The 288,358-nt window shown below is 42.0% G+C and overlaps 8 protein-coding genes and 2 long non-coding RNA genes across 27 annotated transcripts; 3 read left to right on the forward strand and 7 right to left on the reverse strand.

Moving 5' to 3' along the window:
• Positions 1-1,919: 1,919 nt before the first annotated feature.
• SEC31A (SEC31 homolog A, COPII coat complex component) lies at positions 1,920-71,509 on the reverse strand. 10 transcript variants are annotated; one of them, XM_084627383.1, is made up of 29 exons: positions 71,359-71,509; positions 64,690-64,769; positions 64,037-64,160; positions 60,342-60,540; positions 58,930-59,025; positions 56,662-56,802; positions 54,328-54,470; positions 53,158-53,257; positions 50,709-50,870; positions 50,376-50,528; positions 47,975-48,202; positions 47,226-47,300; positions 43,130-43,180; positions 40,641-40,718; positions 39,297-39,363; positions 38,038-38,216; positions 34,633-34,759; positions 31,604-31,749; positions 29,150-29,323; positions 28,086-28,259; positions 24,457-24,549; positions 23,623-23,755; positions 21,794-22,132; positions 17,124-17,162; positions 15,173-15,228; positions 12,179-12,451; positions 10,407-10,526; positions 3,644-3,715; positions 1,920-2,532 (listed from the first exon to the last, which is right to left on the reverse strand). In XM_084627383.1, exons 2-29 carry the CDS (start codon positions 64,766-64,768, stop codon positions 2,353-2,355), a joined length of 3,801 nt encoding a protein of 1,266 aa, XP_084483509.1. In that variant the 5' UTR covers position 64,769; positions 71,359-71,509; the 3' UTR covers positions 1,920-2,352. The 10 variants fall into 10 exon arrangements, with proteins under 10 accessions (XP_084483509.1, XP_084483511.1, XP_084483507.1 ...); XM_084627385.1 differs by having other exon boundaries at positions 21,839-22,132; positions 64,690-64,772; positions 71,359-71,507; XM_084627381.1 differs by having other exon boundaries at positions 64,690-64,772; positions 71,359-71,507.
• Positions 71,510-72,374: 865 nt separating this feature from the next.
• Positions 72,375-76,176, reverse strand: LOC311519218. Its single transcript, XR_014711229.1, has 4 exons — positions 75,667-76,176; positions 74,402-74,473; positions 73,321-73,387; positions 72,375-72,667 (listed from the first exon to the last, which is right to left on the reverse strand). It is a non-coding gene; the product is annotated as an uncharacterized lncRNA (long non-coding RNA).
• Positions 76,177-76,310: 134 nt separating this feature from the next.
• Positions 76,311-97,028, forward strand: THAP9 (THAP domain containing 9). 3 transcript variants are annotated; one of them, XM_084625496.1, is made up of 6 exons: positions 76,311-76,721; positions 79,539-79,734; positions 83,242-83,548; positions 84,619-84,769; positions 86,186-86,301; positions 93,590-97,028. In XM_084625496.1, exons 1-6 carry the CDS (start codon positions 76,642-76,644, stop codon positions 93,646-93,648), a joined length of 909 nt encoding a protein of 302 aa, XP_084481622.1. In that variant the 5' UTR covers positions 76,311-76,641; the 3' UTR covers positions 93,649-97,028. The 3 variants fall into 3 exon arrangements, with proteins under 3 accessions (XP_084481622.1, XP_084481620.1, XP_084481621.1); XM_084625494.1 differs by lacking the exon at positions 93,590-97,028 and having other exon boundaries at positions 86,186-89,732; XM_084625495.1 differs by lacking the exons at positions 76,311-76,721; positions 93,590-97,028 and adding an exon at positions 77,763-77,876 and having other exon boundaries at positions 86,186-89,732.
• Positions 97,029-158,351, reverse strand: LIN54 (lin-54 DREAM MuvB core complex component). 4 transcript variants are annotated; one of them, XM_084625498.1, is made up of 14 exons: positions 158,171-158,351; positions 128,211-128,941; positions 120,417-120,537; positions 115,735-115,880; positions 115,455-115,610; positions 107,113-107,329; positions 105,370-105,443; positions 105,001-105,198; positions 103,479-103,570; positions 102,034-102,105; positions 99,631-99,733; positions 99,208-99,345; positions 98,811-99,013; positions 97,029-97,546 (listed from the first exon to the last, which is right to left on the reverse strand). In XM_084625498.1, the coding sequence occupies exons 2-14, from the start codon at positions 128,898-128,900 to the stop codon at positions 97,345-97,347; spliced, it is 2,412 nt and encodes an 803-aa protein (XP_084481624.1). In that variant the 5' UTR covers positions 128,901-128,941; positions 158,171-158,351; the 3' UTR covers positions 97,029-97,344. The 4 variants fall into 4 exon arrangements, with proteins under 4 accessions (XP_084481624.1, XP_084481626.1, XP_084481623.1 ...); XM_084625500.1 differs by lacking the exon at positions 158,171-158,351 and adding an exon at positions 153,639-153,948 and having other exon boundaries at positions 103,479-103,564; XM_084625497.1 differs by lacking the exon at positions 158,171-158,351 and adding an exon at positions 153,639-153,947.
• A 2,584-nt stretch (positions 158,352-160,935) lies between these two features.
• Positions 160,936-172,543, forward strand: COPS4 (COP9 signalosome subunit 4). The gene is made up of 10 exons (XM_084625331.1): positions 160,936-161,092; positions 162,812-162,891; positions 164,480-164,631; positions 165,951-166,054; positions 166,484-166,637; positions 168,328-168,478; positions 169,205-169,375; positions 170,829-170,944; positions 171,419-171,503; positions 172,039-172,543. Exons 1-10 carry the CDS (start codon positions 161,019-161,021, stop codon positions 172,170-172,172), a joined length of 1,221 nt encoding a protein of 406 aa, XP_084481457.1. The 5' UTR covers positions 160,936-161,018; the 3' UTR covers positions 172,173-172,543.
• Positions 172,544-172,933: 390 nt separating this feature from the next.
• On the reverse strand, positions 172,934-191,402 carry PLAC8 (placenta associated 8). Its single transcript, XM_084625335.1, has 7 exons — positions 190,603-191,402; positions 187,353-187,605; positions 185,333-185,537; positions 177,909-178,053; positions 176,512-176,636; positions 174,197-174,305; positions 172,934-173,090 (listed from the first exon to the last, which is right to left on the reverse strand). The coding sequence occupies exons 4-6, from the start codon at positions 178,015-178,017 to the stop codon at positions 174,201-174,203; spliced, it is 339 nt and encodes a 112-aa protein (XP_084481461.1). The 5' UTR covers positions 178,018-178,053; positions 185,333-185,537; positions 187,353-187,605; positions 190,603-191,402; the 3' UTR covers positions 172,934-173,090; positions 174,197-174,200.
• LOC311519112 lies at positions 182,238-205,553 on the forward strand. Its single transcript, XR_014711204.1, has 3 exons — positions 182,238-182,371; positions 204,868-205,107; positions 205,338-205,553. It is a non-coding gene; the product is annotated as an uncharacterized lncRNA (long non-coding RNA).
• On the reverse strand, positions 200,120-213,271 carry LOC311519110 (placenta-specific gene 8 protein-like). 3 transcript variants are annotated; one of them, XM_084625333.1, is made up of 6 exons: positions 212,865-213,271; positions 209,716-209,790; positions 206,580-206,724; positions 205,640-205,764; positions 203,346-203,454; positions 200,120-200,754 (listed from the first exon to the last, which is right to left on the reverse strand). In XM_084625333.1, the coding sequence occupies exons 3-5, from the start codon at positions 206,686-206,688 to the stop codon at positions 203,350-203,352; spliced, it is 339 nt and encodes a 112-aa protein (XP_084481459.1). In that variant the 5' UTR covers positions 206,689-206,724; positions 209,716-209,790; positions 212,865-213,271; the 3' UTR covers positions 200,120-200,754; positions 203,346-203,349. The 3 variants fall into 3 exon arrangements, with proteins under 3 accessions (XP_084481459.1, XP_084481458.1, XP_084481460.1); XM_084625332.1 differs by lacking the exon at positions 212,865-213,271 and having other exon boundaries at positions 209,716-209,934; XM_084625334.1 differs by lacking the exons at positions 209,716-209,790; positions 212,865-213,271 and having other exon boundaries at positions 206,580-208,181.
• A 14,044-nt stretch (positions 213,272-227,315) lies between these two features.
• Positions 227,316-251,812, reverse strand: COQ2 (coenzyme Q2, polyprenyltransferase). 2 transcript variants are annotated; one of them, XM_084627186.1, is made up of 7 exons: positions 251,516-251,812; positions 248,240-248,406; positions 245,779-245,900; positions 244,437-244,522; positions 241,992-242,125; positions 241,285-241,473; positions 227,316-227,455 (listed from the first exon to the last, which is right to left on the reverse strand). In XM_084627186.1, the coding sequence occupies exons 1-7, from the start codon at positions 251,778-251,780 to the stop codon at positions 227,441-227,443; spliced, it is 978 nt and encodes a 325-aa protein (XP_084483312.1). In that variant the 5' UTR covers positions 251,781-251,812; the 3' UTR covers positions 227,316-227,440. The 2 variants fall into 2 exon arrangements, with proteins under 2 accessions (XP_084483312.1, XP_084483311.1); XM_084627185.1 differs by lacking the exon at positions 227,316-227,455 and adding an exon at positions 238,425-238,951 and having other exon boundaries at positions 251,516-251,811.
• Positions 251,813-263,865: 12,053 nt separating this feature from the next.
• On the reverse strand, positions 263,866-287,255 carry HPSE (heparanase). The gene is made up of 12 exons (XM_084626354.1): positions 287,066-287,255; positions 283,800-283,945; positions 281,634-281,759; positions 280,816-280,989; positions 278,456-278,627; positions 277,363-277,410; positions 273,970-274,063; positions 273,198-273,304; positions 271,648-271,762; positions 268,186-268,304; positions 267,041-267,187; positions 263,866-266,117 (listed from the first exon to the last, which is right to left on the reverse strand). The coding sequence occupies exons 1-12, from the start codon at positions 287,236-287,238 to the stop codon at positions 265,958-265,960; spliced, it is 1,581 nt and encodes a 526-aa protein (XP_084482480.1). The 5' UTR covers positions 287,239-287,255; the 3' UTR covers positions 263,866-265,957.
• Between the last annotated feature and the right edge of the window lie 1,103 nt (positions 287,256-288,358).

Consider the following 288,358-nt stretch of genomic DNA (forward strand, 5'->3'; position numbering starts at 1 on the left):
GGTAAAACACGGTAAACCTATGACAAGGATTTACAAGCAAGAAAGGTTTTTTGCTGAAGTATCCGTTATTTCTATAGTACTGTCAATAGACTCCACCTTACCTCCCGTCTGTTGCAAGGTGGTACTAGAAAATTCTATTAAAACTGCACATGCCAGTGAACTTTTCCCTCCCTATATATATGTAGATTTTGCACTGGCTAGAGAACGCTCTCTTTTCCAGGACAGGCTCCTCTTCTTACAGGACACATCCAGCTATCATAGGACAAGACTCCTCGTGCCAAAGTTTAAACGTTTTATTATTTTTCCCCACAACCTCTGGGATTTATTCTGATCTGACCACGCTGATGTAAATCAGAAGTAACTCCAGTGATATAAATGGGGTTCCAGTGAAATCTGGTTTCAGTGAGAAACAGGCAGCGCTTCATTGGCTTCCTTACACGAAAATGACCCTTTGCGTTTATAAACACCAGAGAGCGGTTTACTTGCTGGACATTCTTTGAAGATGGAAGCAGAAGGTGACTGATGAACTATCACCATGTTGTTTCCCAAACTGTTCTCATTGATAAAGTAGCAGATTTTTCCCATTAAATACATTTCTGTTCTATTTTTAGAAAGCTTGGGTCTCCAGCTTGGAGGACTGCTTAAGTAGAGGCAGGCTACTGACAAAGCCAGAATAGCCGTGCTGGTGATATGGTGACAGGCTAGCCGTGTAGTTTCACAATACCCACAACCGCAACTACAGCCTATGAAACAGAGCCTGTAACATGGGCTAGCCAGACTGGATCTGTGAGACTGTTCCCCACAAGAGGAAATGCCACATGATGCTGAACTGGGACACATCTAATCAGTCCATTTTCAGAGCTGATGGGAAATACTTACTCGACCATATGGTCCAAGAATCCATGGGTGGATGACTGACCAGCTTATTTTTCTCCCGGAGACAAGAAAAAGGATTCCTGAGCCTCATCACTCGGTTCTGGCAGTGCTGCCATATTTCATCTGTCTGCCACTATTCAGCCAATACAATAGCCCACTACAGAAGAATAGGAGGAGGATTATGTAGGTGCCTAATTATGGATTTAGGAACCTCACTTTTGTTGTCTATATTTAAAAGTCTCAGCATCTGATGGAGTGAAACAGTTCTCTACTGCAGCTCCTCAAGAGCAGTTTTGATAGCTTCTATGGGTCTACAGTCTCACAAACACAGGCTGTTGCGGGCATTACCTTTTAATGAGAGAGTCCAGTAATGATGGAATTGTCCTTACCACACTTATTTGCAACTCATGACACGTTTTTCAAATTTTAAAAACTCAAGTACCATTTTAAACAAAGCCAAAAATGGCATCAGTAAAGAACAAACACGCAAGAAACTTACCTGACTTGGTATGGGGCCAGTGGCATGGCAGCGGTCATGTCACAGCATAGTGCACGTCAGAGCACTGCAGACGTGAAAATGGCCACCTATAACTTCTAACATCAGGGGAATGCAAGAAAAGGTTTGCCTTTGTTTATGTGCTGAATGCCCACCTCTCTCTATTAGTTGCCTTAGCAACTTGTAATGATTTCAGATCTTTCAATGCTCTGCTAAGCCCTTCCTTGACATGTGAACACCCTGATGTAAACTTGGAATAGAATTGTCTTAATCCCTCTGTACCAGGACTTCCATAATGCACTCAACACTGAGAAAACATGTCTACGCCTCCCCAAAGTGATGGATAGCTCTCCCCCTGGCTCCAGGTTCAAATCTCAAAGCTTCATGTCATACAGACATGTTTTAATAAATTAACCTTTATTGAAAAGATCACATCAACCTTTATTTTTCTTATTTGCCCCAGTGCAAAATTAAGCTATTTAACATCGAATTGGAATAAACTGAATTGAAGGTAGCTTTAAAAAATGAATGACAAAATACACTTAAAAAGAGGATCAGACACTTTAATCTGGCGGATATGGAGGAATGGCAGGGGAGGTGGAAAGAATGTGTTATAAGGTCTGTCTGATACACAACCTACCAACAGCTTTTACCACACATTTCTGGATTAAAAACCACTGTTTAGTAGTACAACATGCACTTAAAATTGACACTACGAGGTGTAATCCATTAAATATACTGTCTGTAGACAGGAATCATTAGGGATGATAAAAGATTAAAATAAAAAAGCACCCGGGCTCAAATGCCATTCTAAAATGACGCAGATCTGCAGGGATAGTGTCGTGCCATTGATCAGAGATCTACTGCAACATGCTATAAGGTCTGGTATTTGGTCCCCTTCTTGCACATGTTTTGCAGAAATGTACTTCTTTGAAAAAGTGACATCACAAGCTCTGCATAGGCGAGGGAGGGGGGTAACGTCAGACCCCCAGCTTATTGGCTTGGGTGAGGACGACTTTCAGTACTGGCATGAAGGCAGATGTCTCGCTGAAGTTGCTGGTGCTGACTATGTGGGTGTGGATGTTCAGTCCCTCTGTGTAGTTACGCGTTTCGATGCTCTTCGCAATGCTGTGCAAGCCGTTGATGATTGCTGGGGAGAGCTGAAATGAAGCCGAGGACACAGAAGGAAGTTCAGCAGAAGGAAAAACATCCAGTACGCCAAAGTCAGAAGACTGAATAGCCAAGGTCAAGCATCAAACCACAGTGCTGCTGTGGAACCTGGGTCATCCCTTGGAAAAGGTGCGGCAAAGAACTAAAGCATTTTGGACCTAAAATAAAGCCTAATGAACTCAATGGCCGTCTTCTCATTGACCTCAGCTGACTTTGGTCAAGCCCTTTTACACCAGTGTTTGCTTTTCAGAGTGGAAGAATATTAACTGAATCATCAAAATACCAGAATAAGAAAAAATGCCTACAGAGCTCTTCTGGAATGGGGCAGAGGCTCAAGGCAAACTTGTATTCTGGGACATACAGCCAATTCCACAGATGGCTTTACACCACTATTACACCAGCATCTCCCTGAGTTCAGAGCACCTGTGTTAGTGATGACTACGAACAAGACACATTAATGGCTTTATTGTTATTTATTTACGTACATTAAGGTTTGTCTCCTCTTCTGGAAGCATCCCACGAGCAAGTGTCAACAACAAAAAGATTTATCACGAAAGAAAGAGGGTCTTATGGTTATGCCACTGGGGCTAGTGCTCAGCAGAACTGAGTTCGGTAGTTGGCCAATCCACAAAACTTCCTGTGTGACCTTGGACCACTCACTCAGTCTCCATGTGCCTTAGCTCCCCATCTGTAGACTGGGATGATACTTCCTCTGTCTGATTTATCTATGTAGACGGTAAGCTCTTTGGACCAGGGACTCCTACTATTGTGTGCTTTTAGCACAGTGGGACCCTGATCTCAGTCAGGGCCTCGAGGCACTACCATAATACAAATGCCATATAACTCCACCACATGCATGAAAAGTCTGCACACACTCACAGTGCCAATCATTCTAGGTAATGATTAATATGTGATAATTAAACCTATATCAATGCCATCTTTTCAAGAAAGTCTTAGAAATGCCTACAGCATAAGAACAACCTCTGCATTAGTATTCTACTGAAACGCTGTGCATCTAACCAATGATATAATATATATGAATGCAACATCATATGGAAAAAATATTCAAAGACAAAGTAATAAAAGAACAAAACTACTTACTGTCTGTTCCCTAAGTTTGTCATACAGAAATTCCAGGCGTTTGTTGGCATCATCTAACTTCCTCTTGGTTTGCTGAAGGGGAAAAAAAAGGAAGTGGAGCAGTACTAAGAACACAGTTCTGATTTTATAGTGAGAATATAATTTAGTCACCAGGGGAACTGTATAGCGAATGAACAGCAGCAACTAAGATTCCCTGATTAGCATTGTTTTCAGTAAGACTTTAAGCTTAGAATAAGGAAAAGTTATTTACTTGTTCCCATAATATAAGAACTAGGGGTCACCAAATGAAATTAATGGGCAGCAGGTTTAAAACAAATAAAAGGACGTTCTTCTTCACTCAGCGCACAGTCAACCTGTGGAACTCCTTGCCTGAGGAGGTTGTGAAGGTTAGGACTATAACAGGGTTTAAAAGAGAACTGGATAAATTCATGGAGGTTAAGTCTATTAATGGCTATTAGCCAGGATGGGTAAGAAATGGTGTCCCTAGCCTCTGTTTATCAGAGGGTGGAGATGGATGGCAGGAGAGAGATCCCTTGATCATTACCTGTTAGGTTCACTCCCTCTGGGGCACCTGGCATTGGCCACTGTCGGTAGACAGGATACTGGGCTGGATGGCCCTTTGGTCTGACCCAGTATGGCCATTCTTATGTTCTGTTCTTAAGCTGTTTGCTCAGTACCTTTTGCCATTGATTGAACTACGAAAGACGAAGACTAGGTGATAGTAGAAAGTAGCCAATCCCCACACCTAAGTTTCTGCCTACCTACTGTACTGCAGTAATACAGCACATGTGTAGTTTGTGAAACATCCTCAATGTTTTGGGATTTTAAAAAGTGACATACAAATATATAGTATAAATTTTCTTTTGCAGCTAACTGGGAAAACATGATTTCTGTTAAGTAAAAATAACGCTAAGATCAAAATATCCAGCCCAAGGAATAATTTTGTCCTGAGAGTTCAAGGACTGACAGTAATAAAAGACAAAAAACAAGAAATGAAATTCACTCATTTAAAACTTATTCTGACTGTATTTTAATGGCAAGGCTATTAAGAGTAAAAATAGGAACATGTGTAAACAAATTCTTACTGCAAGCAGGAAAAAACAAACAAACCCCAAGCTACAAAACATCTTTTGTGCCCATTGAGAGTTCTAATTTTGCAAAGACAGAAATTTATGGGTGCAGTGTGATCTTTTCTGCCACAAAAATGATGACATTTTTCTTAGAATAGCAAGTTTTCACCTAAGATAGATTCACGATTCCTGCCCAGGGTGTGGGGTGGAATTTCACTATGTTCCACCAAAAGTGGCACATTCATTAGTGAGATGGTGAATTTTCATCCCACATCATGTTTGTGAACAGCTGTGAATATGAAGTTTTGCACATGACTAATCAAAGTAAAAACTGAGAGCCCTCCAGCTGTAAACAGCACAGCACACACGCCGCTGCTAGTGAAACATGAATGAGGAGAGGCCAGAAGCATTGGAGACACCCAAGTTTGGTGAAGATCTTGGGATTCCTTCTTCCAGTGCAGTCTCAGGACCTTCTAGAATCAATAACTTCATTTACCAGAGAGCATTTCACTGAGTTATTGTATTCAGTAAAGCACTAACAGAGAGAGAATTAAAAGTTATATGGCTGTATTTCAGTAGAGATTTGAAGTGTGATGGATGGTTCAGATAAAGCAAGGTTATTTCAGATGGCAAAAGCTTCAAGGAGAATGTCATTACACAAGCACATTCTAGAGCTAGCGTGGCATAACCCTGCGTGGTATCCAGGGATTTAAAGACAAAAATGATTTCCCAAAATGACATGACAGGGTGAGAAAAGAGCCTCTTAGCGTGACCTCCCACATATAAGATTTTGTACCATTTGCCTCAAATCACTTGACAGCCTGGGTACTATCCTCTTTTTACAGATGGAGGAATTGACGCATAGAAGGATTAAGTGATGAGAATAACACCTGTGTTCAGCAAATGGCACAAAGTCACAACACAAGTCGGCAGCAGAGCTGCAAATAGTTCTACTGACTCCCAGTTCCCTGTTTTAACCACTAGACAACACTGTCTTTCATACCAAGTCCTGTATTTGTACATAGCCTGGTAGAGACTGCCCATGTGCTGATGATATCTATTCCTCAAATATACGGAAGGACTCATGACAGCTTTTCCAGCTACTGTGTCCAGGGAATGTTTGCTCTGCCCAAGAAAATCTGAGAGATTTTTAAAGAATTAAACAAACGACTGGGCTGATGCCCCAGAAAAAGTGACCTTTTCATATGCAGAAAACAAGAAAAAGTGAAGTGGTGTCAGAACGTGAACTGAATTTTCTTCAGGCCATTCTTACGTTTGCTGCCCAGAACGGAGAAAGTAGAATTATGGGAGCAAAAGGCCAGACTTCTTTATTGTATTTGACTTTTGCTCCCATCCCGCTGTAGAGAAAAGCATTGGGCAATCAACTGCTACTGAATAGTCACAAGTAGTATTCTGAAAACTATCAAAAGGAAAATGAAGGGACTCTTTCCCACCTCCCATGAAGACAACCTGTACAGATCTACCAGGAAATGGTTGGGATGAGAAACAAGAGGAGGAGGAAACAGACTATGATACAAGTTGGTATCAAACCAAAACTACATCTCCAGTTTAAATTTTAGATAGCGGTTCAGTAAATATGACACAAAGCCAATTTGTGAACAGTCCACTGAATGCTTACTACAAAGCCATTATTGTATTCCAGCACCAACATGTCAGTTTATATTAATAATGGAAACCTGTGTCTCTGTCACTGGTTAAACATATTCAGCATACAGGAGGCCAATAGCCACTCAATCTTCCTTTCATAACCTACTTACTGTTGGCACAAGCTGAGGAGTAAATATGATTCTTTACAGCTGCAGTGTTATTGACTCAACGCAAATCTCTCTCTTGGAGTCTCACCACTATTTCCATTGCTTACTTAGAAATGTTTGTTTTCTTTGGAATTGGAGTGACAACTCAGGAAATGCACTGAAGCTGTTAAAAAGATCATGGACTGGCACTTGCAGTAAATAAGCCAGGCACAGCTGTTGTACTTTACCGTAATAAACCACAGTAAAATGTTTCTGCAAAAGTAGTAGGGCTCTAGTCTAGTCTCTGTACGTTGCCACTAGAGGGCAGCATGATTAAACACTTGAGCAGATCTGAAATTCCATCCTTTAGAGCAGGGGTTCTCCAACTATTTTTGCTGGGCCTCCCTTTGAAAGTATTTCAGGCTGTGATGACCCCCGCTTCCTCCCCCATACCAAGCCATGCCACCCTTACTTTGGCGCAGCGCTGCCTTCAGAGCTGGGCGCCCAGTCAGCAGCCACCGCTGTCCAACCGCCCAGCTCTGACAGTAGTGCAGAAGTAAAGGTGGCAATATATCGACCCCCCCCTACAATAGGCTTACAACCCCCTTTTGAATCAGGACTCCCAGTTTGAGAAACATTGCTTTAGACCGCAGTGGTCACATGGTATGGGAGGACATTGGCACAACCATCTATTACTACAGAGACAAGAGACACTGAATAAACCCAATGACTAAAAACTAAACAATACTTTTCCCCCTCTCCCCTTCTTCTGAAGCCTGTTTGTTATCATGACACACACGTCACCTTGTGACACAGAGGCCCATTGATGCCAATAAGTAAAGGGTTCTCTGAGCTGGGTCAGGAACTCCTAACAGGCCTGACAAACTCACTACACCTAACACATTGCTGCTGTATAGAATACCATGTGAGATCTTAAATGAAAGCCAGGATGATGCTGGCCAAGAATACCATTGTGAAGTGTGTGTACTCATTATATTTAAGAAGTTATGTCAATATGCTGAAAATATGTCCTTACAAGTTTGTGTCCAGATGTTAGTCCCCAGCAAAGGTGAAAAACTGGTTTAGCCAGACAAGGGATGTGTATTTGCATGACTGCTTAGGTTCATATATAGATTAAGCATGGTAAGCCAAACACAATGGGAGCTACACTTGGATTTCAAGTCAACGTATGGATGTGAAATAAACAGACCTGCGGGAAGACACCTTGGAGCCAGCTCCCCAAGAAGGAAATCTCAGGGGTCTCCCCATCTTTGGGGACAAAATAATGAGTTTTGGGAAATATACGGAAAAAACTAAAAGACTTTCTGTCATCTATTGACTGAGGAAACTGCTTAAAGGGCAGGAGGTATTCATGAAAACCAGTATCTGAGCTATGACTAAAACAGCTCTGTTAAAGACTGAATCCTTAGGAGAGAACAGATTCTTTCAAATAGGAAAAGGTGACCATCCATAAGTATAGACCTGGGATTGCATTTTATGTTTTCTTTTATTTGAAATCTATTCTTCTTCTTATCCTTGCTCGCTAGGTCTTAAAATCTTAACCTTCATTTAGAGGTCATAGAATCATAGAATATCAGGGTTGGAAGGAACCTCAGGAGGTCATCTAGTCCAATCCCCTGCTCAAAAGCAGGACCCATCCCCAATTAAATCATCCCAGCCAGGGCTTTGTCAAGCCTGACCTTAAAAACTTCTAAGGAAGGAGATTCCACCACCTCCCTAGGCAACGCATTCCAGTGTTTCACCACCCTCCTAGTGAAAAAGTTTTTCCTAATATCCAACCTAAACCTCCCCCACTGCAACTTGAGACCATTACTCTTTGTCCTGTCCTCTTCCACCACAGAGAATAGTCTAGAACCATCCTCTCTGGAACCACCTCGCAGGTAGTTGAAAGCAGCTATCAAATCCCCCCTCATTCTTCTCTTCTGCAGACTAAACAATCCCAGTTCCCTCAGCCTCTCTCATAAGTCATGTGTTCCAGACCCTTAATCATTTTTGTTGCCCTTCGCTGGACTCTTTCCAATTTATCCACATCCTTCTTGTGGTGTGGGGCCCAAAACTGGACACAGTACTCCAGATGAGGCCTCACCAATGTCGAATAGAGGGGGACGATCACGTCCCTCGATCTGCTCGCTATGCCCCTACTTATACATCCCAAAATGCCATTGGCCTTCTTGGCAACAAGGGCACACTGCTGACTCATATCCAGCTTCTCGTCCACTGTCACCCCTAGGTCCTTTTCCGCAGAACTGCTGCCTAGCCATTCGGTCCCTAGTCTGTAGCTGTGCATTGGGTTCTTCCGTCCTAAGTGCAGGACCCTGCACTTATCCTTATTGAACCTCATCAGATTTCTTTTGGCCCAATCCTCCAATTTGTCTAGGTCCCTCTGTATCCTATCCCTGCCCTCCAGCGTATCTACCACTCCTCCCAGTTTAGTATCATCCGCAAATTTGCTGAGAGTGCAATCCACACCATCCTCCAGATCATTTATGAAGATATTGAACAAAACCGGCCCCAGGACCGACCCCTGGAGCACTCCACTTGACACCGGCTGCCAACTAGACATGGAGCCATTGATCACTACCCATTGAGCCCGACAATCTAGCCAACTTTCTACCCACCTTATAGTGCATTCATCCAGCCCGTACTTCTTTAACTTGCTGACAAGAATACTGTGGGGACAGTGTCAGGTTCGTATTTGTTTTCTCTATAAAGAGATTGCCGTGCTGCGTTGTTATAAAGGATCTGATCCTGAGTTGTTCTAGTCCAGCTGTGCGTACTCTGTGCCTTCAGGGACAGCTTAGCTTGTAATTCCCGTGCGGGCCCAGTGACAAGGGCTAGATATTACGGAGGGGGATGCTGTTAGATGGGGCTCAGGGTGTGATTGTGACTAGCCCGCATAGAGGGGGTGGGGTTGTGGACACCTGGAAGTCAGTGCTTGTCTGGGGCCACAGGCTGTTGGTTTCAGGGAGCTGATCTACAGCAGGCATCAGGCAAAGCTGCTTCATGCTATGGGCAGGTGGTGATGAGGCACCTCACACCCTGAATACCCCTGGGGAGCGTCATACACTTATCAAAAATGGAGGCTTAATATGATCCTTCTGCCCGTCTCTCAGCTCGGATGCACAATAGCCTCAGCGAATACCCACCTCGGCATATGAGGTTTCTTGCTCCAGTTAGAGGAATGGGCTAAACAGACAATGACATGCCAAATCAGATTAGCGTAGCTCCTACCTTAAGGGGGCGGGTTTAGTATGAAGAGAGGCAGAGGAATCCTTTTCTCCTAAACAGAAATAGAGCGAGGATCCCATTGCTCTCCACCCCCCAACCCAGACCAGAGCTCCAGTTCTTCCAGCCAGAAGGGAGCCCAACGATGCCACTAATACCATGAAAGGAATTTGCCCTTGTGGACAGAAGGAATTCCTTCCTGCCTTTCTCCCAGAAGCAGTGCTCTATCTAGGCCTACTTATCCAGTGACAAGGTGACCCAGACCTGGAGCCATGTTTCCCGTGTGGTGGGGCAGATCGTTAGCACTAGGTCACAGAGCTAGTAAAGATTTGAGGTGGAATCCTGCTCCTGCTGAGGTCAATGGGAGTTTTGCCATTAACATCAACGCGGCCAGGATTTCATCACCCTTGATTCTTTGTTTCCCATTTGAAATGCCTGTGGTGCTTTGCTGTGCTGCTGCTGAGCGGCTGCCACGTTCCGTCCCCAGCGTGGCTGCCTCTCCATGGTGCACGTGGGTCTCTGTCTACAGTCTGTGTCTGCTTTATGTCTGTAAAGTGCCGAGGGATCCCTTGGGCCAGAAAGAGTTAAAACGAATGAGAGACTTATCACTGGTTAATGCAGCCACCACGGTGTACATCGAATTAAAATTATAGAGTGCTGCTCCACTAATGGATCACCAATGCAAAGACCTACTGGATCTGTGGCAGACGACAGGCATCTCTGGATCAGAGCTTCAAATGTGGTCTTCAGAATAAGGTGCTCATCAGGAATAGGCTTCTTTGTAATCTTCTCCGCTGGCAATGACTGCACATGCTAAAGAAGAGAAGATGGGGTGTTAAAGTCACTTTGGAAACTCCTCGGGAATTGTAGGTACTCTATCATTGTTTCTTAAACTCATCACAAGTTACTAACAATCTGAGCACGCTCACTCGCTCCTCCCTTCCATGCCTGCGGAGCTGAGATCACTGAAGAGGCAACATTAGCAGTGTCTCAGTTGGGGAGTGCATCTGATATCTCTTCTTCAGCAGCAGCTGTGAAAAGCAGGGTAGTCGCAGGGAGAAGCGACTCGATTAGCCTGACTGCCTGGCTCAGGGTAGTAGCAAGTGCAAAGCAGCAGCAACTAGGTGTTTATGGTTATAAAGTGACAACCTTGAATGAAGATGGCGGATACAAACCCCATGATGCTCTTTCAGCTGTGTAAGATCCTGCTACTCATAGTGAGATGAACACCTCCTGGCATTAGTCTTGTTCCGGTTTGGGGAAAGGGGACAAATGCTCTGAGGTTGGAGTTGGTCAATATAAACAAAGGATGGGTGGGAGAAGGACACAGGACGTGCCTGTAATAACTGATTTATAATTTATGTCCAACTGGTTGCTACTGCATTGTTTGTCATGATTACCAGGGGTTAATTCCAGCAGGAGTTCCTGGCATCTCTGCAGGAAAGGGGATGATGGCTTCAGGTTGCCCCATTCACAGATACCAAATGAGACAGGCATCGCTACCTATGACCAGGTTGAGATCAACCGTCAGGAGGGGACCCAGTATGGGAGGTACTAATCTGTAAGCCAATGAAGAGGTCGTCAGGCAGGAAGCTGGAAACAAAGAACCTTCGGACTGACAAACAGAGATTCTAAAGCACGGGGAGGAAGACACAGGGATCATGGGAAGCAAAGTGAACCCCAGCCCCCAGAAGTGGGGGTGCCTGGGAGAATCTAGGTCAGACAGATATGCCTGTAGATTTGTTGTGTTAACCCTCCCGTTCCCTTGTTATGCTTGGCCGTACTATTAAAGTTACACAATACTTTGGTTTGTCAAAGCTGTACTGGGTCTCTATATTCACACTGGTCACAGCTGTGAAAGAAAGGCTGCTAGCAGCCAAATTTAGTCAGGCCTGCTCAGCCATCACGGTTGGTGCACAGGAGGCCGCAGCCCACCCTCTTGTCTGAGAGTGGGAGAATCATGAGATTCCACCCTGGAGACCTAAAGCCTTGAAGCCTAAAGTCTGAAGGGGTTGCATTCAGAGAGACCACTGAAGGGGCAGAGGTGCAGATAGCCTTGAACCGTGAGACGGTTTAGTCGATTTTGCCTTCTCTCTCAGCCTCTCTCTGGATTTGTCTACATGAGAAAGATGTACTGGTTCAACTTAAATTGGCTTTTATACCCATTTAAACCGTGCAAACCCCCATGTGCACATTCTTACTTCAGCTTAAGAGGGGCTTATTTCAGTTTAACAGAAACCAATTCCCAATCGACTTATGCTAAACCAAAACAAGAGTGTACACACAGCCTTTTGAATCAGTTTAGTTAAACCGGTGCAACTTTCTTGTGTCGTTGAAGCCTAAGATGAACAGAGAAAGTTCTCATTCTGTGTCTGTTCCGTGCCTATCACAATGAGTCCCCAATCCTGGATGGGGGGGTTAAGCACTACCGGAATACAAAACAACATCAACTTAATTGCCATTACCTGTATGGCGTTGCCAATTGGAGCTCCTGGTGCCCCCTCTGTACTAGTTTTTGAGACAGCCGGAGGCACGACTGCCTGCCCCAGAGGCTGCTGAATAGGCTGGAACGGGTTTTGTAAAATGGGCTGCCCTGATGGAAGATGCGAGGGCTGAAACGCAGCCTGGGCTGCTGGTGGCAGTGAAGCGGGCGGCTGCTGCATCTGGGATTGTGGATCCAGCAGAGGGTTCATTATTGGGGATGTGATGGGAACAGGAGGCATGAAGTGATCAGGTGTCTAAAGAAAATCAAACAAGAAGTTTACCATGCCTTCTCTGCTCATTATTTCCACAAAAAGGGCTGTATTGTACTAACCCTGTCTTTCAAACATGATGTACCTGTAATACAGAAATGTAGGAAACAATCCCTTTCTCCCATCTCCTTATACATTCTGACTTATGACATAAATTGACATAAGTTGTACAAGTGACAGATAACAAGTACATAAAAGGTTTCAGAGTAACAGCCGTGTTAGTCTGTATTCGCAAAAAGAAAAGGAGTACTTGTGGCACCTTAGAGACTAACCAATTTATTTGAGCATAAGCTTTCATGAGCTACAGCTCACTTCATTGGATGCATACTGTGGAAAGTGTAGAAAATCTACTACACTAGATCTTCTACACTTTCCACAGTATGCATCCGATGAGGTGAGCTGTAGTTCACGAAAGCTTATGCTCAAATAAATTGGTTAGTCTCTAAGGTGCCACAAGTACTCCTTTTCTTTTTGCAAGTACATAAAAGGTCTCTGTTCTAAAAATCTTACAATCTAAAACCCCAATCCAGCGAACACTTACACACATGCTTAACTTCAAGCCAAAGGGCTCGTCACCAACTGGAAAAGCATGTGATTAAGTGCGTACAGGATTGGGATCTACAGGCAGTAGTGGGTACCACATAGTAGAAGACACTCTAGAACTCACAGAGTGGCATACAGTCATTACAACGTGGCGTTTTACTTTCAAGAAAACGAAAGTGTAAGTGAGAATGAATCTCAGTTAATAGCAGAAAATTAACTCCCAAATATCCAGATTATTTAATGATAGCATTACTCAGATGGGAAATAGTCTATGAATACTTCATTTCTTATTGCTTTTTAATCTGTGTTTATATTTTAAGATCTTATTTGCAAGAACAGTTTTTTATTCTCATCTGTAAAGCGCCTACCCCACAGCTGGCACTATCCAAACAATACATCTTTCAAATGAGAGTCAAGCCTCTGGTAAACAGATTGCTATTAAGCCCAATTATTAATGCAGTTCAGAACTAGTGCCTAAATGTTTGTATGTACATACGCACAAAAGGCCACAAACGTGAGAGAGAGAGTTTGGGAGAGGAAAGAACAGATGACTAAATGGGATGCTGGCTTCTGTTACAACTACAATAACGTGAAAAACAAACCACAGTTAGACTTTCCACACTTTTTAAGGGTATTAAAGGAAACAACAAGAAAGTCCAAGATGCTAAGTGTAGTTCTGGTTTAATGAAACTGTAATTATGGCTGGTTGCTTGTCATGGCAAAAGACATGTTTTGGTCACAGCAAAAAAAAGCAAAAGTCACAGTTTTAGCTATAAAAAAGAAAATCATGGCCCTCACTGTTTTAATTAATAAATATTAAGTCATTAGTCATGGGAAATTATAAAAAAGGCTTGTTTGGGGGGAAAATGCAAAATATCCTTTATTTTATGATAAAAATTGTTTTAAAACCATTTAACAATATTTAAGTAATAGTTTAAAAACCATTAAGGAACGCATACTCTATTATACTGAAAATACACAGGAAATAAATCAGTGCGTAAATATTCATAATGGAAGCTTGGCTGGTACCAATTCAGGCAGGGTGACAAAGATCATGACTTTTTATTGAAATAACTCCCAAATCCTAAAGATCAGGTTGTGTAACAGAAGCCAGGGTTATGACCAAAACATTCCACAACAACAAATCCAATTAAAAAGACAGCATTTTCTAACCAATTTTTTTATTAATTTATCATCAGGGCGTTATCCAGACTGGTATGCTTCCTCCTCCTCTTTGAGAGTATTAACCCGCTCTAAAAGGTACCCCAGACTGACAGCTTTGGACACCAAAGCCCTGACTTTGTCATGTACAGGAACAGTGCAAGCTTCCTCAACTCCATCCTGCCAATGATGTTTGGTAATCCTGACCTGCACAGACAAACTCCAGGGGTTACTAGTTACTGTAGTTTTGTCTCCATGTACATTCACAACCTTATTCTGTGTGCTCAGACTGCCATGAAGAACTGGACAGATCACCACTATCTGATTTCATGTGGGCCACTACGACAGAATTTTGATCACTGCAAAATGTTCCACAATGAACCCAGAGGCTAGAATTAAAAGGCTCATTCTACCCTAATAAAAGTGTCCTGAGCTCCTCACTCCTGCCGTCTATGCTGGTCATGCTGCATTTTCCCACCCAGACTCTTTGATAAAGGTGAAGTTTTATATCATGGTCTCTCATCGTGACACTTGTCATACCATTAGTAAATACCAGGGGCCAGATCCTCAACTTGTGGACATTGTTGTAGCTAAAGAGAAGGTCAATGGAGCTATGACAACATACGCCAGCTCAGAGTCTGGCCCTAGGGAAAACATTCACAATTCACCTGCTTTTCTGCAAATAACAATGGTCCGTAGTACTTTTGTCCCAAACTGTGACCACCGATTATTAACAACAATTTTCCCAAGAACTCAGCCTCCTTTGGATGCATATTTCAGGGTGTTTACGAATGTATTTCAGGAGATAATATATGCTGAAAATTTACATGTCTTCCTTCCCTTTAAACACAACTTTTATTCACAATGCTATTAAATTGCTGTTTGATGATAACACTTCATTTTTTTCTTCTTCCAGCAATGGTTTTCATAACATTTAGTTAAGATACTGCTTTTTAAAATGCATCGTATGCAGTTTAGTGGGATACCAATCTCATACAATACCTTCTTCTTTGTAATTCTGTTCAAAGCAGGAGGATCATTCCAACCATTTTGAGGTCCTATAACAAAAAAAGGCAACATTAATCATTTGTTAGAATCCTAGAAGTTGGGGAATAGACCTATTTGCCACACTACACCTCCAAATTACTGCTCTAGCAACATCCAAAACTCTTAAGCAAGGCTGGCTCTGTGCCATAGTTGTAAAACTGGTGGTTATGTGACCTGATAACCAAAGTCTTGGTTCTCAGATCTGCTACTGCACCACTAATATTCATGATGGTAGAATAACACATCCCTTGTGCTAAGCAGCAAGCCCTGCAGTTCTTTACACTGAAAGCCCGTTCGCTGTATCTGCCTGAGAGAGGTTACTTTCTTTACAGCTAAGTTAGAATTTGACCTAGTCATCTTGAGCTTCCCCTCCTGTATATAATATAAATCACCTGAATGCATTAAATTAAATTCCTCGTAGACAACATAAAAAGCAAACTACCAACCATCCCAAGAGAGCAACATTGCACTGCCAAACCTTCTGAATTTTGGCAATGTTGCAGGCAGAAACACAGTTAGGACCACACAGCCAAAGTATGTTAACATAGTCTCTCAGTTATCTATGAAGGTTTCACTATATCTGTTTGTAACAAAACAAATTAGACCATTTGCCGGGCAATTCTGTTTGCACAACTATGTTAACATTATGATAAAAGTTAATCAACAGTGGGCACCTCAGAGCAGTTTGGAAAAAAGCAGTTCATGGGCACTGAATTCTGCTTAAGACATTTTCTGAGAGTTGCTCCTCTGCTTTTTTGTGACGCATGTTTACACAGCAACAAGATGTGTTCTCCAACAAGAACAGAAGGAAAACAGAGAGGATACTCCAAGTGAGAATAAACATCAGTAGGACTCTTAAAATCCTAGGTCACATTCACCCGTGCGTGCGCTCAGTCTAGAGATACAAGGCAGTCATAAACCAGGTTTACCCAGCCAGTTAAATAACATTTGTGGTCGTGTTGGGTCACAAAAGCAGAGTAAAGCTGCCTGAGCAGACTGGTGATTCTGGCCCCTTGCATTCAGGCCAATGTCGTAATAACGAGGAAAGAGAAATACAGAATATAGGTTATCTGAGCAGAACTGTTTCTAATAATTTTTTCAGTGGTTTTCATGACAAATCAGCTCATTAAAAGAAAGCGTTTTCTGTGTACTTGCAAAATTTGCAGTACAAAGCTTAGATTAGTGAATTAAAAATTGTTCCAGTATTTCATTATGCACATTTAATAGGGGCCACTGTATTAAAACTCAACATTAATGCTGCTTAAACTGGGGTAATGAGGATTTATTGTTCAAAGCCACAAAAAGCCAAAAGAAAAAAATTCAATGGACTTTTTCACCACAGTGTTTTTGTCTTCGTAAACTATGAATTCATGTTCACACAGTGGACTGTGTTACTTCAGTACAGACTTAGCTGGACTCTAAATTTAACAAGCACTTGAGAGTTTTGTTAAACAAGTTCCATACCCAGCATGCCTGTAATACCTTAAAGGGGCCTATTAAACAATTACTTAAAAACCTTCTTGTTAACCAAAACTCAGTCATATCCCCTGACCAACGAGAACATCAGGTATCATGTCCCCTAGCTAGCTGGCACATCAGTTTTCGTAAGATTTCAGATATGGAGAGCCTGGCTTTTGTAGCACAGACTATGACATCAATTTGTTTTAGCATTACTAATACTGGTAATAATTTTATAGAATTCAGTTAAAATGCATCAACTCATTTCTGTGGTTAAAAATTCCAGTTCTGGTATTATTTATGTTCATTAGGATATTATAAAATTTGATTCAATTAAAATTGTATTGACAAAGAGCGTTGAATTTAGTGTACTATGAGGGTCACATGCATTCCATTAATTTCATATGGTGGCTTAATTGATTTCCATGTTATACTGTAGCTAGTTCACCTTGCAGGGTAGAGGTCTGGTCTTGAGAAGACTGATTTTCTGTAGATAAAATGCAAAAATAACTAAGGCGTTTAAAAAAAGTAAACATACCCTAACCTGTAATTATTTTTCTCATTAGCTATTTCATTTCAGTAAGTGTGCAAAACTTGAATTTTCATCACCTGACAAAAATATCTAATAGAATTAAATAGCCAGTTTAATGACAACATTAATTAGTGCTATATGCTGCCCCATCAACCCTGCAGAATGACTTTCCTCTGCCCTCCCAAAACATGAGTCTGACTCCTTTCCCATTTAGGATGTCATCATTTCAAGTGGCTCCTAATAACTGTTGCAGAATCCTGACTTACTTTTGTTATCAGGCCAACTGAACCAAGAGACTACTCATCAGAGACAAAATTCCCTCATCACAATGGCTTCCACTCAGGAAAGCATTTAAGTATCTGCTCAAAGGGCTAGACTTCAGTAGGACTTCAGCACATGCTTAAGTGCTTTCCTGAATCAAGACCTGTATGATTATTTTGTATTTATACTGCGTGTCAATATCACATTTGTTATGATAGGAGCGTCCCACAGAAATATAAAGCAAGTTCCCTGCCCTAACTGAGCTGACAATCCAAATAACATGACACAGCAAGATATTTTACATCACCTACAAGGAAAAAGGGGAGCACTAGACAGCTATTCTACAGTATATTTAAGATTTGTTAGGCACCATCTGTCATTAACCCTGGTTTTTAGAGATTTATAATCCTTGCACAAACGTCTCACTGGACTGAGACGTGCAGTATCATAACCCCAAAAAAGAAGGAATACTGTGCAACACTAAAAATCACTTCATGCTTAAGATGGATGCCACAGATAGGTTTCTTAAACATCTGCTGTTGTGAAAGTCCAGATGGTTTAAAATGACATTTGAAAGCACTTACTTTCTAATATGATCTTATTGATATTGCTTAGCCTACCAATTTTTACTTTTTCCGTAAAAAAACTAATGGAAAAAACTGCGCGTGGAGTTCTAGCTTTTCTACCTGCATCTTCAAATGTCGCTGGCTTACTGCATATATCCTTTAATCTTAACGCATGAGATTTTTATTTTTATTTATTTATTTTGAATGAATAAAGTTTAAAAAGAAAAACAACCCACATCAAAATGATATTAAGATCCTGGATTACAACATATGAAAGCACAGAAATTCAAAGTCAAGGATCAAACCTCCATTACTAGGCATAACCATCCTGTTTGCTTAAATTAATACACTTTGGTAGACACTAAACATCATGGATTGAATAGAGACACTGGATTTATGGTTTATTACAACAATCTATACTCCACTAACAACCCCCCACCCAGCTGCTCCCTGCCCCCACTTCCTTTCCTCCCTATGACTGGAAGGGTGTTAACGGGCCACTTCACCTTGAATGGTCCCTTGAAATGTACATTAACTACTTATGCTAAACAATCTGTTCCACCTTGTATTTCGCTGTGACTCCGATAAAGGGCAGGTCTACATACATACAACATGCTGCATCGGCGCAGCTGCGCTGCTAAAGTAAAGATGCTCCTACGCCAACTGCAGAGCTTTTCAACGCAGCACTATACACGGGGGGCGGGGCAGATGAGGTCGGTATCACTACGTCGCTTAGGGTTGTGGATATTTCAGATGCCTAAGCGACGTACTGATATAGGTCTGTAGTGCAGACTTGAAGAAGAGCTCTATGTAAACTTGTCTCTCTCACCAACAGAATTTGGCCTCATAAAAGATATTACCCCATCCACCTCGTCTCTCTGTTTGCACCTAGACATTTGGAGGTATAGCTATGACCTTCACGTTGGCTTTATGTTTTCATGTACTTAATATAATGGTGACATACTGAGAGGCCTTTTTCACTATGCCGTGCAGCTTCTGTGAATAGTGTTGGTGGCTAAGGCACGGTAAGTACAGTCTATTTATCAAGACTACTCTGAGGGGATGGAGTTTGAACAGACTATAGATTGTACTTTCAGCATTAAAAGAGCTTTAAAAAGCAAGTTTTCCCTCTCTGGTTGGTACAGTTTTCTGAGAGAAATGATCTAACAACCTGAGCAGAACAGTCTGTTGAAGGTTCCCTGAAACATCTTTTTTACAAAGTTCCCTCAATTGCAGCAATATGGTTCCCACTCAGCAGCCCATCCCTGTGCAATAGAGCAATTCAGCACTTAAGACGCAATGGGACTAAGCACGTGACTAAAGTTAAGAATGTGCTCAAATGCTCTGGTGAATAGGGATGGACTTAAACACACACTTAAAGGCTTTGGGGCACTGGGGCCTCAGTGCTGAAATCTGCTAATAATCAATTAAAAGAATTTTCAACACCCAAGTTTAAAAGTTTTAAACTTTACACCAGATCTCCCCCCTTACTAGCTACTGGGACAAATTCAGCCGATATTGCTAATGTTGACAGAACTTGATAAAAACAAGTATAGATAACCTTTGAGCAAAAAGTGGAAACTGAAAGTGACCCATTTTACAGTGCTTGTTATTAAGGCTGGAAGCTTCTACAGTGCATAAGTGAGAGCTGTACCCTACTTTGAAAGAGCCATATGGACTATATTGCTTAAACTTTTAACACAAGAAACTTAACAGGTGACAGATCTCTCAACTGCATTCTAGTGACCCATATATAATAGTAAAATGGATTAGAGAGAAAACTGTTAAAGCGGTTTCCTGCTACTTGCATTTTTTGGAAGGTACAGGAGCAGTGCTGTCTGCATTACAGTGTGCTGCTTTGCTTCTGCAAGGCTAGGAAACTTGGAAGCAACTCCCGCTCCACCCGGTACACTAATACCTCCTCCTTGTGGTGTACACCATCCTCACACAAAGATGGGGAAGGGTATCCAACTGCCTCATCAAGAAAAGGAAAGGAGAAGGTATTCTGTCCGTTTGTAGAACATATGGGATATTAACAGTCTCAACAGGATGCACCCTTTGGGAAGACACATCCCTACAATGTTAAACAATGCTGCCCAGGCTGACAGGCCCCCAAAACTGACTCCACTCTTCCCTGGACAGAGTGGACATTTTTCTCCTAACGTGTGTGCGTTAATGTAATACTCGTGAAAGGACCTGGAGCCACAGCCCGGGAGACAGCAGTCCTGTTTATCCAGAGAACAGGCACAGTCAGGGTAGGGGCAGAACCAGCTTCAGATAAATGCAAGTAACACCCATGTGCCCCGAGCCACCCTTTCGAGCTCCTCCTGGTCAAGGGTGCCTCATTCCTGACCCAGCTTGACTGCTCAGAGGACAGATCAGCTTCCACATCCATTCAAACCATAACATCTCTGATGAGATGGACAATAATGTGGCCAATTAGTACCAAGTGGATCTGAGCTTTTTGTGTTGGGGACACTTGTCCATTGGAATGGACCAAGACCAAATACACTTCACATCGATCAACAAACAGCGTCAGCCTTTCAGTTGCTACCAACTTGGGTTGGATTCCAGCAGGCAACCTAGAGGCTCTATAGCGCATTAACAATGCTCTGAGCAAACCATTTCCCCACCTGAAAAGACATTTAAAAGAAAGTCCAATGGTTTGGTCTCAGAGCCCATTAACAGGACACTGTCCCTTTAAACAACAGACTCCTTGCCCAAACACAGCCCTGTTTTCCATCTGCTGCATTACTCCCTTATCCCCTTTGCGTTAACAGGGTAGAGCTAAAACAATGTTTAAATCAGAATTCCTCACACTCATGTATACATCAGGACCAGAAATGCTGTTTAAAAGTTATCTGAGGAACAAGTGACATTAATAAAGAGATAGGTCGAGCATCATGCAGGTCACTAAAGCAGCTCAAACTGTAAACAACAGTAAAGGATGCTTGAGTCCCTCTGTTTCTCACCACGCTGGCAGACTCTGTTATCATGCACACTCAAACATGCTCTTGAGTTCTAGCAACAGACACATGCTATTTTTGTTTGTTTGTTTATCTTATAGAAAAAACATGCCATTGAAGTGTTTCTAAATAATTTGTGGTTCTCTTTCAGGGCATTCATAAGCACAGTAATCCCATCACAGCTGATGATTAGGAAAACAGAGCTAATGACTGCATCTCCGTGAGGCTATTCAGTAGAAAGGGCTTCCTATATTAAATCTGATCCAACACTGGGCTTGACCTTCCTTTCATTTATAGATGTGTGTGACTTGGGGATGAAACTACTGAGAAGTTATGCTAGCAAAAATGGTGCGAGTAAGAAGAAAACCAAGCTCACTGCATCCATGATATTTGCTCATTTTTAGGTACTGGTTCACCAACCACGTAGCAATTTTGGCTCTGTCCACACGATAGTTAAAATTGTGCCAGCATCAATTGCATAGGAATACTGTTCTAGCATGGCTCCTCTGACTAGGGCAGACAGAGATTCTTTTTCTGTAGCACAGTGTGACTCTCAGAAGATCTCTGCACACATTGATCAGGGAATCAGAGCTATTATGCTAGCACCGTTTCAGCTGTAGTGGACAAGGCCTTACAGCTGTACTATGCACAGAAAGGATAATGCCATTTTTAGAAACACTGTGCATTAACCCTAAAATGCAGCCAAATTTTATATTATTAATAATTCACCAGAACACACAAACTACAACAACAAAACCTCACATAAGCAAAATAACTCCTTTCAAGCGCAGACCTGTTCTTTGGGATGCAGGAAGCTCATTGGTTGCAGGCAGAGTACCTGTTGGTCCAGTAGACAGTGCATAAGCCACAGAAGTTGCTGGAGCTCCTGGTCTGCCATGCTGGAAGGATGCACCAGAAGGAGGAGTGGGGAAAGAAGAGCCAGGATTCAAGCTTGCTGGAGAGGGTTGAGGTTGTCCTGGGTATAACTGAGAGGGCACGGAATGGGGAGAAGCAGGAGGCATATAGGGAGGGTTAGCGTAGGAGGTTGAAGCAGGAGGAGCAATAGGTTGTTGAGGCTGATAGAATGCTGGTCCCCCCGTTCCAAAAGAATACTGCTGTGTTGGCTGATAAGCTACATAGGGGGAGAAAAGGGAGAGGTTTTGTTAGTAACATTATTAGAATAGGAGAAAGCTACTATCCTCTCCAGTTTTTATGCCCCATTCCCTCTTCCTAGCTACCAAGGATCACAACTTTTCTCCTGATTTCAGTTGAGCAGAACACTTACATTTTAGACTAATTTGATGGCTTAATAAATATAAAAACGCCCCGTCACGTAGGACACCTAACTTGAATAGCAAGCTCAGGCCTCAGATGTTGTGGGCCTTTCTCCAAAAGCCAGCTACAGGGGAGAGTCTTGCTGCTGGTAGGTAATAAGCTAGTATCCTGTTCGTGCAGGTTAAAGGTGCCGGCTTGTCCCTCTCTGTAGTGGAGGGTCAAATTTCACATCAGCTTCCCTTAGTGGCAATGCTCACCTCCTCCCTTCCCAACCCACTTGAAACGGCTTCCTGGCTAGCCAGTTCCCACTCCCACAATGTGGTGCTTGGACTCAGAGGGCCATGTCACCTCATCCTGTTGCTGGAGCCTGGGAGGCAATGGGAATTATGTCCTTTTTCACAAAGACCTTGATTATCAGCAGCTCTCTGCTTCTCTCCCAAAACTCATAAGTGTCAGGCCATTACACAACCCATACACTCAAAATTAACAGGTGACGAAAATTAACAGGTGGTAGAAAGACTGGTGGCTACTTCTGTGGGAGCCTTCTAGATTCGGAAAGTTAGGAGCAACCCACACGATACCCGTCAGGCAGGAAAGTAGGGTCCCCACTTGACAGACAGGGAAACCCATACAGAGGAGATAAATGACATGTTCGCAGTCACAGTTAGTAGCAGAACCAAGGCCAGGACTCAGGTCTCCTCACTGCAAGGCCCGATCTCATCACTAGATGACACAACTCAAACACTGTGCCTGGTTTAATCTTGGTGTTTGTCAATTCTCCTCTGCTGCCATAAGATCCTTTCTCCATATTCTCTCTCACTCCCCGCCTTGTTACTCTTCCACATCCCGTGTTTCTTTTGTTATTGTTTGTTTTAAACAGGCTACTGCAGTTTTCCCTTCCTCATTTATCTTCCATCTTTGTCCTTATCTATGGTCTCTTCCCTGTCCCCTTTTTCTCTCTCTCTCTCACTTCGAGCCAACTCTGCAATAACTGAATTAGGTTAAGTTCCTTCTCAACAAGCAGGCATGCTGCTTGAGAAATACCTGGCTCTGGAGTACTCGTAGGGATCTTTGGCCCTCTGAGCTTTTAGGAAGGGCCAGTCTAGGCCTCAAACTAAGATTTGTTGGTAACCACCTGCTTAACTATAATTTAGCTGTTCAATAGGCAGTGCCACATCATCACTGACAAAATACCCCTCGGTATGGCGAGTGACCAGGAATAAGTAGCAGGAGCTTTCCATGGACTGTTCTCTCACCCAAAGAGTGGGACTGGTTTCCCCATTGCTCTGAACCTCCTGAACAAACTCACTCATGCGAATGTTGTGTAAATAAGTCATTGCTACTTACTCTGTGGGTACGTCTGTCGTGCCCCCGCCTGCGAATACACGTTGTAGCCGGGAGAAGCAGCCTGATGTGGCAACACATTTGGATGAGCAGCCCCTGGTGGCATAATAAAACCTGGGGGTGGAGGATTGTCTCCCTGGGACACAAGAATGCATTAAAGAGAAAGGAGATTAGATTTAATCAGTGCTGCTAACAGGTTGCCAGAGGAGGAGTTGAATGGGATTTCACAATTTCATATTTAAAGGCCTCAAATTGACATCAACAGAAAATAGCCATCACCACTGGCATAACTGTGCTGATCATTCCACCACCTCCATGAGCCAGGCTTCTTGAACAATATAAAGGTGAACCACAACCAAAGTGATGCACTATCCTTTAAACAGGAAATGAAGAAGCAGACATCCTTAGAACTCAAACCCTTCGATTTGATGATGTGTAGCAAGTCACAAAAATCTGACATCTTGATATTTCAACCAAGACACTTTTTAAAGGTTAAACCTGTTATTTCCAACATTAGGGGGAAAAGAGAGAGGAGAGAGAGAGAGACTGACTATTCTTGCAACACTTGCATGATTCCACTGCCAAAAGGAAGCTGTGAAAGTTCTCACTTGAACACAATTTTTTATTAAACACCAGCTAATGCTTTTTCAAGGCTAGCCGTCTGGGTAATATCTGGAAACGTAACAAGAGCTGCATGGAAACAAAAAGTCAGATTGACCTCAGCACCTGTTGCTGTCTCCCAAATGCACCGGAATGCATTAAGCACACAAACTGTATTCGGGGGTATTTATTTAAAGGGAGCACGATCCGCTCAAAGAGGAATAATGAATGTTATACCTGTGTGTCAGAGGGAGAGGCTGCAGAAGGATGGCTGGGAAGGGCAGTAGGAGTTTTGTTACTCCAGGTAGTGACAGTAGGGGCAATTCTAACCTGAATTGAACAAAGAAATACCAATCACGGAAAATAAAATGAAAAAAATAAATAAATAAAAACACCCTAACGGGTATCACATTACCAGATGCAATGCAGCTTATAGGAACTCTGTGAACACACAAAATCAGGCATCCCAGTAGTTCAAAGCAGCCATGAAATCAAGGTAATAAAATAAAAATAAAGACACAGCCTAAATCATTGCACATTCAAAAGCAAACAGAGAAGACAAGAGGTGAAGAGTTTTGGTATCTAAAGGGAACCACAGCAGGAAAATGGAGCACAGAGAAGGTTCTAGCAGTTAGAAAGCAGACTGGTGTTTGAACAGCATTATACATGCCCCTAAAGCAGGTCTGTCAGAGTGTCATAATTACAAAGCCTCCTTTTGTCACACTTTCGTAACTGCTGCAAAAATCCACCCCATGCTGAGGGCTCACACCAAGCAGCGCTTAAACAATAGCCTGTAAATTACAAGGCTTCAATTAAATGGAGGTTGACTGCCTTCATGTAAGTGGGGTTTCTTTAATTTGGGTTCACAAGATCCTCTGAGGTGTCTTGTTAAAAAAACAAAATTTGAAATCCGGCTGTCGCACATGCACAATAAGCTTCTTCCCCAGTGTTAGTCTCTTCCCACAACTGGGTCCTCAGAGCTCCCATGGGACACCAGATATCTCCTATGCCCATGTTTTCCATACTTTCCCAAGCCCTTAGCCTGACATTGTAATCACTGTCTTCCTGACCAAGGGTGAATGAGCGGGACTCAGTTGGCTCATCTATACCACATCTTTAACTGGCGAGAGAGGGTGCTGTTGAGCAATGGGAAATACTGCCGTACACTGAATTCACAGTGCCTGCGTTGCATGTCAGAGGAAGGAGACGGGAGGGGAGCCTTAAATCTAGGGCTTTGCATAGTTAGAGTAAAAGCAACAACATGAAGTTACCACCTGGCTCAGGAATGACTTTAATACACCTATTTCTAATAACAGCAGTGGTTTGTTTAGTCTGGAGAAGAGAAGACTGAGAGGGGACAGTTTTCAAGTACATAATACGTTGTTACAAGGAGGAGGGAGAAAAATTGTTCTTCTTAACCTCTGAGGAGAGGACAAGAAACAATGGGCTTAAATTGCAGCAAGGACAGTTTAGGTTGGACATTAGGAAAAACTTCCTAACTGTCAGAGTGGTTAAGCACTGGAATAAATTGCCTGGGGAGGTTGTGGAATCTCCAACATTGGGGATTTTAAGAGCAGGTTGGATAAACACCTGTCAGGGATGGTCTAGATAATACTTAGTCCTGCCTTGAATGCAGGGGACTGGACTAGATGACCTCTCGAGGTCCCTTCCAGTTCTATGATTCTATGTATTTTTTTATATCATGAGCCATTACAACAACAAATATGAACATTTTAATAACTTCCTAAATATGAATGTGCATGATCTGATCAATAACCAGTTTGCAATTTTAAAAAGTTAATTAGATGCTTTTTGCCTACTGAAAAAAAGAGTATTACAATGCAACACAGACGGAGGCCCATAATTAAGCACATGCTTAAAGTTAATCACATGCTTAAGTGTTGGCCTGAATAGGAATGATGGACTTACACGTGTGTTCAAGCGCTCTCCCAAGTTGGAGCCAATGGCAATGAAACTAAAAGTGAAGGCTCAAATATTACATTTTACTTTGCTCTGTCCAATCTACACAATGTTGCATGTCCATCTGTAATACCCCGTTAATATCAAATCCCTGCAGTACCTAAATGCGGAATTGTGTTTTTAACACAAGGAAGCAAGTCAAAAATTTCTTTGCACAGTTCACTTGGAATGTACTTGTTGGTTTGTGTTTAAACCAACAACAAGTGTTGTTGTTGTTTTTTAGTAACAGTTCTCCCATCCCCTTCCTAGCATTTAACACTCTAATGGGTAGAAAACGTGAAACTTCAGTTTGAAGCATTACCAAGACCATCTCATATCTAGGAAAGCTAACATTTTCCATAACAGAATATGAAGGTTATTGCAACTACAATTCATTGGTTACAGGAAGGAAGGTAAGAGAGACACAGAAAGGAAAAGCTGGCTTAATTATTTTTAATAATGTATCTGAAAACAGATCAAGCACAGTGATGTTTGCATCAATCTAATGAAGTCTTTTGACCACTCTGAAAGTTACCTTTTGTAATTTCTACATCCAGGAAATCACCTGGGGTTAAGTCTGCAGTAAAGGCATTCAAAGCCACTGATATACAAAGGAAGACAACAATGCCAAACATCCCTGACCCTTCAGCCTTTCCTCTTCCTTCTGCCCTCAAAAAAAGCAAATAATTTCATTTCCCTGATGCGATGCGATGCAGCATAAACCCCTCCACAGCCAGAATCCAAAAAAGCTGGAAAGATGCAACTACTTGATTTACTTGACGCATCAGATGCCTCAAGGCCGGGAAGTGCGAGCATTTAAGTAAATCCACATCTTCAGGGCCCAGGGTGTGACGGGAAACCAAAAGTGCAGACCTAGTTTCCCGTTTCCATTTTCCTCATTTAAAAACAGTTCCCATAACACTAATACACACTTCCCGTTCTCAAGGAATTGGCTGAAAGCAGCTGGTGGCACAAAAGCCAGCCAATCAATAATGGCTTGCTAAGGGATTGGCGATTACACTTTAACTAGGAGAACAGCTGAGATGGCGTGTCTCACACCAACCCATGGCAGTAATGGCAAACCTGTTTCCCCCCCTTCTGCCATGTAGTATGATTTGGTACAGCCTTGAGTCCAATCTAGCTCAAAGGTCCCCACCTCCTTTATATCTCATTTGCCTTCCCACCCAACAACTTCCTCCTCTACCCCAGACTCACTCACTCATTCTTTCAGCACACCTCACGCTTTGGTTTTCCAGGCCTCCCTCACAGCACCTCATCCCTGCCCAGGGTGCGGATGCTCTCCTTACACAGCTCCTACTCCACCTGCCTGTTCCCCACACCACGGGGAAGAGATTTTAACCATGAGGCTTTACTGGCCACCCAATCCTCTGGCACAGTCTTCTGTAATGTCCGTCATTTGACTCACAGCATGGGCCAGCAGAATCGGCATCACCTGCCGTGAGTTTGCTATTGCAGCTGTACAGCAATTTCTCTGGCCGATTACAGAGCAACGGGCTGCAGAGTGAAAAGCCAGCCTGTCCTTTGCTGAAGAGATGGTAACTGCATGACAGGACTGCATCCCAAAGGCTGCATGTAGCAGGGGAAAACAAAAATAAAAATATCCCCGAAGATGTAGTGATTTGCACTGAAATACATTTTAAATTAAGGAAAAAAGTATCTCCAAACCTAAGCTGCTTGATCAGATATTTGAGAGGTGTGTCCAAAAGCAGAGTAAAGGAGGCATCTACGTAGATGGCAAGAAAGCACAAAGGAACTGCTGTCCAAAGGGCTTTTAGGCACATCACACACGCTTCGGATTCATTGAAGGAAACAAAGTGCACAAGCCATCATCTTCAAACCCCACGCAGTGGGAGCACTGCTTAGCTTGACTGCTGTAAGTCACTTACCTGCTGATAATACTGCTGGGCTGGGCCTTGGGGCATCTGCATTTGTCCAGCCACAGGTCCAGCTCTTCCCTTGGGCATGGGTTCTCTCTCATACGGGGACTTTGGTGCCTCCTGTCCCACTGGAAGTTCTCCCTGGGCTCTGCAAAGTCTGTCCCGCAACAGCACAATCTTTGGCTACAAATAGTAAACCAAAGCAAACACGTAATTACACCAAGTGGAATCTCTGGCATCAAATCAACAGATGGATGGCCACTTACTGATCAGTTAAACTTCAAACGACTGTTCGAAAGAGGATGGGATATTCCACTGAACAGTGGTCTGGTTGGCTGAAGCAAATCTGTTAGTCAGCCAAAAAACAGGCATTCCAGCTGGATCCGGTGCAGGTGACTCTACTGGAAGTGTGGATTGAATCCCAAGTTTGGTACTCTCATTCCCAGGCCGGCAATGGTGGGAATGCCACAGAAATGTGGAGAGAGGGGAAAAGTGGGGCATGAGGGGTGACTGCAGCTACAACCACTGGTGACTGGCTCTGGAGGGCTCTTCTCTAATCCTCACTGGCCAGGAGAATGGCACGCCATGAGCCAAAAAGGGAGAAGAATGAAATGCAATTCTCACAGCTCAGAGAAATAAAAAGAACTTCAATACGTATACAAGAATTAACTGATAGTCCAGTAGCCACCCTGGAAAACCTGTGGAATTCACATTAAGTGGTCATCAGGAGAGGAATTAAACCATTCATTGTTAGAGAGCAAGCATTGTCACTTGGGGTCCACAAAGCAAAGTCTTGGCTTCACCTTGATTTATTTTCCAAAACACCCTGCAACTTTTGAGGCACCAGGACACGATTATACTGAGACCATGTTCCATTCCAGTGACTTTTCCCACCTACGCACAATAATAATCCCTGTCAATGCAGTTCTAAGCGGGAAGAAGAACTCCAAACCACATTGGAACATGACTTCAAGTGACAGTTTTGTACACGATGAGTGCCACGCATATTAATTAATTATCAATTAAAGCTTGTTCATCTAGAAGGGAGCAGAAAGAAAGTGAAGGCCACTTACCTGGTTGGTGTCTGCAGGAAGGAAAGCCAATGCAGTAGCAATGCTGCCCTGGGCAGCCAACAGATTGGCATACTGACTCATCTTCTCAGCCAGAAGAGCCCCGACAGCATCGGCATCCATAGATCGTGTAAACTGCACAGCCTTACGCAGGATTACTACTTTCTCAATGAGGTCCTGGAGGATTATGACAGAGGGAAAAACAACAAGTTCACAGGATCAAGTGAGAGAAAATGGCCACTAACTACAGCATGTCAGTAATAGACTCGAGATCAACCTGGCATACTACACAGGTCTCATTACATTATTTTAAGCAGAGTGAAAATAAAGATTTTCCCAAGGATTATTAGCTCGTGTTCTGTGTAACATTCAGAGCAAGATAATAGAACAGTAATCAGTGACCATCAATTTCAGTGTATTTTAAAATGTACTGACATTAAATAAACCAGCAGTAATCTGGTTACTCCATAAAGAAAAGCTTTTAAAAATTCTTATTTTATGAGATCTAAGGTACCTGTAGATTATCAGCAGCCATTTTTTCATTTTCATTAGTCAACAAAAAATGTTATTTACTGCCGTTACAAACATTTCCTAAAAACATAAAGTAGAGATGGGAAAGACCTGTTAGGTCCTCTAATCCATCTTCTCGCAAATGCAGGATTGTTCCCTAATGTACCATTAATAGTGTTTTGGCAACTCTAGTTTTAATCATCTTAAGCAAAGAGTATTCCACCACTCCCTCTGGGAGACTATTCCACAGTCTCATCGTTCTTACTGACAAGAAACTGTTCTTGATATTCATCATAAATTTTCCATTTCTTGATTCCGTTCCATGACTCCTAGTTAAACCCATGTACCATTCAAAATCATTCTCCTCATCGCTTGCACCACCCTTTAACAACTGTGCCTCTGTATACGCAGCCCAAAACTGCATTGGTCCTTTTTTTCAAAAATGTTAACTACCAAACAGCACTGCAAACTCCATGTTCAATGAAACGTCTATCAACCCTTGCTCTCTGTCTGAAACCTATTCCCCAGTTTCCTCCTTTCCATTGAACAGCTGTGCTTTGGATTATTTTTCCCCCAGATGTACTCATTAGTATTTTTTTTCCCAGTTGCATCCTACCTAGGGTGACCAGATGTCCTGATTTTATAGGGACAGTCCCGATATGCAGGGCTTTGTCTTATATAGGTGCCTATTGCACCGTTTCCCCCCCCCCCCCGGGGGTCCCATTCCAATTTTTCATACTTACTATCTGATCACCCTAATCTCACCGTGTTATTTTCTGTTCACATTTCTTATCTTTCTCTTATTCCTCCATCCTCACTCGTATTTGCAATAGCTCCCAGTTTAGTATAATTTGTTAATTTCATTCATGTGCAGTTTACTCCCTCTTCTAGACCATAAATGAAGATACAGAATTTAAAAAATCCAGACCCACACATGAATCGCAACAGTACACCACTAGTATTGTGTGTTTATTAGACTGTTCTCTAGTTCACTCTTGTTTTTTTCCAAGTAAGTGAATATCTTAATCAATCAGCAAGCTTTTTTCCACCTAGGATTAAAATAATAGTTTCTGGGATTTCCAGCTCTCCTATACCACAGTTCGCTGAGATCTAATATTAGCTCATTTGTGTTTTTTATAGTCTGAGCTGGTGAAGCAAAACAATCAAAATGCAAATTCAAATCTAAGATATTTTTGTAAAAAGGAAATCTTGTTCAGAAGACTTAGAAGTAATTCTAGTTATCTGAAATTTAACTACAAATGCATGATAACATAAAATACAGTTCTAAAATATTTCTGTTTTCTTCAGCCTACTGCAAATATTGACCTATGGCACTGTGTGGCAGTATTACTTCTAAAATTGAAGTCCAAAGCAATTTCATAGGATGGCATCATAAAAAGAAAAAGAAAATATGCAAGAATTCCCTTATAGCAGGGAAATAGATATTGACTTTGCCTTAAAAGGCGCACAACACATATATGTAAGTCCAGAAAATAAATATATCCATGTGCACCTTCAAAAACACCTGTGACTAACTATTCTGGATTTTACTTTTAGGTACTTAGTCCCCAAAGTTTCTAAACCACCTATTCCAAAAGCAAATTTCAAAAGAAATCAAGGTCTCTAATGAACTTAAATGATCTATCAACCCTTGCAAAGAAAGTATATATATTCAGAAATGCAACAGCCTTATTTTTACAAGCTGAGATAAACATTGAACATGTTTTGCAATATAGTGTCAGCACAGGCCATTTATAACTAATCGTATTTTACTCATTAAAATAACACACCACTTTCATGCTGAAGGATATGCAAGTATCAGAGAGTCTGTCAAAATCCTGTATAAAAATAAACTTATTTAAAAGCCAAACCCACATACTTACCAAAAGTACCACACCAAATTATTACAGCATGTCACTCAACACCTTTTTTCACAAAGACACTAACCTGAAGGGACAAGGGGCTGTTTCCATCCTGAGCTTTAGTCCAACACGCAACTAATTTCTCTACATTCCCAGCACAAATATAACACAGACAAGCCTGTGTCTGCAGGAGGTTGTCCCCTTCGTTTTCAAGTCTATTGCCCAACAGATCTAAGAATTACAAATAAAAAGCATTTGAGTCATCTCATAAAATACTTGATAGTTAAAACAAAGTACCACTCAGGATGCTTGGACTAGCTCTGGGTAAGACAATGAAAATTGTTGTGATACTCAAATATATGCCAAAACTCTAAATCTAGCAAAACGTAGAAGAGAAACATTAAAATTGTCATTGTTTTGTGCATATGCACTCGGTCATTTAGGGTGCTCTTGAAAATGTTACCCATCTTGCACAGAGGGAAGGCAGGCATTGTGACACATTCCTGATGCTGCTTGCCCAATGTGGCTCAGTGTTGACCTGAAAAGTGTTAGGAACCCAAAGTGTGGGAACCCTCTTCCCTGACACTCATGCTGAAAACAGACTAATTATGCAACATGTTCATGTGTCCAAAGGGGACAAATGAGGGGGGCTAGTCTGAGCTTGTCTTTCATTTTGGTGTTTTATTTGCACGTGCCTGGCAATCTGATTTGCTAGAACAATATATTTTGGCTTGCATCAATGGCAGTATCCATCACGTGAGTAATGCTAACAAAGTTTAGAACATAAGGCTGGTGTAACCATGGCTAGCCATTGGTTTATTATGCTAATAAGGTGAGGTGAGACAGTGTGGTGTGCAGGAGCGAACACATGGTGTGGGTGGCTGAATTTCCTCCACGTTCATCCCGGATTTCCTACTGACTTGCTGTGTGGCCTTTGTTGAGTCTCAAGGACCTGTTTCTTCATCCACTGACTTCAACAGAAGCAAGAGCAGGCCTTTAACTCCTCTCTGCCTCAGTGTGGGCATCTGTGGAAAGGAGACAGCACTTCCCTCCTCCTACTGCGGTGGGAGAATTAATTTTTACAAGGTGCTTTAACAACTTAAAGTGCTAACATGGTTGTACACAAGAACAGCTACACTCAGTCAGACCAATGGTCCATCAAGCCAGTATCCTGTCTTCCGACACTGGCCAATGCTACATGTTTCAAAGGGAATGAACAGAATGGGGCAATTATCAAGTGATCAATCTTGTCATCCAGGCCCAGCATCTGGCAGTCAGAGGTTTAGGGACACCCAGAGCATGGGGTTGCATCCTTGACCATCTTGGCTAATAGCCATTGATGGACCTATACTCCAGGAACTTATCTAATGCTTTTTTGAATCCTGTTATAGTTTTGGCCTTCACAACATCCCCTGGCACCGAGTTCCACAGGCTGACTGTGTGTTGTGTGAAGGTGTACTTCCTTTTGTGTGTTTTAAACCTGCTGCCTATTAATTTCATTGGATGACCCCGGCTCTTCTGTTATGTGAAGGGGTAAATAACACTTCCATTATCCCCTTTCGTCATCTCTTTTCCAAGATGAACAGTCCCAGATTTTTTAATCTCTCCTCATATGGAAGCTGTTCCATACCCCTAATCATATTTGTTGCCCTTCCCTGTATTTTTTTCCAATGCTAATGTATCTTTTCTGAGATGGGGCAACCTGAACTGCACACAGTATTCAAGATGTGGGGGCATTCCATGGATTTATATAGAGGCGATATAATATTTTCTGTCTTATTATGTAACCCTTTCCTAATGGTTCCTTACATTGTTAGATTTTTTTGACTGCTGCTGCACATTGAGCAGATATTTTCAGAGAACCGTTTTCATGACGACTCCAAGAACACTTTCTTGAGTAGTAACAGCTAATACAGACCTTAACATTCTGTATGTACAGTTGGGATTACATTTTCCAAAGTGCATTACTTTGCATTTATCAACATTGAAATTCATCTGCCATTTTGCTGCCCAGTCACTCAGTTCTGAGATCCCTTTGTAATTCTTCACAGGCAGCTTTGGACTTAACTATCTTGAGTAATGTTGTATCATCTGCAAACTTTGCCACCTCAGTGTTTATCCCTTTTTCCAGATCATTTATGAATATGTTGAACTGCACTGGTACAGATCCTTGGGGGACCCTTTTATTTACCTGTCCATTGTGAAAACTGACCATTTATTCCTACCCTTTGTTTCCTCTTTTAACCAGTTACTAATCCATAAGAGGACCTTTCCGCTTGTCCCATGACTGCTTACTATGCTTAAGAGCCTTTGGTGAGGGACCCTGTCAAAGACTTTCTGAAAGCCCAACTACACAATGTACACTGGATCACCCTTGTCCACATGTTTGTGGATGCCCTCAAAGAATTCTAATAGATGTGCAAAGCATGATTTCCCTTTACAAAAGCCATGTTGCCTCTTCCCTAACATATCCCGTTAATCTATCTGTCTGACAATTCTGCCTCATCTAGTCATGTTTTTGAAACATTTTAATTGGCATCCCGTAAGCAAAGAATATTATATACTGTTTTCTTAGCAGACACAGCTCTCATATTAATGGCCAGCACTGCTGGCTTATAGTAAAAGATAACAGTGGTTGTGCTTTGCTTTGGCCATGAAGAGGCATACCTGTTCTTTCCTTGTAGAAACACCTTTGAATTGTACAATGATTTAGGAATGGATCACCTTTAGGGGTTATGTTTCTTTTATTCCAAAAAATTAAAACAATGAATTTACTGCCTTATGAAAAAAAAGAGTTGGACTGGCATCCCTGGAGACTGAAGAGCCGTCTGCTCACAGAACAGATGCAACAGGGGGAGCTGCATGTTGGACCAGGAACAGGGACAGATTTGGTTGGGTGGGAGATGAAAGATAATCAAATGCTGATTTCAAGTTGATTGTATTCCTTTAAAATTCCAGTGAGTTCCCATAATCCAAAATAAAGGAATTATCCAATAAAGGAACTAATCATGACTAAATTAATTCATATGAAGGAAAATAACTTTGGAGTATTTAAAAGCATAGTTTCACTTAAGTTGAGTAAAATAAATTACATCCATTCTTAAATTTTCTTACCACAGAGAGCTGCAAATTCATCTGGCCTAGCATAAGTCAACACAGCAGCCAGCGCCTCTCTCCAGTTTTGCAAATCACATGACTGAACTATCTCCTTCCAGTTCTTTGTCACAACGGCAGTGATGAGCTGGAAGGAAAGAGAAGGACCAAATGACGTCTTTGTAGAATTCCCATTCCTGACCCCATATCATTTACATCTATGCTGTGTGCCCAACCCCAGCGTATCTGGGACAGATATGTCACCATGACTCTACTCATCTGAAAGATTATGTGAATTCACATTTAGATGGGATCCAGTGAAACTTAGAAACCAGGGCAAAGGCAACACAGCACAGCAAGTATCCTTTTTATAAAATTCACACCACATGATGTGCTGATCAGGGTGCAGATGTCCCAGGGGGAAAAAGAGGGTCTGAACCACAAAGAATAAACAATGGAATCAATCCGATGAAGTGAGCTGTAGCTCACGAAAGCTCATGCTCAAATAAATTGGTTAGTCTCTAAGGTGCCACAAGTACTCCTTTTCTTTTTGCGAATACAGACTAACACGGCTGTTACTCTGAAACCTGTCATACTATAAACATGTATTGAATAAGGTATTTTCTGAAATTTGGTGACACAGTGGTGATTAGCGTTATTGAGTGAGGTATGAATGGGTAGCGTGTAAAGTGTTACATATGTGTGCTGGAAATATGTTCCTAAAATGTGTTCAGACTAAGCAATCTGAGTAGAGCAGATGAACAGGTCTGTCCTACACCCAGAAATGTGGATTCACCAGCCTGCCAGGGTCAAGCAAAGTACAACAGAAGGTACATTTGTATCTAAGGGAAATAAAGTGACCAAACTAATTAAAAAAGCAAATTGACCAGAGGGTGAAAGAAAGGGCTTGGTGTCTGCAGCCTGAAGAACAAACAGCAGGGGAGAGGAACTTCCTATGCACTTACTTTTCAAAGAATACATTTCTGGGGGTTATTGTCTATAACAAGAAAGGGAGAGAACCCCGAAGGGGCCCATCACTGAGAGGACAAAGGTACAGCATGCTTTGAGCCTGTAAAAGTTGGATTCCCTAGCCTGAAAGGCTAGGAATGCTAGTAATTTGATGTACATACAAAGAACTTACGCAAAGAAAGATTAAGTTTTAGTCACTTTTATTTTATAGCAGGTTTTCTTTTGTTTTATTTGTAACCATACCTGTCTCCTTCTCTTGCTTAGTATCACTTCAATTTCTATTCTTTGTTCATAAACTTATTCTTGTTTTATTACAAAACCATCTCAGTGCTGTTGTATGGAAGTGTGAGTCTTAGCTAACCTAACATGCTGGTGTATGTATGGTCTCTCTGGAGGCAGGGAACTTAATTTCTGTGAGTGTCCAGTGAGAGGGACTGGCCTGTGCAGGGAGACATCTCTGGGGAACTTGAGAGCTGGGGTTCACTGATTGTCACCTATAAGGCAAGGTTTAGGCTGGTGGAGTCCTGAAGCGTTTGCTGGCAAGGCAAACAGGCTGGTGTGTCACGGAGCTGACACATAGCTTATCAGCAGCAATGCTCTCACTCTTACTAAGGCAGAGTGGGAACATGGTGGCTCACAGCTCTGGGTGTCCTGAGCACGATGTCACACGGGTACAGTAATCAGCAAATCAGGGACCCTGCAGAAGCTTTTAAAAATTATTTTACAGTACAAGGTTATCTTTGTTTGGTTAAGAATTTAGTTATAAAACTTCTGCACAACACAGGGCAAAGTGAGGGGCGTCACTGATTTTGTTCCTAAACTGCATGCCGACCAAACCTTTTAATTCCATTTTATTAAACTCTACACCCCTGGCAGCCTACTTCACTGCAGTTAAAAAAGAATGCCCTACGCAGAGGCAACCCAGACTTGCATCAACAATACTCTGTCCACTAACTAAACAACCCTGCCCTTTGTCCTGTGAGCCAACCTGCCAGGATCTTGATAGTATTCAGTTTTCCCTTCCCTGCCTCCGCTCTGCCCTCCAGTTACTCATCCACTTTAGACAGAATACTGATTTACTCCACAGCTGTGTTGATATTTAGTGAACAAAGGCCTTGTAAGTAACACAGTCAGGCATCAAACAAACAGTTTGCATGACTTTAGAAGAAAAACAAAGGCAAGTAACTAATAAAAATAAAATTTGTGCAATGACAAATGTATCACTCATTTGCTAACACAACACATAGGTAAGGGATTGGTGTTCCACAGAACTGCCTCTCTCCAAAGGATGGATTGCCAAAAGAAGTATTTGAAATACCTGTACTTCTGTTCTTTAAGCCTACTAAAAATATCTAGAAAAGGTCTCAGAGAGGTGGACAGATTTTCCCTCTTCACTCTTGCCCCAGACAAAAGAAATTAGAACTGCCCTTGCCCCAATCATATCATAGGGAATGGTCAGTAAAGACTCGCTTAGAGACCATGTGTTAGTGCTGATCATGCTTTGCAGCCTTAAGCCCTGAGCCAGAAAAATACTTGAGCAATCTGCTCAACTTTAAGCACAGGAGCAGTCCCATTTGAAGCCACTGTTCCCCGTTAAGCATGTGATTAAGTGCTTTGCTAATTCAGGACCTTAGCATGGGGATAAAAACCTGCTATTTTCAATGTTGCCTCCTCCTACTGCACCGTTAAATGCCGTTCCATGACAAAGGAACAGTGAGAAGCAAAAGCTGAAATACGCGGTCAGTTTCAAAACGCCAACTTTGGTAACAGAATGTCTTGATGGCTGCTCCTCTTGCATGCACCTTCTGCTGACGCTCTGACGTAAGAGACTGGCAGGGGGCAAAGAACTGAAGGAGCATTGCCAACAAGGCAGAAGCTGAAAAGCAGATATAACCAGATGTCCATATCACACTGTCTCATAGATGTCGTGTGATTAGATTAGTCCTGCTATTCTTAGATAACCTTTGTACACAATAGAGCAAAACATCAGCAAAAATGTCTCCTCCAACTGACTGGACAGAAAGTAACATAATAAGTGCTGCAGCTGGAGTAAGTACAGTACTTGCTAAAGATACCAGATAAGACACTGCACATACACTAAACACTGAGTTTTTAGATACTAGATATTTATCCTTGCTCATCAGCGAGGATGCTTTTTACTCAATGTGATCAACAAATGTTAGAAGGATGGGGAGAGAGAGTAGAAATAAGAGTAAAAGCTGCTCTTCATCCCAGCTGATAAGCCTGTTCTCTGCTTAACAATATACAAAACAGAAAAACACCCTTTCACTCACAGATCCAATGAATGAATTTACCCTACCTTCAATTCTCCTAGAAACAAATGTACAAAGATAGCAAGGAAAGTCGTATGTCACCAGAACATAAACAGTTTCAGGAGTCTGCTGAAAGCCTATACACACAAATTTTGTTTTAGTTTTCAGTTGAAAAGCTACATACCCTGGTAATTTTGCTCTGCATCTTAACAAAGTACTTTTTCTGCGTCCTCAACAGCAGCTCTTGTCCACCTGCTATGGCCAATATGATGGCATCAGCCATGCGATTATCATGTAAGCAGAGATCAACCGCACTTTCAAAGTTACCAGTCAGCAAAGCCTGGGTAATCAAACCATCAACATCTGCAACAGGAAGAATAATTTAGTTTTGAAACAATTTTACTGCTTCAAAATAAAATAGGCATTAAACATACAGTTATATAGGTGAGTCAAGTAGCAGTTTCTCTCACTCCATGATGCTGGGCTGTTTTCTTCTTAAAGACCTTGATTCAGGAAAAAAATTAAGCACATATTTAAGTTCATTGCTATTCAAAACAACACTTTCGTATGTGCTTAAGTGCTGCCCTCAATAGGATGGATTTCCTGAATCAAGGCCAAAGAGCCTGTAGCATTATCACCTTGTACTATGATCCCAAGAAATCTCAAATCCACTTCGTCAGGCCAAACAAGAACTTGGATAAGAGATCTCCAAGAATTACGTACTTTAGTGTCATAGGAAGTACTGCTGGTATTTCACTAGGCAGCGCTCTTTCTTCTGAGTCAGTACTGAAACTATGACCCAATGTATTTTGTCGGGGATGAACATAAGAATGGCCATACTGGGTCAGACCAAAGGTCCATCCAGCCCAGTATCCTGTCTGCTGACAGTGGCCAATGCCAGGTGCCCCAGAGGGATGCTTGAAGTGTTATCTTGTGGATGAGATATACAAGGAAGGCCTTGAACTTCGGTGGTCGCTAAAGATCCCCAGGGAATGTTGGTAAGAATGAAGTGTTAACACCCATGTCCCGACCAAATCTGAACTCTGGTAACAATAGGCTGTCTACTAAACCCTTCCTCTAGTTTCGGTGTCAACTGGTACAGGATCCTTCCTAACAGTCTGTCCTAAACTGTTGTGTAGAGTTGCTATATGCAGTTAAAAAGGTGTCAAACTACCCAGAGATGGATGCATTGTAGTGATGGGGAAAGCAATCCCTGTGTAATTCCTTACTTTTCCTAACACAGGTGTTGTAGTACTTTGAGACTGTTGGGTGAAAGCTAATATAGAAGTGAAAATAATTGAAATGCGAGTAAATAACAGACTCTCTGACATTCCCTAGGCAGAAGGCTCCATATAAAGAGAATTTAGGTAATACTACAGTTGTGATAGCTCAATAAGTAAAAATATTTGCAAGTACCATGAAATCAATATAAACAGGTTTTACCTCCACTGACAGAGATGTTAAACGTTTCTTTTCCAGGTGTCAGATCTTCAGACTCCTCTTTTGTTCTCTATTAGAGAGGAAAAGTGCAGTTTTTCAGCCTATGCAAAGATATGGCTAAATAAATCCATGTTTGAAGACATACACCTTATATTGGAGGGCATGGTATGCTTTCTTACTGCCATTCCCCAAGAGGCTACTAACTTAGAATTAAAGAGCATTGTTATGCTCTGTGTTTCTACACAATGCCATTAACTTCTCCTGGCACCTGCACAAAGCAAATCTCTGGGCACTGCGGAAAAGTCCTGAGTGTACCTAGTGATCTACCTAGCAATGTAAATGCACAAACACCACTGCTGACAGATCACTGGTGAGCATTATTAAAACTAGATGCAATTAGGGGAAAAACACTTCAAAAACGTCAGGGTTCACCTCACTGGGAAGAGGCTCATTTAAGTACATTGGCAAGTATTTAGACATTGCGAGCAATTACAAGCCTTGGGATTTCCATGCATGAATGCACAGAATAATAATAATAAAAAAAACCTCCAGAAACTTTCGGTAATCAATCCTCACAGTCCCACTGTGAGGACTGCAGATGATAACATCCTCATTTTACAGAGAGGGAAACCAAAAAGTTACGTCACCTGCTCAAGGTGTCAGGGTGAGTCAATGTCCAAGCATCTAATTGCTCCAGCATGATGCATCAGGTTGGTATGTACTGCTTTTTAAATAAGCAAATATTTTTTCCCCACAAAAAGGTTGCTCTGTATGTTAATGCTATCTAGCTAACATTTAACTTTACTGCACAGAGATCTGGTGCGTGATCCTGCAAAGTCCTGGGCACCCTGGCTCAATCCTGCAAAGCATTTAACACATACTTGCTCTGGGCATTGAAATGAGACCACTCACACGCTGAAAATTAAGCACATGCTTAAAAATGCTATACTGGATAAGGGCCAGAGCATTCAGCAGCCTCTACAACAGAACCCTTTATGATCTTTCACTTAAAAAAAACCCCTCAAGTATCTCAAATCCAATGTGAAAATCTATGCACGACGTGTTAATTTTTTAATTTAAAATAAAATTCATATAGAAATGTGTACTACCCAGTGTGAGTCTCCTTCGAACATGAGTTCTCAACCTTTTCATTGTGTGGACCAAACCTGAGCAGAGAAACTGTTGAATGACTACCTCCCATCTCATTTGCCATTGTGCAAATATGCACAGGTACAATACACACACAAAGAGAACATTAGAAAGACGCACCAGAAAGGAAATGAGCTGTTAAGGCAGTGGGTAAGTGTGTGATAACCTAACATAGTTAATACAGAAGCCAACGCTTACCTTTCCCAAGAACGGCTCTTCAGTAGCGTGGCTATCTTCTTCATCACTTTGTACTGATTGGTCAGATTCTTTAAGAGCCTTTTGCAGAGAATGGAAGATGACATTTGGAAAAAGTTAGCAGGACGGGGAGGGGGTGAGAGAGAGAGAGAGAGAGAGACACTCAGCTGTGAAGAACACAGATTAAAAGGAACACGAGCCCAACAATATACAAAGCGAGTCTGCCAAGAGCAGAACTCCTTTTGCAGAAATGTAAATGTCTTCACTTCCTTGGTTTTTCCCACTAACTAGAGCCACACTTAGGCCACATCCACACTACAACAGCACAGCTACAGCGCTGCAGATTCGCCATGGTAGCTGCTGTAGGGTAGATGCTTCCTACGCCGACAGAAGGGTTTTTTCCACTGATGCAGACAATCCGCCTCTCTGAGAGATGGTAGCTATGCTGATGGAAGAATTCCTTCATTTACAGTGGGGGTTAGGTCGACCTAACTACTTTGCACAGGGCACAGAGTTCTTCATAGCCCTGAGCAATGCAGCTAGGTCAATATAATTTGTAGGTGTAGACCAGGCCACAGGTTTCAAATTAGCCATCTGAACACATGTAGCCACTTTTTTTTAATTTGACACTAATTGACGGTAGCCAAAAGAGCACGTGCACTATGATGAAACGAAGAGCATTTGTAACAGACTCTGACAAAGGAGAGAGTGTGAGGGAGAGAATGTAGGGCGAGGGTATATTTCACTATCACTTTAGACCATTAAAAAGAAAAAGAATATGCATATTCAATGCAAGCCATTCTTACAAGAAAGCTGTGGGAATCTCAGATTCAGTCCCACATGCTGAAAATTAAACCATTAGGCCAAATCCTTCTCTGTAATGCAGACAGGTATGCTAGGGGAGAAGTACGGCAAGGCGCTGCAGGGGAAGCCCTAATCAGCTCCTGCCACCCCAGCCCCAGTCAGGGGGAGTGGGTTGGGGCTGGGCCACTACTTAGGACTGTCCTGGAAGCTGGCCACACCTGCCAGCCTCATTAACAGGGGCTAAAAGCTTGAGAGGAAGTGAGTTCGGGGGGACGGTGGTGGAGACCAGGAGGGGAGAGTATGCACAGAAGGAGCCAGGAGCCTGTTGGGACTGAGGCCTGTGCTAAGCCAAACCTGTAAATGCTCTGTAAATAATTGGAGCTGGTTGGTGGGGACCGGACACAGGAATAAAGAGCACAGGTGTTGCACCAGCTTGAAGTGGTCCTGACTCATTGGGGAGAGGGGCCAGGAGGCTGACCCCAGCAGGGCATGGTGAGCACCATGTTACAAGAAGGGCCTAGCTTCCAGACCGACTGGTGCACCATATTCACTCTGGGAAGAGTAGGCAGCCCCCTCAATCCGTATCCAGCAATGTACAGCACACACTAGCCAGGGCCACAAACTGCTCCTCTTGACAGGAGCAAAGCATGCTGCCTGGCAGTGTATTCTCTACCTTCTCCCACCCCTACAATCCTGGACCTGGACAGCCCCTAGATTATTGTTGTGGTGAGAGCTCCCTTCCCCAGCTTCCTCATTCCATATGATAAGGGCAGGATTCTCCCTACTGTCTGTCTCCAGAGTGATGAGCACTTAAATGTCACAGATTATATTTCTCCCTGGAACTACCATTAGTGTGAATTACTACTTTAATTAGATTTAACCAGAGGTCACAGCACTTTGTTTTAGCAATTGTTTAAGGGAAGGTAGAAATTGCAATATAAGTAGTGATTGCCTACAAAAACATGACTTGCTGAGAATGTGGGGCTGCAGAGAGAAAGAGAGAAGAGGAGCTGTTTATTTCTGGGCTAGCTAAGAAGGTTATTTACTCTGTGCTTTCCAAGCCATTGTGGTTCTTCTAAGACCAGAGGAGGGAGAGGACATCACAGAAGTCCTTTACTCTCCCCCCACCCCAAATATTGAAAAAGATTTCTTTTTAAATCCATTTTTTATTTTAAAATGATAAAAAACCAGGGTGGCTCTTCCCCCAACACGTTGCATTTCTTTTTGTTAATGATCCAGAGGCTGCAGAGATTGCCTGACAACAGGAAGGATATGGCACCTTTCTACACCCATAGACAACATAAACATTGTAATGGACACTACAAAAGGATTAAAAAAGCAACCAATATGGAGGAACAAAGAAACCCTACAAGACAAGTGTCAAGATTAATTTCTCTCCCTGTATACAGAGATCCTAAAACAAACACACCATTAACTGCTAACTGGGTGATGAGAAATAAACTAACTAATGATATTCACACAATTCTAGAGCCAGAGATTTCAGGGATTTTTTTTCATATGAACTTTCGTATTTTATGTGGAAATTGTAAATTTGCAACATTCTCATAATCTGAGTCATTCATATGTTCTGGTACAACTACTGAGTTAAAAGAGAAATTATTCTTACCTGGCACATTTTTGTTATATTAATATGGCAAAAAAGATTTTTGTTGTTTTTGTTTGCTTACCTCCTCTAGTTTGCCATCTACAAGACTCTCTTTATTCAGAGCTGAAGTAATCTACAAAATAAATAAGATTTATTAGAGAAGTGGTTTTCTCTCTTACTTTAGGGTATGTAGCAAATGTTAACATCTCGCAGGTCACCATAAGTTGGAGATGAAGAGAAGGCCCTGATTGCATGAGAGTTGAAACCATGCTAGAATGTTGCCCTGATCATTGTGAAGAGGAATTTACTTTGAGACCCATGCTAACCAAACCGTGATGGAATTGACCACTTCTAAAGGTTAAAATCTTCTTGGAAGGGCAGAGACTGGAAGGGTTAAAATCTTCTTGGAAGGGCAGAGACTGCGTCTTCCGTTGTGTTGCACAATAGGGCCCCAGTCCTGATTGGGGCTTCTGAGTTCTAGTGTAGTAATAAAATAATAATGTTATAACACAGCTCTCAGAGGGAAAAATATCCCTGTCTATAGTGATTAGAGAAACTGGGTTTTGTTAGGATTGTTTCAACCACAGCAGGACAATGTGTCAGGGTAGGATTTTCAAACAGGCGGAAGAGTTCAGACACCTACCTCTCATTGACTTTCAATGTGAAGTGGGTGTCTAACTCCTTTAGGTCCCTTTGAAAATCCCAACCTAATGTATACATAAAGAGTTAAAATACAGACTGGAAAAGCAGTCTAGCAGCTGGACAGGATGACTTTTCTAATACCACTAATCTCATCTGATTACTTCTAGTTCTACAGGTTGAATAGTATCCCTAAAGGCTGTTCTAGTCTGGAAATTTAGCTTAATGCACAGGGTTTTTTCTAGACTCTCATTTTTATTTACTTTACTGTAAATACAGCAATGAAAAGTGATATTCCAGAAGTTCCCTTGTGTTGGCCAGAGTGCCAGACCAAAAAATAATAAAATAAATCCGCATGCTACTAGAAGCTTATTTTGGCAAACTGACACCAATTGCTCTTTTTATATTAGGGATAAGGTAAGGAACCTAAAAATGTTAAAGAATAAATTGAGATTCACTGTTTTTTGTTGTCAAGATGTCATTAACTCTAAAATTAGTCAGTCATTCTGTATTTTTTCAACTCAATAGATAACACGGATTCAGTTTAAAGTGCAATTCTTTGCTGAAAACTAGCTATTTTTCAGACATACTTAAGTTTGGAGGTGCTACAAATTACAAAAATGAGTAAAGTGTTTGAACCAATTTAGTCAAAATTAAAGGAAAACAAACTAGAGATTTCCTAATAGATGCAACACTGTTCTACTGAAAAAGGTGAAAAACACAGCACTGCAAGATAAAGTAGATGGCTTGAAAAGTAAGCTCAGAAAAGTTCGACCAGAACACCCGGTCAAAAAGGGATCCTGGTGGCTCCGGTCAGGACAGCTGCCCAGGCCGTTGACTGTCCAGTTGGTGGTGCCGGGGCTGGCAGGCTCCCTGCTAGCCTCTGCGCTTCGTGGTTTCCGGGAAAGAGCTGGCATGTCCCCCTTCCGGCTCCTACACGCAGGTGCAGCCAGGGGGCTCCACATGCTAACCTTGCACTCCAACCCCGTGCCCCAGCCCAGAACCTCCTCCCGCACCATGAACCCCTCATTTCTGGCCCCACCCCAGAACCTGCACCCCCCAGCCCAGAGCCCGTACCTCCTCTCACACCCCAACCTCCTGCCTCTGCCTGGAGCTCCCTCCTATACTCCGAATCCCTCGGCTCCACCCCTCAGCCAGGAGCCCGCTCCTGCACCACAAACCCCTCATCACTGGCCCCACCCCAGAGCTCGCACCCCCAGCCAGAGCCCTCACCCCCTCCCACACCCCAGCCCCCTGAGCCAGCCTGGTGAAAATGAGCGACTGAGGGAGGGTGGGGAGAGCAAGCAACAGAGGGAGGGGAGGATGGAGTGAGCAGGGCCTCGGAGAAGGGGCTGGGCAAGTGTGTTCAGTTTTGTGCAAGCAGAAAGTTGGCAGCCCTAACGTCAGATTTCAAGGATTCATGTAAGCAGAGACACAGAAAATACTATGAAGATGCAGAGCATTGACACAGAAAACTCATTTTCTATTTCAAAGCACATCAATTCACCTAAAAGATCAATCAAGTCCCATACCACCACACTTACATACACCACTAAATTCCTTACCATTAACACTTATAGACATTTTTGAACTGTCACCTAATCAAAGTACAGGTCTGAGGGTCTGAAGTGCCTTGCTGTCTTCTTGATAACAGGCACCAGACACCAATTTTAAACACAAGAATGAAAAACTGTGGGTCTGTAGACTTACCCCTGTATCCTATTTAGGCGACGGTTGTTTCTGGAGACCAGATTTAACTCTGTCACTCCAAGATAAGGATGTTTTTCTTGGTTAGAAAGAGGTGAACTGTACCCAAACAGTGCAAATTGCTAGTTCAAGAGGTGGAGAAAACATCTATCTTTCTGAATGTAAATGGCTTTGATTGATGGCGGGGGGGTTATTTTTTTGGTGGGGGAGGGGAGGAAGGGGGGTTTCTGTTTCCTAAAAATTATTACCACCCAGATCCAAAAAAAGGATTAATCTTCGTATTTTATGTTAATCTAACACTGAAAAGAGGGTTCAGTTTTTTTAACTATGTACTATACATGTGTAATTGCATTGAATTGCATCTCCACATACATGAGTAATTCCTATTAACAGGGAAAAAATGATGTTCGGATTTTCAAAGCAGTCTAGAGGATAAGACACACATTTATTAAACTGAATAGATGTATCTAAATCCTGCCAACCGCTTTTAAATATTTAACCTGAGTGTCTACAACAAGAGGAGAATCTATACCTTAAAAAATATTGCTACTGCCCTAGAAAGCTCCAGACAGAACTGTCTCCATGGTCTCGTCAGGTGTTTTGTATCTAGACAAAAATTTCACAGATGCTGTGGTTTTTCTGGACCTTCTTGAACAATGAGCACACTGCTGGTGCTTAAATAATAAGTCTTCAAGTTAGCGGTATTTAAATAACCTGAGGGTACTGTTCATAGCAGTGGTCACCAACCGATCGATCGATCGCAAGCTCCGGTGGTGCAGTGTGGTTGCCGCTAAGGCAGGCTCCCCGCCGACTCTGGCCCCACCCTGCTCCCGGAAGTGGCCAGCGCAGCCCTGGAGAGGTGGGACAGGTGTCTCTCTCTGCGCACTGCTCCTGCCTGCAAACACCACTCCTGCAGCTGCCATTGGCCAGGAGTGCTGCGGGGGCAGAGCTTGCAGAGAGGGGCAGTGTGCAGAGCCACGTGCCCCCTCCACAGGGACCGCAGGGGCGTGTAGGCCCCTTCCGAGAGCACTGTGGGGCCAGGGTAGGCAGGGAGCCTGCCTTAGCCTCACTGCACCAGTTGCTGACTGGGAGCCACCAGAGGTAAGTGCTGCCCAGCAGGAGGCCACACCCAGCCCCCTCTTGGAGCCAGCGCCCCATACCCCCTCCTGCACCCCAAACCCCTGCCCCACCCCTGACCTCCTTCCCAGAGCCAGCACCCTATACCTCCTCCTGCACCCAAACTCCCTCCTAGAGCTTGCATCCCCACCCCCTCCTGCATCCCAACCCCCTGCCCCAGGCTCAGCCCAGAGCCCCCTCCCACACTGCGAACCCCTCGGCCCCAGCCCAAAGCCTGCACCCCCTCCCGAACCCTAACCCCCTACCCCAGCCTGGTGAAAGTGCATGAGGGTGGGGGAGAGTGAGGGACGGGGGGGGGAGGGGGGATGGAGTGAGTGGGGCAGGGCCACGGGGAAGAGGCGGTTAGGTCCTGGATTGCCCTTAGATTCAAAAAGTGATCTTGGGCATAAAAAGGTTGGAGACCACTAGTTTATAGGATAGTAATTGAATTACAGTAGTTAACATAGGATAATAACTGCATCCTGGGATAATACAACTTTAACTGAGTTATCAGGAAGCATCCTCAAGATACTACTACTCAGAAAAATGTTCTGTCCTCTCACATGCTCTGTTTTGTTACTGCCATTCCAACTCTCCATCTATATGCCAAATAATATAAGCTCCTCAAACTTCTGATCCTGTCTCTAATATTTTATATTTCCATATATTCCTCAGTATAAATACTTAATAAATACACAACTTTCAAACAGATTTACCTTTTGCCCTAGGTCTTCCTTCCTGTACCCCAAAAGTTCAAGGTATTTGCCACGAGAATCTTCTTCAAAATTCACCTTAAAAAAAACCCAACAACTCACAGTCAAAAGAAGCATGTTTTGAATCCTAATTTCATTTTCCCCGTTGTAATTTCAACTGACATGCGTAATCATTTATTGGGAATCAATGATTAAGCAAAATGTGTTAAAAAGGGAGAACTTAATTGTGGACTCCGAGGACCTGGGCCTCTGAGTATAGCTATGCCTAGTAACTGGACCTCTTGAATTTCCATTTAGTTCTTATTCTGAAAATACAAAATGTCATAACTAATAACAGAAAGCCTATTATATTTTACCTTACCAAATACTAAAACTGAAATCTCTCATTACCTGGGCTAGTATAAAGACCTACCAACACTAGGCCAAATGGCCAAATGGTGTCAAACCTTCCCCAGAATCTGTAGCTCTTTTGCTTCTGCTAGAACAGCTTTAAGAGCAGATACTAAAGCACACCTATTTCAAAGATTCCTTGGCCTGCCATCAGTAATCTCTTTTGACCACGTACATGGATTATTTGATACCATTTTCAGAATCTAATCTCATTCTACTGTACAAACTAGAAATTGCCTCATTATCTTTACACAGTGTCTTCTGTTGAAAATGTTTTACTATGCACTGAGAACCACTTTCAGTATTGGTTTTTAGAGGCTAGGGAATCCTTTAATAATTCAGAAACATCTGAAAAACATTACCTTTAAGAAAGACCACACATTTTTCTCAAAATCAGTCTGGGCAGCTTCTATTTTTTTCTGACAGTAGTTGAAGAAGCCTTCGGACTGCACAGCTTCTTGCAGCTGATCCGAACGTTTCAGAAACTCTTTCTCGGTGACAACTTGACTCACATACACGTGGTGCTGCTGCTGCTCAGCTCCTTGTTGATGAGACTTTATATTCTCAAATGTAACTAGCTTCCCTCCAAACTGTAATTTAATAAATAATGTACCAAATATTACATATATAATGTATTTATACAATGCACACACATTTATACACACACACACACTTTATATATTACTTACACACACATTTTCTCTCTTGATTCATTCTAATGCCCCAATCCTGCAAACACTTACACATGTGAGTAGTCCCACTGAACGCACTGAGACTACACACAAGAGTAAAGTTACTCATTTGCATAAACGTTTGTAGGATCACAGCCTCAGACTGAAAGCTCCCAGGAACACGGACAGTGTATTTGTACATCTCGCACAATGGGGCTCTAATCCTGATTGGGGCTTCTGGTGCTGCTACAACAGGGCTGGACAAACTTTTGGCCCAAGAGCCACATCTGGGTATGGAAATTGTATGGCGGGCCATGAATGCTCACAGAATTGGAGACTCAGGTAAGGGAGGGCGGGGAAGGGCTCCAGCTGGGAGTGTGGGCTCTGGGGTGGGGCTGGGAATGAGGGGTTCAGGGTGCAGAGGGTGCTCTGGGCTGGGACTGAGGGCAGGAGGGGGATCAGGGCTGGGGCATGGGAGAAGGGCAGGGGTGCAGGCTCCGTGTGGCGCTTACCTCAAGCGGCTCCCAGAAGCAGTGGCATGTCCCCCCATCCAGCTCCTACACGGAGGCACGGCCAGGCAGCTCTGCGTGCTGCCCTGTCCACAGGTGCTGCCCCTGCAGCTCCCACTGGCCGCAGTTCCTGGCCAATGGGAGCTGCGGGGGCGGCGCGCGGAGCCCCCTGGCTGCCCCTACGCATAGGAGCCAGAGGAGGGACATGCCGCTGCTTCCAGGAGCCACGCGGAGCGGGGCAAGCCCTGTACCCTGCTCCCCGGTGGGAGCTCGAGGGCCGGATTAAAATGTCTGGAGGGCCAGATGTGACCCACCGGGCCGCAGTTTGCCCACCCCACTCCTTTGCTACAATATAATTGTTAAATAATTAAATTATGCATACACATATGGCATGGTAAGTGCTACCTGAAAATATGCCTAAAAATGTGCAACTCTACCTTAGACAGCACACAACTGGCAGATTAGAGCGACAGAAATAAAAGTGGCCAAGAAAAAAACAAGATTTGGATAATAGGAAAAGAAGAAAAAAAGAAGTTAACCAATTTGGCTCTAAATGAAGCCAGTATAATATAAAACAAAAAACCCACACAAATCCAAATTTCTCAGTTAGCTAATAGAGAACTAGGATGAGATCATGGGAATCAACATCCCAAAGTACAGTTAGAAGTATATATGAATTGTTTCCAAAACAACATGAATTATACCCTACTGGAGATGTCACTTTAACCTATGAATCAGATAACACTATGCTGAGACTAGATCAGTATTTTGGCACAGATATCTATTCTGAGTCAGGGTTCACTGAGAGAACAAAAACCTGGCATATTCTAGTTCTCAGTTTAAAACCCTGTAACTTAGAAGTAAGTGAACAATGTACTTATAGAACAGATGGCTCTGCTCTCAAAGTACAGTGGAACCTTGCTAAATCTCACTTGGTTAACCTGTGACTTCAATAATCCTTAAAAAAAAAGAAAAAGTCAATAAACTTGGCATTCTCACCCTGCTTCTCAGCAAAGACTTAACAGCAGAGAGGTCTCATACACTTCAAAGGTGTTACTAAACATAGAGTGTATTTACTATGAAGGTTTCAGAGTAACAGCCGTGTTACACTTCATGGTAAAAAGAAAAGGAGTACTTGTGGCACCTTAGAGACTAACCAATTTATTTGAGCATAAGCTTTCGTGAGCTACAGCATATGCATCCGATGAAGTGAGCTGTAGCTCACGAAAGCTTATGCTCAAATAAATTGGTTAGTCTCTAAGGTGCCACAAGTACTCCTTTTCTTTTTACCATGAAGTGTAGTTCATAATTGAAAACTAAAGTAGACATAGCAAACTATATTAACAAAGTGTATGATGATGCAGCACCTATAAAAATTATTCTGGAACGTATTTATTCGCTTGGCTACCAACTGCAAAACGCAGTACCCCACAGTGGACCTTCCAGTGATTATTGCAAATGAGTGAAGCTCTGTTGTAATGCAATATGGAACCCCTTCTACACTTCTTGCAGAGAATATATCAGAAACGTTATCGCAAAGTCAATTTTGCCACTCAGTAGCCTACAAAGGGCCTCTCACTTACTGAAAACGATGCACCCACAGGCCGTCGGACCCATTTGGGTGGCTTCTTTAATGGTAGAACAGTGCTCTGAGGAGTCGTCTGCTGTGGAAGCTGCAACGGAGGAAGGGGCTGTCCCGTGCCAAATGGATCAAGATTCCCAAAGGAGGATGAGAGCTTTAAAGAGAAAGAAACTGATTGCACATTTCCTGCAGTGTTCAATGTAAGATACATATTTGTACATGATAATTATTCAACAGTCTAGCGTACTACTTCGACTGTCAATGCTTCCGCCATTTTCAAATTTTGTCACATGGAACTAAGTATTTTCCTCTCTAACTTCACATTTTTCAATACCTTGTCTACCTGTTTCTGCCTCAAACCATCTGTGCTCCCTCCCATGATGGAGTAAATGCTGATCCGTCCATCAAAAGAAGCAGCTGAAAGGAGAGCAGGGTTTCTGGGACACCACTGAACGTCAAAGCACCACTGGGTATTTGTGGGAAGCTCATACAACACCTGTGCCAAAAGAGAGTTTGATGAAACAGTATTAACATAACAAACGACACTATAGACGCTAATGTGTCACTAAAGATCCTGTGTCCATACGATGGGCAACTACACTCTGAAACAGGATTATGGTGTCCTGCTTTAAAATCATCTCCATGGGACGAGAGCAAGGAGGGAGTAAAAACTGTGGCTAAAGGCTTTCAAGAGAAAAATGATGGTTTTGTGGTTAAGATGCTGGAATGCAACTCCGGAGATCTGGCTTCTGTGCCCACCTCTGCCACAGACATCCTGTGCAACCCTGGGCTAGTCACTTAGGGTACATTTTTCAGAAAACCCTAAGGGATTTAGGAGCCTAAATCCCATTGGAAATTATGCTAAGTTTCTCAGCTGAGAACCCTTGGCTTCCCACTTTGATTCAACAGAACCATGGTCTGCTGCCCATCAGGGCACAGCAGAAGGCTGGTTGCTTTGGCATGAGGGCATGATTGGAAGAATGAGGTATAGCTGAACCTTCAGAGAAGCCTGTTTACTTATGCTGACTTTCACCATTGTTTTGTGCAGTTTTGGGTCTTTTTGCATTATGGCAACATCCATAGGAAGGTGTTAGGGCACATTTCAAACAGCTAAAGAAAATATATTCATATTTTAAAACTATGTTTCCATGACTCAATGAGTTTCTCTTGTGTCATATAGCAACTATGGGAGCCCTCTGGCGGGCAAAAACCTACCTCTTTACTTCCCATAGATTTTAATCAAAGATTCAAGTCTACTGAATAAAGAATCCCCACCCTTTTAAAAAGTTGTTCAGTTAAAAACCTGGAAGGAATGTAATTATTAAAGCTTCTATTAATTTTCCATCAGTACAATCAGACATTAATTCTTACCACTTCTACAGCAAATACAAAATAGTGTCTGGCTGAAAATGCCTTGTAGCTTAAAAAAAAAAGTGGGGGGAGGGGAGACATATAAATTCCCATCCAACAAAGCAGTGAAACATACTTAACTTCAGTGGGACTACGCACCTGCTTAACTTTAAGCATGTGACTAAGTGCTTTGCCAAATCAGAGCCATAAAGATGTAGGAACAAAAACATCTGTATTAGAGTAGGGTACTGCCATTTAAACGGTAGAGTAAGAAATGACACAATCAATTCTAATTTGATTTCTCCCCCAAATCAGAGTTCTCATGTGTAACTCTGAAGGGATGAAATCAAGTCAAAAACCCATAGCCAGGAAGCCTCAACACCTTCAAAAACGCCTTCCTTAGAGTAGGGGCAAAGAAAGCAGGACCTCTCAAATACCCTACTCTGTGGGGGCCAAAGGAGGTAGTGAGCAGGTGTGTGGTCTACAAAGGCTTTCACATGTGCAAGGGAAAGGGTTCAGGGTTCCCACATGCAGGGGTGAAAGTAGGCCGGTACAGCGTACCAGTAAGAAGTGGCTGCCTTACCGGCTCGTACACAGCTGACGTTAAAGTGCTGCCACGGCAGTGCTTTAACGTCGCTGCCCCTTTTGCGCCCCCCCAGGGCCGCTGATGGGGTGGGGGAGGACAACTGCCCCGGAGCCCAGCGATTTAAAAGGGGCCAGGGCTCCTGGCCACCGCCGCCGCTACCGCAGCAGCGCCCAGAGCCCTGGGCCCTTTAAATTGCTGCCACAGCCCAGTGCAGCATTGGCTGACGCCCAGCCCCGCCCCTTCCACCCAAGACTGGCCCCCTTACCGGTAAGTATTTTATCTCACTTCCACCCCTGCCCATATGTATCACCGGACTCCAGATTTTTGACTCATGATTTCTTTGGGTTGCAAAGAACAGCAGGTGTGTCAAAAAACACACCTCAAGGAAACCATGGACAAAAAACCAAGAGCCCATAGACAGGTACACTTCACAAAGCTACTTTTAGCAGAGGCAGATGAAATGAATAAAACTGAACTGACAGTGTCCCTTCAGTGAACCCTAAGAGTGAGCAGGTGACAAGTCTTGTCCTGTCCTGGTTTATAATATATATGACTGACAGTAGCAGCTAACACTCGCAGGTTTTAAAGAGGTCACCTTTGTATAAGACTGACCCAATTTTTCTCAGTTGGGTTGCGTGTACAAAATGTTTGGGATCAGAGAACATAGTTTTGGTATGAAGGGGAAAATTGTAAAACAAATATTAACGACTCTTAAAAGAATATTTTGCTCACATCACTGTGTCATCTATGTACAAAGTTGGTATGTTCTCCACAACTCTCCACAACAAATGTAATGCAAAGAATCTTTCTCTGTTTATGACCTTTAAAAATGGGTTGCATACAATACCTCCCCTGTATTAGGGTTAGAGCAGAGAATCTTAGCATCCTTTCCACAGCTGAGTAACAGCTCAGGATCTGCCATACTCCAAGCAATGGTCAAAATACCCCTGTGTGAAAAGCCACAGTAAGAAAATATTAATATAAATGCATGATGATTAACGAGGCACCTTCATTAGCACGCATCTAGATTACCTGGCCACTTCATCATTAAATGCCAAGTCCCTCGCTACCCCCATTATGCTGAGAGAATAGAGAAGGTGCTGCCAACATTTGTTTTATTGAAATAGATTTTTTCCACTTTCTGCACAAGGAGTCATGACAGTGTAGCCACAGACTTAGGGCACAATCCAGCAAAGTACCTGAAAGCCAAATACTATATCAATTGATAAAAAACATGGATATCAAAAGGTAGATTGGGGAATAAAATATCGCACTAATACCTGACTCGGAAAATTGCAGGATAAGAACTGTGAATAATACTTGTGGCAATCTTCTTTTTATTACTAAAGGGTTAACATTAGCAGAGTCAACATCGGCATTTTCAGGGAGTGCTTGCAACACAGTGTTTTGCTGCCCTCCATCCTCAGATGCAGTAAACTCCTGTCCACCATTTTCACACCACTGTACACCAGGTCAGCCAAAAGGTTTTAGGGGAGAGTTAGTGAAAGGATTCACTAGAATACACCCCAAATTTACGCAACTCGTTTTGGATTAGAAAGCATGTATTAGTGTTTGTATGGGTGGGGGATCTTTAGATTCCCCAACCCCTCCGGCAGAAGTAGAGCCCAGCTGCTTCTTCCTTTGCACCCTTGCAATTGGTTTAGATATGTTTAAGTTTTTGAGACTTTCTTCTCAAAGGAAACAGCTAGAAACATACTGTACTTTACAAAAAAAAAATTAAAGCTAGAAACCTTCTTCACAGTTCTAGCTCCTTAAAACCAGTGTGGCCAACTGGCACAGGTTTGCTGAGCACAAAGGCTAGCCGTATCACTAAAAGTCTAGATTAAGCATTACAGTAGCTGCTAAAGCACCTGCCTTGGAGCTTAAAATTGAGATGGCATTTATACCAACTGATAGAGGGTAAAAATACAGTAATGTGTACAAACCAAGATTAGAATGAGGAAATGGCTAAACAATAAAGAAAAGTCAAGATTTACAGACGAGCCGCCATAAATACCTTGTATGGTTTTCCAAAACACGAAGAGGAGAAGAAGCAAATCTAAGATCCCACATCTGAATTACAGGCAACCTGTCATCTTCTGAAGCCAGGACCATCTGTGTAGCCACATCAGGGTGCCATGCCAAGTCTGAGCAGTGCATCTGATAGATAAAGTAGTGTTAGACCACAAGATAATTAAGCAGAGCTATAAAAAAAAGGAACCCTCCAAAACAGAAGCACGGAGAATGCTGGCTTGAGTGTGGCCCTGTTTATTCCCATTTCGTGACTGTATTCTTCCGTAACTAGACCAGTGGCTCTCAACCTTTCCAGACAACTGTTCCCCTTTCAGGAATCTGATTTGTCTTGCGTACCCCAAGCTTCACCTCACTTAAAAACTACTTGCTTACAAAATCAGACACAAAAATACAAAAGTATCACAGTGCACTATTACTGAAAAATTGCTGACGTTCTCATTTTACCATATAACTATAAAATAAATCAATTGAAATATAAATATTGTACTTATATGTCAGTGTATCGTATATAGAGCAGTATAAACAAGTCATTGTCTATACGAAATTTTTGTTTGTACTGACTTCATTAGAGGTTTTTATGTAGACTGTTGTAAAACTAGGCAAATATCTAGACGAGTTGATGTACCCCTTAGAAGACGTCTGCGTACCCTCACGGGCACACATACTCCTGGTTAGGAATCACTGAACTAGACTATAGGCCAGGTTACACCATGATTAGATCCAAATTCTCTCCTCTATTTCAAAGCAAAGAACTGACAAATGGAATAAGCTCCCAGTCCAGCTCCCAAAACATTGATTTAATAACATCTGGAATGCTACTTGAATTTAGTGTTTCAAAGGCTATATCAAAAGGACACTCATGTGGTTTATGTCCAAAACATGTGTTTTAATACAACAAATACAGAAAAACCTTTACATAAATATTTTAATGAAATTTAGAATATATAGATTTTAATTAAAACCACTTGTTAGCATGCAACTAGTCCCTTGCAAACACTACAGCATTGTGCTGGAACTCAAAGGTGAAACAAGCTATGCTGAGAAACTGGCAAAATGCAGATTGTGAAAAGTAAATCAGATTAAGACTGGAAGTCTAAGTTATTATTAGTAACTCAAATAAGCAAGAACTTGTTTGTTAGGTATATTTTTAAACTGTTAGTTCCTCTTAGAGGTTTTAGACGCTTTAAATCATTTATCAATATAAATATTTGCAATCATTGATTAATAATTTCCTTTAATAAACTTGTTCATAAATGTAAGATGCCTAACTATAAACATGAATCTTTAACCAGATACCGCAACTGTGAACCGTATGACCGAAGAAGAGCCCTGTGGAGCTAGAAAGCTTGTCTCTCTCGCCAACAGGAATTGGTCCAATAGAAGATATTACCTCATCCCTCACCCCCTTGTTTTTCTTGTATCCTAGAACAAACATGGCGACAACCATGCTGCAAACAACCAGGGGGTGGTCAGCCTTATGTGGAATATTCACTTGTGCTACTGAGACACAGCCCGTGCACCAGGGTGAGCCCTGGAAGGAATTCTGCTTCAGGGAGCTCTCCATGGGACAAAGAGGATGTTCCCATTTCTACATCCCCAATATCATGCGCCTTCCACAGCAAGGCAGCCTGCTCTTCTGTCCAGTGCACTGGGGATGTTGGTCATTGCCCCTGACACCTCTGGAGTGTCTTGCCAGGGAGCAGTCCGAGCACCTGTGCCTGGCTGCTGTACAGAAGAGTAAGGGAGCTGGAGTTCTTTGCACCCTCCATCTGAGCTGTAAGGCACAAGGTCAACCTCCAGGAGTAGCTTCACTGTGGAAGTAAAACTATTTAAACCTACTGGTAAATGCATCAGCTGCTTTATTCCCTCTCAGACACACACTGTTCCAGATGACAGGACTTCAGCCTATTTTAATAAAATCTTCCCACTGCAGCCATGAATGGGTCAATACTGAATTTATCAGCATCGTGTGCATCACTTACCCAGTGTGACTTCTCACTGCTGAGTAATACATAATGTCCCCTTCTCTTGCCTGAACCCTAAACTTCCTACCAAAATCCTTCCCTGCCAATATTAATTGAATCATTTGCAAAAATTAATTATTTAAAGTAATAATCCACCTTTGGCATATAATTATAGCCCTTTAAAAAATTAACAGATTCTACAGCAGGTAGTATAAAATGGGGACATGTTCCTGTGTCACTTAAGAGTCTAATGAGAATCTGTGCAGTCACTTGTCTTACTATGGTAAAAATACGTCTAATAGTTAATCATGATTATTAATACAGGCTCTTGATAGTTTAACATAATAAATTACCCGGTTGCTGTGGTCGCTGACTTTGATGATAGGTTCATTCTTCCTCAGATCCCACACGGTAGCACGACCACTAGGACTGGCAGATGCCAAGATGTGCTGGACTTGCCTGTTCCATGCAATGCAGCTGATGTCTTCTGGAGGCTATTGAAAACAAAACACGTCCCAACATTATCTTTTTTTCCAACAGAGAACTCAATTTTTTTTTTATTAGATAAGTTGGCTAAAACTACGAGTTTTCAAAGCTAATCCTCATAGCCCATGTGTTTGTTTTACCTTCCTGAATAAATAAAATTGACACGAGGAAATTTTATAACCCATGCATTTAAATATACAGTAGCTTTGTCTATGGGCTGGCTATCTGCACCCCTCCTTCCTTTCTGCCTGTGATAAATTTGATGCATTAGCCAGCTATGGAGGAAGACAGAGCAAGTTTGTTGTCTCCAAGAGCTTAATAGTGACCCGTAAAAAAGTATTTAAAAATTGGACTCGTGCCCTTGATTGGTCTTTTGTGACGTACAGAAAAATGAAAGGTGGAGTTTTTTGTTTTTGTTTGGAGTGTTAATTCTTTTCTGCTTATTTTTTTTAACTTTATTAGGATTGTTAAGTCTGGTCTTCCCTGATTATGTTAGAAGATTTCTTGGGTGTCTCAGAGCATGTGCATTACAAGCTCTCACACCTTACTTCAAAGGGCACGGATCTTTAACATGTCTCCAAAATGTTCATTAGTCATTGGACTAATTTGATAACAAAAAACAAGCTAAAACCAGGGTGTTTTAAAACAGCCTGACCACAGATTGCTACTCAACTTTCATTCTCTCAATAACTATTATGTAATAAATTCACTAGTTCTCCAGTCACCATAAAGTCTTTCGTGGTAAATAAAACCTGCTTTTCTACTAACAACTATGTAAACTCACATAGAGAAAAATAAACCTTAAAATACACAATACCACAAGCACCTTTCAGGCCTTCTTTACACAACACAGAGAAGGGGAAAAAAGGACAGAAGACTAACATTTTCTTCTTTTCTCTAGGTCTTCTTTAAACAAAACACATGCTAAATAGCGGTGCTTAGATATTAAGATGATACATTCCATATGAATATCTACAACTGTCACACCTATCGCCTAATAAACTACCACCTATTAATAGCCAGGTTTAAGACCTTATTTTTTAATCTGCATCTTTCACAGCAGCATAAAGATCCTTCAGACTTAAACACACAAAAGAACATGCCAAAGTAGACTACAAAAAACAGCCTCCATGGAGCTGTGAAGGATGTTTAAAGCACGCTGAAAAAACTAGAGAGACTTGGCTTTCTAACACCCATTGGTGAACTGAAATGCAACTCCGTCCATGAAAGTTAGGGACAGGTCAAAAATGACCCATCAGATTTAACTTGCTGCAAAATCTTACCTCATGAAAAGATGAGTCATTACTGGCTAATTCCACAGCTAACTCAAACTTTCATGCCTTTTCTTGTTAAAACTGCCTCTAATGTCAACCCTTGAGAGGTCTCTGCAACTATTATGGTAGAAAATCTCACTTAGGAACCAAACAAAATACAGTACAAGGAATGCACAACAATAGGATTTTGCTCACTCAGACCTGAAAGCGTGACAACTGATAAGTTGTTCTGCTGACACAAGAGTTAAGTGTTGTAACCTCACTGGCAGGTTTGGGTGTGCAAAAGAATTCAGAACTGGACACAAACTGCATGTAAGCACTACAGTCACAATTAACATCATTATAAATGGAGTCATTGTTGGTTACTTGGAACGCAATTTAAGTCTCCAGTAAATTCAGAGTCAATTTTCACAAAACTGGTGTTCATTACAACCTGCCTGTAGTGCTTCATAAAGATTGAAGCCATTAATGAATCATATTCAAAACAAAGCAAAGAAATCTCCACTTTTAGCCTTAACAGTCAATAAATTTACAATCAGAAAAACAAACATCCAATGGGGGTTATTTTATTGTTCAGGAGCAAAATATATACAATATACGTAATATAATAACATACTTGTACGATTCTTATCCCCAATAGAAATCTACATAATTAGTTTAAGGAATGTATCTCACAGTAGCAGATGTTTATCCAGGGCTTAACTACATTCAAGGTAATATTTGTAATATATAAATTAAGTTTTTGAAAACAGAGATTGGTGCTTAGAACTGCTTCAATACTATATGAGATTTCAAATAAATTAAATAATCTGCATATTTTTCAGCATTCTTCAAATCAGTTGACAAACATAACTCCAGTACCTGGGTCTTAGCTCCTGGTGTCATTGGTGTGGCAAAGTTGTTCAAGTCCCAGATATAGATTTCAGACTCATTAGCACCTGATGCTACAAGGTTTGTCTGTAATAGAAAGATGCCAATGGACATTGAGAGTATTTCTGGCATCAGCCTTCACCTTCCCAAATGCTGTGGGCCCAATCTATGGAGCTGTGCCAACTGACATTAGCTCAGAATGTAGCCCTTGTCACAACAAGAGCACTTTAGAGAAGGTACATGAATCCTTAAGATTTCTAATACTATTTATTAGCCAAGACTCCCTATACTCTGCAGCAAGCTGGACCTAAATTCCCAGGGCAGTGTTCTTGGTTTCTGCAGTACTCTTACGCAGAAAATGGACTCACAAAGAATGGGGTTGCACAAAATGACTCCATTGTACTAATGCCCCAAACCTGTAAACAATTAAGCTTGTGCTTAATTCTATTTGTGTTACTAATCCCACTGACTTCAATGGGATCCCAAATGTGAGTAAAGATAAATGCATGAGTAAGCATTCACAGGATCAAGGCCTATAAGAACATTTCCTAGATTAAAAGAAGCATTTGAAACAGTTTTACAGGTGGAAGAGGAATGCCAAGATAATAACAATGGGATCTGAGGAGAATGAACTTGAGGGAAAATAACTATTATATCAATGCATTTTGCTCATACCCTAATGCTGGTTGCAAAACAGGTTCCAACTTCATAATAAACAAGAACAGAAACAATGCAATTTAAACACAGTTCACTGAACTAATTACTGCCTTAGTAAAAACATGTGCCAAAAGAAAAAATGCTACTTAGTAAATCGAAACAAACTGAATTCTCACAGAACAGTCATGGATGAGAAAAGATGCTGTATCTTGAGAGATAAATCCTTATTAGTAATGGAATTAAATTAGCTCTGTGATTAAGTCTTTATTACTTTTAAGAATTGTGTCAAGCCAATGAGTTTCAGGCCCCAACATTTTATCTTTATTTTGCAACAACATACAAAAATGGAAGGGTTACAAAACCTAAAAACTAATATTTAGTAGTTGTTTTTTAAATTTCAGTGAAAACAGTTTTGGGGAGGAATTTCAAAACATCTGTCTGCAACCATGAAAACCCTGAGTAATGCATGAGAACTGAAAAGTGAAACTGACTAGAAAGAAAATGAAAAAATTGTATTTCAATGTCTAAACAGAAAAATACACAAAGTAAATAGCCTAAATGGTGAAAAACAAATCAGATTTTTAAGATTATTTCCAGTCAAATCATGATTAGTATCAAAGATTGTTTTCTTTTTTAAATATGCAAAAATATCTATACAACTTTCCCGCAAAAATCACAAGAGAAGAGCATTTCCTATAGTATTTTACTAATCCATGACAGTGTATATTGAACAAAAAAAATCTAACCTGGAAAATATTAACGTCCAAAGCTCTTACTGGCCCAGTGTGCTTGTCTTTCTGTGCAATTGTAACTTCACTCTCTCCAGCAATAATTTTAGATGGATCATACAGAATAATATTTCCATTTTCACCACCTGCAATTAGAACTCCAGAAAGACTGCCATCTGAAGCCATTTTATGAGGTCCCCATATCAATTTATGGTACCTATAAGATAAAAAATAAAGAATTTAAGAAGATCCACTGCCGTATCATTATAAGTGCCAGAACATGATCATGTTTTCCCTGATAAAAAACACAAACATTTTATGGGAGGAAGTGCAGGCTGGTCGTAAGATCAAAGGCATGATGAGACTGAGAACTGCTAGCTTCTATTCCTAGCTCTTCCATTCTGCCAAAAATGGGACAGTGGACAGGTCACAACCTATATATGCCTCAGTTCAAGGCTCTAAAGTCAGAATACTTACTTACCTCACAGGGTTTTTTGAGATGATGTTTGCAAAGGACTGTGAGATGATCCCTGATTGAGAATTATAAGCATAGCCAACTACAAGCAATCACATAAATCTCTGATATTGATGAACAGCTGCTTATGCAAGAGGCAAACAGAGAGTGAATGAGAACGGTCTCCTTGACATAAGCCCTATTCCTCAACTGCACTCTTGCAATTAAAATTATTTTTGTACTTCATGCTTATCAAGTGGCAACACTTTTACACAAACAAGAAAGCGTGTTGCCTGGAGTGTAGAATGTTTTATTTAATGTTAAATGAGAGCTTAGAGTATATTTTTAGACTTGAAATATACCCAAGCTAGTACACTGAATCCGTAAGTATCCAGATTTCTTTTTTTTAAACGAAGTTGTTTTATAATAAAACAATATTCCTGTATGTTCAGCCATGCAAAGAGTACATTTCTTCCACATAACCACACACACCCTCTTGTGGCATTGCTCTTACAAAGTGGCCTTAATGCATTTGGAAAGCAAACTAATAAGTTTCTACAAAAAAAAAACAACCCCCAAGAGATAGGGCTTTTTTTTAAAATTACATCAGCACTAACAATGCCACCATTACTCAGTATTATATGCTGAATGCTCCAAGGAGCAAGAAGAGTATATGCAGCACAACTTACTTAAATTTTATCTCTCTAACCTGGTGTTGAGCAGTTCCCAGTTATTATTTATATTAGGATAGCAGCCCAGGTCCCTAATCAGATTCAGGGCCCCATCTTGTTAGATACTGTACAAGGAAGACATAGTTCCTGTTCTGTACAGATTGCAATTTAATCAATTTATAATTTCTAAAAGTTCAGGCAGTTGTGTTTGGTGTAAATCTTTGGAAGACAGTTTTAGACCTGTACATCATTATTTAAAAATGGACTGTGGAGAATGAAATGGAATTAACTTCCATCTACATAATAAGGTGGTGTAAAACATGATCATCATCCCTCAATGGATTTAGATTTTTATATATCTCAGTGTATCCGAGCTACAATACACTATATTTCTGTCATACATATCTTTGATAAAAATACACTAATGCTGACACTACAGCTTATAATTGATGAACAGTTAACAATCTGTAAGTGTTGCACACACATCCACTGAGAGTACTATGGGTCAATGGACGGACTAATGTTTGTGCTGACATTGTATCTGGTATGAAAGATTAATGGATCTAATCCAGGTCAATGGAAAGTTTTCAGATCCGTCTCTACCTCTAAGAAGAGCACCTCTCACTTTTATTGACATTGTTATGGCCAATTTACAATGAACAGAAGGCACTACAATGCTACTGCAAGTGTCACTAAGATGTCAATAGGATGGCTTTTGGGATTTTTAATACTAATTATATAAGTTATAGCTAAACATACAGCATGAAGTTAGAAGTAATATGGGTCTAAATGAAGCAAAACAATCAGGAACGTTTCTTCCCAATAGCCAGGCGTAAATACTGAACTACATACAGAATGCAAAAATAAAACACACAGGTACATCAAATGAGTCCCCCGCAATACCTAAACACAATAGGATGACACAACATGTGGAAGCTGTAACTGCCCTTTCCTATTTTTAAGAGCACACTTAACACTTTCCCTCTGCTCTCTGGAAATTCCTCAGGGCTCTGACTGTTATCTTCCTTTACAACAAAACAAATCATGTCAAACCAAACTAATATCCTTCTTTGACAAGGTAACAAGCCTTGAGGATTGGGGGAAGAAGTAGATGTGATATAGCTCAACTTTAGTGAAGCTTTTGATACTGTCTCACATGACCTCATAAACAAACTAGAAAATACAGCCTAGATGAACCTGCTATAAAGTGGGTGTGCAACTGGCTGGAAAACGGTACTCAGAGAGTAGTTATCAGTGGTTCACAATCAAGCCGGAAGAGTATATTGCATGGGGCCCTGCAAGGATGAGTCCCGGGTGTAGTCCTATTTAATATCTTTATAAATGATTTAGATAATGGCATACAGAGTACACTAAAGATCACGCAAATCTTGGATTGGACTATTTAGTCACAAGAGACGTTGCAAACCATCTACATCATAGGCTGCAATTCACACTGTCTCTCGCAGACGAAAGGATGCCAACAAAAGAGAGCACACTTATAAATTTTGTGGATGATACAAAGCTAGGAGGGGTTGCAAGCACTCTAGAGGACAGGATTAGAATTCACAATGATCTTGACAAACCGGAAAAATGGTCTGAATTACACAGGATGAAATTCAATAAGGACAAATGCAAAGTATTACACGTAGGAAGGAATGATCAACTGCACAAATGAAAAATGGGCAATGACTGCCTAGGAAGGAGAACTGCAGAAAAGGATTGCGGGTTACAATCTAAGCATGAGTCAACAATGTAATACTGTTGCAAAAGAAGTAATCATCCTTCTAGGATGTATTAGCAGGAATACTATAAGCAAGACATGAGAAGTAATTCTTCCACTCTACTCAGAACTGATAAGGCCTCAACAGGAGTACTATGTCCAGTTCTGGGTGCCACGCTTTGGGAAACGTGAACAAATTGGAGACAGTCCAGAGAAGATCAACAAAAAAAGGTCTAGAAAACATGACCTATGGAGGAAAGATGGAAAAAAACTGGGTTTCTTGAGTCTGAAGAAGAGAAAGCTGAGGGGAGACTTGATAACAATCTTCAAATATGTAAAAAGTTGTTATGAAGAGGAGGGTGATAAATTGTTCTCCTTAACCATTGAGGACAGGAAAAGAAGTAATGGACTAAAATTGCAGCAAGGAAGATTTAAGGTAGACATTAGAAAATAAACTTTCTAACTATAAGGGTAGTTAAGCACCAGAACAAATTACTGGAAGAGACTGTGGGGTTTTTAAGAACAGGTTAGACAAACACCTGTCAGGGATGGTCTAGATAATACCATGAGTACAGGAGACTGGACTAGATGACCTATCAAGTTCCTTTCCAGTCCCACATTTCTATGATTCTGTCACCCAGCGGATACAAGCCGAAGATGTCTGTGACAGAACAGGAACTGAAACCAGGTCTCCAGTGTCCAAGTCTACAACTTTAACCACAAGCCCATCCTTCTTACCTTTCCTAATAACACTGACACAGAGCTAAAGCTTCATACACTGTCCTTTCAGCCCATATCATGGACTGAAGTTGCCACCAAAAATGCATTTTTATAAAGCAGACCATAAATTTGGAACCCCAATTCATACCTGTGCGAGGAGGAGAAAGTTGCACAGGATTTCATATCCAACGAAGGATCAGACAAGTCCAGTTCAAATATTTCCAGAGAAGCATTGGTACTGAAAGTTGCATCCAACTGTTGAGCCGATGTACCTACACAGAAACACACTATGGTATCAGAATGACATAACACAAAGTATGGAATTTCAAATTATGAAAGCATCAAATCATACAAAGGAAATAAAATCTTCAGTGTTTCAGAGGTACACTGAACACTCCCCTGCTGCTGTGTGAAAATCCCACACAAACAACAGAGGAAACTCAGAAAGGCAATAGTTTTGGCAGCCAAAACTACTGAGAAACTGTAAGCCATTGGTAAAGACTGGGTCATGTAATCCTATGATTTAGGAGAGAGAAGCCTTGAAATTAAGTTACCACTGCTGCCGTACATTTATGGCAAACATGCACGTTTACAAGGTATGGGGTTCTGATTTCTAGGGAAAGATACTCCAGAGGTTGAAAAATGATTTCAAGTGGGCACTGCACTGCATTCTCAATTACTATTTCAGCCTTCAGGACATTAATTTTCTATTATAAAGTACAAGTACAGTGAGTATATTATAATCTACGCCATATGCATACAAAGCCCTATGGGTAGGGACCATACTCTTCAACAAGTTACCTGTAGCCAGGTAAATGGGATGTTGTTGGGCAGGACTCCATGCCTGCATAGCAGTATGATCAATCTCCTTTAACTTCATCCTGCTAAAAGAAGATAACTTTTGTAATACAGAAAATCTGGAGGAAATGGCACCAGTACAACAGAACGGAAATGGGCTGTACATGGAACTGTGGGTATGATGTGGCGTTTGTAGGGAACAGGGAAATGGTGAAATATTATTGAAGTTTACAGGAAATTAATACTTGCTAAATATGTTGAATGCATCTCAATAAACCTGGGAAACATAGCAACTGCTGTGAGATTCTGTTCTTAGACCAAATGCCTTTGCTAATAAGAGTTTACATGATATACCTGGATATCTTGCAGCAGCGATTACATTTAAATTAAAATACGGTCCATGTTTCTAAATGCCCAAACTGACATTCATAAACGGTCATCAGAGCTGAAACTCCTGAAATTTACCACAAAGTCACTACTGAAAACCACCACACTGGTTTCTAAAATCATGTCAAATAATTTCCTAATCCAGTTCCTTAGTGATATTTTAGGGACATAGTTAACTTGCATTCTAGCAACCTCAAGAAATTAACATAGTTTCAGGTGCAATACCTGTCCTTGAAGTGTTACTTCTAGCAATAGTAAGTACAAAAAAATTTAAAAGTATCCCTTTAGGTATGTTCCTCTTCCCATGCAGGCTGAGGAAGCATGTATATATAAAAAGATAAGTAATGCGAAATACTCATTTCAGACATCAACAGTTTTTCAGTCACTATCTTCTACCCTATCACCCATGAAAAGGTTATATGGTCCTCATAATAATGACATTCTGAAGTGCCAAGAATTTTCTCATAATTGTGGCTTCCAGTTAACGGTTGGAAAGGAAGTGAAAGTTTAAGTGAAAGCCTGAAATGCTCAACAACTTTGAGTCACACTGTCCTCACAAGTGGATTTATGTAGCTTTTGTGCATGAACAAAAAGTTGTGTGAAGAAGTGCAAAGGTTAATTATTATTATTAGCATGTGATGCAAGATAATTCAGAAAAAAAAAAGCAACTGATAAACTGGTCTTCCAGCTAAAGGTCTGCCGAAAAACACTCAATTTTTTCATCAAATGCCTCCTAAACAGAGCCCAGCACATAGTAATCTAAAAGACTTTGCAACACACAGACATTTTAAACAAAATATAATAATTCAGGCTTGCAAAAATGTACTTACTCAAGGCAGGGACGGCATGGTAATTACCAGAGCTGGTTGTTACCAAGTAAAATCATGTTTTTTACAAACCCAGGTAAAACTAGTTAGTCCCAGTTTAAGGCATTTTCTATTTAAAAAATTGTTTCATTCATCCACATCGCACTGTACTAGCTTAAGTTACATATTCAAACTGTGGTTACATAAGGCAGTAGCTACACAGATTAATTTAGGATTGTACAAATAAAAAGTAAAACTGCATTGGGGTGTAATAATAATAATATAGTCCTCATGATGCTGAACATGGGAATGTCTATATATTTGGGTTTGTATTTTCTCAAGTAAGTTTTATATGTCATATTTCAATATTATATAAACAAAACTCAAAACCATTTGATTATATAAAAACAACAATAATGCACAGTTGCATTAAGCAATCAGAAGCTTGAAGAGTTGCAGACTACCAGTTGTGCTATTACTACAATAGCTAAAACAACGACCTTAATCCATTTGGCCGACAACATTCTGTAGCAGAAGACCAACTTTGATGTAGTGGATAGACTGCGCCTATTCCTCAGTTTTGAATGGATGTAACCAAAGTTTGAAAAGATTTGTCTTATGCTTGCTGAAGTTGCTGGACACTGAAGCAATTCTTTTCCCCACTTTCCTGGTTTAAACCATATTTAGCAGCACTCCCTCCTAAACTAGTTTTTCCTGGAAAACTGCCAACCCTGACCAAAGGTGTATAAAGTATAACTTTTTGCGATAGCTGGACTGGTGAGTTTTACAAGGTTGCAATGGTAATTTGAAAATTACTTCCAACAGAAAAAAAAGAGTTTGTTCAACCGTTGTAAAATGCTTATAATAATTAATCTAATGTTACACTGACCCAAAAATATATTTTAAAATTGCAGGGCAAATTAACATTAAGGCACAACATATCTTGTCCTCTGATTTTTATTTAACGAGGAACATTTTCTTAAAGAAAGGAGTAGTGGGAACACACACAATGTAAATGTCTTTATCAGCCACACTTACTCTGTGATAATGGGAAGGTTTCAATTAATTCTTTCCTGTACTTGATTTCAATCCTGACACTACAGAATTTCATTCTGACAACACATACCTAGATAATTATACTATGAACAGGGACCATCAAATTTATGGTCCATTTCAGTCAACTTCACAGTCATAGGATTTTAAAAATCGCAAATTTCATGTTTTCAGCTATTTAAACCTGAAATTTCACTGTGTTGTAATTGTAGGGGTCCTGACCCAAAAAGGAGTTGTGTGGGGATTGCAAGGTTATTGTAGCGGGGGTTACGATACTGCTTCCCTTACTTCTGCGCTGCTGGCTGGTGGCGATTGCGCTGCCTTCAAACCTGGGCAGCTGGAGAGTGGCAGCTGCTGTCTGAGAGCCCAGCTCTGAAGGCAGAGCCACTGCCAGCAGCAGCAAGGATAGCATGGTGTGGTATTGCCACCCTTACTTCTGCACTGCTGCTGCTGACAGGGTGCTGACTTCAGAGCTGGGTGCCCGGCCAACAGCCACCCCTCTCCAGCCACCCAGCTCTGAAGGCAGCACAGAAGCAAGGGTGACAATACTGCAACCCCTCCTAAAATAACCTTGTGACCCCTCTGCAGCTCCCTTTTGGGTCAGGACCCCCAATGTGAGAAGGGCTGGTCTCGCCCCATGTAATCTGTATAGTATATGGTAAATGCACACAAAAGACCAGGTTTCATGGTCCGTGATGCATTTTTCATGGCCGTGAATTTGGTAGAGCCCTAAGTATGAACCCTTCATCTTACATCAAACATGCACATCATAATCAATATCAGGAGTTCTCAGACTGTTGATATAGAAAGGTCTTTTCAACAGAGCTCTTGATAATTTAACAAGCAACACAGTTTTTCTCACTCATCTGAATTTGGTATCCTTTAGGGAAATATTTAACAAAGTTAGTTTGTAGCTGACCTCAAAAATAATTTTAAAAATTAGATCTCTTTATATAACTGGATTTAAAACCATTCTAGTAGGGCACCTTATGCTGAAAGTACCATGTGTATCCTCGTTCTATTTTTAAAACTAAAAAGTAGTCTCAAAGAGTTTACAGGTCATGCCACGTGAATCTGGAGTTAGCCGTGTGCTTGAGAACCTCGAGAACTGACCTTGTACAGTCATCCTGAACACAAGGAATACCCGTGCCAAAAATGTTTTTCCCAAACTTGAATGAGGTTTAGATGGGAGTCTGGCTCTGAGCCAAGCAGGCGTGTGCTCCACTGGGCTGAAGAAGTCTGTTGTGTGGAAAGATCCTGACTGGACTTCAAACACTTAAGTAAAAAAGGACAAGACTGCACAATCTCTTGCTGAAACTGCTCAAGGAAAAGGTGATTACTGGGTGTCCACATCAAGTGTGCAGACACCTATGATGCACCTGGGGAATCATAGAGATGCATATTACTGTGTCCAGTTCAGTTTTAGATAAGGATCCTCTTGCATTTGTTCATAACAAGGCTTGCTTTTCCAGAGTTTTTTTGGGATATTAAAAGTGATTTCCTTCTATGATTGGTGTACACACAAATCCTACTCTCGTTTTCACATAGCCTATACTTTTACTGTTAAAAAAAGCAATACATGCAGGGTACTTGGCTGCCCACTCTCTGCCAGGACCAACTGGGACCCCTCCCTCATAGGAGAGATCGCTGCCAGGTGGACACTGAGTGACGTATTTAATGACATTCATGAACCAAACACCCTTTTAAAAGAGAACATAACAAAAGAGGGCTCCCCTCCTCTTTATAACATAACAGTAAATTTCATCAATTCTTTAGTACCACAAGATTGGTTGGATGTCAGTCTAAGGCAGAGGTTCTCAAACTGTGGTCCATGGACCACCAGTGGTCCACGGGCTCCATTCAGGTGGTCCGTGGATAGTTCCCTCTAAGGTGCACGCCTGGGCGGCCGCACACAAGAGAATGAAGGGCCACTCATGTAATGAAGGGCCACCCACCCATGCAGGCGTGGCTCCACTTATTTGGTGGCTGGACGCTGGAGAAGATGCACATGTAAGGTGAGGAGGTGGCCTTGGGGGAAATAAGGGGTTGGTGGGAGGGGGCAATGGGATGAGAAGAGGGGGGTGGGGTGAATTTGAGATGTGCAGGGCTGCAGCGGCCAGAGAAAGAGGTGACTTTCCCCAGCTCCAGGGCTGCGGCTGCCGGGGAGAGATGGCCCTCCTTCGCAGTCCCAGGTCAGGGGCTGCTGCAGCAGGGGAGAGAGGGCACATCCGTAGCACTAGAAAGGTAAAACTACTGATATTAAAATATGAGTTGCGTGCTTTTATTTGTAGAACAAAAAAAATGTTAATTATTATTAAAGTTTTTTTATAAAGCACTTTTATCCAAGGGGCTTTACAATAGTTAGCTAATGGTACAAACAACATTTGGAAAGATCATTAAGTGGTCCACCGAGACTCTCAGCATTTTTCCAGTGGTCTGTGAAAAAAAAAGTTTGAGAACCACTGGTCTAAAGAATACATCTGTTTGACAGTATCTGTTTTACACCATAGTAATGACATAGGTTCACTTTGAGTCACAAGGGTATTGGCAAAGGAAAATTTGTATATTGAAAGTCTTGCTGTTGCCATGTTGGCACTACAGCCCCATCTATACTGTCTAGGAAAAACACATTATCACACTTTTCTAGTGAACTACTCATAAATATAGTTCATTAGAGAAGTTCTAGCATGTGGCCTGATATCCTGAGTGATTCAGCACCTTTCAGGTTCATGATTTTTCCAGATATTTTCTTATACTTTTTACTTATAGCAGGGTAATGTCAGTATATTACAGTACAGAAAGGCTATAAAAGATGCATATATTTTACAAATAAAAATAAAAGCTATTATCTCACTAACAATACTAAATTCACTGACTAAAAGAGTGGAGAAACATATTTTCTTAATGCACATTTATAATTACAAGTATTTTTACAGTAACCATTAAGAACATCTGGGAGCTGCAAATCAAAGAGTCAGGATTGTATTTGGGCTAGTCACTGAAAATATTCCCAAAACTATTTTCCCATTCAGATAAGTTTTGCTACAAAACAGCTGTATGTCCCTGTAATTGTGGTAGGGTCATATTTACATACCTACTAGCTTGGATAATACAAGCAAGATTAAAATCTCAAAATGGTTATTAATATGTGATCCTCAGAGCAATTGTGCAATCTTTCTTCTTTGTCTTTCTAGAATCCCTTTTCCTTAACAGCTTTAAGGCTCCATCTACACTATGGTTTCCCTTGCGGTTGGATAATGTGTTTACAGATGGCTTATACAGAAGGTTTTTGCAAACATAATTGCAAGAGGTGTAGATGGAGCATAACATTTTTTTTAAATTAAGGTTAGGTTATAAACCCTAGAAGTACCAAATCCATATTACGAGTGTCTTGGAATAAATTCTGAGACAGAGATTAGCAAAATATATTAAAGAACCTCAGAGGCTACTATGACTAAGGTATGTCTAGTTTCAGAGTAACAGCCGTGTTAGTCTGTATTCGCAAAAAGAAAAGGAGGACTTGTGGCACCTTAGAGACTAACCAATTTATTTGAGCATAAGCTTTCGTAAGCTACAGCTCACTTCATCGGATGCATACTGTGGAAAGTGTAGAAGGTCTTTTATACACACAAAGCATGAAAAAATACCTCCCCCCACCCCACTCTCCTGCTGGTAATAGCTTATCTAAAGTGATCACTCTCCTTACAATGTGTATGATAATTAAGTTGGGGGTGAGGAAACCTGGATTTGTGCTGGAAATGGCCCAACTTGATTATCATACACATTTTATGGGGGAGGTATTTTTTTCATGCTTTGTGTATAAAAGACCTTCTATACTTTCCACAGTATGCATCCGATGAAGTGAGCTGTAGCTCACGAAAGCTTGTGCTCAAATAAATTGATTAGTCTCTAAGGTGCCACAAACTATGTCTAGTCACTCTTCCAACACCACTGGAGTCCACAGGACTCCCCCACTGCTCCGGGGTAGAGAGGCTGGGGGGAGAGTTTGCCACTTGTCAGCTGACAGCAAGGCAGCTTTCTGCAGTGCTTAATTTGCAACGGAAGAGGAGCCAGGGCACGAGCAATTTTTCTACTTTAATAGCTGACAAGGCAAGCCCAGCAGTGCCGGAGCTATTAAGTGCCAAGCCCAGGGGTGCCGGGGCTGAGCCCTGGCACAAATTAAGCACTGGCTTTTAGGGACTGGCCCAGTAGCAGAGAAAACGCCCGATCCCAGTCCCAGAGCAACACAACTCGAAGCAAGGGCCGGGCCCCACCAGCGAGCTGCAAGCCCCGGAGGAGCGAAGCTGCCCTGCCCAGCCCAGCGCCCGAGGAGCTGGGGGGCCCTTGGACCCCGGGCCCCAGCCGGCAACCCTGCGGCCCCAGAGCGGGGCGACCCGGCAGCGCCCGGCGGCCCGCTCCCCCTCACCTGGCGGGGCCGGGCTCTCTGCTGCGCCCCACGGCCGCTGCGGCCTCCCGCTGCCGCGCCTCAGCCGCCTGCCCCCGGCCGCAGGCTCCTCCGCGTTCCGCTTCAACGTGGCAGCCGGAGCGCCGCCCTCGTCAGCCCGGCTTCCGGCACCGAGACCCCGCCCGGCCGGCCGGCGCCTTCCGGGCCGCGCAGCTCCACGCCGGAGCCGGGAGAGGGGCCCAGTGCGTGTCCGTAGGGGCGGCACCGGGCCGCTGCAGTTAGTTCTACAAGGCCGGCCACGGCAGCCCGGCTCGTTTCAATAGAGCGGTAACGTGAGAGCCGCTGGATGGCTGCCCGCCCCCCCCAGTACAGGGTTGCGTATCAGCATTGCCCTGACCAAGAGGTGCTGCCACAGCCCCTGGCGTGAACTGGTTTCCGTCATATACAAGGAATACGGTTTGGTTCAATGGCTCTCGGGCCCCCCCCCCCCCAGTACAGATTGTTCTAGGCCCCCAGTCTCTGAGAGGCTTTGTCCCTTCTCCTTCCCTTGGTAAGAGCCCCAAAACCTTACACAAGGTAAGGCTCCACCGTACTGGCCACTTACAAGTCTGCAGCCTCACTTTTGTTTCTGATCTATGACCAGATTCCACCGCCAAAATGTTCTGCTACTCAGTACAAGACGCTAGCATTGAAGGCAAAAGGTAAGTTACAGGCAACTGGCCCCCTTCACTGCAGTTTGCCTCCCCAAAGCAGGGTGGCCCAGGGGCCAGACAAGCCCCAGCAAGGGCAAGGCATTTTGATCACCTTTACTGGGGTGAATGACTGGGCTTTGCCATTTTCATGGCAAGGTCACATTTCTTTCTCCATGTTGAGTACTGTATGTGACCACTACTAGTATAATTCCCCAGGTGAAAACAGGGATGATTTCCTAACTAACAGCAGTGTTATAAGGCTTACAGCTCATTCATGTTTGAGGCACTTATTCTACAGCAGTGAGTACCAGAGAATTGATAGAAATAAAGCCAAGACACCACATATTTAAACCAAGGGCAGCATATCATGTTTATTATCAATACAAATGAAGAGGATTTTTATAACAGCCTCCAAAAGCAACCTCCCAAGATTCACAGGTTGTAGTTGAAACAAATGCTTTGAGACCGATTTCTTGCCTTCACCACTACTTTTTCCACTATAAAAAGCATTACATCAGCAACTAAATTACTTTAACCCCCTCAATGAAAAAGAGGAAGCAAATTGAACAATTTTCAAGCATCTTCGTTAAAGATGAAAGAAGAAATTCAGATGGAACATAGGAACTCTTCACAATTACCTGAAAAGTAAAAAAGCGTATTAGATCTTTGACAATATAGATACATGCCTAATTTAGTGCAGATTAACATCTACTTCTCAACATTCTTAGAAGTCCTTCGCTCAGTAAGCCCACAACTTCAGTAAATGTTCCTAAATTCCCCAAACCTGAAGAACAGCTCTGTGTAAGCTTGTCTCTTTCCCCAACAGTAATTGGTTGAATAAAAATTACCTCACCCATCTTGTCTACCAAGCTCAGTAACAGTTCAGTAAAGCCCACCATCTATTACAACCACAATTAGGATGTCCTCCCAGTAGCGTTTAAACAATTTTTTGTATTTCTAGAAACAGACTCATGCAATTTATACAGGTTTATTTTAGAGAGCATGCTCATTACTGCCTGGTTCAGTTTATTTTAAAATTATCCCCTTGTCATCTCCAAGACCTGAAGTCTGAATATACAAAATAAACACTTAACAAACATGATGGGTCTAACAAAAATAAAAAATTCAGAATAAAAAATTCAGAATCAGAAACAAGGTCAGATCCAAATTAGTTGCACTGAGGTACTGTAGTACACGCTAATATGCTGCAATACTGAGATACTTACAATACCAGGCATAAACTGAATCAGCAGACAAAGAAATTAACAAAAAAGTGTTAATGCTTACTCACATGTCAACAAGTGCAGTCAGAACAGTCTTAGTTCACCTTTCACAAGTCAAGAGTAATAATTTAATGGCTGGGGAGGGAAAGGACAAGTTCTTTTGTTATATATGCAAACCAAATGAATTCCAGAAGTGTATTATGTTTTTTCTTAAATCTGCAAACTGAACTGACTCTCAATGGTTTTAAATCTAGTTTTGAATTTTTTACCCTGTGTCCTCATCCAGTCAAACACTAATCACAGTGAGTCATGATGTGAACAGCAGTGAAAAGTTTTAATCATTGGACACTAGGCAAAACAAATTAACACAATAAATTAAAAATAACTAACCATGTTCATCTTGCAAATCTTTAAGCCTAGCTTACTATACATGATTTGCCATTTCCCAATCAAGGTCTAAAGTTGATAAAAAAATATACTTTTTTAAAGAAAAAACCAAGCTCATTATTCTCTAACCACATTTAAAATTTGGGAGGCTCTCTAAATCTATTATTTGGAGGCTTTTATTTCAATAGTTTTAAAACATTACATTTTCACCTTTTATTCTCTTTTTTTGCCCCCCAACAGAACATGCTGAACCATGAACTAACTAACTTTATCTGCTCAGGACAGGAAACGGGCCAGCAGTGGACATAGGCCAAGGAGGAAGATACTTTTGGGGTAGGGCACAAGGGATTCTACCACTGCAACTACTGTTATGGCACAAAAGGAATCAAAAGATCAAAGGCCCTTTTTTCTTTGATGTTTGGTACTTGATCTATATTTAAGTTATTTTGGCAGTTGTGTCAGTCAGGGTGTGAGAAAAACCAAAACCACATCAGAGAAGAGGACTACCTACACCTAAAAATCAGTAAGTTACAGCTTCTTGCAATTCACTGCTAAGTTGCCAAACCTTCTCTTCTACAAGCAGTTTAGACTTTTATGGGAAGTGATGCCCATTCCTCAAGGATGTAGGTAAAATAAAATATTTAGTTCTCATTTTTAAATATTCATTCTTAAATTATTGTTGGATTCACCAATAGTCCTTCAAATTGGAAGTTTAATTACGGAATTCAGCTATAGTTCAAAATCACTTAATGAAACCCTCACCTGAACAATAGCTAAGTAATATGAACTTCCAGATTCCAAGCATGCCTGGCAGATCTTGTCAGTAGAACAATCCTTAAAGGAATAAGAACATACATTTAAACAGTGATTTTTCTTCCCAAAATTACAGCAGTGCAAAAAGTATCAAACATTAGCAGCAACAGTTATTTGCATTAGTAATATTTATTGGCTTTACACAGCCTTCCACTTAAATTATGTCAGCACATTATGTCTGTTTTTAAACCACATATCCTCATCCAAACAGATACTAATCACAGCACATCATGATGTGAACAGCAATGAAAAGGTTTTCATCATTGGACATGTGTCAAGTAAATATTAAGTGAAAAGTAGCTCTTAGCCACTCCTTGAACCAACACTTCACTTGGCTCTAAAAAGTAGTAGATGGCTGTCACGCGACAAAGGTTTCACTATCTGATAACTAGTTGATGGCGTAGGTCCATTTTCTAATGGGCAGGTTATATACATTAAAAACCAGCACAATAAAACATTGGGTATTCTTCTAGTGTCAAGTGTGGGCAACAGGTTAATGCTCAGAGCAACTCAGTTACACTTGCACCCAGAAAGGTTCCTCCAGTCAAGGCTAAGGCATGCCAATGGTGGAGTGAATCTTGCACCACTATTGTCTGCAAGGTATCTGTTCTGTGGAACTTCAAGTTGGATTAGTTCATTCACAGTTCAGTATTGAGAGCCATCAATATGGCAAGTTCTTGCTGATCTTCCATCTCTCTCCTCCTTTCATCCCCTCATACTACAGGTAGATCAATCAACGGCTACTTTAGCTTTAGAATAGGTGTCAAGGTTCCCTATTTATCACTAGAGAGTGTCTTAAATTCCCAAAAGTTTTACATTTTTATACCAGAGCATGTCAGTAATTCTGAACATGCCCTCACACCAACATTAATCCTTACGTGAGATCTGTAAAACAGCAGTGCTCACTAGCCCAACTGGCTAGTAGAGCTACAGTGAACGTATCTGGTACAGCACAGGAGAAGTTAGACATCCATGGATTTGTTCCCGTAAAGCCCTTAAGGGTTAGTCTAATTTTGGCTGGTGCACTAATCGAGATACGTAGGGCCTCTTCCCCATAAAGTAGGCAACCTAAGAGCCTCATGCTGAAGTGCTCAGAGGCTGCCGTGCAAGGCTTGAGAGGGAAGGCGTGTCTGCAGACACAACGTGAGCCACCAGGCTCTCTGCCGAACCCAGACAAGTCAAGGCACAAGGACTAACCACGACTCAGAACTTACCCCGGGCCTGGGGGACGCTCCATGCGTGGGGATGGGGGGGGAGGGGCGTGTCTCGGCTCAGCGCTCGCAAGCCCCGGCTGTTCCCTGCTGCTAAGGCCCCGGCTACACAGCACGCGAACCCAGACTCAGGTTCGAGCCGCAGGCCCCTTCCGTCCACACAGGAATGAGCCTGGCCGGGCCCGGCTCGCGAAGCCCGCCGGGGGGGGGCTGGTGTTTGCCCCCCACACGCCGGCCCCCGCTCCGAGGCGCAGCCGCCGGAGGGAAGCGGCACATTTCCAACAGCTCGGCCCCCCCGCTCAGGCAGAGCCCGGCCCCGCCTCGGCCCCAGGCGGCGGGCGCAGAGACGCCACGTGGCGCCCCGCCTGCCTCAGGGCCGCCCCGCCTGGGGCCCACGGTGCTGGCTGGGGCCTGGTCAGCGTCCCCGCGGGCGGCTCCTTCCCCATCGGGAAGCCTGGTCCCCTGCTCCCGGCCAGCGCCACACGCCCCACGGCAGCTAAAGACGGAAAGGAACGAGCGTGGGCCCAGCAACCCGGATACAGCCGCCCCCAGACAGAGAGCGCCGCTCCCATTGGCTCCAAGTACGCTGGGTTTGATTGGCTGCCTCCTCCTGTGCCCTTTCTGATTGGTTCAACTCTCCTTCCTCTTCCTTCCCGAGTTCCGGCTTCCGCTTTGCCATGCGGGGCGGTGTCGCAGCGAGTCCTCGGCGCCGAGGAGGTGTGGTCACAGGAACGTGGGGAGGACAGCGACCAATGAAAGGCTCTCTTCCGCAGCTCCGGGGCTAGCGAACGAAAAAAAAAGAGCGAGAACCAATCGGAAAGGGCAGAGGAGAGGCGCTCACCAATCTGAAGGCGCGTTCCATCAACGCTGGCCGGGACGGGAGCGTGGGGGCTCCTGACTTGGCTGCGCGCGACAGCGGGACGTGGCCGAGGGCGCGCGACAGGGGGGGGCGGCCGGGTGCCGTGCGGCGCGCGGACCATGACCCGCAGCTGCTCCGCTCTGGGCTGCACCACGCGGGACACCGGGCTGAGCCGGAAGCGGGGCATCTCCTTCCACCAGTGAGTGGGGCGGGGGCCCCCTCAGCCGCGATGGGTAGCGCTGAGAGGGGACACCGAGGGGCTCCCCTCAGCCCCGCGCGGACGAGTCAGACCGCCACGCGTGGGCCTCACCAGGGCCGTTCCCGCGCGGTCAGACTCACGAGCCACCTCCGCCCTCACCCAAATCAATGAGTAGCTTAAACATCGAGAGACGGGGGAGGGGCGCCTTCCTCCGCCTTAGGTGGATACCTGGAAGGTATTTTTATAATGGAAAAAGGCGAGATTTTTCTCCTCATCCCTAGACTCCAGGAGCTGGGGCTTGAAAACACCAACCACGACTAGCGTTGGCGGGAGGCGACCTGCCCGCGGGCAATATTTTGAGAACCATGGAGGTGGGAGGGAAGGCTAGAGCCTTAGGATGTGGTCTGAGCCCTGCTGGCATAGAGTGGGGGGATGTGGCCGCTCACCCACACCTGAGTTTTAAAGAGTTAAACAGCCTTGGGATCTACACCTTCCCCACAGAAATCCCTGTAAATCATTGTGACCTCACAGTCGCCTTTCCCTATGTTTTTCTCTCCCCTGCCCCAAAGTGAAAGATTTCCCCCCCCCCTGCAATATCACAGCAAATAACAATAAGCATAAATGCTGAAATTGACTCTTAGAGCTGCCAAAAGAATTATAAAACATTCTTGTCTCTTTGGTATATTAAAAAGAAAAATTGTATCCGCTCAATCAGTGGTTGAAAAACAGGGTGATGGTGAAAAACAGGATATATGTTCATAAACATTTTGCCCTGTTTTTCAAATTTTGCCATTTTAACCATTTCAGCAAGCTCTACTGACATTCGGTGTTGGAAGAGACAAAAACATTATTCTTTCTTTTATCGTAATCTTAGAGGGTACATGTATCTATAGAAGATCAAGTATTTTCAGACAGATTTTGTTTTTTAAAATTGTGAGTTGCCTTTTCAATTTTAAACTGAGATTTTATAATTTAACCCAGACTGTTGAGTAATGTTTCAGGCCCCCACAGCCGTCTCTAAAACCTCAGAACTTTCAACTACAGTTACCCACGGACACAGGATTTACCTCTGAAAATTATTATGCTGAAGAGAATTAAAGGGAAATAGAGAGTCCTGGCAGGACCTGATCCTGAAAATATTGTAGCTTTGCTCAAGTGAGTAGTCCCATTTCAGTGGGACTATCATACTTAAACTTACACATGCTTAAGCATTTGCAGAATTGGAGCCATAGGTCCTGAACTACTGATCCCCACAATTATCTGCCCTTACTTAAAATGAGGGCAGGATAAATCCATTATTCTTCTGAGTTTAAATAAAATTGAAATTAATTTTTATTTCAGATGTTGTGGGTGGGAGACAGGAGAGCACATGGGTCTGCTGAGAAAAAGATCTCAGGCTTTTCACTTCTCCATCATAGGCCAGTATGATTTTGAGGCCTTGATCTCACACGTTAACGTTGCATTATTGTTTTCCTTATCTCGGATGCAAAAAAATTAAAGTCCCAGTTTACTAACTGTTTAGTGTCACTTACTAATCATGGGTAACAGTATACATTCACCCAGATTCTTCCCCACTTACTTGCACTGAGTTGTATCTTATTCTATGAATAAATTGACCCTTACTTACATACACGTGTATGTCCATTCTGCTCCTTTAATTCCCATTGACTGCTGTATTGCAGGATCAAACCCTGTTAGTGTGCACTAACTTTCAAAATTCAGCTTTTATGATTTATCTCCATGGGAAAAAGCACTGTTGTATTACCCCAGAACAAAGTTTTCCCAAATTTCAAACCCTCATTAACTTCAGTGAGTAAGGACTCAGAGATTTTTTTTTTTTTACATTCCCAATTGTATTTGCAAATGGTCATAGCTTTGTGAGCTTAAAAATAAAGTAATTCACCTGTAATTTGAGTTCTCTGTGGATATTGACTATGTCGATTCACATTCCAAAAATAAGGAATGTAATATTTTTCAAATCTAGCAATCGTACTTAATTCAGGACTCTTTCCATGCTTTATCCCTAACCCTGCAATTAGACGTGTGCAGGTGGACCATTCCCAAGTCTGCTTGCACCTGGCTGTAGGGAGTCCTAAATCTGAACTTTCAAAATTCAGCTTTTATGATTTATCTCCATGGGAAAAAGCACTGTTGTATTACCCCAGAACAAAGTTTTCCCAAATTTCATCCTCTTGTTTTCCTCCATCCTTCCACCCCCACCCCCCCCAAAAATTGCATTTAGGCAGTACCAAGTATATGGTCATTTCAGCCCCAATGCTGAATTTTTCAGAAAGTGAAAGTGTGTAGGTGAAAAATAGCATCTTTTATAACTGCTATATTTTGAAAAGGGTAGCATGTATGTTTGAAAGAGACCCAGTCAAAACAGAAAGAGGTCAAGGTGGATAGACCAGAGAAGGGAAGATGTCTTGCAGGCCTCCTCCATGTATGGATCTCCATTTGAAGCCCTAATATTTCAGGGTAGATTAACAGTGCATTTGCAGAGTACATGCTGGGGCATCCCACAGAGTGAGATTCAGCAATTAAGCAATCCTAACTGCACAGGATTAGGTGCCTGATCTCAGAAGTGTTCTGAAGTGCTCCTTAATCAATTTAACTAGGGAATTTGTAACTGTAAAATTGTAACTTTTCAAAACGAAAGTCTTTGAATATTAAGGACACTTTTTCTGCTTTTTTACACCCTTTGTAAGTTTGGAATAGTACCATTGCCTTCAATGGAATTACTCAAGATTTACAGCAGTTTAACTGAGTAGAATTTCACTTTGACTGTATTATGAGAGAGCTCTGCTCACATTTCAGGTTTCCTATTGATGACATACAGCGTACGAAATGGATCCATGCTGTTAATCGAGCAGACCCCAAAAGCAAAAAGGTTTGGATTCCAGGACCTGGTGCCATTTTGTGTTCCAGACATTTTGCAGAAGTGGACTTTGAATCATATGGCATGAGAAGAAAACTAAGGAAAGGAGCTGTACCTTCTGTTTTTCTATACAAGGTAGTTAAAAAGAACTTTAAATGCAATTACCATTTTTAATAGATTGGAAACACATTAGAAACCTTAAAGACAAATTCTAAAATTATTTGAAAAATAGAGGTTGCAACTTATGTTGTAAGGCTACAGCAACACAAGTTGAAACGTCTTAGTTTATTTTATGCTGTGTCACAAATACACTGAAAGGGGGATGGGGGAAGGAAAACTTTCTTTATAGAAGCCATTTTGAATAATTTTAAATACATTGCTGGCATTAGTCCTCTTTCAGTTTAAACTTGAATAACCCTCATCCTGCTAACAGCTCTTTTGAAACTACTGTTGCTTAGAAAGAACCTTGTCTTTTTCCGGTAAACTACCTAAATTTAAGACAATTTTATTCTGATCTATCAAATCTAGGTAACTTGATTCCTGCCATGCCCATGAAAAGTACAGTAAAAAATACAACCCTCTTGTTACTGTATATGTATATTTTTTCTCATTTATATTTAAATATTTATTCTGGTAGGCTTTCATGCCTATTGGGGTGGTCATTGTTTGAAGGATGAGGCTATAACCATGCTCAGGGGAAGGGTGATCTTTTGGCTAAAGCACAGATACTCATGAATGAAATTTCACAACGCCCCTGTATTGGAAAGCGCTTTGAAATCCCCAGATTGAAGGCATATTATATATATATGCAAAGTGTGGTATAACAGTCTAATATCTATTTAATCGATTGTGGTAATAATATCTCTCTGCACTTAACTTGAAGCCTTTTATAACAAGCATTTCTGATCATTAATGATAGGCAGAATCTGACAGTTGAAATTTTGAATTGCATTGCACCATACCTGTTTCCTTTTCCATCACACCAGCAGTCTCTATATTTTATAGGCTTGTTACACCTTTGTTTTTCCTACATTGCAGCTATCTTCCCAAATTTTAGATCACGTCCTCTATTTTCTGAATTCTTCCCTGGTATGACTCGTGTATCTCTGCCAATTTTATTTATCCCTTTCAGAATTTGAAAAGCCTCTCTTTTATAGTATTAACAAAACTGGCTCTCTTATTCTTTCCTTGTAATTTAGTTCAATGTTTTTCAGACAAACTGAGTCCCAACTCACCAGTGGGTCAGGGGAAGTTTCTAGATGGGTTGCAGGTCCCTAGGCAAACATACACTTCTTCCAGGGTGGAGCAGAAGGAAGGCCATGAGGGAAAGGGATTTGGAGAGCAAACCTGCCCTGCACTCACCCCACATCAGCAGCTCCTGTCCTGCAAGGCTGGTCCCAGATCCCTGTTCTGGGCATTGCAACCTGGCACATGCGGTCACAGTGCAACTTATGTTTGGTCTGGGCGCTCCTCCATCATAAGGGAGGGGTGGCTGGGCCAAATTTGAATGAGTAGCATTGTGGCCTGGCACATGGGATCGCAACACTGGGTCAAACCTGTGTAGCATTGTGATCCCATGTACCACGTTGCAATGCCTGGACTGGGGAGTCGGGTTGTCATAAATATAAAGGGAAGGGTAAACACCTTTAAAATCCCTCCTGGCCAGAGGAAAAACCCTCTCACCTGTAAAGGGTTAAGAAGCTAGGATAACCTTGCTGGCACCTGACCAAAATGACCAATGAGGAGACAAGATACTTTCAAAGCTGGAGGGGGGGAGAAACAAAGGTTCTCTCTCTCTCTGTGATGCTTTGCCGGGAACAGAAAAGGAATGGAGTCTTAGAACTTAGTAAGTAATCTAGTTAGATATGCGTTAGATTCTGTTTTGTTTAAATGGCTGATAAAATAAGCTGTGCTGAATGGAATGTATATTCCTGTTTTTGTGCCTTTTTGTAACTTCAGGTTTTGCCTAGACAGATTCTCTATGTTTTCTGATAGTGATTGTCAGCCTACAGAAAAATCCTTAAAAAAAAAAAACTTAACACCTTTGTCTCCAGGCAAATAGACAGAAAACCCCTCTAGTTGCTCTTAAAAAAAAAAAAAAACACTTCTTCAGGTCTGTGAAGACTTGTGAATTTCCCTGCAGGAGGTTATCTACCCTGCCTTTAGGTAGAGAAAACTCCAGCTCACAAAAGACAATTCCCTTTTGCCTCTGCTCTGGCCCCCAAGCAGAGACAAAAAAACCCTCTAACTCCTTTCAGCTGAAAACCTGCTTTCCAGCAGCCCAACGGGGAAAAAAAATTTCCTTTTTAAAATCTGTGCTTCTTGTTCAAAAAAATCTCAAATTGATCTCAAAATGATTTCAAGTTAATCCCACGGCTCCCACCATGTCAAAGTTCCTTCCCCACTCTGAACTCTAGGGTACAGATGTTGGGACCTGCATGAAAACCCCCTAAGCTTATTTTTACCAGCTTAGGTTAAAACTTCCCCAAGGTACTAACAATTTTCCATTTTTTCCTTGGACTTTATTGCTGCCACCACCAAGCGTCTAACAAATATATAACAGGGAAAGATCCCGCTTGGAAACGTCTTTCCCCCCAAAATCCTCCTGAAACCCTACACCCCCTTTCCTGGGGAAGGCTTGATAAAAATCCTCACCAATTTGCACTGGTGAACACAGACCCAACCCTTGGATCTTAAGAACAAGGAAAAAGCAATCAGGTTCTCAAAAGAAGAATTTTAATTGAAGAAAAAGTAAAAGAATCACCTCTGTAAAATCAGGATGGTACATACTTTACAGGGTAATCAGATTCAAAACATAGAGAATCCGTCTAGGCAAAAACTTAAGTTACAAAAAGGCACAAAAACAGGAATATACATTCCATTCAGCACAGCTTATTTTATCAACCATTTAAAGAAACCAGAATCTAACGCATATCTAGCTAGATTACTTACTAAATTCTAAGACTCCATTCCTTTTCTGTTCCCAGCAAAAGCATCACAGAGAGAGAGAGAACCTTTGTGTCTCTCCCCCTCCAGCTTTGAAAGTATCTTGTCTCCTCATTGGTCATTTTGGTCAGGTGCCAGTGAGGTTATCCTAGCTTCTTAACCCTTTACAGGTGAGAGGGTTTTTCCTCTGGCCAGGAGGGATTTTAAAGGTGTTTACCCTTCCCTTTATATTTAGGACATGGGTACAGTACAGGGCCTGCCACGACAGCGTAAATGTGGGGCAGGCTCGCTCTCTAACCACCACCCCTGCGCCCTGAGGCCTCCCCTTTGTATCCAGACAGGATCAGGGTTGAGGTTCAAGGTGGAGGGTGTATGTATCCAACGATGGGTCACAGGTGGTTCCCTTAGTAAGAGTCTGGGAACCACTGATTTGATTGTTGAGATCTGATGGCATCTTTTTTGTCCTGTGTAGTTTCTTGAGACAATAATATCTTTATGCCAGAAAAACTTGTGTGGTACCCAGCATTCAATTATGAGGGGTGAAAGTCCAAAAAAGACCTTACTTAGAAATATCAACACTTCCTATTTTTCAGTTAATACAACCAAGAATCTGGCTTGCATTGTTTCACTATAGCTGTGCACTTAGTTCTAGAATTTTCCCCCATAATAAGCCCCATATTCTTTTCTGTATTGTAGGATCCTCTGAGTACATATCTTAGAAATAGAAGATCCCAGAAAGCATTAAAGCAGCCACTCTCACGTAATTCTTCTGATGAGGAGGTCATTACTGCGGATCACAACTATAGCTTAAAGAATCCTGCAACAGCTGCTGAGCAACAGACAGAAATGAAAGAAATAGTACAGTTGCCTAAAAAGAAACTTGTTGCAGCACGAAGGGGTCTCTCTTACCGAGAACGAAATGTCTTTAGCGTAATCAATGAGCTTGTAAAGAAGAAGCTGCTCTCTGAAGAAGCTATGAGCCTGCTGCAGGCCCAGTTTTCAGGTATTAAGAGCCTTGGTTAGACAGTAAACTCTTCAGTGCAGAAACTGTACATTTGTTTTTCCAGTGCCTACTGCACTGGGGCCTGGATTTCAGTTGGGGCCTCTAGGCACTAATGTAATATAAAAATAAGAACCACAACCAAAGGCTTTTTCGTGAAGATACTGTATCTCAAATCAGTTACTAAAAGTTACACAATATGGGCCTGTCCTCCAAGGTATTTAAGTCCCTCAACTTGTACTGAGATGAAGATGAGTTGAGGGGTGGCCACCCCTCGTATCTGGGCCCTAGAACAGTGTGTGTGATGTGAGATACTAGGCTTTATTGAATAAACATTCAGCTTAAAGAGATTCAAGCTTGAATCTAAATTCTGTTTAAGTAAGGGAACCTTATATTCCTCTCTCACTTAGAAAGTGTTTAGAAAATTGGCTCTGTTCATTTTGATAATATGGGAGAAAAATCATTTAAATTGCTTTAATCCTAACTGAGTCATGAATAGTAATACCTAGCACTTATATAGCACTTTTCATCTGTAGATCTCAAAGCAACTTTTCCCAGCTAATTCAGGAACAGCACTGACCCTCTCTGGAGCCACATTTTATCCTTCTCCATTAGAAGGATGTTGGCTGCGATGTGGGTCCTGAAAGGCAGTGAAGTGTTAAGGTATGAGGAAAATGGGGATATCTGGGTTGTTGTTAATGTTAAATATTAAGTGCCATCCCTGTCTAGAAGGCAAACAAGTCGGGATAAGACAGAATCCACTGCAACACCCAGAGGAAGAGGCTAGCATAAGTGAGAGAGTTCTGGCAGGGGCATGGAGGATTTCATTCTCTTTCTGTAGGGGAGGGAACTCAGCAATCAGGTCTGAATTTTGTTTTACTGCAACAAGAATACTTGAGAGATGGCACTTGGGCATTAGGCTTGTGCCTTGTCAAACACAACATTCTTTTTTTTTTTTTTTTTTTTTTTGCTGTGTATCTCGTGCCCTGCCATGTAGAGGTACTTTTCATCTGAATTAAATGATCAAGCTGTTCACGCTTCTTACCAAAGCTGATCTATATTTTTAAAAACAGATTTGCAGTGGGAACCATACAGCTGGAGACAGCTGACTGAGTACTCCACAGAAATGAGGCAGTTTGCCTGTACTCTCCACCTCTATAGTAGTAAAGGCTATGATTATGTAAGAAAGAATTGCCCCCTGCCTCATCCTTCCAGCCTGACAAAGTGAGTATTTATTCTCGTTATCTCAAGTTATATTTCCAGGTTGTCCTATAATAAGTAAGAGATGGAGTGTTCAGAGTAGAGATTTCATAAAAAACAATTCAACATGACACCTATGCTATTGTCTTACATTTTTATTATTTATAACAAAGAAGCTAAACAGAATAGGCTGCAATTGTTACAGGAATATTAACTCATGTCAGAGAATGTTGGTGGGGTGGGGTGGGGTGGCGGGGCGGGGTGAGGCTGTGCAAAACAGTTGCACCATCATAAAGTAACACATCCAAAGATTAAATTTACAGTAGCAGAGGTAGTCACTTGGAAGAATGCAGCGTGCTTCTGACTGACCAGTGGGGAAAGACAGACATCAAGTGCTTGACTTTGATATCTGTATTCATTTCGGCCTATAATAAAAAGGAGGAACAAATACTAAAATGCAATGACTACTTTCATTACTATTATTTACATAGTACCATGGGTATACATGGTACTTTGCAAACACAAAGCATGACCGTGTCTCTGACATGAGGAGTTTACAGTCTAAGATCCATTGACTTCAGTGAGAGGATGACTGGGCCCAATACTAGATAGAGAAACTATAAAGATCAGTCCTGGGAGAGGGAGCAGACTGCACTAGAAGAGATCAGTGCCCACATTTAGAGTGCTGTGTGCAGCACTGATCACGCAGAAGATATTGAAGAGTTAGATGGGGTTCAGAGAAGGGAGATGAGAATGATTACTGGCATGGGAAAAAACAACCAACTACTTTCCTGTAAGGAGAAATTGAAAAAGTTGGGATTGTTCTCCTTAGAAGGGAGAATAATAAGAGGGGACATGCTTAAAAGCATATAAAATTATAAATGTTATAGAGGAAGTAGATTAGATGTGTCATGCAACACAAAAGCAAGGGGACACACAGTACAAATTCAAAACTTATAGAAGGAAATACATATTGTGTACAAATAGATTGTAGAACTCTTTGAGAATTTAGTAAGATTCAAAGAGCTATTGACAGGTCTGATTCAGTATAGCAATTCCTATGTTATGACGGAAGGCCAAGCAAATGTACTAAGTGTGAAGGGGAAATAAGGCAGGAGCTGTTCCAAGCATACAGGACAGCATGAAAAAACATATATATATGAAAGTAATTAGAGGCAATAGAGGAGACATTGGAGAGAATGCCAGAGCATCAGGCAAATGGAGGAGAGGATGAAAGTTGAACTGTAGGAAAGTACTGGTATGTTTCAGGTTGCAAAGTGTGTCATCCAGGTAAGCCTTATTACTTTATAAATGGATGCTATGTATATTAATTTGCATTAAAAATCTGTCAGCACTTTACTAAGTCCTAAAGTCTGTTAATAGTTTCTTTTTTCCCCCTTAGATTATAGCTCCTAATTATTTCTATCTTCTGTCTTCCAGTTGGTTGTCTAATGATGAAGGTAGTCCAGGCTTCAGCAACAGGATTTTCTTTCACCTTCAGCAGAGAGTAGAGCAAGGAGAACAGGCATACCAGTACTGCTCACTGATGATCGAAGGTATGGCTCTCAAGAAACAGCTGGAGTGGGACCCTGTGACTCGACGTCTGATTGGGTTTGTAGACGTAGGTGCAGGAGCACTTGATGCTGATGAAGCGCCACTGGCCTCAGAAGCTGTAGTCCTAATGGCAGTAGGTGTTCTTGGTCACTGGAGAGCTCCCTTGGGTTATTTCTTTGTAAATGGAACCACTGGCCATTTACTAGCTCAGCTGCTTTATCAGACCATCAGCAAGCTGACCAGCATAGGTGTCAGAGTTCTCTCTGTGACGTCTGCAGCCACTGCTCACGGTGTTGAGCTGGCAAAGGCATTGGGCATACGTATTGATGCCAACAACATGCAGTGCACTTTTCAGCATCCTCACAGTGCCACTCATCAGATCACATACTTCTTTGATGCTTGCCATATGCTCCAGTTAATAAGAAACGTGTTTCAGTGCTTTCATAGGATACAGTTCATTAATGAAACAGCACATTGGCAACACATAGTGGACCTAGTGACTCTGCAGGAGAAGGAATTACTGTATATTAGTGACCGATTGTCAGGAAGACCCAGAAATAGTGAAAGCTGTCACTTGAGGGTGAACTACGTAGCACAGCTGTTCAGTGAGAGTGTCACTGGCACGCTGGAATGTCTCCAGTTGTTGGGCCTGCCTTCTTTTCAGAACTGCAGTGGGACCATCAAATTTGTGCGCTTGATGAGCTATCTGTTTGACATTTTTCATGGAAGAAGCTGTTATGGAACGGGATTAAAAGGGCCTTTGTCCTCTGAAAATTATGTCAAGATACATCGCCTCTTAACTGAGGCTAAAAGTGTCTTTGTTGCGTTAACTGACACTTCGGGGAGACACTTTCTGAAAGGTAAACATAAATTAGGATTTCTAGGGTTTTTGCTTAATGCCGAGAGCTTAAAATGGCTTTACACAAACTATGTCTTTCCAAAGAGCATGCCCTTCCGCTACCTCCTGACTTACACATTCAGCCTAGATCATCTGGAATTATTTCTCAGCACCCTCAGACAAGCATGTGCTAGTTGCGATAACCCTACCTGCATGATGTTCCAGACTGCTTATTCTAAACTCCTGACCAAGTATAATTTGGCACCAGGATTACATCAGAATCTTCTTTTAGGTGACATGAACACCTTAGATGTATCTATTGTTCGTAGGACAGATTTGGCCCTTGATACCATTCATTCTCAGTACGATCGGGGTTGTGGGGCAATTCCATCAATGGACTACATTTACTATACTGGCCATATTTCATTTAACTGTACACTGAGTGATGCATTGACAGATCTGTCACTATATGCAGAAAGCATCACCTATACAGCTGGCTGTGTTGCTGAGAAGTTAGCAGCTGCCATAAGATGTGAAGCCTGTGTCACTTCTCTCTTTGCGTCAGATGAAAAAATCCTAAAATGTGGTTCACTGTTGTGCATTAAAAAGATTGGGAGCTGGAGTTTGCCATCAGAGAGCGTGCGTCAGATTGTGAGCATTTCTGAGCAACTCCTAAAAACGCATGCAAGAGTGAAAGACTATAACCTAAGCCTCAAGCAACAGGATATGTATTTAGAACAGAAAATTTTATATGAGTTATCTGAACGGAGTCACCTTTTCTCGGAGTTAAACAATCACCTATTTGAAGGGGAGTTGTGTGTCACCAATCACTACACAATATTGTTAAGGAACATAGTGCAATGTTACTTAAATGTCAGAGCTGACCATGCAAAAGAATGGGGTTTGGAATACTGTTCTGGAAGGCATGGATCGAAGAAGTTGACTAGGAAACATCCATTTTCATTATCATTAAAGACTTATAAATCTATCCAAATCTTTCCTGTGCCATAATTTCTTACTAATTTGTTAAATGATCTCCCCTTGAGTAATGTTTAGATAAGGTCTGATCTATGCAACACAAGTGTCGGAGAACAGGGATGGTGTATTTCAGTTGATCTCTTGGCAATACTGCGTCCAGCGGTGGCTAATAAAGGGGAGTCCTAGGAGGATTAACTGTACTAGGTTCTAGTCGTGCCTGGGGTTAGAAGTGGAAAATGAGTTTGATCTCATCCTAAATTCTCATTTATGCAGATTGCACGACCACAACCTATTTTAGAACAACAATGTCTATGAAAGGACTAGATTACGGAAGCTACTGGAAATCCACATTGAGGTTCATTGGCAGTTATGTGGGGAAGCTTGCTGAATACCTACCTATGCTATGCCTGGCTCTGGGTAGGGCTGTTAGCCCCTGACTATGATGAATACAAAGTTTCCTCATACATGTTTAGAAAAGGGGCTGGGGAGAAAGAACTGATGGAGTACTATAGCAGCAGATAACTCCATAGAGCTGTAGAAAAAAAATTAAGCAGCAAAACAGCTTACACAAAGCTATTAAAAAAAAAAAGATTTGTACTAGAAACAACATGTTTTACTTGTACTTACTGATTATGTAATCACTCTGCCTTTCACCCTTTAATTCCACTGGCAGCTTATTAGAAAAATAAAGGATTCCAAACTGCTTCCTTTAAGTGCTTAAATCTGAACACGAATTAGGATAACATGAAGTGATGAAAGGACCTTGATTTTGGCTACCCCAATGGGAAAAAAGTCAGTCAGGTAAGAAATAAAACTGATGGAATAGGGTCAGGTGCAGGGGATCTGTCATAGAATGGAATAGATAGAAAAAACAAGACTTGTCATGCATTTCTCTATGCAGGATTCTACAAAATACTATATACAGGGTGGGCCAGATAATCCTTGAAAATATTTAGGAAGTAATTTAATATCTGCAGATATGCTTGCCAGTGTAGGAGGTATCCTGCCTTGGGGAGCTTGCAATCTAAAGACAGAATAACTCAGGACCCAGTAGGAGACTTAGTGCAAAGTGTTGGCGAGAAACTTTTGGTTTGCTTGTTTCCTCCTCTTAATAAAATGTGGGGAAGACGGTCAAAAATGTGTATTTAACTGACAAAGATTAGTGTTTGCAGAGCTCATCAGAGAAGTGAAGGCCCGACCTATTGTTGTTGACCATGCAGAAGGGAGGGAGAAAGAAATGAAAGTGGGTGGAAGACTAGTATTGGTGGGTTAAGAGAGTGAGGAAGGGCAAAATGAGATCCAGGCTCATAAAGGCCTCAAGGGCAACGAAGAGATTAACATTTGATTAGGTGGGTAAGGTGGAAAAGTCCATTTGAAAGAAGCTATACATAGCAGCCCTGGGACTTGGGGGGAAACCGAAGACTCAAGATTTGACATAACTGCAGTGTGTCATGTAATAGCCTCCTGCTGCGAATCAGACGTATGTTCTTCAGGTTGTGTGTATATTATATTAATATTGTTAACAAATACACAAAATAATAAAAGTGCAGGTTACTGTTTCTCTTTTCTTAACTTTGTTATTAATTCCTCTTTCCAGTAGCTTTCTCTATCTAGCTATTTGACTCCCTCCATTCTGTACTGTTTTGTACTAAACAACAGTTTAAAATTCATCTGCTTATTTCCATCTACTGGGTTCTCATTTCTTCAGTATAATTTTGTTTTTTCCCTTTAAGGTTACAATTCCCCACAAAGAGGAAATTAAGTAATTTGCATTTTAATGGGCCCAATCCTGTGAGATACAGGATACTTTGTAGTCCAGTTGACTTCAGTAGTTTAGGGTGCTCAAGACTTTCCAGGAACAACCCCCACTTAATAGCATTGTAGGCTTGTGGTCCTAATCACTAGCTGGGGACAAATAGTCATGCCAAGCTTAGTTCCTGTCCCTTTCTGCAGGGCTCGTTTATTTCTTTGTGAAAATAATAAACAAGGTGTAAAAGTAACACAAACACCCATTTGGGGAAGGGTAGTTACTGAGCAGGCCCTTCCCCCCATTTGGGGGGTGGGGGTGGTGAATCCACAAGGCCTGCCTACAGCTTCCTGCTCTAGGTATAAGAGTGTGTGCTCCCTAATTTCCCCCACCCTTCCATGGAGCTGAGTCCTCCTTTCTGTTGTTCAGATGAGAACATGGGCCATTCATGAAGTACTGCTCAGCTCCATCAGCTGATTCCCACCACCTGCCTGATGGGCTTCTCTCTGGAGCAGGCAGCTTTGCTTGAGTCATTAAAGAGGTCATCTTCTGTCCTCATTTTAATGAGGATTCCTCCCTGTCACATACCATGTCCTGTACCAACCTGTGGTTGTGGACAACCCAAGACAACAGCTGAAGCCTGAATTACTGCTGTAACAGATGGTGCTGTATTTGTAGCTAGTGATGTTGTTGCTATGGTAAGATCTGCTGCAGCTGCTGTTGCTCTCCCATCCACTTCATGAGAGTTTCAAGATCATGCTTCTCTCTGAGCAATGGCAAGCTATGCCTGCATTGTTCACTACATATAGGCTGGTGGTCCTGATCATCAGCTGAGGACAAATGGCCACACCCAGCTTTCCTCAGGGCTGTGCTTATTCTTCTTACAAAAAAAGAAAGAAAAATGTGCAAAAGTAACACAGACAACCATCTGGTGAAGGGTTCAGACTGGGGGCCTCTGGTAGCTACCAAACAGGCCCTGCCTACAGTCAGCTGCTCTGATTACAGAAGAATGGGGAAACCGAAGGAAGAGAGTGCCCTTTCTCAGGGAGCTGGGCCCCGCCTTTATATTGCTCAGCTGACAGCATGGGTCAATTGAGGTACTGTTCAGCTGCAGCCACTGATTCCCAACACCTGCCTGCTGGGCTTCTCTCTGGAGTAGGATCAGCTGCTCCTTGTCCCTGCCTACTCCAGCCACTAACAGGGCAGATGGCCCTGTTATGAGCATCATGAGAGAAAACAATGGAATTCCTGTTGACTAGATGATGGAAACAGAAAACTCGAGAACTTCATATGTTCACTAAGAAATGGGTAAGGCCTTCAAACATCATGGTGATGGGTGGTGTATGAACAGAAAGATTTCAGCTGAGGACCTCAAAATGCTTTACAAACTTTAATTATCCCTCCCAATAGCTTTGTGAAGTGAGGAAGACACCGTGATTATTTCACTCACCTCTGACATGAAAAGCTAGGGATGAACATAACTATTTAGCAGCACGTGGTAATGTGACTTACACAATAAATTAGGGCTGGAGGTGAAGAATTCACTTCCCCTTTTAGTACTCATGAGTACCCAAACAATCCCAAAAAGTGTTGGAGAAGTCTAGATATGTAAAATACACTTACCCCAGCTAGGAGTTAGTCAGACACCAGTAAAGTGTCTCCTCTGTCTTGCCTAAAGATTCCCCTAGGTGTCTTTAATGATTGCGAGCAGGTATGACCTCCATTTTACACATCATCCAAAATAGAGCATGGCCACTCACACAGTCGCCTTAAACTGTCCTGGGGCACTGATTTCAAGACCGAGTCTAAGAAAGAGAAACATCTACTGAATCACCAGTGTAGATTCCTGTTATAACTAAGTGTTTTTCGGAGGTTTACCCAGACAAACCAATGTAGTTTGTGAGATATGACAGGGTGACACTACAAGGCAGTGTGATTGTGCAGGCCAATTATTAAGTAAGGCCTGAATTAAAGTTTTGTTTTCCAGAACTCTAAAGGAAGGTGTCCAGAGTTATGTAGCTGTGACTTTACGCATGTTATTGAAAACAATAAGTTGACCTTGAGGTATAGCAATACGTTTTCCAATTCAGTTTCTCCTTGCTTTATTTTAGCTGATTGTACGTTTCCTAATTCTAATGTCTTTTTTTGAGATAGAGTGACCAGAATTGCACAGTGTTCAAGGTGTGGGCATACCATGGATTTATATAGTGGCATTATATTTTCTGTCCTATTATTTATTCCTTTCCTAATGGTTCTGATATTTTACAGAAGGGCAACAAAAGTGATTAGGGGTATGGAACAGCTTCCACATGAGGAAAGATAAAAAAGACTGGGGCTTGTCAGCTTGGAAGAAGAGATGACTGAAGAGGGATATGATAGAAGTCTATACAATTATGAATGTTGTGAAGAACATGAATTAGGAAGTGTTATTTACCCCTTTTACATAATACATGAACCAGGGGATAACTAATTAAATGAATAGGCAGCAGGTTTACGAAAAACCAAAAGGAAGTACTTCTTCACACAACGCACAGTCAATCTGAACCTCATTGCCAGAGGAGGTTCAAAGGCTAAAAGCATAACTGGATCCAAAGAAGAATTGGGTAAGTTCATGGAGGTTAGGTCTCTCATAAATATAAAGGGAAGGCTAACCACCTATAAATCCCTCCTGGCCAGAGGAAAAACCCTTTCACCTGTAAAGGGTTAAGAAGCTAAGATAACCTCGCTGGCACCTGACCAAAATGACCAATGAGGAGACAAGATACTTTCAAAGCTGGGGGTGGGGGGGAAGAAACAAAGGGTTTTCTCTCTCTGTCTGTCGCCTTTGCTGGGACCAGAGCAGGAATGCAGGTCAGAACTCCTGTAAAGGATTAATAAGCAATCTAGTTAGATATGCGTTAGATTCTGTTTTGTATAAATGGCTGATAAAATAAGTTGTGCTGAATGGAATGTATATTCCTGTTTTTGTGTCTTTTTGTAACTTCATGTTTTGCTAGAGGGATTCTCTATGTTTTGAATCTGATTACCCTGTAAGGTATCTCCCATCCTGATTTTACAGAGGTGATTCTTTTACTTCAATTAAAATTCTTCTTTTAAGAACCTGACTGCTTTTTCCTTTTTCTTAAGATCCAAGGGTTGGGTCTGTGTTCACTTATACAAATTGGTGAGGATTTTTATCAAGCCTTCCCCAGGAAAGGGGGTGTAGGGCTTGGGGGGAAAGATGTTTCCAAGTGGGCTCTTTCCTGGTTATATTTTGTTAGACGCTTGGTGGTGGCAGCAATAAAGTCCAGGGACAAAAGGTAAAATAGTTAGTACCTTGGGGAAGTTTTAACCTAAGCTGGTAAAAATAAGCTTAGGGGGTTTTTCATGCAGGTCCCCACATCTGTAGCCTAGAGTTCAGAGTGGGGAAGAAACCTTGACAAGGTCCATCAATGGCTATTAGCCAAGATGATCAGGGATGAAACCCCATGCTCTGGGTGCCCCTAAACCTCTGACTGCTAGGCACTAGGACTGGAAGACAGGTTGTGGAGCACTCTATAAATTGCCCTGTTCTGTTCATTCCCTTTGAAACATCTGGCATTGACCACTGTCAGAAGACAGGATACTGAGCTAGAGGGACCATGGCCATTCTTGTGTTCTTACCAAGTGTTATGTATGAGTGGCAGAGCTGTAGCCTAAAAATCATTGTGTATAAAACAGTTTTATAATGTACATTCTTCTACCTTAGAACAAAGAAATATCCTGTGCAGTTTAACAGCTAAGTTGAGGACAGTCTCCCTTGGATGACCTGAACAGTGCTATGGAAACTTACAAATATTTACACTGCTGAGGATACACAACTTTTCGAGACAGTCAGTGAATTTTCTTGCCTTTCCAAGACTCAGTACTAGATGGCAGTGCTGATGCACTTAAAATGCTGCAGGTCCCTTGAAGTACACCAGATGATGCTCCAAAAGGCCCTTTTAGCTTCCTTTGCTGGAAGGGCAAGTGGTTCTGTTGCTGCTTCTGCTGAGTGGCATAGACAGAGCACCATTGTGTTGAACTGCTTGTTAAACTCTGGTGGTCATATGGCCCTATTAAATGATCCATGCAACAGGACACAGTCTCCTCACAACTATCGCATCAGACTAATTTATCCAGCAATACAGTTCACAAAGGAGCCCATTTATTCTACAGTCGTTTTTACAAAGTGAAGAACACCACTCATTGGCTCTGATTTCACGCCAAGAGGCAGAGTGGTTGCCTGGACTTTCCTGACTCCTCATTCAGTTACTTTGTTGTAGTGAAGCTGCCCTTGCATATGGTGCTTTATATAAAACAGTAATGCCCTGTTTAACTGCAGTTTAGTCACTTATTTTGCAAAGCAGGACGATGGTGTGTAACATGTTAACATTAATCTGTTTGCCAAAGCACCTTACTACATTCAGGAGCACAAAGAATCATTCAGCCCATTTTCTAAGGCAGGGTGCAAGTCTGCTAAACAGTGATTATTCCTATGCATGACAAGGACATGGTTAGTCTTTTGTTGCAAATTTTTGCCCTTCTAATGAAGTGTTTGAGTGAGTATTTAATATCTAGAGCTCTCTTTATTAAGCAGTGGCAGAACAGAGCAGTGGGATCCTGACGGGGCATGACAGTCCATTCATATGGATCTGTTTGTTGGATCAAGTACTATGTTTGTTCACTCTCCACAGGGATAGAACCTGGATTTGCTCATGCAGGAGAGTTAACTAAAAACAAAAATAACACTTTGGGCCCAATTACGTGGTAGTGCATGTATCTATTTTGGCCCCATTTCAGAGTACTTAAGCACATACTTAAGTCCATCCTTACTCAGAAAAGCATACAAGCACATACATGCTTTGAGAATGTGCTCTAGTCCTATTGAAGTCAATGGGATTTAATCCCATGCTTAATGACAAGGAAGTGCTTTGCTGATTTGGGGCCTTAGTGAATGCAACTTTAGTGACAACCTGGCCCCTAATTAATAAATCAGGTACTTTAATAAAACAGTTAATGTTCTTGCCAGCTCTAAAGGAACAGAGTGCAAAAATTATGTTTACAGAATAGTATAAATGTTTATTTTTCTTTGTGATTTAGCCGACTTTTTACAGAATAGAAAAGTGTATTTTTTGAATTGGTCTAGTAAATATAAATTTAATCTTTCTACTTTCAGGTGTAAACAGAACTAGAAAATGAACCTTTGTCCCCACCCCAGATCTGTTTAAAATAACTGGATGAACTTGACTGTAAATCTTGTTCAGCAGTTCGTTGCAAATGGCTAAGGAAGTACAAAAATGATGTAGTACATACTAAGCGGGGGTGTTTGGAAACAAGCTCAATGTTTCAGAAAGCTTGTTCAAAACAAGTAGAACTGAGAGTATTTGATTGCACCTTCAAAATCTTTACAAGCAATGCCATCATACATAATCTACAAGTGTAATCCAAAATTTCACAAACATTTTCTCCACATTGTATATAAATACACATCACAAAAGGTGCAATTTGGAATAGGACATCGAATATATACAAAATTAACATGGATTTAGTTCTAGACAAAAGAAGGTGTATTGCAATCTGTTTGAAAAATAACTTGATTAGATATTACTTTATCCACTTACACTAATTTACATTTATACAAATCTTACTGGACATACTATATTGAGTTACTAAAAGTAAGATGAATGGCTGAACTATCTACATTTAAAGTTATCGCACTGACATTTTAGAAATCCAGATCCTAATTATTAAAAAAAAAAAAAAACTTTTTAATGAATAGTAGATTCCCTTTTCGCAGGTGTGTGTATGTGTATTTGCTACATATACACGAATATTGTTAAAGAATATATACACACAGTTCCACATGGAGAGAATGTAAAATCCCTTTTGGAAAATAAAAGTATCGATCTTGTTCTGATAATTACAGAGAGAATTAAGATACCTAACTAAATAAATACCTGTGAATTTAAACATGGTTATTTCCTTTCATTAAATTTAGAGCTACTTAACCAGGTTTAACAGTTTATAAACGTGCTACACTACCAAAAATGTGATTTGGGACTGTTCGTAGTAAATACTAGAAAAAGTTCCCATCCTTAAGTGTCTTCTATGCACAACTGTATTTGACCTGATTTGATTCTTTCCCTGTTCCCCACACACAAAAAGGTCAGATGCATCTATTTTTGATGGTGACCTTGAGTCCATACCAGTGTAATTGCATGTCGTGGCTCAAACTGCAATCCTAAATAACACTATTAAAAAAATAAGCCAAATGAGTCTCCAGGATTAGAGAAGGGATATCAAAAAGGTCCACAGCTGTACGCAGAGTCTGATCTTTACACATGTTCTCTGATTAACTTGGATGCAGCTAATTTGAAATCCATCCCACATGAAAACTGTGCTAACAGGAAAACACAAGGGCTGGTTCCCTCACACCCAGTAATCTCAGTTTGTGTGTAAATGTACATAACAAATATCTCATTTTCTGCCAGTTTAAGGGCTCTATCCTATGAGGTGCTAAGGACTGCAAACCCTCTCTGGCTTCAATGAGAAGCTCGGATGCTCAGGACCTTGCAGGATTGAGCCCTAGATGCACAACAGCATCTCGCTGCTTGATGTTTATCTAATGATAAAAGTTGGATGGACAACTTGCTTTTACAGCATTGCTTTTAATTCTTTCTGAATGTATAGCCCATCGTCTGTCCTTCAACTTCCATTTTAGATTATTCAGCAAGCCAGTAATGAAATCTGTCATCATTTAAAAAAAAATTTAAATACTTTCCATTTTAAAAGTTGTGCCCTGAGGCCCAGATTCATCAAGCTTTTTAAGAACATACACAATGCTAACCATGTAAGCTGTCCAAAAAACTCAGCTGCCCACGTTTAACATTTGTGTTTAAGGACCTTGCTGAATTGGGTCTTTAACACTGATCCATTGCCTTCCAGGGTTGTAGAGTGATGTTCTAATTTGGTAGGTTGTCAGTATTGTGAAGATGCTCATTTCTATATATTTCCTTTCAGAATTAATTCCTCCACAGATGTACTGTTTTCTTGGGCTACTACCAAAAAAATTTTCTGCCAGTGTCTGATTCTTCCATATGAACAAAGTGATTCAACTCTATACATTGTAAATAATATATATTATAATAATAATTTATAAAGGCTCTCTGGACAATTTTCTTAGAGAAAGGGGGAAGGAAGAAAACATCTAACTCTTACCAAACCCAAGAAAGTTAAAAGCTGTACAACAGGAAGAAAAATTCACCTTTAGGCATCGTCATAAGTAGAAGAGAATTTAGCTAAAATTTAAAAGAATCTACTCCTAATTATAAAAGATTTTCTTGTTTCAACATTATGCAAGTCAATTTAAAACAAGCACCAAATTAACAATAAAATAGTATTAAATCCTCTGCTGTGAACCAAAGTGTCCCTGTGCCTTAAGTTTCATGTTCAGTCCAATTTACCACGGCTCCTATGCAAGAGTCAGCAGTTCATGGCACAGGGGTCACTTTTGGACTTTCCTGCCGAGTTAATGACTCTCATCAAACAACGTCCAAATTCCTCCAGGATCATGCGCTCCGCCGCTGCTTTTGACTTGCCCATCTTTTCAGCTTGCTCGGCCTGCACAAGCAGGCACTCACAGGTCGCGTCAGCCACCTCCTTGGTTACAAAGGTAAATGGCAATCTGAAATGGAAATAAAAACCTTAACTGTTGTCATCAGTAAGCTACACCACATGCACGATCTACAAAACTCTCTCTGAAGCACTGAAAAGTCAGAAGCTGAAGGAAGCCCTCTAGACAGTCCCTATAGCAATACCTATATATACTTGGACATGTTGTCAAACAAGGAAAATGTTGCTTACCTCTCCATTTTCCCTGTACTATGGTCCATGAATCCAATTATTTAACTTTAGGATTATGCCCTTTCAAACAGAGATAGAGCGCATTCAAAGTTTTAAATCAGGCTGATGTGACCAGAATGAATCTGCTCCACAGTTTCTGGGGTACATCTGAGGTTGCCCCAACCTGAAAATACTGAACAAGCCCTACAGCTAAGCAGGAAGATCACTCCTCAGAGGCAACGCTGACAGTTTTGTTGCTGCTTCCATCTCTGTACATTTTGAGACAGACTGCAGAATGCCATGAAGACCGATAGAGAACGCATAATTTTCCATATAATTTTTAGCTCTAGGAAAACTGCAAATTTACGGATTTAACATTAGGATTTTACCTGTATTGATGCTAAAAACTGAATTAAGAGAATGTTAAAGTTACATGGTTAGAGACACAGAAGTGTGGCAAATTCAAGTTTACACATGTAAATTTAACTCTGTCTCCTTCTCTGTACACATTTTGGTGCGGGTTTTTCATTACTGTTTCTCAAATGCTACAATGTAACACAAATCAGTTTTTCTGTACCACAGATACACGTATATATAGTCTCTTGTAATTGTTTTTTTAAATTTTATTTTACTTGCACTCATTTCAATGTCATAATGATCCAGTGTATCTTGACTGACAAACTTGTTATATAAATTCTCTTCTCTGTAAGGGACGTATTTTAATAGTTTAGGCAGCAGCCATGTACTATACATCTTTTCAGCCAACAGCACTTAGATGCATTCGGGGATGAGACAATTAACTATGAAATTAGCTCAACTGCAAATTTAGACGTCTTAAATATTCCAGAAAGGTTTCACTATTATTGAAGACAGAGAGTAATATGCATTTGTACAGCACCTCGCTCAAAAGAGCCCCAAGTATGATTGAAGGCTCTGAGGGCTATGGTAATACAAATATTAAATAACATTAGCCAACAAAACCTAAAGAATGAATACAAATGTCAAAGACTGAAGTAATCTTAGCTTGCGAAAATCCACCCTAGTAGAGTAGCAAGATATAAACCAGTGTTAAAGCCAAGTCAAGAAAATGGAATGTGTTCACTTACTTCCCCCCTCCACTAGTCAGTGCTGGGGTTGGCCTAGTTAACAGGTCTGAGATTTGGGAGGATAACTTTGTCTTAGCAGCTGTCTGTTGCTGGACTCTTACTTCTGCTGCATCTGCTAAGTGCATCAGAGTCTTTCGTTCTGGGCTTTCTTCAAAGTTTTTACAGCCAACACATTTACATATTGAGGAACACATGATTTTTGCCTAAAAAGAACAAAAGAAAGCATGATTGGCCTAAAATATTATTTTATTCTCCATTGCTGGCTCATACACTTAGTATGCACTGGAGAAATTACAAATAGTTAAAAGTTTTCATTACAGACAGTGCAATGGGCAAGAGTGACATTTAGAAAGGAGAAAAGCCGATGTATTTCTTCAAGGCAAGAAACCCATCTTACCTCATAGCATTCACAATAGTTTTTGAGACAGCCTGATCGTTTGCAGTTGCAGCCTTTGCTGTGCCGCCGGTCTGATTCCCCTTCCTTTCCTTTCCCTATTTTGGGCTTGAAGGCTTCAGGGTTTCTATCAAGGCAGGCCTATCAATGCAGATCCAAAAGGTGTGTCACAGTTCATGGAGGGAGCAAGATCTAGAGCACCAGTGCAGTAAGGACAAACCCAAGACTGTGCTGGAGTAAGTAAGTCACATTCTCCTCCCAACCCAACAGGAAAAGGCGGCCTACTTTCATCCCAGCTATAGAGATGTAAAACAAGAAGCAAACTGTCCAGTTTCAATAGCAGCCTTGCGTACATTGAAATAGATAGAAAAGCATGTCACAATGTGTTTTGCAAACCTTAAAGGAGAGAAACAAAAAACCCCTTACCTTTATTGCTTTTTGCCTATCATTTTCATGGTCCAGGTTGTTATAGCAATTGGTACAGTTGCAGTTATTGCAGAATTCACCATTTGCAAAACAATCACAATACCTGAAATAGGAGATGCAGAAGGGATTTACAAACATGGTATGCAGGCATCACACTAGCTGTGGTAGTAGCCACAGTAAACATTTCTATTACAGTAACTCCTAAAAGCCCCAGTTGGGATTGGGACCCCATTGGGCCAAGTACTGTATAGACATGAATGAGACCATTTCTGGCCCGGAGGACATACAGCATCAGACCCCAAACTAAGGTAAGTGATGGGGGTATAATCTACAAGTAACATGGCCAAGGATCAGCACTGCTTTGGTAGTGGCAAGTTTTGTTGTTTTTGCTGGTTAATTTTTTTATTGGGGTAGGGTGAGAAATGGCAGGAATGGAGGCTGGAGTAAGAGTCAGGGAGTAGGAAAAGGAAGGAAGGGGGCAGTCACAGCTCATCAGCTGACTCGTCATGAGCAATAGGCAGGGTATTGCAGGCTTTGCAGCAGAGGTGAGTCTAAATAGATTTGAAGGAATATGGCTGTATGGATTATATCAGGGATTTTTCCTACGCATTGGGGTGGGAGGAAGAAATCACAAAGGTGCTTAAGGGAGGAGCTGATTGGATAGCTGTGTATCTTAGGTACTTCTGTGACCTCCGTTACTGTAGTGTCTCAGTATCTCACAAACTTTACAGCATCCCTGTGAGGTAGGGAAGTGCTATATTCCCCCCATCTTTAAAATGGGGATCTGACGCCCAGAGAGAGTAAGGGTCAGCTTATTCACTGATAAATAAATTGAAACCTATGGGAATTAGGTGCCTAACCTGCCTCACAGGTGTACTGCTAGGACTACTCATGTGCAAATGGGAAAGTTTCCCTGGTGCAAATGGCAGCTTGGCCAGCTTACATTAGCGGATGACACCACACTGCACTGTCTGGGCACGGATGGCTGCACCTTGAGCAAATCATGCGGTGGACTAGGCCTGAGTTAATTTCTGTATAGTGTTATATAAATGCAAAGTATAGCAGCATCTTTTCTCCCCTTTAGATTTCACAGAACATTTTGGAATCAGAAAGCTGATATCCAGGAGGAAACCTCATGTCTAGCACACATTTGGCTCTCTATAAATAACAATCATGCAGGCTGTGAGATATCTGAAGGAAAACTAAACATACATGATTAGTTCTGTTCTAGTGTGATGAAAAATTTCTAAGCTCAGAAGTATGTTCACGCCCACATTATGAACATGACATGCATTATATTAAAAATAACCTAAAATTGGCAGGTGCCAGACAGATTTCCTAATTTGGACTCAGATGGCTGTTATATCCGCTTCTCTAACAGTAGCACAATCACTCTGAATGCCCTCTTCGTCATCCAAGGATTAGGGAGCCGCAAAGTAATTTCAGTACCTCAACTTGATGTTGTACTATGTGGGAAAGTGTGGCATCATCCCAACTGAACGTTAACACATAATTACACCAGATACTGATGCAGGCATTGGAATGGAATGGCAGGAGATGCGACACTAGATGAGGAGGGCTCTGAGTTACCACAGTGAATTCTTTCCCAGGTGTCTAGCTGGTGGGCCTTGCCCACATGCTCAGGGTCTAACTGATTACCATATTTGGGGTCATAAAGGAATTTGGCAGAGGCCCTGGGGGTTTTCACCTTTCTTTGCAGAATGGGGCATGGGTCACTTGGGGGTTTAAACTAGTGTAAATGGTGAATTCTCTGCCACTTGAAGTCTTTGAACTAGGGTTTGAGGACTTCAGTAAATCAGCCAGAGGTTAGGAGTCCATTACAGGAGTGGGTAGGTGAGGTTCTGTGGCCCGCAATATACAGGAGCTCAGACTAGATGATCACAATGGTCCCTTCTGAGACATCACACAGAATGTAAGGAGCCTCAAAGTTTCCATTGGTAAGTTTCTTTTTTCACTAAATGACATTTTAAGGCTTTGTCTACCAGACTATTGTACTTAGTCTCCCACGGATGCAACTCCAGTGGTGGTAGCAACAGTGGAAGCCTTCATGCAGACAGGGTTCAGGTGACCACTGGTACCTCTGTCATCCAGTTGAAATGCCAATGGGCAATCTACCCCAGCATTCCCATAATACTATCACCAGTGAAACCACAAGATTCAGAAACTTAGAAAATTGCTAGGATAGACAGCCTAAAGTTTGTCTCATTAAGTATCATATGCACTTATGGCAGGATGATTTGTGAATGAATTGAGAGCCTTACATTGGAATCCTTTTTATATACAGAACTCACACTTTAGAGTTACTTTAATATTTCTATTTAATTTTGGCAATATACTAAAATATTTGTTAAAGAGAAAATACTTAAAACCAAATACACTTACAATTTCAAACACAGCGATTTTGTACAATTGCATGGCTTCCTGGGGCGGTTTGCAGGTTCGGATGGCATAATTCTGAAAAAGAACCATTTTATTATTGGCTTCTCTCTTTTTTTAAGTTCAGAATGTTGATCCACTGAAATCCCATAAGCCAAACTAGACGTTTCTCCTACAATGTGAGCTTTAAAATATCTATGTCACTGATTACAAAATACAATTAGTAGGTAAAAAATCAAGGAAGAGGTAGGCGATCTGCATGCTATGCTTAAAGAAGAGAAAGAAAGGAGACAAGCTAGGAGGGGACCACATGAGAAGAAAGTGCAACTGAGCGTGCTGCAGCCATTACCCTGAATGAAGACCACTCTCCATGAGGATTGTATCTACACTCGGAGCAGGGTTTTGTGACGCTGTTGTGAATCTAACCAAATCCAGTACCATAGAGGAGAAATAAATTCAGACTATGTCTCTCCCTTCATCCGAGTTATGTGTGAATTAAAAATGATAATGAAATGACAAAGTGACTGTCCTAGGAAAGCAGACAGAGACCTGAGCAAAGGGCAAACAGCGTATGAACCCTGACATTTAGTTTAACATAAAGAGTATTCTGTGTCAGAGATCAGCCTTAACAACCACTGAAAGCTAGGATTTTTCAGTGATCATATCTGGCCAGCTATATTCTGGCCATATGTGGTGACCTTCTGATCCTGACATACCCTCAGAAGCTGAAGACAAAGCCATTTATTGGAGGGGGAGGTGTCAGGCAGGGGTTCAGGATTAGCTCAGACAACATTTGTTTGTTTGTTTTTGTATTTTTTAAATCACAGCAAACCCTTTTAATCGTAAGACTTCCAGAAAAAGGCAGGCTCAGCAGAACAGGGTAGAATTTCTAAGCCGGCGTGGGAGGAGGGGGAGGCATATCAATTTGAAGTTTCCACTTGCAATGTGTTACCTTGGAACTAAGCCAAGATTTAAAAAAAAAAAAAAAAAGCCTGAAGTTAGATTCCCAAATTCATATTCAGGCATCTGCATAAATGGCTGGGTTTTCACAAGTGCTCAGCCCTCAGCTGCTCCAATCAACTTCCAGGGAAAGTCCATGACCAGGGCTCCTATGTGCTACTGCAATACATATAATAAATAACCATGGGCCAGCTCTCTGTTCAAACTCCTACTATGGTATTTGGAAAAAAAAAAAACCCAAGATTTGACTTTGACCAAGTTTAGTGATGGTAAAAGGTGCTGGATTGACAGCCAGAGAAAAAACAGATGTTCTTTATTTAGCCACAGAACAAGAATAGCACAGACAGCAGCCTTCCCACCCCACCCCACCTTGCTAATTTTTCCTAAAAAACTCTTCAAACAAGGATAGTCTGTCCCAATTAAATACATCACCTACCATATTTTGGGAAGATGTTGTGGCAAGCTTTTAAAACTATTTTCAAAATACTCACCCATTGAATGGTAGCCTTGCTTGGGTCTGGATATTAGATGTCCCAGTAAAACCAGTGTTGCTTGCTATAGATACGTATGATGACTGCTGTAGCTAACAAAACACAAAGTATAAATGTATAAAATTGTAGAAGCTACAGAACATACAATGGGCTTTGAAGTACACAGTTTTTAGTAAGCATTTCTGAAACTGCTACATGCGTCATGTACTCTCCTAATCCATGTTTATGAATGGTTTCAAAGTTTCACAAACTCACAAGACCTAAGCAGTTTAAGGGGTACTCTGTATTCAGCAGAAATGTCCTGGTCTGTTTTACATTATGTTTTTGTCCATTTTATCTGCAAACCTTTGGATTGCATTATTTTTAAGCTACTAACGTTATGTAATAACTTTCAGGCAGATGGATGCTAAAATGCTTTACCAATAGCTTGTATATCAGCTATCTATCTACAGGAATGCCTGCGCCCACCAGGTGAAAGCTTGGAGTTACAAATGGTTCTCACCCCTTTAATCAGATCTCTTTTCTTTCTTTACAGAGTGGACCTTGGTGCCTGATCACTGCACCTGTGCTACAAGGGATGAATCAGAGCAGTCACACAAGTCACTGAAGCGACCTGAAAGGTCATAATCCATTCAGAATCAACTTGAATAAAGATAAGAAACCACGGCTGATTTGCACTCCCTTTGACTGTGGTACTGTTAAGCATTTACCGGCATACTTTCTTGTTTCATGCCACGATGAGTTTGGTGCAAGAAATATGAGTAGCAAGACCTAGGCACCCAGGACCTTCTCCTAAGAAGCACACACTACAGGAGCATTCCTCACACATCACAATCCCCTGCAGGTGGCTCGTCTTTGTATTTTTTTTTTTACTCATTGCTTTCTCAGGGTACATTTATTTTTTCTGCACTGGGCCAGATTTTCAAGAGAGCTCAGCCTCTAACCGCTCCATTTTAGGCATCTAGACGAAGTGGCCACATTTTTCCAAGTGCTCGGCAGCCAACAGTTCCCCTTCTGAGAACAATATGAGCTATTTGGATGCTGAGCACTTCTGAAAATCTGGCCACTTCATTCAGATGCCAGAAAATAGGAGGAGCTCTTTTAAAAATCTGGCCCCAAATGTGAGTGCTGGACACTTCAGAAAATCTGGCCTATTGTCTTTCTTCCATTGCTTCTTTGTACCAACAATAAATATCTTGTACCGTCATTTCCCTCCTGCCATTCATGTAATACTGTGTTGTACCAGATCTTTTTTACCTACATAAAGCAGGCCACTCCAGGAAGAACTGTACAACAAGGTCTCTACCAATTATACACAGCATGCCAACAAAAATCCCTGTACATCTTAAAATCATGGATTTAATTCCCGTTCTTTTTCATTCTGATTCTTGACTATGTTTTGGCAACAGACAAGCCGAAGCCCTACACTGAAGGAAGGGATCAAGAACATTAACACCAATGCAGGATGCCTTCTACAATTACTTCTGTAATTTCATCACTTTGCCCCGTGCAAACACCGTACCTGAGTGACGTATTGAGCTGGAAGAACTGCATAGCCTACGTTTCCTGTGCCGGGGGCTGGTGCCAGCACTGTGCCCGGCGGGAGGCTAGTGAGGTTGGGCTGTATCTGTGGCAGTGGAGTAGCTGGCATAATAAGTCTCTGTTGTGGCTGACTAGTAGTAACTAGCTGTGAAGTTGGGTTGATTGGTTTGGGCACCACCTGGAAAGAGAAGAAATCTTTATGACATTGTCAACATACCTTTCTTTCAGAGTAGCAGAACAATCCGTGCAGAACAATTTAAATCGTAATATTTTACCTCCAGAGTCAGAATTTTGACATCTGTTTGCCAGCTGAAATGAGACTACAATATGGATTCTGTGTTGAACTCACCTGTTTGACAGTCTGAGCTGGGACTATTGGGACAGACATCCGCACTGGAGTTGCATTCACCACCACTGGCTTAGCTGGTTAAAAGAAACAATATCACATGTCACACTATATGTACATATTTATAAAGAGTCTCTAGAATTTAATCCTGAAGCAATTTATCACTTCCACATACATAGAATAAACACTTATTTTTGTGTGTAAGATGGTGGGGTTTATTGCCTTTTTTAAATGTATTTTGGTTATGCTTGTGACATTTTATTTGGGTTCCATCCTGTTTATTTTAGTTTTATTTACTGTTCTATGTGTTTTTACATTTTAACTTGTGCACTGAGAGTGGACTTAATTTATAAAGTGATTATTTTATTACAATTTTTTCCAGAAGCTCTTTGAAAATAGAGCTAAACCTGTTATTTGCAGGAAACATAGTACTGCAAGCAATTGCCAGCTGATTCTCTAGATCTCTCTCATTTAGGCCCCAGTCAAGTACTGACACACATGAGAAGCACCGATGAATGATGGTTACTCAAGCGCATAAAGAGAAATGTGTGTTTGGCAGGATCAGGTCCTGGGAGAATACTGGTAGGTCAAAAAAACCTAAGCTTTTTTTAAAACCAGTGTTATTGTAAGGAACAAGGGAATTTTAAAACTGGTTTAACTCTTCACTATTTATGCTGGTTGTCCAAGTGGAAAGAAAGAAATGCAAAAACTAACTGAAAACAGACTAGTCAGTTTCACTCTAATCTATTTCACTTTCAATTTACCATAGTATTAGCACTAGGCTGCAATGTCTGCACTAAAACATTACAGGATTTTATTTTCTATTGGAATTTATACAATACATAGGAACAGTCCCATGGGACCAATTCAAAATAAACGTCTGGCAACTGTTCAAAACAACTGTCTTAAAGTTTGGTCAAAGTTTGTTTTCAACAAAACCTAAATTTAGGGTCAAATTGGATCTTACATTTTCCCCTTAAACAAGACTCTCTAGGCAGCCTTTTCTCCCCTAATTTTGCTCACCAACTCATTTCCCTGGCCCCTTCAATTTATGCCAACACAATGTATTTACTAAATATTCAGTACTTCCACCTAGCAAACTGCACACATTTAAGATCAACAGTTCTTATCAGTCTGTGTGCAGAGCTCCTCTTGGCATTAGTGGCAGTGGTTTGTAAATATGCGCAGGGGAAAACAGGCATGAAATCTTCTGTTTGCTACTGTCCATTCCATCACCACCATCAGAAAATGCATGGTAAAAACAAGGGGTACTTTGCAGCTCTAATCACTGTCTATCAAAGGATCTCAACAGGCCGGGCAAACATTAATTAATCCTCACAACATCCCAGTGTGGCATGTATGGTACTGCCCAGATTTCACATTTGGGCATACTGAGGCAGGGACAGGGTATCAGACTTGCAACAATCCCCCAACAAGCAGATGAGTGGCTGACATTCTTCCCTGGGAACAACAGCATATCAGGCACCCCAGGAGCCAGTCTCTAGGGAATGAGGAATTCAACATCAGAGCACTTCCAAATGCATCCTGGAGTTGGTAATGGGATACAGAGCCTTTCAAAGCCAGGTGCCTGGTACAAAACTAGCGCGTCTGGCCAGGGCCACAGATTTATATCATTTGACAGTTATTTACCCTTTGTGTGTGTGTGTGTGGGGGGGGGTTATATTTGTTAGTGCTTAATAAACTAAATTAGACAAATAAAATAGGGTATGAATTGACACCACTGACCTTGCTGAAGAGGCTGTGTGTTGGTACTAGGATTCTGACTGGCTGACTGGGTTGAACTGTTGGCTGTTGTGGCCGTAACAAGTCTGACATAATGGAATTTGCTTCCAGGTACCTGAATCTGCTGAACATTGGGGGCCGTTGCCAAGGGAATTATGGTCTTAAATTGAGATGTACTCACTCCTCCCACAGTGAAGGTCTGTACTGCTGACTTCACAGCCTGTTAAACAACACAGGCAGCACAAAGTTACTTGACAGTGGTACAGAGGTGTCACCATTTCTATCCCTATATTTGCTCGTGAACAATTCATTAACCTGCCCAGTAGCTCTGTGAAGCATGTCACTATTATCAACTAAAACCTGAGGCACAGCAAGGTTAAGTCCCCAGGCCACAGAGGGAGCCGGTAGCAGGGCCAAGGGAGCTCGGTCCCATTCTCAAGCCATTATACCAGACTCCCAAATAACCAGAATCATTTATATAAGCAAAACCAACTGTCCCTCAATCAAGAGCCAATGTCAAATAAACAAAGACTCTACAGCAGACAGTTTGAGAAAGAGCTTTCCCCAAATTACTGTGAATAAAAACAAAATCAATTTTATGATTTTTCAGTCCGTGTGGAAGTGGATGTCCCACACTCGCACTGTCACTCCACCACTCAGCTCTGCATATGTAGAGCATCCCCTTCCACAGCTCAGTACAGGAAGCCTACATGTCACCCTGCAGCCTCCAAATGGAAATGGAACTGAGGCTGTGAACCTTGAGGCTTTGAAGCAGTGGGCAATTGTGTGTGGGCTGGCTAAGGACAAAAAGGAAGTAACGGGAAGTACTGAGAACATGGTAAACAAGTTTAAATCCATGAAATCACTAGCAGAAGCCAGAGCAAAAAACATTTTAAAAAGGGGAGAGGAAGCAGGAAAGGAATTTGGTAGGCAGCATGCACGTGAAATTGCAGTCAAGGACAGCAGTACATTTAGAACATGTGAGACTTCATTATTTCAGGCTTTTCCCAATCTACACACTGAGTAGAGAGCATGTGTTTATTTTAAATATACATATTTGCTGCTCACCTGACTTCCTCAATCACTGCTTATAACTTTTCCATCCTCCCTATCTCTCAAACTCCAAACCTTGACTCCCTTATTTTCTTCCTCTCCTCGCATCCAGGCTCTTACAAAACTTGTTCCTTCTTCCTCCATAATATTTCTAAAATCTGCTCTTTTCTCTTCAGTCCCACGGCCAAAATTTTGATTCATGCCATGAAACTGTCTTGTCTAGATGGGCTATTTCCATTTCTTTTCCAGCCTTGCTGCCTACTCCCTCCTCATCTTCCAACTTTCAGCAGCTACAGTTCTGAGCAGAAGCGAAGTCCAGATCTACTTATATTTCACTGAAAGCATAAACCCACTCGATACATTTTATAAGAAAGTTGTTTCTTGGGGTATTTTTAAAATCTTTTTGTGCTGTAACCTTAATTATCAAGAGCAATGCAGAGTAAACATCATCTGTAATCATAGCTATAGCTAAGGTGTTGTTTCCATAGACAGACCAATGTGGGCAGAGAATTTCCTCTCTTCCTTTCAGAGAGGACCAGTGTCAGAGAACGACTTTGCTACTATATGAAATGTAATGTGTGTTCTTTAAAGGACATGATCCAAATCTCATGGAAGACAGTGGAAACCTTTCATTGTTTCCATGAACTTTGGATCAGACCCTGAATGTTATAACATTCAGGTGACTTAATTATGGTGCATTGATTGCTTGTATCCAAGCAATAACCAACAGTTCATTAAACAAAGGTTTAAAAAGGGAGCAGGATTTGATCTGAGAATGAGATCTAGGGTGTATTTAAGCCCTTAAACAACAATTCAGATTATCAAATATACACATAATGGAGTGAGAAAACAGTCAAGACCAGGCTGAGTCACTGGTATTGTACAGTTTCTCAGGGAGCCCAGAACTATGGGTGACCTTGTTACCCTTCTGCCTTAGCAAAAGAGACTTGTTGGAACTAAACAAACAGACAGGGAGATAGACTAACACGGCTACCACTCTGAAACCTATCAGCAAAAACAACGAGGGGTCCTTGTGGCACCTTAGAGACTAACAAATGTATTTGGGCATAAGCTTCTGTGGGCTAGAACCCACGACCAAACAAACAAACAATCTCCTCCAAAGCGCTGCCAACTTTTACTATGACTATGATCGATCTATCAGGGATCAATTTATCACGTCTTGTCTAGACACGATAAATCGATCCCCAAATCGACACCTGTACTCCACCTCGGCAGAAGGAGTAAATGGAGTCAACAGGGGAGTCGCCACGGTCGACTCACCGCCGTGAAGACGGCCAGGTAAGTGGAACTAAGATACTTCGACTAAGTTGCGTATCTTAGTTCGAACCCACCCACCCACCCCCAGTGTAGCACAGGCCTAAGTCTAGCTGGTGACACTTTATGCACCCTAGTCCCCAAACCTCCTGAAAGAGCATTTCTCTGCAATATCCAGCCCGTCACTGGATGCTCACAGAAATTACCAAGTAGCTCACCGGAGAATTCACGCTTTAGTATTACAACACTGAGAAGAACTTACAAGTAAAACCAAGAATAAAGTTTATTGACAAAGAACAGAGAATTAAGTGATATTAAGCAAAGCTAATAGAAACAGATGTGGTTACAAATAAAACAAAAAATATAACACGCTTCTACAAGAAGAGAACTTAACTTTAGTAAGTTAATCTTACCGAAAACAGTCTCTCACCTAAAACTTTTTCTGGAGTGCTTGCTAGTATTCAGTTATACCAGGAGCCAGATTTTCAAGAGTCACCTACACCCTACAAGAGGTTTCCTCAGAATAAGGATAAACATAATGTCTTTTGCCACTCTTCTTACAAGCCAGTTCACCTTTGAAATGTATCCTTTGAAGCATAACTCCTGACAAAGTCTCTCTCCCACACTGTTTGTTCTTTGGGGTGTAGATGTCAAGCTGTCTATGTTGATCTTCAGTTAATTTGCTTTTCCTATTGCCTCAGTATGCAAATATAATCCCCACTGTCTTTGGCTAAACCTGCTTAATTTACATCAGAGACAGGGGGAGATAAATATCTTCCCCTCCTGGCTGGAAGAAAACCCGTTTTTTTCTTTGGTTACAGACTTAACTTAAAGCATAATATCAGGAAATATCCATAATTTCTCCTATAGTGTTAATACATACATTTCACTTCTAATACATTGGTCATGAATATCATTGTTTTCATATGATACCTTACATAACATTCTTTATAGATAAATGCCATGACAGTAAATGCTTTAGGTGCACTGTGTTTTCAGGTCTGATAGGAGTTGCTGTTACATGACAATGAACCCTTTGCCAATTGACGGTAAGAGCCCCTCACTGTCTCAAGTGTATTCCGCACATAAGCTTACATATAAGGTGGAAAGCTCGTCTCCCTCACTAACAGAAGCTGGTCCAATAAAAGATATTATGTGATCCACCTTGAATCTTTTATATCCTGGGACCCACACAGCTACAACAACACTGCATGCAGCATGTTTCTGGACCGTTACAAGACACCTTGGAAAGGGATGATAGGTAGATGGCTGAATAAAGTGTGATTTCACGTCATGTTAATTGCAACAAAATTAACAGACTATAAACAAATAAAATTAACAAACCTATTACTGTTGTGAAAGGAATCTGAGTAAGGATGAGAGACTTGCCATGCTTATACCTGTTTCCATCACCTCACACTGACTCAGACATTCCAAGCTTCAAAGTGACACACAGACAGAGCAACAATCATGGAATTTTATTGTACGGATACCTCATTCACAGGAAGTCATTAGAGTTCAACTGTCACTCCAAAATAACATTCAATGTAGTTAATGATATGATCTTTAATAAAGTCAAGCCATTTTGTTTCCATAAGCACACAACTGCAGAAGATCCATACTCTGAGGTCAGGCAATTAGAACATATGGCCATACACTAGTCCTTTCTAATAAGCAGCCCATAAATTTTGCTAGGCTGAAATACAGTGAGGGATTGCTCATGTGGGATGATCCTAAGCAGACAATTTTCTGCAAGTCAGCAACCAAGTTTACCGCTAAATGAATAACGTAACTGAGCAGAGGTGGAAGTCATCAGGTTCAGCATATATTGCCGTTTCGTATTTTAGCAACACAGACTTATTGGCAAATTTAAATACCAACAAGAAAAGGCTATTTTCAGAGTAAAGAGAAGCAAAAATGAAGACTCAGTTCTTACATACAAGGAGACCCCTTTGGAAATCTAACTGTGCTGCTTCGCTTAATGTGAAACCCATTTATTTTGCTTTAGAGCTAAACAAAAATGTTCCATTACGTGCCTAGAAGTCACATTTTTACATTGCACAGATGCATGGCTATTTTCAGAAGGGGCTGGTTTTCCTGCAATAAGAAGGTTTTTTCCGGCGATAAAAGACTAAGTTAATATTTTGACTCCTGATGAGACCCAAAGGAAGTTCCTTTCCTAGAAAGAGCCAGCATAACATCCAATATACCTAATATCACACTTCATAAGTTTTGCTGGGAATTGTGACCCACCAGACAATGCCAGAACATGCACCCTGTGGCAAAACCACAACAATCCCTCCAACATAAAAAAGCCCACGCCTACACTATACAATCAACATATAGTGTGAAACAAAGTCTTTGGAGGACAATCTATAAACGGATGTCTGAGTCTGACACAAAAACCACAGTCCTTCCTGAAGAGAATATAGAAAAAGCACCAACGAGTCCTTGAAGAGAAAGATTTGAGCCCTTAGCTCATGCTTCAGTAACAGCTTTATTAGGCATGGTATTTGGAAGAAGCATGTAACCATAGCTATTTGTGAATATTTTGGTTCATCTTGGGCAAAGCAATCATTGCCACACTAGGTTTTCCTCTGATGAACTGTGCTATTGGAATATATAGCCACTAGGCTGCGCTGAAGAGGCTGTCTTTCTTAACCTGTTTGCAGTGTTGTTGTGGCCGTGTTGGTCCCAGAAAATTAGAGAGACTAGATGGGTGAGGGAATATCTTTTACTGGACCAATTTCTGTTGACGAGAGAGACAAGCTTTCAAGCTACACAGAGTTCTTATTGGAAAAGGTACTCAGTGTGTCACAACTAAATACAAGGTGGAACAGTTTGTTTAGCATAAGTAATTAACAGGGGAGCATGGATCAGCATTCATGTTGTGCTCCAAGTCAGTACCTGGTCTGGGTCTGGGCAGCTAATGATCCAACCAGCAGACCAAATTCGGTGATGAATCCTGGTCATGTGCCAGAGGAGGCACATTGCACATACTCTAAGAAGAAGTAGTTAACATATTTTAAGGGAGCATTCAAAGTGAAGTGGCCAGTTAACACCTCTGCAGTCATAGGATGGAAAAGCAGGGGTCAGTGGCTTACAGATTTACAATGATTTGTAACCCCCTAAACCACCTTTTTTGTCCTATGACTGCAGAGATGTTTATGGGCCACTTCACCTTGAATGACCTCTTAGAATGTAAAAAGAAAAGGAGTACTTGTGGCACCTTATAGACTAACCAATTTATTTGAGCATGAGCTTTCGTGAGCTACAGCTCATTTCATCCTGATGAATGTGATGAAGTGAGCTGTAGCTCACGAAAGCTCATGCTCAAATAAATTGGTTAGTCTCTAAGGTGCCACAAGTACTCCTTTTCTTTTTGCGAATACAGACTAACACGGCTGTTACTCTGAAACCTCTTAGAATGTGTTAATGACTTAAACAATTTGTTTCATCTTGTATTTAGCTGTGACAGTCTAAGTACCTTGCCCAGACCTGAAGAAGAGTTTGTGTAGCTTAAAAGCTTGTCTCTCTCACCAACAGAACCTGGTCCAATAAAAGACATTCTCACCCACCTTGTCTTTCTTAACCTGGTCAGACACACTGGCCACTCTTGGTAGTGAGATAACCTTGAGAGAGAACTGGTTCACCAAAAGAAACAATTTTTTTTAAGCTGAGCTAGAATGTTTATTGGGGTTGTGTTGTCCCATCTTCCTGTTTATCTTCAGCACTGCATGGTGCTTCGTACTATAAGGATAATTATGGAGTGTCTGAGATGAAATTTAAAAGGGAAAAAATGAAAGGAAAAGGAAAACCACCTAACAGAGGTGTTAGTGATGTCTTGTTATACCACACTGCAAGCCAACAGCCAGCTCTAAAGATAGACAATTGAGCCACCCAGTGTTCGTTCCAGACGTCCAAAAGTATAAAGTCTCTATTATGCATCAGCAAAAACGACGAGGAATCCTTGTGGCACCTTAGAGACGAATACATTTATTTGGGCATAAGCTTTTGTGGCCTAAAACCCACTTCTTCATTTGCTGATACAGACTAACATGGCTACCACTCGGAAACCTATTATGCATCAGAAGCTTGTATTATCTCTAGCTTTTGGAGCAATCAGACAAAGAGATGCTGTTTGGAAATCCCTTATTACCATATATAGTACAACAGACTATCATCTGGCAAACGTATAGCAGTTTGGGGAGATACTCGATTCTTTTCTACAGCATACTCTGCAAGCACAAACTGTGGACAGCTTTCTCCATTTTCAGCTCTGATTCCTTTTGTGAGTGAAATATTTGTTCATCCTAAAAAGGGCATGGGACTGGATGCTGGATGAAGCAAAAAAGATTAAGAGTTTGATTTCACTAGATGTTAGATTCCAGTTCTGGTTTTAAATCAGCTTTTGCACTAGTTTCATGAGTGCCTTTGAGATCAAGGCTCCATGTCCATTGTTCCCAAGTACTCGAGGATTACAATATGTGTGGAACATAATATGCCAAAACGAGAGACCTGCTGTATTTTGACCAAGTGTTCTCAGTGAAAACAGAGTAGCAGCCTTAACTCTTTCCTTACTTGTGTGTGTTTGTCCCTTATTACTTACACAAATTGATCAAGATATTCTGCTGCTAAAATTCAATTTACTCAACCACAATCCAGGCTTCTTTCCAGTCCTTAATAAAATAAGATGCAAACCAGATAATAACATCTGCCTAATAAAGCTCAAGTAGCACAAAGATGAGAGTAACAAATATCTACAGAGATAAATAAGTGAGTTTTGGCAGAAGTGCTGTGTACTGAAGCTATAGGCTCCTGCAATACACAGCCTAAAACTTGGTATGAGTTTTAATCCTCACTATAGGCCCAATTCTGCAGGCTCTTTGGGCGCAGAACTCCCATTGATTTCTACAGGAGTTCATGTGTGAAGCAGCTGTACAATCAGGACTTGTAGTGGGGCAACTTGATAGTGTGTTAATACCAAGTAAAATAAAAGAAAAATTAAACAGAGAAGATATGCAATAGGCACTGAATCAGTTTGCAAAGTTATGAGGGAAAACCTCATCCAAGGATCCCCAAAAGGATCAAACGGGCTCACTCTGCATCTTCTTCAGCTGATTTTCAGCTGATTTTGAACACATTACTCCTTTTCCACTCACAACAAAATGTGGAAGAAGTGTCGGGTTTTCAAAAACAGCCTTTGCTAACACATTGTATTCAACAGCCTGAAAATCCTGAGTTCACTGTCACTGGTTTGGCCTGGTCCAAGACTTCTGTACTTGTGGAAGACACCACAGTTTGAAAGAAGAAACAATTCTGTATAAAGAAATGGAACAGCCTTACAGATTGGGGCTTGATTTGTGGAAAGCAGAGTGCCCACCATCTCCCAGGAGGTTTGGAAAACCTCTGAGATTCAAGCCCTACATTCTGAACTCTTCCTTAAACCCAAGCATCTAGTGAAGGTGCCACATAAGTGCCTCCAAACGGAAAATGATTTGCAGCACCTCCTAGTAACTGCCGTTCTTACTTTTATTTAGCCATATTTCAGTTTCTATCATTCTGATGAGACAAAATAATGCCACATTTGTGCAGTTCTAAGAGGCAGGAAAATAGCCTAAAGCAAATGTAATGCAGTCAAACCAAAAAGAGACAGAGGCTTTCTACAGCTAATCAGTAAAACAAGTTTAACGTCCTATTTACATATTTATAGATTTAGCTTCTGTTCTTCTCCTATTTAAAAAGCAGCTGATGGACCATTCAATTCCCCAGCTTTGATAAGTCACTGTCTAACTGCCTGGCTTCCCTCTGCATGCTTAGTGATCTCAGATTTAATAGCATTCATTTTGGCTCTTGGGTAGTAAGACTGCTCGCTCCACAGGTGATGCTTCTGGTGTCTGGCAGTCCCCATAAACAAGAACACCCTGTGACAGCTGAGTGCTCTCAGACAGAGAGTGGAAATTGCAGCTGACTCATGGAAGATAAAACTGTACAGTACAAGGAAAGCCAATATATACCTGAGCAGTCGTATGGTTGACTATGGCCTTGCCAGGGGAAGAGGGTGCTGACTGCTGCACTGTGAGGATCTGCTGTCCTAAAGCTACATTCAGAGGAACACCCACCGTCTTCTGAGGGGAGTTCGGAGGCTGCGAGGCCACCGACACCACTGTCAACTGCCGAGCAAAATGAAGAAGCTGATTAAATTCATTCTGCAGTAAACAATTGCACACTACCAGAGCTTCTTCAGTGCACTGCATACATACACAACACACTTACGCAAAAGGCAAGGTGTTTTACCTTATTAGGGGACTTCAGCGGGGAGATAGCTATTTTATTAGGTGTCTGTTGCGTTGTAGAACTTAAAGAAGGCCCAATAACTCCACTCTCAGAGATGGTTATGGTCTTCGGTGGTGTTCCCGGAGTAGTCTGTGAAAGAACCCTACCTGTAAACAAGAGACACAAGGTCACCCTAATTACTTGCATGTTTGTTTGTGACAGCCTCACAAGCAAAAGGTTTCTTTCCATATCATGGATGCTAGCAGAATGCTAATGCACCTTGACACCACCTCAAAGGGAAAGTTACCTTGATATCATTGGAGCGACACTATATTATTTAGACCATGTTTAACAGGGAGTGACACCAATATTATTTAGATTATGTTTAATGGGCAAGGAAATAGTCAGAGGACAACCACCTTAAAAGCAAGCACATTGCTTTTGGGAGTTTTCCAAATAAACCTCATGTCTAAATATACCTTGAAAAGTTAAATTTACATTGACATCTTTAATATGTTTCACTGATGATTCCTTACTCCCAGAGCTGAGTTTTAGCTCAATCTTCTCTGCACTACTCTGACATCATGGTGCCCTACACAAAAAGCTAGTTCTGGCAAGAGACTTACTATCACCCTGCCCCAGCCTTCTTGATAAATGCCTGCTGCGCAAACACCCAGAGACTTTCCCATTTTTCAGGAAGACCAGCATACTCAGAAGATGCTTCTGCGTATTCAGTACAACCCACTGAAAGATTAAAAAGCCAATCAACAAAAATGAGCTATTTTAGGACGGTGAGGGGAGGTTTTGTTAGTTTATCTGTAGACATTAGTTGTAAGTTTGTTCCTTCAGGATTTGTTTCTTGTATTTTATGTATCACTGAGCAATGTAAATGTGCTATCCCCAGATCAAAGTGCAACCTGAATAAACATCTGCTCCTAGATGACAGGCAATGGTAACAAGCTTAAACAAGTGGCACCAAAATCTCATTGCTATTTCTATTAGAAAACATGGAGGGTCATAAACCCTTTCACATAGAGCTTGATGCTGGCAAGTGCACTGCTGATTTAGCCCCGCTGCCCTACCAACAGGACACAAAGGATGCAACAGAGCAGAAGTGGTGGAAAGCAGGAGGTGACGCTCATATGGGACTGACTTTATATTGGTAAGAAATATTTCGTAAAATAGGGACACAAGTATCCAACCTCATTGTTAATTCTAGTGGGATTTTTTTCATTTGCATTCACTTTAGGAGGGATATAATTAAGGAGTTTAGGTCCCAAAACTGGCAGTCTGCATGAGGTCATAATCCATTTTTCTTAGATTGCTTTTAGAAAAAAAGAAAATCCAAAGTTAATAGGCCTGTTTTGACAGCTCCACAGAAAAAGTATGAGCTCCTCTGCAGGCTCTACAGCAGGACTGTGATCAAGGTCTCCCAAAGGGAGGCACCAGACTAGCTCAGGGGGTGCATAAGAACTGTGGGAGGGTGGGAAAAAAAACGCACCACTCTAGATCTACACACACCTCTGTGCTTGTGATAGCTGGCTCCTTAAAAGCCTTCTCACCCTGCTCCTGCAGCAGCCCCTGGGAACAGGTCATGTGTAAGAGGAGCAGCTCACGAGCCCAACCTTCTCTTCTCCTAGCAGGCAGCCCAGGCTGACACAGCGACCACTGGGGGCCCACACTGAGTAGCTTAGGGCTACTGTGGCCCAATCTCACTTCCAATGAAGTCAATGGAAACACACCCATTAATTTCAATAGGAGTTAGATCCAGCCCGGGGGCAGTGGTGGGAAATTGGTGGGAAAAAACTGAAATAAAACAAAATAAATAAAATGGAAATAAAAAGGCGAAACGGTGGCAATTGGAGTCAGAATGCAGAGCAAGAAACGATGACACTGGGAAAATTGGTGGGACACCAGTCCACCAGCCTATTGCAAATGGATGCTCCAACGGGAATGGGAACTACTGAGATCAACTGCTCCCCTGTGCTCACATCTTCCATGTACAATAGCATCAAATATTTAAAAAGCCAAGTTACTTTCCCCTGCATTTTTGGTCAAGATGAAAGTATTTGCTCTACAGGCAAGGGACAAAGACAAGAGAAAGAATTAAACAGTAAGATGACAGACACGTCAACAGAGTTCCACAACCCCCTTGAAACAACATTATCCTAGTGAAAAATCCCCTCCCCCAGGAGGATATACACAAGACTAAAAAATTATATAAGTTTAGTAAAAATGTACAATAAAAAAATACAACTTCATTGTTACTAATAGCCCTTAAAGAAACATGATGTTCTTACAAACATGATATAAAAACCTCACCTTCAATACTTGTCAATGTTTCCAGTTTGTTTTTCTGAAGACAGCCGCTTTCCCCTTCTCTGTCTATCCCCTGAGCACCACTCTTGTTTTTCCTTCCTTCCTTCCTAATTGGAAGGCTCACTGTTTACATTTACTTAAAACTTTAGGAAGCTAAAAGCTAGAAGTTGTAAGATCCTCCCAGTCAGCTTAAAAAATATCAGCAAGCACACGTGCCACACCCTCTCTGTGAGTGAAGGCCAAAGACTCTCTCAGCTGGCAAAGCTTGGTGAACACATCTTTAAAAACACTTTTCCCCTTTTCAGAGCAGGAGTTCCACCTATCAGTGATGCTTTTCTTGCATGGACTGGGAGAAAGAAGTCCTGATTCTAGCACATTGGTTTAAAAGAAAAATGAAGTTGAAATACAAATCTTTTCAAAAAAACTAAATTAATTGTCAATTTTGTGTTTCTGTTCCAATACTGCAGTGGAAACAGACTTAGCAGAAATTATAAAATGGCATGTTCTTACATGTAAATTTCTTGCTATGGTCCTGGTCTTAGCTAATTTCCACTCTTTCATATATTATTAGTGAAAATTTAATATGGTTTTGTGCAAGGCTTTTTTTTGGGGGGGGGGTGTTAAGTTGTATAAATACAATTAATAAACTTCCCAACTAGAAGTTTAAGACCAAATTTTCAGAGAGTGGCGAAAGGAAAGCAGAAGCTACTTTCTTTCAGAAAAACATGGAAACCGGGAAAAGACAGAAATACTACTTAAACTGAAAATCAGGTGCAGCAGTAAGGAACAGAAAGCAAAGCCAGATAAGAAAAGGGTTGTAATTCATATCACATGCAGCTTATATGGATAAAAAGTTAAAAGGAACCTTGCAGAGATAGTTGTGTCTTTTCATGGGCCACTCAAGGCCTCAATCCTGCAAAGATTTATGTATAAAGTTCAGTATGTCATCAGACTTCACAGGACTGGGGCCTACGTGGCTCTCTCAGAAGTTGAAGAACCACCTATTTCCAAGCTCTACAGACTCCTTATCTTTCATATTTGTTTTAAGAGATAATTTACAGCATCTCCTAGATCTTATTTTTATATTTATGTTGGCAATACTCAACACTGAATGTATACATTGTCTCAGTGGTTCTCAAGCTTTTTTCATTTGCAGGACCCTAGAAGATTTCAAATGGCTTTGCGGACCCCTTTGGAAATCTACTGTCTGTATTATATATAGCTGAATTCTGTTCAGTCAGTTTTCAGACTAAGTCTTTCACGGACCCCTTAGATGTGGTCTGCAGACCACAGGCTGAGAACCACTGGTCTAGAAGAGCTGAAAGTACAAAATGGAGAGGGCAAAACCAAGCTGATTATTTCCTAAAGTAGAAAATCATTTCTCGTTATGTTTGTTTATATTTATAGACATTTCTATGAAAGTAAGCACCTATACATGGACACACCATGCAATTTCATTAAAGGGGCACTGTAAGCTTTAAAAAGTCACATTTCTGTCTGAAAATATTGTCTGCAACAAGTAATATTTACAATTACAATAAATGGAAAAGATTAGAGGAAAAAATAATTTACTTTCTTTTTTCAGTTCATTCACTTTACACATTTGCTAGCACTTTCTGCATACTGAATCTGTCAGTCCATTCTGTCTGTGAGGACTTTTTCCACAGAGCATCAGGGAAAAGAAAAGCATCTTAAGAAAAAACAGAAGGTGAACTTATACAAACATAAAAACTGGCAGGGGTACTCCAGGACAGGTGCAAAGACTTTAAGCTATTTTTTAAACTCTAAGACTTCAAGTTGATTGTGTCCCTGCAACTGCTACACAGCATAGGATTTAAAAATAAGGAAGTGTGACCCAACATACCTGCTGATGAACTACATCAGTATACATTTATTGACCTAATTCATTCCCACTGTCTCAGAGACCTCATTCCAGGCTTTAGCCAAAAAAGCCAATGTTATTAATAAGATGCAATTTCCTTCTTACACACGATTGTGTGTTTAACATAATTTCAAAATACTTAGAGTCTTGGATAGCTTTTTTTGAATTGCATAAAAATAAATACTGTATTATCGATATCTGATCTGTTTAGTTTTTATTAGCAATTTTAAAGCTTATTAGCATGCAGATACTTTCACAGCTAGCAATCTGAATGACTGAGGTCTGATATAAAAAACAAAAACATGCAGTTGTGGTATACCATCTTAAGCAGCTACATATTAGCTATAAGTTCTTTTAAACTTGTAAATTCTGAAATTCGATGCACTTCACGTAGCATCAAAAGCTACAGTAAATGAACAGCACGATTTGTATTCAGTATTGCCATTTCATTCCACAGCCCTTGAAAAACAGTACAGCAAAACAAGTCATAAAGAAGTACAACCTGCAATGACTGGCGACACTTGAGTTGTCTGTCCTGTAACCGCTTTGCTATTAATTGGTTTTGCAAAGATCAGCTTGGTGATTACTGGACCAGAAGTTGGTGTTCGGGTCTTCTTAGCAATCTGAAAGAGGGACATAGAGAGAGAGAGAAAAGAATTTTAAAATAACCTCATACTGTTGGGATTTGAAATACAATTTTGCAAGGTTCCTAATAAAGGGGAGGGGACAACACTTATATAGTTGAGCAGAAGTGATTCATCCATAATATTCTGCTGTTGTTTCCCTCCCATTCCAACCCCAATTTTTCCCTAGGGAGAGAATTAGGTTGTCATTGGTGCCATTTGGTCAGCCAGAGAAGTAAACAAAGGTGCAGCATAGCAAAACTATTTCTTTTCCAGATAGAGTAAATCTCTTCCAAAATATGTCTGGTCATAAAAGACCCTCGGGCAGAAGTCCTAAAATTGTTTCCACGCTCACCCAGAGTTTTATTTAAGAAGTTGAAGCATATTTGCGGATACAGAAGTGAGATTTTTAAAAAGTTATAACATTTCAAACAAGGTATTTATTCCTAGTCTGAGTCACTGAAGGAAACTGTGTTTTGGAAGTGTTGGTCCATGTATCCCAACCTGGCAGCACACTTCTACGGCACAGCTGGTGATAGAGAAACCATGTTCAGCATCTGTTGTAAGAAAATGCTATCAATCCCTGGGAACTCTTGACACTTACTTTTAAATAGCTGCAAATTTCTGGACACAGAAACAAAGGGTACTTTTTTCCTGCAGCGAACCTTCCATACCTGTGAAGACTGATTCAAGTCTTCGAAAATATGGCTTGATAAGAGACAGGTAATTTTAGTTGGTTGAGGGAGCTCAGGTCCAACCTAAGATTTATAAACAAGCCTTTCATCTCCCCATCCAATTTATGGAAATCAAAACCTGACCTCCTCAATAGAGCACTAGGTTGTGTTAGTGATCAAATCTGATACCGGTATCCAGCGGGCAAAGAGTTGTGGGTTACTGATTTAGAATTAAGGTATCTTTTTCCAGTAACTAGGATATATTTTAATTTGTTGGCCACAAAAGCTCCCTGCAGCTGTCTGTTACCAGTCAGCAGGTATAAATTGAGGCCCACGGCCTCAGTATGCTAGATATGGAAGTAGGGATGGCTCTACCTTTAGCTTCTGGGCATTGTGTGGGGGCAAGGGTCAGAAGGGCCTATACTCTAAATGAATAGAAGGGGAATTGTGGGGGGGATATGAGGACCCTTTGGAGGAAGAATGGGCTGGTTGCTGGTCCCCAAATACCAACAGGCAGATTGGGTGATAGTGGGAGAGCAGACCACATCTCTGTCCAGTTGTCCCTTAAGTTACAAGGTCATGGTCTAGTTCCTCCTTAGCCTCCCGCCACCGCCCCCCTCCTCCATTTCTGCCAGTGGGATAAAAGAAGCCTACAATCTCACCTTGGGATGAGAAAACATACAAACAGGATGTTCAAAGCCCCTTGGATCTTTCAGCCCACCCCCAAATAGTCATGCAGTGGAAAGAGGCAATGAAGCTGGAGTGTGTCAGTGGTGAAACACCTTGCGGTAAGAATGCCATTTCCATCTTTAAGAATATCCCCTCCTAATTATGTGTTTTTGGAAGTGAGCCAACTTGACTGGAGAAAAATTTTGGCTCACCTACTGTGGCACTCTGACCAAAAGTCAGCCCTGACAATGACCAGTGTGGTAGATTAGAAGTTTATTTTTCCCACTCAGCACCACCAGATTTACACCAGTGTAATTCCAATGACTTGAACAGAGTTGTCACGCCATAAAACTGACAGCAGAGTAGAGAATCAGGCCCTAAACTTGGGATCAAAACCATAATTACATTTCACTCTAGAGTAACCTATGGAGAATAGAATCTGTGAACAATGCAAGAATTTGGATTTGTAACTTATGATTTTATATAGCCACAGTAAAGAGGCTGTTCAGAGGAAGTTATTGCCAAGTGGGCTAGTTTCTGTGATCTCCTATAGAAAACCCTAGTTATATTAATCACTGACTAAAAGCATTCATGATGTTTTGTTTTTAAGAAATGCTGCAGTTTTAAAATTGATCTGCCATCAGCACACCATCAGCTCAGAGACCTTCAAACAAGAACTGGCAGTTGGGTCATTTCAGATCACAGCAGTGTACTCTGTGATACGAGTTATACAGCCAGCACCACTGGAGGAGTCAGGGCTCACATCTAGTGATGGCTGTGGGAGGCATTAGGCCTGTAACTGCCTGGAGGATCATCCTAGCACGTTGGCTGCCGTCCTTTTCAAGGCATTAAGTGTTACCATCTTAACAATGAAACCTCCCTAGTAAAACAAACCATGCCTCTGTCCTCCCTCAGCTGTACTCAGCCAACAGCAGCAAACATAAGATGGATTTAAAATCAGACACAGCTAGAAAACAGATCTAATTTAACAGAAACCATGCACTCCTCTGCACTGCAGTGCAAATTATTCCAGAGAGAAAAGCTCTACCTTATACAGTCTGTGAATCAAGTCCAGCTGTGGCCTGGAGATTTATTCTCCTCATATACTGTACATACTACTCTATGCCTCGGCACTGATTTTCTCTTCAGTTTCAGAAAGTACAGAACCAAAAGATCAAAATATCTTTTAAAAATGTGGAAAGAAAATATAATAGAGTATGCGTCTAAAGCCTTAAAATGGGGCAAAATTTACTATTAGCCCAAATGAAAGTTTGTTAGAACATAAGGAGACAGAAATTAGAAAACAGAAGTTTGAGAGAAAAAAATATTATTCGTACATTATATTTAATTGTTTGGAAAGAGCAGATCTCATCTACATTGCTCATACATTGCAGCGTATAATTGTGTAGCATGTAGGTTTAATGAAAGTTAAGAGTTAGCTCTAATAATAGATACTACCATGATGGGCAGATGTTTAAAATCCGAAAACACATTTATTTTAAAGAGATATTTTTCAGTAAAATTGCTTGAACAATTTAAAAAAGTCTCATAAATGCACACACACCTGTGACGACAAATATCCATCTACTAATAACCCCCTGAAATTGTCTCTGCCCTGTCAGAAATCAGTCTCACCTGCTGTGGACTATTACTGTAATTCAGTCACTGTTACTCTCTGAAGCGACAAGTGATGTCAAAAAGCCAAGCTAGTTCAGCATACAATCCACATCTGGCAGGAACACCTTTGTTTGAGATGACATTTGTTATTACTAATGAATAGCGATTAACCTTGTTTTAAAGCCCTGCCATATATCAGGCTGCTGCTCACGTGAAATATTTTAGGAACACTCAAACTAGAGTTTTGGTGGTTGTTGTTTTTTGCGAAGTAGGAGGTTACAAGCCTGGGTGATGAGGAGATCAGGTCAGGAGATCAGGAGAGGGGGGAACAGGAGGGGATAACTGCTGCAGAAACAGATTGCAACTAATTCTATTTACTTGTGTCTAACAAGAATGTCAATTTTACTCAGCAGCTGCCCAGAGCTCCCAGGTTCTGCAGCTCTAGAGCAGCCCTGCCATGCGGACTTCCCCAGACCAGGAATGAAAGAGCTTCCAGACTCCTGGGACAGTGGGCATCCCAAATACCCAGCTGGCCCAGCAGTCTGGAAGTCCTGGGGTCCCCAGTCCGGGGCAGCCGCGTGGGGGGCTGCCCTGGAGCTGCAGATCCTGGAACTCGGGAGCCCATCCCAGAGCTTCCATACTCCCTGAGGCGGAGCTGGGAATTGAACCCTGGTCAGAGCTGAGGCTTCCAGGGCCTCCAGCTCCACAGCAGGCAGGGAACCAGGCAGGTTTCTGACAGAACCCTGCCTCTGATTCATCTAAGGTTAATCAAACCCAACTTGCTTTCGCAAGAAATTTCAAGTTTGATGAACTAGTATTTTCCGGTGAAGTTTCTGACCAGCCCTACTAGTTTCTTTGAATTGGAGTGTGAAGAATCTTCCCCGCAAGCAGCTCTCCCCGAAGGAAATGTAATGTGGCAATTTCACAAGAGAAATGCACACAGCCCTCCGCTCCTGAGAGAATACAAACAGGCTGCTTTGCAAGTGTCTTTATTTATAGTAAGGGTAAAATTCTGCCCTGGGATGTGCACTCACAGCTCAGTGGGAACAGCATGCATGTATCTAAAGGCAGATTTTGCCCTTATCTGTTAGATTAGAATATGCTTATACAAGAATATGCTCGATGATTCTGACCTATACGTGCAAATACAACTAACCTATACACAGTATTCTCTCAGATCAAATCTGGAGGCGTCAGAGAGCAAAGGTGAAGAGAGGTACCACAGCCATTTTTCAGGAAAGATGATTGAGCTTGAAGAAACAGGTTCAGGGAGCAGGGTTTGGAACAGGGACGGGGAGGAGAGAATGGTGGTTTTTAATTTGAAGAGCAGATACCCTTGAGGTGGCTTAAAAGATTTGCTTTGCCAAAATAGCCCTGGCACAGGAGCCTGAAATTTCTATTGCAATCTATTGGCTCTACCAGTTATCACAGCAAGACAAATTCATTTAGGCTAACTTAGCAATTGGAGTGGAGATCGGTCTGGGCATAAGATTAGAAAGAGGCATAAGTAAGGCCAGATCTGCACTCAAAACTTTTGCTAGTATAGTAATGGGGGCTGGGGTGTGATTTTTTTATTATATTTTTATGCTGGCAAAAGCCCTGGTATAGATGCATTTATCAAAAGAGTCCTTTTGCTCGTACAGTTTATTTCAGCTAGAGAACTGGTATAAGTTAGATCATCAAAAGCTCTCTTTTGCCAGTGTAAGTTGCTTCTACACTAGGAAGATTTGCTGGTATAGCTATACCAGCAAACCTTTCCTCACATAGTCAAGGCCCAAGTTTATAAGGCATTTTACTCTCAGTAGTATTGCAGATTCAATATAGCACTAAGAGAGGGACCTGGATTCTATAGAATGTTTTATTAAATTCCAATTAGTTTTGCCTTTTCCAAAGTAATGGGATTGTACCAGTTACTTAAGGTCCAAACTGGAAGACAATGGGGCTGTACTGGTGTAACTGAAGGTCTAACACAGGGGTGGGCAAACTTTTTGGCCCAAGGGCCACATCGGGGTGCAAAACTGGAGGGCCGGGTAGGGAAGGCTGTACCTCCCCAAACAGCCTGGCCCCTGCCCCCTATCCGCTCCCTTCCACTTCCCGCCCCTGACTCCCCCCCACCGCCCTCTATCTACACCCCTGCCCCCTGACAGGCCCCCCAGGACCCCACCCCCTATCTAACCCCCCCCTGCTCCCTGTCCCCAGATTGCCCCTACTCCCCCATCCACATCCCCTCCCCCTGACAGGCCCCCCGGGACTTCCACACCCTATCCAACCCCCCATGTTCCCCATCCCCTGACCCCCCCCCAGAACTCTGCCCTACCCTGCTTCCTGTCCCCCGACTGCCCCCCGGAACTCCCTGCCCCTTATCCAACCCCCCCCACTCCCCACCCCCTTGCCATGCTGCTCAGAGCAGCAGGAGCTCGCAGCCCCACCGCCCGGACGGAGCCAGCTGCCTGTGCGGCTGTGTGGCTGCGGGGAACGGGGGACAGCAGGGGAGGGTCTGGGGGCTAGCCTCCCTGGCTGGGAGCTGAAGGGCCAGGCAGGACGGTCCCGTAGGCTGGATGTGGCCCGCGGAACGTAGTTTGCCCACCTCTGGTCTAACATGACCTGCAAAACTTTTAATACTGATGATGATGTATGCTAAGAACACAGTTAGATTCTCAGATCCTAGGCTAATTTTAATCAATTCACTTTTCAGAGTCAAACAGCATTTTAAATAAATAAATAAGATAAATTATGAGCTCTTCACAAAGCCTTCCATTGGAGGATCTCAAATGGTTTTACAAATCAATTAATTAAGCCTCACAAAATCCTTGAGGTAGGGGAGTAGCATCACCATTTAACACATGGGGGAACTGAGAAGTTAATCAGAGCCAGAAAGAGAACCTGGATCTCCTGACTCCCTCTGTCACCATTAATCTCCTAGATCAGGATTATCAAACTTTGTAAGTGTGGACAAGATCTTAATAGTGAGATTATCTTTCCCTCACAGAACACCTTCCCTCACATTCATGATCTTGTGGATCATGGATTTCTCTCCCATTTGCAATGACATAACATCCCTGTGATACCTACAGGAATTTCTTACAAGGAAAAAGCAGTATTAGGGAAGTGGTTTGTTGTCTTTGTTGCAATAAGTGCTTTGTTGTTTTTAAAACAGTTAGTCACACTGCTGACTCTTGGTCTGCATTTTTTTCTCCCCAATCCCATCCATTCCCCTCCTCTATATCCCTTGCTTTCCTGTGCTTCCTTGTTTGCCACCTGGTCTTCTTCTCCTCCAGAATGCTTCCCCTATCACTGGTTCGCCTTTGACACTACTACATAAACTTCTCTGAAGAACCAGCTGAAAAAAGACCCAGCATCACATGATCAGCCCTTTTCATTGAGAAACTGACACAGTAGACCACTTTACCCACACTAAGCAATAATCTACCCTTATGGATCTCTTACATATTAAACATGCCTGCAGATGGCATAGCTTTACGGGTGTGTGTGTTTTTTTAATCAAAAACATTAATTGTAGCTTTTGAAAAGCCAAATGCAAACAGTTTCATCTGTTTTATAAAAGAAACCAAAGGGGAAGAGCAAGTTTGTTTTGTAGAGCAGTGATTCTTAAAGCCTTGCAATCAGACATAAATCAATTAATCAGGAAAATCTTCAGGATTCCTTAAGGCAAGAAAATAGCGGAGGACAATCGGAAAGAATCACAGCCTTTCATGTCACAGATGCCACGGGCAAGAGGAAAATCATAAATGCTACAACCTGAGAGTGCAACGTAACTTATGCATTTTTTCCTTTAGCTTTTTTTTAAACTGCCAGCATCAGCCCTACAACTCAAGCCAAATGGCAGGAATTGATCCATTTTTAAATGTTCCTGTGCCGAGTCAGGAGTCACAGCCTCTTTTAAAGATATTCTGCCAACCTTAACATTAACAATGGAAGTAAAAAAGAAATCAGTAGGGAACAGTCAAACATTAAAAATCAACATTAGTCAGGAATTTGATCTTCAGCTTTGATGTGGCTACAAGCACTGAGCAATATGAGAAAAGACTGCACTGGAAAATAACACCGAGATTGTATGGTGCTTTAAAATACATAGTCTCAAATGTTCTGCATGCTATAGTTTGGGTTTGCTTCCTGTGAAATATCCATTTGGGAGTTTAGCACTCTATTTTGTTTGCTTATGGCTCCATCATTTCACAAGCACAGCAAGTATTCTGGTTTTTATATAGACTGTTAGTTTTATTCTCCCATCCCCAGCTAACGTTTGTGGGAAGATCTTTTTTCCAGATTCAGCCTGGGTGTGCTTTAGAAATTTAAACAGCAATCAGGAAGAAAGAAAAGAAATAAACTTAATATCCATGCAGAGTTCACTCTTCCTAAAGGTATATGGGATTAACTGAATCACACTCAGTGAAGAATTCTCTCCACTGCAATAAATTCTGATGGCACAGACACATACTCTGCGATAAACCTTAATCTCCCAAAAGGTAGTTGGATGTAAAGAATGTATAATTTAAATACATTCAGCTATGACTGGATACACTAGAAGAAATATTCTATATATACTCACAGTGAATTCTGAGGGTTGCATGTGCACACACATGCAAACACATTTCTATCAACAAAAACGAACCTTCCATATGGGAACAGTTTTCGTTTTAAAACAAAAAAGGTTTATTTTTAAAAAAGTTTCATTAATACAACCCCTTTTACCTGTACTGTTTTTAACTGCTGGGTCTGTAATACAGAAGACTGGGCTGCAGTATTGATCAGCTGACTTCCTGGCGTCAAAGAGGAGACTCCAACGACAGGCTTCATCTCTGGCCTCCCTCCAATAGTAACTACTTTGATCTGCTGGGCTGGTACCTTGGAGTCTCCTGCCTGAGCCTGAATTGTGGCCTTCTGAGTCTGGGGTAGCTGGTTGTGGGGTAGCGCTAAGACAATTGGCTGGCCAGACTTTCCCAAAGTTGTCACAATTAGCTTTTGCCCTTCTTGTTTAATAGTTTGATTGCCAAGTTTAAGATCAGTGGCCTTGTTCAGAATAATCTGATTGGCTGAGATCGTGACAGGAGTCTGAGCACCAAGTTTATGGAGGCCACTTTGCAAGGTAGGTTTTACTGTTGCATTAGTGTCAGTTTTTGTAATTGTGGTATTCACTGTAACTTGACTTGAGTGATTGCTGGGCACGGTAGCTGGTTCTGTGGTGGCTGTGGTTGTAGTTGCAGAGTCACTGGCTGAGCTTATGTTCACTATTTCTTCCAGTTCTGTTTCCATAGGAATAGCCTCTCCCATAGGCGATGCCACAATAACAGCCTCAATGCTATCATCTTCCATCAGAGTTATGCCAGTGTCCATTATCTCCTCAGGGAGTAAGCTGTTCACCTCTGGTGACACCACCTCCATTGCAGATGTTCCGGCAGTAAGGCAACGACCCGGCACTGCAACTATATTAAAAAAAAAAAGTAATAAAAGGTCAATTAGTAGGTCATAAATTATTAATCTCCATGACAACATACATTTCTGCAAAGCTTCAGGAATAGTATTACCATAGAGGAAAACATAAGTGCACAAATACTGGAGGTGGAGGAATTTTAGTGGAACTATATTTTCTTGTGAAATTTATCCTTGATTCTTTAATACATTTACTTGAATTTCCTTTTAATCCTAATTTAGATCAGACCTCCTCCAGCAGCATTGCAATACACCCACATCTCCTTGGGCCAGAGAAAGCCAGGGATTAAAATGTAAGAGTTCATGAATGGTTTTAGTGGTCACACATGCCAACATTCATTACCAAGCTGTCATTCCATGGAGTTGTTTGAAGTGGTGAATGTGCTAATAATTAGTTCACTTGTTTACGAGTATTAATTTCAGTGATCTCAGCAACAGCACATGGGAAAGCAGAGCTATTTTAGTGACAAACTTAGTTACCTATTGAACTTGATCACCAACCCATTTGAGAACCAAGCCAATAGTGCTGCTTTTCAAAGCCATGGATGATTTCATGCTTCGGTTGTCCCACGGGGTGGGGGTGGGAGGGAAAGCACAGCTCACTTGTTCTATACTTATTAGAAAAGAAAGAGCCTCAAATTGTGACTGTAATATAAAACATCCAGTGAATAAATGAACTAATCTGCAGGACACAGCAGGGTGGGCTGAATTGATTAGAAAGAAAAGCTAGCTTAAAAACAGAATTAGCAGTGGGTTCTATACATGGGAATCTCAACTTGAAAAACCTTGAAGAAGGGAAAATGAAAATGGCTGAATCTCCTGTAAATATGATACGGAAGCATGAATATTGGACTTCCCATTAAAAAGGTAACATTTTATCAGTCAACAATGATCAGCATTTTAAAATACTTCCTTCACCATTTGCCTCCTTCCATTAGCTTATTTCTTTCACCTTGTAGTGGGTGGGCACACTATGTACCCTCTTATCATTTACAACATTCACCCTGAACCTCAGGGTGTAGCAACCGTAACACCTTGCCCTCGCAAACCTGCGTTTGCACGTTGCAGAGCAAAGTTCAGTGGTGCCGTTTTTACAGCACAGCCATTCATAATTAATGGATTACTGCTGTGGATAGTTTAAAATGCATGGATTAAATGCTGAGGTTGCATTTATTGATAACAATGCCATTGTGTGTCTGAATTTGCACCATTTATGATCAACAACCACACTGACCATAGAATAGCTGTAGAGTATTCACCCAGGAAGTACAGAAGATAGGGAAAAACTGCAGTATGTTATATAATTGATATGCTGACAGGCTGATGATGAAAGCAATTACTGTAACAGGGTCAGAGGTTCCCACTAGTTTCCGTTTATTTTTGTTCATTAGAATATTGTAAGAAAACTATACAAGAAAAAGATGATTAACAAAACATTTTTATGGTGCAGTTCAGAACTTACATGTCATTAACAAAGAGTTTTGCACCAAATACACTTGAAGAATTGAGAATCTTGGGGCAGGTTTACACTACAGATTTACAGTGACTCAGCTGCACAGGTGCAGCTGCGCTGCTGTAGCGCTTCTGGTGAAGACACTCTAAACCGACAGGAGAGAGCTCTCCTGTCAGCTTAATAATTCCACCTCCGTGAGAGGTGGTAGCTATGATGGTGGGAGAAGCTCTCCCGCCGACATAGCACTGTATACACCGGCGCCTAGGTCTGTATAATTACGTCATTCAGGGGTGTGAATAATCCACACCCCTGAGCGATGTAGTTATATCGCAGTAATTTTGTAGTGTAGACCAGAGTTTGGTATTAATTACTTGAGCCAAGTTTTTTTTCTATAATAAATATGATGGGAAATTTGGGATATTTTCATCACAATACTTAGCATTAGAAATTTATTCACAAGGCACAATGGTCACAAGAGAACGTCACTCATTTTGGGGATTATGTTGAAAGATTGATATATACATTTATGTAGCTACTTTTAGGTTTATAAAAACTAGCTGCATGTCTGAAATTAACCAACTGCCTTTGGATTGATGTGAGGAAAATTATTTACTGGTGAAAATTGCATTAATAAATTAGTTTGAAATTACTTTGGCAAAGTCAAAGGAAATGGGGAAGGATCATAGATGTAATTAACTTTGGTATTTTAAAAATTTTGATTTTTTTTTTCGTTTAACTTGTGCAATTTGTTAGAAATTCATCATATATAGAGTAGTGAATGAGGATCAGGATTTAAATTTACTGAGAGGTTTTTATAGCCACATGTAAATACAAGAAGCCAGGCCATCTCCTTGTTTTTTGCATATAAGCAAGGCTCACGGCATTTATCCTTTTTCTCCTATTCCCCTCTCTCTCTTTCTCTTAAAGAGTCATTGCAGCCAAACATGGCAAGTTTGGGTACCTCCAAATATGGAAGTATATTTTATTGTATTAGGGTAGCACCTAGGGGCCCTAGTCCTGGACCAGGCCCCCATTGTGCTGGCGCTGTGGCTATAAAAACCTCTCAGTAAATTTAAATCCTGATCCTCATTCACTACTCTATATATGATGAATTTCTAACAAACTGATATAGCATTACTATAATTTGGTATATACTAACATTTTCACTGGTAAAAATGCAAACCAATAAAGGTAGACAGGATTCTTTTGATGAAAATTACAGGATCAACAGAATAAGCTAATTTCCTCTGTAGCACAAGTTAAATGAAAAAAAAAAATCAAAATTTTTAAAATACCAAAGTTAATTACATCTATGATCCTTCCCCATTTCCTTTGGCTTTGCCAAAGTAATTTCGAACTAATTTATTAATGCAATTTTCACAAGTAAATAATTTTCCTCACATCAATCCAAAGGCAGTTGGTTAATTTCAGACGTGCAGCTCGTTTTTATAAACCTAAAAGTAGCTACATAAATGTATATATCAATCTTTCAACATAATCCCCAAAATGAGTGACATTCTCTTGTGACCAGCAGAGCCATTGCCTTGTGCCAAATAAAATGTAACAGCTTTGCCAGATACAACAGCTGGTAGACCCTTAATGCTGAAAAAAAACAAACCCCTACTTCAACGCAGTGTGCAAATCCTACAGAAGCACTATTTAGAACGGTCTGGGCTGAGGGAATAATGTCAGCATATTGAGCAAAGTACCAAGAAACCCTTACAGAAGTAAGGGTTTCAGAATCCAAGCCCAAAACCAAGAAAATCTCAGCAAGACCTTTCCCTAACTAGGATATAACACTACCACAACCCCTCAAGAGTAAAAAACAAACCCAGGTGCATTGGGGCCACATCTGCTACTCATGTTCAGAGCAATACGATTCTAGGTTTTACACTAGCCATAAGCAGTGGGACAATACAATACAAGGTTAATTAGAAAAATAATCTTCTTGCAGGATGAGAAGAAAAGGTCATTAAAATCTTTCAGCTCCCAAGAGACAGAAATAGAAAATGAACTGCTCAGAAGTTCTACAACAACTCAAACATGCAGAGATCTCTGTATGTTGTTTGTGCCCTGTAAATCCAAGTCTTCCATAGCTCAATGAAGTTAATGGGAGACTTTCTGTTAACTTCAGTGGATTTAAGATGGTCTCTATTAAATTGGAAAGGAGGAGGACTATCCATGATTTCCTTCTTAGCATTTTGTTTTTTGGATTGATAGTGGACAACCTCATAGATATTGTTGTTCCCTGAAAGCCATTAAATAGCCTTTAAATAAGTCTCTGGAAAATATGTGTGTCCACTATCAGTGAAAGAAATAGAGCAGTATGGAGAACTCCCCTTACAGAGAGATAATGGAAGCATGTCATCCTTTTTTGTAAATGAAAAAACAGAAGAAAAATTAAAAATACTAAAATTTCAGCAGTCTGAAAAGCCCTACCAATTATAGGCTGTGGTCCGGTTTGGGGGTTGTTTGATTTTTTTATTTTTGTAAAATTGTGCGCAATCATTTAGAGCAAACAAAAAAAGTATGTAGAACTGTAATATGGTTAGAAGCATAAAACATGTTTCTTGGTAAATAATTAACTGAGATAACAAAACTGCAGTTAATGAATTTCTGAGAACTGAAGAGAGGCTGTAGCTCCAAAATCAGTGTTGGTGAGGTAAGACGGGAGGGAGAGGGTGAGAGGAAAAAAAAAGGCTCCTCCATGAGTTATGGTCTGCAGGACTCTTTTTTTAAGCTACTAATTTGGGCAGTGTGTGGTACTTAAATATTGAACCGATTGTTGCTGAATAAAATCTTCTGCGGAAGCATAGACAGAGCGCTATGGAAGATTATCTTCTTTACCAAAATAGTAAACCCATACACAAATGTAAAAATAATAAGATCCATGCAGGAAACAATAATAGCATTTACAAACTTATGTCCTGCTTTTGTTTTGAACAATATGCCAACAAAAGACATCAAACAAACAAACAAACAAAAAAAAACCACACAAAACAAAAACGGGATTTTTTGGAGTACAATTCAAATTCTAGTCAACAGCCATCAAGGTTATAGTGGTACATCTAGAAAGCGTACGAAAGAGAAAGCAGCCTAAATTCCTAACTTGGACCTGCAAAGGAAAAAGAAGTGGAATATAATTTTTTGTTTCCTTGTTATGTATAACAGAGGTCCTAATGGAAATGATTTTCATGTGTTTAAGATTTTTTATATTAGAAATTCAGGTCTTGTATACCCAGGAAGAGTTAATAGGTGAATTGAAAACTACTAAAGTTATGACATTAGAGATACCAAGGACGTAGACTGTTTAAAACTCGATTTCTCTTAACAACTTTCTAACAAGCGATAGAAAGAAAAATCTCTCTTTGTTAAGGATACAACATATTAATCCCTTCAATTAAGGGCTGCGGAAGCTCTGACTCCACTTGAGTCAATCAAGGAATGTGTCATCAAAAACAGAGAAGACAATTTACTTGGCATTCCTGATATTTTTAAGGAAAACAAGGAGAATATACAGCAAGGTAAGGTAAGAACAAGCCTTGTTTTCAAGACAAAAAAAAAAAAAAGATGAATAAGGATGTTCAGACTCTTCTTTTACAAACCACAAAGGAACAAGTAAAAACACAAATCCTTTTTCCCCTTCACAGGGGAAAAGAAGAGGGGATTAAGGGACAATAGACCAGTGGAATTAATTGTAACAAACAAATTAAAAACAGACCTGCAAGGCAGCTGGATTTTATGACCGATTCTGTTGAACGTATAATGCAAGAACAGAAAGGAACCCATTCAGATGTCACACTTTACCAAAGTTATTAAGATGGTATCACTGCTACAAGAGCCAAGTATCAAAGTTTTAGATTCTAAAATAATAATTAGGATTACAGTAAACTTCACTAAGAAAAAATTTCTCAACACAAACTATATAAAAATTGCATTTATACAAAGTACTGGGAAGCACCAATAAATGAACCCAAGATACTATACTATTACACAGTTCCTGCACTGACTTAAGGATCAAAAATTCCACCTCCATTTTTTTTTTATAATTCTTGAAACTATATCAACAGTAAACAATTAGGCCCAAGACAAAAGCAATAGTCAAACTAAAGCAGCGTCTGGCCAATGACTACACAGTTGAAACTACAGCCTACTGTTTCCTCGAGGCATAGCTTGAAACCAGAGATTTTGAATATTACAATAAGCTGCATTCAAACTGAAAAATACTTCCCCAAAATCTACTCATCAGTAGCAAGTGCGAACCATCGCCTGGCAAGTATGGCTAAGGCATCAATTTCTCCCTTAATGTAAAGTTTAATTTAAAAAATGAAGTTTTTAGCCCTTCCAAGCCAGCTCCAGGGCATCTATTGCAGCTTTGTGCTTTGCAAGGCAGTAACTGAGTGAGATTAAGAAGAACTGGGAAGATTAAGAATCAGCTGCTGTGACTGAGAACCTATGGGGCAGCAGTGACAACACCGTCAAGAATGATACCAATTCCTTAGTGTTGCTACTGCTGACTGGGAAAGCTCTGAGCGACGAATCCCTCCAACTCTACCCCCGTAGCACCACAAAGGCGGCTCTGTGGAAGCACTGGCCCCCTCTAAGCACAGGGGGTACTGGAGACATAGCCCTACCCTTTAGAGTAGTTATTGGGAGGGGGAAAGGGAGTTTCTTCTCCCTTCCTGTATCTAGAATGGGTGGAGCTACCTGCTAGTCAGAAACTAAAGACAGTGGACCGGAGAAGGAGTCGGAGACAAGACCCTTGTAGAAATCTGACTACCCTCTCCCCCTGCAGCAGTTGGGAGTGGCAAAAAAGGCCAAGCACTTTGTCAGGATTCAGCCAATCGATGTTTTGTAAACTGTTCATGTCCTGCTCATGACATACAACATTACAATAAGGGGACACAGCACATCTAGAACCTTGATAAAATAAAAAAAGATCAACAGGAGTGACACAAGCATGAATTCTCATCAGCCTTCCTTCCATAGTATATATCTGATTAAAGTAGGTCTATATGGAATATTCCATAGCTGATGTACCGTTCATCAAGTTCTAGATGTGCTGTGTCCCCTTCCTGTCACATTCTAAAACAGACACAAGCTGTTCCTGCTTTGTTCTTTTCTTTCCACTCAACTCTTCACTTTTGGGAAAGGACAGCAATAATACATTGTACAACTGTCAGCAGTCCTATGAAATGCCCAACACTTCCAGGCTACTGAACAGGTTTCTACAAAGCAGCACTCTAAAATGCATGGTTATTTAAAAGATTATAAAACATAGATTACAGGGTTAGACACTGTAACCCACATAAAAGAAAAATCTCATAATTCCTCAAGTGTGACCTCAAATAGTAAAGAACATTTGGAGGGGGCGTAACCTATGCATGGCATGGATGCAAAATATAAAGATGTATTAAATAACATTTCAAAAGAAAAACTTTGAGTTATGGGGATCTAGAGAACTAAGTTGACTCATTAGATCACCTGACCTTTTCAACAGAAAACAAAGCCCCACGGTTGTTACCTAATTCTTCTGTACTGAATGTGCATAATGAGGAGAGATGTGATTGATACATGACATAACAGCTGTGATTCTTCAAAAAAGGAGAGTACTTGGGGCACCTTATGGACTAACAAATTTATTTGAGCATAAGCTTTCGTGAGCTACAGCTCACTTCGAAGGTGCCACAAGTACTCCTTTTCTTTTTGCGGATACAGACTAACACGGCTGCTACTCTGAAACCTGTGATTCTTCTGCATTTCAAGTCATAGCTACATTTCATCATCCTGACTCTCAAGAGTGCATATATATTTTTGTTGCAGCACCCGCCAAACTTCTCAGAGCTGACTAAATTGTTATTTATGCCTACTTTCAGCAGGAGTGCATCTGGCTCTGCTAAAAGACAGACACGGAATGAGAGAATCAATGGGAAACTCCCCTTGCTGAGTACCAGTGACTGCCCTTTAATAATACTTAACACTAAGGCTGTGTCTACACAACAGACTTTACAGCAGCACAGCTGTACTGCTTCAGCTGCGCTGCTGTCAGGTCTCCCATATAGCTGCACTAAGCTGGCGGGAGAGAGCACTCGTACCGGCATAATTAAACCACCCCCAACAAGCAGCAGTAGCTATGTCTCCTGCCTACATAACACTGTCCAAACCAGCACTTCTGTCGGTGAAACTTGTGTCAGTCAGGAGTGTGGTTTTTTCACACTCCTGACCGACAAAAGTTTTACCAACAAAAGTGCTAGTTTAGACATAGCCATAGTTGGGGCTAAGATTTTGTCACGGATATTTTTAGTAAAAGTCACAGACAGGTCATGGGCAATAAAGAAAAATTCACGGAAGCCCGTGACTTATTCGTGACTATTACTAAAAATATGCATGATAAAGTGGGGAGCTGCAGGCTCCCCACACCACCTGGGGGGGGTTGGCTCAGAGCTCCAGGGCAACCCCCCTGCTCGTGGTAGTTCAGAGCTCCAGGGCACCCCGGCCACCGGCTCAGAGCTCCTGGGCACCCCTGGATACCTGGGGTGTACCTGGGTACCAGGTACGGGTGGCGGGGAACCCTACAGCTCCCAGGCACTGGAGGCTCAAGTCACAGAGGTCGTGACCTTAGTGACAAAATCATAGCCCTAGCCATATAATTACTGTTTGAAGATAGGTTTCAGAGTAGCAGCTGTGTTAGTCTGTATCCGAAAAAAGAAAAGGAGTACTCGTGGCACCTTAGAGACTAACCAATTTATCTGAGCATAAGCTTTCGTGAGCTACAGCTCACTTCATCAGATGCATGCAGTGAAAAATACAGTAGGGTGATTTTATATACACAGAGAACATAAAACAATGGGTGTTACCATACACACTGTAAAGAGAGTGATCATGTAAGGTGTGCTATTACCAGCAGGAGAGAAAAAAATCACTTTTGTAGTGATAATTATGGTGGTCCATTTCCAGCAGTTGACAAGAACGTGTGAGGAACAGTGTGTGTGGGGGGGGTGAATAGTTTTACTTTGTGTAATGAATATAGCTTTACAGATATAAAGTGCTGTTTACCAAGCTGGTTAATCAACATTTCATAGATCTGAAGAAGAAAAATGCCGCTCACATACATGGCTTTTGGCTGATGAATGGCATGTCCTGATTAGGAAGGCAGCAACAAGTTGTCAGTGGGCAACTTGACAAATAAGGTAACGCTGGGGTTACCAAGAAAACAGATTTCAGAGTAACAGCCGTGTTAGTCTGTATTCGCAAAAAGAAAAGGAGTACTTGTGGCACCTTAGAGACTAACCAATTTATTAGAGCATAAGCTTTCGTGAGTTACAGCTCACTTCATCAGATGCATATCGTGGAAACTGCAGCAGACTTTATATATACAGAGAGAATATGAACCAATACCTCCTCCCACCCCACTGTCCTGCTGGTAATAGCTTATCTAAAGTGATCATCAGGTGGGCCATTTCCAGCACAAATCCAGGTTTTCTCACCCTCCACCCCCCCCCCCCCAAATTCACTCTCCTGCTGGTGATAGCCCATCCAAAGTGACAACTCTTTACACAATGTGCATGACAATCAAGTTGGGCTATTTCCTGCACAAATCCAGGTTTTCTCACATCCCCCCCACCCCCATACACACACAAACTCACTCTCCTGCTGGTAATAGCTCATCCAAACTGACTCTTCAAGTTTAAATCCAAGTTAAACCAGAACATCGGGGTCGGGGAGGGGGGGGTAGGAAAAAACAAGAGGAAACAGGCTACCCTGCATAATGACTCAGCCACTCCAAGTCTCTATTTAAGCCTAAATTAATAGTATCCAATTTGCAAATGAATTCCAATTCAGCAGTTTCTCGCTGGAATCTGGATTTGAAGTTTTTTTGTTTTAAGATAGCGACCTTCATGTCTGTGATTGCGTGACCAGAGAGATTGAAGTGTTCTCCGACTGGTTTATGAATGTTATAATTCTTGACATCTGATTTATGTCCATTTATTCTTTTACGTAGAGACTGTCCAGTTTGACCAATGTACATGGCAGAGGGGCATTGCTGGCACATGATGGCATATATCACATTGGTGGATGTGCAGGTGAACGAGCCTCTGATAGTGTGGCTGATGTTGTTAGGCCCTGTGATGGTGTCCCCTGAATAGATATGTGGGCACAATCGGCAACGGGCTTTGTTGCAAGGATAAGTTCCTGGGTTAGTGGTTCTGTTGTGTGGTATGTGGTTGTTGGTGAGTATTTGCTTCAGGTTGCGGGGCTGTCTGTGGGCAAGGACTGGCCTGTCTCCCAAGATTTGTGAGAAAGAAAACAGAGTTACAAATTAGCTTAAATACCCATGTTTCTTTTGTTCTCTCCCTCCCCCTTTTAATTAAAAGAAACGGTTTTAGGCTGCACGATTAAGTTAACATGTAAACCTTATAAACATTTGCCATTTATTACACAAATATTAAATATTACATTCTTCAGAAAGGAATTGGATGCATGCACCATTCACTCCAATAGAATATTTTAAGAATAGTTAGAAGGCTGGATTTTAAATTGGAAACCATATTCTAATTTCACAACAGGCTCTTGTGTAAAAGTCAAAGACTAACAGCTTTTCCTTTACCCCTCTTTTGGTTACATGACAGCTTTTGTCAATTTAATGCCATGCAGTTTCACAGAAACTGAAAAGAAGAACCAGAGATGATGGGCAATATGAATAAACACATGTTGAAAATGTCCATATAGTCAGCCTTATGCTTCTCTACACTCAAATCATCCAATCAAATACCCATTGGACTTCAAAAAAGGACTCTCACCTTAAATTTGACCCAACATTCACCTTTTTTTAAATTGTGAGAACCAACAGAAATTGTTCCACAACTAAAATAACTGTGAAAACAGCTTTTAAATACACAAACATTCCCCTGCAGTGTTTGATACCCAAACATTACATCACTAAAAACCTGAAAGTAAGAACATATAATTGTGAATCCATCTTCATTGATTTTCATTATCCAAAATGAGATAACCATAAAAAGTAAATGTAGAACATAACTGGGGTAAAGTAGATTTAAAATTATTTCATCTTTAATTACCTCAAGGGTAACCAAGGCAAAGAAGTGTATTTGTAATATGATGCTTAAGTTTACAGTGTCCCTTTAGTGCCAAGCCATGGAAGATTTCAGAATGGAGGACAATATCACATTAAAACACACACAGTTTGGAACAAGAAATACTTAAACTGTCATTCTGGGCCTGATACAGAGTGGCAGGGAGCACACACAATTCACACTGATTTTAGATGGGAGTTGCTAGACTCAGCACCTCTCAAGATCAGGCCCTCTGCCAGTAATTTCAGCAGGAGTGCATCTAAGCATTATTGTTACTGTACAAAGGTCCATTGCAATAAACAGAATACTTACGCTACAAATTTTACTGGGACTTTATATAGCATGTTGTGTAATAATTACATCGTATGTTACTGGTGTATCTTAAGAGCACTGCTCCATAAGCAGTTAAACGACATTTTATACTTTACTTTGTAAAGTCTCACTGCAGGGAACAGAATACTTACAACACAGATTTCAATGGGGCACTGCGTTGCCAAAAACAGATAATATTGTATGGAAAAGTACCTCCTAGTAAGAAGATAATTTCCGATGTATCTTATGCAACATATTATTATTCCTTCATTAGCTGAATCCTGCTCTTAAAACCGGAGGAAACGAAACAAAAATAATGGCAACACATTTACATTTGGGGGAGGAAATCTCCAAAAGGCATAAATGGCAATTACATACCGTAAAGGCTGTCACTTGAATTTAACTAATTTATTATATCTAGGAAACTCAGGGTCCTATCCTACTATTCCCAGATCCTCAACAGAGCTCAGGACAAACAGAAGAATCTCAGTACAACACAGGTGAGATGAAGATAAAAAACTTAGTAATTGCAGTAATTTGCAAATAAAAAGGCTCTTTTAGCTGAGGATTGCAAAGTGCTCTACCAAATATGACAACATCCACAGGAGTAATGTAAATATTATACCCATTTTACAGATGGATTAAACTGACGCACGAAAAAGCTAGATAAGATGCCTACAATCATATTGCGAATCATGTGCAAAGCCAGAAGGCCTGACTCCCAAGCCCCTTCTCTAGTCACTAGGAAGAGTTGTCTCCCCTTTATCGTTCATGATGAAATAAAAACAAACTAATATGACCCACAAAGACATTAAACAGTTGGTGCCTAAATAACCTGATGACAGGAATATTACAAATACCTAAAGGATTATATTTAAGTTCCCTAACTGGTACTTGACAAGAGCAGCAGAATCCTCCTTTAACAACCATAGGAGTATTTTTAATACACAGTACAAGGTGCCCCAAAAATTCAGTGCACTAAATAACAGCAGGTATAGGTTTAAAAACAAAATACAAGTAAGATGCCTGCCCATCTCCACATTATGTATGAAATTCATATCAGATCACATGTGAAGGCAAACAGATTATAAGAAAATAAGCGACTAATTACACTTCATTAGCAACTCACTGGCCTCATTGATTTAGATAATGTAATTTTTAAATTAACTTGATTTTAATTAGGAGTCTTCTGATCTTTTATTTTTGTCTGTAACATGTATGCATGTAAACACACACACACGCACTTCAAGCACAACAGTATTCCAAATCTAAGAATTTTATTTCTGGGATTTTTGAATAGTGTGGAGGTCAAATTTAAGCATTTATTTAAAAAAAGTCAAGGAGCCTTCATATGTCAGAAATGGAACACCAAATATTAATTTTTTAAAAAGAATTCTCTAAGGTCAATCATACATCAGTTATCTTTCTATCATTAGCAACAAACTGCTAAGCATTTTGAAAATTCGCTTTTATCACTAAAAGAGGTGCTACTTCCATAAAGAGACAGATAATGATTGCTGGATTCATAACTACTTATTGCACTGCACATCGCTCTTCTTGTTATTATGCAACTGCAAGTAGTAACACTGAAAATATGTAAAATAAGGTAAGATAACACAGGTGAGATGAAGAAAAGAACTTAATAATTGCAGCTATGTCTTGCCTTTATAATATTGTAAGACAAATGTATTAGAAGGCTCACAAGAAATTTTAATTGCTTTATTTCTTCTGGTGAAATATTTACAGCTTATGATTTTCAGCATCAGGCAAACAGCAGATATAATTTCTTAATTCCAGGAAATTTGAACCTGACTTTCAATTTCATAAGGTCCACTCCTCCTCCTTCTCCCTAGTCCTCTTGTGAAATGGACCAATACAGAAATAAAGGGACCTAAAGCTCAGGGCTACAACGTTTTGAAGCTGCTGTAAAAATGACTTTTGTTTCCTTTTCTTTTTGGGAAACAAAAAACGAATGCAACATTTTCTAATGGTTAGACCAGGGAGCTGGGAATCAGGAGACTTGAGCTTTGTTTCCACCCAGGACTGATTCACTGTGTAACCTTGGACAAGTCACTTAGAAGGACATTGTGGGGTCCAATTTACCCTCAAATACAGGTTTTATAAAGGTGAAGACCAACATCAAATTTTTATTCCGATGGAATTGTTTAAACAAAATACCCTTTGCAGAGCTTGTAACCCAATCCTTTGCTCTTGAATTAAAACCTAAAAGTGATGCTGACTGGAAACAAGACCAATACTGGTATTGGAGACCTGTTTATTTCCAGTGACCATACTCAGAACCAAATTATCTACGCTGTTAGATTTTTTTTTAAATTCTCACTTCATTCTGTAAGAAGTTGTATGTCCATACTTGATACTGTCCCTTTAGATCGGTCTGTGATTCAGTTTCCTTATCTAAGATACTAGGGAAAAGTGAGCCACCTATGCAAAATGCTTTGAGATTCTCAGGACGCTGCCCTTTGCTTTTTCATCTCATTTCCATAAATTAATTTTCTAGATTTATGAGATCTGTATAGGCATTACCACAATCCAACACTTCACATGCCCAGCAGCACATTAGTAGAGTGGATGATGGCTTCTGACATGCCATTTAATACCTATTAATGTTTTACTTGTGGATTTAAAGATAGCCTGAATTTGCAGAACAATTGCATAACCAAAAATAAAGAATTATAGTTTTGATGGACACTGATCACAGAAACTTTCTTATGGATGGACAAAGTTGTCTCTGATTGTTTTTAAATGTTATGTTTGGACCAGAACACGTGGACAGATAAGCTTGCCTTGGTGGACGGTTTGCTTGTAACTGTGTTGAATGGGACAAATAAATATTGGGTTTAGTACATCTTATTGTTGATTGGTTGTTGTGTGTGTGTGATAGCTTATTGACAGAACTCCTTGGTTTTAATGTCAATTATTACTAGCCCAAACTTGAGCAACTGTGACTGTTACACACCATAGCATTTTTGTCTCAGAATAAATTTTGGATGACAATGCAGGACAAAGTTGTCCGTGTGGAATACAATAGAGAGAATTAAAACCTGCCACTCACTCTGCTCAGAGATGAAACTCTGATTATAACTGCTGTCTTTTCTAGCAGGTGGAATAAAGAGCACGCTTCCAAAGGCTCAAATGGTGAGTCCACCAAACATGTCAGCACAGGGTTAAGATCTCTGACTAGAGGGGAACTGTTCACTACACCTTTCAGGAATGTTTTGATAGTGAGAGGGCTGAATGCAGAAGAACTGTCCACTGGCAGATGATACGCTGAGATGGCAGGCACCTACCTTTATAGAAGACAAGGACAGGCTGAGAGATTTTAGGTAGAATAGGTAGCCCAAAACAGTTTACATACACACAGAATGTGGAAATGGATTATCTACTATCCCAAGTAAAAACATTTCCACTAAATACTCCCCTTGCACAGAGCATGTGATGACAGAATTATTCCATGTCTTGTTATGTAAGCTGTGGCACAGTGCAATTCCAAACAGAAATGCAAGACAAGACTGAGTTCTTGAGACAGCAGGGCCACCGATTGTCTGGCCCACGCTGGAAGAAACTCTCTGCGCCATGGTCTAGTCTGGTTTATTTATTTATTTATTTTTAAATTGCAAACAGAACCAAATAAAGCACTGATTTTCTCAGTTGAACAGAAATGCATTTGTGATCCAAGTTTGTCCTCACGTGTTCTGGAACAGAACTGATGACAATTAAAATTGCTGTCTGCCATGAAGAGGTCTAGGAAAGGACAGCTCCACTACCTGAACAGCAGCTCCCCCGCTGTTTCAAGTTCTACTCAGATCATGCAGGACTTAAGCCACTTGCTAACCCCAATAGTTTCAACAGGGGAAGGCTCACTTCTCAGAGTGGAAATTCTTACTGCTGATGAGGCCTTAGGCGCTACAGACAGGGCCCTCAATCTGTTTGACACCAATTTTTTCAGCGGGGGTCATCCCTGTCTTTGAAGGCAAAGCCAGCCCTGCTTTGTTCCTTCACAAGGGAAGCCAAGAGTTCCTTCCTTATTTGTGATCTATGCCCTCCTTCATCAGACATCCTGGTGAGGAAGGCATAGACCACGGGTCGGCAAACTTTCAGAAGTGGTGTGCCGAGTCTTCATTTATTCACTCTAATTTAAGGTTTCATGTGCCAGTAATACATTTTAATGTTTTTAGAAGGTCTCTTTCTATAAGTCTATAATATATAACTAAATTATTGTTGTACGTAAAGTAAATAAAGCTTTTAAAATGTTTAAGAAGCTTCATTTAAAATTAAATTAAAATGCAGAGCTCCCCGGACCGGTGGCCAGGACCCGGGCAGTGTGAGTGCCACTGAAAATCAGCTCGCGTGCTGCCTTTGGCACGCATGCCATAGGATGGCTACCCCTGGCATAGACCCTCTGTTGCCTATTGGTGGCAGGTGGCCAAGTGTAAAGGCACCACACAACAAAGGTGGAGGGGGGCAGGAGCACACTGCTTAAATCCATGCTTCTTATCCATTCTTCTTCAATCTTTGGAGGTCCGATCACCCATGACCAAAAAGGATGAAGGAACTTTGTCCAGACTAAGCCTAACTGCAATGGCACAAACTACCTAACGGTTTCTTACTACCTATGATACAATTTGAAAGGTGTAGTTCTTTGCCAAAAGTCCCCTAAAATAGCTACAGGCACATAACTACCTGAAGAGAGCTAGGAAATGAGGTGGCTGGGGCCACACTGCACTTTTATAACCCCTGCATTGAACATTCAATGCAGCTGTCCCAATAGGCACTGCTTTCCAGAAAGTTTCCAAAGCTCAGCAATACAACCTTCAAGAGGGAATACGCAGAAGTATTACGCTCAAATAAATCTGTTTGTCTCTAAGGTGCCACAAGTACTCCTTTTCTTTTTGCAGATACAGACTAACACGGCTGCTACTCTGAAACCTGTTCCTTAAAGCAGTAGTCCTTTTAATGAATATTCTGTGTGTTGTATTGACACAAACCATTTTTCAGTAAAAATCTAGTAAATCAAAAGATGAACTTGTAACCTAGTCCTGGCCAATAGAAATAAGTGAAAAATGTAATGCCACAAAAAGTCTGCAGATTTTTTATATGTATTATTCTCATTGTTACACTTTCAGAGAAATAGATTAAAAGAAAAACATGACAGTAAAAAAAAAGTGATCATGTGAAACAAATGAGAAAGGATAATTTTATTTCCACAAACCACCAACCAAATAAAAATATGAGACACTTTGTTACAAGTAGAAAAATGTTTGTATTGCCCTAGAGCAGGGGGTCTCAACCTTTTCTTTCTAAGGCCCCACCCAACAGGCTATAAAAATTCTATGGCCCACCTGTGCTACAACTGTTTTTCTCCATATGAAAGCTAGGGCCAGCATTAGGGGGTAGCAAGCAGGGCAACTGCCCAGGACCCCATGCCACAAGGGACCCAGTGAAGCTAAGTTGCTCAGGCTTCGGCTTCAGCTTCGGCCCCAGGTGGCAGGGTTGGAGGCGGCGGGGCTTCAGCTTTCTGCCCTGGACCCCAGTGAGTCTATTGCTGGCCCTGCTTGGCAGACCCCCTGAAACCCCCAGAACCCCTGGCTGAGAACTGCTGTCCTAGAGGACTTTGTTCTTCACTGTGACATGAGAGAAATCATTAAGATCTATCAAATACCAAAGCCAAAGCAGGCTATTTCAGGACAAAAAAAATCCCTGCCCCCTATCCTATCCAGTTGCAATACATAGTGAGCAAGGCACCAGTTTTTTTCCTTTAATTATTCCCAAGAACTACTAAACAGAAACTAAACAGATATTTTGCCAAAAGACACCCTTGCATTCACAGACATATGTTAAACAAATGTGACCAGACAAGAATCAGAAAATTCAAAGTTATGGTTCTCTCAAGGCAACTACAACTCATCTCCCTCACTCTTATCTATTATTCTGTACTTCTCTATGTTATTAAATGTATGCCTTTATGTGTAACAGAACTCATATTCAAGTAAGGTACTGCATCTGTACAAGATGGGCAAGGTATACAACAGTGGGAGTCATGACAATTTCATTAGTTTTGTGCATTTAAATTATCAACTATAAAATGTCATCAATATAGGATGTATTAGGCAATATAGGTCTCATATACTTAATTTCTAAAGATGAGAAAACTAGTAAGTCATGTCAGCATTAGTTAGGTTCATTACAGGGGGGTCAGGTGGTTCTCTTCTTCAAAAGCATGGCTTGAAAAATCAGTTTGCCCTCATACCAGTAGGAATCTTTCCCTAATCAGCTATTTCTGCAGAATTAAAGATTTCATTTAAAAAAAAATTAGAGAGACACCAACTTAAAATCTTATATCTGAAAATATTTTTATCTACTACTGTTACAAGTAACGCCTCTAATTACTGTAAGTGAAAGATTACATAAAAAATTTTTTTTCAACTTGCTTACCTTGTGCATTTGACCACTTTGGCATGCTTTGTGTGTGATCAGTTTCACTACCTCCCTTGTATAATCAGTTACCCTCTTTGTGCGAGTCTTTCACACAAATGGGAAAGAAAATGTTTTATAGTTAAATCGGATATTAAAACCATGAAGACTGGCAGTAAGAATTTAGGGAGTAGGTACGATACTGAAAGTACTATAAACTCTTTTTAAAAACTGACTAGATGTCAAGCAGACCGTGATTGGGTGAATCTCTATCACCTGCTAGAGGAGGAGGAGGAGGAGGAGGTGACTGTGGTGGGTGAACCCAATTAGCAACAGGATCCATACCTATTGGGTGAATGCTTTATTGCCTCCTGGCCAAAACTAGATCTGAGCTGTTAGTCAGCTGGACCTTATAAGCAGACTTTGGGAATGATTGCAGAAAAGGCAGTACACTCTTCCAGGAAAGAACCCATTCGACCAAAATAGTTTCCTGGGGTGTGAACCCTAAGGCAAGGCCTAGAAAGAGCATAAGAGAGGCCTATGGAAAGCTGCTGGAGTTCCCAGAAAGAGGAGGCAGTAGGGGAAACCCTGCTAAACAAGAAACAACTGAGGAGGCACTCTGCATGAATGGGTTAGGCACCTGTAGGAGGGAAGCCCAAGGCAGGGCCAGTAAGAGTACTTCAGTGGAGTCTGAGTGGGTGGATGACTCACTAGTTTAGAGGTTTATTTGGATTTTCAGTAGACTTTTTTTGGTCATCCCAGAAGAGATTTAGAACTTTTATGTGACTTGCCCAGAAGGCCAAGCCACAGAAGACCTTGGGAGTCAAGGATGTGCAAAGACACATGGCCTGCAGAGAGTGTTGGAGAAAAAGCTATGGTAACAACACCCTGACTCAAGGGGGTGCATATGTGGTGAGTATGCCATATAACACAGATGTATCCCTTTACGTTACTAGCAACGCTGGTCTTAAAACTACATTACCTTTGCATTAGAAAGTTAACCTGTATTTGGGTCAGGAAGGACTTTACCCCTGGGGTTAGACTGTCAGAGATCCTGTGGATTTTTTGCCTTACTCTGCAGCCTGGGGTATAGGTCACTTGCAGGTTTAAACTAGTGCAAATGGTGGAGTCTGTAACTTTAAGTCTCTTTAAACCATGATTTGAGGACTTCAATAACTCAGCCAGAGGTCAGGAATCTATTACATAGTGGGTGGGTGAGGCTCTGTGGCCTGCAATGGACAGGTCAGATTAGATCAGCAGTTCTCAAATTGTGGGTCACAACCCCATTTTAATGGGATTGTCAGGGCTGGCTAAGACTTGCTGGGGCTCAGGGCCAAAGCCCAAGGGATTGAGCCCAGGCCGTTGGGGCTCAGGCCCTCTGGCTGGGGCGGAAGTCCTTAGGCTTCAGCTTTGACCACTTTCCCCACGACGAGCAGTGGCGCTCAGGCTTTACGTTCCCCACCCTGGGCGGTAGGACTGGGGTAGGCTCAGGCTTCGGTCTCCCCCTTCTGGGGTCAATAGTAATTTTTGCTGTCAGAAGGGGGATGTGGTGCAATCAAGTTTGAGGCCCCTTGGACTAGATCATGATGGTCCCTTCTGACCTTAAAGGGTATGAGTCTATGCAGACAGACTTAATCTGTTGCTGTTGATAGCTTTAATAAGCAGCACTGTTGGATTAACAAGATTCTAGTCATTTTCACTGCTGCTATTCAGAATGCTATGCACAGCAGTGCAAACAAGAATCACATCAGTTTTACACTGCTGATTTGGAAAACTATGAACAGAGGCAGATAAGTTAGTCACAAGAGAGGACAACCCAAAAAACTGTTAATGGAGATCATTTTTTCTCACTTCCCTCAGGAGCTTTTGAGCAGAGGAAAGCAGCAATAAGATGTTCCTCTATGTAGGTACTCATATGGTGCCCAGCCCTGTAGAATCTGAGCTCTTCAAATATCAAACGTATCCTCCCTCAGAAGTAGGAGAGTAATATCCCATTTATTGCAGAAGAGGGAGTAGACACACATGACTAAGTGACTAGCCTGGGTTCACACATCATATCTAAAGGCAGAGCAAAAAATTGAACATTTTCCTCCTGAGTCCCTTAGCCATAAGCTCATCTTTCCAGCTAGAGGGAAGGAGGAGTATCATAAGTCATCAACCATTCAGTAGTTGAAACAGAAGATGGAGCATCTAATCAGGATCTAGGCCCATTTCCATGGAAGAATTCCCAGGACCTTCTATTCCCAGCTTTATCTATCCCTGGCTATCAAGAGGAGGTGAAATATTAAAGCTCTGCTGTGAAGCATCAAGTGTTGACGCTATTAGTAGTTTGATCTGATATGACAAACATGTTCCATGCACTAATAGGGTATTTAAGTATCTAACATCTGCCAAACAAAACAACTTAAGAGTACTGGAGTATTTGATTCTTGCATTCTAACAATCTATGTGCTCACACAACCTTAATAAGCAATGTATAAATACCCAGAAAAATTGTTCGTACGTACAAAGAGTATTTGTGAATGTGCTAGTATATTAAATTTAGCAGAAAAAAGGACTCAGTAGGTCAGTGCCCTGTGTACATTACCTATAAGCATCACAAAGGCCATCAGACTCATAGGGCACCTCTTCGTCTGGTTATTAATCTAGACAAAACTAAGTGCAGGGCCATTACCATAGGCCAGCTCTAATACCATCTTAAATCCAGGAGAGGGAAAGTCTCTAACATGAAGAGTTAGGCCATGTACTTATGTTGCTTGTGGAGGGTGTGGGGGGAACCACCCCTCTGAGCGATTGTCAGGGTTCCTTCCCCACTCTGAACTCTAGGGTACAGATGTGGGGACCTGCATGAAAGACCCCCAAGCTTATTCTTACCAGCTTAGGTTAAAACTTTCCCAAGGTACAAACTTTGCCTTGGCCTTGAACCCTATGCTACCACCACCAGGCGTTTTAAACAAAACAGGGAAAGAGACCACTTGGAGACGTCTTTCCCCAAAATATCCCCTTTCCTGGGGAAGGCTTGATGATAATCCTCACCAATTTGTACAGGTAAACACGGACCCAAACCCTTTGATTTTTCATTGTTCTTAAGATCCATCAGGTTATTAAAAGAAGAATTTTAATTAAAGAAAAGGTAAAAGAATCACCTCTGTAAAATCAGGATGGTAAATACTTTACAGGGTATTCCGATTCAAAATACGGAGGATGCCCCTCTGGGCAAAACCTTAAAGTTACAGAAAACAGGAATAAATCTCCCTCTTAATACAGGGAAAATTCACATAAAACAAAAGATAAACTAATCCGCCTTGCCTGGCTTACCTATACTGGTTGCAATATTGGAGACTTGGATTAGGGTGGGTTGGAGAAGATGGATTTCTGTCTGGCCTCTCTCAGTCCCAAGAGAGAACAAACACGTAACCAAAGAGCACAAAGGCCTTTCCCCCTCCAAGATTTGAAAGTATCTTGTTCCCTTATTGGTCCTTTGGGTCAGGTGCCAGCCAGGTTAGCTGAGCTTCTTAACCCTTTACAGGTAACAGGATGTTGCCTCTGGCCAGGAGGGATTTTACAGCACTGTATACAGAAAGGTGGTTACCCTTCCCTTTATATTTATGACAGCAATGTAAATTTCGCTGGCAAAGTGGTAGTGTGCACACTGCTATGTTGGCAGGAGAGCTTCTGCCATGTGTGGAGGTGGTTTTATTATGTCAACGGGAGAACTCTTTCCTGTTGGCATAGAGGGGCTACACGAGCGACCTTACAGCAGTATAGCTGTGCCGCTGTTAGCTTGCTAGTGTAGATGTGGCTTTGAAGTGATAAGGGAAGAAGCACCAAACCTCTAGCAGCTTTTCTCCTCCTCCTCTTGTGGCATTCCACTAATCTTTCATGTTTTACATTCTCTGTATGAAGCAATAGTTTCTGAAACCTAAAGTTCAGAATACCTACAGTACAATCAGTTTCAACTCCTTCAAAGAGTTAATAAGGACAAACCCTTCTAAATAATACTATGTTGTTGCACCATGAGTGGGGAGGAGGGATGATACTTAAGTTTGAAGAAGGCTCAGAATTCAAAACAAGTCTAATGGGTCCCTTTTAACCAGTTGACCCTGCATTTCAGTGTACTGCATTCCAGATACACCTACGCGTCTGCAGATCTATCTAGAGTTCCATCTTTCAGTGGGTTTAAAAAAAACATGGTATATCCATGTACTGAGTGTGTCATGAGATTTTAGAATAAAGTACTTAACATTTCTAAACCAATGTCTTCAAACATGAGAGCAAACAGTTCTTTCATCCTCCCACTGGGTAGCCTTGCAAAATATGAGGGAAACTGCAGCACAGGCAAGATTCATACAAATAATAGACAATGCCCATTCTGTCACAACATGTTCCTCCCAAGGTCTGTGAGAGTGAGGGGCTGTTCTTCAGGATAGGTTGTAGATGCTTGATGATGTGCTGAAGAGGTTTTAGTTGGGGGCTGTAGGTGACTGCTAGTGGCATTCTGTTACTTTCTTTGTTGGGCCTGTCCTGTAGAAGGTGACTTCTGGGTACCCTTCTGGCTCTGTTAATCTGTTTCTTCACCACCCAAATGCGCAAAAAAAAAAAAAAAAAAAGCCTTTGAACCCAGGAAGGAGCACTTGGGAATTCCTTTCTGTGAGGTACCCTCAAGCCCTTTCACCCCCCTCTTGGGAAGAGCTGAGAAAGAAAGAGCTGAGAAAGAAAACAAGAAAATTAGCTCTGGCCACCAGCTAATTAATCCTAACTGCATATAAAATGAGTCTAAGTGAGCTGTAGCTCATGAAAGCTTATGCTCAAATAAACTTGTTAGTCTCTAAGGTGCCACAAATACTCCTTTTCTTTTTGCGAATACAGACTAACACGGTTGCTACTCTGAAACCTGTAAATTAACTGTTGCCACTCAAGAAAGAGATCTTGGAGTCACTGTGGATAGTTCTCTGAAAACATCCACTTAATGTGCAGCGACAGTCAAAAAAGCGAACTGAATGTTAGGAACCATTAGGAAAGGAATAAACAGAAAATATAACGCCACTATATAAATCTATGGTACGTACACACCTTGAATACTGTGCACAGTTCTGGTCGCCCCATCTCAAAAAAGGTATTAGAACTGGAAAAAGTACAGAGAAGGGCAACAAAAATGCTTAGGGGTATGGAACAGCTTCCATACAAGGAGAGATTAAAAAGATAGGGACTGTTTTGACTAAGGGGAGGATGTGGTAGAGGTCTATAAAATCATGAATAGTGTGGAGAAAGTGAATAGGGAAGTGTTATTTACCCCTTCACATAACGTAACGAGGGGTCGTCCAATAAAATTAATAAGCAGCAGGTTTGAAACAAACCGAAGGAAGTACTTCACACAATGCACGGTCAACCCATGGAACTCCTTGCTGGGGATGTTGTGAAGGCCAAAAGTATAAGTAGGCTCAAAAAAGAATGAGATAAGATCATGGAGAGTAGGTCCATCACTGGCTATTAGCCAAGCTAGTCAGAGACTCAACTAAACTTCTGGCCACCAGAATCTGGAACTGGATGACAGGGGATGGATCACAAGGGAGGAGGGATAGCTCAGGGGTTTGAGCATTGGCCTGCTAAACCCAGGGTTGTGAGTTCAATCCTTGAGGGGGGCATTTAGGGATCTGGGGCAAAAATTGTGGATTGGTCCTGCTTTGAGCAGGGGGTTGGACTAGATGATCTTCTGAGGTCGCTTCCAATCCTGATATTCTATGTTAAAGGCCCTTGGCCTCACTGAGAACAAAGTTCACAACAAGTACAGTAGAACCTCAGTTCTGAACTGACTGGTCAACCACACACCTCATTTGGAACTGGAAGTATGCAATCAGGCAGCAAGGACAAAAAGAAAGAGCTACTGTACAGTACTGTTAAATGTAAACTACTAAAATAAAAGGAAAGTTTTTTAAAAAATTGACAAAGTAAGGAAACTTCTCTGGTGGTTGTTTCATTTAAATTAAGATGGTTAAAACCAGCAATTTTCTTCAGCTTAGTAAAGTTTCAAAGCTGTATTAAATCAATGTTCAGTTGTAAACTTTTGAAAGAACAACCCTAGTATTTTGTTCGGAGTTGCGAACATTTCAGAGCAACAAACAACCTTCGTTCCTGAGCCCAAGGTTCTACTGTATGAGATTTTTAAAAAATAGGATGAATTCTATTTAAATAATGCACAAAATTAAGCCCAAATTTTTTTCAGAAAGTTATAGAAACAGGTAATAAAAGAGGTCTAAGGGCCTGGCTGAACTATCAAATATACTCTGTGTACTCTTATAACAAAACTCCAAACATTTTATACTACCCAGGTAGGACTGTACTCTGGGGCGTGCCCCTCATAAATTCTGAGCAATGGGAATCCTGTTCAGTACCTCTCAGGATCTCTGCTAGAGCTTGGAAGGGTGGCTCTAACCCAGCTAGGTACCACCTACAGAAGCAAAACCAAACAATGCTACAACATGACTCCTAACTCTAAATATGGCAAAGTGAACAGATCTTGAACAAAAATGCCATATGCTATCTGTATGCAGTGGGGTAGCTGTACTGGTCCTATGATATTAGAGACAAAAAATATTATCTCACCCACCGTGTCTGTGAGTGTCTCTCTTTGCTATCTCTACAATATGGATGATATATTTTGATGTTGACTAGGAATTTCTGTTGAACCTCAGCATAAACCTGTGGTGACTAAACACCAGATTATAACCCTGACAGTTACTTTGTATCATTAACCTCATTCACAACTTTAATAGATGTTATTCTTTCAGAACAGTGGTGTATCAACAAAACCACTTGTTTTTTTAAAAAACAAACAGTGAGAAATACTGATACAAACAGTATGGTGCCATAATACTATCTCACTGGCCTTTTACACCTGGTAAAGGGGATGCACATTGTGCGCAGGTGCTTGACTAGGGCTTTAAAGATCAACTGCACTATATAAATAGTATTTGATGATCACAGCAATCCCAGGAGCAGCCAGACTTTATAAAAGGATTTTAGTCTCTATCGCAGTCCACCCAGGATGAATATCAGTGACACCCCCTTCAGAGAAAGCAATTGCTTATTATTTTTAAAGCCCTAATATCCCCACAAGTACTTTAATATACACCCCCCATCCTTTATTTTTATATATATATAAATAAATAAATAAAGCTGGCACAATGAGTCATATTTCTTTCTCCCTGCACGAGGCACCCTGTTGTCTCAAGGCAGGTTGTAGGGGATGACACACCGAGTCATTTGTTGGAACCCCCTTAGATACCACTGCACAGGTCAAGCAGAAGCTCAGTCCTTGGGAGGTGGGTTAGGCCTGAGCAGCAGCTCCCAGTTCTCTCCCCCCTGCACCGCCCGAGCAGGAGTCCCTGCTCTCATTACCTTTCCGGCCAGGCCAGCCCCGTCCCCAGGGCACAAGCCCCAGCCGCTGCGGGGCGGAGCGGGGGGTGTCTCACCGCTCAGGCGAAGCGGCGGCAGGAAGCCAAGCTCCGGCTGGGCAGGGAGGGGCTCGGCGGCTGGTCCCGGAGCACGAGGGGCCGGGGGCGGCCGGCCGGCCGGCCTCTGGCAGCGGCAGGCGGAGGAGGGGGGGAAGCCGCTGGGGCTGTTTTGCTGCCGAGGCTGGTATGTCAGGGGCCGGGATTGGATTTCGAAAGATCCGCCATTTTCACCTCGTCATCACCATCGCATCCCAGCTCGGCACCAAGCGCGGCCCCCGCCCCCGGGCCCGGCCCGGCCCGGCCCGCCCCCCCCCCGGGGAGCCCCGCCCCCCGCCGTTATGCCCCGCGCCGGGCCGGGGAGCGCGGAGGGTCCCGGCAGCAGGGGCCAGGACAGGGCGGGGGCGGGGGCAGCGCTCCTCCCACCCCATCCCCCTAGCCCCCCACCAGCCCTCCGCCCAGGGAGAAAGGGGCGGAGAGTTGCTCGTGAGTGACAGACACCAAATGGGGGAAGGGGAAGAGGTAGGAGTTTTAGAAATACAAGTTATTACCGGGATGCGACGCCTGTAACTAGCACAAGGGCAAGAACACAAGCCGCTGTACGGGCTGACCGTGAGACAGCTGCATGCCTTGCTGCGTGAGTTCCTGAACAACACGCCTCACCCTGAATCTCTCCTAGCACCTGTGAATCAGAGAACCAACCTGGCGGCACCTTGGCCAACACGCATAGCTCATGACAAAAATAAAAAGATGGCAGAAAAATAGCAGAGCTCAGGCAAAGATTTTGACACTTAGGGAAAGGGGAAATATTTTACTGCAGGTTACATTTGTTGGAGTTGTTTTCATTTTGAAAACTTCACAGCTGATTAAATTAAGATCCCTCCCCAAAAGTTAAAATTCTAGATGATTGTATGGAAGTACAAAGTAACAGAAAGTGACCCATTCTGACAGTAGACTACTGTACCATGGTATCCAACTATCTGTTTTGTTTTTTCCATTCAACACTTCTAAAACATCAGGGCCATTTTATAAAATGTATCAGGAAATATCAGTCTTGTGAAAAAACATGCCTACAAAATATTATTTTAATAGGCTTATGTTTTTAGTTAGAGCACAACAAGAAGTATGAATAAAAAAAATAAATTACTCTCAGGCCAAGAATTCTAGGACTGCCCCATTTCAGACAAGAAGTGACCAACATACAAGATCCTTCAAAGTCATAGAGTTTAAGCCCAGAGGGAACCATCAGATCACCTATTCTGACCTCCAATATATCATAGGCTGCCCACACACTAAACCGAACAACCCAAATTAGACTAAAATATTACAGCGTACAAGAAACTAAGGGTTGGTCTGCAGTACAGTTAGGTCAACATAAGGCAGTTTACATCAACCTAACTTTGTAAGTGTCTACACTAGAACGTTGCTACTGCAAATGTATGTCACCCATTACACCGAACTATTAACTTCACCTCCATGAGCAGCGTAGAGCTTAGATCAATGCAGTTAGGGCAACACGATGTCTGCACAGACATTACATTACTGACATTGCCTGTTGGCTCTCCACCTGGGTGGGGGCTCTAGGCCACAAAGTTATCATCAAGGATCTACAACCTATCCTGAAGGACAACCCATCACTCTCACAGATCTTGGGAGACAGGCCAGTCCTTGCTTACAGACAGCCCCCCATCCTGAAACAAATACTCACCACCAACCACACAACAGAACCACTAACCCAGGAACCTGTTCTTGCAACAAAGCCCATTGCCAACTGTGTCCACAGATCTATTCAGGGAACACCATCATCAGGCCTAATCACATCAGCCACACTACCAGAGGCTCGTTCACCTGCACATCTACCACTGTGATACATGCCATCATGTGCCAGCAATGCCCCTCTGCCATGTACATTGGTCAAACTGGACAGTCTCTACGTAAAAGAATAAATGGACACAAAAAAACTTCAAAAACAGACTCCAACGAGAGACTGCTGAATTTGGAATTAATTTGCAAACTGGATACAATTAACTTAGGCTTGAATAGAGAGTAGGAGTGGATGGGTCATTACACAAAGTAAAACTATTTCCCCATGTTTATTTCCCCCAGCCCACCCCCCACTGTTCCTCAGATGTTCTTGTCAACGGCTGGAAATGGCCCACCTTGATTATCACTACAAAAGGTCCCGTCCCCCCCCACCCCACCCCCTGCTCTCCTGCTGGTAATAGCTCATCTTAAGTGGTAACACCCATTGTTTCATGTTCTCTCTATATATAAATCTCCCCCCTGTATTTTCCACTGAATGCATCCAATGATGTGCACTGTAGCTCACGAAAGCTTATGCTCAAATAAATTTGTTTGTCTCTAAGGTGCCACAAGTACTCCTTTTCTTTTTGCAAATACAGACTAACACGGCTGCTACTCTGAAACCTAAAGTTATCAGTGGAAGCCTCCTGGTGAGGATGCACACCACTGACAGAGGGGGCATATAATGGACATGAACCATCACAGTAATTACTGCGATTGCTGTATTTTGACCTAACTTAGGTTGACTTTTTTTTGTAGTGTAGACAAGTCCTACACGTATGTAACACAGGCACAGGATAAGAGGGACTGAGGTGCACCAATGCTCAAGGCACCTACAATAGCAGGGAACTGATTAAGTGAGATATACCCAGATAATTTGGATCAAGTGACCTGTACCCATACTGCAGCAGAAGGTGAAAAACCTGCAAGGTCACTGGCAATCTGACTTGGGAAAATTCCTTCCCAACCCAACATATGGTAGACATGGAACATGAGAAGTGACACAAGTACTGTTGCATCTGATTCCAACTGGTTTATATTTTCTTCTTTTTGAGAAGTGGGGAGGAATGTGCCAGCAGCTGTAAAACTGGCACAGAACTCCTAGACAAAGTTACAACTCAAAGGAAAACTAAACAGCCAAATTATCAATGCCTCAGAAATTAAGGCAAATATAATGGTACTATGGAGCAGAATACTCAACCCCAAGGCAGGAATGCTCAGCAATACTTAGAAGCTATTCCCCCCCACCCCCGCAAAGGGTCCCCAAACCATGCAAAAGTGAGGCTACAAAGGTGAAGGAATATTATCAGGGCTTCAACACTGAGTGAGCAGAGAACCTCCTCTCCTCTTTGAATAGGAGGGTGTTGTCAGGTACACCAGTTTCAGGCAAGTCACTGCATTTACCTATTTAATTTCCAGTTATAAATTTGACCTAATTTCAGCCATTATCTAAAAAATGTCTATAGATTCATCTTCCCATAGTGTTGCCATTGTTTTTACTATTCTCAAATTAGAAAAACACTACCATAATAAAGAAGGAGCTGACAATTTGAGATGTGGCATACCATTTTGCACTTCAGAGATGCATATCTAAAATGAACTTTTGCAATGATTCATTATTTATTTCTACTCTACACTGCCCCATGTATAAACTTCCTTATTTATACATTGTGGTATGCAGGGGAAGTGAAAATCCCATGTACATTAATGGATTTGATTTTTTTTTTTTTTTTAAGGAGAGATTGATGTAATAAAGCCCCAAACTGTTAGTCCTGTTTTTCTCTCCTTTTGATCTTTGCTCAAAAAAACCCCATCTCACAGTAAATCTCAGTTCTTTTGAACTCTTAAATTCCTTAAAATTGTCTATGGTTAACAGAGCGACATAAAGAAAGCTACTAGTTATTCTACAAGTTACTATAAAATGCCAACATATTTGTCATAACAATTAAACAGTCACACATATCAAATGATTTTATTTTTCACTTTCAGCACCTGCGGTGTCTCTGGAAACTGTTTATTTACAGTAACAAACGGACAAGGAGTAACTAAACCCACACCACGGCACATGCCCCAGTCAGTGGTCACCGTGGCGGGCGCCAACCCGCTGCCGGGGCACAGCTCCGGCCCAGCAGCCTCCCCTGCCAGCGCAGGGGTCAGAGGCCGGCAGCCTCTCCGGGTCGTTGCGCCCCGATCCCAGCACGGAGGCCGCCCATCGAGCCCCCTGCTGCCCACGCAGGGCCGGGGGAAGAGCTGGGGGGGTGGGACGCCCCAGCCCCTGCCCGCCGGAGGTGCCGGGCCCGACGCGCTGAGTGCGCAGGCCGGCCAGGAGAGGCAACGCGGGGCTGCGCCGCGGCGCTGGCCGGGCCTGTGCCGCCCGCCCGGTGTGGCGGGCCGCTGACAGGGGGCGGCCCGCACAGCGCTGCCGTCCGGGGAGAGGCGCCCAGGCGGCGACAGCGGGGAGCGCCCAGCGGCGCGGCGGGGAGCGCCCCCCGCCCCGGCCTGTCCCTGTTGCCAAGGCGCGGGCGAGCCCCCCGCCCGGCGCCCCGCGGGGTGGGTGGCCTGGGCGGCGCTACGGAGGGCGACACGCTGGGCTCCCCCTGGCACCCCCTCCCCCTCCGGCTGGTGCGCCCTCCCTTCCTCCCCACCCCGCAGGGGCCCCCCCGCGCTCACACTCACCGGGCTCGCGCTCCCCCCTCCCCCGGGCTCGCGCCGCGGCTGCTCCCTCCTCCTCCCCCCCTGGGCTCGCGCTCCGCTCTCAGCAGCGGCAGCACCAGGGACAGGTTCCGTGTTTGTTCAAAATCACGCGCCCATCGCCATTCCACCGCCACATCCCATAATAATGCGCAGCGACACCCTGGCAACCGACTTCGCGTCACCAAGCAAGCGCGCGAGCGCAACTCCTCCTCCTCCTCCTCCCCTCCCCCTTGTATGCCCGGCGCTTCCTTCCTGCCTGCCGCGGCGCAAGGCGCTTCCGGATGCGTGACCGCATCGCGTCGGCTCGTGACCCCATCACGTGCCGCTGCACCCCAAGGCCGGGCGAGCGACCGCGCTGCGTGGGAGGGGAAGCCGGGGGCAGGCCAGGGCCGGGCTGGGAGACTTAGGGCGGAGTTTGGCTGCCAGGTGTGCATGGCGCCGCTACGTGTGCACTGGGTTGCTACCCGCGGGGAGAGCCCTGGCAGTGGCGGTGCCTTGTAGTGCCTTCACGCCGGTCACCTCCGCTCCTAGCACGCTCTGCTGTACTGCTGCCGTCGCTGATGCCACAGCTCGGCAGAGGAACTGTTTAAGTCAAAACATGGTTTAAAAAAAAGATGGTAGTTCCGCAGCCTGGTTCTGCATCTATAAAATGGGGTAACAGCCTTGTAAGCACTGGGTGAGCCTCTTTCGAGGAAGGGTGTTATGCAAGTGCGAGGTACTATGCCGTTTTTTCATGGGCCTCCACGCTCTTGCAAAGGAAATGTACTTATTTTGTTCAGCTTCTGTATCATAGGTACGCTCCACTTATTTGTAGGGTATGGGCAAACAAGGGAATTTCCCTCTCCACTCTAAACATTCAATAACTTATAAGGCAGTGAATGCATTTTTCTCACCTCCTCTGTCGTTTGCATTGTGATTTGCTAAATATGCTACAGCACAATTTACCTTGCTTCACAGCTTTGAGACTAATGGCTTTCCACCTCCACACCCTAGAAATTTCCACAGTAAAGCACAAGAGTGAGAAAATTGGAGTTAATTCAGAAGACTTGAACCAGGAGCAATACTTTCTCTTGCCCATTTGATCTGCATTTAACTGACAAAAGAGACCATGAAAACCATATATACATACACACAAAGGGGAAAATGTGAAATGGCTGCTGTAGAGCATTCTTCACTGTACATCATACAAAATAAACATTAAAGTTTACGGGGGAAAGTATGATATTTTAGAAATAGCATATGACCATGTCATTAATTATTGTAGTGGAGAGAGTGAAATGGTTAAGGTTGCTTGTGCAACTTTGACATTTCCTAAGTTTTAAGTGTGTAACTGTACAAATTTAAAATGTAGTGAAATCCTAGCTGAAATGATATAACCTAACTGATATATTGTTTTTGTCTCCATTAAAACATTTCTCTGCAGTGTTTGTCACCCAAGTGTTAGTGAATGAGTAAAAAAATAAACTTCTCAGTCTATTTTCTTGATCCCAGCTGAAGCCCAATCCTGAAAACAACTGCCTGTGGGCAGCCCTTGGCCTACGTGTTGTCACCCATTTAAATCAATGGAGCACCCAGCACTCTACTTCTATTAAAATAAATGGAGAGGTGGGGGCTCAGCTCTTCTGACGTTGGACCTCAATTACACATTGGTAAAATAGGGAAAGTATGATTATTAGTCTCCTTTTCCATCTATCATAAACTCTATACAAAAAAAATTAGAAAAGGAAAATAAATACTGCAATGTCTGAAATCTTCTGATAATAACATCTGTATGATAGACATGCTTAGACTAGCATGAAACAGAGCTGACCAGCAAAACAGTTTGGAAGGAAACAGAGTTATAACATCAAGGAGTCCAGTGGCACCTTAAAGACTAACAGATTTATTTGGAAAAAGAAAAGGAGTACTTGTGGCACCTTAGAGACTAACCAATTTATTTGAGCATGAGCTTTCGTGAGCTACAGCTCACTTCATCGGATGCATACCGTGGAAACTGCAGCAGACTTTATATACACACAGAGAATATGAAACAATACCTCCTCCCACCCCACTGTCCTGCTGGTAATAGCTTATCTAAAGTGATCATCAAGTTGGGCCATTTCCAGCACAAATCCAGGTTTTCTCACCCTCACACTTTTTTCGTGTTTTTTTACCCACAAAAGTTTATGCCCAAATAAATCTGTTAGTCTTTAAGGTGCCACCAGACTCCTTGCTGTTTGTGTGGATACAGACTAACACGGTTACCCCGATACTTGAGAGCTATAACATGTTCCACTAATCAGGCCCTGGCCCTGAGTCCTTCCTTTACTGACAGAGCGACACCATGGGAAGGAGACAACTCACCCCTTCCCCCCTCTGGTCCATATGAGTGCATTAGACAGGAGACCCTGCTTTTCCAGGCCCAGCAGCTGAACCAGGGCGTGCAACTCTTGGACTGACCCCCTCCTGCCAAGTGGGGTGGGGCCGGGAGGAAGAAATAGCTCAGAGCCAGTAGTCCTGGACCCGGAGAGGGAGAAGGGGGCTGAGGGTCCCCTCCCAAGTAGAGGCTCTGCTGCCTCCTCTCGCGTAGTCCCCCGCCCCGGGTCAGTGTGAGAACCCACTCCAGCCTCCTCGGCAGGCCGCGCGCTTGGCATCGCGCGTCCCGGAGAGGCTGCACCTGGCTGGCAGCAGGCGGCGCTCTGCAGAGGGGAAGAGGGTCATGTGACCCTTCTCGCAGGGACAGGGGCCACTCTAGCCGTCGCTCCTCTATGATACAAAGGGACGAGGCGGGTTCCCTCTCGTCGGTAGCTGGAGGACCGCGTCCCCTCCTTGTCTGTCGGTGCGGGGGAAGATGGCGGCCGCGGTGAGGCAGGAGCTGGCCCAGCTAATGAATTCCAGCGGCTCCCACAAGGACCTGGCGGGGAAGTGAGTGACGGCCGAGCGGCCCGGGGCTGCGGCCAAATCGCCGAGGGGCGGCGGGAGGGAAGAGGGGCTGGGGCTGAGCGGGGCAGGAGAGGGAGTGGGGTTGTGGGGAGAGGGGCAGGAGGAGAGGGGATCGGGAGAGGGACTGTGGGGAGGGGACATCGGGACTGGGGCGGGCGGCTGTGGGGAGAGGGGATCAGGGGGGCTGTAGGGAGAGGGGATCAGGGGGGCTGTGGGGAGAGGGGATCGGGAGAGGGGAGGAGCGAGAGAGGATGGAGAGGGGATCGGGGGGGCTGTAGGGAGAGGGGATCGGGGGAGAGGGGATGGGGGGGCTGTGGGGAGAGGGGCTGGGGAGAGGGACGGAGCGAGAGGGGATCAGGAGAGGGGCACGGAGTAGAGGAGGCTGCACTGACATCTGAGGTGGGAGGGGAAGGAGGTATAACAGGTGCTTAAGGACAAGGAAGAGTGTATTGCTTCCCCCTTTAGCGGGGATCCCTGTACCTTACAGACTGGAGAAGCCCCTGATCTACCTTGTGCATTTTTGGCCACACTTTGTGCACAGTCAGTTTCACCCCTGCTTAGTCAGTCACTTTCCATGTTGTTCAGCTGGGTCTAAAGTTACAGTAACGTGAATATTAAACGACGATAATCTGTAAGGAGGATTAAGGGGCAGGTAAGAACCTGGAAATACTTTTATCTCCCTTTGTAAAATGGACAAAAAAAAGTGCTGCCAAGACTTCCTGGGTCAGTGCAGACAAGATCTCAGCTCTGTGTTAAAGATCTTTTAAATGTTAGAGCTTTGGGCTCATTCAAATTTCAAGCACTGTATGTGAGACTGGTTTGGTGTTTCAGGCAACTAAATTCCTGATCTGTCATTGATTCTTGAATTTGACTTGGAAAACACTTGATTTGACTGTGCAGAAACTTTATTTAGTAAAAATATGTGATTTTAAACTACTGCTACGTGAGTGATAGTGCAAAGTGAAAACTGATAGTGAGACTAGACAAAAATATTCTAGTGCTAAATATTCTAGTACAGCTTATTTTTTGGTTGCTGACATGTCAAATCATTAACCCATAAGTTTAAATCAATCTCTCTCATAATTTAGTTCCCACAATATCTGTTCTTCCCAACTGTATCTAAACTGTATGGGTTTGTGTTGATTTACATTGTCAAATTAGCTAATTTCAGGAAACTGTTTAAAAAAAAAGTTTTCTGATAGTCCTAGACTTTAAATTCAAAAGGAACAATATGATCATCTAGTCTGACCTGAATAACATAGGCCATCGAATTTCACTACGTAATTCCTGTGTGACGCTCATAGCTTTCTGTTGAACTAGACCATATTTATCAAAAAGGCATCCAATCTTGATTTAAGAATTTCCTTATGACAATACTAAGGCAATAGGCCTGTTTATCAGATTTAAGGAGAGGTGCTCTAACCTGTACACAACTAAATATATTATAGTATGTAAATATAAATCTTGGAGGATTTAGCCTGGGGTTTTCAAAAGAACCAGGCGCTGAACTCCCACTAAATTTCACTGGGTTTTGGGCACCTATCCTTTAGGCTCTCTTGAAAACCCCAGCCTAAAGAAATATAGCAACTTTAATAGAGAGTATAAAAAACAATCTAAACTGCAAAGTAAGGACCAAAATAGACTGAACAAATGAAAGGATATTAATTGTGGTGATCTTTGTGGTTTTAAATCTATGGACAGATATCGTCAGATACTGGAAAAAGCAATTCAGCTGTCAGGGGTGGAACAACTAGAAGCCTTGAAAGCTTTTGTAGAAGCAAGTAAGTAGGTGTGGAATAGTACTTGTTTTGTTTATGCATTGTTGACTGAAGACCTGTTGGATTACACATTCAGATAAATATAATTTAGGCTATGTGAATGTTTGATGCTCTGTGCATATTCAGTCTTGCATCCGAGTCTGCTTGGAGCACCAATCAATACATTAAAACATTATTAGAAAACAGACTTTAAAATGATTGATTGTAACCTTGTTTTGTAAACTAGATTTCTCCCCCGCCCCCTAGCAAACCTGTCAGTGGTACAGCTCTTGAATACACTCATGGACACTACATAAAAACCTAAAATAGCCGATCTTTGCTGAGGACTAAAGTGATGATTAGTTCCCCCCCAAAAAAATTAAGCTTTTGAGTTAATGTAAAAAGTATCAAAAAAAAAATGCTCAAGACCTTTATTTTGTCATATTTGGATATCTTAGAACTGTCAAATAATTTTACTAAAATTTCCCCTTATCAATTGTCCAGACTGAGAACAGGCATGATAAAATTTAGCGTGCAGTCTTAATTTGTCCAAGATGTTATAAACTAAGGCTACGTTTTAGTCACAGGTATTTTTAGTAAAAGTCACAGACAGGACATGGGCAGTAAACAAAAATTCACGGCCTGAGACCTGTCTGTGACTTTTACTAAAAATACCTGTGACTAAAACTTGGCGGGGGGGATGTCTGGGGGCCCCGCAGGTGCTGGGGGGGGGGGAGCGCAGGAGGCGGCATGCAGCCCAGGACTCCCACTGTTGCTGGGGGGCTGGGGGGGGCATGTTGGCAGGGCCAGTAGGCTCCCTACCTGGCTCCGCACCTCCCCGCCCCCCAGCAGCAGCAGCGTTTTGGGTGTGGGAGGGGGTTGGGGCACGGGACAGGGTGAGGTGGGCGGTGCTTACCTGGGGGGCTCCCCAGAAGTGGCGACATCCCCCCTCGCTCAGCTGCTGGGTGGAGGCGGACCTGTGAAGCCAGCGCTCTGGGCGGAGGCAGCGCACAGAGCTGCCTGGCCATGCCTCCACCTAGGAGCTGAGCGAGGGGGATGTCATCACTTCCGGGGAGCCCCCCCAAGGTAAGCGCTGCCCAGAGCCCACCTCACCCCATCTGGTGCCCCAACCCCCTGCCCCCTCCCACACCCAAACTGCTGTTTGGGGAGGCGGTGGCCCAAGCCTGCCCCAGCAGCGGCCGGTGGGACTGGCACAGAGGCTACCTGAACTGCCCCTGAGCCAGGCACACCAGCCACTACATAAGTCATGGAGGTCACAGAATCCATGACCAACTCGCAGCCTTAGTTATAACGTACACACCTGAAAATAGCAGTTTAGAATGAAAGTTCTTTCTAAACCATAGGAAGACATCATATGTTACTTAGCCTTTATCATACCTGAGAACTGTTCTGAGCTATGCAGCAAACAGTGTAGGTTTCTTAGAGAGTAGAATCTAGTTTTCTTAAAATTAAGATTGTTGTTAATGACTTAAAAACCAGGAATAATCAAAATTAGCATTAAAGCTGCTGATTAACTATGGACTGGTGATATCGAAAGCATTGACCTATATTCCTTCTCTTATTTCCTCCTCCTCTTGTGTCTTTGAACTAGTGGTAAATGAGAACGTCAGTCTAGTGATCTCACGTCAATTGCTGACAGATTTCTGTACGCATCTCCCAAATCTTCCCGATAGCACGGCCAAAGAAATCTATCACTTTACCTTGGAAAAGATACAGCCTAGAGTCATTTCATTTGAAGAACAGGTAAGAGAGAATTGAGTGGGTGAGATTCTGTGTCCTGCAATATGTGGGAGGTCAGATTAAATTATTATAATGATCCCTTCTGGTCTTAAAGTCAATAAGATTAATGACGATCATATTTATCTTAAAAAGCTCAAAACAGAGTTTTGAATCCTAAATATTATATTTTCATGTTTTTCAGTAAAAAATGGACACTCATACTCATGATCCAATTTTACATTCTTGTGTACCCAAAACTCCTGTTGAATTCGATGAAGATTTTGGGTGTGCAAAGAATTCCATGTTTGTCCCTTAATCAGGATGTTAAGTAGTTCCTGCACTACTAAAAATGGCTTCCCAGAGCAAGACAATAATCTGGCTATTGGAGAAACCACTGAGATGCAACTTGGAAATCATTGTGCTGCATTTTAGAACAGTAACACAGTGGGCAGGGTATGCGAGGGAAGAGAATTTTTTTTTTAAGTTTGTTTTATTAAAAAATGTTCTCTAAATAAGTTAAGAACTCAAAATTTGTTTATTGGGGAAAATGTTTCCTTGAAATACCAGCTCATCAGGCAGCTAAAGAGTTTAGTTCAATATGTGTTGTCAAGCCTGCTCATTTCTTTCTTTCTAGATACCCTGCAGTATTAGCTGGTAGTATTTGTGTATGGGGAAAAGAAGTTTTTATTTAAATATTATAAAATCTAATATTTGAATTGGAAAACCAGACAATCACTTGCTTTGCTTTACATTTCCATCTGTTTCCATTTTATTATTTTAATCAGCTTTCATCTCAATGCTTATCAAAACAAGCTTACCCATGTTACAATGGTTGTACATGGATTAAGCCTATCACACCAAGCAAATGGATCAATTAATTGTCACAATTCCTCTGTGAGGCCTTGATCCCACATTGTAAATCTCAAGATTGGGAATGAAGTTATACGAGTGCATTCCTACCTCATGGGGGTGATGTGAAGGTTCATTTTTTAGGCCCAGACCTTCAGAAATGGCTAGTAATTTTGGGCGCCTCAATTTTGGAGGGAGTAACTTAGCACCTGTAAAAGGGTATGATTATTCAGAGGGTGGATTCTTAGCCCTTTCCAAAAATCAGTCCCTTTTCAGTGCCTCAATTTGGGAATGCCAAAATTGAAGCACTCAAAACCATTAGTCATTTTTTAAAACTTTGGTCTATGTTTGATAAAGATTTTTAGGTGGAAGGAGTATGCTGTATCATGTGTCCGGTAGCTGGAAAAATACTGTTGATAAATGAGAAGAAGCAGATGGTATGATTGCTAATGGAATATGGATCAGTTTTATAATATGCTTTTGTTTTTTTCCAGGTTGCTTCTATAAGGCAGCATCTTGCATCAATTTATGAGAAAGAAGAAGACTGGAGAAATGCAGCACAAGTGTTGGTGGGGATTCCCTTGGAAACAGGACAAAAGTAAACACTGTGGTTAGACACAATTTTGTCCTGCTGAGTATCCTTCTGTGTTTTTTTTAAATGCTTCCCTAGAGTAAAGTGTGTCTGGTTTTTCTCCGCTTATTTCCCTGAATCTTCAATAGTGTGGCATGGTGACAATTGTGTAGGTAAATTCAGAATCATCTCCACAGTATCAAAATACTGCTTGGCTCTCAAAGCGCTGACATATATGGAATACCTAGTCATTAGCATCCTTCAAGCAAATGTGATTAATAAAGCTTCACTTCAAAAAACACACTACCCCTTTTCCCTGTTCATCGCTTTCCGCCTCCATGTACACATAAGGAGTTGCTATAGACTTTGCCCAGATTAATGTCCTCTTGTGATTGCAAGGTTGAAATGCTCACACAACTGGATTTTTACATTATATATGTTTCTGCTCCTTCACAGACAATACAATGTGGATTATAAATTGGAGACTTACCTGAAAATTGCCAGACTGTACCTGGAAGATGATGACCCAGTTCAGGCGGAGGCTTATATTAACCGAGCTTCGCTGCTTCAGAATGAATCAACCAATGAACAGCTACAGATCCATTATAAGGTGGTATAACTTATTTTAGTTTTTCCTTCTAAGAGGGAAAGAATACCACATTGAATTATAGTAGGGTTTTTTGTGGTGTGTGGGTTTTTTTGTTTTTTTTTTTGTTTTTTTGTAGCTTTACATAAGCCTTTGATAAATAGATTTAGGATAGATTGATAAAAAGATTTTTCAAAATGGACTTGTCTCATTGAAAGTCAATGGGAGCCTAAGCTCCTACATGTCTAAGTCACTTTAGATTTCTAGGTTACATAAGCAGTTTTGGAAATGTTATCCCTAGCTTACATCTGAAGAATCAAGATAACAGAAAGGACGAAGAATAACTCGCTTGAATAAGCATCAAGAAAAAATAAATTCACCATAATCACTGACACCAAACAACAAGGAATAAAATGAATTATTTTAAAAAAATCATATACTCCTAGAGCAATTTGTCCTCTAGCAAATGTTAGTCTCCTAAATATTACTCCACTGTGGGGTAAAAGCATTGGGGTCAGACTGACCGTATCAAATAGGTGCAGAAAAGCATAGAGTTCTAGAGCATTAAACAACCGGAGCATTACAAGTACAATTTTTTTTAATATGCTAGGCTTGAACTACACAGTCAGCTATGAAATTACAGAGTGAGTATAAGCATGATAAGAGAAATTGGAGGAGAGGGAAGACTGAAAAGCAAAGAAATGCTAAACTCTGAAGAAGAGACACCAAGGAAAAATTAGTTTCTGTACAGCTCTTTAAATTATATAGTGCATCCTGTAAGTGCAAAGTGTACAAAGGGAGACTTGGGTTATGAAACACTTGTACTACATTTTATGTACTACTGTTTTATATTCCTCTTCATTCTTAATAGCTGGGCACTAGCACAATGCTGCGATGTTTGAGATCCAAACACTGAAGGGAAATGTTTCTCTCTTTGGAAACTGATCCCAGCCCACAAAGAAGCTTTATATAAAAATATTTAATAGGTTTTGCAAAACCTATTGCTTGAGTTTATTCTGTCTGACAGTTTAAATTAATGAACTGACAGTATTCACATATTAGCTGCTGGTACTCTTTTGGATGAAATATAAAACCAGGGTCCTGACCACTTGTGACGCATTAAAGGTACATGATACTTAACAGAGTTAGTGTTGTTACTCTGATGTCCTGGACAAATTACAAGCTGGATAATTACTTGGATCTGTCTAAATCTCTGCTGCATCTTTTATTGGATATATATTAATCTTCACTTCCTGTCTGTACTGTTGTGTGATATTGCATTGCCCTGTAACAATTGAAATTTTGTTTTAGAATTAGCTGCACCTCTACTGTGAGGCAGGTATTAGTATATATAATTCTATATTTGTTTAAATTGGTAAAGCACTGTGGAATCCTATGATATGAACATTTATGTAAATAATTATGCTCAGTAATAACTCATGAATTTCACATTCAGATTAAGATTCTGCAGTTTCTGTAGAAATCTCACAACAGTCTTTGGAGGACGGATTGCCAGAATATCAAGTCTCTAACTGCAGACTTTATTTAAGCTCTTGCAGAACTTTCCCGAGATGATGGTGTTTTTCTCAGCAGGCTTAAGTGATGCTTATGGAGCCATGCTCTCACTTTGTAATACAGCGGCTAATGTGTATCTCCACTGTACAGTCACTTTCCTATTTAGCTTTTTTCTTACTGAAACATATTCTCTCTTTAGGTGTGCTACGCTCGTGTTCTTGATTACAGAAGGAAGTTCATTGAAGCTGCCCAAAGGTACAATGAGCTCTCTTACAAGAGCATAGTCCATGAAAGTGAGAGACTAGAGGCATTGAAGCATGCTTTGCATTGTACTATCCTAGCATCAGCAGGTAAAATGAATGTCACAGATTTCTGTGTATTTCTGGCCTTTTATATTCCATATAAAAAAAGGATTGTTAATCTTTAGTTGATCTCAGCATAACCTTTTGTATAGCTCTCATCATTCTAAGATGTACTAGCGAGGAATCTAGAAGTATGAAAACAGGTAAGAAGTTGAGGGTTTGATAGCAGGCCAATAACTACGAGTTTTGAGTATTTTTCTCTCTGCGTGCCTAAGTTACAATAATCTTACTTGGATGCACAAAAGAACGAGTAAGTGGGAAAAGCTTAGGCTGTTTTTAAAAAAAACACTTTGGAAAAGGTTGCAGTAGGTATTATTATCTAAGGAAATTTTTTCAGTCACTGATCATAAAGTATACCTGGAGACAAACTAAGGGGGAAATGCAGGAAGGATTTTTCAGAAATGAGCCAATGGTTCCTTTTTCTAAGGCCTTTATTTAAAGTAGGCATGTATTCTCCATGAGCAGACCTACCCATCCTTTAATTGCAATGAAATACTAGATGTCTAGACACCATGAGGATGGGCACAGTAGAGGCCTTGACAGTTTTCTATTATAGGTATTTTCTATATGATACACTCCTACCCTTGGAAATGGTATAGGAGTGAACATGACAGCTTCAAAGCATTGTTCTCTCATGAGCACTGTTTTAGTAAAGTGATATTTACAGAATTTATTAAGGAGGTCATTTTGTGGGATTCTTGTTATTTCTCCTAGGACAGCAGCGCTCTCGCATGTTAGCCACTCTTTTCAAGGATGAAAGGTGTCAGCAGCTTGCAGCCTACGGGATCTTGGAGAAAATGTATCTAGACAGGATTATCCGAGGGAATCAGCTGCAAGAGTTTGCTGCCATGCTCATGCCACATCAGAAGGCAACGACAGCTGATGGTACAGACTTCTTTAAAGCACAGTAATACTTATCCAGTATAGATTTGCCTAGTATATGCATAGAAATGTGTATATACTCCAAGTGGCTGCCTTTAGAACTCTACCCTCCTTAATGTATTTTAGTGCTCAGTCTTAGATTCAATTTCTATCTCTGTTTTAACCGGTTGATCTCTTAAAAGAGCTTTCTAGAATCCAGCTTCTCCATCCATCATTAGATTATACACCTCAGTAAATTTCTATTTTAATCTTTTTTCTAAAGAATATAAAACTCATTTTTCTAATCTTGCTTCATTTTCTGAGACCTTCTCCTCTCAGCTTTTCCAGTTCTTCAGTATATTTGTAAAATGATGCCCATCATTTTTTTACAGTATGATCTATTTTCTACAGACTTATACAAATCTCTTGTTTTGTGAGTTTGATAGGTCTCAGTGTTTGTTTTCCTAGCTGCTGCCAGATAACATGGATCTAAAAACTAAAAATCATCAGCCACTTACCTCCCAAACCGTTCTCTGATCAGTGCTGTGCAGCTTTTGGTAACACAGTTCAGGCTAGAATTTACTAAATGATGTTACATAAACTAAATGACATCAGTGGAGCCTTAAATTCAAATTAGTGTGTTCTCTAGATTAGAGTGGTTAAGTGCAAAGTCCATGAAGAGTATGAAACACTTCATGTGCCAGGCAGGCCTTACCTTTATGGACACCTCTTGCTCTACAGCAAGAAAGAAATACTTTGAAAAAAATCAAACTGAAAAAAAGTTAGAAAACGTTTCTCGTACCAGAGAAGCTGCATGCATCTTTTGAACCCAAAACTCCTTTTTGGCTACATTCTATGCTTATGCTGCCTGGTCCAAAACTGAAAAACATCCTGTTAATTAATATGTCCGTTTAACTGTTGCAGTGTCTCTCCCTCTCTGGATCATAGCTAATTCTGTCACCTATTTGTATTGTGGTAGAGTAAGATCAGGTGCTAGGTACTGCACAAACACGAAGAGGCAGTCCCTACCCTAAAGAGTTAAAATGTGGAGACAAAAGGCAGAAGAAAGGAGAGCAGCAGTATCCCCGTTTCTCAGATGGGGAGAACTGAGGCACAGATTAACTCATTTTTAAGGTCATACATGAAACCTGTATCAGAGTCAGAAAATGAACACAGAGCTCCAGAGTCCTAGTCCAATACCTTAACCACAATTTTACCTCCACTTGAATGTCCTAGAACTGAGCAAGAGAGACTAAAGCCATTCTTCTAAGTTGCTTTCTTTGAACAGATATGTAAACTGTTAGGGTCTTACTGCTCATTTACTTTTGTATGGAGTAATAGTGCTGTAAGGAAGCCAGATATGTTTCAATGCTCTGTACATACAAATTTTTACCAAAGTATTTTTCTTACTCACAGTGCAAGAAAAAGTCCCTTGAAAATTCTTAACAATGATGTGTCATTTTATTCCGTCTCTAAGGGTCCAGTATCTTAGACAGAGCTGTTATTGAACACAACTTATTATCTGCAAGCAAACTGTACAACAATATTACCTTTGAAGAACTTGGAGCACTATTAGAGATCCCTGCAGCCAAGGTATCTTCTTTGTTTCCTGTGTGATAATTTTTGAATACTAGAAATGAATTCCATTGGCAAAGTGATATTAACAAGTACTTTTGGTTATAACTTTAAGAAGTTCAGCTTTTCAAGTTTCAGTGCTTAAGTACTCTGCACTGCCTCTAGTCTTTCAATCACAGGGCCAACATGTTCAGAATGCAAAACATTTTACCCATTTTGAGGAATGGGGAGAGAGGGAGAGTACTTAATTTCGCTCAGCAGCAACAAGAAGTGGATTAAGCAGTAGCATTGATTGGTGCTAAAGGGAGTCCACCAGTTCTCTTTGGGCCAGAGGTTGGGCGGCAATAATGCATAGTCTTAAACAATAAAGTAGAGGGGGATGATGTGTAAAGGTCAGGCATTATTTTGCAGCTTCATAAATATGTTGGAAACAAAATGAATATCATTCTCAGATATCTCTCTCTCTCTCTCTCTCTAATTCCTATTTTGCAGGCAGAAAAGATAGCTTCTCAGATGATAACTGAGGGTCGCATGAATGGATTTATCGATCAGATTGATGGAATAGTTCATTTTGAAAGTAAGGGTTTCCTTCTTTTTCATGGTGCAATTCAAAATACATTGGTTGAGCTGTTCTCTACAACATGAGGAAGTTATATTTTTTTAAATGAGGATCTACTACAAGCAAGTGTGCTCGGACTTGCTATTGCCAGCAGATGGCAGTGTCTGTATTGTAGGTAGCAGTTCAGCTATGTCTGCTTCTTACTTACAAAGTCATATTTTACTCTTTTTTTCTAATATTTAAGAGAATGTGTGATTGACTCTAAATTTTGCAGTCTGATATAGCTTTTGTATAGTCTTGTAAATACATGGGAGTAGGAAATTCTCCACTTTTACTTTGTGGTGCAATACCTAATTATGTAATGTACAACCCCCAATCATTTAATCTTTTAAATTTAGAAATAACTATACTGTAGACGTGGTAAATAGACGACAATACTTTTTTTGTCACATCATTAAGTGAAATAACAATAAAAATGCTTTTAGTCAAAGTACAGCAGAATTGCAAAGAATCAGTCTGTTTTTGCAAATTATTATTTTATTTTATTTTTTAGCGCGTGAAGCTCTGCCAACATGGGACAAACAGATTCAGTCACTATGTTTCCAAGTTAACAACCTTCTGGAGAAGATTAGTCAGACAGTACCGGAATGGACAGCACAAGCAATGGAAGCTCAGATGGCTCAGTAAACCTACACTTAGTCTTTTGACTATAATTAATCTCCTTCTGTGCTGTACAGATGAAATCTACTAGGACTATGAAATGACCACCTGAAAATTGTAGTAGTATACAGTCTTATATAAAACTCCTGACATTTTGTCAGAATATGCAACATGGTATCACTGCATGAGAAATATGCTTTGCTGTTTTGAAAGTTGTGGTTTAAAAGTACAGAACGAAGTAAAATCTTAAGATAGATTTGTACTGCACATACTGTTTACTAAATTGTGGACTCATCACTTTCCATTGCTGGTTGTGAAAATGTAAGTGCCATGTTCCTGTGAGTTATGGTTATTCCAATAAAGGGAGGAATGAGCCCATTAGATTCCATTAGAACCCATTAGCCTATCCTATGATGCCTGTGTTTTAACAATCACTTGTATTTCACTCACTAGCAGTTTGAGTATGAAAATGCAACATCATTGTAACCTTCCAAGTTTCCTGTATTGGATTTGCAATTTAGATATCTACTACATCCAGGAAAAGAAACGCCCTTCTCTTACAATTCAGAGAGCAGGAAAATAAGTTAACAATCAGAGTTTATTTTCTCTTATGTTCTGGCAGGATGGAAGCAGAACCAGTGAAATGATCATACCATGGACAAACTAGCATGAGCTAGTTATTGGGAACAGGAGAATCCTCTTTCCAAGACAGCTTAGTACATACAATAAAACTTAACTTTCGCAACTGCTTCTCCACACACATGCACAATAAGAGAGACAAAGACAAATTTGAGGTTGTTACTTTACTTTATTTCAGATAAGTAGTGCTTTCCAACAATCAAATTAAAATGCATACAGCACTTTCTTGAACAGTAAGTACAGCAGGAAATGAGAAGACTTGCTTATGGAAATTATAGGACTCACAACCAATGAATACAGGAACATCTAAAATAGGGGAGAAAAGAGTTACATTCATGGCTGAGATTAATAATACCATTAGTTTTGTTAATACACTGCCTTGAAATTTACTTACGCAATATAAGACTCATTATTGCTTATATATAGTGCATAGCTGTGTATTTTAATGAATCTGTCTCAAATCAAGGAACATGGAGTGGTATGAGGACAGGATTTGACTCTGAGTATTAATGGAAAAAAGATTTAGGTCAGCACTGGGTGCTTTTGAAAATGCCACCCAGGAACTATACTTTCTCCATAATCGACACTATTTAGCTTTGTGCAAACACAAGAATCGCAATCATGTAAAGTTCTGCTACATGGTAATATCCCACAAAGATACATCAAAAGCCTAATCCTGAACAAGTCAGTAAAGTCCTAGCAAACAAATCCCTTTTACAGCTGTGAGACTACACAGTGAAGATGAAGGAATGGCTATTCACCCCCACCTATTGCAATGCAAGGGCACTGCTAAAGCAGGTCTAGCTGCCTAATTCTTGGAAGGGAAACTAGCTTCCTGCCACAGTCCACTCAACGGTTGAGCCATGTTGGTCCCCTGTAGCACACACCCACCTCTTCTGATTTGTGTTTGACATATTCTGTTTGTTTTGCATTCCTGTGTGGAATTCCACTACAGAATTGCAAGTGCCACCTAGTGTTGAATGCCTGCCACCTGTGGTGTACTAACAAGGCTCTACCCCAGTAATAGATGGTTCTTGCTGCCTGCGGTCTTGCATTCCCAGCCAGGCACTTTGCCCATTGTAAATGATTATACATTTCCTTTTAAATTGGCTTGGTAACTCTCACTCCACTTCTTACTGTGGCTCCTCTTAATACAGAGTCAAGTAAAAGGCTTATATGCTGCTTAGATAAAGCCATATTATAGATGGCTAGCTGGGGCCCAAGAAGACTTCATTTAGATACAGAAAGGGCGGGTTGAGCAGGACTCCGCTCTATATTGGATAGAAATCTGTTCACTGATTGCATATCATTTTGGTTCTACACTAACTTTTCCGTCACCACTACCATTTGTCCTAGAACTAATTGAAACATTGCATCAGAGAAGCCTCTTGATTTATCAAACACTTACAAACCTTACTAGAATATCCCTATTTCCTTCCTTCTGTTAATATCTCTCTTTATTTGACAAAGAGCACACACAGGACACCACAGGATAGTGCAGAAATCAGAGCAGATGGATCCCTGTTGAAACAGAAAAAATATTAAAGACTGTAACTTTAAGAAGTACATCTAACTTTTTGTTGACTTACACACATTGGACTTAAAGTCAGACTAGCATATGGGCTTTCTGTGCTGCCTTTGAGTGGGATGACAGGGCCATTATGGGGAAAATACATTTTAAACATCCTTTCCTTTTCTTGTTACTAAAGTACTATTTGGCCTAAATTCATAGAAACTAAAAGATACCAAACCCTACTTGGTTATCCATAGCCCTGCTTTTTACTGCAGCGAGCAAAAAAAAGAAAAATGTTCCCAGTTGCCTTCTGTAGGAGGCAGAGAGACTGGGTGCTGGTAGCAGGTTACCTCTTAAAAGGGCTGTTTTAGGCACCAAAGAAGTTAATTAGGAAGCAGAGTTATCTAATGGGTGGGGTTTACCCAATAACAACCAGGCTTTAGCAGATGGAAACCAGACTGAGATTAGACTGGAAGCTCCGCTAGATCAAGTCAGCCCACCTCCCTACCTGTGCAGGATTGTTCCTTATAGAGTAACCTCTGGGATTCTGGCCAGTTTCCATTTTTAAATGTTTCCAGTAGTGGGATTTTTCAACCGGTAAACTGGGAGTCTGGTGTCCAGTTGATTTGCATTTAGGGCTGGGATGTATTGTCTGATATTCAGCCAAACTCTTCCTTAACTTCATCCTTTTGCTAGTCCTCGCGCCACTCCTTAACACACTGCTATATTCCTTTCAGATCTTTGCAGTTTTAGTCCCCACTATTATTAACTGTCAAAAACTATACATATTTAGCTCTGAATTTTCCTTAACGGTCAATGCCTCCATGCTCCAAATTTCCTTCCAATTCCTTCCAAATTTCCTTCCTACCTGCATCCTGCATTGAAGATCCAGCAGGGAAAAATATGTTCTAGATAGAGAAACTTTTGCCTTCCTGCTCTGACATAGCTCCAAATTTTTAAAAGATCTTAGCTCCTATATTTAGGCTCCAAAGTGAAGCGGCCAGATTTTGAAGATACTGTTGAGCCCTTTAGAAAATCTGGACAATTCATTTAAGCGCCTAAATAGAAGCTGAGGTTTGTTTGTTTTTTTAATTAGCTTATAATATTTCTTCATAGCTCTCCTAAACCTCCTTGGCTTTGTGTTATTACTGCTCTATTGAATGTGTAATCATACGTGTAATTTCGTGACCAGTATCACCCTGAAGCATTTCAGTGACATGCCTTTCCATGTCTTTCCACCCACAGAACATGTACACGTTTGCAATTTTTTCCCCCCTGGGGACATTAGGCTGAATCTCGTTTTATAATTTCATGGCTATAGTTCTAACCTTCCTCAGTCCCTTCATATTATTCCTCTCTTGTGTTCGTAACACATCCCAATTCAGTGTGATCTATTCATTTAATTTTCATATGTTATCTAATCTTGTTTTTTCATTTCTTAGGCTTTTCTGTTATTTGTGCTTTGGCACAGAAGGAGTTAACTCCAGAAACTACAATATTGTAGCTTGAAAAAACACATACACAACCGCCTTGTTGATTGAACCACACATTTAGAATTCTGTCTACATTCTGCAACACCTTTTCAGCTCATCAGGAGAACCCTTGGTGAAGAGATTCATGCTGAAGGAGTAAGAGCCAAGATTTAGATCAGTAGTTTGGTCTAAATGGCGGTTGATTATCAGGTTAGTATTATGTACAATGTCTGCATTAGAAATTATCCAATATACATTTAATTTAGATGGATATTTAAATGTAACCAATGCCTCATCAGAGGGGGTTCTCTATCTCAGGTGCGTAGCAAATCTCTGCTTTAAAGGGGCATCAATTAATAACGGATAATTGCACTTCTACTTTTCATGAAATTATCTCAAAGTGCTTTACAACAGTACCAAAGGAATGATCTATTTTACAGATGGGGAGAACAAAGGAAGAAGAGCTAAGGGACTTGTGCAAGGTTACACAGTGAGTCGGTGGCAGTTGCAAGTAGAACCGAAGTCTTCAAATGACCAATCCTCCGCTAATTTCTAGACCACAGTGCCCTCAAATCATAAGGGAAGACTCCTAGCAGCCGTGTTCAGATGGGGAGGAATCACACTGGGTGGAAGCTGGCTAATGAAAATGTAGCCAACTGATCTGCTTAGATCAATGACATGTTGCTTTAAGGGCTGTTCTTTGAGCATGAGCAAAACAAAATATTATTAAATAGTAACTAACAGGGATTCCGTATCTTGTCCGGTAGAGAGTCCTCATGGCAACGCTTCCGCCACAACAGCAGCATTCATTCATGTCACTTGCTACTTGACATCCAAGACAATAGAAGCAGAATGCTCCACATAGGCCTGGATAAAGACAAACAAATGAGGCTCACTCAATGTTCTCCCCTTCATTCATGCAGACAGTTAACTTTCACCACCACTTTTAGGAGAGATGTAGAAATGGCTACAAAATCGGAAGGAGAAAGTTAGGGATGTGCCAATGGGCCAGAGCTAGTGCGAAGGAGGCCAAGATCTTTGAAAGACTTTTGAAGGAATAGTGATGTCATATGAATGGCAGCTTGCCCCCCATAATGACTTAAGGCCATTTCTTCACTGCCAAAAATAGTGTGTGTTTACAGTGGGATAACACACATGTTTCAGCTGTCTCAGTGGAGGCGAGGCATTATAGTTTTTACCATGGTGTTACTAAGCGAGGTGATCCGCAGGTGCGGGAGATAGGGTCGCACTTGCATAGCTACATTGCTAAAAGCTATATGAGCACTTTGCCTCCGCTGGGATTTCACAGCAAGATAGCTAACCCATGTCAGTTATCCGGCTGTAAACACACTCCTTTTTTGGTCTGTGACCACGTATTAGTGCAGATGCTTACGAGTTCACTGACCAGTACATGAACTTGGCAAAGTTGTTGCTAGTGCACTAGGCGCTAGATATTTACATAAATATATTCCAGCTACTACAGATACATCCCAATCGAGTACGAGATAACGAATAGGGATGTTTTGCCCAAGATATCAGGAACGAGGGGAAGTAACCAACAGAGGTCATGAAACACGTAGGCTGGAATGTAAGTTGTTTATCCCAGTTGTTTGTCCCAGTCTATAAATGGCAGGGGACGGCAGAAATTCCCACTGCTGACTGAGCTGCTCCTTGCCACGGGGCACTTGTGTTAATGTATCTGTAGCTGCTATGGGATGCTAGTATTGTGACCAGACGGCAATAAACCTGGCCGAGTGCCTTTGTCCCCAAACCAAGCCCGTGGTCTTTCTTTTTGAGTAACATCGTGGCCTGCTGAATTAGCAGGCTGCACTGCGAGTATGGCTCTCCCAGGACAGAAGCACTGAGCAACCTTACCCAGGCACTGACATTCCAGCCTTCTACACTTAGCAACACCTTGCTTTGTGTGTGAGTGGGTGATGTAGCCACCTAGTCACTGGCTCTCAGAGTGGATATGGGAAATCCAACTACAAGCCACTCCTATAAATAAATATAAAACAGACAAATTGGATTCTCCCAATTTAAAGTCAAACCCACTAAAAGACTGGAGATATAATATTAAGCCAAACATCAAGACACCTCAAACCCAAACAAAAATACAATATTTGACTATCCACTTACAGACTCCACAGTCACTGCAGCAATCCATCAACCCGGTCTGCCAGACATTACTTTGTGCAGTAGCCACAGAAAATTGGGGCTGTACAAAGATGACAGGTTGAGAATTCATTTTTAGTTTCACAAGATGAGTTCAGAAGTTTAATTTCTGAAAGGAAAACAATAAAAGGAACGGTTTGAAATAGTCTGTTAGGGACTAGCTGTGTCACAAATAGGGTGTCTAATGTCATTGTGGTGATGTAATTAGAGGAATGTTACCCACATCTCTTTGTGAAATGGCATGTTTCTCACTTCATTGGAAGCAATGCTATCCACTGGATAACTGGCCAAATTGTTGTCGACAGAGATAGACCACGAATTAATTTGGCCCAGTTTCTTCTGTCCAGATTATGACTAGGTGTACATTTTCATCCAAAAAGCCCATCTCTCCCTAACATCACATTGGGGCATAGTTCATTCCTGATTCAAAGGAAAGGGTGCCACTAACTAATGGCCAACGTATCTTCCAGCAACACCTAACGGTTCCCTGGTCATCACCCATGTGAGTCCTGGCCTACTCTGGTCATCCGTTCCGTGTGATCCGAGACCATCACAACACAAATACTATGGAGGTTATTGCAGAAATGGAACTCTCGCTCTTCCTGCTGTTCGCAAAGAGGCAGATTAGCTCCAAGAACCAGGATTTTCCTGCTGCAGCCAACAAAATTCTGAGATGTCATTTACTCAGGCAAACTTCTTTTGAGTTCAGTGGTGGTCTGACTAAAATCAGGAATTACTCTGGCACCAACAAACAGCTTTCAGACATTTTGAAACAACAGTGTACATTAGTACATATTGAAAATATAGCTGTCAAAGGCACCCATCAACTTAAAAAAAAATCACTGAAGTCTGAAAATGTTTCAGCTACTATTGTTATATGTAACATCTAAGATGATTATCAGTGAAAGATTAAAGAAAACATTTTTCTGATTTCTCAATTTGTTTACTTTGTACATCTAACTGCAGCCAGTTTTACTGTTTCCCCTGTACAGTCACTCACTCACTTTCCCTTGTTATTTTCTGAATTTTTCACTCCGCAACAGGGGAGAGAAGCACATAAGAATGGACATATGGGGTCAGACCAAAGGTCTGTCTAGCCCAGTATTCTGTCCTCCAACAGTGGCCAATGCCAGGCGCCCCAGAAGGAATGAACAGAACAGGTAATCATCACGTGGTCCTTCTCCTGTTGCCCATTCCCAGCTTCTGGCAAACAGAGGCTAGGGACACCATTCCTGCCAATCCTGGCTAATAGCCATGAATTTATCTAGTTCTTTTTTTTAACTCTGTTAGTCTTGGCCTTCACAACATCCTCTGGCAAAGAATTCTACAGGTTGACTGTGCGTTGCGGTGAAGAAATGCTTCCTTTTGTTTGTTTTAAACCTGCTGCCTATTAATTTCATTTGGTGACCCCCAAGTTCTTGTGCTATGAGAAGGCGTAAGTAACACTTCCTTATTTACTTTCTCCACACCAGTCATGATTTTATAGACCTCCATCATATCCCCCCTTAGTCATCTCTTTTCCAAGCTGAAAAGTCCCAGTCTTATTAATCTCTCTTCATATGGAAGCTATTCCATACCCCTAATCATTTTTGTTGCCCTTTTCTGAACCTGTTCCAATTCCAATATATCTTTTTTGAGACAGGGTGATCACATCTGCTCACAGAATTCCAGTGTAGATGTACCCTGAGGATCCTGGTACTGATGTGATACAAATATATTAAATAACAACAGGATTGGGATGAAGGTACATTTATATTATTCTGTTTTCATTTTTTCCTTGTTCCACATGTGGCAGCACTCTTAGTTCTCCAAAGACAGGACTTTGCCCTTACTTGCACAACTGTAATTTGCTTGGCAACACCCCTTGCCCCTTGGTAACATGATTCCTGGTGTTTGAACCTACATCAGCATCTGGTGTCCTACGCACTAGGTGAAATTTCCTTCAGTAAAGGGCTATCTTATTTCCGTAATGTTTAATTAGAGAAGTATCTTAATTATACCACAATAAAAGATGTGATATGAGAACAGGGCGATAAATTGTGTTCAAGATCCATTTTCGGTAAGCAGCAGATATATGACTGTGAAACCCTCATTTAGCCAATCATCTTTTTATATGTTGTATGATTCACAGGTATTGGGGACATTGAAATGTCAACAGAAACTCATTACTGATTGCCTCACTAATCTGCAAGTGCTAACAGTTAAAAGCAAGCCTGTGTGTTTCTTGTTTCTAAAATAAATAGTTATCAAGCTGTAAAAATAAAACCTCACTTTCTTCCTGATAATTGAACAATAGGTCTTTGAAGAACAAAAGGCCTCCAGTCTGACTATGATTTTAATAACATTGCTTCCTTCTTGCAGATCAGAAACATGACAGACCACTTCCAGTGAAAACACTGTGGGCAAAATTCTGACCTATTGTTCACATATTAACTGGTGTTAACGTGACTGCATGGGTAGAAAATAATAAAAGTATCAAACACACACCATAAACATAAAATCAGGCCTTCATTATGCTGACTCTTACAAGATGCATATACTGCCCCATATACAGTTTCCATGTCACTTAAGCTACAGGTCCATTCACATGCCTTCTCCTCTCTTCACTAAGAGGTATTGCAAAGTTGGCACTCTGCCATTACTCGTACTTTACACATCTCGGTGACCGAACAAGATTGCGGGTGAAGAGATCATTGCATCTTTCAAGAGGGCAGAAAATAGGTGAAGGAGGATAGAGCATGCTGAAAACAGCAAGCGACATATGGCTTCTCTTAAAACATGGATAATAATATCAAAGCACATAGGATAGAAAGAACCTTGAATCTTTCTGAAAAATGTTTCACAACCCCAATACCATTAGTAAGATGTATTTTGTCTCCACTGGTCATTTTGAAATATAGGTAGTCAAATTTAAACTGTAGCAAAGTTCATTTTTCCGTAAAATCAGCCTCCAACTGTCTGAGAAATATCGACTTTGATGCATTCATACAGTCTGAACGGTGGCAGGCAAAAAAACAAACAAAAATTACTTTCTGCTACCCACCCTGGGTGCATAATTTTGCCAAATACCTGTTATTAGGATTTACAGCATATTTCATTTTGCCTTAATTGGTTTGTTGAGCAGAAAACAAAACATTCTCATTTTTTACTAACTTCCCTTCCCAGAAATAGCCATCTAAGTAGCTGATAGCTCTTGAAAGTTTTAATATACTGAGCTTTGCCAAACTCAAAGAAATATGCACATACCAGTTGCAGAGCAGTCTTGAAGAGAGAAAGCGTTCCCTTTTCCTGGTTGAACTTCAGCCAAGTCACTTGTATATATTCCATGCGCTACACAAATTGGCAATCTAAACTGATCATGCGGCTTTCCAAGACTGCCGTCATTGGTTACTTGTAATCAAGCAATTTGAGTACAGGATATCTTTTACCATATTTTTAAAGAACTGTCAGCTGTTTTTCCATCATAAAATGATGTACATCAAATACGAAATAAATCTGTTATGCAACACCAAGGATGAAATTTTAATCTTAAAAAATTAAAAGGCATAGTTGAAGTGGAAGAGGGGCCGATGTAAGAGGAAATTTGTTGAAAATGGGGGAGGTCTGTGGCTCAGGAGTACTTTAGGTATACGGGTGGTGGGCCACTGTTTTCCGCAGTTTGTCAGGTCTGTCATCTATTGCCTTGTATTATTGACCACCGTAAAGTATCTATGGTTACAGCGTGTGTAAAAGTGTTATACAAGGAGAGGAAAATTAATTCTTCAGGGCCCCATCCATGTGATGGTAAAAGAAACAAACAAACAAACAATGTGGTTGTTGCTTTGCAGGTACCGCTACAGAACATCACCAAGTATGTAATCCTCCTAATGCTTCTGTTAATGTTAGTTACTTACTCTTTCTGAGGCCCTCCTGAAAAATTATTAGAAAGTTAGGCAAACCAATGGGGGGAAATAATGCTTCATAAAACTGTGGAGGGTTTGTTTGACAAACTCTCGGCCATGCGAAAGCATGAGAGCTCACAAAGAATGGACACAAAGCTGTTTCACTAAAATTAAGATTTATCAGTTGTCAAAGTTTTCACTAAAATTCAGGCCAGCTCTCTTATTTCTATGCCCTTTTTTTTCACGTTAAACGTTGAAAAGTTTATGACAGTTTATTTTTTAAAACCTTGTTTGATGTTGTCATAAATATAAAGGGAAGGGTAAATCCCTTTGAAATCCCTCCTGGCCAGGGGAAAGCTCCTCTCACCTGTAAAGGGTTAAGAAGCTAAAGGTAACCTCGCTGACACCTGACCAAAATGACCAATGAGGAGATAAGATACTTTCAAAAGCTGGGAGGAGGGAGAGAAACAAAGGGTCTGTGTGGCTGTCTATATGCTGTGGTTTTTCTGCCGGGGATAGACCAGGAATGGAGTCTTAGAACTTTTAGTAAGTAATCTAGCTAGGTATGTGTTAGATTATGATTTCTTTAAATGGCTGAGAAAAGAATTGTGCTGATTAGAATAACTATTTCTGTCTGTGTATCTTTTTTGTAACTTAAGGTTTTGCCTAGAGGGGTTCTCTATGTTTTGAATCTAATTACCCTGTAAGATATCTACCATCCTGATTTTACAGGGGGGATTTCTTTATTTCTATTTACTTCTATTTTTATTAAAAGTCTTCTTGTAAGAAAACTGAATGCTTTTTCATTGTTCTCAGATCCAAGGGTTTGGGTCTGTGGTCACCTATGCAAATTGGTGAGGCTTTTTATCCAACATTTCCCAGGAAAGGGGGGGTGCAAGTGTTGGGAGGATTGTTCATTGTTCTTAAGATCCAAGGGTCTGGGTCTGTAGTCACCTAGGCAAATTGGTGAGGCTTTTTACCAAACCTTGTCCAGGAAGTGGGGTGCAAGGTTTTGGGAAGTATTCTGGGGGGAAAGACGCGTCCAAACAGCTCTTCCCCAGTAACCAGTATTAGTTTGGTGGTGGTAGCGGCCAATCCAAGGACGACGGGTGGAATATTTTGTACCTTGGGGAAGTTTTGACCTAAGCTGGTAAAGATAAGCTTAGGAGGTTTTTCATGCAGGTCCCCACATCTGTACCTTAGAGTTCAGAGTGGGGGAGGAACCTTGACAGATGTCCTTTCTTATGTCACTGGATCTTTGATTAAAAGCGGTCTGTTCATCAGTAGGATGTGGAGAAGATGGCAGTTTTAGAAAAACAACTCAGGAAAAGAGGGGAGGGGTATATGGAGTGGATGTAAGAGTTCATCCCTCTTCAGATAACAGTGCTGGGCCCAACAGCTTCGCTCTCTACATGAAGCTACAAAGCTATGGCTTCTCTGTTAAATTTTTTTTTTTTTTGTAAAATGTCTCTGTAAATGAGGGGTTTTATATTGCACTCTCGTATCTGAAACTTTCTTTAAAATCTTCAGATGATGAGCCTACTACACAGTTTTGGCCTATCTTTGTAAATTGCATTTAGAGAAGTTTTTCTTGATTCGTGTTTTTTGCATGCTGGGCGATTTATTTAGACAAAGCTCTAAAAATACGCTAACCTTTTTTCTTTTCTTTTTTTTTTTAAAGTTGGGATAACAATAGCTCTTTGAAACATTGTCCAGCAATTTTTATTCAGAAGACCTCTTTGGTTAAGACAATATTAAAAAATTTTTGGGGGTGGGGGGGTGTTAGATGTTACAGTTTTAAAGGCACTATACACTGTAAAGTTTTATATAAACTGCAGAAAAATTAATTCTCTGGGACCTCTTCAATTGGATGATAAATAAAATGGAAAAAATAATTATTTTGCAGACCACTCTATAAACTATTGCTACAAATGTAAGGATGTTGATGCATTTTGATTCTCACATGACATTTTTAGCCATTGAAAAAAATGTCTGGGCTTGCAGTTTTGGACTGGAGTAGCTATACAATGCTGACATTGGCTTGCACCTTACCATTCTTGTAGGTTTCGTGTTTAATTACTGCTGTTCTTTTAGGGGCCAACTTATGCCTTAGGTTACTACGAAACAACAGTTGTTGCTTTTGACGTACTTCTCTAAAATACCACTGAGCATATAAAGAGAAGCATTTTTGTTCTATTACAAGGTTTTTCATCTTAGTCAGAAATGACCCATCTCACCATTTGGCTCTGGTACGTATGCTAAATCCTCCTGATGCCTTTGTAGGTGTTACTTACTTATAATTTCTGACACCTCACCCCTCTGAGAAACTGAGTAGACAGTTGGAAAAACAAAGGGGCATCAGAGGAATATGTTGCCTCAGGTTTGGGAGAGTTGTCTGTTTACCCATGCTAAACAGACAACTACCAAAGATTCCTCTCAAATCCAGACCAAATCTCTAATCTGCATTGTCTTGTTTTTTCATGTTTCAGAGTAGCAGCTGTGTTAATCTGTATTCGCAAAAATGAATCCGATGAAGTGAGCTGTAGCTCACGAAAGCTTATGCTCAAATAAATTGGTTCGTCTCTAAGGTGCCACAAGTACTCCTTTTCTTTTTGTTTTTTCATGTTTCCTTTAAAAGTTACTCTGGGTTACTCTGTGTGGATTTGTGTGTGTAAATGTGTTGGATTATTTTTAATTTCTTTTTTCTATTCATTCAATGGGCAAAAAATAGTTGTTAATGCAAAATATTTACCACTAAAGCACATTAGATATATTGAGTCTTAAGAACATTTTTTTTGTATCTACTGCCTCCCAAATACTAAAAATACAGGTTCCCTTACTACTTCATTGCTGTTTTAATTTTATTTGTTAAAGCCAAGTTTAATCATTTTAATAAATTACATTCCATCTATACCTTAAATGCTGAAACCTTACAGTTTTACTTGAACAAAAAGGACATTGTTTGTTGAAACAGATGTAAAATGTTAAAGATTCTTTTATATAGAATGTTTTAAACTAGGCTTGCATTTTGTCTCCTGCTTGTGTGTATTATCCATTACCCCATTAGATTTCCTTTAGGTTAGGCTGTGTGTGCACGCATTTGTGTTTTACATAATTTAATACTGAAAAACAGATATGAATGTGTTTGTGTGGGTGATTTATCTACAAAATAATATAAAACTAGTCTGAATGTATGTTCTGGATGGTTTGTCTTTTAAACAGTATACAATTTGGTTTGAATGTATGCTTAATTGTTCTGGGAAGGAGGAGAAGGAAGGGGATGGATACATATGTACGTAATATGTAATACGTGTGTGACTGTGTGTGTATATGAGAGAGCTCTTGCAAGTCTTGCATGCACAGCCTTGCTATGTGTCCTTTAGAACAGAATTAATACCTTTTTCTGTATTTTATACAAATTATTTATCTGTGTTACCTAGTGTCATAACTGACATAGCTACCCTGAAGAGTTCAGGAAACAAACCAACAAAAACAACAGTTACTTACCTCTCCAGTAACTGCTGTTCTTCAGGATGTATTGTGGACACATATATTCCACTGCAGGTGTCTATGCGCCCAGTGCACTTGAGTAGGAGAATTTTGACAGGGCGGGGCATGCACCTGCCATGTCTTTGTCCTTGTAGCTGAGGGCATAAAGGGCAGGGCTGCTCCGACTCCCTCTCATTTCCTTTGCACCAGGAAGATGACGACACTTCCAAAGTAGAGAAGAAAGCGAGGTCATAGGAATGTTTATGTACACAACATCTCAAAATACAACAATTACTGTAAAGGCAATTAACCATTTTTTCTCCTACTAGTGATTGTGCAAATATACATTTTACTGTAGGCGGCTCACTAGTGGATTTCTTGCAGGAAGTGGGAACAGGGAATGAAGTACAGACTTGCTGAAGTCCACATTGGCTGGTTGTAGTGGTCCCTCACTCTCGAGTAGGGAGGGAAGCCACTCTGCCTCACTACTGGCAGACTGCAAATAACAGTCTTTTAGGGGAGAGCTCCAGCCCCCTGGATGGGGTGAAGCATGACAGTCTTTAGACCACAGCCACCAGGCTGGGGCAGACAGTAATTAACAGCCTATAACTAGCAGTCTATCAGGGAGCTCTGTCCCTCTGGGCAGGGCAGAGCCACAAACAGTCTTTAGCCAACAGCCACCTGGCTGGGGCAGACAGCTACAAACAGTCTGTAGATGGGCTCTGGCTCCCTCTGGATGAGGCAGAGGCACAAACAGTTAGGGCTCTTGCAGGGGTGAGCACCGAAGCAGTCTAGGGGCTCAGGCAGGGAGTAAGCACCAATACAGATTTCCTGGCCTATGGTGGGGAGGTTGCTACCCCAGGGGTGAGATGGCAGGGGATAGGGGGATGCAGGCCCGCCTGACTCCACCATGTCCCAGCCAAGGCCCTAACAGTGGCAAAGTGATCTGTCACTGGGTCAGCAGGGAATCCATCTGCAACATGCTGACTCACACTCTGGTAGCAGAACCTAGGGTTACCATATTTGAACATTCAAAAAAGAGGACACTCCACCGGGGTGGGGGGGGGATTTGCTCGTGCCCCCTGGCCCTGACCCCGCCCGAACTCCATCCCTTCCCCGCCCCCATTCCAACCCCTTCCCCAAATCCCCACCCCGGCCCCGCCTCCTCCCCTGAGCGCGCCGCATTCCCCCTCCTTCCCCCCCTTAGGGAAAGAAGAGGTTAAAAATATTTAGACAAGTTAGATGTACTCAAATGGGCAGGGCCTGATGAAAGTCATCCTAGGGTACTTAAAGAACTAGCTGAAGCAATCTCAGAAGTGCTACCAATCATCCTTGAGAACTCATGGAGGATGGGTGAGGTCCCAGAGGACTGAAGAAGGGAGACTACGTATCTATCTTCAAAAAGGGGAACAAAGAAGAGCTGGGGAATTATAGACCAGTCAGTCTAACTTTGATACCTGGAAAGATACTGAACTAATTATTAAACAATCACTTTGTAAGCACCCAGAGGATAACAGGGTTATAAGGACTAGCCAGCACAGGTTTGTCAAGAACAAATCATGCCAGACCAACCTAATTTCCTTCTTTGACTGTGTTTCTGGCCTAGTGGATGGGGGGAGCTATAGATGGGATATATCTTGATTTTAGCTAAGCTTTTGACACAGCTCCACATAATATTCCCACAAGCAAATGAGGAAAAAGCAGTCTAGATGAAATTACTATAAGGTGGGTGCACAACTGGGTGAAAGACTACACTCAAAGTTATCAATGGTTCGCTGTGAGACTTGAAGAGCATATCTAGTAGGGCAGTGGCGCGAAGCCTTTCCAGACTACTGTACCCCTTTTAGGAGTCTGATTTGTCTTGTGTAGCCCCAAGTTTCACCTTACTTAAAAAACTACTTGCTTACAAAATCAGACATAAAAATACAGAAGAGTCACAACACACTATTACTGAAAAATTGGGTACGTTCTCATTTTTACCATATAATCATATAATAAAATAAATCAATTGGAATATAAATATAAATATTATACTTACATTTCAGTGTATAGTATATAGAGCAGTATAAACAAGTCACTGTCTGATGACTCGTACTTTTTTTGTAGCCTGTTGTAAAACTAGGTAAATATCTGGATGTGTTGATGTATCTCCTGGAAGACCTCTACTTACCCCTGGGGGCATGCATACTCCTGGCTGAGAGCCACTGTAGTAGGGTCCTGGGTCCAGTACTATTCAATGATCAAGACAATGGAATGGAGCACACATTTATAAATTTGCAGATGGCACCAAGCTGGGAGGAGAGGATTATAATTGAAAATGACTGTGACAAACTGGAGAATTGGTCTGAAATCAACAAGATGAAATTTCATAAAGATAAGTGCAAAGTACTTCACTTAGGAAGGAAAAAACAAATGCACAACTACAAAATGGAGAATAACTGGCCAGGTGGTAGTACTGCTGAAAACGATCTAGGGGTCTGTGGCGGGATGGTCACCCCATCATGCCTCAGAGGGCTTGAAACAGCCCTAAGAGAGGGCTATAGCCAGAGGAAAGCTAGGCTGATTGGGGGAAGTAGCCACTGGTGGGGCCATGCCCCAGTCAGGCCACAGCTGGCCCTTTTAGAGGGCTGTTAGCCAGGAGCTGAGACAGACACTCTCTCTAGCTACCTGGAGAGAGGAGAACCTGGCTGCCTGGGAAGCTGAGGAGGGTACCTAGGGCAGAGCAGTGCTGGGGAAGGGCAGAGGGAGCTGGGGAGCTCCAGCCTAGCAGAGCCCCAGGCTGCAGGCCAAGGTAAAGGCCCCGAAAGGGTACTAAGACTGCAGAGGAGCAGCCCAGACCTAGACAGAGGCAGCTGGTCTGACCCCGCCCTTGCCAGTGATGACTGGTACAGACTGCAGTCTGCCCCAGGGAGCGGGGGCTAGATGATGACTGACAGTAGCCACTGAGGCAAGGGAGGTGTTGCCGGCACCCAGGGCCGAGAGGCTAAACAATAGCTGGAGTTGGTTCGCTACCTGGTGTGCTACACCCAATAATCACAACGGGGTGGAGAAGCAGAAAAGTTTATTTGCAGCTGCAAAAAGGTACAGGGAGAATAAAATCTCAAATCCTGCACACAGAGCAGGAAGTTACACAGGCTTTTATACATCCTTTTCCCAGCATACTTATCCAATAGCAAGCTGCCCTAAGTATCCATATAGCCAGCCAATCCAGTTCCAAGCTAGTTCCCTTGTTCTCTGTATCATTTCTTAAACCATACATAAAGCTGCTTTATTCATCATTGTTCTTCCATATCTGCCCTGTTTGGCCTTGCTTAGTTTCAGGCAGCCTGACTCTGCAGCATATTGTTGCAGATCCTCAGCATAACTGCTGCGAGTGCCTCCAGGCGGGGGGCCAAGGACACTTGGGCCTAGTACGCAGAGCTGCTGCGAGTGCCTCCAGGCGGGAGCGGGGGCCAAGGACACTTGGGCCTAGTGCGAGGGGGCTTCATCGACGCTCGTGGTCTTCCATCCCCTCGAGTTACCTAGTGGCCATGCCCCAGTGTCCCTAACAGAGGGATAGGGGGTTGGGGGTTCCCCGGGGAGGGGAGACCCTGATTCGGGGTTACAGGTAGAACCCTGATCTAGAATGGCACCGGGGTCCAGGAGGGACACGGGGGGCCAGTGGCAGGTGAGACACCTGCCTGAAGAGGGCGCTCCAGACTGGAAAGAGCTAATTCCCTGGATGACCGACAGGAGGCGCCACACCGGTGAGTCGTTGCCCTGTCACAGGGTCATAGTGGATCACAAATAAAATACTGTATTTGCGAGAGCTTCAAAATGAACCCAGGTCAAAGGTCCATTCCTGCCTATGACTTCTAGATTATGTGGCTTCATGAATGTACGTGAGCCCACATGGCTGCCTTTATCTCAGGTGCTTGCAGGTCTGGTTCCACTCTGTAACATCCAAGCAGGCACTCTCTGGACATGCTGATTTGTGAACCTCAGTGAGTGCTTTCTTCCCTGGATTGGTGGGTGGACCCAGACAATGTCTGTGCCTGAGTTCTCTTCTGCAATCCAGAATCAACAACAATGACTCTTATCACAGATGCCACCACCATGAGTGCTCTTTGAAGACCGAAATACTGAACTTCATATTTCAGAAATGGGGTACACCTATCATACATCTTTTTGGTCGAAGGGTCTTCTCTACACCTTTACTCCAATTCTCTTGATCCCAAGGTTGATCAGAAAGCTAAAACAGGACCAGGCAACATTAATACTGATAGTCTCAGCTTGGCCAAGATTCTGTTGGTATACAGATCTCCAAGACCTCTTGATACAACCTCCAATAACCAGGCCATTGATCAAGGGATTATTGTCCCAGAATCAGGGACACATTCTACATCCCAATCTGTAGAATCTTCATAGAATTATTGACATATAGGGCTGGAAGGGACCTCAAGAAGCCATCAAGTCCAGCTTTCTACACTGAGGCAGGACAAAGTAGACATAGACAATCCCTGAGAGGTTTTTGTCCAACCTGTTCTTAAAAACCTCCAGTGATGAGGATTCCACAGCCTCCTTTGGAAGCCTGTTCCAGAGCTTCAGTACCTTTATAGTTGGAAAGTTTTTCCTAATATCTTACCTAAATCTTCCTTGCTGAATATTAAACCCATTATTTGTTGTCCTACCTTCAGTGGACATAGTGAACAACTGATTACAGCCCTCTTTATAACTGCTCTTAACATATGTGAAGATTGTCCCCCCTCAGTCTTCTTTTCTCAAGATAAAACATGCCGATTTTTTTAACTTTCTGCAGCCTTGCGTGTAGTTATGGGTCACTTTAACTAATTACCCACCTCAAGGCGAGGATCTTCATGACAGTAACTCCTCACTTAAAGTCGTCCCAACTAACGTTGTTTTGTTGTTATGTTGCTGATCAATTAGGGAACATGCTTGTTTAAAGTTGTGCAATGCTCCCTTATAACACTGTTTGGCAGCTGCCTGCTTTGTCCACTCCTTGCCGGAAGAGCAGCCCATTGCAGCTAGCTGGTGGGGGCTTGGAACCTGGAACCAGGGTGGACCAACAGCCCCCCATCAGCTCCCCTCTCCCCTAAATTCCCTGTGCAGCAGCTGCCCAGCAGGCTATCAACTGCCAGTTCTGCTGTCCCTCCCCCCACTGCTATGTGCTGTCCCTCCTACCCTCGGCCTTGGAGCTGTTCCCGGGAGCCTCCTGCTTGCTGTGTGTGGGGGAGAGTGGGGCTAATGTCAGGGTGTCCCCCTCCCCCCTGATCCTGCACCCCACTTACCCCATCTCCATGGTGCGGGGGACACACGACAGGGCTCAGGACGGAGGGAGCTTCCTGGCAGCAGCAGCAGCTGCTGTCTCAACTTGCTGATCTACTTAAAAAGGCAAATTACTTAGAGTGGAGCCAGTGTACTTAAAGGGGCAATGCACATCTCTCTCTCTCTCACCCAGTGTGTGTCTCTGTTTCTGTCTGCCATGCTGTCTCCCCTCCCTCCATTTGTGCTGCCTTGTGGAGTGTGAGGCTACATTAACAATAATGTGTTAACCCTTGAGGGCTCAGCCGAGTGCTAGTTCATCATGCTTCCGTCGATGTGCACGGGCTGAAATTGTGGAAAAGCAGCATCACTTGCCCCATAACCTCAGCCACGCTGAACACCAGGCCATCCACAGCCTCAGAAACAACTCTGACACCATAATCAAAAAGGCTGACAAAGGGGGTGCAGTCATCATCCTGAATAAGTTGGAATATGAACAAGAGGCTGCTAGGCAGCTCTCTAACTTCACATTCTACAAGCCATTACCCTCTGATCCCACTGAAGGTTACCAACAGAAACTACACCATCTGTTCAAGAAACTCCCTGAAAAAGCACAGGAACAGATCTGTGCAGACACATGCCTAGAACCCTCACCAGGGGTATTCTATCAGCTACCCAAGATCCATAAACCTGGAAATCCTGGACGCCCCATCATCTCAGGCATTGGCACCCTGACAGCAGGATTGTCTGGCTATGTAGACTCCCTCTTCAGGCCCGACACTCCCAGCAATCCCAGCTATCTTCGAAACACCACTGACTTCCTGAGGAAACTACAATCCATTGGTGATCTTCCAGAAAATACCCTCCTGGCCACTATGGACGTAGAAGCCCTCTACACCAACATTCCACACAAAGATGGACTACAAGCCATCAGGAACAGTATTCCCGATACTGTCACAGTAAACCTGGTGGCTGAACTTTGTGACTTTGTCCTCACCCATAACTATTTCACATTCGGGGGCAATGTATACCTTCAAGTCAGCGGCACTTCTATGGGTACCCACATGGTCCCACAGTATGCCAACATTTTTATGGCTGACTTAGAACAACGCTTCCTTAGCTCTCGTCTCCTAACGCCCCAACTCTACTTGCGCTACATTGGTGACATCTTCATCATCTGGAAAAGAAGCCCTTGAGGAATTCCACCATGATTTCAACAATTTCCATCCCACCATCAACCTCAGCCTAGACCAATCCACACAAGCGGTCTATTTCCTGGATACTACTGTGCCTGGAAACCTACCGACTGCTATACTTACCTACATGCCTCCAGAAAGAAAAGGAGTACTTGTGGCACCTTAGAGACTAACAAACTTACCTACATGCCTCCAGCTTCCATCCAGGACACACCACAAGATCAATTGTCTACAGCCAAGCTCTAAGATACAACTGCATTTGCTCCAATCCCTCAGACAGAGACAAACACCTACAAGATCTTTGTTAAGCATTCTTAAAACTACAATACCCACCTGCGGAAGTGAAAGAACAGATTGACAGAGCCAGAAGAGTACCCAGAAGCCACCTACTACAGGACAGGCCCAACAAAGAAAATAACAGAACGCCACTAGCTGTCACCTTCAGCCCCCAACTAAAACCTCTCCAGCTCATCATCAAAGATTTACAACCTATCCTGAAAAATGATCCCTCACTCTCACAGATCTTGGGAGACAGGCCAGTCCTCGCTTACAGACAGCCCCCCAACCTGAAGCGAATACTCACCAGCAACCACACAACAAAAACACTAACCCAGGAACCTATCCTTGTAACAAAGCCCAATGCCAACTCTGTCCACATATTTATTCAAGTGACACCATCATAGGACCTAATCACAGCCACACCATCAGGGGCTCATTCACCTGCACATCTACCAATGTGATATATGCCATCATGTGCCAGCAATGCTCCTCTGCCATGTACATTGGCCAAACCGGACAGTCTCTACGCAAAAGAATAAATGGACACAAATCTGACATCAAGAATCATAACATTCAAAAACCGGTAGGAGAACACTTCAACCTCTCTGGCCACTCAGTAAAAGATTTAAGGTGGCAATTTTGCAAAAGAAAAGCTTCAAAAACAGACTCCAAGGAGAAACTGCTGAGCTTGAATTAATATGCAATCTAGATACCATTAACTTGGGTTTGAATAGAGACTCTGAGTGGCTGGGTCATTACACATATTGAATCTATTTCCTTAAGTTAAGTATCCTCACACTTTCTTGTCAACTGTCTAAATGGGCCATCTTGATTATCACTACCAAAGTTTTTTTTCTCCTGATGATAATAGCTTATCTTAACTAATTAGCCTCTCACAGTTAGTATGGTAACTTCCAACTTATCTGTGTGTGTGTGTGTGTAATATATATATATATATACACACATACACATCTCTTACTATATGTTCCATTCTATGCATCCGATGAAGTGGGCTGGAGCCCACGAAAGCTTACGCTCTAATAAATTTGTTAGTCTCTAAGGTGCCACAAGTACTCCTGTTCATTTAGCAGTACGGCATTCCCTGGGAAATATCCTACCCTCTTCCACCCTCTGACTTCACCACCTCAACCAAGCTTCACAATCATCATAGCTATGTACTGTATTAAATTGTTTGTTTAAAACTTATACTGTGTGTATATACACCTCTACCCCGATATAATGCGGTCTGATATAACGTGAATTCAGATATAATGTGGTAAAGCAGAGCTCCGGGGAGCGGGGCTGCTTTACCTCGTATATCCGAATTCGTGTTACCGCAAGTGGTTCCTCTGCGCCCGCCCTTACATGCTGAGCCCCCCCCCCCCAACGTGGTCCTTGGGAGCCAAAAAATCTTACCTTCGTATAGGTGAGACCACGTTATATCGGGGTCGGGAGAGGAACAACTTCCCACCCCAGCTCACCTCTGCTCTGCCTCCACCTCCTCCCCTAAACGCGCCACCGCCGCTCCGCTTCCCCCACTCCCCTCCCTCCCTTCCTTCCAGGCTTCCTGCGCCAAATAGCTGATTGACGCGGCAAGCCTGGAAGGGCGTGGGGGGGAGAAGCGGAGCGGCAGCAGCGCACTCAGGGGAGGAGGTGGAGGCAGAGCAGAGGTGAGCTGGGGTGGGAAGTTGTTCCTCTCCCAACCCTGATATAATGTGGTCTCATCTATAAGAAGGTAAGATTTTTTGGCTCCCAAGGACCACGTTATATCAGGGTGGGGGGGGGTGTACACACACACACACACACACACACACACACAGGGTGTGTATGTATATATATAATATAGTCTTGTCTGGTGAAAAAAATTTCCCTAGAACCTAATCCCCCCATTTACATTAATTCTGATGCGGAAATTGGATTCGCTTAAAGTCACATTTTTCAGGAACATAACTGCAACGTTAAGAGAGGAGTTACTGTATTGGCAATGGCCAGAAACCTGTCCTGAGATCAGTAAGCAGTCACTGTGGCAGCACTGAGGACTGCTCCCATCAAGCTGATCTTTTGAACTGGACTAAAGTAGACTTTTCTGCATATATTCTGAGTACCAGATGAATGAACAGTGACTGGATTCGAAGAATGCTGTGCTTTACTTACTCCTTTGACTGGCCTCGGACCACCCAGTCATCCAGACAAGGAAAGACCTGGATACCCTAATAGTGGAGAAGGGAAGCTACCACTACATACGTTTGGTAAAAACTCTCTGTGCCAGTGAAGTGCCAAAGAGGAGTACCCTGCATTGGTAGTGAGAGTCTGACCATTAATTTCAGATACTTCCTGTGGCCACATGGAAATCAACATCCTGTGAATCAAGGGCAGAGAACCAGTCTCCGAAGTCCAGGGAGAGCATAACGGAATAAAGTGAAAGCATCCTGAACTTTAGCTTCCTGGTTAATTTCGTTAGCTTTCTCAAGTCCTGCATGGGTGTTAGCCAACCCTCTTCCCCTCTTGTGAAAGAAGGTAGAATTAGCAGGAATAAATTCTTTTGCCTTCATATTGTGGAGATACTTTCTCTATGGCTCCCAAATTCCTGAGGCTGCACAATTTTCCAAGAAAGGCTCCAGAGGCGATCCTGGCAATTACAAGGTGGTAAGCCTAACTTCCATAGCAGGCAAATTGGTTGAAACTATAGCAAAGAATAGAATTAGACACATAGATGAACACAATATATTGGGGAAGAGTCAACAGGACTTTTCTAAAGGGAACTCACCAATATATTAGAATTCTTTGGGGGGGGGGTCAATGAACATGCGGACAAGAGTGATCCAGTGGATATAGTGTACTTGGACTTTCAGAAAGCCTTTGGCAAGGTCCCTCACCAAAGGCTATTAAGCAAAGTAAGCAGTCATGGGATAAGAGGGAAGGTCCTCTTATAGACAGAAAACAAAGGGTAGGAATAAATTATCAGTTTTTGCAATGGGGAGAGGTAAATAGCAGGGGCCCCCACAGATCTGTACTGCAATCAGTGCTATTCAACATATTCATAAAGGATCTGGGAAAGGGGGTAAACAGTGAGGTGGCAGAGTCTGTAGACGATACAAAATTACTCAAGATAACTAAGTCCAAAGCAGACCGCAAAGAGTTACAAAGGGATCTCACAAAACTGGGTGACTGGGCAACAAAATGGCAGATGAAATTCAAATTGTTGATAAATGCAAAGTAATGCACATTGGAAAATGTCATTCCAATCACACATGCAAAAAGATGTTGTCTAAATTAGCTATTACCATTCAAGAAAGATCTTGGAGTCATCGTGGATAGTTCTCTCTCTCTGCTCAATGTGCAGTGGCAGTCAAAAAAGTCAACAGAATGTTAGGAACCATTTGGTAAGGGATAGATAATAAGACAGAAAATATCATAATGCCACTTATATATTTACAGTACACCCACACCTGGAATACGGGTGCAGTTCAGATCACTCCATCTCAGAAAAGATATATTACATATATATAAAATATACATACACATAATATATAAAAAGCTATATTAGCTATATCTGATCTATTGCATACAGATTTTTACAAATCTCTTGTTTTATGATCTTGCTAGATCTCAGTCTTTATTTTCCTAGCTGCTGCTACATAACATGGATCTGAAAACATCAGCTTCCTATCTCCCAAATCCATTCTCTGATCAGTGCAGTGCAGCTTTTGGTCACATACAGTTAAGGCTAGAATTTATAAAATGAACTTCTGTAAACTAACTGATAAGAGTAGAGCCTTTAAGTCAAATGTGTGTAGTCTTGAGATTAGCTTGCTTATGTTCAGAATCCATGAAGAATATGAAAGGTTTCGGATACCAGGCATGCCTTATCTTTATGGACATTCCTGCCATACAGTAAGAAAGAAATGCATTAAAAAAAAGATCAAAAAGAAAAAAAGTTAGAAAATGTTCCTCTTACCAAATAAACTGTATCCATCTTTTGAAGCCCAATGACCTACTTGGTACAATCTATGCTGTCTGGTCCAAAACTGACAAAAATAAAAATAAAAAGCTTGTTAATTAGTATGTGCTTTTAACTGTTGCAGCCTTTCTCCCTCTCTGGCTAATAGCTATCACCTATTTGTATTACAGTAGTGCTCAGAGACTCTAAGGTCAGAGCTCCATGTGCTAGGCACTGCATGTACAAACATAGTAAGAAGCAGTCCCTACCCTGAAGGGCTAAAAAATAATGAGACAAAAGGCAGGAGAGTAGCAGTATCCCCATTTCTCAGATGGCGAGAACTAAGGCACAGATTAACTCTCTTTTCTAAGGTCATACATGAAACCTGTAGCAGAGTCAGAAAATGAACTCCGATCTAGTACAGTACCTTAACCACAAGACCATCTCTGCTTGGATGTCTTAGAAGGGAATTGGAGAGACTGAAGACTTTCTTCTAGGTTGTCTACTTTGAAGAGTTATCTACATTGAGTCAGTTTCTTAGTGCTAGTTCTCTTCTATAAGGACTAATAGTGCTGTAAGGAAACCAGATATGGTTAACTGTGCTGCACATATACAATTTTAACAAAGTATTTTTCTTACTCACTGTGCAAGCAAAAGTCTATTGAAAACTCTTAACTATGAAGTGTCATTTTATTCCATCTCTATCTTGATACTCCAGTATCTTGGCCAGAGCTGTTATTAACCACAACTTGCTATCTGCAAGCAAACTATACAACAATATTACCTTTGAAGAGTTTGGAGCACTATTAGAGAGAGATCCCTGCAGCCATTATTTGTTTCCTGTGGGATAATTTTTGAATGGGAAAAACACATTCCATTGGCAAACAGTGATATTAACAAATATTTTTGACTATAACTTGAAGCAGTTCAGCTCTTCATGTTTCAGTGCTTGAGCAAGAGTGATACAGGGTATTTAATTGGCACTGTTGGACAATTATTTAATACATTAGAACCTCAGAGTTACGAACACCTTAGACATGGAAGTTGTTTGTAACGCTGAAATGTTTGTAATGCTGAGCAAAACATTATGGTTGGTCTTTCAAATGTTTACAAATGAACTTTGACTTAATACAGCTTTGAAACTTTACTATGCAGAAGAAAAATATTGCTTTCCCTTTATTTTTTTAGTAGTTTACTTTTAACACAGTCCTGTACTGTATTTGCTTTTTAATCTTGCTGCTGCCTGATTGTGTACTTCCAGTTCCCAATGAGATGTGTGGTTGACTGGTCAGTTCAGAACTCTGGTGTTCGTAACTCACTCCGAGGTTCTATTACATCAGTTGTTTCATACTATAGCACAGTTTTCAAAGACTAGAGGTTCCTGTTCAAGGTTCTGTACTGCAAGTAAGGTGTCTGTAGGAGACTGAAAGACTATCACGAGGTCAACATGTTCAGAAGGCAAAACATTGAGCCCATTTTGAGGGGTGGGGAGGGAGGAAGAGCACTTATCTTCGCTCAGCAGCAACAAGAAGAAGTGGATTACGCAGTAGCATCAACTGATGCCAAAGGGAGTCCATCTGGGTATCTTTGACCGAGAGCTTTGGTGGCAGTGATGCAGATTCTTAAACAGTAAATTGGGGGGGAGGTGTGTAAGGGTTGGGGATACTTTAACAGCTTCATAAATATATTGAAAACAAAATGACTATAATTTCTCAGATCTGTCTCTTTAATTCCTGATTTGCAGACAGACCACATAGCTTCTCAGATAATAAATGAGGGTCACATGAATGGATTTATCGATCCAATTGATGGAACGGTGCATTTAGAAAATAAGGTTGTCCCTCATTTTTTCATAGTGCAATTCAAAATTAATTGGTTGAGCTGTTCTCTACAGCATAATCAAATTATATTTTAAAATGAGGATCTACTACTGGGGAGCGTTAAGGAACCAGCAGGCTCGGTGACCTTAAAGCAACTCTTAAGGACATATCAACAGGATACCGAAATGGCAAATAGGGCCATTCCTAGGGTTGCCAGGTGACCGTTTTTTGTTAGAAGTCCAGTCGTCAGCCCAGCAGGGACCCAGAGTGAAGGCAGGCTCCCTGCCTGCCCTAGCTCTGTGTGGCTCCTGGAAGTGGCTGCCAGGTCCTTGTGAGACTCCACACACTGCCCCGTCCCAGTACCAGCTCTGCAGCTCCCATTGTCCAGGAACGAAGACCAATGGGAGCTGTGGGGGGTGGAGCCATCCATTCACCTAGGGGCTGCAGAGACCTGGTGGCTGCTTCCTGGGAGCCACGATAAAGCGCCATTGGGACCCCACAGCCCGAAACTCCTCCTGCACCCCAAACCCCCGCCCCAGCCTGTAGCCCCTCCCAAACCCAAATTCCTTCCTGGAGCCTGCACCCCCCCAACACCTCAACCCCCTGTCCTGAGCCCCCTCCTTCACCCGAAACCCCTCATCCCAGCCCCATCCCAGAGCCAACACCCCCAGCCAGAGCCCACACCCCCTCCTGCACTCCAAACTCTGCCCCAGCCAAATGAAAATGAGTGATGGAGGGGGAAGGGGTGGGGCCTTGAGACATGGGCGGGGCAGGGATGTTTGGTTTTGTGCCATTAGAAAGTTGGCAACCCTACCCATTCCTTGTAGATAGTTATCGAAGCCATGTTAAGTAGACTTGAATCTTTAACATGTTTGCCTGTATTGTTTGAGAATTAAGAATAAATGTTAAGTGAATTTGTCTGTGTTTACACATATCTTGTTAGAAGTTTAACAGTGTGATCTAATTAACCTGTAGATACTAAAATTCTGTTCCTGTCTCATAACACTTCATTACTGTAGTCTACTGAGATGGGGCTTGTGGTATAATAATATTATTGTCCTCATTTCTCTTTGAAACTTGTAATGCCACATAGTGAACTACCCGTGCACTATTTTAGTAATTTGAATGGTTATTGTTTAATGTATTGTTTGAGAAAGGACCCATTGAATGGAGATCAAATGGTCAGCTTGCTTTCATCAAAGCTCACGTGGTGGAATTACCTGTCACCACCTCACCTGCTTCAACTTTAAAGGAAGCTTTGGTCCTGATCCTTTTCATCTCAGATCTGCTTAAACTTTGATAGGGAAAGTCTAAAGCCACAAGACTGAGGTCTCCAGATTTACTCTGGATTTACCCTGGAATTCTCATGGAAGAATGTGAACAAACTCTGCACCTGGACTATCTATAGGACTGTAACCTTTTAAATTGATTCCAGAAAGAAGGATTATACACACATTTGTATGTATATTGAGCTTTTAACTCTTTTTTTCTTAATAGATCTTAGATTTAATTAATAAGGAGTGGCTGTAAGCGTGTATTTTGGTGAGCTCTGAAATATTCATTGATCTGATGGGCAATGGGTCTGGTCCTTTGGGATTGGTAAAACTATAAGTATGGTGAATACGGTTTTCAATAACCCCTCACTGGATTGCCTAAACGGGACTGTATTTGTCTTCTGGTTAACCAGTGTGGTATTAGAGGAGTTGTTTTGTTATTGGCTTGGGGAATCTAATTATAGAATAAATCGCCAATCTTGGGGATTGTCTGTCCCAGTTCTTGCAGTCTGCCCTGCGCTGGCATTCTCAGCGTGGCCCACTGGGACACCAGTCACAACTACATAAACCAAATAATGATTTGATTAATCAGTCACTTGTCAGAATGCTCGGCATGGTATCACTGCTTTGCTGTTTTGAAAGTTGTGGTTTAAAAGTACAGGAAGAAGTAAAACCTGCTAACAAGATAGATTTTTGCAGCACATCCTGTTTACTAAACTGCTTTGTGGACTTGTCACTTTCCACTGGTTGTTGTGAAAATGTTCCATGTTCCTACGAGTTGTAATTATTCCAATAAAAAAAAAAAGAATGAGCCAATTAGATTCAATCCTATGATGCCTTTGTTTAAGCGATCACTTGTAGTACTTCACTTGCTAGCAGTTTGAGTTTCAGTGTATGTAAACTGCAGTATAATTCTAATCTTCCAAGTTTCCTGCATTGGATTTACAGTTTAGACATCTACTACATCCTGGAAGAAAAACACCATTGTCTGAAGATTCAAGGAACAGAAAAATAAGTTAATGATTGGCATTTATTCTGTCTTGTGTTCTCATAGGATGGCAGCAGAAATAGCGATGAGAGAATACAATAGGCCTAGAGCATACGAGCATTAGCACGGTATTAAGAACAGGAGAATACTCTTTTCAAGTTTCAGAGTAGCAGCCGTGTTAGTCTGTATTCGCAAAAAGAAAAGGAGTACTTGTGGCACCTTAGAGACTAACCAATCTATTTGAGCGTAAGCTTTCGTGAGCTACAGCTCACTTCATCGGATGCATAAAAGTGGAAAATGCAGTGAGGATGTTTTTATACACACAGACCATGAAAAAATGGGTGTTTATCACTTCAAAAGGTTTTCTCCCCCCACCCCACTCTTCTGCTGGTAATAGCTTATCTAAAGTGATCAACCTCCTTACAATGTGTATGATAATCAAGGCAAGACAGCTTAGTACATACAGTAATACTTGAGAACCAGTAGTGAAAGTTAACACACATACATGCAAAGACAAAATTGAGGATGTTTCTTTCCTTTGACTTTTTTCACTAAGTTGTGCTTTGCAACAATCAAATTAAAATGCATACAGCACTTTCTTGAACTGTAAGTACAGCAGCCGGTGGAAAGACTCTTGTATATGGAGGCTGTACGACACACAATCAAGAAGTACAGGAACACCTGAAATAGCGGAGAGAAGAGTTTCACTCAAAGCTGAGATTAATAATACCATTGGTTTTGTTAACACACTCTCCTGAAATTTAATTAAGTCTTATGCTGCTTGATTGCTTATCATTGCTTGTAGTGCAGACCTGTGTATTTTAATGAATCTGCCTCAAATGAAGGAGGCTGGAGAGTTATGAGGACAGGATTTGGCTCTGAGTATTAATGGAAAAAAGAATAAATCAAACAGAAGAACTAAGCCTTTTCCTTTTGTTTTCCACTGTCTCTCTGAAATTCAGACTTCCTTCATGTGTTTTCTTTTTCCAGTAAAAGGTGAACAAGTATTTGCCTACAGTTTAAAAGCTCCCAGCATTGGCTTAATTCCTTTCACTGAAGTCAAGGGGAATTTTTCCCCCGACACTAATGAGAGACGATTTAGCTCAGCACTAGATGCTTTTGAAAATGCCACCCAGGAACTACACTTTCTCCATAGTCGACACGATTTAGCTTTGTGCAAACACAAGAATCACAATCATGTAAAGTTCTGCTACATGGTAATATCCCACAAAGATACACCAAAAGCCTAATCCTGAACAAGTCAGTAAAGTCCTAGCAAACAAATCCCTTTTACAGGTGTGAGACTACACAGAGGAGACGACGGAATGGCTATTCACCCCACCTATTGCAATGCAACTGCAAGGGCACTGCTAAAGCAGGTCTAGCTATCTAATTCTTGGAAGGGAGACTAGGGGATGTGGCAGTTGCTTTCCTATGCAGCTCACTCAACAGTAGAGCCATGTGGGTTCCCTGCAGCAAACACCCACTGGCCCCATTCCTGTTTGCATTTGACATGCTCTGTTCCTTTTGCCAGAGCCAACCTTATGGGTGGGTGATGTGGGTGACTGCCCAGAACGCCATGGTCGGGGGGTGGTGTGGTCAAGAGGCAAGTAGCGGGGCAGGCCTGGGGCGAGAGACCGTGGAAGGGAGCTTGGGGCAATGGGGCATTTGCGCTTCAGCATCCCGCAATTGCGGGGGTGGGGAGGGGAGCAGCTTATTGAGCACATGCCAAACATTCCGTCTTCCTGGATGCACTCTGTTCCGGAGGCCATGCTGATGGACAATCTCATTGTCCAATCAGTGCTCATCCCCACCCTAAAGTGGTAAAATGTGCACTTCTAGTGGCTGATCCAGGGGTGAAGGGGAGGGAGGAGGTAGCAGGGGCCAGGAGAGATGGGGGTATGGTGGGGGGTCCAGAAGTGACGCGGGGGTGGGGAGCCCGGGGAGCAGAGGAGATGGGTGTGGCACCCGGGAAGGCAGTGGGGGCTAGTGGCACCATAATACAAGTTTGCCCAGGATGCCATTTCCCCTGAGGCCAGCCCTGCCCTTCACATTTCTGTCCCACTGCAGAATTGCAAGTGCCACCGAATGTGGAATGCCCACCTGCTACCTGTGGTTTACCAACAGGGCTCTCCCCGACTAACAGATGGTCTTTGCTGCTTTCTGGCCTTGCATTCCCTGTCAGGCACTTTGCCCATACTCGTGATGATACTTTTCCTTTTAAATTGGCTTGTGTCACTCAGGTAACTCTCACTCGTTATTACTAGAGCCCTATCAAATTCACTGCCATGAAAAACACGTCATGGACCGTGAAATCTGGTCTTTTGTGTGCTTTTACCCAATACTAGACCTATTGCACTGGGAGGCCAGCATTTCTCAAATGGGCGGTCCTGACCAAAAAGGGAATTTCGGGGGTGTTCACAAGGTTATTTTGGGGGGGAGGGGGGTGGTCATGGTATTGCCACCCTTACTTCTGCACTGCCTTCAGAGCTGGACAGCCAGAGAGTGGCAGCTATTGGCCATGCGCCCAGCTCTGAAGGCAATGCCCTGCCAGCAGCAATGCAAAAGTAAGGGTGGCCATACCATACCAGGCCTCCCTTACTTCTGTGCTGCTGCCTTCAGAGCTGGGCGGCCGGAGAGTGGCGGCTGCTCACTGAGGGCCCAGTTCTGCAGGAAGCAGCACAGAAGTAAGGGTGGCAATACCATACCATGCCACCCTCACTGCTGCGCGGCTGCTTCCGAGCTAGGCTCCCCGCCGGCAGCCACCACTCTCCATTTGCCCAGGTTTGAAGACAGCACCACCACCAGCACAGAAGCAAGGGAAGGAGTACCACAAACTCCCTACAATAACCTTGGGACCGCTTCTTTGGGTCAGGACAACACAGTGATATTTCAGATTTAAATAGCTGAAATCATAAAATTTTATGATTTTTAAAATCTTATGCCCATGAAATTGTCCAAAATGGACCATGAATTTGGTAGAGCCCTACTTACTGCTGTGGTTCTCTAACACAGAGTCAAGTAAAAGGCTTATCTGCTGCTTCCCTAAATGAATATTATAGATGGCCAACTTGGGGGCCCAAGATAGCTTCAGTTAGTAACATAAAGGGTGGGTAAAGCAGGATCTCCCTTCTATATTAGATACAAATCTGTTCATTGATTGCATTTTCCATCACCTCTACCATTTGTCCTAGAACTAATTGAAACATCACATCAGAGAAGCCTCTTGATTTATCAAACACTTACAAATATGTATTAAATAAGTGACAAACCTTATTAGAATAGCCTTAATTTTTCCCTTTTGTTAATATCTCTCTTTATTTGACAAACAGAACACACAGGGCACCACAGGATAGTGCAGAAATCAGAGCAGATGGATCCCTGTTTAAAAAGAAAATATATTAAAGTCTGTCAACTTAAGATGTACATCTAACTTTTCATTGACTTTATCATATTGAATGGATTTAAACTCAGACTAGAATATAGGCTTTCAGTGCTGCCTTTGACTGGGATGACAGGGCCATTATGGGGAAAGGGGGATGGGGAGATACATTTTAGTTAAACTTCTTTTATCAAAGGATTTTTATCCCAGATTCATAGAAATTAAAAGATATCAAACCCTATTTGTTTATCTAGTCCATAGCCCTGCTTTTTACCCCAGTAAGCCCCTCCCTTTCCACACACACACCCCCAACAAAAAAGTATGTCCAATTACTTGCTGTAGGAGGCAGAGAGGCAGATTACCTCCTAAGACACCAAAGACTTTATTTACAAATTAGGAAGCAGAGTTATCTAATGGGTGGTGTTTACCCAATAACAACCATGCTTTAGCAGATGGAAACCAGACTGAGACTAGAGATTGGAAGCTCTGCTAGATCAAGTCCACTTACCTGTGCAGGATTGTTCCTTATAGAGTAACCTCTGGGGTTCTGTCCGGTTTCCATTTTAAATGTTTCCAGTGGTGGAATTTTTCAACGGGTAAACAGTTTTTTGCATTTAGGGTTAGGATGTATTTTCTGATATTCAGCCAAACTATTCCTTTTCTTAACTTCATCCTTTTGCTAGTCCTCACACCACTCCTTAACACACTGCTCTATACCTTTCAGGTCTTTGCAGTTATAGCCCCCACTGACTGTCAAAAACTGTACATATTTAGCTCTGAATTTTCCTTAACGGTCAATGCCTCCATGCTCCAAATTAGTTTCACTGCTCTTCTCTAATTTCCTTCCAATTCACCTGCATCCTTCAGGTATTGAAGATCTAGCAAGGAAAAAAATATGTTCTAGATAGAGAAACTATTGCCTTCCTGCTCTGACATAGCTCCAAATTTTTAAAAGATCTTAGCTCCGAAGTGAAGTGACCAGGTTTTGAAGCTACTGTTGAGCCCTTTGGAAAATCATTAGGTGCCTAAATAGAAGCTGAGGTTTGGTTTGTTTGTTTTTAATTAGCCTATAACATTTCTGTAGAGATCCCCCAAACCTCCTTGGCTTTGTGTTATTATTGCTCTATTGAATGTGTAATCATACGTGTAATTTCGTGACCAGTATCACCCTGAAGCATTTCAGTGACATGCCTTTCCATGTCTTTCCACCCACAGAACATGTACACGTTTGCAGTTTTTTTTCCCCTAGGGACATTAGGCTGAATCTCATTTTATAATTTCATGGCCATAGTTCTAACCTTCCTCAGTCCCTTCATATTATTCCTCTCTTGTGTTCGTAACACATCCCAATTCAGTGTGATCTATTCATTTAATTTTCATATGTTATCTAATCTTGTTTTTTCATTTCTTAGGCTTTTCTGTTATTTGTGCTTTGGCACAGAAGGAGTTAACTCCAGAAACTACAATATTGTAGCTTGAAAAAACACATACACAACCGCCTTGTTGATTGAACCACACATTTAGAATTCTGTCTACATTCTGCAACACCTTTTCAGCTCATCAGGAGAACCCTTGGCGAAGAGATTCATGCTGAGGGAGTAAGAGCCAAGATTTAGATCAGTAGTTTGGTCTAAATGGCGGTTGATTATCAGGTTAGTATTATGTACAATGTCTGCATTAGAAATTATCCAATATACATTTAATTTAGATGGATATTTAAATGTAACCAATGCCTCATCAGAGGGGGTTCTCTATCTCAGGTGCGTAGCAAATCTCTGCTTTAAAGGGGCATCAATTAATAACGGATAATTGCACTTCTACTTTTCATGAAATTATCTCAAAGTGCTTTACAACAGTACCAAAGGAATGATCTATTTTACAGATGGGGAGAACAAAGGAAGAAGAGCTAAGGGACTTGTGCAAGGTTACACAGTGAGTCGGTGGCAGTTGCAAGTAGAACCGAAGTCTTCAAATGACCAATCCTCCGCTAATTTCTAGACCACAGTGCCCTCAAATCATAAGGGAAGACTCCTAGCAGCCGTGTTCAGATGGGGAGGAATCACACTGGGTGGAAGCTGGCTAATGAAAATGTAGCCAACTGATCTGCTTAGATCAATGACATGTTGCTTTAAGGGCTGTTCTTTGAGCATGAGCAAAACAAAATATTATTAAATAGTAACTAACAGGGATTCCGTATCTTGTCCGGTAGAGAGTCCTCATGGCAACGCTTCCGCCACAACAGCAGCATTCATTCATGTCACTTGCTACTTGACATTCAAGACAACAGAAACAGAATGCTCCACATAGGCCTGGATAAAGACAAACAAATGAGGCTCACTCAATGTTCTCCCCTTCATTCATGCAGACAGTTAACTTTCACCACCACTTTTAGGAGAGATGTAGAAACGGCTAGAAAATCGGAAGGAGAAAGTTAGGGACATGCCAATGGGCCAGAGCTAGTGCGAAGGAGGGGAAGGTCATTGAAAGACCTATATAGTGATGTCTTGTGAGGCTTTAATAGGCAACTCTTCTCTCCCTCCCCCTCATAATGAATGAAGGCCATTTTTTCACTGCCAAAAAAGGTGTGTTTTTATAGTAAATTTGCACACACACGCTTTAGTTGTCTCACTGTAAAATTCTAGTGGAGGCGAGGCATTGTAGTTTTTACCATGGTGTAACTAAGCGAGGTGATCCGCAGGTGCGGGAGATAGAGTTGAACTTGTGCAGATACACCACTAAAAGCTACATGAGCACTTTGCCTCCACTAGGATTTTACAGCAAGATAGCTAACCCATGTCAGTTATCCGGCTGTAAACACACTCCTTTCTGGAGCTATGACCCTCAGCAGATTCGAATTAACTTTCTTTACGTGGGACTGGAGTACAAGTAGTTGCTTTGTGTGAGAACGAGTGGGTGATGTAGCCAACTAGTGACTGGCTCTCAGAGTGGATACAGGAAATACAACTACAAGCCACTCCTTTAAATCAATATAAAATAGACAAACGGGATTCCTCCATCCCCCATTTAAAGTCAGACCCGGTAAAAGACTGGAGATATAATATTAAGCCAAACATCAAGACACCTGAATCCAAAACAAAAATACAATATTTGACTATCCACTTACAGACTCCACAGTCACTGCAGCAATCCATCAACCCGGTCTGCCACAAGCTACTTGGTGCATTAGCCACAGTAAGTTGGGGCTGTACAACGATGACTTGGGGAGAGGCCATGTCTAGTTTCACCAGCTGAGTTCAGAAGTTTACATTCTCAAAGGAGAACAAGAAAAAGGAACGGTTTTGCAAGTTGGTTAGGAATGTTACTCACATTTCTTTGTGAAATGGCACCATGTTTCTCACTTCATTGGAAGAAATGCTGTCCATATGATAACTGGATAATTTTGGTGGACACAGGAGGCCAAATTGTTGTCAATGGAGTTGGACCAGGGATGAATTTAGCCCATTTTCTTAAGTCCAGGTTATGAGAGGGTGTAAATTTTCATTCAAAAGCACATTTCTCCTTAACATCACATTGGGGCATAGTTCATTCCTGATTCAAAGGAAAGAGTGCCACTAACGGGATGGCAACAACATATCTTCCAACAACACCTAATGGTTCCTTGGCCCTCTCCCAGGTGAGTTCTGACCTACTCTGAGCCTACTTAGTTTGTGTGATCTGAGAACATCACAACACAACACACTATGGATGTTATCGCAGAAATGGAAATCTCTCTGTTGCTGCTGTTCTCCAAGAGACCACTCTGAGACCAGAGATTAGCCCCCAAATAAGGATTTTCCTTCTGCAGCTAACCCTCAGCCCAATTCTGAGATCTCACTCAGTCCTTCCCTCAGGCAAACTTCCTTTGACTTCACTGATGATTTGTCAAAGTCAAGAATTATTCTGGCAGCAGTAAACAGCTTGTCAGACATTTTCAGAGAACATTGGGCAAGATTCATGAGGGGGACTTTGGTGCTGCAACACTCATTGTTGAAATACTTAATGTTCAGGCATCCTGCTGCCTCGGGGAATTCACAGCCCAGGCACCCAGATCCTTTTTAGGCTAACAGATGTATTGGAGCATAAGCTTTTGTGGGTGAATACATGATCCACCTGATCCACCCTAAGGAGTGACTTCAATGCAACTTAAGCAAGTGTTTAAAGTTAAGCATGGGCTTAGGGCCAGATTTTAAAGGTATTTTGGCCCTTAAAGATATAGATAGGCGCCTAATGCCCAACTCCCACTGAGGTTATTTGCAATTCTGCACTTGGCACTTTTGAAAATCCCACTGGGCACCTCTCTCATCTTCAGGTGCCTAAACACCTTTAAAATCTGACCTTAAGTGCTTCTTTGAATCAGCGCCTATCAGTCTTCATTCATAGGGAAAGGAAACTAATAATGATCAATATGTGCTGTTTAAACTTAAGAACTCTATCGTGACCCCTTGCTTTTATTTCCAGATGAGCCACTATCAATTATTATAATGTCCCCTTTCTTTGATAATGAAAGAATGATTTCAGTAAATCAACAACAAGTCAACTCAACATTCATTGGTGTCAAAACAATAGTGTCCAAAATCTTGACACATTGGAACAGTTATTGTGAGGCTAGAACAGATTGGATTGCGCATCTGCATTTTGCAAGTGACACTTTTGCACACTTAACACAAGACACTCCCAACCGTGGAATCTTCCATAATAGAGATTTGTATTTTTAGTTTTCTGTGCTCCCTACCAAAACTCTTTAAAAAATGAAAGAAAAAACCCCAAATTATTTGATTTATTGGCTATTAATTATCTTATCTTAAATTATAGTTGGATATAAAAGAAGAAAGACATTGATGATATCTATTAATATCTATTAGCTATATGTAACTTCTGACAAAGTGGGTATTCACCCATGAAAGCTTATGCTCCAATCCGTCTGTTAGTCTAAGGTACCACAGGACTCTTTGCCACTTAAAAACTACTTGCTTACAAAATCAGACACAAAAAATGCAGAAGTGTCACAGTGCACTATGGCTGAAACATGGCTGACTTTCTCATTTTTACCATATCATTATAAAATATGTCAATGTGTGTATAAATATTATACTTACATTTCAGTGTGATACTTCAGCCTGTCTTTCATTTGTGAGCCTTGTCTGAAGCCCAAGGTCCCAGGCAGTGGGGCTGAAACATGTAACTTAGCTTCACGGGGCCCCCTGTGTCATGGAATCCTGGGCAATTCCCTGCTTGCCACCCCTTTATGCCAGCCCTCCACTTGCAACCCCCCCTAAACCTATCCCTTGACACCCCTCTCGGCGGTGCAACTCCCAGGTTGAGAAACACTGATCTAGATGATTTGAGTACTCACTGGAAGACCTCTGAGTACCCCCAGGGGTACACGTACTTCTGGTTGAGAACCACTGCTCTAACCAATGGGCTAAAAGTTCCTGAGGGGGCACTGCCAACTCCATTTCTTATCAGAAATGGGTTAGGCACCTAGTTCCAAAAGATGGTTCATGGCTGTGAATCCAGAACAAATGGAACGGTCTCTGTCTAGCCTGGACTTAAGCCCCACTCTTCAAAGGGATCTAAGAGCCTAGGCCACCCCACTCTTCTAAGTATTTCCCATTACCTAGATTAGGCAGCTCCCCACTCAGCATTCTGGCTTTCGTAGATCCCATTCTTAGGTGCCTAACGCTCCCTATGCATTGTATAGGGAGCCTAGCATCTAATGCAGGGCAGTGGATTCCACTGGGTGGCTAGGTGCCTAAAGGTAAGTCATTGCAAGGCTCAATGTTGCAATGCCTGAATCCCTTTAGTACAATTCTAAAAAAAGGCATTAAATAACCATCAAATGTATTAAGAATGGAGGAACAAAGACGAGTTATCTATGTCTTATCCTACATTTCCCTCATTTTAAGAAGGAAATATACTTGATATGCAGTTAACACACTTCTAAAGTCTGTTAAACAAATGTACAAAGTATTAATGACAGAGGAATAAAGGAGAAGTGTTATTAGGTTTCTATAGCAATCATGCATTTCCTCATTTTTAGAGAAAATTAGGTTTTATGCAGGTAGTACATTTCTAAATAAAGGCTATTAAAGAACTGCACAAAGGCTGCTAACTATTAGTGATAAAGAGAGAAAATATAACCTTAAATTACTTATATTTTGCAAGGAAGGTGCTGGTGTATAGCCATCTTTCAGGGATCTCTAAGAAAGCTTTTTTAAAAGCACAGAAAGTAAAAAAGAGCAGAGCAAAAAGATTCTTACCACAAAGCATCACCATATCAGCCAAGTGGCAAAAACCTCTCTTCTGGGAGCTTAAGATAAAGCAAGCCACATCACCTGAACCAATCAGAAGGTATTCTTTGACTATGTGACCTTTTGCAGACTCATATCTCACATATTAAATTACAGATGTTTTCCTTATCCAATCTGAAGGTTTTTCTAACCGCATGGTCTTTTATGGAATTATTCATTGTTGCATGTTAGAACGTAGATTAAAGATAAAATAATTAAAAGGAACAAGCATGTGATTTCTTTCTCAGACTCCTTTTTTCTTTTTAGCATTAGCTTTCTTTGTTTTTTAATTCTGGACCACAAATAAAGTTTCCTCTTTACACACAACTCCTTCAGTAATTGCCTTTTAAAACTCCTAATAAACACTGTTTGAGTTATATGCCTAACCTTTATTATAATTTCCCATATTGTATTATTTAAAAGTAACCTATTTACATGGTTTGGTTTTATGAATATAGAAAAACAGGGCCCTATACACATCCCTGGAGTGCAGTCTCCTCTCACCTTGGTTACAATGAGGCTTTGGAAAAAAGCTGCAAATGAACAGCTTGTTTCAAATGAAATTACTTTTGACATAAATTTGGGATATGGCCTCAAAAAGACTTTATTCTTGTGAAAAATTGCAAATGGAGGTTCCGCCAATAGTGCTTGCATCTCAGACACTATCCCAGCTGATATAAAAGCTTTAAAAAAATGCAGTCTTTGTAGAACGGTGCGATGTGGAACAAATTGCCATAGGGTCAAAAGGAAGACTCAGTAGGTGGGGTAAAACTAAGTTTAGATTCCACAGTGGAACCAGATCTCTGATAGGAGAGTTGTAGCTCATAGGGCTAGCTTTATTATATTCACTGCCTTGCCTTCATTGCATTCTGACTTTATTATATTTAGCAGTAATGCAAGGAACCTACAGGCCTGTATCCAGGGCCGGATTAATCTTTTGTGGGCCCTGCCCCCGCTCTGCCTGCACTCCACCCCCACTCAGCCTCTTCCCCCCAAGGCCCCATCCACACTCCGCCTTGATGCCCTGCCCCTGCTTGGCCTCGTTGCCCTGAGGCCCCGCCCAATGCTCGCACAGGGGGGAGGGTGCAGAGAGGACTTAGGAGGGCGCAAAGAGGAGTGAGTGGCAGGCAGAACCTCAGGGGGAAGAGGCTGAGCGAGAGTGGGGCCTCAGGGCAGAGCATGGGTGAAGTGGGGAGTAGGGCTTCTCAGTGTGGGCCCAGCGCCACTGCACCATTGTAAACCCGGTACTGTCTGTAACCTGTAAGACATTAATTTCATCAGTTAGCATAGTTAGCATAAGGCTTGAGGCCTTTGAACAGAAACTTTAAACAAACAAACAGCCCAGTGGAAAACTTCAAGTGTTGGGGAGTTAAAAATAGTGTGTTCAAGAGTAAATTCTAACAGGAACATGAGTCCAACCACAAGAGTGTCATAGCAACGAATTTACGTACATAAGAGGTGCATGGGTTACATCCGCAGAGCCTTAACCACAAGAGGGCCATGGCAAATCACTGATATACTAACCTATAGGACAGGTATTTTCAAACTGGGGGTCATGACCCTTCAGGGGGGTCATAAGGTTATCATGTGGGGGGGTCACGAGTACATGCACGAAAGACAGCAACTGCTATAAGAGGAACCTATCCAAATTCACGGTTCATTTTGGTCAATTTCACAGTCATAGGTTTCAGAGGGGTAGCCGTGTTAGTCTGTATCAGCAAAAACAACAAGGAGTCCTTGTGGCACTTTAGAGACTAACAAATTTATTTGGGCATAAGCTTTTGTGGACTAGAACACACTTCATCGGATGCATCTGATGTCAAGTCTCACAGTGTTGAACCAGAAAAGGGACATGTCTTGACAGGTACTCAGCAACAATACAAAATCCTCAGAAGAGACCCAAGCCAAAAACCGGCTCTCAGCACCACGTAGATGAAAGCTTTATTCTTCTTCTGTAGCAATCTTGATGTCCTGACAGTTGGTTCGGGAGTAGGGTGACCAGATAGCAAGTATGAGAAATTGGGACAGAGTGTGGGTGGTAATAGGCACCTATATAAGAAAAAGCCTCGAATATCAGGACTGTCCCTATAAAATCAGGACATCTGGTCACCCTGTTCAGGAGGCACCAGGCTAATTAAATGCAGACTCACAAGCTCCAGTGTTTGTATCATGTGAAGGAAGCTAAGAAAACAGATTTTGGTGTAAAGCTCCAAGTGGTGAACTCTAACACTGCAGTAACTATGGTCTGGAGCCAATGGCAGCAACCCACTGCAAGGGCACCTTGTGGTACACTGGTATCATCTTCAAAGCAATATGATCTCGTCCCCAGATGGCAGTACACACAATCTGAGGAAGATTAATAATTAAAACATGGACAGTATTGAGTTTAATGCATGAACTGATATATAACTGACTAGAAACACTAGAAAACAATATATATCTAAAAGAAGCATATGTTAAGGGCATACCAGGTGTAAGTACAACACTTCGCTATGAGCTAGTGGATGTAACCATGTCACCTTTAGTAACCTGGGAAAAGGTCTGTCCTCTAATCAATAGCTCCAGAGTAGCCACATCTATACCAGGAGTAGCAATGGTTACAGTATGGCATAAGTTAGTCCTGCATACAGTATATACATATAGCACCATCCTATAACGTTAGAATTGGGAAAGGTCTCACATTTAATCAAGGATTAGCAGTAGCAAAATTGTATTGGTAAATACTGTTTTTAAAATATGGAACAGGAAGAGACACTTGTTTTAATTCTTGTCAAGTACCACCACTGAGAGCAGTTCAGGTACAGGGTCTGTGACACTCCACCCTAATTAAGACTCTTATTTAACTAAGATTACATCACTGCAAAACCTTGTGTGTCCCGGACACAGCCTCTTTGGTAGCTTGTGTGCAAGTGTGGAGGGTTTGTAAAAGGGTATGAGGTGGCTGTTATATTTTACAAATGTGGTATTCTGTCAGGGAAGTGATCTCAGGGTTTGAGGGTAGTGCAAATGCAGATAGCACCTGTCCATTACAGTGAAAAGGCAGAGTGAGGGTATGCATGTTATGGGCAAGCTGGGGCATTTTTCAAAGAGGGCGGAGTTAAGGCTTCATGGGCATTTACCTTAAATCTCTGTTTCCTGGTGTGAAAGGGGTCAGCTTGCCATTGGAGCATCCCCTCATGGCCAGGCATGGTGTAGCGGCTCTATCCCCATCTGGTGCCCTCCCGCTGACATCTGCTCTGGTTTTACAGTGGTCTGCCTTTTTCCATGGCCCAGCTCTCCAGCCAGGTCATGATTTAAGTCCGTCCTTCCGGGGCAGCAAAGTCCAATAGAAAACAGCCTAGTGTCCTCACCAAAGGGTCTTCAGCCACACCTCTGGACCCCGTGGTCCTCACAGCCTTCTCTCTGGGCTTCCCACTCTCTTCATCCCCTGAATCCTCTTAAAAAAATCCCAAAATAAAAGTATACAAACTCCCCAATTTCTACCCTCTTTGGGCTTGACCACTTATCCCTCTCCTGCTGTGTTCCTACACTGAACGCCTCCCAGAAGTTTCTCCCTAGCTGTTCAAATCCTGCCCTTTTATCAGGGCTTACTTCTGGAGGCTGTTCCATGCCCAATGGTTGCTTTGTCTCTCTGCTGGCCTCTTGCCAGACTTCCCCACTCCGGAGAGGTTACCAGATCCAACTCTCTCCCTGGGCTTTCTCCTCCCGATCTCTGTAGTCTCAGAGAGCCTGCAGAGTTCCTCCCTCTCTACCTGCAGCCCTTTCCTTTGTCTTTCTTTCTTTTTTTCTTTGGCACAGCAGCAGCAGCATCATACAAAGCTACAGCTGCCAACTTCTTCATTCATTTGCTTTTAGATAGCCAAGCTTTCTCCCTCTCTCTCTCTCCTCCCACCCCCCCCCCCCCCGTAAGGAAACTCAAACAGGCTTTTTTTGCACATTCCATTCCCCCTAGTCCATTTAGGAGAAAATCTTCTATTCCAAGTGTGGTGTTTAGATGTTGCTTGTAATTATTAGAATTGGGAGCACTGGCTGTTGGGGGGTCTGAAAGGACAGGAAACAGGAAGGAGGGGGGAGGAGTTGAAGAGGCTGAGGGAGAGCTACTGAGGGTGCAGCAGCAGCTTGGAAAAGAGGTTTCCACTTTAAAAAATAAAGTCCTGTTGAAGTTTGTTAGTACCTTGCCTGGCTACAACAACATTTTGGCGACGAGGATGGATCTTCTGCCTCTTAACCCACCTGCACCCTTTCTACAAAGCCCAGCTGAGCCTCCAATTGCTTTTACTGCCTGGATCCATATCTGCTTGCAATCAGTGCTACAGAGATTTCTGAAGTAAGAAAGCCTGCTCTGCTAATCCACTGCCTTGGAGCAGAAGGGTAGCATATATTTTATACTTTTCCCCTTACAGACTGTAAATATGAGACTGCACTCAATACATTAAAGAACTTTTTTCTACCAGAAGTGAATGTAGTAGCTAATTGCTTCAGATTTTGCCCGTGTGAGCAGAAACCAGGGGAGACTATAATGCAGTATATTGCTTCCCTGAGGAGTCTGATTGTAACTTGTGACTTTGGGAATATGGCAGATGAGATGATTAGAGACCAGCTCATTGAAAAAACAACCATGCTTTGTGTAAGAGAACGTTTACTTCTAGAACCACAACTTACACTAGAAAAAGCAATAACCATTGCTACCCAGATTGAGTCAGCTACAGCTGAAGCCAAAACAATGAGCAAGGATACAGGAGGCACAGTCCAGGCTGTAACTCCTTTGCAGAAAAGTTCACTATAGCTGCAGACAAACAATTACAAGAGGAAAACTAATGAAAAACCACCAAACCAGGAAATTCAAAATACAGTAAAAGCATGCTTTCGCTGTGGATCCCCACTGTTGGATCATATTAAAGAAGTTCTGTATTAAAATCACAAATGAGTTTGATTCCCCAGAGTTTAAATTCCAGGGTATTACTAATTAAGAGGTCTCTTGGTTTTTGGTACTGTTTCTCTCCCTCTATGTGTGAAACTTGCAAGCTGCTAATTGTGTTAGTACATTCTAAGACAGAGTCTATTCTCAAAGCAATTCACACAGAGAGAGACTCAAAGCAATACTCTAACAACAGAAACAGCACCCAGAGACTCCCCGCCCTTTTGTTGTATTAACAATTGTGATTAAAATAGAGATAGAGGATGTATGTGGATGGATGCTTGGTGTGGATAATAAGTGAATGATCAGGGAGGTGCCAGCCTAAGAATCCAGTGTCCATCGGCTGAAGAAGGCGTCAAGTGGAAATAACCAGAGGACCCCCCCCCCCCCGGAGGGCAGACTGGAATCCACCCAACAGCCTCAAGAATGGGAGAACCAAAGAACAAGATAACATCTTGGAGCCGTCAGGAATGTGCTATCTGCTGATTGATTCAGCAACAGCATGATGAAGCAATTCCCATAGACTGGCATAGGAAGAAATTCCTATAAAAATGGACTCTAGAAACTGAGAACTTTGGGGTCTGATTCTGCAAACCAACTTCCAGGAGCATCAGATGAGCATCTGACAAGGCCCTGCTCCCTCCTCATGTCCAGGCCACCTGGCCAGTGGCTTGGCATGAGCAACTCTAAGGCTGGTAACTATGATAACAACCTTGCAGAACCTGTGTGTGTGTGTGTGTGTGTGTGTGTATGAATGAATGTGTGAATAAATATGAGATTGAATGGAATGTTATAACTAGAACTAACTGCTTACTAGGATTCTTTCTGTATTCACAATAAATGTGGTATTTTGCCTTTTTCCCTTTAATAAGATCCTGCTGGTTTTTAATTTATTGGTACAACACCACAACACCTTGCAAACTACACAGGATGTCCGGCAAAAGTAGCTCAGTGCAATCATTGCAAAAAGATTGGGCATTTTGTTAAAGTATGTGGCAGCAGCCAGTTCAATCAACAGGTGCAGGCAGTTACAATACCAGATGTTACTGTGCGGAACATGGACAAAATCACTACTGCACATATTCCAGAACAAATAAAGTGCATGGTAAACATTTCCGCCATACCCTCAGGCAAATCACACTCTATTCAGCTAACGTTGGACACTGGCTCAGCAGTATCTATACTACGTGATTCCATCTATTTGCATTACTTTAAAGATGTGCCTCTTACTGAACCCAAGCTTCATTTGGTGTGCTATTTGAAAAACCATATTCCAGTATGTGGCTGCCTGCCAGCAATAGTTACTTTTGGTGATTGCTGTCTAACTGCAGAGTTCTACATTGTCCACAAAGGCACTCCCATCCTTGGCAGAGATTTATTGGCTGCTTTAAATCTCAGGGTAGTTAATGGACGAATTGATCTTCCTCAGCAAAGCACTCTTGCGGTACACACACCAGTTTCAGCTGGGACTCAACACCAGGTTGAGGAGAAACTCGGCTGTGCTTATGGGTTTCTGCATAAAGTTAAAATGCAGAATAATGTGATGCCTGTACGACAGAAATTACAGCACTGTACCATTTTCAGTCAGGGAAGCTGTTTCAGAGGAACTTAGAAAACTTGTTCAAGAGGACATTATTGAAGAGATGAACTCCTCGGAATGGGTTTCACCTATAGTAGTGATGCAGACGAAGGGTGGAGGCATTCACCTTTGTGTGGACTTAAGGGAGCCAAATAAAGCTATTGTGATTGACAGCCATCCTCTTCCTCACATAGAAGAAGTATTTGCAGAACTCCGTGGAGCAAAGATGTTTTCTACTCTTGATTTGCAGAGCGCATACCACCAGGTTATGTTGCATGAAGATAGCAGAGACCTCACAGCATCAACATGGAGTTCAGTGCTATTTGGATGATATTATCGTGTTTGGAAATACTTTGGAGGAGCATGACAATAGCCTGCAGTCTGTACTAAACTGCATCAGCAAAGCAGGCCTCAAGCTCAATAGGTCCAAATGCAAATTTAGACAAACTGAACTCTCCTTTCTGGGGCATACAATTTCACAGGCTGGACTAAAACTTGATCCAGCTCATATCCTGGCAATTTCAAATGCTCGTCCTCCAACAGATTTGCAAACCTTACGTTCCTTCTTGGGTCTTACCTCCTGGTATGCAAAATTCATTCCCAATTATGCTTCTGTCATTGAACCATTACGAGAATTACTACAGGGAAGTTCAACCTTATTGTGGACAACGGATGCACAGTTTGGAAACGGTGAAAGGCTTGATTGTACATAGTCCAGTACTTGCACTATTCAGTCCTGCATTGCCCACAATTATAACTACTGATGCTTCTGATTATGGACTTGGGGCTGTTCTCACACAACTGCATGAGGACAACACAGAGAAGACTGTCGTATTTGCTTCAAGGACGCTAAGTAATGCTGAGAGAAAATATTCTCCAGTCGAAAAAGAAGCACTTGCTTGTGTCTGGGCTACTGAAAATCGGAGAACTTACCTGTGGGGCTGCACATTCAAGTTGCGCACAGACCACAGCCTTTTGACGACGTTGCTCACCATGAAAGAACTGGGAAGAGCAGGATATCGTATTGCTAGGTGGTCTGCAAGACTACTCTTTCAATTATGAACTGGAATATACGCCTGGAAACCAAAATGTGGTAGCTGATTGCCTTCCTTGCCCGCCTTTGCCCTCACCAGATGGTCCACCAGAGGATGAGGATGTAGTAGTCGCGCTTATTACAAGCGCTCTTACTGCAGTTACAAGAGAACAATTTCAATCTGCTTGTTCAGCGTGTCCAATTCAACAAAAACTACAGGAATTTCTGACAAAGAGATGGCCCAGTAACCCTAAAAACCTTGATCCGGTTTTGCTGCCTTATTTTAGAGTTCAGGGTGAACTTTCTTTGCTCAATGGCTGTGTGCTAGGAGGTACACACTGGCTACTTGTGCCAGAAAAATTACAGTCAACACTCATACACCTGGCACACAATACTCATCAAGGAATTGTCAGAACCAAACAATGACTACAGGATCTATATTGGTGGCCAGGGATGGACTCTCAAACTGAAGCACTCATAAAATCCTGTGTCACTTGCCAAATGCATGATAAGACAGCAGTGACATGTACCCCTCCATTACAGACTGTTCCTCTTCCTGAATCTGCATGGGAAAAAGTGGCGATTGACATTGTAGGACCCTTTGATACTGCTCCAATTGACTGTCGTTATGCCATCACCTTAATAGACTATTTCAGTAAATGGCCTGAGGTAGCATTTACATCGCAAAACTCTTCTGCTACAGTAATTAAGTTCCTCTCTTCAGTTTTTAGCAGGGAAGGTAACCCCAAAGAACTGGTTTCAGATAATGGTAGTCAATTTACTTCCTTGGAGTCTGAAACTTTTCTAGCAGAGGGGAACATTTTACACAGAAGGTCATCCCTATACTACCCTCAAGCCAATGGGGAAATCTAACGGTTTAACAGAAGTTTGAAAGAGACTTTGCAAACGGCTAAACTGGAAGGGCAATTGTGGATAAGCTTCACTACTGATTTCTTGCAAGCATACTGGGCTACACGACATGCCACAATGCATAGATCGCCCGCAGAGTCACTGCATGGGAAACAGATGAATACTAAACTGAACGGTGCTGGATTGTTAAAGGCACGACCTGAAGCCCCAACCGAGGATGATGTGAGAAAAACAGTTGAACAGAACCAAGCAAAGTATAAGGCTTTCACAGACAAGCGGCAGGCTGCTAAGGAACCAAAGTTTGAGTGTGGTTCTTTTGTTAGAATACGAAAACCTGGAATTTTACGCAAAGGGGACCACAAATTCACAGCTCCTCTTAAAATCATAGAGAAGAAGGGATCTTAAAGCTATCAACTTTCTGATGGGTGGGTATGGAACACTTCTTATCTTGCACCTGCCTATGCACCAAGAGGAAATTATGCCAACACCCAAGTCTGCACTGGATGACTTCACCGTAGCATCAACACAACAAGACATTGCACTGGAACCAGGGCTTGAGAGATGGCCTGTCAGACCCAGACAACCACCTGTCTGGACTAGAGACTATGTTATGTAGTATGTGTAGTGTTTTTAGTGTAATATTTCTGTCAATAGCATAGTGCCTTGTTTTCTATTTGTTCCTGTGGCTAGAACAACAATGTTTATTGTAATGGGGAGAGTTTCTTAAGAGAGGAGGGAATGTGGTGTTTAGATGTTGCTTGTAATTATTTGAATTGGGAGCACTGGCTGTTGGGGGTCTGAAAGGACAGGAAACAGAAAGGAGGGGAGAGGAGTTGAAGAGGCTGAGGGATAGCTACTGAGGGTGCAGCAGCAGCTTGGAAAAGAGGTTTCCACTTTAAAAAATAAAGTCCTGTTGAAGTTTGTTAGTACCTTGCCTAGCTACTACAACACCAAGCCGACTCACTTTTTCAAAATAAACTTTCTTTCCGTAAAACATTGCCCACAATGCCATAGAACACGAACAGCAGTTGCTTTGGTTTTGCACACATTACACAACCTAGCTGTATGGCATGTCTTTCTATCAAGTTTAACTACCATTTAAGGCACAAGTCCATTTTCCAAAGTCCCTGTTCTTATCATCATAATGCCTGACAAGGAATCAGATAAAATTACAGCTGCAGCCAGTCCCACGTCTCTTATCCAGGTTAGTGCCAACATTATCCCCATGAGTTCAGCCCTCAGAACATCATTTTATAGCCTTTTAGATTTCTGGATTCCAAGACTAGGAACACAGAAGGCTGTTCCCACTCTCCCATGTTGTCGTCTTTTGATCCATCTGTGTAGACTTGGCAAAGCTGGCCCCATTTTTCATAAATTCAGAAATTTCATTGATCATAATATGTCACTTTTCCTTCCCTAATTTATTTCATACAATTCCAAAAATGGGGGAATACCTGTCTAGCTGTAATTTGATTTCCCATGGAGTTCTCTCCATTTTTATTTTTTTATATATCTCCTTTTTCATATACCCATTTATTTACCCTGATAGTCAGAGGAAGTCCGTGGCAATCCATACCACTTGGTCCGCTAAGCCCCCGGAAATCCCTATCAATCCGTTGTGTACTTCTGCCCGAAAGGTTAGATGTAACCATTTCATCATTAAATTTATAGGTGCTTCTCTGGTGGCTATTTGCAACACACATGCTGATGTTATTGCACCACATGCTGATTGCAGAGCTTGGGCCTGGAGGAGTTCCAAATTTCTAAGAGTTGTTTTTCCAACCTGAACCAACAGCTTGGCATCTGCATCCTAAAACTGTTCTTATCAATGTTCTCTACATTGTAGCCTAATGGATGAATTGGTGTATTGATTACTGATTAATTACTTAGACCACAATGGTCGATAAAGGTCTGGTCTCCTAAACAGCTAAAGCCTCAGGAAGATTACTACCAATGTTATCAGAATGACAGACCTAGGGAGCACAGGAGATAAACTGCAATTTATCACAAGTTCCTCTATTAATAAATCCACTCAGCAGATAAACAATCCCACAAACACTGAAATACCACCACAGATAGAGAGATAATACAAAGTGTTCAGCACTATGACTGGCATTACTCACATCTCCTGCTGTGGACCCCCGAGTGTCGGTCAGATCTTCCTCATCACCATCCTCATCGTAGTCATCACCACCAGTAGGTGGCATCCTGGCTTTTCCATCTGCCTCAGTCCCAGCCTGCAGCCAGGTCCCTCTCCAAATTTTCTCAGCCAAACTCCCAGCAACCAGCCCCCTGCGCTCAACTTTCTCCCATTATAATCGCACCCCAGCTTCTCCCCAGCCAGGCTTCATCTCTAATTAAGCCACATACTCTCACCTCCTCCCCCCACAGGGGTGTCTCCAAGGAATATAACTGGCCTCTCAGACCATCATTAACCCTTTCAGAGCCTGTGTGGGGTACTCCCCTCCAAATAACACCCTATTTTCAGAAGTTAGAGTTTTGCTGAACTCAGCGTTCCAGAAGGGAACAAGCTATTACTGGGCATCCTTCACTTCGTGTTAATTAAGTTTTTTGCCATTTAATTTCCTAGTTTTTTAAACAGAGAGAGAAATGTCTGTTGATAGGAGTAAGTGGTAATTTAGACACTTGTAGTTCTCACTTAGGTTTACAGTGGATACTCTACTGTGGATAGGTAATAAACAAAAGACCTAGCTTTTATATAGTGCGTGTCATCAGTCGATCTCAAATAACTCTATATCATTATCCTCATTTTACAGATGGAAAACTGAGGCACACGAAGAGGTGAAATGACTTGCCCAATGTCACCCAGCAGGCCAGTGGCAGAGCGAGGAATGATCCTAGGCCACATGGTTGCAGTGTGATTTCTTACTGCTCCTCCTGCATCTTGTACAATGTGTTATAGTGGAACGGGGATAATGGTCAAGCTTTGAAATCTTTGCAATGTGCAACTGGTAATAGGGTAGGTGAGAAATGGCACATGGTAATACCACAGTATAAAATATATAGGAATGATAGAATCAGTTGTGCTGGTGGGGGAGTGGCACTATATGTGAGAGAAAGCTTGGAGTCAAATACAGTAAAAATCTTAAATGAATCAAACTGTACAATGGAATTCCTATGGATAGAAATGCCATGTTTGATTAATAAAAGTATAGCAGTATGAATATATTCCTGGCCACCTAATCAGGATTGTGACAGTGAAATGCTCAACATAATTAGAGAGGCTACAAAAATAGGAAACTCATTAATAAGGGGTGAATTTCAACTATCTCCATATTGACTGGGTATATGTCACCTCAGGATGGGATAAAAAGAGAAAATTTCTAGACACCATTAACGACTGCTTCTTGAAACAGCTAGTCTTGAAACCCACAAGGAGAGAGGTAATTCTTGATTTAGTCCTAGGTGGCGCACAGGATCTGGTCCAAGAGGTGAATATAGCTGAACTGCTCAGTCTAGCGAGTAACGCTGCTTGATGGACCCCCTGAAACTTGTTCCTGGGGGCCCCTGGATGAAAACCACTGTGCTACATGAACCAAATAAAACTTTCAAAGTGACTGTGCTTGGTCTTGCTATAGCCAGCAGATGGCAGAGTCTGTACTGTAAGTAGCAATTTAGCAGGTTTACTTGTTACTTACAAAACTGTGTTTAACAGCTTTTTAAATTTTAAGAGAACTCGTGTGATTGACACTACACAAAATACCTGTGTTGCCTTTTTTTAAACAGTCACTTGTAATACTTCACTCTGACAGTCTGAGCTTCAACGTATGAGAACTGTAATATAATTGTAACCTTCCAAGTTTCCTGTGTTGGATTTGCAATTTAAATATCTAGAACATCCAGGAAAAGAAACAGCCTTTTCTTACAAGTCAGGTAGCAGGAAAATAAGTTAACTATCAGAACTTATTCTGCCTTATGTACTTGTAGGATGGGAGCAGAAATTGTGGGGAGAGTATTCAATAGACCTAGAGTAGGCTAGTATTAGCAAGATATTGGGATCAGAATGCTCTTTCCAAGACAGTTTTGTATGGTAAAACTCGAGAAGCTGTAGTAATGATAAAATTAGCACACATCTTTTCACAATAAGTGAAGCAAAGACAAATTTTGAGGTTGTTTCCTTTATTGATGTTTTCTTACAAATATTACTTTGTAGCAATTACATTAAAATGCCTACAACAGCGCTTCGGTGAACAGTACATACAGCAGGAGATGGGAAGACTTTTGCATATGGAACTCGAGGACACAAATGAATACAGGAACACCTGAAATGGGTGAAAAGAGTTATACACAAGGATGAGATTTATAATATTATTGGTGTTGTTAAGTAAATTACAGGGTAGTGGATTAAGTTTTGCTTGAATGCTTACTGTATACATCTGCCTCAAAGCAAGGATGCTGCAGGGGTGTGAGAGAACAGGATGTGACTTATTGGATATTATTGAAAAAATGAATAAATACAAGAGCTTGGCCTTTTCCTCGGTTTATACGAAGATCTTCAATGTGCCTGAAAATCAGACCCTCTGATTTTGTTTTTTCAATGCAAGGTGAACAAATATTTGTCTACATTTTGGGTGAGGTCTTTAAAAGCTCTCAGCATTTGCTCAACTTTTCACTGAAGTTAATGAGTTTTCCCATTGACATTCAGGAGGAGCAGACTTAGCTCAGTGCTGAGAGATTTGAAAATCCCACCTGTGAGCTACATCTTGACTAGAAGGTGAATAGAACACTCACATTATTGACATGACTGTGATTCTTGTTTTACATAGAGCTGAAGTTCTGATAGATGGTAAAATTACTCGGGGCTAATCCTGAACAAGTGAGTGAAGTCCTACTAAACAAACCACTTTTACTTGCGGACAACACTGCAATGGAGTGGAGCTGAGGGAATGGCTGCTCACTCTACACATTGCTATGCAAGGGCACTGCTCGAGCAGGTGTGTCTGCTTCTTGGAACGAAGCACAGTAGAAACGTGGCAATTGCTTCCTTCTGCAACACACTCAACAGTTGAGTTACGTAGGCTCTCGGTAGAACACACCCACAGGCCCCATTCTTCGTGTTTGACATGCTCTATTCCTTTGTGGAGTCCCACTGCAGATGCCACCTAGTTGTGGACACTCTGCACCTTTGGTTTACCACCAAGACTCTCCCCAAGTAATAGATGGCTCTTGCGGCCTCATGGCCTTGCATTCCCCTGCTCGGCATTTTGTTCGTAAAAACCAATACACTTTTCCTTTCAAATTGGCTTGAGACACTAAGGTAACACTCAATCCTTGTTGCTGTGGTGTCTAACACATGTCAAGTACCTGCTGATTTCCAAAAGCCATATTACAGATGGGTGGCCATCTTGGGCCCAGGAAGACTTCGGTTAAATATACACAGGGTGAGCAAAAGAGAATATTCCCCCTCTATCCTAATCAGACGTGTTCACTAATTGCATATCATTTTAATTGTACACTAACTTTTCTAACACATGAACCATTTGTTCTTCAACTAACTTGAAATGAGACATTGCATTAGAGAAGCCTCTTGATTTATCAAACATGCTTACAAATATAAATAAGTGACAAACCTTGCTAGAATATCCCCATCTCTTTCCTTATGTTAATATCTCTCTTCAGTTGACAAAGAGAACATGGAGCGCAACACACAGCAGTGCAGCAATCACAGAGGAGGGTTCCCTAGTTAAAAAGAATTAAAGTATTACCAGCTGTAGACTTCAGAAGATGTACATCTAACTTTTCAGTCTCTTTAATACATTGAATGGACTTAAAATCAGGTCCGCATGGGCTTTCAATGCTGCCTTTGAGTGATGGGGACATTATGGGGGAAAAAAAATTAAACAACTTTTACCAAAGGATTTTTGTCACAATCACAGATAATAAAAGAGGCCAAGCCTTACTTGGTTATCTAGTCTATGTCCCTGCTATTACAAGCAGAAAAAAAGAAGTGTGCCCACAGCTGGCAAGCAGTTGCCTGCTGTAGAAGGAAAAGAGATTGGGCTGCTGGTACCAAGTTGCCTCTTAAAAGGGCTGGTTTAGGCACTAAACAAGCTATTTACTCACATTCAGAAGCAGATTTAAATAATGGGTGAGGTTTCCCTAATAACACACACACTTTAGCAGCTAGATATCAAATGAGACTAAAGAGTGGAAGCCCTGCTAGGTCAAGATAATCCACATCCCTACCTGTGCAGGATTGTGCCTTACAGAATGTTCTCTGGGGGGTTGTCAGTTTCCATGGTAATGTCTCCAGTAATGGGTTTTCAGCCCTTAAATTGGGACACTTCTCTACAGCCTACTTTCTTTTCACATTAGGAAGTATTTTCAGACACTCACCCTATGTTTTCCTTCTCTTACCTTCATCCTATTAATATTTCTTATACCACACCTTAAAATATTGCTCTACACCTTTCAGACTTTGCAGTTATAATCCCCTGTATTATTGTGTGGCCAAATTATATATATTAGCTCTTAATTTTTCTTAAAAGTCAGTGCCACTAGGCTCCTAATTATTTTCACTGCTGTTCTTGGATTTCCTTCCAGTGTATCTACATTCTTCTGGTATTGAAGATCCCACCAGGAAACAAAATATTGTAGGTGTGGGCTAGCTAGGATCATACAAAAGGACTCTGGCCTTCCTGCTTTGTGACAAAGGGACAGGTTTTAAAAAGATCTTGGCTCCTAAGTAAAGTGGCTACATTATGAATAGTGCTCATCACCCAGAAGCTATTGTGAGCACCTCTGAAAATCTGGATAATTCATTTAAATGCCTAAATAGGAGCTGGGCTTTTTTGAAAAATCCAACCTACTATCTGTACAGATTCCAAAAAAATTTCATTGGCCTTTTGTTGTTGCTATCTTACATTTGTGAGCTTATATCTAATTTGCTGACCAGTTTCACCCCCAAAGTCCATTTCAGTGTTATTCCTTTCCATGTGTTACCACCAACAGAGTATCTGAGTTTTGGATTATTCTTCCCTAGGGACATTAAGCTGAATCTCATTTTTCAATATCCTTTAAAGACATTTTAAGTGTCTTTGGGGGTCTACTGTATTACAAATGCAAAGTTTAGGTATTATTGTATTTTACGTCTTAGGGGAGAGAGATGACCAATGTAAACTTTGGGAAGTGCTGGAAGCTTCAGAAGACTAGACTGAACAATGTGCCAAGCAAGAAAGAACTTTTCGTACAGAGTTAAGTGGGTTTCTTGGGGAATACATGAGGGGAGGTGAATGCAAATTCCCACCTCTGGTTAGGCAAAGATCCGACCTATCGAAGCTACAGAGAGGACCATGGTCTGCTGACGACCTGTTCCCGGAGTCTGAAGCTGTATAAAGGAAAGTCTGAACTATTCATGGTTTGTGCTAGTTCTGAGCTTAGGCTGTTATGAACTTGTGATCACAGGAAAGCCCCTTTGTGGGGTTTGAAAGACTGGCCTTTGTTAGAGTGGGGGTGATCTCTGGTAAGCTTATTAGCTTGCTCGTATGCTCTTCTGTTTTAATAAGGTAAAATCATTACAGAGAAAACCTAAGAATAAGTATGCTTGCTTAGAAGAAGCTGTGTAGTAACTTACAACTGTGGGCCATTACAGCTGTTCATAGTCCCTAGAGAGAAAGCAAAGTGCAGATGCAGACCAATTAGGCAATCTGCATTGCTGGGGATGTCACAATCTAGGCAGGGGACTGTGCGGCCTGGAAATACCCCAGTCAGGAAGGAGAGAGACATGTGTCTCCGCCTAAGAGAGATGACAGCTGGGGAGTGGGAAGCTTAAGAGTGGGTGCCCTTGATGGCCACAGAGGGGGAACACAGGTGCAGTTGCCATGAACTGTAACACTAATGTCATGGCCATAATTCTATCCTTCCCAGGTCCCTTCGTGTCATTCCTCCCCTCACCGGTGTTCATCACACATTCTTTTGAGCCTGGGATAAACAAAGGATTAGATAGGAACTAACAGGGATTCTGTATCTTGTCCGGTAGAGAGTCCTCATGGCAACGCTTGTGCCACAGCAGCAGCATTCACCCATATCTTTTGCAACTTTACATCCCAGACAACAGAAACCGAATGTTCCGCATGCGCCTGCATAAAGACAAAACAAATGGATATTTTCCCCACCGCTCACGCAGTCAGGTAACTTTCACCACCACTTGGAGGAGAGACACAGAAGTGCCTAGACAAAGAGAAGGAGAAAGCTAGGCACGCGCCAGTGGGCCAGAGCCTGCAGAAAGGAAGGTGGGGTCTTTGAAAGACCTCAGCAATGATGTCACATAAAGCTGTTACCTCAGCTGCAGTTCTCTCCCCCACAACAAATTAAGTAGCAGGTGGCAGCCGTACATGACATCACGACTCAGGGCCCCCAAAGAATAGAAAGAGGGGGTCTAATAATCTGATATCTCATAGTGAACTTTAGAGAGGGAAACAAATAGCCGATATTTGAGTTTCACACCCTTATGTTTGATTGGAACACTGGCTGGTTTCATTAGTATATAGAGAAGACTGGGTTTGTGTTTCGTTCATGTAGATCTTTGGTAAATATTTTGATTCTACAATAAACCACGATCTGTGTGTAGGACTGTTCCTCAGAAGAACAAAAGAATAATTGCAGAATAGTGGTAGCAAGTAAATTTAACCATAAATAAAAAAAAATATAGATGTCATGTCGTCTGAGGGCTGAAGGTGTAGTGTGAAGGTTTCTCTTTAAAACAAGAATACCTGGTGTGGAGTTCTCCTTTAACATAAGTAGTAGAGATCTATAGTTTGGAACTGAAAGACCAAAGCTTTAGCTCCGCCTGTGTGTTTTATATGGAGCAGTTGTGTCCGTTATCGGCGCACTATAGATTCATAACCCACTGGTACCAGCCCATTAGACCTGTGGCCCCCGGTTTTCTGACTGGGGCAGAAGTACCAGTATTTGCTCTGTGTGCGCGAATGAATGGGCGAGTGTCTCGCCATCTAGTGGGCGGCTTGCAGTATGCATGTGGGACCATTCACTACAAGCCTGTTTTTTTTTTTTTTTAATTTAAATAATAGACAACTATTCCCCCACCAACTATTTAAAAGCCACTCCCATTCAGGAACAGAGATAGAACATTAATCCAAAAAACAAGACACCACAAGCCAAAACAAAAATCAGATATTCACTTACAGACTTTACAGTCACTGCAGCAGTCGAATGTATCAGTCTGCCAGGAATTACGTGCAACAGAAGCAATACCAAACTGGGGCTGACTCGTAACAACATGGGATGAGGCCATTTTTAGTTTCACTAAATCAGTTTAGAAGTTTACAGCCTGGAAGAAAAAAAATAAAAGGAACATGTTAAAAAGCTCTGTTAATGATAGCAGAGCTGCACAGTCAGGGTATCTCATTCATTGTGGGGGTGCAATGAGGGGAATGTTACTCACATTGCTTTGTGAAATGGCACCATGTTTCTCACTTCATTAGAAGCAATGCTATAAAGCCTGGATAGTTTTGGTGGACATCTTAGACCAAATTGTAGCCAATGGGGTTAGCCCAGGGACAGCCCAGTTTCTTCAGACCAGGTTATGAATGGGTAAAGTTTCAATCTAAAAGCATATTTTCCCCTAACATCACATTGGGGAGTAGTTAATTCCTGATTCAAAGGAAAGGGTGCCCCTATCTAAATGGCCAACGTATTTTCCAGCAGCATCTCACAGTTGCTTGGCCATCTCCAGGTGACTTCAGGCCTACACTGACCCTACTTGGCATGTAGACCATCACAAGGCTAAATACTACGGACACCGGGGCAGAAACAGGAATCTCTCCTGCTGCTGTTCTCAAAGACAGGGATTAGCCCTCAAATCAGGGTTTTCTTGCTGCTGCTGACACTTAGCCAAACACTCAGATTTCACGCAGTCCTTTACTCTGGCAAATTCCCTTTGCCTTCCATGGTGGTTTGCCCTAAATCAGGAATCATTCTGGCAACCATAAACAGTTTTTCATACATTTTTAGACAACAGCGTATAGTATTGTACATATGTAGAATATATTGTACCCATTATAAATGTACAGAGGAAAGGCACACCAACTTAACAAATCACCTAAGTCTGAAAATGTTGCATGATGACAGTTACTCAGCTACTATTGTTACACATAACACCTAAGATTACTATCAATGAAAGAGTAAACAAAACATTTTTCTCATATTTTAGTTTGCTTACTTTGTACATTTAATTGTAGTTGGTTTAACTGTTCCCCTGTACAGTCAGACACTCATTTCCCCTTGGTTTTTCTGTGTGTCTTTCACTCAGTAATATAGGGGAGGAGTGCACATTTAAGCAATAAGAAAAAGCGATTGATTGTAAAACAACAGAAAGTAGCGAGGGCTCCAAAACAAGCACTGGTTCAGAAACTACGTTCAATTAATTTTGTAAATCAATTAGTTTTATAGTTAGTGTCCCTTTAGTACATCTGGATTTTATTTGACACCATATCAAAATACATATTTTCTTAGTATGTTTGAATAGCATTTATTACTGGGTTTTCACAAAGGAAAAAATGGTCACTCTCCTTCTCATAACTGCTGTTCTTCAAGAGGTGTTGCATATGTCCATTACACCATAGGTGTGTGCACTGGTGATGGAGAGTTTTCCCTGCTCGTACCCATAGAGGAGGTCCCACCCACAGCCAAGCTCCCTCCCGGTACTTCAAAGTCAGGATACAAAGGGCAGAGCCATTCCGCCTCCTCCTCTTCCCCCAGTTCCTTTGCACCAGAAGCCAGTGGTAGACTCCGGTGCCAGGGAAGGAGGATGGGTCGTGTAATGGACACATGCAACACAACTCTTGTTCTTTGAAATATGAGAAGGCGAGTAACCATTTTTTCTTCGAGTGCTTGCATGTGTCCGTTATACCAGGTGACTCCCCAAGTATTACCCCAGGACGTGGGGCACGGAGTCTCAACAAAAGAGGAACTGCAGGACCGCCTTTGTGTGTTTGTGTCCTCTCTTGATGCAGCAGACAGTGCATGACGGCTGGTGAAAGTATGAATGGAAGACCCCATTGCTGCTTTACAGAGGTCCATAACTGAGACATGTGCCAGTAATGCTGCTGAGGTCAAATGAGCACTGATCGAGTGCACTCTGAGTTTTGCAGGCAGTGCTACTCCTTTGGCATCACAGAAGATTGTAATGCAGCTGGTGATCCATTTCTAGAGCCTCTGAATGGTAACCCGGTGGTCTCTCATATGTTCTGCATGAGAAACAAGAGCTCAGAAGTAACCTGAAAAGACTTTGTTCTATCTAGGTAAAATGTCCAAGCTTGCTAAACGTCCAAGGTGTGGAGCCTCTGTTTGTCCTTGTGCATACACAGCTTCAGAAAGAAAATTGGCAAGTAGATAGACTGATTCAAGTGGAAATCAGACACCACTATCAAGAGGACCCCCTGCCGTGTTGTCTCACTTAAGCCTTGTCTTTGTAGAACACATCAATGTGTTCACTTCTCCCACCCTCAAGGTGGTGGTGATGGCCACTAGGAAGTTTATCTTTGCTGACAGGTATAGAAATTAGCACAATGTTAAGAGTTTGAAAGGAGGGCCCATTAGCACAGACAACAGTAGATTCAAATCCCGGGAAGGCATTGGTCTCTGATAGATGATTTCTGCCGATCAGAAACCTGGTCATGACTGAGTGATTGAAAACAGTCTTACCATCTACACAAAGGTGAAATGCCAAGATGGCTGCCAGATGTACCAAACAGAACTGCGGGCTAGACCGGACTCCTTAAGGACAGTCGAGAATTGATCGAATCTTTGTCCGAGTTGGGGATGCATTGTGGGAAGCTGCCCACATGGAAAAACATTTCCAGTTTTACTAAGCTAAGTACCTCACGCGGATGGCTTCCTGACATTAAGGAGCACATTCTGGACTGCTGCAGAGCAATGTGCCTCCTCTATATTCAACCACTCATGAACCATGCCATAAGGTGCAGTGCATGCAGATTCAGGTGCAGCACCTGGCCATGATTCTGTATCAGTAGGGCTCTGGTTACTGGTAATCGTAAAGACTCGTGAATGGACAGTTTGCAAAGGTCCGAATGTGACCCAAGCTGAATAGCATGTCTGTCTTGGCCAGGCTGGAGCTATAAGGAACATTCTATCCTGAAAAAAGAAAAGGAGTACTTGTGGCACCTTAGAGACTAATCAATTTATTTGAGCATGAGCTTTCGTGAGCTACAGCTCACTCACGAAAGCTCATGCTCAAATAAATTGGTTAGTCTCTAAGGTGCCACAAGTACTCCTTTTCTTTTTGCGAATACAGACTAACACGGCTGTTACTCTGAATTCTATCCTGAGCTTGCTTGAGCTTGAAAAGGACCCTAGGAATCAGGGACACTGGTGGGTGTGTAGATAGAAGCTCTTTGTTCCATTGAAACAGGACAGCGTCTGATATTGATCGTGGGCTGTGACTTTCCTTGGAACAGAAACAGGGACCCTTCTTGTTCTGTCATGTCAAACAGATCTACAGATGGGAACCATCCCCCCCATATTGAACAGCCACGCTAGATCATTCATGTTGAGAGACCACTTATAGACCAAACTGAAAGACTTGCTCTGACGATCTGCCATTTTGAAGTCCCAGCAGGTGTGATGGCTTGAGAGTGACTGAGCTCCAAATGCACCCATTGCACAGCTTGACATTCTCCTGTCCAACCTGGGACCCCACTGTTTGTTCACATAAACCAGGGCTGTGGGACTGGCGGTGAGCACCTGGATAGCCTTGCCCTGAACATGAGGCAAGAAAATATTTCAATAATTCAAGGACATTTATGTGCGATGTGGCCTCATGGGTTGTCCACTGTCCTTGAGCCTGAAGATCGCCAGATGTACTCCCCACCCGATAGCTGAGGCATCCATTTACCAGTCATGGTAGGAAGAGGGGGAGAAAGTGGGACTCCCCTGCACAGGTGTTCTTGTCTTACCCACCACGTCAGAGATGATAGTACCCTGTCCCGGATATGCACCAGCTTGTCTAGGTGATAAATATGAGGGTGATAAACTGACTTGAGCCATAGCTGCAAAGCTCTGAAGTTCAGCCTGGCGTGAGGATTGACACATGTACATGCTGTCATATGACCTAAGTCTGAGAGACTCCTCATAGTGGTCTGGGAATGGCTCATGAGCGGGGATGCACAGAAATCTCCTAGTGTGTGAAATCTGGAAAGATGCGGGGAAGCCCTGGCCAAGGTTGAATCCAGGATTGTCCCCAATTAATTCCATCCCCTGCAGAGCCATTAAGGTCGATTTTTCTTTGTTCTGTTTCAGGTCCCGGAAGTTGAACAGACAGGGTTTGGTGTACAGTGGCCCATACCTGGTGTACGTAGTGACTACGAACCAACCAGTCGTCCAGGTGAGGATACATGTGGATATATCCTTTGTGAAGGTAGGCTGCCGCTATTGCCATGCACTTGGTAAAAACTGTAGGTGCTGATGACAGACTGAAGGGCAGAACGGTGAATGGTTGTCTCCTATGATGTACCTCAGAAACCTCCTGTGGCCAGGATGGATCACTACATCGATATAGGTATCCTGTAAGTCAAGGGCAGCATACCAGTCTCCCAGATCCAGGGAAGGGATCATCATAGTCAGGGATATCACATGGAACTTTATCTTCTTGGTGTATTTGTTCAGGTTCCAAACATCCAGTGTGGGCCTGAGCGCTCCTCTGGCTTTGAGTATTAAGAAATATCAGGAATAAACTCTCCAACACTGATGACAAAGGGGCACCTCTTCTATCACTTCCAAAGAACGTAGAGCCTGCAATTCTTGCCTTGGCATGGGCTCATGAGAGGGGTCTCTGAAGCACAGTTGCCAACTTTCACGTGGTAAATAAGCACCCTGACTTTCACAATAAGCCAAAAATCAAGTTAATCCCATTTCAAAACAAGGCCAAAACAAACCAATCCCTAAGAACCCCAACGCCATATGTGACCAGATCCCCACAGTGTGCAGTCTGGGACTGTGGTGGGCCCGCTGTGCATCTCTGACTCTCTCCCCACTTGCCTCTGCTTGCCCCCCCTTACCCCTACTTGCCAGGAACCGATTAAAAAAAAGAAGCAACAAGCTACAAGCCAAAAACTAGCCAACAAGCAACTCCAAGCCAATTAAGCCAAAAAGAAGCCCAATTTCTGCATTTTCTTCACAGGTTTGGCATGTCTGCCCTGAAGAGGGATTGGGTAGGAGCATGGAGGTGGGCTAGAGAGCAGTCTGGAGAGTGTATCCCAATTCTACCATGACTAGCACCCACTTGTCCAATGTAGGAAATGGGACAATCTGTCCCGGAAAGGTGGAAAGGGCCAGTTGAGATCTGGGTCGGACAGTGCGCTGTCCTCAACATCAGAGTCAAAATGACTGCTTTGAGGTCTGTAGCTTCTGGAATGAAGAAGATGAGGAAGTAGAAGGAAGTGAGGAAGTGGCTTCCTCCTGATCGGCCTTTACCACCTCTTGGACAGGTCAGGCTGGCAGAAGGGGTAGCATTGCTACCTGGACTAATATGGAAGATGATGTTTTGTCCTCTTCATTGCTGGCGTATAAAGGCTTAGAGACTTCGACACCACTCTTGAATCTTTTAGCGTGTGTAACGCCTCCTCTGTTTTAAATGCAACTAGAGCACATGCCTCAAAAGGGAGGTCCTCAGTTGTTGCACAGATCATCCTGGGTGCAGTCCTCTGGGATTCCTGGGGCAGTGCATCGTCACTGCCATCGTCATGGCCCCGGCTGCAGAATCGGCCAGGTCTAAACAAGCCTACAGAGAGGATTGAGACGTGAGGCATCCCGCAGAGACGAGAGACAAGAAGTGCTCTCCAGAGTCCTCTGGAAGCTTGCCAGCAACGGAGCTACTTCCTCCAGGCCCAGACTTAGGGAAAATGGCGCCCTAGGCAAATGTGTATTTGGGTGGTCTTTCTTTGAGTTTAAGTACAGATACGCAGTTCTGTCACACACCTTGAGTTTACTGAAGAAGCTTTTCAGTTACACTAGGGACTCGGTGCACCTACAGCAGAAACCAAGGGGGCGGGGAAGCAGCCTGTATGCTCAGCTCTAGCTTTTTGTAGCACCTGAGCCTCTGGCACTCTGCCATCACTAATACGACATACATCTTTGTGACCGAACAAGATTGCGGGTGAAGAGATCACTGCATCTTTCAAGAGGGCAGAAAATAGGTGAAAGGAGGATAGAGCATCCTGAAAACTGCAAGCAACATATGCCTTCTCTTAAAACATGGATAATTCCAACACACATAGGATAGAAGTTTCCTTGAATTCTTCTGAAATCTGTTTCACAACCACAATACCAATAGTAAGATGTACTTGGTCTCCACTGATCATTTTGAAATATAGGCAGCCAAATTTAAACTGTAGCGAAGTTCATTTTTCAGTAAAATCAGCCTCAAACTTTCTGGGAAATATCAATTTCAATATATTTTTACAATCTGAACAGTGCCAGGCAAAAAGAACCAAACAAAAAAGACTTTCTGCTTTTCAGCTTAGGTGCATAATTTTGTCAAATACCCACTAACAGGATTTACAGCATATTTCATTTTACCTTACTTGGTTTGCTGAGCAGAAAACTAAACATTTACACTTTTTAATAACTTCCCTTCCCAGAAATAATCAACTCAGCAGCTAACAGCTTTTGCAAGTTTTAATACATTGAACTTTGCCAAATTCTCTCTCAAACTAAACAAAGACATATGCACATACCACTTGCAGAGCAGTCTTGGAGAGAGAGATCAAGAGATCGCTTTTCTTGGTCCAACTTCAACCAAGTCCCTTATATATATATATATATATTCCATATCCTACACAAATTGCAACATGTAAATTAACCAGGCGGCTTTCCAAAATTGCTATTGGCTACTTGTCATCAAGGAATTTAATTATAGGATATCACAAATTGACCTGAAAAGAGATTTTGTAAGAACAGTCACCTGTTTTTCATCACAAAATGATGTTTGTTAAATACAAAAGAAATTATGCAATACCAAGGGTAAGCTTTAATCTTGCAAAACTCAGTAACTCAAGTCCCTTGTTACATTTTGAATACAAGGAGTACTTGTGGCACCTTAGAGACTAACCAATTTATTTGAGCATAAGCTTTCGTGAGCTACAGGTTCGTCTCCAAGGTGCCACAAGTACTCCTTTTCTTTTTGTGAATACAAACTAACACGGCTGCTACTCTGAAACCTGTCATTTTGAATACAGATTGTCAATTTTGCATATATACACAAGAAATGTGGTTGAGTTACAGTTATTATAGAAAACGAAACTTAAAATGTCCTGAGTTTGGTGTGATTAAAACCACTGTGAAAATTGGCTTTTTAATTAAAAAAAAGGAAGCAAGGGGTTAAAAAAAAAGTTCCAACAGCGAAAGAACGAAAGAAAATGAATGGGAGAAAGAAAGGGAGAACAGAAGAAATGAGTGCGTAAACATAAAATGATAATCGGTAAAAATTTTGACACAAGTGGACTGATTCTTTATACCATCAGTTTTACACTGGTTTGACTCTACAGCCTGCAGTATTACTCCCAATTTACACTAGTGTAAGTCAATTGAGAACTGGGGCCATAACACTTACATTAAGCGCACATTTGTGATTAAAACAAAAATTAAAATTTCTGGAATAATTGTTACAGTCCAAAAAATAAAGACCGGTGCATTTCAAAATGTTTGTTTACCGTTTTAACACGTCTAGCTCCAGAGCTGCTACACTGTGTAAGTTGAAATTCTGCTGTGGAAGACCAAGATTTGGATTTTCCAATGCTCCTACATGACTTTCACGAGCACCAGTCCAACTGAAAGTCAAGTCAATGGAACTTGTGCTCCTAAATCCTCTAGATAGTTTTGAAAATCCCAACCCAAGTAACCTGATTGTACCTGCAGAACTCCATGGGGGCGTTTACAAAGGAGATGGAATTCATCTTCCATCTCAGAAAGAGGCTGTGGGGCATTAATTCAGCCCCTTGGGAAGATTTCTGCACCGCTACATACACAATCACAGATCCAGTATTCCTAATCCTTGAATACCTTATATATTAGCCTACTCAGACCTAAGACATCTACAATCTCTGGCTGTACAAGGTTTACGTGGTCTAGGGGGGCCTTCAAGCCTCCATACCAAGGATGAATTTCAGACAGTTCAGCACACTGGCACTCTTTATACCAGGGTATCTACATATATACCTGCAGGGTCATCATCTGGGAGATCAAGGAGATTTGTAGAAGTAAAACCATGAACTTCAAGGAGCTTGAGATCTTGCTCCCTCCCCCCGCCACACCCACACCCACCATTACATAGAGAATAGATGGGGACAGAATAGTTGAAGCTGACCTTTAGGGTAACTGGGATCTGGTTTGCAAAAATGTATACATATGTTCTCTTACATACTTTTCATTAACTTCCCCCGACCCCCAAACCTTCTCCCTTTGAAGACTGCTTTGAAAATGTAAGTCTACTTAAAATTTTAAATCAATCAGCAGGGCTGAGAGCTCTCACATTTTCCCTAGAGATCACTGGTTATCCATGCCAGTACTGGCCTTTCAGGTTTGTAAGGCCACTCACACACCATGGTACCTTAACTACCTAAGCTGCATCTCTCATTACTGTCAAAAGGTACAGGTTTAAAATCATGCAGTAACGTCAAGTTCTCATACCAAGTATAGCTGAAGATACTCCTTCAGCACTCCAATCTGGGGGTGGGGATTATACGTACCACCGGGAGAAGTTAATACACAAAAATCCAATTTTAGGAAAAGAGGGAACATTTTGGATGGGTCTATCCACTTAAAAAACCCCACCCAGCTGGTTTGAAGCTGCAATTTCAAGGATCTTGACATGAACACCTTCAAGCCACCCATCCAGAGTAGACTGCTGTATTTAAAACAATCCTGAGAGTACATGGACATTGTCAAAGACTTCATTTTGGGTTTGCCTACCATTCTTCATATGTGACAGGGTGTGGTCTGTCTTCTTAAGGCGCTAGTCAGATTTGATTTTGTTTTCCTTAAGGATTTAGGTCACTCTCCTGTTCGGAGTTTCCTTGTTCAGCGTGGCATTGGTGTGAGTGAAATGGATTGGAATGAGGTGCAACAGGTAGAGGCTTCTTTTGTTTCTTCCTTCTATTAGCTGCGGCAGCAACATGTCCTTTTCTTCTCACAGAGCCAACACAAGTCGAATAGGACATGCACCGACGGACAAGTTATACTGATAATTACTAATGATTTGGAGATTGAGATGCAACACGTTAATAACGGAGAATCTGGAACTTGGGGAAACTATTTTTAAAAGGCCAGAATCCTCAATAAAATAGAGGCTACCAGAAAGCACTGGTCTAGATTTGGCTAGTAAGCCAAAAGTTTAAACTGGTACTGATAAATAAACAGGGGTTATGTATTTTGTTTTGTCCTTTTCCCCAAGATGAGGATGACAAATGAAATTCTCCACCCGCCTCCAGAATACCAGGGGGGTTTTGTTTGTATTTTAAGGAAAGAACAAACCAACTGAGCCACTCGAACTGTGCTATTACCTTAACGATATTCTTTCAATAGTTTTGTCTTTTCCTCCACCCCCCCCCTTTTTTTTTTGACAACATGGGAGCAAGAGGGAACCAATAGTTCTAAGGAAGCTAAAAGTTAACATAGCTTTCTCTCTCTCCTTATTGGTGACCCAGGATCACCAATGACAACACCACAGCTCTGAGTAGATAGCTTAAAAACCTAAAACCGCAGCTACCCTTTTATAGATGCGCACAATACCTTAATTAGCAACAGTTAATTTAAAGGCAGATCTAAAGTCTCAAAGTCCCTGATATCTAGAGCACACACCACTTAATATTTTAAAAAACACAGAACAAACAGAGGACAAGATAGAATTTACCTAGCTTTAGAAAAAACTTTGCCCAAACAACTAAAAGCCACCAGGAAAAACAAAACTGTCATGAGTTGCTAAAATATACTGAAATACTTGGAGACATGTTATGTATGACTTGATTGAAAAACGCATCCTTAGTGAATAAGATTCTTAATTTGTTTACCTTTTGCTTAAAATATTTTGTTTGTTCAAAGAGTAAGAGAAAATTACTTTGTTTTGAGGAAAAAATAATTAACAAAAGATTGATAAAAGTAAGATGGAAAACTTATAAAAAACAACAGTCAGGCCTAAGCCTGCAATGAACTCAGTGCAAACAGATCCGTGGACCAATGGGCTAGTGGTTTCAATGGGACTCTATGTGGGGGCAGTGGTTTGCCCACAAGAACTTGGTTGAGCATGTGGTGCCTTACTTACAAGAACTGTCAGAGCTCATTACTTCTGGAAACTACACCTGCCTCATCTAAAAGAAATGCCAGGGAAGTGACTCAGCCATTTTCCTGTAATAGGTGTGTCTGCTGTTCCTTATATACAAACTAACTCCAGAAGTTACACAGTACATTCTCTTTAGATAGTTTAATTACTGAGGGAATGACAGGCTGGCTGAGCAGCTTCACTTGTAAATCACGGACTACTGAAAGTCACAATCAATGAACTTACTCCTGTGAGAGGCTGACTGCCCTCAACCCTTTGACTTCAACAGAATATGAATGCACCCAGAACCTTGCAGGATACAGCCCTGAATTAAGAGCCAATAAAAGAACTGTTAGACCACCCACTAAATGATGTAATTCATAGTAGAAACAAATAAAAATACTAAGTAGTTCTCACCTACATATTTGTCATCCCATTATTACTTTTACTGTGCCCAAAAGCATGTTAGAGGCTTTACAGAACACAGGGAAAGACAAGTCCTTTCTCCGGAAATCTTACAATCTTCAAGAGTAATAAACACAAAGGTGTGAAAGTAAGACACAATTAGATTTGTAACATCAAACAACTTGAATGGCAATGTATGTTTTTTAATAGTTCTGGGCTATTTTGGGTTTGTTTTTATATACAGCCCATATTCCAATCACTAGTTCTTGCCAGATCAGCTCACTTTGTCTAAGCAACGCTGCAGAAGTTTGTTTTCAAAAGGGATTTAAAAAAAGGAAAAAATTGAGGCCCATGAATAGATTCCAGGAAAGCATTTCCACATGGCTTTGAATAATAGCTGGCCAATCACACAGGGAACTACAGGAGAATTTTCCAAGTCATTCTTCCACTTATTACCCCGAACCAAAATATAAATGCTTCTAAACTTGTCAGGATAAAAAATGCTTTACTGGAGCTATATATTTCATGCAAAAAACTGCTGCAAAAATCAAACCATGAAAGCTTCACACAGCAGGGTTTTATTTTACATTACAAAATTACTACATTTTCACATGACCTCTGAGAAACCTACTGTGAGCGTTACAGACTGCCAGGGCAGTAGCCAATATTTTACAAAAGATTCCTTGTAAGAGGAAGGACAGGGATTTTACAATAAAAGATCATCACAAGCAGCTGAGAAGCTTAGTTGTCAAGACCACTGCTAGTTCAGTCTTTAAAGTGTATTCACAAGGCACACACTAACAATAATCCTGTTTGCTAAAGTACCTTCTTAAAAACAGACTCTTTGGCCAAATACTTTAATTAAACAAAACTAGTAGCAGTTGTGGATAAGGTGCTTTCACTTTTGAATACAGTATCTTTTTAAAATGAAGACTAAATATCAGGGTTGATTGCATTAATTTCTTTGGGATTTTTTCTTTTCCTTAAATTTCCAGTTACAATCCCTATGAAAAGTAGAAGTCCAACTGTGCGGTTAGAGGTAAACTTCTTCCAACAGTCTTCAGGTTTGTGTATGTCCAAAGTGTAAATCTGTGAAAGTACAATATAATGTTCTTTTGTTATTATCTATAGTACCACAAACATGCCAGACACTTCAGAAAAGACACACGTCCCTACCTCAAGGGACTCACAACGAGCTCCACACAGGCTAACTTCGGTGCCTGCACTGGATTAGATACAGACACAGAGGTCTGCCTAAATGCGCTTGACAAATGGATGAAGATATATCAGAAAGGTACAGAGAATGAGTAACATGTATGGATACTAAGGACCAGATTTTTCACGGTATTTAAGCACCAGAAGATACAGACAGTAGGTGCACAGTGTATTATCTGTACCTTTAAAAATCTGGCTCAAAGATTCAATACAAACACACACATAAGAATACAAGAGTTCACAGGAAAGGGGTTCTCAAATTGTCATCCAAAGAAAACTCCCAGGAGACCTGCAACAGCAGCTGGAAATAAGGTTTAGCCAGCCTAGTTGCCTCCACTGTGGGCCACTGCTACTTAAAATGATGAGAGAAAACATGAGCTGCCAGTGGGATGTTCAGGGTACAAAACAGGATGATGACCAAGCAACAGAGAAGCAAGTGCAAGAGGAGGGCACGTGGGAAAAGAGATGAAAGAGGACTGAATGAATAGCAAAAGACGACTGCAATTAGCTTTTTGAAAAAGATCATAACAGCTACCAAACTAAAGACAGTTGAATACCTAAATACCTTCCTAATATCACTTCTGCGTATACATTTGCTGTACTGGGCACAGGGACAAATGATCGGTTACGTTGTTCTTGATAACTGTTCTATACTGCCCTCCCCACAGAGTCTTATGTTTTCATTCTCAAATATCCAAGCCTACCTGGTCTGGAGAACAGAAGTTCTCATGCTGTGCTGACTGCCATGTAAGGGAATTCTGGCCATTCAATATTTGCACAATTAGAAAGAGGGAATTTAGTGCTCATGAAAGATGCCAGGCCAGCAGTCAGAGAGAATGAAATCTATCCATAGAATACAGCTCCAGTATCAGATGTGCAAGCTTCTTCACATCACCCCAATGTACCTCACAACCCCGATGTGGGGGAGATCATAGATCAGGCTCCACGCCAATTATATTCTTAGCTTCTTGACTACTAACAAGGCTGCCAGCTGGGATATGGACACTTCTCTATTACCAAGAACTACCTCTACACTTCTATTACCACCAGTTTACTACTGAGACCACCAGCTTATTTTCTACAGACCACTTACAATCACTACAAGCCAGGTCTGGATATGAACTGATGATTCAACTTAAAAATAAGAAATGTGAGTATATAAAAATGACACCTACTCATTTTGTTTATTCTGAGTCCTACCGGCTCATTCCATTGATTTAAGCAAGTTGGATTTTTACTACATTTTACTCATCAGATCACTAAAACCAATATAGGTACGAGACAGAGAACTGGACTGCTTCCTGGCGGGCACTTACACAGAATTGTTAACTAAATTATAATTGTAGGATATTTGCAGTTGTTGATAAAGTGTGAGACAAAAGGAACCCAGACTGCCTTTCAGATCCCAGACTGAGTTTGCAGGGCTTGCAGTTAGAAAACATGTATTCATTTGTAAGCGGTGCCAATTTCATTGAGTTCCTGGGAGACAAAAACAACAATGCCATTTTTCCATGGCTGTTTTTCAGAGCATAACCCCACTTAAAGATTCTGCATCCATTGCCAAGCCATTGGGCCATTTAGTTTCCCCTCATTAAACCTTTATACACCTTTTAATTTAAGCGAATGATCCTAATGTATAGTAGAACCTCAGAGTAACGAACACCAGAGTTACAAACTGACTAGTCAACCACACACCTCATTTGGAACCAGAAGTACACAATTAGGCAGCAGCAGGAGCAGAGGAAAAGAAAAAAGCAAAAATAGTACAGTATTAAATGTAAACTACTAAAAAAAATAAAGGGGAGGCCACATTTTGCTTCTGCATAGTAAAGTTTCAAAGTTGTATTAAGTCACTATTCAGTTGTGAACTTTTGAAAGAACCGCCATAATGTTCTGTTCAGAGTTACAAACATTTCAGTAACAAACAACTTCCATTCCCGAGGTGTTTGAAACTCTGAGGTTCTACCCTATTATGTACTCTAAGGTACGCATCCAAATGCCATGGTGATGGCTACATTAAACACATTAGGAGAGGACTGCTATATGCTTAGGTATATAAAGACAGACTTGCCTGCAGCTGTTATTGAAAAGCCTTCTTTTTGCTGCAGCAGTCTGAGACAAGATGGCTGAATATTTTAGGTAAACTGATACAGGATTTGTAAACTAGAGCTTCCACTTAGAAAAGAAGTACAAAAATAAGATCAAACCTGGTGAGCTAAGTGAGCACTGATGGTAGCCACAGCTGTGTAATAGAGGAAAGTCTGATCACAGTTTATTCCTGCCACACTCAGACCCACGAGCATTGCAACACTGAAGCCACTGAGCCACTGCTTTGTGTTTTCATTGAACCGTAGTGCTGTTGATTTCACACCAATGACCATGTCATCTTTTTTATCCTAGAATAAAGAAGGTTATTAGAAAAAACATAATACCCCTAGCAATTCACAAGTTGAGAAGTCATGGGTGGGGAAAGTAGTCTTAGGGATGTCATAGAAAATGCTGTGCCTTAAGGCCAAGGTTTTCAAGAACAGGTGTCTAATGTTAGGCTCCTAAATCCATTTTAGGCACCTAAATAAACAGCCTGGTTCTCAAAGCTGCCTAGCATTTGACTGCTGTTATTGACTGTGCCATACCTAGATATACACGGCACTTTAACAGTAAGGGCTCTACTCAGGGACATGCATAAACTAATTTACACAGATAGTACAGTGAGCAGAAAAACATGGGATGACAGGGTAATTAGCGGGGTGAAAACTAGTGGATAAGAGAAAAATCTCTTAAAAGCATTTCTAGGTTTTAAATCTTCTGATTGCAGTGGGAAGATTAGTAGTGCCATGCAAGTCCAAAGTAGTGAGTTTTATATATATAAATACACACACAGTGAGAAAGTTAACAGTTAATGTCATTACTTCACCTGATGTGCATAGATGGTGTCATATATCAACGTCCACATAACTCCAGAGAAGTACAGAGGCAAACACACGGACCAATCACATGAACCTTTGATGGCAGACCACCCAAGTAAGGCTCCCCAATTAAACGTAAGTCCTGTAAGTAACAGAAATAAGAAAAATATACTGAATTATAGGGTTCTAAAATGTAAGAGTCAGGAACAATCTAAATTATATTTTTCATCAACATTTGACACTCAAGCATCTGTGTGGTTTTTGATTTTTAATCCCTACACACTTACAGGATGGGGGACTCTCTCCTGGGAAGCAGTGACTCTGAAAAAGATTTGGGAGTTGTGGGGATAGTCCGCTGAACGTGAGCTCCTAGTGCAACACTGCAGCCCAAGGTCTAGTGCAATCCCTAGATGCATAAGCAGAGGAAATTTGAACAGGACTGGGGAGGTTATTTTAGTTTTGTATTTGGCTCTGGTGAGACCGCTGCTACAGTACTGTGTCCAGTTGTGGTGCCCACAATTCATAAAGGATGTTGATAAATTGGAGAAGGGGTTCAAAGAAGAGCCACAAGAATGATTAAAGGATTAGGAAACATGCCTTACAGTGACAAGCTAAATAGATTGAGCTCCTTGAGCTTAACAAAGAGAAAATTAAGGGGTGACTTGCTTAAAGTCAAGAGACTTAAGGTGGGCGAGGTAATATCTTTTATTGGACCAACTTCTGTTGGTGAGAGAGAGCTCTTCTTCAGGTCTGGGAAACTTACTCAGAGCATCACAGCTAAACAACACACATTGTCTCTCCCACCAACAAAAGCTGCTCCAGTAAAAGCCATCACCTCACCCACCTTGTCTCTTTAATATCCTGGGACCGACATAGCTATAACAACATTGATGACAAGTACCCACATGGGGAACAAGTATTTGATAATAGACTCTTCAATCTGCCAGAGACAGGTATAACGATCCAATGGCTGGAAGCTGACGCTAGACAAATTCAGACTGGAAATCACAACGTACATTTTTAACAGTGAGGGTAATTAACCAATGGAATCATTTATCAAGGGTCATGGTGGATTCTCCCTCACTGCGGATTTTTAAATCAAGATTGGATATTTTTCCAGAAAACATGCCCTACAAATTATTTTGGGGAAGTTTTATGTCCTATGTTATATACAAGGTCAGACTAGATTATCACAATGGTCCATTCTGGTCTTGGAATCTATGAACCCAGAAACACTGAACTCTTACAGGAGGATGGGGGGAAAGGGAGTATTATTCTATTATTTTCTCATGGGAAAAGAAAGGAGTTATATGGGAAAACAGGAGTGCTGATCAAAGTAGGAAACACCACTCATCTCCCTTCTACCAATCCTTGGGTTTCCATGCTCGTCTTGCATCTGCAGCAGAAGGAAAGTGACTAACACTCCAGTCTCTGAAATATTTGGTGAGAACACTGACAAGGACGCTGGCTAACTGCTTCTATTAGGGACAGTAACACAGAAACCATATGGTATCTGAAGGGCAGACAGCTGAGCTGTTATCAGTACATTGCAGCGTGCAATGTTTTCTCTTTTTACTTTTTTTCTTCTTTTTTAAAATTTCAGAAGAGTGCAGTGAGTGTTCAACCAAGAAAAAAACAAAGATAAGCCACATGAATGGTTATAAAATCTTAAATGTTTATCACATTGGGTTTATAACATTTACATACAAATTTTCAACGGAGTAACAATAAATCTAAGTACCACGTATCACACAGTATAAATAGCAACACAGTCTTTCTCTAAATTAAATTTGATTTAGCTAACAGACACACACACCCATCTTGCAAACAGTTGTAGATGTGACTAGTCCCAATGAAGTCAGCAGGACTACCCATATATCTCAAGTTAAACATGTTCTTAAATGTCAGGCCTTAAGCTTAATATTTGTTCTTTCTAGAGAACTGTTAAAGAAGAAAAATGGAAGGAGAACAGAGCAGACAACAGTGGTGGTTACTAAAGGTGGTAGATATTAAAAATGATTGCTAAAAGTGGAAAAAATATATGAAACAAAAATTTTAAGGTAGGACACCACACTGGGTCAAGCTGGAATACAGTGCAATGCATCTGTTTACCCGAGTTAATTTAAATGTTTAAGATTGTAATACAGGGTGAAATACATATTTAAGAAAAATTTCCGGAGGCTGGGAGAAAAATGTCCCACATCTCCCACTTGGTACTCAGTTGACAAATGGATTATTTCTCAGCACCAGAGTATGGGGAAAGGAGGAACTACATGAGGGAAAGAAACTCCAAGTATTTTACTAAACGTTTAAGAAATGTGGAACATACCAATGACCTTATTTGTAGTTTCAGGCAACTTCATTGATATTTAAGTTCAACTATTACGATTTTGCCAGAACACTAAAAAAAAATTACATCTGAAAGAAGAGAAACTAGCAATTTTGAAGCTCACCCAAAACCAACTGTGGCCAATATGTGATTCTCTTCATCAGGGGATAAGTGATCACAAGAGACAGAGAGGCTGCTCCTAGGGCAATACTGTAATGAAAGAAGTTCATTAAGATACTTTATATGGTTTACTTTAAATAATTCTATTGTACTCTCTTTATTCCCTGGTCTAAGAAACAATACTGTGTTGGGTCGCCCTCAAAGTTATATAAGTATGATAGAATTATAATTATGTAGTAGCAAAAATAAAGATAGACAAAAGAGTTCATAGGTATTGTCAAAAGGTATGAACATCAGTTCCATGCTGTTGAATTTCACTCTGTAACAAATGCAAGGCCAAAGTGCTAATTATTTCAGGCCGGTACAGGACGAAGAGTCTGTGCTGGAAAGTGATAAGAACTTTGAGAAAACAATGCTGTTCTTTGAAGCAACACCCTAATGCTCTTCCCCCGCAGGGGCTCCTTGTCATGCCTATGTAAATCTTGGTATCCAAAGAGGGAAAAATAGATAGTGGGACAAAACTTGTTAAATGAATCAAGAGTCATAGATTGTGTTGTTAAGTAAAAGAATGAATGATGAGTGCATGGAATTGAGAGCCTGAAGCAGGGAAATAATTGGTTAGTAAATGGTGCCAGCCTAATCCTAAGAATTTCAACCTTGGTATCGACTGGCCGAAGAATATGCAAAGTGGAGATAACCGGATGACCCACGGAGACCCAAAACGCATCAAGGAAGAACAAGAAGATAACACCGAGCCATCATGGAGCCGTCATGAATGTACCACCTGTTGATTGATGGTTATCTCAATTGTAAATTCAGCATGATAAAGCAACTTCCATAGACTTGTACTGAACCAGAGACCTATAAAAATTGGGTCCATGGAGTGTGCTCTTTGGTTCTATGACCATGCTCCAAGAGCATCGGATGCGCATCTGACAATGACTCGGCTCCACTCTCGTGTCCAGGCCACCTGGCCAGTGACTTGGCACGAGCAACGTCTAGGCTGGTAACTCTAACAACCTTTTTGTAGAACCTGTGTGTGAATGTCTGTGTGTGTGAATGGATCTATATAGACATTGCATATAGGAATATGTTGTTGTATTTACAATAAACGTGGCAATTTGCCATGTCCCTCTTACAAGATCCTGTTGCTATCATTTTTATTAGTGTAACAACTGTAGTATCAGAGGAGTGACGCTGTAGTTAAGACTGAAAGTATTATTTCATTCTAAAACCATGGATTTGGTTGCTTTCTCAAAAAACTGCCTTGTCTGTTGAAATTCATCACACTTAGCTTTAGCCTGGTAGCGAAATAGTGTAAGAATAAAAGATCACATATACATTACCTATAGTAATTTAGACACAGAAGGACACACAAAGCCAAGCTAAGCTGTCCCCCAAGAAAAACGAAGGACTGAAAAGTTGAGATATCTCCAACAGCTATTGGTCGATTTGCTGTTCTTAAAACCTAAAAAAAGAATAGTTTCAATACTAAATCCAATAGAGTGAGTTAAAATACACATTATATCTTAATGCAAAGTTCTTAATGCAAAGTAAGGTGGAAAAATTAAGCCCACGAGTCAGGGAATTCAAAAGTTAAGGTTCCGACACCAATATTACCTCTACCACATTTCACATCCTGTATATGGTACATATTTACGAATAAACATTAAAATCTTCTGCTAAAATATGGAGCATTTTAAAAATGAAAGCAGGATTATGTGTAATGAGGCTGAATTAGAGCTACTGTAGAAAGTATAGATTTGAATTTTATTCTTTGTGTGCTCAGTGCAATATTGAGATATTAACTTTTTGCACTGAATATCCCTATTTTAAGAGCAATTTTGTTCAAACATTTTAAGTGTTTCTGTACAAAGATGTCTGTAATAGGGTGCACAGTAGCAGCCGTGTTAGTCTGTATTTGCAAAAAGAAAAAGAGTACTTGTTGCACCTTAGAGACTAACCAATTTATTTGAGCATAAGCTTTCATGAGCTACAGCTCACTGCATCCGATGAAGTGAGCTGTAGGTCACGAAAGCTCATGCTCAAATAAATTGGTTAGTCTCTAAGGTGCCACAAGTACTCTTTTTCTTTTTGTAATAGGGTGGATGATTCTAGGATTATAAATAGTTACAGGGCTCCTTCTGTTGACTCATCCTGAATTTAAATGCTTGAACCCTACATAAGGATGTTGTATAGTCATCCCTGGTCATACTAGCAGATAGATTTAATTAGAAGGCAAAGGAACCTCTTTCAGGGGCAGAGAGGTCAGCAGGGAAAACTCTAGGAGCAACCAAGTTTGGGAAAGTTGAGGCTAAATTTACATTATTTAAATTAATAACACCAAACCCCACCTGGGGTTTGGTTTTATTAAGTTTTACACTTTATACAGAACAAATGTACTCTGAGAGCCAGGTAAGAATGCCACCTGCTTACAGAGCTCTAAACATTTATCAAGTGTTCTTTGTGCACACTTTAAAAATACTAAGTATTTTCCTTTAAGTTTGGCTTGATTTTCCTCTCTCAGTTAAGACTACAATTATGCCAAGTTAGAAATTTATAGATCTGCAGTTTAAGTGAGACACAATAAAAAAATATTTTGGGGGCCATAGAAACTATCTTCGCCTTCATGCAACTCAAAAATGGCTGCACTAATTTAACTCTAACATTCAAGAAAAATTCAGCCATCGGTAAGACAAAGCAAGGGATGTTTTAGTCAGGAAATCAACAAAATGACCACTAACTAGACATACCACCACTGAAACACCCCCAACCCGCTCTGGAAGACAGCTGTCTGAGGTTGTACTTGTAAAATAATGTTCTATATGAATTTTAAACTCCTTACTGTTAATCAAATCACATTCTTGTCAATTTCAAGCAGGTTCATTATTTTGTTGTATTTAGGCCCCAATTGTACAAGTGACTCCATAACGGAAGCAGCTTTTATTACCACACACCAGGAACACAACAGTGTCAAATTATCCAGTCTTCTCTTAGGGCACTTTACAGTGCTGCAACTTTCTCCCTCAGGGGTGTGAAAAAACACCCCACTGAGCGCTGCAGGTTTCAGTGCTATAAAGTGCCAGTGTAGACAGTGCAACAGTGCTGGTAGCTACTCCCCTCGCGGAGGTCGTTTTTTTAGAGCGCTCTGCCGCGACTACACAAGCCACGTTAAAGCGCTGTCACGGCAGCGCTTTAATGTTGCCAGTGAAGACATGCCCTTAGTGTAAAATTATTGAGGAAATTGCAAGTTGACATTACAAAAAGCTCATTTTTATCTAGGGTACATTATTATAGCCACCAGTTTAATTAAGGGAGTATAAAATCACCTAATAATTCTTGGATAGAGAATGGCTAGTGAGGTTAAAAGAAGCATGTCAATTGGTTTTGCTCAGTTTTTAGGAAAATATTACTAGAAGTGGATTTATTTTGATTAAGCTCTGATTACACTGTAACTATCTGATGTACCTTATCCTACATACAAATTATCTAGAAAACAAAACCACTTGCTTTACTACTTGTGGCTCTTTGCTATACAAAAAAGAAAGTCACCTTTACCCTTCAAAGATGAATGGTAAACATCAGATTACTTAGTATATGACTTCTGAACCAGGAGGAAAAAAAAAAAAAGATTACTTGGAAGTAGTCTTAATGAGACAAGCCTGTATTTCTACCAGACAAACAACCAGTTTCTCTTGGTGAAAGACAAAAGAGGGCTTACTTCAATAAAAGGCCAGCAATTTACTTACTCATCAAACATTAAGAGGAGCCTGTCTGTTCTTTTCAAGTCCCTGGGGCTTTCTCTACCTTTTTGTCATAGTCCCGATCCCACATGTCATTAATTGTGCAGCCTGCTCCACGCATCAGGACCGCTCCAGTACCAAACAGTGACAGCATATACCAGTCTGGAAAACAGCCTGGCTCTGCTGCCAAGCCTATACTCCATGTGCACGGCAAATACAACAGCCACGTTCCTAGAAAAATGAATTTGAAAGAGATTAGAAAAAGAGAAATTTTAAATGGAATTACTCTTTAGCATGCCACAAAAGGTAAATAAGTGTTGAATTACTAATTAAAAACTTCTAAAACTGCAACACCAAAGCTAAGAGACGGCTAAGACGGTTATCTGTGCAAGGTGCTGCAGTTCCACAATTTGATTGTGCTCCTTTACTTTTCTTTTTCTTCTTCTTTTTGATTGAAATGTTGAATATAAAGACGCTTTATCTATTTTCCCAATAAAAACAGAAAACTCAACCATGGAGGGAATGCAGTGTTTGAACAGTAGCGATAAAATCAGCCATTACAGAGAACATAAGATGTGATGCATACCTTGTTCCACATCTCTATTGAAACCAAATATTTAACGACCTTTACAATTGTTCACAAGGACATATTCCAAAATGGATTTGTCTCCTGAGTTTATATGAATTGTCTAGCCAATCTGTAAAATATTTTATGTTCCAAATGTCACATGACCCGCTGACTAATTGACAGTTTAACCTGAACAAATAAATTGCAATCCTTCTATCAAGAATAGAGGATACTGGATTTTTGGCTTATTACAACAATCTATAAAACAACCCTTCTTTCCCCCTATCACTGGGGTGTGTTAACGGGCCACTTCACCTTAAAAGGTCTGTTGAAATGTGTGTTAACATGTTAGGCTATGTCTCCACTATGGACCTTACAGCGGTACAGTTGTACAATTGCAGTTGCGAGGCTGTAAGGTGTCCCGCGTAGCCACTCTCCTGACAGCATAATTAAGTCACCCTTAACAAGCTGCAGTAGCTATGTCGGCAGGAGATCATCTCCCGCTGACATAGCTTTGTTCACGCTGGCACTTTTGTTGATGAACCTTTTTTGCACACCCCTGACTGACACAAGTGCTAGTGTAGACATAGCCTTTGTCTAAACTTGTGAGCAAGTTTCCCAGACCTGAAGAAGAGCTCTGTGTAAGGCTGTTGGATCATATTAAAGAAGTTCTGTATTAAAATCACAAATGAGTTTGATTCCCCAGAGTTTAAATTCCAGGGTACTACTAATTAAGAGGTCTCTTGGTTTTTGGTACTGTTTCTCTCCCTCTATGTGTGAAACTTGCAAGCTGCTAATTGTGTTAGTACATTCTAAGACAGAGTCTGTTCTCAAAGCAATTCACAGAGAGAGAGACTCAAAGCAATACTCTAACAACAGAAACAGCACCCAGAGACTCCCCGCCCTTTTGTTGTATTAACAATTGTGATTAAAATAGAGATAGAGGATGTATGTGGATGGATGCTTGGTGTGGATAATAACTGAATGATCAGGGAGGTGCCAGCCTAAGAATCCAGTGTTCATCAGTTGAAGAAGGCGTCAAGTGGAAATAACCAGAGGACACCCCCCCCGGAGGGCAGACTGGAATCCACCCAACAGCCTCAAGAATGGGAGAACCAAAGAACAAGATAACATCTTGGAGCACGGAGCCGTCAAGAATGTGCTATCTGCTGATTGGGAATTGCTTCATCATGCTGTTGCTGAATCACAGACTGGCATAGGAAGAAATTCCTATAAAAATAGAATCTAAAAAGTGAGAACTTTGGGGTCTGATTCTGCAAACTAACTTCCAGGAGCATCAGATGAGCATCTGACAAGGCCCTGCTCCCTCCTCAAGTCCAGACCACCTGGCCAGTGGCTTGGCATGAGCAACTCTAAGGCTGGTAACTATGATAACAACCTTGCAGAACCTGTGTGTGTGTGTGTCTGTATGAATGAATGTGTGAATACATATGAGATTGAATGGAATGTTATAGCTATAACTAACTGCTTACTAGGATTCTTTCTGTATTCACAATAAATGTGGTATTTTGCCTTTTTCCCTTTAATAAGATCCTGCTGGTTTTTATTTTATTGGTATAACAAGGCCAGGTCTACATTACAGACCTATATTGGTATAACTATATTGCTCAGGTGTGTGAAAAATCCACAATCCCTAGTGAGCTAGTTATACCTACCTAATCACCCATATAAAAAGCACTATGTCAACAAAAGAGCTTCTCCCATCAACATAGCTACCATCTCTTGGGGAGGTGAATTAGCTACCCTGACGGCAGAGGCTTCCACATGGCAATCATAGACATAAAAGATCCCAGGGCACTCTATACAGTTTAGAGATTTGTCCTACTGTCCTTGATAAACATTTTCCCCTCCCATAATTGTACAGTGTTGCTGGGCACCAAACTGTCAGCAACTGATCCTTTGAGTGGTGTTGTACTAGATCACCTGTAAACCACATTCAGGACAAAAGGATTGATTAAGTGTTTTATATTACTAGACTTCTGTTGCATGAAGTATTATTATAACATGATTTTTGTAAAACAAACACTGGAATTTCTTTTGTAAAGAAAAGTGCTCTCAAACTCAAAAGGCAGTCTACTTAATGTCTTTTTTGAGACTCAAACAACAAGAAGTTTTAGATTGCGGCAGGATGAATGGTGGTTTTGAAAGTTGTCCACTGAAAAAAATTATCAGGGACTGTACAGACTAGATACACGTATTACAGTCGATAGTTTAGCTTTGCCACAGACAGCCAATCCAGCAGTCTCTTGGCAGGTGAATGCTACTGAAATCCATTTTTATAGCAGCACTTTGCATTTCTATAACTCCTTCCCCCTGAAGGCCCCAGTAATTGCAGCAGCCTTCATTGAGTTCACAGCATCCCTGTGAGACAAAGGCACATCACTCCCCAAGGAGAGGGGGACCAAGGCCTGCTGTAGAACATAAGAATGGCCAGACTGGGTCAGACCAATTCTCCACCTAGCCCAACATCCTGTCGCCCGATAACGGCTAATGCCAGGTGCTTCAGAGGGAAGGAACGAAGAGCAATCGTCCATTGAGCCACCCGTTGACCACGGCTAGCTCCTGGCAATGCGGGGCTTTCCTCAGCCACCGCTGCGGACAGCGCTTGCGCCTGGCTGCTCGGCACCTTGGGCAGCCGGGCCCGCGGGCTCAGGCGGGGCGAGGAGCTGAACCCGGGGCCCCGCCCCGGCTCTGCCCAGCCCACACGCGGGAGCGGAAGGCGGCTGTCTGCTCCGCCCCGCCCCGACTCACCGATGGGCTTGTCCAGCCTCATGAGCCGCAGGTAGGGCTGCAGCGGGCCGGGGGCCGAGCTCACCAGCCCCGCCGCGGAGAAGCTCAGCGGCCGCCTCCCGCTCCCCGCCTCCCAGCCCAGGCCCAGGCCCAGCGGCGGTCCGGGGGCGCCGTGGGGCGGGACAGCGAGCGCGGCGGCGGGGCGGGCGGAGCCGGCTCGGAGGAGGCGGAGGGGCCCGGCGGCAGTTCCGGGGACCCGGCAGAGCCGTGTTACCAGGGTCGCCATATTGCCCACTCCCGGCGGCGGCGGCGCGCGCGCGCGCAGCCTGATGACGTCAGGTGTCGGGGCGCTCCGTCTCGGAGTCCGTCCCGCCGTGAAGTACTGCGCGTGCGCAGCCGTTTCCCCCTCTGCTGCCCCCGCCTCCGCCTCCCGAAGGGCGCGGAGACGCTCAGTCGCCTCGCCTCAAGCTCCTGAGCGCCGCTTGGGCGGCTTCTCCGCCACCCCCGCGGGGCTCGCGGTGTGGGAGCTCCCCCCCCCCCCGACGGCAACGGTGATGCTTCTCCCCGTGGCCATGGGCCTGGCCCCCCCGCATGTCGTGGGTGGCTCGCGCGGGCGGTAGGCGCAAAGCCCTGGCCACGCGCTGCCGCCTAACCGCCCCCCAGGCCTGCCCTGGCTGCCCGCTGTTCTCTGTGTCTCCCGCCCCCCCCCCCCCCCCTGTGCTCGGGGGCGGCCTTAGAGCCTACAGCCAATACCTGCCTTCAACAACGCACGGGGACTTGGCGCCTTCCCATGGCGCAGCCCTCTGGGCCCCACGGGCCCTTGGCCATTTTCTCCCCGCACCCCTCCAAGACGGGACCTGGTGTTTGCCCTGGGAGCCGGGTGCCTGTGCGTGGCCTGGATTGCAAGAGCTGGCCCTGTACGGAGAAGCCCAGCAATCAGTAACGTTGCAGTAAGGTCACCAGTGGGCAGCACTGAATTCCTGCCCCCTGTGGGGAAGCTGAACCTGTATCTCCCTGCTATGCACCCTACTGCTGTTGGCTTCCTTCATCTCTGAGCTGGATTTTCCCTTGCCATTGCCCTGAATTCTTGGTGTCTCATCCTACGAACTTCCAGGAGTGAAACCTTCTGTCGCTGGCAAAGCCTATGACTGTGCCCACCGCTCATTTCCATTTCTCTAGGGCAGGACAACAAGCATCTCTCCATTCTTAAGCCACCCCTTCCTTCCATTACAAGTTTGATTCCCAAAAGTCTCCTGGCTACCATTAATCTTTTCAAACCAACGGTCATTTCTTAACCATCTCCTTTTCTCTTACTCTTCACCACCTCTGAGATGCAGAAAAACTGGCCACTGCCCCTGACTACCACCAACCAGACCTCCTTTCCCCTCTCTGGCATTCTTGCACGTACACCAGCCCAATCCGCCTTTTCCCTTCTTAGGTGACCACCACCACCATCAGACTGACCCCCTGGCCCATAAACCCCTACATCCATACCTTCCCAGGAGCCCCTGTCTCCCCCACCCTGGTTCCCACTGTTTACTGCTCTGTAATAGCAAGCCTTGGGTCCATCTGTCCTGCTTCCCAATCCCATCTTTCCCACTGCCAAGAGGAGCAGGAGCCTCAGTCACCATGGTTTGGGCAGGTAGAGGGTCCAGCCCGCAGAGCAGGACCTGGGTGCGGCACTGGCAGCACTCCCAGCCATGTGACGTGTGGTAGTTAGAAGTTTGCAGCACAGCCAGTTGTGCTGCTGCATGTGTGAGTAGCTTATAGGTGAGGACAAAAAAAAAACAACTGCAACCAGCAAGGCAGTAGAAAAACCATCCAAGCCAGTTGGAAACTGGCTAGATAGCAAGCCTGTTACTAATATAACACATCATTATTTATGGAATAACAATTGCCAACACTTTGAAAGAACCTTCTACCTGAAGAACTTGAAGTACACAAACAGTGAGTAAGGCTCACACCAACCCTGTGGAGTAATTATACATCATTATCCTAATTTATAGATGGGGAAATAGAAGCCCAGAGATTAAGGCTGGGATTTACAAAGGTACTTAGGTGTGGCAACACTGAAGGTTATGGTGTCTAGGAAGTCCCAGGAACAACACTGCAGTCCACCATGAAGACTTAAGGGCCAAAGCTCCCTATACAATGAATAGGGAGAGGTAGGTGCCTAAGGATGCAATTCACAAAAGCCAGCTTGCTAGGTGGGGAGCTGCTAAACTGGCCAATGGGAGGTGCTAACCTGAGTGGTGTTGGAGATAGATGGCTAAATCCTGGCTGTAAAGAGGCATCTCCCTCTATTTAGCAATCCACAAACAGGAAACAGCTGTCTGGAGTCAGGCAGGTTAGGCACCTCTTGTGGGATCTGTCTGACTTCTCATAAAACAGCCAGAAGAGGAGGTCATAGTGCTCACCTTATAACTTTTAGCCCAGTGGTTGGAGCACTCATGTGGGATGTGGGAAACCCAGTTTCAAGTTCCCCCTCTCTGCCACTGGGGGAGAAAGGATTTGAATAGGGGTCTCCCACCTTGTGGGAGTGCTCTAACCACTGAGCTCTGGGATATTATGATGTGGGGCTCCCTCAATCTCTCCTGCTGAAGCTGCTCCAGTGTGGATTAAATAATGAAAGAGTGATTGGAGCAGGTGGACTGGATTCAGGGTCTCCCATCTTCCAGGTGGGTGCCCTACCCATGGAGTCATTCCCCCTCTCTGGTCTCTGACTATTCCACTGTTGTAAATACTTAAGTCATGTGGCCCAAGAGGAAGGGAAATGAATGACTCTGCAGCCCAGTGGGTAGGGCACCTACCTGGGAGTTTAGGTCATTTAATCTCTTTCAGAAACTTCTCTTGAAGTTTGAAACACAGCAATTAAAAAAAAAAAAAAGAGGGCAGGGTATTTTGTACTATTCTACAGCCCCAGAAAGCTGCTTGCCCTTTACCGTTTTTGCCTAAAGCCCTTCACCAACACCCCTGCCCCATCCTTAAATAATTCCTCTCACCCAAGGTATATATTGAAAGATGAGGCTCTTTCTCTTCCCACCCCTAAGCAGTAGCAGTTTCACTAAGTATTGCCTTCCTCACATCTCCCTCGAGCAGTTGTAGGCTAGCCTATTCTCTAATTAGGAGAAAATACAGAGATCCCAGGAGTGACGTCTCTAACCTAGAGTACAAACAGTTACGTTGGTATAAGGACTAAATCCGTGGAAAAACAAATTTAGGCCTAGTCTACACTAGAAAATTAGGTCAGCATAACCGTCATCACACAGGGGTGTGAAAAATCCATACCCCTGAGCAGCATAGTAAACTGACCCAAGTCCCAGTGGAAACAGCGCTAGGTGAGTGGGCAAATTATTCTGTTGATCTAGCTAACACCTCTCAAGGAGATGGATTACCTGTGCCGATGGAGACCCCTCCTGTCGGCATAGGTAGTGTCTACCCTGAAGCACTATAGCGCTTTAGTTTTATTTTTCTTGTAACTATTTCTGACTTTAATGCCTCATTACTTGTACTCGAAATCCATCTCTTCATAGTTAAATAAATTTGTTTTATTCTTTAATTAAAACTAATCCAGTGTTGTGAATTGTTTGGGTAACTTCATTTAGGGTAGCACTGTTGGGTACTGACCCTTTAGAGGGGCAACGGAGCTAGTATATCTGGATTGTCCAGGAGAGGTCTGGACACCGCAAAATACACACGGCGGCGGGGGAAATTCAAGATGGGGAGTGCATTGGGGTCACATTGCAAATAGTAACCAATGTTGCTGGAAGACAGAGTGTGGCTGATGTCTGCTAACAAGCTGCTGGGGTCAGAGCTGCTAGGCCAGGGCTGTGGCTTTACACAGCACTCAGGGAATATGCTGGCAGGCTGATTGTGAGCAACCCAAGTTGTAAGCTATAACAGTGAAGCATTGTGAAGCACCCAAGGTTGTATTGCAGGGGTGACACAACTCCTTACTGGTCTGGATTGCACCCCAGAATGTCATATACATTCCCCACTGCAGAGCTAGGGACATCAAACAGTGACAGATATTTTAACAACAAAATTTAGTCTCCATGTGTTTTAAAATTTCTTCTAGCTAAAAAGAAAAGATCAGGAATATGTTTTGAGTCCTAAACTAGCCTGAGGGTGTTTCTTTAAATTAATGACTTGACATTTTAATATTTTGATTTTAACTTTAGTTCATAATATTTTCCTCTGTAGGCCTGGCCTGTAGTCAGTTTCTATATCCACTGTAATATTTTCACATATTCCAAATCTCTATATTGCATTTTTTTAAAAAAGTAATTCTAAAAATGGCATGGGGAGGGAGGGTGTTTGTTTCAATTTCCACATCAGATAGACTCAGTCTACAAAAACAAAGGATATTTCTTTCTAACTAAATGCAAGCCCTGAAAATAGTCAAGCTGGTTCTTTCCTTCTCGCTCACCTCTACCATGGAAGTTTCTGCAGGCCAAATTATGTCTTCTGACAACTCTTCAACCCTGGTGTTGTTATGGAATTTGCACAGATGTAACTGATTGGCATATTATCTCAGAGCTGTTGGCCCTGCAGTTTGAGAGGGAGTAAAAAGCAATACAAATGTACCTTGGTTACTGAAGTCAGCAGATATGACTGTCTACACAGAAAGCTGCATTTTGTTGTACAAGGTAGTGCTATTTTTACATTATGTTTCAGAAAAAACTTTTAAGACCACACCTAGTATATTGTGTTCAGTTCTGGGCTACTCAGTACCAGAGACACTTAAACAAATTGCAGTGAGTTCAGTAAAGAGTAATTAATTAGGGAACTGGAAAGATTGACTACAAGGAAAAGTTAGAGTTATAAATGTTGACTAAGAGGGTGGATATGATAGTTATCTATAATTGATATGAGTAAAAAGTCAGTAAGAGGAAATGTTTGAGCGCAAGGAATATACTGCAAAGGTAGTTAAAGGAACTTAAGAAAATGAAAATTTAGCTGAATATAGTATTAAGAAAAACTTCCTGACTCTGAGTTCTGTTGGACTGTGGAATTGTCCCTCAAAGATTGAACAAAACAACAGAGTATACAATGTAGAGAACAATCATGTATTGAAAGGAGGATGGACTAAATAACCTAATAGGTCTTTTCCATCTCTAATTTCTATGAACTAATACCTACAGAGTTTACATCTAGTCCGAAAACATTTTCTCTGACAAAAATCCATGCTTTTTTGTGTGTGGATCTTTGTGCCTTTGCTGTTTATCTACCAACTGCCACCAAAGATAAAATCTCATTTCAACTTTTCTGCTAAGTGCATTTGGCAACATAAATTAAAAATAATGGGATTTATAAATTAAAATGTGAAGAACTTTAAGTTCTTTAATTACAGTACTTCACTTCAGTTATTTATCAAGGCCTCTTCTTACTGCTACTTATTACTTAATTTAGTAGTATTAATACTATGTGATATTGTTTATGGAATTTTTATATATTCTGGTTTTGATGCCTAATAGATTTAAATCTTATTTTACAGATGACTTGTTTCAGATTATATGTGATAAACATTTTTGGATGTGGGCTGTCACAGCCCTATTTTGGTATTTTACTAATCTCCCTTTACAATCTCCCATTACAATCTGCATTCAGATTACAAAGAACATCATCAGCATTACCAGATCTTGTGATATTTCACGTATTTTAAAGTCCCAGCTCCTGGAGGCAACTAATTACGTGAAGATCTCAGTTTCCTTTAAAAAAGTAAGTTTCAACCTCCCTGCGGGAGGAGAAAAGCCTGAATAAATCACCTGTGTGCACTCTAAAGGCTCAGTAACTGGAAGGCAAAATAAGAAACAAACTTTAAAAAAAAATCTCATGATTTTTGGGGCCTGACTCCTGATTTTTGAATGCTTGGGGTTGACAGTGTTGCACTAGAAATACAGAGAGCACTTGTTATGAATTGAGGAAATTAACTTTGTAGCATAGTTTAAGTAATTGCTCCCTCTTGTGGCTAATTTCACACTATACATTTATAGATTTCATTTTTAACCAAAATCTCGGTGTAGCTCATTGAGCAAGGTGCCTGCCTGATTTGGATAAGAAAGCACTTTACAGTTAACATTTTTGTCATGGGTGCATTTTTACTGCAATAGCTGTACTATGAATATATTACACATGGATAGCTCCTTTCACCCAAGTACTTCTCATTGTTTTTACAAAAGTAGGGAAATATTTATTCCATTATGCAAACAGAGAGACTGAGCCACAGGAAGGTTAAGTAAATTGTTCAAGGCTACACAGTGAGTGGCAGAAGCAAGAATAGAACTCAGGTCTCGATGGCCATTGTGGTGACAAAGCCACTAGACAATTGCTATCTTGCCATTACTACCCATTGCCTCTGCAGCTATTCTGGACACCAGTTTTTGTGGACATTCTCTTCTTACCCCCAAACAAATGTGTTGAGTTCAGTCTCTTTCTATGCAAGAGGTTTACATGTTGATTTAGCGAGAGTCATTTATGACAGGAGGCCTCTTACAAAACAAGCTTCAGGTGACTATGTAGTATCGAGAATCAAATCATCATGACTCTGTGACCTTTGTACTTCTGCAGAAGGCTAAGTGGTCCCTCATGCCACAGCGTCCCTCCCTTTGAGTTTGACAGACCTGACAAGTTCTACAACAGGGGTGGCCAACCTGTGGCTCTGGAGCCGCATGTGGCTCCTTACCTAGGCACTGACTCCGGGGCTGGAGCTATAGATGTTAACTTTCCAATGTGCTGTGGGGTGCTCACTGCTCAACCCCCTGCTCTGCTCCAGGCCCTGCCCCCACTCCACCCCTTCCCCCGAGCCTGCCATGCCCTCGCTCCCCCACCAGAGCCTCCTGTGCACTGCATAACAGCTGATTGTGGTGGGCGGGAGGTGTGGGGAGGGAGCAGGAGGCACTGATTGGTGGGGCTGCTGCAGGCAGGAGGCACTGCAGGTTGGAGTGGGGGGAGCTGATGGGGGTAGGGGGCTGCTGACATATTAGTGTGGCTCTCTGGCAATGTACATTGGTAAATTCTGGATCCTTCTCAGGCTCAGGTTGGCTGCCCCTGCTACTTGTTGCAAAGAATCATAGAATATCAGGGTTGGAAGGGACCTCAGGAGATCATCTAGTCCAACCCCCTGCTCAAAGCAGGACCAATCCCCAATTTTTGCCCCAGATCCCTAAATGGCCCCCTCAAGGATTGAACTCACAACCCTGAGTTTAGCAGGCCAATGCTCAAACCACTGAGCTATCCCTGCTCTACAAACTTAACTTTAAATCCATTGAAATTAAAACATCTTATAAAGAACACAGTGATCCACTGGTGGAGTGAATGTCCATTTACAGCAAAATGAAATGAAAGTCTTCAATCACAAGCCTAGTTACAGTGTAATTCTATGGTAAAAAAGATGGTACGATGAGTTCCATTGTTATCCAGTATGTAGATGTAATGGATATTTTTTTAAAGGATTGATATCTCTAGTCATCCACTATTAATCATGTGGAGTTACTATTACTGCATCCAGTCAACAATGTACATTAGATGTTAAGGGCCTGCTGAATCCTTTACATAACCAGAGAAGCAGCATTTATATGAGAAAAGCCTGCTTTGCTCCAATTTAAATCAATGGTCAAACTCCCATTGATTTTAGTGATAGCAGTAGTAGACCGTGTGTGTTTACATGCATAAAATATTGCAGTGCATACATTTTTATGATCCAAGATAGCTAATCTTCAGAAACAGAGTTGCAGTAAATCTGGGCTCAGTAATCAAAGTTCTACTTTGTCACAGAATGCAATTTATCACAAAGATTTCATAAAAATGATAATTTCCTCAAGGTTGGATATTAGTCACAAGTACACTTAGAGCTCTACACCCTCAAATGGATTACACATCAATGCAATGATAGGGTGGAAGCAGACACTCACAATCACTATAATTAGTCTCCATAAATCATTTCACAATGAGTTTGCATACAAGTGCTTTAGATTTTCTGTTTATCATCCTTTCTCCTTTCCTAATTCCTAGTCATATTTCCAGCAGTAATCACTGATTGTTCTTGTAGTGCATTTTTGTTTATGCTGTATATTTTGATTTGTCTGTATTGTTGGGTTTGGGGATATGCCTGAGGTCTGAAGATTTATTATTTGAAACTGTGGCAATGATTTTAAAAAAAGCCAAAAGATTAGCCCTTTGTTCATCGTATGGTCCTAATCCTGCACACACACACTAAAATGTTTGTGGGATTGGAACCTAAATTAGCACACACGTTAAATTAACTGTCCAATTAATTTTTTTTAGATTAACAATTACTTAAAGCATTATTTCAGATAGAGCACCATTTAAATAGCATGCATGTTAGAAAATTCCTTTAACAGTTAAGTGTTTTTTCCTGCTTCCCTTTTAATGGGCAGTCCAGAGAGCAAAACCAAAAATACTCTAGTTCACTTTTTTTCTCTCTGCTCATACTATGACAGACTGATAATAGCCTGGCCAAACTTTATAGAAGTAAGATAAATTTACTGAATTAAGTTAGAACTTATTGAATTAGGTTTAATACCTTTGTGGTCTGTTGTGTTAAGTATCAGTTGTGTATGTGTTATTGGAATTGTATATAACTCCTCTAGGAGGTGGGGGACGCTAATCACATTTCTGCAGTTATCAGCCCTTTGACGCCACCTTCTAGAGAGATGAGGATTCTCTAGGACCAACAGAAAAAGAAAGGATTTCTGGATAAATAACCTGGTTTTAAACAGGTTCAGGACCTTCTTCCTGCTGTGGCAAACAAACTGGACCCCTGTTTCATAGAGTCCCAATCCTTAGGGAGGGGTTAGAAGGAGTTGGCCTACTGAGGCCCCATAAGACTGGATGCTTTGTTCTGAGCTGAAACTGACAAACTTGAAACTACAGTGAAACTCCTTGGGTGGTGTTTTGAAGGACTGCTGCTGCCGAAGCCCACAATAGGGTTGGAGTGATCTCTGGCACAGGTGCCGATTCTGGGGTGCTCTGGGGCTGGAGCACCCACAGGGAAAAAACGGGGGGTGCTGAGCATCCACCGGCAGCCCCCCTATCAGCCTCCCCTCCTCCCGCAGTGCCTTCCCCTCCCTGTGCCTCCCAACTGCTGTGATCAGCTGTTTCGCGGCATGCAGGAGGCCCTGGGGAGGAGTAAGGACACACTGTAATCGGGAAGGGGCGGGAAGAGGCAGAGTGAGGTGGGGCCTGGGGCAGAGCTGGGAGTTGAGCGCCCCCCCCCCCCCCACATGTTGGAAAGTCAGCACCTGTGATCTGTGGTAAGCTTTTTGGCATGCATGTAGGTTCCTTTGTAATTCTGAATATGTTTTCACCTTAAGAGTAAAATAGGTTTGCAGAGGAAGAGCTGAATGGTACCTTATAAGTGTGGGCAATTACTTTGTTGTTAGCCTTTGAAGAGAAAGTAAGCAGTCCTGGTTAGGTAGTCTGACTTTTGTAGGAGATACCAGAGTACAGTCAGGGGGCTGTGCAGGCCCAGTCAGGAGGAAACAAGACCATCTCAGTTCGAGAGAGGTGACGGCCAGGCGAGCCGGAAGCCTAGAGTGGATGCCTTTGCTGGATCACAGAAGGGGAATACAGGTGCAGTTGCTCTGAACTGTAACACATACAGCTGCATACTGCTTGCTATTTGTTCATTTTAAGCTCCTCTGCTGTGACTGGTAAATGCTCTCTTTAAGGTCTTACAGAAAAAGCATGCACCATCAGCAAAAAGTAAAATTAGCAAAAAGAGGAAAGAATGTTATAGTAATCTTAGAATTTGTAACAATAAGTACAAAAATTGTAGATGCAAATATGATATTCAATTTGACTATCATTTTATAAGGTACAATAAGAACTTTTGCTGTTCTGTTTTACCTGTCTCCACCCAAAGACATAGGGAAGTCTTCTGGATGCTTTCATCACATGGTCCACTGCTTCCAGTTTCAGAGTCATGCTTTCTCAAAGTTCCCAGCCATTTGATTCTACAGTTTGGATTCACATCCATCTCTATATGTCATTTCTCCATTTCACATGAATATACCTGTCAAGGTTCCTTTCCCACTCTGAACTCTTGGGTACAGATGTGGGGACCACATGAAAGACCCCCTAAGCTTATTCTTACCAGCTCAGGTTAAAAACTTCTCCAAAGTACAAACTTTGCCTTGTCCTTGAACTGTATGTGCCACCATCAAGCGTTTTAAACAGAGAACAGGGAAAGAGACCACTTCCCCCAAAATATCCCTACACCCCCTTTCCTGCAGAAAGCTTGATAAAAATTCTCACCAATCTGTACAGGTGAACACAGACCCAAACCCTTGGATCTTAAGAACAATGAAAAATCAATCTGGTTCTTAAAAGAAGCATTTTAATTAAAGAAAAGGTAAAAGAATTACCTCTGTAAAATCAGGATAGTAAATACCTTACAGGGTAATCAGATTCAAAACAGAGAATCCCTCTAGGCAAAACCTTAAGTTACAAAAAGACACAAAACCAGGAATATACATTCCATCCAACACAGCTTATTTTACCAGCCATTAAACAAAAGGAAATCTAACGCATTTCTAGCTAGATTACTTACTAACTTAACAGGAGTTGTAAGGCTGCATTCCTGATCTGTTCCCAGCAAAAGCATCACACAGACAGACAAACCCTTTGTCCCCCCCTCCAGATTTGAAAGTATCTTGTCCCCTCACTGGTCATTTTGGGGCAGGTGCCAGCAAGGTTATCTTAGCTTCTTAACCCTTTACAGGTGAAAGGGTTTTGCCTCTGGCCAGGAGGGATTTTATAGCACTGTATACAGAAAGGTGGTTACCCTTCCCTTTATATTTATGACAATACCATAGAAAAGGGAGCTGTCATTTTAAAATCTCTGGTTCCAATGAGCCCAACTCAGAATTTTGCTATCTTTTCAAGAGCAGGAATGTTGTAAGCACCATCCCTAAACAGAGGAGGGTGATCACGTAAGGCAGTTAGTTGCTAACTGGTTACCCTGCAGTCGGAGTCTCTAGCTCCATTAATTCTTTCCTGGTTTTTTAAGTCCCCCAGTCATTTTCCTTCACAAGTACCTCTAACATGGACATATACCCAACCTGCTGCATTGTGATTAACAAAGCAGGACCCCAAATTTCAGTGTCTTAAAATTGGAAACTTCTTAGATACACTTTGCCTTCATTTTTTTCATACAATGTAAGGAGAGCCAGTCTCTGTCCCTGCTTCATGCTTAAGGACATACTTTAAGTAGCTGGACTAGGCAAGTTCCTGGGAGCTCATGGGAGATGCCCATCGTCCGGAAAATACTACTTTAAAACACAGAACTTTGATGATTATGTTAACATTTGCTTAACCGAACCATGTCAGGTGTGTGAACCTGAATTCCCCTTCCTCCCAATTCTGGGGATGAGGAGAGAAGCGTGACATGCCAAAGCTGTTTATCTTTCCTGCTGTTCTCTCTCATATACGTCTGAAAAATGCCACGAGTATTAAAACAAAAAAGTAATTTCTTTGAAAATAATTAAAATGGAGACAGGAAAAATTCATGAGCTATGATCTCATGTACGTACCAATTCCTTAGTCTGGATTAAGTTCCTATGGTTTATTATAATGCCATGGGAAAAAAACCATAAAGTAAGATGCTGAGGCAACAACAACGGTAGTGGAAGGGACATGGGCATAATCTAGTTACAGGAGCACAGTGCTGAGAACCTGGGATTCTAATCCAGGCTCTGACATTGAACCCTTTGTAGCCCTGGACACATCATTTAACTTCTTTGCCTCCATGTCCTCACCTGTACAATGGGGCTAATAGTGCTTTCCTATTCATTATATAGTACTCTTTAGAGGGTGTTATAAAGATTAATGACATTGGTAAAGTGTTTTGAGGTTGAAAAGCACTATCCAAGTTCTAAATATCACTAATTGTTACCTCCATAATGATAATTATTTAATAAAGAATGTTTAAAAATATACATGTTTCATTTTTAAACATCTCACACTGATTTACATGTTGACATTACAAGCCTTATCTCCATGCTCCCTTGCATTTGTACTATCCCTTGTTTCATATTCATCTGGTTGAAATTGTAAAACCAGTGTTTGTCTGGTGGTGTCTCTTATGATGTTCCACAAAAAATATAAATCACAATAAAAGGTTGTGTGCTTCAGATGAGATTCTTTTATTTTTTATCTCTTGCACTCTCATGGGAAATCATAGAAAAGCAGCTGGAGGAGGTTTGATGAAAAAGAAATCTGACTATAATATAGGATGTACAATTCACAGATGTGAATAAGCTAAAAATGAACCTTCTAAAGAAAACCACAATTACTAAAACGTGATATAAATTACTTTATTAAAAATGTGCACATATAAAAATATCACAACATTAAAGAAAACAATGAGGGCTGTGTTTCCAGTTTTTAAATTGCTTTTCTAAAGAAAACCACAATTACTAAACTGATATAAATTTTATTTAAAATATGCAATATTAAAAAGTCACTATAAACAGGGTTGGCTGTGTTGCTGGTTTTTAAGAACGGTCCTGAAAAGCATGTCGTCAGGCTAAAAAAAGAAATTTTATTACTTGTTTTTCAAAACTTTAGACTGTTACAACTAAGAACTTTACAAATCTAATTTATGTTTCATAATTTATGCTGTCTGTTTACTTCCATCTGAATTTGGAGAATGAATATTTTAAATTGAACACAAATTATCTGGTTTCATTGCAATTTTTAAACAAAATGTCATAACTATATTTCAGTGATTTGTATGTTTTTGATGGTTTTTTAAAAAACAAAATCGAAATTTGGTTCCTTATTTACCTGATTGTATCATTTAAATCGCAAACGGAAAATACAGTAATGTGAAACTTTCTTCCTGATATATCTCAAAATAAGCATTCACAGTTTGCATTGTAGCAGGTTGTATGTTTTAAGAAAATTATGTACAAACAAATATCAAAGACAATATCTGTGCTTTAAGATATATTGCTATTTGTGTTTTGAGATTTATTTATATAAGAATAAATAGTTCCTGAGTAAAGGTATAGGAAGAATGCAGTAAGTTTAAGAGAAGGAAAATGGCTTTGAAAGGTTGCCAAGAGAAGAGGACTCCAGCTGTCATTTACCTCTGCTGGCCCAAAGAATCTTAAGAGATCTCCTGAGCTTTATAGATTTGGAGAGGGCTCACATTTCTGACTGGGAGAAATCAGCTGTCTCCTACAGCCACGTTAGTTATTCTGAGCATGATCCAAAGCCCAGTGAAGTTTTATCTTGGACTTCAATGGGCTTTGAGTCAGACCCTCTGTGCCCTCCCTTCCTCATATGTATACAGTTAGTGAAACTATCCTGCCTGATCATAATTCAGGCCCTTGGTAGTGATATCAGGGGACTTCACGAGGAAGTGTCAATATGCTCAGTGAAGTTGTTTAGAGGTAACTTCTTCCCAAACTGATAACATTCATGAGCCAGGGAAGCAGGTTAAAAGGAGATCATAGTTATCCTGAAAAATCAGTAAAGCAGAGAGAAAAATTTTTATCAGAGTGAAAATCCACACCCCTGAGTGATGCAGTTATACTGACCTAACTCCCCCTGGAGACAGCACTGTGTCTACAGGAGTGTTTCTTAGGGAGGTGGAGTACCTATGTCAATGGGAGAAGCTCTCTTGTTGACATAGGAGGTATTGTCTTCACTAAGCACTACAGTGGCACCGCTGCACTTGTAAGCGTAGACAAGCCTTAAGCTTTTTTCCCCTCACTCTGTTTCCCTCCTTCCATTTAGATAATCCTTCCTTTCTTAGTCTTCCTTTTGCTTGTTTTCTCCATCCCTTACTCCCAAGATAACGAACAGTTGAATAGTGCAGCTGGGCTTTGGACATCCCTTAATGCACAAAAAAGTCAGACGCTCATTACCTGCAGTAACTATTGGCAGCTTTCCCATGATTGTCTCCTGCTCTCCCATCATCTGTGGGCATTAAAGGAACAGTGCGAGTAAAAACACTGGGGGGGGGATACATTTTAAAAGAGCCCTCATGAACCTCATCTGCTCTCAGTAAAAGAGGCCGCTATAACAATTGTGCTTAAATTTATATAACCTAGAAGATGAGGGAATATCTAAGTCTTTGGCTGGCAGATCTGCAGACACAATGTAATCAGCTCCTGTGACAGAAGTGTGCTGAGTAGAGAAGGACTTGCTGCTAAATGGACCACTGGGGGCCCAAGAAAGGAAGGAAACAACCTTCCCAAAACGTAGGGAAAAATGTTCTTGCAGGTTTACATCAATATGCTTCATATACACAGTACACAATACGCATTTATGCCCTCTCTTCCCCCAGCTTTTGCTGTTGCTGCCACCCCAGCAGATTTGCAGCAAGTTTGCCAGAGTTAATGCTTACTACAAAAACGTGACCCTCTAGTATCAAACTTGAGTTTTAGCCACTATGCACCTGCAACCGTCCTGTGAGGATGTGTTCAACATTTAAATGCAAGCAATAGCTTTTGCATTTTTTATTACATAAAATCCATATGAAAAGGCAGGAAGGCCAAGAGCACTCCCAGGATGGAGGGGTTTCTTAGTAAGTGCTGGCAATGTTTTGTTGTCCACCATCCTTAAGACATGACCATTCAACTGAACAGACCTGCATGGAGAGAGGTTGTTGGGTTAGTTATGTTTTGTGGACCACCTAACACAAAGCTCACTTGGTGTGACTGGAAGAAAGAAGGAAAGTGCTGACATTAAGGCAGATTTATGTTGCTTTAAGGTAGTTAAACCACTTATACCCCCATCCTTACAGACTGACAAGTGTACAGGATACTGGCAGCATGTCTACTAGATGTATTAAGCTGCCTGCAAGCTACATGTATTTATGTACATGATATATACACACACATTTATGTGGGGTAACTTTAATGAAAACTGAAAAGTAAAAGTTTTTTGTTGTTGAACTGTTCACAATCACAAGTTGGGTGGAGAATGTACTTTGAAAAGCACAGATAAGCTTCTGTTTCTCTTGAAACTGTTAATACACCACTGACACCCAAAGAGGTGCACTCAGACCAGATGATCACAGTGACCTTAGAATCTAAGGAGGTAGATCCTTACCATTTTTATGTGTAAGCAATATTAATTATCGCTGTTAAATACAGAGGGCCTGATTCTAATCTTACTAAAACCAGTGTAAATTAAGAGTAACTACTCTGAAATCATCACAGATAAACCTGTGTTCAAAACCGTTCTGAGATTAGAATCAAACCTAAAATATTGAACTTGGATACAGGCAGCCTTTTGATTCATACATTTTTGTGATGTTCCATATTAAATGCAGAAACAGATCATCAATAATAGTCATTACATGTCTGCTGAGCTATCATATCAATAACATTTATCAACAGTGCCTGCTGTTAGGAGACCAAATTTTATAAGTAAGCACTTACAAAAAAAACCCAAACATAAAAGTAACTAGTTTTTAATCCTAAAAAATTGAAAATAGAGACCTGTTTTTATAGCTCATCTACATGATAGTGAGGGTACAATTTACAATAAAAGAAAATGTATTCTCACCTGGAAAGTATGTCCTGTTCCCCATGAGGTAATAAAAGGTATTCATCTATATGCTTATTAGATAAGTTATGGGGCAACTGCACATGTTTGGTGACATTATAGAGGTTTAAAAGAAACAGAGTAACATCCCCTTCTTTGTACATTGGGCTGAAAGGGAAGAAGAGAAAAGCACATTAACAGTCACATATTAAAAAATTATAGTACTTGAAAGGAGTTGTATTCACAATTGGGCAGATCACATTCCCTCTTCACCAGAACAATTGTGGTTCCTCTGCCCAGGGAGAGGATAAATGGCCAAACTCCATGTGTGTGTCTGTGCCCTCCGTGCACCAAGAGAGATGAACTGCTCACCGTGTCCCAGAATACAGGGAGACACTGGGGATGGGCTGCTGAATCTGCAGCTATGTCTACACCAATAGCCCCAGTGCCTTAGCCATGAAGGGAGCAATATGGAGGACAAGGAGATGACGTAAAAGGTTGCACCTGCAAGTATACTGTTCTCATTTCCTTAGAATTAGTTCTATGGAGGGTAACTCCTGCCAGAGGCAGGATATTGCAGTGGATGGACCCAATGGTGGTGATATTTTTGTAGTACGGTAGCACCTAAAAGCACCAGCTGAAATAAGGGCCCCATTGTGCTAGGCACTGTACACACACACACACACACAGAAGCAGTCCCTGCCCCAGAGAGTTTACAGATTGAACAGGCAAGATAGACCAAAAGGAGGGGGGGGAGAAAAATTCCTATTTTACAGATGGGAAACTGAGGCACAGTGAGATTTGGTGACTTCCCAAAGTCACACAGAATGTCTGGAGCAGAGCAAAGAATAAAACTCAGATTTCCTGAGTTCCAGCCCAGGGCTTTAACCACACCATCACCTATACCTTCTCATATAATTCACTACAGCAATTCTTATGGACCTAGTTGTTGACAGTTTCATAAGAGACTCCTGAATGTTTTTCTAGAACTCCCCTCCCCATTCTACGTGTTACACTGTGTAATGGCCGATCAATTGCAGGGCCTGATCCAAAGCGCCGTTTAGCCTGTCAGAATGTTTTCATTGGTTACAATGGGCTCATTGTGCATTAGGGCCTCTGTTTTTACTGTATTCATTTGTTCCTGGATGTTGTGTTAAAATGCTTACTTGTGGTTATTCGTGCAATGAAGGTACACTCGAAGCCTCTTCGGATCTGCTCCTTTCAGGCCAACTTTCAGTACCTTGGTACCGACCAGTTTTTTGTACAGCAGAGAAAGCCAATAATCCTGTGTTGCATATAAAACAAAACATTTTTCCATATGGCAAACAAGGTATTCTAGATAAGAGGCAAATTACACTCAGACACTAGAATACAATATCACCATGCTCTGTATTAAGGGTGTCCAAAATGTGACTCTAACAAGGTCCAAATGATAACGAGCCAGGAGCTTGAGGGCTACATCCAGTATGCATGTACCAGGGCAGGCTGCAGCCTCTCATTTTTAATACCTAAGTGCAGACTCCTAAAACCACTAGATCCACCATCCAGTGCTGGATATGGAGCCACGCTGGGCTCACAGTCTGCAGTGGCCGTACCACCCGCCCTCCATTAAATTGAAGAACTTGGCAAGTCACGTTCATCACTTACACTGTATGTTCTCATTGTACATTCACTCTGCTGCCACCCTCAGGTTGTTGGGAGTGTGAATACTCTAACATGCTGGTGACATAGAATGACTAAAAATCCGGTAACTGCACCTGCTCGTGCAGCTTAGAGCGAACGCAGTATATGGTGAGGGACTTTTCTGTTTAATTAAGAGAGCTTTTCTGCTCTCTTTTGCAATGTCTTTCATATCAAATTTGTTCAAGTTCACAACAAATAATGTGACAAAGAAAAATCCTGTCTCCGCTTTGCTGAGTGTAGAAGGTATAGTTAGAGCTATTTTGCTCTCCTCTCTTCATAGGTGGATACAGGAGTCCTTCAAGTGGGAGATGCAGGTCTTGATCCTGCACGATGATAAACACCTGCAGAGTGCCGAGTGCCCTAACCTTCAACTGAAATCAACAGGAGTTGAGCTGCTCTCAGTACTTCACTGGTATGGACCCTCAATTAGCTCTAACTGTGCCCTGTTTAACTTGACCCTTTGAACCGCTAACTCTTTTCCAATAAAGCGGTTTTATAAACATCAAGGGATTGATTCTGAACTCATTCAACTGAGAGAGTCAGGAGTAACTCCACTGAAGTCACTGTAATTATCCTAATGCAAAAATGCTGAGAGAGCAGGATCAGGGTCCCATGTCTTTATATTGCTGCACTGTCCCTTTTTCTAACTTGGTTTGTTTTTTTAAGAGGAGATAGAATACATTGCAACTCTCTTTCTGCTAGAATAGCTCTGTAGTTCTAACATCAGGAGAAACATGGACTTTAGATAAGCTTGGTAAATATGGCTTGGGAAACACATGGGGAAAAGACAAGTTCAATTTTAGCAGACTCGTTTCTTTCCCCATAACCATATTTATGAGGACCATGTGAAGGCTAACTGGTTCCAAAATGAGCCTGTTATAGAAGCTCTCTTTATTTTTAAATTTCCTCTGGATCCTGAAAGGTATTTCCCCTACATAACAAAGGCTGCTATATAGAAAAAAATCTAAATTTTCAGATGAGTGATTCACCAGCAAACCCAGAGAACTGGCTTTATTTATAGTCGTATACATTTCCCACTATCTACTCTAGATTAAAGAAAACCAGAAAGAATACCAACTCTCAAATCCCCCCACAGCCCTGTCCCATGGGGACATCTTACAATGAGCAGGATGCATAGAACAGCATCATACTTATATACACCAGTTTCCATTATAAGCCCTCTTTTCACAAATTTGTAGCAGCCACAACTTGGAAGCAGATTAAGTGTGGGGAAGGTAGGAAAGAAGGATGGGAACGGTTACTCCTCCCCACATCCCTGTATAATTGCCATTAGCACTAATGAGAGTTCTACACTCATAGAAAGAGTAGAACCTTTATAGTTACTCCAAATAAATCTGGCTCCTTATGTTATAAGGAAATGAAAAAGTGTATTCATTTCTGTTGCTTTTTTATCTCAACAATTAGGACTAACAGCTTTGTTCTTAAAAATAACATTCTTATGCTATTAGCTCATAACATAAATAACTAAGTTGAAACATCTCAAATCATTAACACCTGAAAATCATTTACCACTCTTTAGAGAAAACCCCAAACTAAAGCAAGGACTCCTCAGAAGACTTGGGTAAGTTTGTATCTAGATAGAACATTGTGGCTTAGGTCCATCTCTGCTGCTCAAGCACATAATTTTTCCCTTATTTTTCTTTAGCTATTGTGTTCTTAGACTGCATGTGATCCATATTCAGAACTTAATTGATTTTAGATACATGGGTACTGTGAGAGAATGTAACCCTGTGATCACGCCACTGTGATCAATTTTGTACAAGGCATGCCTTGTAAGGTATCATTTGAAAACTCACAATTTGCTGGTCAGTATAGTCCTGATAAAATATGTGTGGGAGTTCCCTCTATGATGTTATTAACACATGTTCCACAGCCCTACCCAAACAGAGCTTGGCAAACAGGTCTGTCCTAAACAAAGGAATGTGTGCTCTGCTTAATTTGCATTTAAGTATAAAACAGAGTCATCAAGCAGGAAGGGAAACAAAGGAAGCTCAATCAGGTGAGAAAAAGCCAGCAGGGAACATCCCTCCACATAGATTCTGTCTCCTAGTGCTCAGCTGGAAATGTTTTTCAAGAGACGGACTGAAACTATAACAAGGAGGGACAAAGACCCCAAGGCACCACTCTCTTTCCCTGCTCATCATATTCACTGTACCTGAAGGGACAAAGAAAGCAATCGTTGGACTCTGGGGGGAGGGTTCCCATCCCACAATTTGGTCAGTAAGACTGCAGTAAGCAACGTTTCTTCAAACGTTGCTTTAATCTTATATAGGTAGTTAAATTAGGTGTTAGTCTTATCTTTATTTTTCTTGTAACCATTTCTGACTTTTATACCTTATTACTTGTACTCACTTAAAATTTCTCTCTTTGTAGTTAATAAACTTGTTTTATTGGTTTATCTAATCCAGTGTGTTTAAATTGAAGTGGCTGGGTAACTCCACTTGGGGTGACAAGTTGCGTGCATATTATTCTCTTAAATGAACCGCCAACTTAATATAATTTGTACTGTCGAGGAGAGGGCTGGGCAGTGCAGGACATACATTTCTGGGGGGGAAATCTGGGATGGGGTTATGCTGGGGTCACCTTACAGCATAACCAAGGCTAGTGAGAGCCAGAGTGTAACCGGCAAGCTACAGTTACATACATACACTCAGGGTGTGGCTTGCATGCTAGAAGGCTGGTTGTGAGTGGCCCAGGTGGGAGCTACTTCAGCAAGGCATTGTAAGGCACCCAAGGCTGCAAGGCAGGGATGACACACCTGCTCATTAGTCTGGATTGTACCCTGGTACGTGACAGGACCCTACATGTGAGTCTCTTTAAGGAGGTAAAAATAGCTGGCATCTCTTTCCACCTCACGTTTAACCAGAATACAAATATATACGGTATGTATGATTATTATTAAGGCAATGCTATTGTATACGCACAGGCAAAGGTTCAAAATTTGCATCCACCAGGTGATAGGTTCCTGCTCCATAGAACACTTGTCTCATCACCACATCAATACCCATTCTGGCTGACAGTCCTAATTTGTCCAACCACCTGCCAGAGAACAGGAGACAAAAAAAGAAAAATGGTAATACAAACATCCCCAACATAAACAGGGGAAAAAACTGCTGATCTAAACTGTTAATGCCATCTCTGCTGCCTTGTACATGAAACGAGAATTAAAATAAAATGATAATGCTAAGCACAAAAAAAACATAAAACTAAGTCAAAGTACAGAAATGACAGGAGCCTCTCTGAAAATCCATTTCACATTCCATTTGACGAGCTGTCTGATTCTACTGTGCTGTTTCCTTAAACTCTCGTCACCATCTTTGTCTTGGGTAAAGAGAGGCGGCCGCCTGTGGAGATTAAAAGGCTCAGCATGTGATTTTGTCCTGAGCAGAAGCAATAAGGTTCAGATGGAGCCTCAAATGAAGAGGTCATCTTGTGCTCTAGCCTTTGACTTTCCTCCGTAAAAAAATTCTCCAGATTTTTTGGTTGCTAAAACGTGAACATACGTGAACCAATGCAGTTATGTCTGCCTGAGTCTGCAGACTGACTGAAATTAAACTTCTGAGAAAAGCATAAACACTGTCCTTTCATTTCAATGAACCGTTAACATTGAAATCCAGCGGCAACAATTTAAACATCCGTGTGGTGAGTTATTTCACTGTCGGCCAAAAAAAGAAACACAGACAAACATATGGTGAAGATCTGCTCTTTCAGTCGCATCTCATTTTGGCATCACAAGTGGAGGGAGCGCCAGCTATGGATGAAGCTAGGGACAATACCAGAACTTTTTTCCCAGTATGATCTGTGTTAGTATGCGGAGACCTGTAGTTTCGCTGGGCCACACCTCCAAACTTACCCATGAAGCAGTGACCTGAAAGAATGCTACGATGGTTGCACCACGGCAGTGGTTCTCAAACTTTTGCACTGGTGACCCCTTCCACATAGCAAGACTCTGAGTGTGACCCCCCTCCTTATAAATAAAAAACATTTTTTAATATATTTAACACCATTATAAACGCTGGAGGCAAAGTGGGGTTTGGAGTGGAGGCTGACAGCTCGCAAGCCCCCATGTAATAACCTCGTGACCCCCAGTTTGAGAACCCCTGCACTATGGTCTATAGGCCACACTTATTTTAGCCACCCTTTCTATACAGTGTTAAAAGTCAAGCAAACATTTTCCTGGCCAGCACTTAACATAAAAACATGTCTTTGGCTAGATCCCTCACACAGGGAATGTTCTGGGATCAATTTTCTCTGTTCCTGGGGACTAACTTGCATGAGAGTGACCACTTCAGGTCTGCATGCAGAAGTATTATGGGGCTCCAAAGAAAGCCAGTCCTACTCAGACAGGGAAATGTTGCTGACATGCTGGACATTTAATGGTGGTCATTTAACTGAAGGAGTTCCAGAAAAACCCAGAGCCCTACAGAAAAAAAACCGAGTACCAGTAACTTTGAATACATGTTGTTCTACTTACATAAAGCCGGCAACGTATGTATTAGACAGTCTGGGAGCTCCACCGCCATAGGCTGAACTTGTTTCTCCTAACCACACCTTTTTACCAGGTACAGTTCCATCAACAATCTAGAGAATGTTGTGTCATTAGGATAAAGAGAGGAAAGTAAGTGCATACATGGCTGTGCCTAAATAAATAGTCACAATTATGTGCTTTAGAACTGATCTCTAGAGAGATCATATGACTTTCAGGGCCTCCTAATATGACCATATTTAATGAGGCAAGGCTCCATAAGATTTCTGATTAACAGGAGTAGGGGAAAGAAATAACGTGTTGTTTTTTTTAAACTCACATATATTAAATAATAGATTCCCAAATCTAAATTAAATCAGGACCAGACTCTGCAACCCTTACTCACACGCAGTATCTTACTATGTAAGTAGTCCTGTTGAAATCAGCAGGAGTACTCTGGGAATAAGGTACTACTTAGTGCAAGTAAGGTGGCGGAATCTGGCCATAAATTTCATTTCTGGGGCTATGATGGCATGAACAAATAACTATAAATTCATTTTCATGGTTTATAATATGTTCAATCTTATGCTTAGTAGATAGCAAGGCCTTGAGATCAAACGTTGTTGGCATTTTTGATATTTGTTATATTATTTACAATGAATACGGCATCTAAACATTGAGAGTCTTTAGCTGTATCGCTAGCCAACAATTTCTATTCTGGTTCTTATATGCCCATCACCATGGTTGCGGAGTGCACAGACAATTTAACATAACATTGTACCTGAAGAACATCTTTTACTGCTGTAATAAAGGTTTCCAGCACTTCAGGGCTCAAGAAATCCTCTCTGGTAGCGCTACGTCCATTTACGTAGTAACTGAAAAGTTAAGAGACACCCCAAGCAAGCAAAAATAAATGACGCAGCCAAGGTTACACTGCCTCTCTTACAAATTACTTCTCCCCATTCACACAGAACCTGAATGTCCTAAAATATTCCAGCAACACTCCCAACTGTAGATGAGTTCTGTATCAAAATCACTTTTCTATGTTAGTTGCTGGCTCTATTATTAAGGCAGACTTTTTGCATAGAGTGAAATATTATTTGTCTATCTAATTAACTTAGGGGGTTCATTTATGTAGAGTTGTATTAATTAGTTTCTTTATTTTACAAACCTTAATCAAAAAGGTTTTTTTGAAGTGTATTACATTTTAAAAATACATTACAGCTCTATAATATTATGTGATAATGACCTGGGATCTTGAACAATATAGACCCAGAGTCAGGAAAGCATCTCTATTCAGGAAAGCACTTAAGCATGTGTTTAAGTCCTATTGGTGACAAGGAGACCTAGGAACATGCTTAAAGTTATGCACATTCTTAAGTGCGTTCCTAAATTAGGGTCCTATTTTATAAAGCTTTGCCCATATGTCAACACTTAAAAACAACATCACTAGAACACATACATGGGAACTGGCAATTCAGATAATATTTCTATGATTTGCACATTGGGTTGGGTCCCAAGGAGAGTTAAGACTATCAGAGGCACATTGTCAAACGTGAATGGGAATTTAACCATGCAGCTGAAGTTGTATTAATGGTAATTGCGTGGGTAATTCTCAGAGTGGAAAAAGTTAGTCTTCAGCCTGAAGGGGTTTTGTTTACACTAAACTTGAACAAGCACAAGGAATGAAGAAAAATGCAGAATGTAAAGCACCAACCCATGTTGCCTAAGGCTCCTGTTACTATCCCTATTTACACACTACATTGGTGGCATTAGTTTGTGCTCTTGGTGATGGTTTCCGGAATTTTCTCTAGACTAGTTTCTCTCTGAGTGGGCTGAATTCTCAGTAAAATGGAAAGGAGTTCTTGTGGCACCATGTACTGCATCCGATGGAGTGAGCTGTAGCTCACGAAAGCTTATGCTCAAATAAATTTGTTAGTCTCTAAGGTGCCACAAGTCCTCCTGTTCTTTTTGTGGATACAGACCAACATGGCTGCTACTCTGAAACCTGAATTCTCAGTTGCACTCACACAGCACAACTGACTTTAACGAGGCAAGCTGGTGCAACAGAGAATATGGCTCAGTTCCAGCACAGATCTCCTACCTACCGGGATGTTTAAAATGGTTGATGACCATGAGGGCAGTGAAGCGATAAGCTAATATATGCTCCTTTTGTGGCAAGGTAGGGCAGGCCAATTTGACTTGGTCCCTAGGTCTCACTGTCTCTAATGACAGACCTCTCCATGGCCGGCGGGAGAGAGGAGCTGCCGCCGAATTACCGCTGCCGCGGGACATGGACTGCCGCCCCTTTCTAGCTGCCGCCCCAAGCACCTGCTTGGAACGCTGGTGCGGCCCTGCTCTCCAGAGCCTCAGCAACAGCTGGACAGGAGCATCCTTTGGCACCCCAGGGCACTCAAACTCAGGTAGACCACCTGGGTCTTATCCTCAGGGATATGGCTCTCCCCTTTCCTCTCCCTCAGACTTATTATCTCTACTAGCCAAAGCCTGTGTGGCAGCCAAGGGGCAGCTGGATCATGCTTCCACTGGGGCAACAGACAAACTTCCTTGAATTGCAAATGGTGTTTTTGCAATGAACAGCATCCATCCCTAATGCTCCTCTTTTAGTTGTTAAGCGATTTGCATAATTAGTTACCCTGTGGCATTACTCTCGTTTCTGATATGGCTGTTTCATCTGGGACAGTTCCTTGTGCTGTTTAGAGTGAACTATTAGCTAGAAAGTGCAAATTACTAATCAAAGGTGAGTAAGACTCTCTCTTCCTCCTCCTTTATGCCAGCAAAGCCCCGTTCACCTCCAAGTCAGAAAGTCTATTCTGTTACAAGTTCTGTAGCATTTGTGGAGCTTTGAGACAACCTGGGCTGCTGCTCAGTCTGCATATGCCATCGGCTGTGCCTGTCAAAATGCTACATACGCAAAAGCCCACGAGACCTTGTCTGTTGGAACACCACCCTTTCCTGGTCAGAAAACCTGCTTAACTCCCTGCATTGCTTTGAAAAATGTACCTGCTATGACTTCTTGGCTCCCTGTTAACAGGATGGAAGGATCTCTCTTGTGATCATTGCACACGTAGGCTTACTAATCACATGGAGCCCTGTGCACAGCCACAGTGAGTAGACTCTTGGCTATCCTTACATTATAAAATGCTCAGGAATGCCACTACATCTTTCCACCTCTATTGGAGCTGCACAGCCATTGATTGTCAGTGATATGGGGACTGGATAGTAAAACTGGTGTGGCCAAAAGGCCTGTTTGACAATCCTAACATTTTAAAAATTTCTTCTCTTGATATATACTGTTTATTCAGAACAGGGAAAGGAGAGGTAAAATCATGGGGGAAACTCCATGCACAGCATTGGAGGAGTCATGGGATATATCAGCATGGTGGGAAGGAGAAGAAATAGACTGGCATTTTGGAAAGAGACACAACATTTCCATTCAGGAATTGTCAAAAGTCTGGTACCATAGAGAATCCTCATCAACACCTACCAAGCAAACCTTATAAAAATTAAGAAAAAAAGTCACAATCTGTGTTTACAAATGCTGCCAATTAAATCCTTCACTGGCATTTTAGCACTAATATTTCACCTCCAACTACATTCCACCCTCCCTTCTCACATGCAAAGCCAAGAGACTTGCAGAATAACATTGTTGCAATATGCTGTATTGCTGAATCATTTTGAAATAAGAGGACCCCAGTCAGTCTTTAAGGTCTGATCCTGCAAAACCTGCTTACTACCATGAAACACCCCCCTCCCATGTTCAGTTGGGTTGCAAGCTAGGGCCCTACAAGATTTCTTTTGTTGTTCTTTTTATTAAAAGCAAGATAGGTGTAACACCACATAGGGTTGGTGTAACATCACGCTGCCAGATGAGTAACTGGCAGTGGGGACTGAACCTGGGACTTTTGTTTCTAGGAGCTTGTGGCTCTACTGCATGAGCTAAGACCCCACTTTGTATGCAAATTCATCAACTTCTCTCTGTGTCCTACCCACCACTCGACGGGGACAGAGTTCCACAGTGAGCAGGTGTGTGTTGAACTGCTGTTTCAACTGACGTTTTTCTACTTTCGCCATCATGGTATTCAAAATCAATAAGGTTTCACAAAAATCTGTATCTATTAATACTATAGCAACTGAATAGATACTTAATACTTACTGATGCCAGGTAACGGAATCAATTACTTTACCTCCTGATTTCAGGAAGCTGTCAATAAACAAAAAGAACTCCATTATTTTGTGGGGCTATGAGCACAAAACAGAGTTGCAGAAAACTAATCCTGCCTCTGAGAATGACTAGCTGAGTGAGCTTGAGCCTTTCTGGGCCTCAGTTTACCTCATCTATAAAATGGGGTTAGTAGCATTTACCTACACCAGTGGACTGTTGAGGGTTATTTAATGTTTGTGCAGTACTTTGAGATTCTCACATGCAAGACACTAGTTAAAACTTTTATTTAAACACGATTTAGCGACAACAGCAGAAGTGGACTTGGGGCTTTTTGACTGGTATCAAATGTATAAAATGTATATCAGATGTATAAAAACCTAAAGCACCAGCTTTCCATTATATCAAATGCTGCAATCTCACTGATGCTTCATGTGTTTTAGACACCCTAATGTAAATTTAAAAAAATATTCATAATACCCTGCTCTACCTTCCTCCTTCCCTTGAGTTTGTTTCTAAAATTTGTTGTATGTATTATACTCAATTTATGTCACTTATTTCTGGTAATATTTCACAGTATACTAGATGTACTGAAAAATATTTTGCAAAAATAATGAATAATAAAGCGGTAAGAGACTGCCACAGCATTTCTTATTAAATCATTGCTGAAAGGTGGGGACTCACTTTTCTGGTGCTGACTGAAAGGTGTGTGGGTTAGTGAGTTTCTGCCACCCCTTTAAGGCCAGAGCTTCTGCCATAAATCAGAGTAGCTCCATTTACATCAGCAGAACTGACCCAATTTACACCAGCTGGGATTTAGCCCTTACTCTCTGGCAATGCAGTTATGATTTCAATCTGACTCTGACAGGCAGACAGTTGTTGGCTCTAGTTTTCCATAAAACTAAAACAGAATTCATTCTCAATCAAATCTAATTTTTCGGTATCCTAACACCTTAGGCATGGTCTAACTATGGAATCATCAGACCCCTTAAATTCTCAGTCCTCCCTCCCATACACATCTGCATTCTACGCTCAGCATATTGTCTTCTCCTATCAAGCCTGTGACGGCAGGTTTCTGCTTTGCTACCTCTTCAACAACTTCTGAGTATTTTTCCGTGGTTGACCAACATCAGGGCCATAAAGTTTTGAATTCTTGTAACTGCTGTAGTTTCTCAGAAGGTGATACAGATGAATAAAGTCTTGCCCTAGTTGGGAACCATCAATATAGATGCCAGACTTCTTCCTGAAACTGTTTGGCTCTGAAAAAAAACAAACATATACACACAGACTGTTCGTCAGTAGCGCACCAGAACAAACATATGACTCATTCAAAATGTGCACAGCGGTAACAACCAACCAACTTACAGAAAGTTAGCTACACAATTGGGCAGTCGATAAGCTATGAAAAAAGAGACGGGAGAGACTATTACATCTACAGGAGGCCCTCCCAGGGAAGGATTGTTCCATATAGTACGTTTTCCAGACCTCTGTCTAAATTAGTTTGGATAAGTAACGATGATGATATTTTGCACCTCTGTAGCACCTTTCATCTGAGGATGCCAAAGCACTTTACAAACAGAGAATTGATTTAAAACAATTCAAGCAGTAGGTCTTCCACTGCTTCTCTTAGTCATGATTAAGATCTCACCCATTTTCCCCATAAAATATGCCCTTATTTGGATTTGTATCAAACAGAGCTGTTCCTGAACATTTTTCATTGTAGAAATTAATGGCCATTGCTATGTGGTAGGAAATATTTCCAGTCTCACCTTGCTCTCTCCCATTTCCTGGCCTGCTACGCCTCTCTTCTCAGCCCCAGAGAACCTCCCCCTATCCTGTTATTAGAGACTTGTTTTGCTGTGTTCCACTACTCGTCTCCCTCTTGTCACCTGAATCCAGAGTCCCTTCTCCTGCCCCTTGCCTAGTACAGCCTACTGCTAGCCAACCCATTCCCAAAAATTGGTATACAAATGCTCTTTCCCTCTACTGCATTACCAGAAATCCCCTCCCACTTAGCCAGTGCCCCTTGGTCACTGTTGCTGACACCCTGCTTTTCCTAACCCCAGACCTGCTCCCTGTAATTTGCTTTCTCCCACTGTGGCTCCCTAATGGATTGCAGTTATTGATGTTCAGGATAAGAGCATGAGAGCTGCCATCCTGGGTCAGACCAATGGTCTATCTAGCCCAGTATCCTGTCTCCAACAGTGGCCAGTGCCATTATGGATCTCTAGGACTCCAACTGCCACAAAGTGTTACCTGGATATCCCAAAATTGTGATTCATCCCATCTCTAGTTGTGGAACAATCTGACAACTATTAAAATTCCAGCTTTATGGATCAGTTTGCAAAACTGTGAGATGCAGGCACAAAAATCTGCCTTTGTTTGACAGGGTTTCTGCAGGCAAGAGTTTTCTGCAATTTTGCAGCAGTGGAATGTACAAAATACTGTGGCCCCTTTTCGATCCAAGCAGCTACTCGAGGTTTGGGGTCCTGAGGATGGTCCAGTTGTGAGCAGAAATTGGTGAGAGTGGGGTATTTTCTTTGATGCAATCTGGTTTATTTACAAGGAACATACAAAGTCCTGCTTCACCGAATGCAGGAGAAACCAAGAACAAAAGGAGCAATGTCTTAGCTTACAGCCCCAGGCCTCTTTACCCAACAGACTCAAAAGCCCTCTCTCTAGCTTTCTCTAGGGTCACACTATGCTCACGGGATATAGCTTGGTTTTCTTGCTTTTTGCCTCTGCCTCCCTCTCTGTTCTGTCCTCAGTTTCTGTGTATTCCCCCTTCCCTCAAACACACACCCCTATCCAAATACTCAGCAAAAGCATTCTGCCCACTCGGGTCCGGTTTACACTACAGAGTTAGGTCGACCCAAGACATCTTATGTTGACCTAACTATGGAAGCACCTACACTTAAATTTTGCTCCTGCCGACGTAACTGCCCCGCTACGCCATCTTAACTCTACCTGCACGAGCGACATACAGGCAAGGTCAAAGTAGTTAGGTCGACGCAGTGTCAGGATAGACACTGCATTGCTCATGTCGACTGTTAGTGACTTTCAGGAGTCATTGCACGATGCCCTACCCTGACAGTAAAATCGATACAAATGTTCCTGGTGAGGACGTGCACCTCCGACACAAGGAGCAAAGCACAGACACACACACGCAATGTAATTACTGCAGCGGCTGTATGCTGATGTAAGCTAGGTTGGCTTAATTTTGTAGTGTAGATATGGCCTCAGTCCAGACTCCCAGGAAGGTTCACAACCTCTCTGTGTCTCGGGTGAAGGGGGCTTCTGATTAACTCTTCCTTGTGTTAAATGCTGGGTGAGCTTACATCCAATCTCGGAGATTTGTGATCGATGTGGTCACCAGTACCTCTCAGCATAATACCTACTATGACTACCCTAAATCTAACACACACCCCTCTCATGCTCTGCACTTACCATTCCCAAGTTCCCAAGACATGTTGTAATGTTGGGAAGCACAATAATCCAAGAGCAACTGAGCATTTGAACTATCCCACTGCAAGCCACCTTTTCGAAGTAAGGCATTTAGGCCAAAGATCAGATCCAGCTTTGAACACTTTGCAAAGCTATACAGAATGTCCACTGTACTTTCTGTAAGAAGAAAGGAGGGGGGAAAATGAATTATTCTCTTCAAAGTTCTGAAGTACCAATTGACTTAAAACAAATAATCAACACAATGAGTAGGCTGCATATTTGTTCTATTAGTGCTGAAGATGTACGTAGCACTTACAGCCCCAACAATCTTACAGTCTCAAGACCTTATCCTGTAAGATGCTGAGCATCCTCTCAACTCCCATTGCAACTGACAAAATACTAAATCAGAAAACAGACCCCAGTGGCAAAACTTTCAAAGTTGTTGTAGCCACATTGGTCCCAGGATACTAGAGACAAGGTGGGTGAGGTAATACCTTTTATTGGACCACCTCTATTGGTGAAAGAGAGAAGCTTGCAAGCTCCACACAGAGCTCCAGACCTGAAGGAGAGCTCCGAGTGGCTCGAAAGCTTGTCTCTCTCACCAACAGAAGTTGGTCCAATAAAAGGTATTACCTCACCCACCTTGTCTATGTAAACTTTCAAAGACGTTTAGGAGCCCAATGGTCAAAGTCTCTTTTGAATATGGGACTTATCTTTTGAAAATTTTGCCCTAGAACTCAAATAGGTTTGCAACATCACAGTTGCAAGTCACAGCACAAGAGTGACCTTCCAATTAACAGGTATTGTCACAAATATCTTACTTGTAATGGTGGTGTTTTTGTATTTTTTCCTGTACTGTTCCTTAAGGAGTATCTTCTCCTGGATGGGCCACTGAGATAGCAGTAGCTCCTCCACAGCAGTAGGAATGGATCTTACTCCACAAATACCTGCAGGCCAAATAAACCCACAACATGTCACAATAATAAACTTTTCATAGGATTGTGCTTAGGTTACAATAAATGGAGGATTGTATTCCACATAAAGAAACATAGTTAAGTTTGTACAGAGCCGCTCATTCATGCATTTCTGTAGGCTGAATCCTCCTGCCGAGTTCAGTACATTAAATGTTAGAAAGAAGAATGATTGGGTTGATATTTCCGCCCTCTACAATCAAATAAAGCCAGGTGTCTTATCAACAGCTAAAAATACTTAGCATTTACAGTGACAGCACTCACTGTGTTTCTACTGGTTTTAACATCTTTGCCAGTTCTAACAAAAGTATTCCCATTACAGGAAAGCACTTTAATATGTGCAAAGCACATCTTATCTTTAAAACATTTAGAGTGGAGACTGACTGACCATGTTGGAATATGATGAATTTGGATTATGGGTGGCTATAATTTGGTACATTCTTTGGTTATTGCTGGAGGCAGTTCTCTGAGTTATCATGCTAATGTCTTTAAATCTTGTATGCAAAGCAACTAGACAGACAATGTGCCATTTGAATAAAGAACCAGAGTGCAGGAAGATGGCACGGTCAGCAGCTCTCATTGTACAAAACAGGAAAAACCCATTTCCTGGTTGATGCAGTGAGAACTGCTGATCTCATTATAAGAGGAAAAGGCTTTGGCAGAAGTTCTGAAAATGTTAAGTTTGTTCTTCAGGCAATATTTTTTTTAAAATGACTGAACCCATAAACCACACACCGACACCGTCAGACAGTAAACTGAGGAGGATGTACATTCATAAACACTGCAAGAGAGCAGGACAAAGTACAGGGAATATTTCAATTTAACAACACCCACTAGTAACACTGTACAGATTGCTTTTTCAAGGCTTTTCATTAGCGAACCCAACTTTATAAATTCTCAGTGAAATTCATCAGATGCTAAAACTTGGCATACGCAAGCCATCTGTCTAGAAGCAAAGTGTGGGATATTTTATTTAAAAAAAAATGTATACAGGCTATTTAAATATAAGGGTGGGATTTTCTAGAGCAATCAATGTTGTCCTAACTCTGCTCCCCTTAATTGGGAGTAAACCTTGGAACATCTAGTGAGTTGCTCTCCCCTAAGAGCCTTCTCCAGAGGGACAGCCTTAGTTCATTCCATGTCACTGGAAGCTGACAGAGTGGATGACAAACCTGGACATTGATCTTTAAATGTTGCTTTTCAAGTTGCCCTAAGAAAGAAGAAAACCATTGTCTTCAATGGGATCAGAAATAGGCCAAAGAGGAGTGTTTTTGCAAATTACCACAAGAAAATAAAGCAGAATAATCTCCTCTCTTCCACCTAATTATTTTTTTCAGTTAGTGCTTTATTTTTAAGATATAGCTGCAATTTTCTAGCTCCTATAGGTGAAAGCAGAGGCTGGGAACACTGTTCTGATACATCGTATGGAACAGCAACCCAGTAGAAAGGTAGATTTCCCAACTGTTAGGTGGGGATTCTGTCTGTAAAGTAACCGGTTTTCCACCCTGCATCTCAATTGTTATCGCTTGTTTTTTGTACTCTGGTACCAGTCAGAATGCGCTAGGCTTTGTTCACACAAATAGGCCCTGCAAGAGCTCATAATGTAAAGAAACCCAAGGAAACAGCTGATGGGGAAAGGGAGACTGCAGACTGTTAAGTACTGGGGCGGTGGTAAGAGAAGAGACAGAACAGAATGGAAGGGGTAGGAGGGAAGATGCTTCTAAAGACCTATGCAGAGAAGAATCTTCTAAACAGCCCTGACCCACTAAGTTGGAGGCTTCACTTAGTTGTAGCTCTAGGGCAGGCTCCACTCACCTGTGCTTTCCTTTCCCAGCAGCTAGGAGTCCTGCAGGACACGGGACATGCCTGTCAACTTCAGGCGAGTCTACTGACAAGTAAGCATGGACTGGAATGCTTCTCCCTGTATTTACTGTATCTGTAGCATGCTTTAAAGCACATTTTAATTAATTTAAATCAAAGACATTTTCATGGTTAACATGTTGCCATCAGTTTTACCTTGATTCACCTGTGGTTCCCAAAAGTCTCTCTCTTCTAAAGTTGAATCCTTCTCTGGATTGAAGATCAGGAAGTCGGTTCTGGTGCCACCAAATCTCAAGAAGCCTGGAGACAAACCTCTTGCTAAAGTGCGCAGTTTGGGAGAGCTGGAGAAGGGAGTATTGAGAAATGGAACAAACATCTTCATCACAGTCAAGCTGACCATAATTAGTTGTAGAGATGGGTCTGATCATCAGAAACATTCAGATCCAGATGTAAATTTTGCAGCCTGTGGCCTCAGGCGGTGTGGGGATTGCAGGAATTCCCCTCCCTTTCCTCTCTTTATACCTCCCCTTAACCATATGTCACTCTTTGCCTCCTTTTACACCCATGGGTTGAGTGTGTTACCTCCAGCACACCCCAATCCATACATCAACCCCCTGCATCATATAGCAGGGCTGCCACTAGATCATAGGGTTAGCAGATTTCTGACTAAGTCATCAATGATTTTGTAGGTCAGGCAGCTGCTCTCCACGGAAAGTCCTCACTTTTGATGAAAATGGTCAATGATATGACTGGGAGTATCCTTTGCAAATGAAGGATTTTTTCTATGTTTTGTTGTAGTTTTCCCCACCTTCCCTCTCCAAAAATTCCAACAATTGGAAAGGATGACAGCACTTTAATGTCATGTTTGAATGCTGGGGGGATTTCATTTGTTCTGCCCCTGCTTCTCTTTTTCTGAAATGAGGAAGCATTGTAACCAGCAGTTTGGAGTACACCAGGGCCTTACCTACATAAGAAAGTTGGGCACTGGTTTAACTTAAAATTACTTTAAAATTTTGATTCCTAGTTGACCTAAGCAACACTGAAGCCAGTCACTCTTAAACCAAAAACAGAGTCCACACAGGGGCTAGCATCAATTTAACTCAACAGATGAAAAAACCTATTTAAATTAAACTGGTCTACACAATTACACACAGATTGCGCAGGTTCTCAGCTGGAGTAACGTGCAGGGAACATGCTCCTTGAGCCCAGCTACTGCAAAGGAGGAAACAAGACTGCCCCTCTTCAGTCTGACCTTGCGGCAGAGACAACAATGTTGTGCTTCACCAATGTTATCTGTTATGGAACAACTGTGCAGGAGATTATCAGACACCAATTACTTCCTCTTTGTGGCAGAGCCTGAATCATGAACTCTCTGATTAGACGTTTGTCGTTCATTCCACTTTCACTTTGCTGTTGAATGTCAGAGAGGTTAGAAGTGTACTAGGCCATGGGCTGGGGAATTATTTCCCCATCTCTGAGGCAGGTTGAAGATACCTGCCCTTCCCTCCCCCACCCCCTTGCTGCTGGGTGCACTGTCAGTAGAAAAAGGATGACTGCCTGAGCAAGTGGCTCCAGGCTCTTATTACCAGAGCTCAGGCAGTGGAAGAGAAGGGCAGACTTTCTTTGCAGCTAACTAGAAGGAAGACTCCCACATCATGGGAGACCATCTCCAGTGGCCAAGCAACAGGAGGGATCCCAAAAGATGGCAAGGCCCAAGCCCTGAGAGAAGAAAGTGCTTAGCAAGTCAAATATTAACACATTAATCCTCAACACCCCTGTGAGATGAAGGTAAAACTGAGACCGAGCAAAGGAAAATGCAACAGAGGGGCCAGGAAAAAAAAAAAAGATGAGTGAGGCAGCGTGAGGGGGAGAAAAAGAGAAACAAAGGAATGGGGACTAAGAGTAAGGGGATGTAGAGAACAGAAATGAGACAAGGAGGATGAAAGCAGCTGCAGGAAAGAGGAAGTCAAAAGACAAGGCGAGAGATAAAAGAGACAGAAAACAGACAGGTGGTAAAAAAGAAAAGATTTGTGGATGCAGGAGGAGTGAAAGTGGGAGAGGGGGGCAGGAGCAACATGGAGAATGAGAGCAGAAGGAAAACAGGAGAGAGGAAAAACTCTGGTGAAGATTAAACATGGGTTGGTTTATTTGGTGTATTTCCTTAGAAGGGCTGGGTTGCTGAGCTGGAGGACTGCATTTTCCAGCAGGTGCAGATTCAGCCTCAGGCAGTGACAGAGCCTCCTCCACTTGTTTCACTCCACTTGAAGCAAAAGACATAAGTGGGAGGAGAGTCCAAAGCTGCACCAGGAGTGGGAGGTCAGCTCACTTCATGACCCTGTTCGGTGGAGGAGCTAGAAGGCTGTGAGTTCAGGAGCCTCTCGATCATTGGACTCTGCTTCCTTTGTGTTGTGGTGTTTGGCCCTCATCCGATCCTTGGTAGCTGTACTGTTCTCCTGTCAGTGTACCTCAGCCCTACCTTTTTCTCTGCTCAGTTCTCCTGCTCTCTTTAATTCAGTTTAAAAAAAATCCTGTGGGATTTTGTGCTGATGAAAACGTGCTGTAACTCCAAAAGCTGTTGGAGTTACAGCCCTGCAGGACAAAGCACCTTGTTTATCCTCAGAACAAGTACAGCATGGGCAGCTGTCCTGTGAACGCCCTCCACCCTGTGTTCCTGCCAATGGGTACATCTACACTGCAACAACACACCCATGACTGGCCCAGGACAGCTGACTCAGGCTCACGGGGCTCAGACTGTGAGGCTATAAAACTGCAGTTTAGATGTCCTTGCCCAGAAGACCCCATTAGGGTCTACTAAAGAGTTTAGTATAAAGAGTGGAGCCTGAACTGACACAGGGCCTTCGTCCTCCTTTTTCATTCAGCAAATAGACAGGATTTTCTGCCCCAGGATACCTCCAAGCCTTGCAGAAGGGCTGGAAAAACATTGGGCTAGTAGGGCCCCACAGGTCGGCTAGGTGACCTCGGCTAAGCTTCTAGCAGGTGGGTAGGAACCGCGGCTGGTTTTCACACGTTTCCTCTGGAATGCTATTCCCTTACGAATAAAGGTGCTTGCTTAGACGGAGCTGGGCGGTAGCTGGCCCCAGGCCGTCCCGCGCCCGGGGAGAGAACGCAAAGCGCAGACGGGGGCTACCACAGGGTAAGGCAGAGGGCTGGGCCGCAGAGAGCAGGGCCGCAGAGAGCCGGGCAGGGTCCCCTGGGCACCTGGCTGGGGTGTGTGTGTATATGTAATGGACGCACCCACCCCGGGACTGGCAGGACCGTTTGGACCCGGGCAGGGGAGAGGACAGACTCTGGCTCCCCTCTGACCTCGCCGGGCTGGCGGCTGCAGACGGGGGCGGGGGGTCACAGCCGCTCCCGCCCCTAGCTGGCCCCGTCTTTCCACCCGGGGGGAGGAAATCGCTGCTCCTCTCCGGGAGGCAGCGGGGAGGGGGGCGGTCACTTACCCCAGGACGGGGACGAACCTGGGGTCCGCGGCCAGGTTGGCATCGATGGTGAGGGAGAGGAAAGCCGGGCTCACCTCCCGCGCCGGCTCGCCGCGCAGCTCGGCGCTCAGCACCGCCGGGCCGGCCGCCGCCGCCGCCCCGGCCAGCAACAGCCAGAGCAGCCGCCGCAGCATCCTCGCCCCGCCGGTCCCGCCCGCCGCTGCCGCCCGCCCGCCGCAGCTCGCCGCTCCCGGCCCGCGGGGCGGCCCCCAGCCCGCCCCCTGGCGCACGTGCGCGGCGGCCGGGCGGAGCCGAGGCAGCCCCACGTGGCGCTCTGCGGGCGGGCCGTGCCCCGTCCCCCCGGGGCCCACGCTCTCCAGCCTGGGCCTGGCCCCCGGGGGCGGCGCTCTCGTGGCATAAGCGGCTCTCTGCCCCCCGCCCCGCCGATGGGGCTTGCACAAGGGATTGATCCGGGCTCATGGTTCCCCGCAGGCTGTTCTGAACATGCCTGGGACCATGGTGCGGGATGCAGAGGAGGGCTAGGAAGATGCGCTGCCCTTGGGAATCCAGGCCGCTTCCCATCTGAAAACGAAGTTCTTGAGCCAGAGGCCTTTTGAAATAAGCCTGAGTTCGCACCCGCCCCTGCACTGCAGGAATTCAACGCTTCTGGGAGCAAAGGCAGGGAAACCGCAGGCCTCGGGCTGGCACAAGCCTTCAGATGTTCCTAGTCAGCCACCTCCCCGCTGCAGTTCAGCTACAGAGCAAGACCCACCAGAGCAAACTAACCCACGTGTGTTGACAGCCTGGGTCAAATTCATTGCTCTCCCAGCATAAGAAGATTGTTAATGGCTCTCCAGGCTTCGCTGGTGCTTGGGTTAATACTATGGTTCCAAGGGCAGGGAGCCGATTAATGGTGTATGGATACACTGGGCAGGGCAGCAGGGAGACACCCTGTGTTGAATAGCTGCCAGAGTAATTCACATTCTAGTAGTTGATTGGAATGTGGTACGGGTTACCCAACCTTATGAATGAATCAACTGCGTAAGGATTCAGTGAAGTACAGGACTATTATTACAGCAAACACAAAAGTAAAGTCATTAGTACAGGCACAGAAGAGGCAACTACTGTATTTGAGTTTAGTTATGGCCTGTCAGTGTTTGTTTCCAGATCTACCCTTTGCCTTGCTGTGGAAGTGCTCACACAACTCTAAGCAGAGATTCTTTGTACTTTTGCTAGCATTGTTCTCTATATTTCCCTATCTCACCTAGTCACACTATTTACCTTCCAGCTTTTGAGCTGAGTGATTGTCGGATT

Source organism: Lepidochelys olivacea (genome assembly GCF_965140295.1).
Source record: "Lepidochelys olivacea isolate rLepOli2 genome assembly, chromosome: 4".
NCBI classification, from domain to species: domain Eukaryota; kingdom Metazoa; phylum Chordata; order Testudines; family Cheloniidae; genus Lepidochelys; species Lepidochelys olivacea.

Bases quoted from the DNA above. Each gene is read 5' to 3' on its own strand.
- HPSE (XM_084626354.1), bottom strand. From the start codon at position 287,238: ATGCTGCGGCGGCTGCTCTGGCTGTTGCTGGCCGGGGCGGCGGCGGCG. The intron at 274,064-277,362 runs GTAAGTATTAAG...TTAACTTTTCAG, and splicing joins GATTCCGTTACCTGGCATCA to TTACTACGTAAATGGACGTA. The intron at 268,305-271,647 runs GTGCGTATACAA...TATGCAACACAG, and splicing joins CAAATTTTGAACCTTTGCCT to GATTATTGGCTTTCTCTGCT.
- COPS4 (XM_084625331.1), top strand. From the start codon at position 161,019: ATGGCGGCCGCGGTGAGGCAGGAGCTGGCCCAGCTAATGAATTCCAGC. The intron at 166,055-166,483 runs GTAAACACTGTG...GCTCCTTCACAG, and splicing joins CCCTTGGAAACAGGACAAAA to ACAATACAATGTGGATTATA. The intron at 169,376-170,828 runs GTACAGACTTCT...TCCGTCTCTAAG, and splicing joins GAAGGCAACGACAGCTGATG to GGTCCAGTATCTTAGACAGA.
- SEC31A (XM_084627383.1), bottom strand. From the start codon at position 64,768: ATGAAGTTAAAGGAGATTGATCATACTGCTATGCAGGCATGGAGTCCT. The intron at 43,181-47,225 runs GTAAATCTGTTT...TTTATTTTGTAG, and splicing joins AGGAAGACCTAGGGCAAAAG to ATTACTTCAGCTCTGAATAA. The intron at 24,550-28,085 runs GTAAGTGACTTA...TGTTCAATTCAG, and splicing joins CCCAGCAGTATTATCAGCAG to GTTAGAATTGCCCCTACTGT.
- LIN54 (XM_084625498.1), bottom strand. From the start codon at position 128,900: ATGGAGGTGGTGTCACCAGAGGTGAACAGCTTACTCCCTGAGGAGATA. The intron at 105,444-107,112 runs GTCAGTGGTGTC...TCTTTTAACCAG, and splicing joins CACACAGCCTCTTCAGCAAG to CTAAGCCAGTGGTGGTGAAT. The intron at 99,346-99,630 runs GTAAGGGGTTTT...CTGCATTGATAG, and splicing joins ATAGGCAAAAAGCAATAAAG to GCCTGCCTTGATAGAAACCC.
- COQ2 (XM_084627185.1), bottom strand. From the start codon at position 251,780: ATGGCGACCCTGGTAACACGGCTCTGCCGGGTCCCCGGAACTGCCGCC. The intron at 245,901-248,239 runs GTAGAGAAAGCC...TTCTTTTTTTAG, and splicing joins ATCGGGACTATGACAAAAAG to GTTTTAAGAACAGCAAATCG. The intron at 244,523-245,778 runs GTAATGTATATG...CTTTCATTACAG, and splicing joins CTGTGTCTAAATTACTATAG to TATTGCCCTAGGAGCAGCCT.
- LOC311519110 (XM_084625333.1), bottom strand. From the start codon at position 206,688: ATGGCCTCTCCCCAAGTCATCGTTGTACAGCCCCAACTTACTGTGGCT. The intron at 205,765-206,579 runs GTAAGTGGATAG...GTCTTTATCCAG, and splicing joins CTGCAGTGACTGTGGAGTCT to GCCTATGTGGAGCATTCTGT. The intron at 203,455-205,639 runs GTTAGTTACTAT...CTTTTTAAACAG, and splicing joins GGACAAGATACGGAATCCCT to GGATCCATCTGCTCTGATTT.
- PLAC8 (XM_084625335.1), bottom strand. From the start codon at position 178,017: ATGAATTCTCAACCTGTCATCTTTGTACAGCCCCAATTTTCTGTGGCT. The intron at 176,637-177,908 runs GTAAGTGGATAG...GTCTTTATCCAG, and splicing joins CTGCAGTGACTGTGGAGTCT to GCCTATGTGGAGCATTCTGC. The intron at 174,306-176,511 runs GTTAGTTACTAT...CTGTTTCAACAG, and splicing joins GGACAAGATACGGAATCCCT to GGATCCATCTGCTCTGATTT.
- THAP9 (XM_084625494.1), top strand. From the start codon at position 76,642: ATGACCCGCAGCTGCTCCGCTCTGGGCTGCACCACGCGGGACACCGGG. The intron at 79,735-83,241 runs GTAGTTAAAAAG...TCTGTATTGTAG, and splicing joins CTTCTGTTTTTCTATACAAG to GATCCTCTGAGTACATATCT. The intron at 84,770-86,185 runs GTGAGTATTTAT...TCTGTCTTCCAG, and splicing joins CATCCTTCCAGCCTGACAAA to TTGGTTGTCTAATGATGAAG.